General features: G+C 45.3%; 1 protein-coding gene and 2 pseudogenes across 2 annotated transcripts; 1 reads left to right on the top strand and 2 right to left on the bottom strand.

Moving 5' to 3' along the window:
* Positions 1 to 44,846: 44,846 nt before the first annotated feature.
* Positions 44,847 to 222,397, top strand: LOC134910195 (alcohol dehydrogenase 1-like). Of its 2 annotated transcripts, none has more exons than XM_063917968.1 (9): positions 44,847 to 44,930; positions 103,897 to 103,998; positions 131,410 to 131,551; positions 150,097 to 150,184; positions 152,107 to 152,323; positions 202,371 to 202,631; positions 205,646 to 205,781; positions 219,579 to 219,717; positions 220,216 to 222,397. In XM_063917968.1, the coding sequence occupies exons 1-9, from the start codon at positions 44,913 to 44,915 to the stop codon at positions 220,238 to 220,240; spliced, it is 1,128 nt and encodes a 375-aa protein (XP_063774038.1). In that variant the 5' UTR covers positions 44,847 to 44,912; the 3' UTR covers positions 220,241 to 222,397. The 2 variants fall into 2 exon arrangements, with proteins under 2 accessions (XP_063774038.1, XP_063774032.1); XM_063917962.1 differs by lacking the exon at positions 44,847 to 44,930 and adding an exon at positions 53,264 to 53,301.
* LOC134943008 (5S ribosomal RNA) lies at positions 103,098 to 103,216 on the bottom strand (annotated as a pseudogene).
* LOC134948300 (5S ribosomal RNA) lies at positions 143,665 to 143,782 on the bottom strand (annotated as a pseudogene).
* Positions 222,398 to 287,954: the final 65,557 nt, after the last annotated feature.

Raw genomic sequence — 287,954 nt, 5'->3', positions numbered from 1 at the left:
TACTCCAGGCACAGCTACAGGGGGCACAACTACTCCGGGCACAGCTACAGGGGGCACAACTACTCCAGGCACAGTTACAGGGGGTACAACTACTCCAGGCACAGCTACAGGGGGCACAACTACTCCAGGCACAGCTACAGAGGGCACAACTACTCCAGGCACAGCTACAGGGGGTTTTATAGTAATGTAGTGTATACTGCACCGAGATCCAATAGTTGTTTCTTATTGCATACTATGTAACCAGCAGCTATCTGACATATTTACCATCCTAATTTGGCTGTTTCACTGTTTCATGATTATTTACAAAGAATAAGCTCTGGCAACATTTGTATCATTTAAATCCTCTGACAATTTCAAAAATGTTAACTCAGTAAGGCCGGACATACTGATTATTAATAACGGAGGGCAGCAGTGTGTTTTACATCTCTCCTCGTTGTTTTAACTAATGCTTTATCTTCATGTGGATTATAATAGCAGTATCATTTCTGTATTATTCAGTACATAAACTCTCATTTTTTAGGGTATGATAATTATAAGGAATAATCATTACGACATAAAGGTGACAAGGAATACAAGGAATTGAATGAGAGGGGTGGGTTTTCCTCTCTTTCCTTGCTGTTTTTCAACTTCCTGTTCATTTTCTAAAAACACCATAGTCTTCATACCTTTTAGTGTATATATATTTATACTTTATTTGGATATTATAGTACGATAGATTGCTGTTGGAATGAGCTAATATTGTGGTACAAAACACGATTAGGAGCTATGATGATGTTATCTATGTTAGTGTGACAGTTATTGAAGGAAACCTTATCACATTTGTGTATGTGAAAACGCTGTATAGAAGCTGGATTTATGCTGCAGTAGCTCTTTGCTGAAATAAGAAGCATAATATCAACATGCCGATTAAATAAATATAAGACAATTAAGCCGTGTGACTTAAGCAAATATCTGTTTTATTACAGGATTGAGCAATACATTCACACTGAATAATACTCACCACAAAGACAGTTATATGTCTATTAAATAATTTTGGGGTATTTGACATAGACACTTACCTGGTATATGTGTATACATACATGATAGACATAAAAAATGTTATACCCCTTATATTTTAACGAGAATATTAAAAGTTACGTTTTAATATAACTAATCATATCAATGTAATATCATTTAATTTAAAAAAGAGTGCTCCAAAAAGGCAATCCCTTTCTTTTCTTGGCACTGCCGATCTTTGTTTGTTTACAGCTACAGGGGGCACAACTACTCCAGGCACAGCTACAGGGGGCACATCTACTGGGGGCAAATATCGAGGGGGCACAACTACTCCAGGCACAGCTACAGGGGGCACAACTACTCCAGGCATAGCTACAGGGGCACATCTACTGGGGGCAAATCTACAGGGGGCACAACTACTGGGGGCAAATCTACAGGGGGCACAACTACTGGGGGCAAATCTACAGGGGCACAAACCAGGGTGCACAATTACTCTTGTCACACCTATGGGGGCACACCTACTGGGGGCACAGCAACAGGGGACACAACTACTCCGGGCACAGCTACAGGGGGCACAACTACTCCGGGCACAGCTACAGGGGGTACAACTACTCCAGGCACAGCTACAGGGGGCACAACTACTCCGGGCACAGCTACAGGGGGCACAACTACTCCAGGCACAGCTACAGGGGGCACAACTACTCCGGGCACAGCTACAGGGGGCACAACTACTCCAGGCACAGCTACAGGGGGCACAACTACTCCAGGCACAGCTACAGGGGGCACAACTACTCCAGGCACAGCTACAGGGGGCACAACTACTCCAGGCACAGCTACAGGGGGTTTTATAGTAATGTAGTGTATACTGCACCGAGACCCAATAGTTGATTCTTATTGCATACTATGTAACCAGCTATCTGACATATTTACCATCCTAATTTGGCTGTTTCACTGTTTCATGATTATTTACAAAGAATAAGCTCTGGCAACATTTGTATCATTTAAATCCTCTGACAATTTCAAACATGTTTACTCAGTGAGGCCGGACATACTGATTATTAATAACGGAGGGCAGCAGTGTGTTTTACATCTCTCCTCGTTGTCTTAACTAATGCTTTATCTTCATGTGGATTATAATAGCAGTATCATTTCTGTATTATTCAGTACATAAACTCTCATTTTTTAGGGTATGATAATTATAAGGAATAATCATTACGGCATAAAGGTGATATGGAATACAAGGAATTGAATGAGAGGGGTGGGTTTTCCTCTCTTTCCTTGCTGTTTTTCAACTTCCTGTTCATTTTCTAAAAACACCATAGTCTTCATACCTTTTAGTGTATATATATTTATACTTTATTTGGATATTATAGTACGATAGATTGCTGTTGGAATGAGCTAATATTGTGGTACAAAACACGATTAGGAGCTATGATGATATTATCTATGTCAGTGTGACAGTTATTGAAGGAAACCTTATCACATTTGTGTATGTGAAAACGCTGTATAGAAGCTGGATTTATGCTGCAGTAGCTCTTTGCTGAAATAAGAAGCATAATATCAACATGCCGATTAAATAAATATAAGACAATTAAGCCGTGTGACTTAAGCAAATATCTGTTTTATACAGGATTGAGCAATACATTCACACTGAATAATACTCACCAGTTTGGGGTATTTGACATAGACACTTACCTGGTATATGTGTATACATACATGATAGACATAAAAAATGTTATACCCCTCATATTTTAACGAGAATATTAAAAGTTACGTTTTAATATAACTAATCATATCAATGTAATATCATTTAATTTAAAAAAGAGTGCTCCAAAAAGGCAATCCCTTTCTTTTCTTGGCAACTGCCGATCTTTGTTTGTTTACAGCTACAGGGGGCACAACTACTCCAGGCACAGCTACAGGGGGCACATCTACTGGGGGCAAATCTACAGGGGGCACAACTACTCCAGGCACAGCTACAGGGGGCATAACTACTCCAGGCATAGCTACAGGGGCACATCTACTGGGGGCAAATCTACAGGGGGCACAACTACTGGGGGCAAATCTACAGGGGGCACATCTACTGGGGGCAAATCTACAGGGGGCACAACTACTCCAGGCACAACTACAGGAAGCACAACTACTCCTGGCATAGCTACAGGGGGCACATCTACTGGGGGCAAATCTCAAGGGGGCACAACTACTTCAGGCACAGCTACAGGGGGCACAACTACTCCAGGCATAGCTACAGGGGCCTGTAGATTTGCCCCCAGTAGTTGTGCCCCCAGTAGCTGTGCCTGGAGTAGTAGTGCCCCCTAGAGATTTGCCCAGGGGCACATCTGCTGTGGGCAAATCTCTAGGGGGCACTACTACTCCAGGCACAGCTACAGGGGGCACAACTACTGGGGGCAAATCTACAGGGGGCACAAATCAGGGTGCACAATTACTCTGGGCACACCTATGGGGGCACACCTACTGGGGGCACAGCTACAGGGGCACAACTACTCCGGAAACAGCTACAGGAGGCACATCTACTGGGGGCAAATCTACAGGGGGCACAACTACTGGGGTCAAATCTACAGGGGGCACAGCTACAGGGGGCACAACTACTGGGTCCATAACTACAGGGGGCATAACTGTGGCCACACCCCTTCCATATGAAGCCACTCTCCTATTTTTGGCATCGTGCCTTCGGCGCGCACTATGCTTAACCTTTGGGTGTGTGGGGGGTGGGGGCACCAAAGGAAACTTTCACCCTGGATGCCACAAGGTCTAGAACCGGCCCTGGTGTCCACACCCCCAATTCATCACAGGGGAGGGGGGCGCCGAAACATACCTTGATCCAGGCACCATGACACCTTGCTACACCTCTGGTGCTGAGAAGTGACCTATGGCAGAGCCTGCTGTTGCTGTTGGGTCTGTGTGACCCTGTTGACCTTTTGTCTGTTATTTTGTCACGATTTTGACTGTCAACCTTTTGACCTTGTCAACCTTTTACTGTCGGCCTAATGACTGTCTGTGTTTTTAATCTTTTTCTTCTGTATCACACCAGATTGCAATACAGACTGAATAGATGTTTTTGGCTTTAGTAAAAGCCGGTTAATGGTTCCAGGGGTTGTGGATGGAGAGAGTGGACAGGCTCCATCTGTTAGGCCCATTTTGGTACTTAAGGCCCTTAGTCTGAGATCAGGCTAATTAGTGCTTGCACCTGTAGAGGTCAATAAAGCTGTGTCAGGGCTTTACTCAGGGTTAACTTCCTGGGGGAACAGGTAGAAGGCTTGTTCAGAGAGACAGTAATGTACTGACCGTGCATACTGTGCATATGCCTTTGCTATGGCAGGGGAACTAGGTCCTACCACTCTGACAAAGGAAATCTGTGTGTTAGTGCCCAGATGGGCAAACATTTATTTTAGGTTTTGTTTATCTGTACTGAACAATAATGCTAGCTACGGTGAGCTTCCTGGATGCTGTATGCTTGGAGGTACCTATTGACCCCAAGAGAGGGCCCCCCTACCTTGATCTCCTTGCAATAGGCATTCATATATGTAACCCCTTCCCTAATACTCTAATTCCTAGTTGTCTAGTTTAGGAATGGTTACTTAGTATTTGTGCCTCCACCCAAGCTGATTATTTAGGCTGGCCAGGGTAAGCCCCCTCTCCTTTATTGGTGTCCTATAATTACAAATCTATATGTATCCTAAGTGTACATTTTTCACAGTACAATATTATACCTTTTCTTCTGTTTTCACTTCCAGGGTCTCCGGATGGAATTCCAACTTCACATTTCATATGGTAAGTATAAGCAGGTGTATTTAAGTATCACAAAGCATTTAAACGGTTAACTTGTAAACATTTATTACCACCCTAGTCAGGTAAAATATATATTGTCTTTACTATCCCATCCAACCATTTCCCTCTTTGGAACCTATACAATTTGTTTGCATGCAATACACAAAAAATACCTTCTTTGAACAATACTATTAGTTATTAGAGTGACCCGGGTACTCTCAATTTAAATAAAATTTGCGCAGGTGGGGCCCAATGAGTTCGTAGATAAACTGTAATCCCTTTGAAATAGTGTAGCGTTTCCGAAGAAGGAGCTTATAGTTAATTTAACCTCTTTTGCTGGATAGATATAGGTGATCCTCCCTTTTCTGTCTGTTTTAACTTTAACCAGCTGACTGATGCAGTACTTTACAAATATTAGAAAGCATTACTTTGTTTCCAATCGGCATAGGTTTTCTGCTTAAGCATTATTTATAGGGTACTATTCAGCCTTTCTCCTTCTTTAGTTACTTTTGTTTCCTTTTTTAGAGTTTACAAAGTCTGTATCAATTATGTAACCTTTCTAGTTTCTTAGTAACAATTCTGCAGCTCAAGCTAGAAGTAGTATCTATTAAGCAGTATAATGGCTGGCTAAGTTAATATTTCGTTCTCTGTTTGTTTGTTTTTCTAACAATGCTGTAATTGTATCATTCCAATGGAACTAAAGTATATAGGTGTCCATATAATTCCAATGTTCACTCCTACTTAGCTGTATAAACAGTCTCGTCACCTCTGTGCATGTATATATACACAATTATAATCTCCATTTCATTATACGACAGGACATGCCCTATATGATTTAATACAGGAAGTTTAATAACTGTAAGTGTGTGGCTTTATCACAGTTTAAGTTACTCACACTTACTGTATAGCCTGACAGTATTCTTTGGTACTAAATGCCTTCTCTATAATGTCACATCACTTCACCGAATGTAACCTTACTGTACTGAGGTAAATTTATCATAGACCTGAGCACCTGTTCTTATTTAAAGTTCACTTAAATTCTGCATCTAATGCACTATCTGGATTGATTGTCTTTTCTCCATACATAAGTTATAATGGCACTATCCATTCTATATCTAAGGGAGCAGCCACCTATTATATATCAAATGTCTTTTACTGACATCTTGAACTCCTACAGCTGCGCTGCATATTATTGTAGCATCACATGGGTAGACTGTAATGACTTCAAGTTTAAGTCTAGTCACAATGTTCCGCCTTCCTTATAATATGTACATGTGTACTGCCTTCTTACTGTTAGGCGCCGGGGTCCGCTCGTCGGTGCGGCCCGGCGCCTAGCAACCAGGGACGCCGTGCGCGTACAGCCGCCGGCTCCCTGGCAACGCTAGACGCCGGGCGCACGGAGCCGCTCAGACCCTAGCAACGGGGACGCCACGTTCGGGCCGCGTTCCCCGTTGCTGGGTCTTTTCTAATTGTATAATGGTGTGCTGGCCGTGCAGCATGCAAGCTGCACGGCATTACTTGTGATTACCCAGTCTGGCTCCTGCTTGGGGAGCTCACAGTTATAAGCACCCTTTGGACTTCTCACAGACGCCGGTGATAGCTTCCTGTTTGCCTGTGTTGGTTACAGAGAGTTTCCAGTCCTGCTCAATCCGGTTGTTCCTGTCCTCAGTGATCCTGTACTCGGAAATTGTCATCTGTTCCTGGAGTCTGACCGAGCACCTTTAACATCCTGTGGTGTTCGTGAGTCGCGGCGTAGCCGTGTGTTGCGGCTTGACCGCTTACTGTTTATTATTTTGTATCTTTGTGTTCTGGAGCTTTTGCGGAGGATTCCGCTCCCCCTGATCCACTCTGGTATCCAGCGGTGCTGGATAGGAGTTACGGATCAGTGGATCTTTGGTTGTCCTTTTCCCTGGCGGCTAGTCCGCACATACTTTTTGGTTTAGTTAGTTAGCTTGTAACCCCTGGCCTGGTTGCTTAGTCAGAGGGCCCCTTGTTATCACCCTGTCTCGGATTTCCCTTTGTCTCCCATTAAGACCTGAGGGGGCATCGGGGTTGGGCAGACATAATCCGCCCTTCGAACGCGGCTGCCATGGGCTCAAGCAACCATAGTCTCGCAGGGGATTTCTGATAACACGGGCGAGACAACGGAGTTAGGGCGCCAGGGGTTACTAGGCTCTCCTGCTCCCACAACCAGTATATCTTTCCAGTACTCAGACCTCTGCCATAAGATCTCCTCTGGTCTGGAGTACGGGAATCATAACATTATCACCGGCCAGACTAAATTTAAAATTAAACAGGAGTTAATTTTTTCCCTTGTTCAGTTGGGAGATTTGTCGGCTTCATGAATCCCACCGGTGTCGGGCCAAATCCTGGCCAGCTTCTAGTTAGCCAGATTCAAGAGCTTACTCAGATGGTTCAGGATCTGTCTCTTCGGGTGAGGTCACAGGAAGATCTGTTACGGACTTCCCCGAGGGTCATTCCTGAACCAAAAATGCATCTGCCTGACCGTTTTTCTGGGGATAGAAAACAGTTTTTTAATTTTAAAGAGTCTTGTAAACTTTATTTTCGTTTGAGACCAGTCTCCTCAGGTACGGAGGCTCAGCGGGTTGGAATTATTATTTCTCTGCTTCAGGGGGATCCTCAGACCTGGGCTTTTGGTTTAAAGACAGACGATCCGGCTTTATTTTCTGTAGACGCCTTTCTAAAGTCTTTAGGGCTATTGTATGACGACCCTGATAGAGAGGCATCCGCCGAGAGTCAGTTGCGTGCTCTCAGACAGGGTAGGAATCCCGCAGAGATTTATTGTACGGAGTTTCGCCGTTGGTCGAACGACTGTGGATGGAATGACCCAGCCCTGCGCAGTCAGTTTCGCCTCGGCTTATCTGAGTCTATAAAAGACAGTCTCCTTCAGTATCCCGCTCCTGAGACTCTCGATAAACTCATGGAGCTCTCTATTAAGATTGATCGTCGGCTCAGAGAGCGGAGGGCTGAAAAAGGAGCATCTGTCGGGTCAACTCCTTGTGTTTTTTCCATCCCTGTGGACATAGAGGAGCCTATGCAGATAGGTCTCTCCAAACTGTCTTCTGAAGAAAGAACCAGAAGGCAAAATTCTGGTCTTTGTTTATACTGTGGAGGTAAGGGACATTTTGCCCGTAGTTGTCCGAACAAGTCGGGAAACGTCTCGACCAAGTGAATTGTGAGGGGGTTCACTTTGGTCTGCAGCTTATCTCCTCAAATAATTCACTGTTAGTCCCAGCTAAAGTTTCCTTTGGCAGCCTCTGTTCCTCGGTCTCTGTTTTTGTGGACAGTGGAGCTGCAGGGAACTTTATGGATTTGACATGGGCCAAGACCTTAGGTATTCCTCAGTTAGCCTTGGGTAGGTGTATCACCATGCATGGTTTAGATGGGAGTCCCTTGTCCAATGGGGTTATTTCTCTCTGTACACCTCCTGTTCTACTCTCGGTAGGAGCTCTGCATTCTGAAAAAATTGAGTTTTTCCTCACCCATTGCCCAGCAGTTCCAGTGGTTCTGGGTCACCCTTGGCTGGCCTTTCATAATCCCATCATTGATTGGCAGTCGGGGGAGATCTCACAATGGGGTACCATCTGTAATAAGGAATGTATTACGCTTCCCATCAGAATAGCTGCTGCCATTCACGCACCCATTCCTGTGGAATACCAGGATTCTGTTGATGTTTTTTCCAAGGGCAATGCGGATATTCTGCCTCCCCATAGGCCTTATGATTGTGCTATTGAGCTAATTCCTGGTGCCACTTTGCCTAAGGGAAGGTTATATGCATTGTCCGGACCTGAAACTGTGGCCATGAATGAGTATGTTAAAGAAAGCCTAGGGAAAGGATTTATCAGGCCATCTAAATCCCCTTTAAGTGCAGGCTTCTTCTTCGTAGAGAAGAAGCATGGTTCACTCAGACCCTGCATTGACTTTAGAGCCTTGAATAAAATCTCAGTAAAAAATACTTACCCTCTGCCACTGATCTCTGTCCTCTTTGATCAGCTACGTTCGGCTGTGATTTTTTCTAAGATTGACCTGAGAGGAGCATATAACCTCATCAGAATCAAGTCAGGGGATGATTGGAAAATGGCATTCAGTACTCAGTCAGGCCACTATGAGTATCTGGTTATGCCATTCGGCCTGTCTAACGCTCCGGCAGTTTTCCAGGATCTCATTAACGATGTGCTCCGTGAATTTCTTGGAAAATTCGTTGTAGTCTACTTAGACGATATTTTGATTTATTCTGACTCTGTAGAACAACATGTTACCCAGGTGCGTCAGGTTCTAAAAAAATTACGTGAAAATCACCTATATGCCAAGCTGGAGAAGTGTGAATTTCATGTCACGGAGGTATCCTTTTTAGGATACATTATTTCCCCTCGGGGATTCCGTATGGAACCAAAGAAGCTCCAAGCCATCCTTAGTTGGGCGCAACCCACCAACTTAAAAGCAATTCAGCGCTTTTTAGGGTTTGCGAACTACTATAGAAGATTTATTCACTCTTTCTCTGACCTAGTTGCTCCCATTGTGGCACTGACTAAGAAGGGAGCGGATCCTACCAATTGGTCACGTGAAGCCGAGCTATCTTTTCAGGCCTTGAAACAAGCCTTTGTCTCAGCCCCTGTCCTCAGACACCCCAACCCAGAATTGCCTTTCATTGTTGAGGTTGATGCCTCAGAGGTTGGAGTAGGGGCTATCCTATCTCAGAAGGATCCGGATTCCCTTGAATTACACCCTTGTGCCTTTATGTCCAGAAAATTCTCTTCTGCTGAATCCAACTACGATGTTGGTAACCGGGAATTGCTGGCTATTAAATGGGCTTTCGAGGAGTGGAGGCATTGGCTTGAGGGAGCGACTCATATCATTTCAGTTTTGACTGATCACAAAAATCTTCAATACATTGAATCAGCTAAACGACTGAATGCCCGGCAGGCTCGTTGGGCTTTATTTTTTACTCGTTTCAAATTCATTATCACCTTCAGGCCAGGTTCCAAGAATACCAAGGCAGATGCCCTGTCACGCAGTTTTCTTCCAGTTCAAGACAACAGTCCTGTTACTTCCATACTTCCGTCTTCAGTCATTCGGGCAGGCCTCACACAGGATTTATTTACCCAGTTAAAGCTGCTTCAACATCAGGCTCCTGGAAATACTCCTGCTGGTCGTCTTTTTGTCCCTGAGTTTTTGAGAGCAACTGTTTTGACGGAGTTTCATGATAGCAAAGTTGCCGGGCATCCGGGAATCGCTAAGACTTTGGAATTAGTCTCCCGCTCAGTATGGTGGCCTGGTCTTTCCAAAGACATTAAGGAGTTTGTTTTTTCGTGTCAGGTCTGTGCACAGCATAAAGTTCCCCGTTCTTTGCCTATCGGTCAGCTTATGCCCTTGAATGTTCCTCTTAGGCCATGGTCTCATATCTCCATGGATTTTGTGGTGGACCTCCCTCTGTCAGCCGGATGCCGAGTCATATGGGTGGTAGTGGACCGTTTTAGTAAAATGGCCCATTTCATTGCTCTTCCCCGATTGCCATCTGCCCAGGGATTGGCAGTCTTGTTCCTCCGCCATGTTTTCAGACTCCATGGGTTACCCACTGATATTGTTTCCGATCGGGGTCCACAATTCATTGCACAGTTTTGGAAATCTTTTTGTGTCTCATTGAAGATGAAATTATCTTTAACGTCAGGCTACCATCCCCAATCCAACGGGCAGACTGAGCGAGTTAATCAATCACTAAAACAATATTTGCGGTTGTACTCGGCCAAACTCCAAAATGACTGGTCTGAGTTTCTTCCATTGGCGGAGTTCGCTTACAATAATGCCTGTCATTCCTCCACCAATGTGTCTCCATTTTTTGCAGTTTTTGGTTTTCACCCCAGAGCTAATTCCTTTTTTCAACATTCCTCTGTCTCCTCACTGACCTTGACCTCTCATCTTAGGCTCATTTGGAGAAAAGTGCACCTGGCTCTCAGAAAAGCGGCATTTCAGGAAAAGAGATTTTCTGACAGGCTCCGGCGGCCGTGCACTTTTAAAGTAGGAGATAGGGTGTGGTTGTCGACTCGCAACATTAAACTTCGTCAAACCTCAGCCAGATTGGGTCCTAAATTTATTGGACCATTTCACATTATCAAAAAAGTCAATCCAGTTGCCTTCCGGTTACGTTTACCAAAAACTTTACGGATCGGAAATACTTTCCATTGCTCATTGCTGAAACCATATGTTTCGTCCAGTAGATTTCCTCGTAAGATATCTCAGGGGAGATCACCAATTGTTGTACAGGGTCAGCAGGAGTTCTTGGTGGAGAAGGTTCTCGATTCCAAGTTGTCCCGGGGTCGGCTTTATTTTTTGGTGCATTGGAGAGGTTATGGTCCAGAAGAAAGGTCTTGGGTCCTGGATAAGGATCTCCATGCCCCGAGGCTCAAGAGGGCATTTTTTCGAGAATTTCCTCAGAAACCGGGCTTTAGGGGTTCCTTGACCCCTCCTCAAGGGGGGGGTACTGTTAGGCGCCGGGGTCCGCTCGTCGGTGCGGCCCGGCGCCTAGCAACCAGGGACGCCGTGCGCGTACAGCCGCCGGCTCCCTGGCAACGCTAGACGCCGGGCGCACGGAGCCGCTCAGACCCTAGCAACGGGGACGCCACGTTCGGGCCGCGTTCCCCGTTGCTGGGTCTTTTCTAATTGTATAATGGTGTGCTGGCCGTGCAGCATGCAAGCTGCACGGCATTACTTGTGATTACCCAGTCTGGCTCCTGATTGGGGAGCTCACAGTTATAAGCACCCTTTGGACTTCTCACAGACGCCGGTGATAGCTTCCTGTTTGCCTGTGTTGGTTACAGAGAGTTTCCAGTCCTGCTCAATCCGGTTGTTCCTGTCCTCAGTGATCCTGTACTCGGAAATTGTCATCTGTTCCTGGAGTCTGACCGAGCACCTTTAACATCCTGTGGTGTTCGTGAGTCGCGGCGTAGCCGTGTGTTGCGGCTTGACCGCTTACTGTTTATTATTTTGTATCTTTGTGTTCTGGAGCTTTTGCGGAGGATTCCGCTCCCCCTGATCCACTCTGGTATCCAGCGGTGCTGGATAGGAGTTACGGATCAGTGGATCTTTGGTTGTCCTTTTCCCTGGCGGCTAGTCCGCACATACTTTTTGGTTTAGTTAGTTAGCTTGTAACCCCTGGCCTGGTTGCTTAGTCAGAGGGCCCCTTGTTATCACCCTGTCTCGGATTTCCCTTTGTCTCCCATTAAGACCTGAGGGGGCATCGGGGTTGGGCAGACATAATCCGCCCTTCGAACGCGGCTGCCATGGGCTCAAGCAACCATAGTCTCGCAGGGGATTTCTGATAACACGGGCGAGACAACGGAGTTAGGGCGCCAGGGGTTACTAGGCTCTCCTGCTCCCACAACCAGTATATCTTTCCAGTACTCAGACCTCTGCCATAAGATCTCCTCTGGTCTGGAGTACGGGAATCATAACACTTACACTACAGTCAGCCTGATGAACCGGGCTATATTTAGTGGAATCTTTGTCGGTGAGATTATCCTAAAGCAGATGTACCCTATATTACTTGCTTGGGACATTTAGTATGGGTACTCTGTCTCAGCGTGTTAGGGTGCAGTAATTTAAATATGCACTTACACTCTGATGAGCAGGCTGTCAGCACTCCCCCATCTCTTCCCAGATGGGTGGCCCTCCTTCACTAGCAGTACATGTAATAGCGCCGGGCCTTGCTTTTGGTGATGAGAGACTATCTCTGCAACCAGCATCAGCGTTACTATGGTGCTGACAGGAGCTTCACTGCCTCTTCCGCCGCTGGCATCTCTCGTTGCTATGGCGCTGGTGGGAGCTTCACTGCCTCTTCCACCGCTGGCGTCTCTCGTTGCAATGGCGCTGGCGGGAGCTTCACTGTCTCTTCACCCGCTGGCGTCAGCGTTGCTATGGTGCTGACCGGAGCCTCCCTGCCGTTTCCGCTGCTGCACCCGGCAGACTCCACGAGGCACAGCGGCAGCAAAGCACCTCTCCGATCTCCGCCTCCTCCCCTGCCGAAGTGCCCGGAGGGCAGCTGGGAGGTACAATGCTCTCTGTTGCCCTTAACCGGCTGTGCTCCCTAAGCTCTCTGGCTTCCGCTCAGCTCTCAGCAGCGTCAGAGGCTCAGGTGCCAGCACTCCAAAGGGGGAACCGCAGACTGCCGCGCCGCCGACGGGGAGCGCTTTTTATATTCTCCCCAGTAGTGGCACGCGGCTCTTCAGCCTCTCGTGGCCCCCCTTGTTTTCCCGCTCTGCCCGCGTGAACCCTGGCTCGATGAGCTTCCCCAGCTTCTTCCATAGTGCCCTATGTGATATATTTTAACCCCTTCAGCACTGCTAAAAGGAGTCTTTTCCTATATATTATTGAACCACAGTCTCTACCTCCCTATATTTACACTATTTAATACATCTTTTACCACACAAATTAATAAATCCATATACATACATATACATGAACAATATACATGAACAATATATATTATTTTAATACACATCAATATACATATATATATATATATATATATATATATATATATCTTATACATGGCTACATATAGCTCAAGATTTGTGTAAAATATAGACAAGTATTAGATGCAAGTGCAAATAATATACACAATAAAAAAAACTTAAAATAAAAAGAAGGGTGCCACTCACCTGCTGGGCAATTGTAATTGATATATTATCTAAGAGAGTTCAAGTTTCACAACCTTGGGTCAGCCTCATACTGTGATAAATCTGGTATTGTGTTGGTAAACTTGCAATAAAACTTTCCCATCTATCATAAAATGAAGAAACCTCCTTCCATCCAATCCATTTGAAAAATAAAATGTTCTTCTTATATAAATGAAAATTAATGGGGGTTGGGTGTATCCGCTGTTGTAAAGTGGTCTTCTTTGCATTAGTAGTTATGGCAATCAATAATTTCCTACAGCTGTGAATAAGTATTTGCCTTCTCATTAAAATGCCCAGAAATGCCCACTCAGGAGTAAAAGACACAAAGTTGACCAAGTGGGTCTCCGCTTCCTGCCTTACACTACTCCAGAAGCCCTGGTCTACTTGACATTCCCAACAGTAGTGATAAAGGTCAGCCTCCTACCTGGCACATCTAGGGCAAGTATGAGAAATGGACAAAGCCATTCTATACAATCTGTGATAGGATACATATTCAAAAAAGCTCATTATCTGTACTAGCAGTCACCAGTGTGCACAATCTCAGCAATCCTCTAGCTAAATCAGTAATAGAAAGAGCTGGAAATTGGGTCAGCCATTGGCGCATCCCCTGAGTGGCCATATATATATATTGAGAACATGTGTATGCTTAAAGGCAGAGTCTCGCTCAGGTTGAATAAGCACTTCTCCCACCCGCCAAAGAGCATTCTTAATTAGTATGAATCTCTGGCATTTACATCCTGCATATTGGGAAAACCACTATAATGGTATGTCCTGAATAAATGTATACAATTTCTCAGTTTCAGGGATGAGTTTGGGGTGCAGGGCCACCTGGGTTGGTGTGACCTGGCAGCTTTCGGGCATCATATTGAAACACTTAATTCAGCACCTTAATATTTTTCTACCAAGGTAATACTTTTTAGCAGTCTAATTAATAACTCTCACCTATGTTACACACATAACTTATGCTTCTTTTTAATTCTTACTAACACTTTATCCTCTCACTAGTGTGTTGCCTAGTCTATGCTGACTTGGTTAGGTGCCGTGCCCTGGACTTGAACCTTAGTGTTAGGGAGCCACCAGATGAAGTCACCTGGACATTGGTTGGCCCATCTTTTGGACAAAATATTATGCCAAGCACTTCAATTTTGCTCTAAGTTAAATTGCAGAGTTTAATTTTATTTATTCTGATTAGCAGTGATTGTTACTATAGAGTGTGCATATGCATTTTCTTTCTTTCTGTGTAACCAAGTCATGAGTAAGCAGATCGGTAATTAGACATTTTGGTGCCCTGTGCTAGAAAGAGTTGCTGCCCCCCTACTTGAAATATATATAGCATGCACCAAAAATAAAGGTGCATGCATTTGTGGGGAAGGTCTGTGGCCCAAGAATAGTAGCAATTCACATTACACTGCACAGTAGTGTCTGTTATTAACATTACACCACAAGGTAATACCCCTTATACACATTACACCACAGTAGAGCCCCTTATATACATTACTGCACAGTAGAACTGCTTATACACATTAAACCGCAGTAAAGCTGCTTATACACATTAAACCACAGTAGAGCTACTTATAAAAGCTGGAAAATATGATATTTATGTTCTCTGGAGATGGAGACAAATATCTCCTCTCCAGTGGCAGTTGCAGAGCAGTCCACAATTCAAATAAGGGAGCCACACCAACTGCCACCCCAAACACTGCCAGACATTGCTGTTTGGGACTCACTGGCAGTTAGTGTGGCTCCCCTATTTGCATTTTGGACTGCTCTGCAACTGTCACTGGAGAGGAGATATTTATCTCCATCTCCAGAGAACATAAATATCACATTTTCCAGCTTTTATGAGATCATTTTGTTTTATTAGATATCCCCCAAAGGCTGGGGGTTGGGAGGGGCCCTTCCAAGATTTTGCTATGGGGCCCCCAAAGTTCTAGATACACCCTTGATCTCAGGGGCTGTCAGACTCAGATATAACTTTCTGTCTGTGTACATACTGTATATAGGTGGGATACCTTGGCAATCGGTTTGCAGGCTTCCGTGCATTGGCCAATCCACTAACTAAACCCCCATAATTTATTTATTGAATTGTTGAGGATAAGTGAGCTTACTTTGGTGAGTGTTTCTGTTTGTATGTATTAGAGTGATGTGGTCATTGGCTACATGCACCCCACCCTGTGAGTGGTAAATGCAGCTGTGTACCCCGCTTCTGGGGTGGCGAGTGCTGTGTTAGGTGCACCCCACCCTAGGAGTGGTTAGTGCATTGCTGTACCCCACTTCTGGGGTGGCGAGTGCTGTGGTTTTCTATTTGTGTATATGACGGGTTAATCTATGGTTAACTCTTATTAACCGTGGCCACTAGCTTTCTCATGCACCCCTGTGTGGACTCTATTATCCTGAACCTGTCTCAGCTGTTCCTTAGAAATCTATCTAAGCCAATGTAAGGTGACTAGTGTACCTTAAAAAGCCATAAAGTGTGTGGCAGGTGCACATTAAGTCTAGCAGGCAGATGATGTGTGCAACAGCAGTGAAGTAGTCAGGTTTTAAGACTCTGTGATAGTGTAGGACTTGCTTGAAGGTGGGGTACCTTGGCGATCGGTTTGCAGGCTTCCGTGCATTGGCCAATCCTCTCGGTAGCTTCCTCAGTTAGCATATGTCCAGGGTGTCCCGAGGCTCTTTTTATTCATATTTTCACATCCGTTGCGTTTCAAGCCTCGTTCTCATTTTTACCTCATATCAAACCTCGATTTCTCCTCATTTATCTGAGACCATAGCCAGCACCTGAGTCCGTTTTTGGATAATCTAGGTCTCTATTGCACAGTTCTATTAAAATGGATCTAATTCAGATCTTCTAATTTACATTTCTAGCTACACAAACTCATTATTACCATATATGTCTTCTCAATATAATTTAAAAGCAGGTTGAGATATTAACTCCCGTTAACTGTGCAACAGAGACCTAGATTATCCAAAAACGGACTCAAGTGCTGGCTATGGTCTCACATAAATGAGGAGAAACCGAGGTTGGATATGAGGTAAAAACAACGAGAATGAGGCTTGAAACGCAGCGGATGTGCGCATGCACGCACAGCGAAAATTTTAAATAAAAAGAGCCTCTGGACACCCTGGACATATACTAACTGAGGAAGCCACCGATGGTGATGTGAGGCAGAGAAAAGCGTATTAAGCAGTACCAGCATACACACAGAATTGCTATCTCTGCAAGCCCCTGCAAACTCTTAATGTGGAACTGGATTTGGACCTCCAGACTTGGCTCATCAAAATGGAATTTAGCTACCAGAGCCAGGAGCTCTACCGACCAGTGTAAATTCTCCACAGACGCTGAGAGGGGTAAAGTTGCTGCATAAAACATCATATAGTCATGGCCATGTATAAGCACTAAATGTGCAATTAACTTTTCCTGTGCCAGGATATAAATTTAAAGATCTTAGCAACATACATGCTGTTAAAACTCATTTTTTGAGTAAAAGACTCCAACGTGCTTCAGCTGACTGCTAATTAAAATCTGGTGCTAGAATGGTAAATTAATTTCTTTACCACTCAGCAAAAAAAGCCTCATAATATGGACATTGCAATGTTATTTTAAAGTACATAAGAAAAAGTGATTTGGTGTCACAACAAGAATAACTGGAAGTCTTGAATGTGTATTTAATTTGATAATGTCGATATTATCTTAAACCGTAAAGCTATACCTCTAGATACACTTTTACCGTGGAGCCACTATGGCCGCTAGACTGAATACACGTGCTACGCACTCTGTACGCTGTGTGCGTACAGAGTCCCGTACGTGGTACGTACTTGGCGTACACACGCCACGCTGAGTGTACAGAGTACGCACAGCGCGCGCACACACAATTGATAACCTTTAAACCTTATTCGTAATGCAATGCAATGTTATTCTTACACTCTAAACCATGTGCCGCAAAGCACTGTAATGATGTTATACTTTAAACCTTAAGTAGCGCTGGCGGTATAAAGTACCCGCAGTGCGTACACCTTATCAATACTTATAAACCTTATACAGTTAAAATACGCTTTAAACTCTTGCAGGAAAGTGAGGACACAACACCGATTTGTAGTTGAAACCACAGGGTTCTAAGGCCACAGTGGATTATTTAAAAAGGTAAAACAGTACAAATCATACACTACAGGCTAACAAGATAAATCTAAAACAGAATAATGGCTACAGTCAATGTACATATGTGAGAATGTTCGCAAGCGCAACCCGGCCGGTCCTCAGCTTGTCAGGTAGAAAGCGTTTAGTCTTCTGACCGGCCAGGCAACAACGGGCTTTTTATACACAACTTACATACGCAATACAATGGTCACTGTAATCTCATTGTCCATTGGACACAGAGATGTGTCTTTACATTACAGGAGAGGTCATAGGTTGATTTGAAAAGGTGGGCGATGTCTTTCTCAACTGCTCTTGTGGGTGGTATCCTCTGGATTCCCGCCGCAAACATAATATACAGTAAATACAGTTAATATCTATATTCTACTTTTGCACATAACTATACGCAGGAACATGCGATCTTTCTCTAACCAATACCGGAATGTTACCCTTAAAATACCCTACAGTTGGATACTAGACATCACCTTCTAACCTTTATCTGACCCTTCCTATCATGCAAAGGCGAATCCCTTAGTCCTGGAACTGTTTAAACTGTTGATACTCGCTGATGTGGTGTAAGGGAGCTATATCTAAAATGTACACTATTTGGGTTAAATATGTAATGTTCTAATAACCCTCTATGCGCTCACAAACTCCGCCGTAAATACCCATACCACGCGCAGGAACGCAGGAGCGATCATACGCAAATTGCGGATATGTGCACGCACGGCAGATTAAGTGCCCGCGCAGCGGGCATGTGCATGGGGTTAGTAAATGGTGTATGCATTACAATATTTTTCGACTTTGACAGTCCACCCTTTGGCAGTCAACAATAACTGCCACTATCTAAACATTAAACAGAAAAATATACAATACAATATCTACAGATAATTGGATAAAAATATACAATACATTATCCATAGATGGTTGGATGGTAGGAGGAGAGGTGTAGACGGGAAATGTATGACCTAGTGGGATAGTAAAAGCATGTATGTATGAAATCCATGTCTGAGGGGCATGTATCATCGTGCCGTATATGTTCTAGATAAGCTTCGAGGTATTGCGAAGTATACATTAAATCCTTCTCATCCCGTATTAAGGGTCTGTAAGTGGGCCAACAAACACTATCGAGCTCTTTTCGGCTTCTTGTTCCAACAAATGGGGTGCACATTTAGTTGATGAAACATGGAGGGGGAACACATGTGAATGCTAATATGTGGATATCACCTGTCGACTATGTGTGTCACTACCTGAAGGTTGTAGAGATGAAGATAAGAAACATATCAAAAATACATTCACATAACATTTGCATAATCATTCTTGGGTGTTGATTGAAGTCTTCTCCGGATGGGTGTATTTTTGCTGAGGGAAAACAAAGGAGAAACGGGTGAAAGAAACGGACCGTGGATTCACGTCTTATTACAACATTGGCCCTCATTCCGAGTTGATCGCTCGGTATTTTTCATCGCATCACAGTGAAATTCAGCTTAGTACGCATGCGCAATATTCGCACTGCGACTGCGCCAAGTAATTTTACAATGGAGATAGTATTTTTACTCACGGCTTTTTCATCGCTCCGGCGATCGTAATGTGATTGACAGGAAATGGGTGTTACTGGGCGGAAACAGGCCGTTTTATGGGCGTGCGGGAAAAAACGCTACCGTTTCCTGAAAAAACGCAGGAGTGGCCGGGGAAACGGGGGAGTGTCTGGGCGAACACTGGGTGTGTTTGTGACGTCAAAACAGGAACGACAAGCACTGAACTGATCGCACAGGCAGAGTAAGTCTGAAGCTACTCTGAAACTGCTAAGTAGTTAGTAATCGCAATATTGCGAATACATCGGTCGCAATTTTAAGAAGCTAAGATTCACTCCCAGTAGGCGGCGGCTTAGCGTGTGTAACTCTGCTAAAATCGCCTTGCGACCGATCAACTCGGAATGAGGGCCATTGTCTCTATTGATGGGTCATAAATTAAATCAGTTGCTGTAACAATGCCCCCGCTCCTTAAACTCATCACTTTGGTACCGTGCTTGCGCCGCGTTAAAATTCGAACACACCTAAATATCAAGCCAATCATTATGACAACTCCCAGGATACAAAGGAGAAACTTTCATACACTCACGATAACATTTTGAGCCCACTCTCCTAAACCTGAGAACCAATTTCGTGGGTTCAACCATGAGACCCAGCCGGTCAGTTCATTACTCACAACAGTAAGGGTAAGGTTGTGTCTCCTCCGGAACTCCCACTTCAATTGCAAGATATCGTCCATCTTTTGATCTATGACCTCGGTTGGGTCATCAGTGCTGTTTGTAATATACGTGCAGCACTTCACACCATACTAAGCTGCCAAAGTGACACAGTACCCGCCTGTCACCGCTCTGATATACTTGAGAACCATCCTGTGCTGGATCATTTCCGTTTTGTAAGCTTGCAACTCCCTTCCTATATACCTGAAGGTGTCATCATACATCTTGGTGATATTATCTATTAGGTTCGCTAGCGCGTGGATATACCTATAATTTATAATTCCTCTGGTGGTACGGGTGATGTCTAACGCGAGTAGGAATTGAATCCCGGTGGATTCGTGGATCAAATCAGAGGCTGCGTGCTCTGTCCTATCTATAAGGTGTCTCTTAACGATGTGTTCATAGTGAGTATGAGTGTAAGGAGCTTGAGCATTGCGGTGAACGTCTTTCATCTTATTATAGGTTATGGTCATAACTTCTGGCAACACTCTTCCAATGTAACACAATCCCTCTGAGTTTGGGGCAAGCCACTTATACGCCTTCCTCCCACATATGAAATAAGCATCATCGGGGAGAACATATGGGACAGAATATGACATTACCATATTGCAAACCTTCCAAGTGAAAAATCCTATCCCTAACTCACTCATCTGTTCAGTACACGTATCAGGCTGTATGATATGCGCACAGTACCCTGGTGATACTTCTCCAACCCGCATGGTCTTACTTCCTTGAGTATACCTTTACCGAAAATACCTTCCACTGTTGGCTATTTGGCGTATAAGTTCAGAGTCTACGGGTATCCTATCAGCTCTGTGTGAAAATGCCATGGTTTGGTTATTCCATGTCACTTCCCAATATCCCGGCTTTCGGGAATTGGAAATGTTGAAACATACTAAGGATCTATCTACATGGTATTTATTTATTTATTTATTTATATTAACAGTTTCTTATATAGCGCAGCATATTCCGTTGCGCTTTACAATTAGAACAACAGTAATAGAACAAAACTGGGTAAAAACAGACAGACATAGAGGTAGGAAGGCCCTGCTCGCAAGCTTACAATCTATAGGGAAACAGGCATAGATACACAAGGATAGATGCTACCTATTGCATAATGGTCCACCAGATTGCTAGGTTCTTAATGGGTTGTATGATGATACCCCACAAAGTTATCCAAGTGTCAGGAGGGTGTGAGACTAAAGAAAGACAAGATATGTGATGTTATGAATATTCTACAGAGGATGTAATTAGATAGGGAAGCACTGAAGGTTATGTCGGTGGGTCTGGAATTTGATAGGCTTGTCTGAAGAGGTGAGTTTTCAGGGAACATTTAAAGGTTTGGAGACTAGAGGCGAGTCTTACTGTGCGTGGGAGGGCATTCCACAGAGTGGGTGAAGCCCGGATAAAGTCCTGTAATTTTAAGTGTGAACAAGTAATGCGTGTGGATGAGAGACGTAGATCTTGTGCAGAGCGGAGAGGTCGGGTAGGGAGATATTTTGAGATGAGTGAAGAGATGTATGTTGGTGCAGTTTGGTTAATAGCCTTGTATGTGAGTAAAAGTATTTTATATTTAATACGGTAGAATACCGGTAACCAATGGAGGGACTGACAGAGCGGATCTGCAGACGATGAACGTCTGGCAAGGAAGATTAGTCTCGCAGCTGCATTCAAAATGGATTGTAGTGGTGAGAGCCTATGTTTGGGAAGACCGGTCAGGAGACTATTACAATAATCAATGCGGGAGATAATGAGAGCATGGATTAGAGTTTTTGCTGTGTCTTGTGTAAGATAAGGGCGTATTTTGGATATGTTTCTTAGATGTATGTAACATGATCTTGAGACAGATTGAATGTGGGTAACAAAGGACAGTTCAGAGTCAAGAATGACACCTAGGCAGCGAGCTTGTGGGGTAGGGGTGATTGCAGAGTTCTCAACAGTGATAGAGATATCAGGTTGGAAACTACTATTGGCCGGTGGAAATATAATTAATTCTGTTTTGGAAATATTAAGTTTGAGGTGGCGAGATGTCATCCAAGATGAAATGGCAGAAAGGCATGCAGTGACACGGCCCAATACAGATGGTGACAAATCAGGGGAGGATAGGTAGATTTGAGTATCATCCGCATACAGATGGTACTGAAATCCGAAAGAGTTGATTAGTTTACCAAGAGATGTGGTATAGATAGAGAAAAGCAGAGGACCTAGGACTGAGCCTTGCGGTACTCCAACTGAGAGAGGTAGCGAAGGAGAGGTGGAATCAGAGAAACGAACACTGAAGGAGCGATTAGATAGGTAGGATGAGAACCAAGAAAGGGCTGTGTCCTGAATACCTAGGGATTGTAGTGTTTGTATGAGAAGAGAGTGGTCAACAGTGTCAAAAGCAGCAGAGAGATCAAGGAGAATAAGTAGAGAGAAATGTCCTTTAGATTTAGCAGTGACCAAATCATTCACTACCTTAGTCAGTGCTGTCTCTGTGGAGTGTTGGGCACGAAATCCTGACTGAAGTGGGTCCAGTAGGCTGTGCGAGTTAAGAAAGTGTGTGAGGCGAGTGTAGGCAAGTCTCTCCAGTAGCTTGGAGGGGCATGGGAGCTGAGAGATGGGACGGTAGTTAGAGAGAGCGTTCGGGTCAGTTGTGTTTTTTCAGAATGGGAGTAATCACTGCATGCTTGTATAGAGAAGGAAAGATACCAGTAGACAGGGAGAGATTACAGATTTTTGTTAAGGTTGGGATGAGCACAGTAGACAGAGCTTTACTAATTTGTGAGGGTATAGAGTCAAGGGGAGAGGTATTAGAGTAGGCAGATGAAAAGAGTGCAGATACTTCATCTTCATTTGTAGGATCAAAGGAAGAGAAGGTGTTAGAGGGTTCAGGCAGGGAATTGAGCAGGTCACTTGCTGTGGAAGAGCATACCATTTCATTTCGAATCTTGTCAATCTTGTCCTTGAAATAGGAAGCAAGATCTTGCGCACTAACAGTGGCTGGTGGGTTAGGTGAGGGAGGGACAAGAAGTGATTTAAATGTATTAAAAAGTCGCTTGGGGTTAGAGGCTTGAGCAGAGATGAGAGATTGAAAATATGTTTGTTTGGCAGTGTCCAGAGCAGTACGATAAGAGTGGTAGGTGGTCTTATATGTGAGAAAGTCACTTGAACTACGAGATTTACGCCACTGGCGTTCAACTTTTCGTGAGAGTTTTTGTAAGTGTCTAGTGTATTTAGAGTGCCACGGTTGACATCTAAGTCTACGTGGAGTGTGATGGGTAGCTGGAGCCACTTCATCAAGTGCTGTTACTAGAGTTTGGTTAAGGTGTGACACAGCGGTCTCTGGAGAGGTGAATGTAGAAATTGGTGAAAGCAGTGGTTGCAGAGAGGTAGATAGTTGTTGAAAATTAATAGCGTTAATATTTCTGCGGGTAAGAGGTGTCCTTGTAGACTTTATGGACATTGAGTTTGAAGTAATGGAGGAGAGCATGCATGTGATAAGGTTGTGATCTGAGAGAGGGAAAGGAGTGTTAGTGAGTTCAGAAACAGAGCATAGTCTGGTGAATACAAGATCAAGGCAGTGGCCCTCCTGATGAGTAGGGGAGTCAGTCCATTGGGAGAGGCCAAGAGAGGAGGTTAGAGAGAGTAGTTTAGAGGCATGGGGAGATTGTGGACTGTCAATAGAGAGATTGAAATCACCCATAATGATGGTGGAGATGTCAGAGGAAAGAAAGTGAGGGAGCCATGCAGAAAATTCTTCCAGAAACTTTTTGGGTTGCCCAGGTGGGCGATAGATAGCTGCAACACGCAGAGAGAAAGGGGTGAAAATCCTAATAGAGTGTACCTCAAAGGATGTAAATGTGAGTGAGGGAACAGGTGGTAAAACAATGTGCGTGTAACATTTGGATAGTAATATTCCAACACCCCCTCCTTTGAGGTTACCAGGCCTGGGGGTGTGTGTGAAGTGGAGGCCACCATGTGACAGTGCTGCAGGGGAGGCAGTGTCTGATTGTGTGAGCCAGGTTTCTGTTATAGCGAGCATATTGAATTTTTTGCTATGAAAAGGTCATGAATAGCTGTTAATTTGTTGCAAACAGAGCGTGCATTCCATAAAGCACATTTTAGTGACTTGGAGGTAGATGGGAGACAAGTGATGTTGATAAGGTTTGTTGATTTTATATTCTGTTGTGAATCAGCTGAATGTGAGCGTGGTATGTGGATGGGACCTGGATTTGGGGACATGTCACCAGCTAGTAGAAGCAGAAGAAGAGAGAGATAGGTATAGTTGGGGGAGGTGTGTGATAGTTTATGGTGACAGGGAGAGGATGTGACAGTTAGTTTACATAGATAGGTTAAAAGCTCATGAGTGTTAATAAGAGGGGAGTGGATTAATGAGGCTGCAATGTGTACAGAGCGATAAATAACAGGAATAGTGAAGGACGATGTCATTTTATAGAGGATACCATGAAGTGCTATGAGGAAAATCAGTTTGTGGAGCATGGTGTTTATAAAGAGAAAAGTATAGATAGGAAAATGCTTATGGAAATTGTTAGTTAAATGGTAGATTTACCTGCTTTCCAATGTTTTTCAATGTTTGTTCAACTGTTGGTTTAACTGTTCTTTTTAAAATTTCCTAACTTTGTAATTTCCAAACTTCGTATATTTCTAAACTTCAGACAACGGCCCCCGCAGACAACTGCCCCATAACTGAATGCAAACATATACTAGTTCTAATTTACAAAGGCTTCAGCTGAAGCTAATTGGACATCTAATCAAAGGAATTATATTACCCTGTGTTAAGTAAACACCAGGCCATGTATGCTAATAAACTCCACTCCACTGACCAACATCAATACAAGAGAGAATATCAGCTATAAGCAAGTACTAATATTCTACAAATACAATTACATACACTGCTAAAATATACATTGGTGTGAATAGAGATCAAGAGTTATAGTTCGCAGGGATCAGCAGGCAGAAATCAACATACTTTGAAAATATAGCATGGAGATGTCTGTGGGTTATTGCAGAGGTGTAGGGATCAGCAGGCAGAAATCAACATACTTTGAAAATATAGCATGGAGATGTCTGTGGGTTATTGCAGAGGTGTAGGGATCAGCAGGCAGAAATCAACATACTTTGAAAATATAGCATGGAGATGTCTGTGGGTTATTGCAGAGGTGTAGGGATCAGCAGGCAGAAATCAACATACCTGTGAGATGAAAAGATATATAGAAAGCTGTTCAGTCCATATTCAGTGAGATCTATGTAGACTAACTGTTGGTTTAACTGTTCTTTTTAAAATTTCCTAACTTTGTAATTTCCAAACTTCGTATATTTCTAAACTTCAGACAACTGCCCCATAACTGAATGCAAACATATACTAGTTCTAATTTACAAAGGCTTCAGCTGAAGCTAATTGGACATCTAATCAAAGGAATTATATTACCCTGTGTTAAGTAAACACCAGGCCATGTATGCTAATAAACTCCACTCCACTGACCAACATCAATACAAGAGAGAATATCAGCTATAAGCAAGTACTAATATTCTACAAATACAATTACATACACTGCTAAAATATACATTGGTGTGAATAGAGATCAAGAGTTACAGTTCGCAGGGATCAGCAGGCAGAAATCAACATACTTTGAAAATATAGCATGGAGATGTCTGTGGGTTATTGCAGAGGTGTAGGGATCAGCAGGCAGAAATCAACATACTTTGAAAATATAGCATGGAGATGTCTGTGGGTTATTGCAGAGGTGTAGGGATCAGCAGGCAGAAATCAACATACTTTGAAAATATAGCATGGAGATGTCTGTGGGTTATTGCAGAGGTGTAGGGATCAGCAGGCAGAAATCAACATACCTGTGAGATGAAAAGATATATAGAAAGCTGATCAGTCCATATTCAGTGAGATCTATGTAGACTAACTGTTGGTTTAACTGTTCTTTTTAAAATTTCCTAACTTTGTAATTTCCAAACTTCGTATATTTCTAAACTTCAGACAACTGCCCCCGCAGACAACTGCCCCATAACTGAATGCAAACATATACAGGTTGAGTATCCCTTATCCAAAATGCTTGGGACCAGAGGTATTTTGGATATCGGATTTTTCCGTATTTTGGAATAATTAGATACCATAATGAGATATCATGGTGATGGGACCTAAATCTAAGCACAGAATGCATTTATGTCACATATACACCTTATACACACAGCCTGAAGGTCATTTTAGCCAATATTTTTTATAACTTTGTGCATTAAACAAAGTGTCTACATTCACACAATTCATTTATATTTCATATACACCTTATATACACAGCCTGAAGGTAATTTAATACAATATTATTAATACCTTTGTGTATTAAACAAAGTTTGTGTACATTGAGCCATCAGAAAACAAAGGTTTCACTATCTCACTCTCATTCAAAAAAGTCCGTATTTCGGAATATTCCGTATTTCGGAATATTTGGATATGGGATACTCAACCTGTACTAGTTCTAATTTACAAAGGCTTCAGCTGAAGCTAATTGGACATCTAATCAAAGGAATTATATTACCCTGTGTTAAGTAAACACCAGGCCATGTATGCTAATAAACTCCACTCCACTGACCAACATCAATACAAGAGAGAATATCAGCTATAAGCAAGTACTAATATTCTACAAATACAATTACATACACTGCTAAAATATACATTGGTGTGAATAGAGATCAAGAGTTATAGTTCGCAGGGATCAGCAGGCAGAAATCAACATACTTTGAAAATATAGCATGGAGATGTCTGTGGGTTATTGCAGAGGTGTAGGGATCAGCAGGCAGAAATCAACATACTTTGAAAATATAGCATGGAGATGTCTGTGGGTTATTGCAGAGGTGTAGGGATCAGCAGGCAGAAATCAACATACTTTGAAAATATAGCATGGAGATGTCTGTGGGTTATTGCAGAGGTGTAGGGATCAGCAGGCAGAAATCAACATACCTGTGAGATGAAAAGATATATAGAAAGCTGTTCAGTCCATATTCAGTGAGATCTATGTAGACTAACTGTTGGTTTAACTGTTCTTTTTAAAATTTCCTAACTTTGTAATTTCCAAACTTCGTATATTTCTAAACTTCAGACAACTGCCCCATAACTGAATGCAAACATATACTAGTTCTAATTTACAAAGGCTTCAGCTGAAGCTAATTGGACATCTAATCAAAGGAATTATATTACCCTGTGTTAAGTAAACACCAGGCCATGTATGCTAATAAACTCCACTCCACTGACCAACATCAATACGAGAATATCAGCTATAAGCAAGTACTAATATTCTACAAATACAATTACATACACTGCTAAAATATACATTGGTGTGAATAGAGATCAAGAGTTATAGTTCGCAGGGATCAGCAGGCAGAAATCAACATACTTTGAAAATATAGCATGGAGATGTCTGTGGGTTATTGCAGAGGTGTAGGGATCAGCAGGCAGAAATCAACATACTTTGAAAATATAGCATGGAGATGTCTGTGGGTTATTGCAGAGGTGTAGGGATCAGCAGGCAGAAATCAACATACCTGTGAGATGAAAAGATATATAGAAAGCTGATCAGTCCATATTCAGTGAGATTTATGTAGACTAACTGTTGGTTTAACTGTTCTTTTTAAAATTTCCTAACTTTGTAATTTCCAAACTTCGTATATTTCTAAACTTCAGACAACTGCCCCCGCAGACAACTGCCCCATAACTGAATGCAAACATATACTAGTTCTAATTTACAAAGGCTTCAACTAAAGCTAATTGGACATCTAATCAAAGGAATTATATTACCCTATGTTAAGTAAACACCAGGCCATGTATGCTAATAAACTCCACTCCACTGACCAACATCAATACAAGAGAGAATATCAGCTATAAGCAAGTACTAATATTCTACAAATACAATTACATACACTGCTAAAATATACATTGGTGTGAATAGAGATCAAGAGTTATAGCTCGCAGGGATCAGCAGGCAGAAATCAACATACTTTGAAAATATAGCATGGAGATGTCTGTGGGTTATTGCAGAGGTGTAGGGATCAGCAGGCAGAAATCAACATACTTTGAAAATATAGCATGGAGATGTCTGTGGGTTATTGCAGAGGTGTAGGGATCAGCAGGCAGAAATCAACATACCTGTGAGATGAAAAGATATATAGAAAGCTGATCAGTCCATATTCAGTGAGATCTATGTAGACTAACTGTTGGTTTAACTGTTCTTTTTAAAATTTCCTAACTTTGTAATTTCCAAACTTCGTATATTTCTAAACTTCAGACAACTGCCCCCGCAGACAACTGCCCCATAACTGAATGCAAACATATACTAGTTCTAATTTACAAAGGCTTCAGCTGAAGCTAATTGGACATCTAATCAAAGGAATTATATTACCCTGTGTTAAGTAAACACCAGGCCATGTATGCTAATAAACTCCACTCCACTGACCAACATCAATACGAGAATATCAGCTATAAGCAAGTACTAATATTCTACAAATACAATTACATACACTGCTAAAATATACATTGGTGTGAATAGAGATCAAGAGTTATAGTTCGCAGGGATCAGCAGGCAGAAATCAACATACTTTGAAAATATAGCATGGAGATGTCTGTGGGTTATTGCAGAGGTGTAGGGATCAGCAGGCAGAAATCAACATACTTTGAAAATATAGCATGGAGATGTCTGTGGGTTATTGCAGAGGTGTAGGGATCAGCAGGCAGAAATCAACATACTTTGAAAATATAGCATGGAGATGTCTGTGGGTTATTGCAGAGGTGTAGGGATCAGCAGGCAGAAATCAACATACCTGTGAGATGAAAAGATATATAGAAAGCTGATCAGTCCATATTCAGTGAGATCTATGTAGACTAACTGTTGGTTTAACTGTTCTTTTTAAAATTTCCTAACTTTGTAATTTCCAAACTTCGTATATTTCTAAACTTCAGACAACTGCCCCCGCAGACAACTGCCCCATAACTGAATGCAAACATATACTAGTTCTAATTTACAAAGGCTTCAACTAAAGCTAGTTGGACATCTAATCAAAGGAATTATATTACCCTATGTTAAGTAAACACCAGGCCATGTATGCTAATAAACTCCACTCCACTGACCAACATCAATACAAGAGAGAATATCAGCTATAAGCAAGTACTAATATTCTACAAATACAATTACATACACTGCTAAAATATACATTGGTGTGAATAGAGATCAAGAGTTATAGTTCGCAGGGATCAGCAGGCAGAAATCAACATACTTTGAAAATATAGCATGGAGATGTCTGTGGGTTATTGCAGAGGTGTAGGGATCAGCAGGCAGAAATCAACATACTTTGAAAATATAGCATGGAGATGTCTGTGGGTTATTGCAGAGGTGTAGGGATCAGCAGGCAGAAATCAACATACCTGTGAGATGAAAAGATATATAGAAAGCTGATCAGTCCATATTCAGTGAGATCTATGTAGACTAACTGTTGGTTTAACTGTTCTTTTTAAAATTTCCTAACTTTGTAATTTCCAAACTTCGTATATTTCTAAACTTCAGACAACTGCCCCCGCAGACAACTGCCCCATAACTGAATGCAAACATATACTAGTTCTAATTTACAAAGGCTTCAGCTGAAGCTAATTGGACATCTAATCAAAGGAATTATATTACCCTGTGTTAAGTAAACACCAGGCCATGTATGCTAATAAACTCCACTCCACTGATCAACATCAATACAAGAGAGAATATCAGCTATAAGCAAGTACTAATATTCTACAAATACAATTACATACACTGCTAAAATATACATTGGTGTGAATAGAGATCAAGAGTTATAGTTCGCAGGGATCAGCAGGCAGAAATCAACATACTTTGAAAATATAGCATGGAGATGTCTGTGGGTTATTGCAGAGGTGTAGGGATCAGCAGGCAGAAATCAACATACCTGTGAGATGAAAAGATATATAGAAAGCTGATCAGTCCATATTCAGTGAGATTTATGTAGACTAACTGTTGGTTTAACTGTTCTTTTTAAAATTTCCTAACTTTGTAATTTCCAAACTTCGTATATTTCTAAACTTCAGACAACTGCCCCCGCAGACAACTGCCCCATAACTGAATGCAAACATATACTAGTTCTAATTTACAAAGGCTTCAACTAAAGCTAATTGGACATCTAATCAAAGGAATTATATTACCCTATGTTAAGTAAACACCAGGCCATGTATGCTAATAAACTCCACTCCACTGACCAACATCAATACAAGAGAGAATATCAGCTATAAGCAAGTACTAATATTCTACAAATACAATTACATACACTGCTAAAATATACATTGGTGTGAATAGAGATCAAGAGTTATAGTTCGCAGGGATCAGCAGGCAGAAATCAACATACTTTGAAAATATAGCATGGAGATGTCTGTGGGTTATTGCAGAGGTGTAGGGATCAGCAGGCAGAAATCAACATACTTTGAAAATATAGCATGGAGATGTCTGTGGGTTATTGCAGAGGTGTAGGGATCAGCAGGCAGAAATCAACATACTTTGAAAATATAGCATGGAGATGTCTGTGGGTTATTGCAGAGGTGTAGGGATCAGCAGGCAGAAATCAACATACCTGTGAGATGAAAAGATATATAGAAAGCTGATCAGTCCATATTCAGTGAGATCTATGTAGACTAACTGTTGGTTTAACTGTTCTTTTTAAAATTTCCTAACTTTGTAATTTCCAAACTTCGTATATTTCTAAACTTCAGACAACTGCCCCCGCAGACAACTGCCCCATAACTGAATGCAAACATATACTAGTTCTAATTTACAAAGGCTTCAACTAAAGCTAGTTGGACATCTAATCAAAGGAATTATATTACCCTATGTTAAGTAAACACCAGGCCATGTATGCTAATAAACTCCACTCCACTGACCAACATCAATACAAGAGAGAATATCAGCTATAAGCAAGTACTAATATTCTACAAATACAATTACATACACTGCTAAAATATACATTGGTGTGAATAGAGATCAAGAGTTATAGTTCGCAGGGATCAGCAGGCAGAAATCAACATACTTTGAAAATATAGCATGGAGATGTCTGTGGGTTATTGCAGAGGTGTAGGGATCAGCAGGCAAAAATCAACATACTTTGAAAATATAGCATGGAGATGTCTGTGGGTTATTGCAGAGGTGTAGGGATCAGCAGGCAGAAATCAAAATACTTTGAAAATATAGCATGGAGATGTCTGTGGGTTATTGCAGAGGTGTAGGGATCAGCAGGCAGAAATCAACATACCTGTGAGATGAAAAGATATATAGAAAGCTGATCAGTCCATATTCAGTGAGATCTATGTAGACTAACTGTTGGTTTAACTGTTCTTTTTAAAATTTCCTAACTTTGTAATTTCCAAACTTCGTATATTTCTAAACTTCAGACAACTGCCCCCGCAGACAACTGCCCCATAACTGAATGCAAACATATACTAGTTCTAATTTACAAAGGCTTCAGCTGAAGCTAATTGGACATCTAATCAAAGGAATTATATTACCCTGTGTTAAGTAAACACCAGGCCATGTATGCTAATAAACTCCACTCCACTGACCAACATCAATACAAGAGAGAATATCAGCTATAAGCAAGTACTAATATTCTACAAATACAATTACATACACTGCTAAAATATACATTGGTGTGAATAGAGATCAAGAGTTATAGTTCGCAGGGATCAGCAGGCAGAAATCAACATACTTTGAAAATATAGCATGGAGATGTCTGTGGGTTATTGCAGAGGTGTAGGGATCAGCAGGCAGAAATCAACATACTTTGAAAATATAGCATGGAGATGTCTGTGGGTTATTGCAGAGGTGTAGGGATCAGCAGGCCGAAATCAAAATACTTTGAAAATATAGCATGGAGATGTCTGTGGGTTATTGCAGAGGTGTAGGGATCAGCAGGCAGAAATCAACATACCTGTGAGATGAAAAGATATATAGAAAGCTGATCAGTCCATATTCAGTGAGATCTATGTAGACTAACTGTTGGTTTAACTGTTCTTTTTAAAATTTCCTAACTTTGTAATTTCCAAACTTCGTATATTTCTAAACTTCAGACAACTGCCCCCGCAGACAACTGCCCCATAACTGAATGCAAACATATACTAGTTCTAATTTACAAAGGCTTCAGCTGAAGCTAATTGGACATCTAATCAAAGGAATTATATTACCCTGTGTTAAGTAAACACCAGGCCATGTATGCTAATAAACTCCACTCCACTGACCAACATCAATACAAGAGAGAATATCAGCTATAAGCAAGTACTAATATTCTACAATTACAATTACATACACTGCTAAAATATACATTGGTGTGAATAGAGATCAAGAGTTATAGTTCGCAGGGATCAGCAGGCAGAAATCAACATACTTTGAAAATATAGCATGGAGATGTCTGTGGGTTATTGCAGAGGTGTAGGGATCAGCAGGCAGAAATCAACATACTTTGAAAATATAGCATGGAGATGTCTGTGGGTTATTGCAGAGGTGTAGGGATCAGCAGGCAGAAATCAACATACCTGTGAGATGAAAAGATATATAGAAAGCTGATCAGTCCATATTCAGTGAGATCTATGTAGACTAACTGTTGGTTTAACTGTTCTTTTTAAAATTTCCTAACTTTGCAATTTCCAAACTTCGTATATTTCTAAACTTCAGACAACTGCCCCCGCAGACAACTGCCCCATAACTGAATGCAAACATATACTAGTTCTAATTTACAAAGGCTTCAGCTGAAGCTAATTGGACATCTAATCAAAGGAATTATATTACCCTGTGTTAAGTAAACACCAGGCCATGTATGCTAATAAACTCCACTCCACTGACCAACATCAATACGAGAATATCAGCTATAAGCAAGTACTAATATTCTACAAATACAATTACATACACTGCTAAAATATACATTGGTGTGAATAGAGATCAAGAGTTATAGTTCGCAGGGATCAGCAGGCAGAAATCAACATACTTTGAAAATATAGCATGGAGATGTCTGTGGGTTATTGCAGAGGTGTAGGGATCAGCAGGCAGAAATCAACATACTTTGAAAATATAGCATGGAGATGTCTGTGGGTTATTGCTGAGGTGTAGGGATCAGCAGGCAGAAATCAACATACTTTGAAAATATAGCATGGAGATGTCTGTGGGTTATTGCAGAGGTGTAGGGATCAGCAGGCAGAAATCAACATACTTTGAAAATATAGCATGGAGATGTCTGTGGGTTATTGCAGAGGTGTAGGGATCAGCAGGCAGAAATCAACATACCTGTGAGATGAAAAGATATATAGAAAGCTGATCAGTCCATATTCAGTGAGATCTATGTAGACTAACTGTTGGTTTAACTGTTCTTTTTAAAATTTCCTAACTTTGTAATTTCCAAACTTCGTATATTTCTAACCTTCAGACAACTGCCCCCGCAGACAACTGCCCCATAACTGAATGCAAACATATACTAGTTCTAATTTACAAAGGCTTCAGCTGAAGCTAATTGGACATCTAATCAAAGGAATTATATTACCCTGTGTTAAGTAAACACCAGGCCATGTATGCTAATAAACTCCACTCCACTGACCAACATCAATACAAGAGAGAATATCAGCTATAAGCAAGTACTAATATTCTACAAATACAATTACATACACTGCTAAAATATACATTGGTGTGAATAGAGATCAAGAGTTATAGTTCGCAGGGATCAGCAGGCAGAAATCAACATACTTTGAAAATATAGCATGGAGATGTCTGTGGGTTATTGCAGAGGTGTAGGGATCAGCAGGCAGAAATCAACATACTTTGAAAATATAGCATGGAGATGTCTGTGGGTTATTGCAGAGGTGTAGGGATCAGCAGGCAGAAATCAACATACCTGTGAGATGAAAAGATATATAGAAAGCTGATCAGTCCATATTCAGTGAGATCTATGTAGACTAACTGTTGGTTTAACTGTTCTTTTTAAAATTTCCTAACTTTGTAATTTCCAAACTTCGTATATTTCTAAACTTCAGACAACTGCCCCCGCAGACAACTGCCCCATAACTGAATGGTACTGGTGGAGCTTCAAACTAGGGGGCCTAGAAGTATTAAATTTCTTGTCCACCGGTCTCCCACCCCGTAATTCAAGTACCTCATCTATTGTTAAAGGATATGGTACTAGTCCTGACTTGCTCTGACCTTGAGGTACTTGTGAGCACACCCAGCATTCTGTTTGGTTTAAAACCTTGCCCACTAATGAGTGATAATCACTCAATGGATGACGGTCCATGTTGATATTAAGGCTGGACTGACATCTCTGGATGCACCCGTCCTCAACTATGTTTTTCACAATTTCTACAAATACAATTTTCCTCAGCCGATAACCCTTCACAGTGCCTCCTAGTTTCTTGACTACCAGATCGTTTTCTGATACTCGCCTTTGCACGGTGGATGTGTTGCTCTTGGAATTCTACAAATCCGTCCTTGCCATCAGAACCCATTCCAGATCCTTTATCGACCTCTCTGGTACTCTCACCGAAACAGACTGCTCTGGTCAACAACAGGGTCAACAGGAAAATCCGGAACGCAGTTTCTTTGGGTAAGTCCATCTTGTTAAGGGGAGAGAAAAGGGAGCAAGAAGGGGGGGAAGGAAGGTAATGGGAGATGGAGAAAATAATAAAATAAGGAAAAAGAAAAATTGGTTTGACAACTACCTCTGGTCTTGTAGTTCTCCGTGCTCAGGTGCCGTGACAACAGTCCTGCCTCTCAGCCTTCCCGTCACAGACACTCCAGTGATACGATGTTCTCTCCGAGTCAGCGACCTTTCTGTAGGGAGCATAAATCTTGCATTACAATGTGATTAACTGTTGTGTGAAGTAAACCATCCGTGAAAAGTGAAAAAGAGAGAGAAGATAATAAAAAGAAAATTTGTCAGATTTACGTTCACCATCAGGCTGTCACATCATCAGGTCTATCGGTATCTATGCACAGGCTCCCTTCACCAGTATTTCCACTCTCCACCCTTTGTGCATGGCCAGGCACAGTGATGCTGGTGAGATATACTGGGTTTGGGCAGACCTCTGAAAAGACCGAGTAGACACGTGACGTTTGAGCTGTAAATCTGTCGGTGAACGTCAGAGATGAAGAGGAAACTTTGAAGACAACTCACAGAGTTTAGTAACAAAGAAGATTTTACAAAGTTTGACATCTGGATTGGGCACTACGGGGAATGATTCCCTAATCAGTCTGTTCCCTTAAAAAAAATTCTATGTGTGTTATATCTCTATTGGGACTATCCCAGCCCTCAATCCAGTGTCTTGTCCATTCTAAGTTCATAGGGAACCCGGTATCTTTGAGATAATTTCCTCTACCTGTGATGGACATGCTTCTAAAACAGTGAAATGCAATATTAGTCTTCGTGGGTATTTTAACATATTTTGTGCTTCCTGGGTGGGAGCACTCTATATGTATACCATCTCTAACAAAACTCCTGTTAAATTACTTAGAGGTCACTTCTGCTAGAGAGAGAGAAGCAGAAGTTTAGAATCCTCCTCCTAATCTCCGTAAATTCTGTCAAAAAGGGTAAAGTTGCATTTATTCTGTTCTTCCCATTAACCAAATCTGTGTTTTTCTATACTGTATCGTGATTCCTTACTATATGTCCCTTGATCCTGTCTATGTGTTTAATAACGTGGCTTATTTATTCTGTCTAGGGGTCTATATTGGCTATGTGCTCTACTACTCCTACAATTTCTAGAAAAATGTCCTTCATTTTTACAAATGTAACATATTCTCGGTCTTTTGTTACTACTAGGGTTTTGGGGTTTGGGCTGATGAGACTTTGGTGTAAGAGCCTGCATACTTTCAATCCTCAACCTCTCCTCTCGCAGTTTTCTACGCCTAGCAATATTCCTATGGTGTTCAGTTGCGCACTCTCTAAGGCAAGCTACTGTGACCCCTCTCCAACCAGGCAAAGAGGTTTGTACTCTGTCCCTCACTGTTTTATCGAGTCCGTCCATCAGCACAGAGACAACCACCTCTCTAATTTTCATCATTCCCTGTATCCGATACCCCTATGTATCTATCCATTATGTGTAGGGCCCGATGGAAATATTCAGATGCCATTTCGTTTTCCCTCTGCTTTATGGAGAAAATTTTCCTCCATTTAGCAGTTGTGGGGAAATAGAACTCTAGTTGTATGTTAATTCGTTCTATATTTTCCTGATTGTTTCTGTCAGTCATAGGACTATCCAATTCTAATCTACAATCAGTGATTAACTTTAGGGTGTCAATATTAGGGGGTAGGCAGGCTTTCAAAAAGGTCCGCCAATGTTGGTTTGTCGGTTCATACACATTACCCAGATCTCTGATAAATTTCTGACATCTGGCTAAATGCTTCTGAGGATCGGGGAATTCTGAAATGATTGATCGCAGCTCATCTCTGGGCCACGGGCAATACATTGCATTATTCCTGGTGAGGACTACTTCCTGACTATCGGTTCCCCCATTGGGAGTTACTATTTCCAAGACAGGGTGTAATCCTACCGTTCCGTTCCTAATCTGTTTACTGTGTGGTGTTGTTGTTTCTGTGCAATGAACTGTCTCATACTTACCGGTAGCTGTGACCTCACCCGTTCTTTCATTGTGGAATATTGTTACTGCACTACCTGGTTGGACAGGTCCCACCTGAGTTTCCTGCAACATGACTGCTTGGAGGAGAGCTGCGATTTGGCTGAATCCTTCATCTTCCTGTGACCTAAAACCTTGTAGAGACTTCAAAACAGGATACATTTTGCAAAAGTTAGGGTTAATACATTGCTCTTTCATATTACTATCATTTACGGATGTATCATTGACTGTAGCCTTCTGTTCCCCTTCGACCTGTGTCGACAATGGTGTGTTTGTGTTCTCATTCCCGCTAGGTTTGGAACCGGTTGCATATGTTAATTTCTCTTGCATATCACCCTCTTGCTGCCATAAATTAAAACAGTTTGTGTGTCTGATCCTTTTCTTTTGGGACTTTATCAGACATATCCTAACCCTTAAATTCTGCAACACCTCTGGTTCAAAACTGCCTACCCTAGGGAATGGTTCCCTATCTTCCGCAGTCATACGTTCCCATTCATTGCATAAAACCTCTGCGTGTGATCCATATTTCTCACACATTATGTACCTCGCCGACACCTTGGGCCGCGGAATATCAACCTGAACCCTGGTTGTACGTCCCTTACTTGAGCAACTGGCCCCCATATTTTGCAGGTATTGCCTTCTCAGCTAATTCCTACAAAAAAACAAAATACTCAATATAAGGCAACGGTGAAAGTTCAACGAGTGCTCTCACCCACTCACGCCCACGTTGGCCAATACTACCATACACTGTTGATAGCGCAGGCAATGTACCCAACCTAGGGCCCCTGTGTAACCTCTATTCACTGGAAGTATATGGGAGTGACTTACCCTTCCCAGTAAATATTGGTCATTGGAGATTTCCTGAGTGACCAGTGAAAACTCCCTTAAAATAAAAAAACTGTTACACAAATCATGTTTGCGTATGCTACACCTAGCGCTTATGATCCCGCGATTTTACGCAAAGCTCGTAAAAGGGTATCACGTTGAGCTAAGTATTGCACCCACGAACGCGCGGTCCAATCGCACAGCGTATAGCTAACTGTTACTTATCCGCCGTACGACCAATGGAATAATTTTTCAGGCTGCGAAACCGCTCCGTATCTGAATGGGCCTATATGGGTTCTTTGCCAACCACCTGGGCTGCGATCTCTAAAAAAAACCTCGCTGACCTTTGGTCTGCGGTACTCTATACCTTCGCTGACCTTTGGTCTGCGATATCTACTACTTTGCTCCTTTGTACTTTAATCAATGTTAACGTGAGCAAGCCACTCTCACGCCACCAAGTGTCCATTCACTTGGTGTGGTCTCCTACGGGATCCCGAATTCCCTGGGTCCACAAAACCTTTATTGTTTGCACACTCGCGCTCGTTCACTCATATACACTTTGGTTTTTCTGTACAGAAAATTTACTTTCATTCAGATAAAACAGCCTTAGTACCAGAGGTAATACAGTAAAAAAGATTTTTAAACTAAATATTGGTAAACTGATCAATTTGTGCTATTATCGCGTGGCTACCGTCTCGCGCCTAAACGAAAACAATGCTATTGTGTGATTTGTACTTAGCGGTCGTACCTTTACGCACGTTGCGTTAACACGCCACATGTGTATGCCTTTACGTTGCGTACGCAGTCCCGTACTTTGTCCGAGACACGTGTACAAAGGACGTACGTCCGCAGTACTACAAATCCCACACTTCTATAAATGTAAGCGATATTTAACTATAATCGCTCACTTAACACAACACACAGTTTCTTCTGTATAAACCTTTACAGCTAGGCCAGGCTGCGTGTGCGTCTTACACTTACTTCCTTAAATATTAACACTATACTTTAACTAAATAGCAACAAATTTTCTCAGTACAGGTCAAAAGGAATCTAATAATCGCTACTTATGGCAATAATGCGGGCAGATATGCAAAGTACAAAATACAGGTGTATGTGTGTGTTGTGTGCGCATTTGGTGCCAGACAGAAATTTACAGACTTTAAAAATAGCTTTGCGTTCTTACCTTACGGATCCCTCCAGCATCCCTACAAACCATGCAGGGCAGACGCTTATCTAATCAGCACTAGTGTATCCACCAAACAAGAGAAGGCTTACGGGGATACCTTTCCGCCCTTTGCTGATAGATAAAGTCTGCGTAAACCTGCTAGGCTGCGGGTATGAGGAAAAACCGGACGATGCCCCCAATTGATAATGTCGATATTATCTTAAACCGTAAAGCTATACCTCTAGATACACTTTTACCGTGGAGCCGCTAGACTGAATATACATGCTACGCACTCTGTACGCTATTTGCGTACAGAGTCCCGTACGTGGTACGTACTTGGCGTACACACGCCGTGCTGAGTGTACAGAGTACACACAGCGCGCACACACAATTGATAACCTTTAAACCTTATTCGTAACGCAATGCAATGTTATTCTTACACTCTAAACCATGTGCCGCAAAGCACTGTAATGATGTTATACTTTAAACCTTAAGTAGCGCTGGCGGTATAAAGTACCCGCAGTGCGTACACCTTATCAATACTTATAAACCTTATCCAGTGGCAGTTGCAGAGCAGTCCACAATTCAAATAAGGGAGCCACACCAACTGCCACCCCAAACACTGCCAGACATTGCTGTTTGGGACTCACTGGCAGTTAGTGTGGCTCCCCTATTTGCATTTTGGACTGCTCTGCAACTGTCACTGGAGAGGAGATATTTATCTCCATCTCCAGAGAACATAAATATCACATTTTCCAGCTTTTATGAGATCATTTTGTTTTATTAGATATCCCCCAAAGGCTGGGGGTTGGGAGGGGCCCTTCCAAGATTTTGCTATGGGGCCCCCAAAGTTCTAGATACACCCTTGATCTCAGGGGCTGTCAGACTCAGATATAACTTTCTGTCTGTGTACATACTGTATATAGGTGGGATACCTTGGCAATCGGTTTGCAGGCTTCCGTGCATTGGCCAATCCACTAACTAAACCCCCATAATTTATTTATTGAATTGTTGAGGATAAGTGAGCTTACTTTGGTGAGTGTTTCTGTTTGTATGTATTAGAGTGATGTGGTCATTGGCTACATGCACCCCACCCTGTGAGTGGTAAATGCAGCTGTGTACCCCACTTCTGGGGTGGCGAGTGCTGTGTTAGGTGCACCCCACCCCAGGAGTGGTTAGTGCATTGCTGTACCCCACTTCTGGGGTGGCGAGTGCTGTGGTTTTCTATTTGTGTATATGACAGGGTTAATCTATGGTTAACTCTTATTAACCGTGGCCACTAGCTTTCTCATGCACCCCTGTGTGGACTCTATTATCCTTAACCTGTCTCAGCTGTTCCTTAGAAATCTATCTAAGCCAATGTAAGGTGACTAGTGTACCTTAAAAAGCCATGAAGTGTGTGGCAGGTGCACATTAAGTCTAGCAGGCAGATGATGTGTGCAACAGCAGTGAAGTAGTCAGGTTTTAAGACTCTGTGATAGTGTAGGACTTGCTTGAAGGTGGGGTACCTTGGCGATCGGTTTGCAGGCTTCCGTGCATTGGCCAATCCACTCGGTGGCTTCCTCAGTTAGTATATGTCCAGGGTGTCCCGAGGCTCTTTTTATTTCATATTTTCACATCCGTTGCGTTTCAAGCCTCGTTCTCATTTTTAACTCATATCAAACCTCGATTTCTCCTCATTTATCTGAGACCATAGCCAGCACCTGAGTCCGTTTTTGGATAATCTAGGTCTCTATTGCACAGTTCTATTAAAATGGATCTAATTCAGATCTTCTAATTTACATTTCTAGCTACACAAACTCATTATTACCATATATGTCTTCTCAATATAATTTAAAAGCAGGTTGAGATATTAACTCCCGTTAACTGTGCAACAGAGACCTAGATTATCCAAAAATGGACTCAAGTGCTGGCTATGGTGTCACATAAATGAGGAGAAACCGAGGTTGGATATGAGGTAAAAACAACGAGAATGAGGCTTGAAACGCAGCGGATGAGCGCATGCACACACAGCGAAAATTTTAAATAAAAAGAGCCTCGGGACACCCTGGACATATACTAACTGAGGAAGCCACCGATGGTGATGTGAGGCAGAGAAAAGCGTATTAAGCAGTACCAGCATACACACAGAATTGCTATCTCTGCAAGCCCCTGCAAACTCTTAATGTGGAACTGGATTTGGACCTCCAGACTTGGCTCATCAAAATGGAATTTAGCTACCAGAGCCAGGAGCTCTACCGACCAGTGTAAATTCTCCACAGATGCTGAGAGGGGTAAAGTTGCTGCATAAAACATCATATAGTCATGGCCATGTATAAGCACTAAATGTGCAATTAACTTTTCCTGTGCCAGGATATAAATTTAAAGATCTTAGCAATATACATGCTGTTAAAACTAATTTTTTGAGTAAAAGACTCCAACGTGCTTCAGCTGACTGCTAATTAAAATCTGGTGCTAGAATGGTAAATTAATTTCTTTACCACTCAGCAAAAAAAGCCTCATAATATGGACATTGCAATGTTATTTTAAAGTACATAAGAAAAAGTGATTTGGTGTCACAACAAGAATAACTGGAAGTCTTGAATGTGTATTTAATTTGATAATGTCGATATTATCTTAAACCGTAAAGCTATACCTCTAGATACACTTTTACCGTGGAGCCACTATGGCCGCTAGACTGAATACACGTGCTACGCACTCTGTACGCTATGTGCGTACAGAGTCCCGTACGTGGTACGTACTTGGCGTACACACGCCACGCTGAGTGTACAGAGTACGCACAGCGCGCGCACACACAATTGATAACCTTTAAACCTTATTCGTAATGCAATGCAATGTTATTCTTACACTCTAAACCATGTGCCGCAAAGCACTGTAATGATGTTATACTTTAAACCTTAAGTAGCGCTGGCGGTATAAAGTACCCGCAGTGCGTACACCTTATCAATACTTATAAACCTTATACAGTTAAAATACGCTTTAAACCCTTGCAGGAAAGTGAGGACACAACACCGATTTGTAGTTGAAACCACAGGGTTCTAAGGCTACAGTGGATTATTTCAAAAGGTAAAACAGTACAAATCATACACTACAGGCTAACAAGATAAATCTAAAACAGAATAATGGCTACAGTCAATGTACATACGTGAGAATGTTCGCAAGCGCAACCCGGCCGGTCCTCCGCTTGTCAGGTAGAAAGCGTTTAGAGTCTTCTGACCGGCCAGGCAACAACGGGCTTTTTATACACAACTTACATACGCAATACAATGGTCACTGTAATCTCATTGTCCATTGGACACAGAGATGTGTCTTTACATTACAGGAGAGGTCATAGGTTGATTTGAAAAGGTGGGCGATGTCTTTCTCAACTGCTCTTGTGGGTGGTATCCTCTGGATTCCCGCCACATACATAATATACAGTAAATACAGTTAATATCTATATTCTACTTTTGCACATAACTATACGCAGGAACATGCGATCTTTCTGTAACCAATACCGGAATGTTACCCTTAAAATACCCTACAGTTGGATACTAGACATCACCTTCTAACCTTTATCTGACCCTTCCTATCATGCAAAGGTGAATCCCTTAGTCCTGGAACTGTTTAAACTGTTGATACTCGCTGATGTGGTGTAAGGGAGCTATATCTAAAATGTACACTATTTGGGTTAAATATGTAATTTTCTAATAACCCTCTATGCGCTCACAAACTCCGCCGTAAATACCAATACCACGCGCAGGAACGCGGGAGCGATCATACGCAAATTGCGGATATGTGCACACACGGCGGATTAAGTGCCCGCGCAGCGGGCATGTGCACGGGGTTAGTAAATGGTGTATGCATTACAATATTTTTCGACTTTGACAAATTATTATATATAGCTACATAGTTAGCAAAATTACTGTGTTGCAGGTTGAAAATAGAGTGATAAGATTTTCTGCTCCACAGAGACTGATTTGATAGAATTGTGTTTAAAACAAGGTAACAAATAATTGGCAACAGTCTCTTGGGAACAGAAAAGAGGGTCGTGTATATGGTTTATATAGCAAAATTTATGTATAAAAAAAATGTGTATTTAATTGTTCTGCTGTTCTTATGCTTTTTTGAATTTTATTCTTGGTATATAAAAATTGAAGTAATAATAAAAATATATTTTATATATATATATATATATATATATATATATATATACATACAGAGTGTCAGCGCTTTCAAATTCTATATATCTTTTTTTCCGTATAGGACAGTGCACTGTTTATATGACAGTGCACTGCCTCCTGATATGACTGTGCTCCCCTAAGTGGGTGTCAAGGAGGGGGGGAAGAGATATTAATGTACCCCAGGATTTTTGTTGATGACCTTGTCTGTGTGCACAGATCTCTCCTTACACAGCCGCCTACTGTTTTGAGGAGGGAGATTGGGGGGGGGGGGGTCTATTTACTAAGCTTTGGGCAGAGATAAGGTGGACGGAGATAAATGACCAGCCAATCAGCTCCTAACTGCCATGTCACAGACTGGGTTTGAAAAATAACAGTTAGGTGCTGATTGACTGTTCATTTATCTCTGCCTACTTAATCTCTGTAGAAATCTTACTAAATAGTCCCCATAGCTCCTTGATACCATGCTATTCATTTGTATTAGCCTCTGAGGGACAAGGGTCGGTCATAGAAATCAGACCCTCACCCGTTCACAATTAACTGTTTACATTTTTAGTCCTGAGAATGGGTGGGTGGTGGTCCCAAGTACACTGCTTTGCCCAGTGACTACACTGCTGTTAAGATAACCTGTCTCTGACTCCTGCTGCACAAAGAGGTGCCATCCTGAGAGGAGACAGGAGAGGACCCACACAGACACCACATTGAAAAGAGATGATCTTCTCACTTCAATTGTGACTGACTGTGAGTGCACTGTGTGGAGCTCTGTACTGGAGTGGAGTAAGAGCATCCAGCTGCCAGAGTCCAGGCAGGGCAGGGCCTGGCTACCCATAGAAATAACTGATTCTGGTTGCAGTAATAAAAGTACAAGCACTGCAGGTCAGTGGCAGCAGCAGGTACAATCTGGCTGTAGATAGAGTTATAGAGGAAGGTGCATTCAGGTCACTGGCAGGAGTGTATAAGAGCCACTACTACTGTGGTCATTGTGTATAAGGGGCACTACTGTGTTGCACAACATGTATAATGGGTACTACTGTGTGTCACAGCATGAGCAAAGGGCACTAAAATGTGGTGTAATATGAATCAGGGGCACTACATGGGGTGTAATGTGAATAAGATTGTACTACTGGGCAGATTCATTTGAATTAGGGTAACTATTGTGTGGCCATGCCCCTTCCTTGAGAACCCATACCCCTTTTTTGTGACAGTCCCTTTATAAAGTATAGGAGGTAGAGCACAAATTTATATTTTACATGGGTGTTCCCAAAAACCCTAGCACCAGCTTTAGCTCCATCATATGGTCTCACAACAGCTGATTATATGGCATTTATATAATAGGTCAAATGTGTGCGGTGAACATGGGCCACTGGAAACAGGGGGGTCTGCACCGCACACATTGCACCCATTTTAATACTCACCTTTCCGGAGTCCAGCATCAGGCACTGCAATCGTGGCAGAAATCACCGCCAAAATGGCCACCACGCATGCACGGTAGCCAAATTGGTTTCCGGATCAAGGCGAGTGCTATGTTTCTGGAGACCTGAGTGTGCGCAGTAGACTCCGGCACAATGCCAGAGTCTACAGCGCCGTACAGAGGAAGGGGCCCTTGGGCCCCCTCCTCTGTTGAAACGCCCCTGAATACAAGCAAAACTATCTGAATTAAGGTATGAAAAAGTAGCTTCCCCAGTAAATGTATTTTATTACTTTTCCAACTTGTCATTTAAGTAACAAGCGTGCAACTTAACAATAGATACGTGATTTTAAGTGGAACCATTTGTTACAATGTAAGGGGCAGATTCAATAAACTGAAACGTTCAGTGGGAACCTTGGACGCTACTATAACGTTACTTTCTTGGGCAGGAGAACCTTGTTCTTTTTTGATTGCTTACAACAGCAATATGATTTTCTTTGTCTTATTTATCTGTAATTGTCCACAATGTGCATCTGAACCTTACGCTTAATTGAATCTTCCCATAAACATGTTACTGCTTCTAATGTACTGTATTGTGAAAAACATTTGCCTCTAAAATAAGAATAAAGTGGAAATAAAGTATTTTGCTATCAGACTTTTTTATCACCCATTTTACACAAAGCTGACCTTACAGTTCCAGCATGTTGTTTGCCAATGGGATGTACTAGGCTTGTTGCCATGTAGTAGGGTTGATTAAGGCTACTGGGAGGATTGTGTAGTGAAGACTACTAGCAAAAGTCACATTCCTAACTAGGCAGGATTGAAGAAAGACGTGCAGATGTCTACCGCTGGGAAAGTAAGCAGAAAATAGAAAGTTATTTTGTAATTTGTTGCTTTACATTTTATTATAATTGATTAATTTTATAAACATATATATGCTGACCTGACGAAAGTGCTACAATAAAAGCACTGAAACATTGTCGTTCCCTATGCTGGTTTAAGATTGATTTATTCAGACGCTCGGAGTGCCGTACCATCCACTTGCTGCTGCTGTCACTTCCTTGTTCAGGCACCCAGCGCATAAATATCACTGACGGGAGAGCCGGACCACCAACTGTATGTATATATATATATATATATATATATATATATATCAAGCATCAGATTAGTATCATAATTATGTATTAACATGAGAGTATTGCATTTTAATTAATTTAATTAAGTCATTTACAAGGCAAAACCATGCTTTGTAAATGACTGCTGCTTTAAAAAATGTTCAAGTTCAAACGGAATCCCGCACCTACATCAAACTCGGACGGCAATATGGGGGATAATTCAGATCTGATCGGTGGGCTGCTAATTTTGCGGCCCCACGATCTGATAGTCGCCACCTCCAGGGGGAGTGTAAATTTGCTGTGTAAGTGTGCAATCCTATATGTACTGTACACCGAGCTGCAGGAATCCACTGTGTGCAGTCTGTGCTCAGCCCAGGACTTACTCCTCCAGTGTGATGAGAACAGGCTGATCGGGGCCAGAGCAGACACCCTCCCTGAATACGCTTGGGTACGCCTGTGTTTTTCCGGACACTCCCTGTAAACGCTCAGTTGCCACCCAAAAATGGCCTCTTCCTGTCAGTCACCTTGCGTACTCCCGTGGGATCAGAATTTTTGCACCATCCCGATGCTGAATAGCGATGCCCGTTGTTTTCTGACATGTGTGCACATTGCGGTGCATACGCTTGCGCAGTTAGGACCCGATTGTCCGCTGTGTGAAAACGCACAGCAGCGATCAGATGTGAATTACCTCCTAATAGATGCATTGGGTGGTATGCCCAATGCAACTATTAGTTTCGGCTGTTTTCATTTTTTTTTTTATAGAAGGTAATGTTAAAATAAGATTACCGTAATAAGAAAGTTACAGGTATTTACACAAAGCAAAAAGCAAAAAAACCTCCAGCTTTTGGGACCCCCACAAAATTTATTGTTCCATCTAGTACTTTAATTTCACTATATTTAAGTGTTCTGTGCTTAACCTCTGCTATGTGATATCATAATCAACAGTTGGGAGGGATTCAAATTAAATATTTGCAATGGTTACTGAAAGTTCCATTTATATTCTTAATACAAGTGAAATATAATTAATGTAATGTGAATACAAGGTAACAAGCACATACTGTATTTATTATTTTTCCCATTGTAAGTTCACAATTATTAAATATATTAATTTGTATTTACTGTCACTCGAATGATAGAACTACAGTTTTTGACCTACTGTAAATGCTTTACACTCTTTTAATGAATTTAAGGAATCTTTAACAGGACTTTAATACCTTTATGGTCTTCATTTTTAACATACTGTAAGTTAAGTATTTTCCCAGTTACTCTGTTTTAGGCAGCATAAGAAGATGCAATGATATGCAAATACAAGGTCAAGAAGGTCAAAAATTGAATTAACAGTTAAATCTGCCCTTAAAACTCATAAGAGTCTTCTACTATCTCATTTAATTTAATACGACCTCCTTACTGCAACCTAGGGTGAACCTATTCCTTTAATACAAATACAGCACTGTATGTGTAAATAATGCAAAATACAGCTTATGTTACAGTATAACAAGCCTTTGATCTGCTAAGAAGCTATAATATTATAAGCAGTGGCGTAATTTCTGCCCCTGCAGACCCCGCCAAGGTGTGGAGGCAACGCCACTCTGGAGTACAGTATGTATTTGTGTGACTCGGAGGGCACAGCGTGCACCTCTCCTGTGTCCCTACTGGGTCTCTGGCGGCGGCATGTCTGTCAAACGAAGTGCCGGTTAATGAGCCAATCAGAGCTCACGGACCGGCAACAAATAAGGAGCTGCAGCTGATGGTCTGCAAGCTCTGATTGGCTCACGAACCGGCACTTCATTTAACAGACACGCTGCTGGAGACACAGGACGGACACAGCCAGGAGAGGCGCGCGCTGTGCCCTCCCGCCTCCGTCTCCTTGCCAGACTCACAGCAGCGGCGAAGGGTGTGTACCTGGCATTGGGGGGCATATTTGGCACTGGGGGCATATGTATAGCTGGCACTGGGGGGGCATATGTTTCTTGCACTTTGGGGGTATATTTTTATCTGGCACTGTGGGGTAATATCTGGCACTGGGGACATATGGGGCGCTGGGGGTATATGTTTTTCTGGCACTATGGGGGTATATTTTTATCTGGCACTGTGGGGGAATAGCTGGCACTGGGGGCATATGTGGCACTGGGAGCAAAGCCCTAGCAACAAGCATTACCCTCTGGTAGCAAGCACAACACCCAGCTCATAAAATCCCTGGCAACAGGCATTACCCCCTAGCAACGAGCATGACACCCAGTGCATGAAATCCCTGGCAACAAGCATTACCCCCTAGAAACGAGCATGACACCCAGTGCATGAAACCCCTGGCAATGAATATTAACCCCTGGCAATGAGCTTGACACCCAGCACATGATACCCCTGGCAACAAGCATAACATCTAGCGCATGAAACCCCTGGCAACGTGCATGACACCCTGAGCATGAAAACCCCTGGCATCGTGCATGGAACCAAGAGCATGATACCCCTTGCAATGAGCAGGTAATTTAAAAGTAATTAGAAGCCTTACTGTAGGGCTTAATGTGTAATGGGGATTGCAGTGTGTGTCATAATGTGTCACAGGCATTACGGTGTGTGGTATACTATATCACGGGCATTGTGGTATAATGTTTCAGGGACATTGCAGTGTGTGGCATAATGTATAACGGGCATTGCGGTATGTGGCATAAGGTATAACAGGCATTGCGGTATGTGTAACAGGCATTACGGTGTGTGGTATACTATATCACAGGCATTGTGGTATAATGTCTCAGGGGTATTGCAGTGTGCGGCATAATGTATAACGGGCATTGTGGTGTGTGTCATAATGTGTCACAGGCATGACGGTGTGTGGTGTACTGTATCACAGGCATTGTATGTGCTCTAATGTCTCAGGGGCATTGCAGTGTGTAGCATAATGTATAACGGGCATTGCGATGCATGGCATAATGTGTCACAGGCATTACGGTGTGTGGCATAATGTGTCAGGGGCATTACGGTGTGTGGCATATTGTGTAATGGGCATTATTGTGTGTGGCATAATGTCTAAGGGCCATTGCAGTATGTGGCATAATGTATATTGGGCATAACTATACGGAGGAAAACTTACAAATAATGTAAGAGGCATGAATCAGGATTATTCTTTTTCCTGATTCATCAGTTTTCTAATAGCAATTGTGTGTGTGTGTGTGTGTGTGTGTGTGTGTGTGTGTGGTGGGGGGTGGGGGCACCAGAGAATGTTTTGGCTTGGGGGAGGGGGGATTTCTAGTTATGCCACTGATTTTAAGTACCATATTTAGTACTGTTGAACTTCAAGCTTTGTCATTGACGAGTGTAAAGGTTAATGTAATTGTTTAATTATAGGAATGTGCTGTATTTATTGCAATGCCCTTTGAAACCATTAAGGTACTATAAAACGCCATCTGTTCTAAAATACAGTATTAAATCTTTGGCTGATCTCCAAAGATCGTCCAAAGAAGAATATGCACAGTTTTAAAATAATTTTGGAGAGTGGTCTGGCCAGCCAAGTTGATGTTTGTCACTTTCTAATGCATTGTGTGCTACCAACCCGTTGAGTGTCTCTACTTTTTAGTGGAGTGGACCACCCAGTGTGATTCCAGAACTCAACGATATGCCTGCCTACTGACTGCTATACTTTCCTCTAGAGAGCTCTAGCTGCTGAGGCTGCCCAAGTCACATCAATCTCCCTGGCAGCTATGCAGCTTCTTCCATGCTGGGTCCACCTGAAGCTTAAGTGGCTCTTTGCCACTTCAGAGAATCCCCTCTATTGAATGACAAACTGTAGCCATCAAACCTTAATGGTCCTCTCCTCTGTGGCTCTACTATTGCTTCCAAGAGGTCCCTCTACAGTTTCAGCTCTCCGCATCATACATATCCTTAAATCTCCTTGTGACCTGATTCTCTCACCAGTTGAAACCTCCTCTTATTATTTTGATGTAACCTCAGCCACCTTCTCACTTGATTCAGTCAAGGTGATTGGGCTTCTATAACAAGACACCTTGATATATATATCTTCATATTTTTCTTCATGATTTCATTTGATTTTTGTTTACTGTTGTATTAGTTCTCCTCTTGCCAGTTCATAACTTGTCCTAGTTTATTTTCCACAGTTTGTTTTTTGCCATAGTTTGTTATTTTCCTTAGGGTTTTTTTTTTTTCATTAGCACATCATGTCGTCTGGGTCTCTGGACCTACGAGGTCTGTCTACTTCTTATACGATACTGTTATTGGTCTCCTGCCTAGGACTTGATATTTCTCCTCTGTAACCCCTAATAGATATGCTAAATTTGAGGATAGTTTATTGCTCTTCAATTTCTTACAGTATTTCCTACACTTTTTTTGTATGCTACTCTGTGTTGTTTCTAGAGATGGGCGCATGGCTATTTTTCGTGTTTTTTTTTTTTTTGTGTGTTTTGGATTGTTTTTGCCAAAACCACACTTGTGTTTTTTGGTTTTGGTTCTGTTTAAAAAAAAACATAAAAACAGCTAAAAACACAGAATGTGGTCCTGTTATTGTTCCTACAGTATTATTAACCTCAATAACATTCATTTCCACTCATTTCCAGTCTATTTTGAACACCTCACAGCTCACAGTATTGGTTTTATCCAGTTTAGGCCAAAAGTTTGCACGAGGTAGCTGGGTGACTAAGCTAAGAAACAGAAGTGGGTGGCACAAACACCTGGTACATCTGGGAGTGGCACTGCAGTGGCAGACAGGATGGCAGTTTTAGAAACTATGCCCCAAAAATGCTCCAAACAGCACATTATGCAAAGAAATAAGGGGCAAGATGGAATTATCCTTGGGCCCTCCCGGGCCCTCCCACCCACCATTATGTTGTATATATTAAACAGGACATGCACAGTTAAACAAACTAATCATTTCAGTGACAGGGACCGTCACTTGTGGCTGAAATTATCAGTTTGTTTGGGCCCCCTCAAAAAAAATATTTTAGAAAGATTTCCTCTGTTAAGAATTACTGTGAGGATGTTGATGATGAGGTATTAATAGCATTATAATCTTGTACAATAAATTTCATGTCTGTGCCTCAAATTACGTAACATGGAGGAGGTGCCTAGATGGGTAACGTTCCTACCGCTACTAAATTTGGCCTCACGAATGGAGCAGATGCTTTTTTAAACATGATCAGGATTGGAGTAAAAATAATCCCATACCCAAGAGGTGGCTTTTTTGGTTTTATGCCCAGGTATAGCAATGGCTTACTTTTTATCATGGTCAACAACTGCGGCCACTGTTTGCTGAGTTGCACAAACAAGATCATCATCAACATCCTCACTTTCAGACTTCCTCCATTTCAAACTTATGCTCTCATTCTTCAGTGCTGCCCTTTCTCTTGCTAAACAGTCATATTTCAAGAACCTCATCTCCTCCCAGTCTTCCAACCCCCGGCGCCTCTTTGCCACTCTCAACTCACTCCTCTGCCCACCTCCACCTCGTCTCCCTTCCTCACTCTCTGCTCTTGACTTTGCCACTTACTTCACATCCAAAATTGACTCCATACGTCAGGACATCACATCACACCAGACCATCAGTAACCAGCCTTCTCCCATCCCTTACCAACCCTCCCCATCCCTCGCACCAACTCTGACATCTTTCTCCCATGCATCTGGAGAGGAAGTCATGGCCCTCATTCGTTCCTGTCTCCTCACCACCTCCCCACTTGACCCTATTCCCTCCCGCCTCCTCCGCTACCTCTCTCCTGCTTGTTCCCATCTTTCCCACTTTCTCAATCTCTCCCTCTCATCAGGCACTGTCCCCTCTGCCTTCAAGCATGCACTCATCGCTCATATTCTTAAAAACCTACCCTTGATCCAAACACTCTCTCCAACTACCGACCCATCTCTCTCCTCCCTTTTGCCTCCAACCTCCTTGAGCGTATTGTTTACAACCGCCTTACTTCCTTTCTTTCCTCACACTCACTGCTTGACCCATTCCAGTCTGGCTTCCGTCCTCTCCACTCCACTAAAACTGCCCTTACAAAGGTATGCAATGACCTCCATGCTGCTAAATCTAAGGGACACTACTCTCTACTTATTCTACTGGATCTCTCTGCTGCTTTTGACACTGTGGACCATCCTCTCCTACTGCAAATCCTTCACTCCATTGGTCTGCGTGACACTGCCCTCTCTTGGCTGTCTTCCTACCTTTCTGTCCGTTCATTCTCTGTCTCCTCTCATGACTCCACCTCCCCCTCACTTCCACTAACTGTAGGGGTACCTCAAGGTTCTGTCCTTGGTCCTCTTCTCTTCTCTCTCTATACGTACTCACTAGGTAAGCTCATTAGTTCTTTTGGTTTCCAATATCATCTCTATGCTGATGACACTCAAATCTATCTTTCCTCTCCAGACCTCTCCCCTGCTCTCCTCACTCGTATCTCCAACTGTCCCTCTGCTACCTCTTCCAGGATGTCCCAGCGCTTTCTTAAACTTAACATGTCTAAGACCGAGCTGATCATCTTCCCTCCCTCCCGCATAACCTCACCTCCTACAATCTCATTATCTATTGATGGCACTACTATCTCCTCTAGCCCCCAAGTGCGCTGTCTTGGAGTAATCCTTGACTCCTCCCTCTCCTTCAAACCACACATTCAGCACCTCTCACAAACCTGCCGTTTTCATCTAAAAAATATTTCCAGGATCAGACCCTTTCTGACCCAGGATGCTACTAAGACTCATATCCACTCACTGGTCATCTCCAGACTGGACTACTGTAATCTCTTCTTGACTGGCATTCCTGACAAATACCTCTCTCCACTCCAATCTATCCTCAATTCTGCTGACCGGCTCATTTTCCTCACCAAACAAACTACGTCCACCTCTCCTCTCTTACTAGACCTTCACTGGCTCCCCTTCCCTATAAGAATCCATTTCAAGATTCTCACACTTGCTTACAAAGCCCTCACTCACTCCTCTCCCCATCTATATCTCTGACCTTATCTCCCTTTACACTCCCACCCGTCCTCTTCGCTCTGCTAATGCACGCCGACTCTCCTGCCTACGGATTACTTCCTCCCACTCCTACCTCCAAGATTTTTCACGTGCTGCACCACTTCTCTGGAATTCCCTACCTCTCCCCCTCAGACTCTCCACCTCTCTACAAAACTTCAAACGGGATCTCAAGACCCACTTCTTCACCAAACCCAGCCAAATATCATCCTCAACCTCTGTTCCACGCTCTCTATGTACCCCATCTGTCTCACCCCTGACTGTCTACCACTCCCCTTTAGAATGTAAGCTCTCACGAGCAAGGCCCTCTTCCCTCATGTGCTTATCCTTTTCTTACTTTAATAATATTCAACTGCACCAAATCCAGCAGTCTTCTGCCACCTGATACTTATTCCAGTGTCATCTACTGATGTAGCTATGTTTATTTACCCTGTACTTGTCCTATATTGTCGTCAACTGTAAGTTGCTGTTTTCCTGCTTGATTATTTATGTACTCTGTAATTGGGAGCTGCGGAACCCTTGTGGCGCCATATAAATAAAGGATAATAATAATAATAATAATAATAGTACACACATATCCCCCTAATCCTTTCCCACTTCCACACACAAATCCTCAATTTGTATTAGGTCCTCATCAGATTCATCATCGCCATCTTTACTTGTACTGCTCCCTACATGTTCAGATGGTTCAGAAATGGTGGAAGGAGGTGAAAGAGGCTTCTCTATGAGGACAACCTCTATGTCAACTGTCATGGACACTCCTCAACCTTCCTCAAGAATCTCTGATGGTTACTGCCTCTGCATCTTTCATTTTGATTTTTTTTCTTTACCACTCTAAAATTAAATGATTTTACATACCCTGACCTTATCCCTCTATGCCTCTGGACATCTGACTTAGCAGATGATGTTGACAGACTTGCATTGTCAATGTCATGACTAGAGGCAGCAGTTTCAGCACTAGTATTAGCCTCGGGAGGTATCACCCATTTTACACAAAGCTGACATTACAGTTCCAGCATGTTGTTTGCCAATGGGATGTACTAGGCTTGTTGCCATGTAGTAGGGTTGATATAGGCTACTGGGAGGATTGTGTAGTGAAGTTTACTAGCAGGATTGAAGAAAGACGTGCAGATGTCTACCGCTGGGAAAGTAAGTAGAAAACAGAAAGTTCTTTTGTAATTTGTTGCTTTACATTTTATTATAATTGATTAGTTTTATAAATAAATATATATATATATATATAATTATCAAGCATCAGATTAGTATCATAATTATGTATTAACATGAGTATTGCATTTTAATTAATTTAATTAAGTCATTTACAAGGCAAAACCATGCTTTGTAAATGACTGCTGCTTTAAAAAATGTTCAAGTTCAAACGGAATCCCGCACCTACATCAAACTCGGACGGCAATATGGGGGATAATTCAGATCTGATCGGTGGGCTGCTAATTTTGCGGCCCCGCAATCTGATAGTCCCGCTTTTGGGACCCCCACAAAATTTATTGTTCCATCTATTATTTTATTTTCACTATATTTCAGTGTTCTGTGCTTAACCTCTGCTATGTGATATCATAATCAACAGTTGGGAGGGATTCAAATTAAATATTTGCAATGGTTACTGAAAGTTCCATTTATATTCTTAATACAAGTGAAATATAATTAATGTAATGTGAATACAAGGTAACAAGCACATACTGTATTTATTATTTTTCCCATTGTAAGTTCACAATTATTAAATATATTAATTTGTATTTACTGTCACTCGAATGATAGAACTACAGTTTTTGACCTACTGTAAATGCTTTACACTCTTTTAATGAATTTAAGGAATCTTTAACAGGACTTTAATACCTTTATGGTCTTCATTTTTAACATACTGTAAGTTAAGTATTTTCCCAGTTACTCTGTTTTAGGCAGCATAAGAAGATGCAATGATATGCAAATACAAGGTCAAGAAGGTCAAAAATTGAATTAACAGTTAAATCTGCCCTTAAAGCTCATAAGAGTCTTCTACTATCTCATTTAATTTAATACGACCTCCTTACTGCAACCTAGGGTGAACCTATTCCTTTAATACAAATACAGTACTGTATGTGTAAATAATGCAAAATACAGCTTATGTTACAGTATAACAAGCCTTTGATCTGCTAAGAAGCTATAATATTATAAGCAGTGGCGTAATTTCTGCCCCTGCAGACCCCACCAAGGTGTGGGGGCAACGCCACTCTGGAGTACAGTATGTATTTGTGTGACTCGGAGGGCACAGCGTGCACCTCTCCTGTGTCCCTACTGGGTCTCTGGCGGCGGCATGTCTGTCAAACGAAGTGCCGGTTCATGAGCCAATCAGAGCTCACAGACCGGCAACAAATCAGGAGCTGCAGCTGATGGTCTGCGAGCTCTGATTGGCTCACGAACCGGCACTTCATTAAACAGACACAGGACGGACACAGCCAGGAGAGGTGCACGCTGTGCCCTCCCGCCTCCGTCTCCTTGCCAGACTCACAGCAGCGGCGAAGGGTGTGTACCTGGCATTGGGGGGCATATTTGGCACTGGGGGCATATGTATAACTGGCACTGGGGGGGCATATGTTTCTTGCACTTTGGGGGTATATTTTTATCTGGCACTGTGGGGTAATATCTGGCACTGGGGGCATATGGGGCGCTGGGGGTATATGTGTTTCTGGCACTATGGGGGTATATTTTTATCTGGCACTGTGGGGGAATAGCTGGCACTGGGGGCATATGTGGCACTGGGAGCAAAGCCCTAGCAACAAGCATTACCCTCTGGTAGCAAGCACAACACCCAGCTCATAAAATCCCTGGCAACAGGCATTACCCCCTAGCAACGATCATGACACCCAGTGCATGAAATCCCTGGCAACAAGCATTACCCCCTAAAAACGAGCATGACACTCAGTGCATGAAACCCCTGGCAATGAATATTAACCCCCGGCAATGAGCTTGACACCCAGCACATGATACCCCTGGCAACAAGTATAACATCTAGTACATGAAACCCCTGGCAACGTGCATGACACCCTGAGCATGAAAACCCCTGGCATCGTGCATGGAACCAAGAGCATGATACCCCTTGCAATGAGCAGGTAATTTAAAAGTAATTAGAAGCCTTACTGTAGGGCTTAATGTGTAATGGGGATTGCAGTGTGTGTCATAATGTGTCACAGGTATTACAGTGTGTGGTATACTATATCACGGGCATTGTGGTATAATGTCTCAGGGACATTGCAGTGTGTGGCATAATGTATAACGGGCATTGCGGTATGTGGCATAAGGTACTACAGGCATTGCAGTATGTGTAACAGGCATTACGGTGTGTGGTATACTATATCACAGGCATTGTGGTATAATGTCTCAGGGGTATTGCAGTGTGCGGCATAATGTATAACGGGCATTGTGGTGTGTGTCATAATGTGTCACAGGCATGACGGTGTGTGGTGTACTGTATCACAGGCATTGTATGTGCTCTAATGTCTCAGGGGCATTGCAGTGTGTAGCATAATGTATAACGGGCATTGCGATGCATGGCATAATGTGTCACAGGCATTACGGTGTGTGGCATAATGTGTCAGGGGCATTACGGTGTGTGGCATATTGTGTAATGGACATTATTGTGTGTGGCATAATGTCTAAGGGCCATTGCAGTATGTGGCATAATGTATACTGGGCATAACTATACGGAGGAAAAATTGCAAATAATGTAAGGGGTATGAATCAGGATTATTCTTTTTCCTGATTCATCAGTTTTCTAATAGCAATTGTGTGTGTGTGTGTGTGTGTGTGTGTGTGTGTGTGGTGGGGGGTGGGGGCACCAGAGACTGTTTTGGCTTGGGGGAGGGGGGATTTCTAGTTACGCCACTGATGTTAAGTACCATATTTAGTACTGTTGAACTTCAAGCTTTGTCATTGACGAGTGTAAAGGTTAATGTAATTGTTTAATTATAGGAATGTGCTGTACTTATTGCAATGCCCTTTGAAACCATTAAGGTACTATAAAACGCCATCTGTTCTAAAATACAGTATTGAATCTTTGGCTGATCTCCAAAGATCGTCCAAAGAAGAATATGCACAGTTTTAAAATAATTTTGGAGAGTGGTCTGGCCAGCCAAGTTGATGTTTGTCACTTTCTAACGCATTGTGTGCTACCAACCCGTTGAGTGTCTCTACTTTTTAGTGGAGTGGACCACCCAGTGTGATTCCAGAACTCAACGATATGCCTGCCTACTGACTGCTATACTTTCCTCTAGAGAGCCCTAGCTGCTGAGGCTGCCCAAGTCACATCAATCTCCCTGGCAGCTATGCAGCTTCTTCCATGCTGGGTCCACCTGAAGCTTAAGTGGCTCTTTGCCACTTCAGAGAATCCCCTCTATTGAATGACAAACTGTAGCCATCAAACCTTAATGGTCCTCTCCTCTGTGGCTCTACTATTGCTTCCAAGAGGTCCCTCTACAGTTTCAGCTCTCCGCATCATACATATCCTTAAATCTCCTTGTGACCTGATTCTCTCACCAGTTGAAACCTCCTCTTATTATTTTGATGTAACCTCAGCCACCTTCTCACTTGATTCAGTCAAGGTGATTGGGCTTCTATAACAAGACACCTTGATATATATATATATATCTTCATATTTTTCTTCATAATTTCATTTGATTTTTGTTTACTGTTGTATTAGTTCTCCTCTTGCCAGTTCATAACTTGTCCTAGTTTATTTTCCACAGTTTGTTCTTTGCCATAGTTTGTTATTTTCCTTAGGGTTTTTTTTTCATTAGCACATCATGTCGTCTGGGTCTCTGGACCTACGAGGTCTGTCTACTTCTTATACGATACTGTTTTTGGTCTCCTGCCTAGGACTTGATATTTCTCCACTGTAACCCCTAATAGATTTGCTAAATTTGAGGATAGTTTATTGCTCTTCAATTTCTTAGAGTATTTCCTACACTTTTTTTGTATGCTACTCTGTGTTGTTTCTAGAGATGGGCGCATGGCTATTTTTCGTGTTATTTTTCGTGTTTTTTTTTTGTGTGTTTTGGATTGTTTTTGCCAAAACCACACTTGTGTGTTTTGGTTTTGGTTCTGTTTAAAAAAAAAACATAAAAACTGCTAAAATCACAGAATGTGGTCCTGTTTTTGTTCCTACAGTATTATTAACCTCAATAACATTCATTTCCACTAATTTCCAGTCTATTTTGAACACCTCACAGCTCACAGTATTGGTTTTATCCAGTTTAGGCCAAAAGTTTGCACGAGGTAGCTGGGTGACTAAGCTAAGATTCAGAAGTGGGTGGCACAAACACCTGGTACATCTAAGAGTGGCACTGCAGTGGCAGACAGGATGGCAGTTTTAGAAACTATGCCCCAAATATGCTCCAAACAGCACATTATGCAAAGAAATAAGGGGCAAGATGGAATTATCCTTGGGCCCTCCCGGGCCCTCCCACCCACCATTATGTTGTATATATTAAACAGGACATGCACAGTTTAACAAACTAATCATTTCAGTGACAGGGACCGTCACTTGTGGCTGAAATTATCAGTTTGTTTGGGCCCCCACAAAAAAAATATTTTAGAAAGATTTCCTCTGTTAAGAATTACTGTGAGGATGTTGATGATGAGGTATTAATAGCATTATAATCTTGTACAATAAATTTAATGTCTGTGCCGCAAATTACGTAACATGGAGGAGGTGCCTAGATGGGTAACGTTCCTACCGCTACTAAATTTGGCCTCACAAATGGAGCAGATGCTTTTTTAAACATGATCAGGATTGGAGTAAAAATAATCCCACACCCAAGAGGTGGCTTTTTTGGTCTTATGCCCAGGTATTGCAATGGCTTACTTTTTATCATGGTCAACAACTGCTGCCACTGTTGGCTGAGATACACAAACAAGATCATCATCAACATCCTCACTTTCAGATTTCCTCCATTTCAAACTTATGCTCTCATCCTTCAGTGCTGCCCTTTCTCTTGCTAAACAGTCATATTTCAAGAACCTCATCTCCTCCCAGTCTTCCAACCCCCGGCGCCTCTTTGCCACTCTCAACTCACTCCTCTGCCCACCTCCACCTCGTCTCCCTTCCTCACTCTCTGCTCTTGACTTTGCCACTTACTTCACATCCAAAATTGACTCCATACGTCAGGACATCACATCACACCAGACCATCAGTAACCAGCCTTCTCCCATCCCTTACCAACCCTCATCATCCCTCGCATCAACTCTGACATCTTTTTCCAATGCATCTGGAGAGGAAGTCATGGCCCTCATTCGTTCCTGTCTCCTCACCACCTCCCCACTTGACCCTATTCCCTCCCGCCTCCTCCGCTACCTCTCTCCTGCTTGTTCCCATCTTTCCTACTTTCTCAATCTCTCCCTCCCATCAGGCACTGTCCCCTCTGCCTTCAAGCATGCACTCATCGCTCCTATTCTTAAAAAACCTATCCTTGATCCAAAAAATCTCTCCAACTACCGACCCATCTCTCTCCTCCCTTTTGCCTCCAACCTCCTTGAGCGTATTGTCTACAATCGCCTTACTTCCTTTCTTTCCTCACACTCACTGCTTGACCCATTCCAGTCTGGCTTCCATCCTCTCCACTCCACTGAAACTGTCCTTACAAAAGTATGCAATGACCTCCATGCTGCTAAATCTAAGGGACACTACTCTCTACTTATTCTACTGGATCTCTCTGCTGCTTTTGACACTGTGGACCATCCTCTCCTACTGCAAATCCTTCACTTCATTGGTCTGCATGACACTGCCCTCTCTTGGCTGTGGCCCTCATTCTGAGTTGATCGCAGCAGCAAGAAAGTTAGCAATTGGGCAAAACCATGTGCACTGCAGGAGGGGTAGATATAACATGTGTAGAGAGAGTTAGATTTGGGTGGGGTGTGTTCAATCTGCAATCTAATTTGCAGTGTAAAAATAAAGCAGCCAGTATTTACCCTGCACAGAAACAAAATAACCCACCCAAATCTAACTCTCTCTGCACATGATATATCTGCTTCCCCTGCAGTGCACATGGTTTTGCCCAATTGCTAACTTTCTTGCTGCTGCGATCAACTCAGAATGAGGGCCTGTCTTCCTACCTTTCTGTCCGTTCATTCTCTGTCTCCTCTCATGACTCCACCTCCCCCTCACTTCCACTAACTGTAGGGGTACTTCAAGGTACTGTCCTTGGTCCTCTTCTCTTCTCTCTCTATACGTACTCACTAGGTAAGCTCATTAGTTCTTTTGGTTTCCAATATCATCTCTATGCTGATGACACTCAAATCTATCTTTCCTCTCCAGACCTCTCCCCTGCTCTCCTCACTCGTATCTCCAACTGTCCCTCTGCTACCTCTTCCAGGATGTCCCAGCGCTTTCTTAAACTTAACATGTCTAAGACCGAGCTGATCATCTTCCCTCCCTCCCGCATAACCTCATCTCCTACAATCTCATTATCTATTGATGGCACTACTATCTCCTCTAGCCCCCAAGTGCGCTGTCTTGGAGTAATCCTTGACTCCTCCCTCTCCTTCAAACCACACATTCAGCACCTCTCACAAACCTGCCGTTTTCATCTAAAAAATATTTCCAGGATCAGACCCTTTCTGACCCAGGATGCTACTAAGACTCTTACTCTTATCCACTCACTGGTCATCTCCAGACTGGACTACTGTAATCTCCTCTTGACTGGCATTCCTGACAAATACCTCTCTCCACTCCAATCCATCCTCAATTCTGCTGACCGGCTCATTTTCCTCACCAAACGAACTACGTCCACCTCTCCTCTCTTACTAGACCTTCACTGGCTCCCCTTCCCTTTCAGAATCCACTTCAAGCTTCTCACACTTGCTTACAAAGCCCTCACCCACTCCTCTCCCATCTATATCTCTGACCTTATCTCCCTTTACACTCCCACCCGTCCTCTTCGCTCTGCTAATGCACGCCGACTCTCCTGCCTACGGATTACTTCCTCCCACTCCTACCTCCAAGATTTTTCACGTGCTGCACCACTTCTCTGGAATTCCCTACCTCTCCCCCTCAGACTCTCCACCTCTCTACAAAACTTCAACGGGCTCTCAAGACCCACTTCTTCACCAAACCCAGCCAAATCTCATCCTCAACCTCTGTTCCACGCTCTCTATGTACCCCATCTGTCTCACCCCTGTCTGTCTACCCCTCCCCTTTAGAATGTAAGCTCTCACGAGCAGGGCCCTCTTCCCTCATGTGCTTATCCTTTTCTTACTTTAATAATATTCAACTGCACCAAATCCAGCAGTCTTCTGCCACCTGATACTTATTCCAGTGTCATCTGCTGATGTAGCTATGTTTATTTACCCTGTACTTGTCCTATATTGTCGTCAACTGTAAATTGCTGTTTTCCTGCTTGATTATTTATGTACTCTGTAATTGGGAGCTGCGGAACCCTTGTGGCGCCATATAAATAAAGGATAATAATAATAATAATAATAATAATAATAATAATAGTACACACATATCCCCCTCATCCTTTCCCACTTCCACACACAAATCCTCAATTTGTATTAGGTCCTCATCAGATTCATCATCGCCATCTTTACTTGTACTGCTCCCTACATGTTCAGATGGTTCAGAAATGGTGGAAGGAGGTAAAAGAGGCTTCTCTATGAGGACAACCTCTATGTCAACTGTCATGGACACTCCTCAACCTTCCTCAAGAATCTCTGATGGTTACTGCCTCTTCATCTTTCCTTTTGATTTTTTTTTTTTACCACTCTAAAATTAAATGATTTTACATGCCCTGACCTTATCCCTCTATGCCCCTGGACATCTGACTTAGCAGATGATGTTGACAGACTTGCATTGTCAATTTCATGACTAGAGGCAGCAGTTTCAGCACTAGTATAAGCCTCGGGTGGTATTCATGTGACCGGCGGTCGGGAGACCGACAGTCACATGACCTCCTCCAGCATCCCGACCCCTCACTATCCCGATGGTCGGCATGCCGACCAACAGGGACTATTTCCACTCGTGGGTGTCCACGACATCCATAGAGTGGGAATAGAACCGTTGTGACCGTAGGTTGCCACCGAGCCCACAAGGGGCTTGCTGCACTCGCCCCTCCCCGCTGGGATCCCGGCGTTGGTATGCTGCCGTGATCCCGGCGTCGGTAAGCTGATCGGCGGTCTCCTGACCGCTGGTCAGCCATACTACACCCATTAGCCTCTATTTCTATTAACACAAAGTGGGGTTGACACACATTGTGCATCGCACAACTAGTCAGAAATATATATAATAAATAATTACACACTGCGGTTGGTTTCACTGACAGCTTTACACAAATGAGTCAGAAAGGTATATAATAATAATTACATACTGCAGTTGACTTCACAGACAGCGTTGTACAAATGAGTCACAAATGTATACGTTATGAGTAGAAAATACTATACTGCAGTCTGATCGGCAGTGTCACAGTATAGTATACTGGTGTAAAGCACAAAATATGTATAATTATTAGTGATGTGCACCGGACATTTTTCGGGTTTTGTGTTTTGGTTTTGGGTTCGGTTCCGCGGCCGTGTTTTGGATTCGGATGCGTTTTGGCAAAACCTCACCGAAAATTTTTTGTCGGATTCGGGTGTGTTTTGGATTCGGGTGTTTTTTTCAAAAAACCCTAAAAAACTGCTTAAATCATAGAATTTGGGGGTTATTTTGATCCCAAAGTATTATTAACCTCAATAACCATAATTTCCACTCATTTTCAGTCTATTCTGAACACCTCACACCTCACAATATTATTTTTAGTCCTAAAATTTGCACCGAGGTAGCTGTGTGACTAAGCTAAGCGACCCAAGTGGCCAACACAAACACCTGGCCTATCTAGGAGTGGCACTGCAGTGTCAGACAGGATGGCACTTGAAAAAAATACTCCCCAAACAGCACATGACGCAAAGAAAAAAAGAGGCGCAATGAGGTAGCTGTGTGACTAAGATAAGCGACCCAAGTGGCCGACACAAACACGTGGCCCATCTAGGAGTGGCACTGCAGTGTCACGCAGGATGGCCCTTCAAAAAAATACTCCCCAAACAGCACATGACGCAAAGAAAAAAAGAGGCGCAATGAGGTAGCTGTGTGACTAAGCTAAGCGACCCAAGTGGCCGACACAAACACCTGGCCCATCTAGGAGTGGCACTGCAGTGTCACGCAGGATGGCCCTTCAAAAAAATACTCCCCAAACAGCACATGATGCAAAGAAAAAAAGAGGCGCAATGAGGTAGCTGTGTGACTAAGATAAGCGACCCAAGTGGCCGACACAAACACCTGGCCCATCTAGGAGTGGCACTGCAGTGTCACGCAGGATGGCCCTTCAAAAAAATACTCCCCAAACAGCACATGACGCAAAGAAAAAAAGAGGCGCAATGAGGTAGCTGTGTGACTAAGATAAGCGACCCAAGTGGCCGACACAAACACCTGGCCCATCTAGGAGTGGCACTGCAGTGTCACGCAGGATGGCCCTTCAAAAAAATAGTCCCCAAACAGCACATGACGCAAAGAAAAATGAAAGAAAAAAGAGGTGCAAGATGGAATTGTCCTTGGGCCCTCCCACCCACCCTTATGTTGTATAAACAGGACATGCACACTTTAACGAACCCATCATTTCAGCGACAGGGTCTGCCACACGACTGTGACTGAAATGACTGGTTGGTTTGGGCCCCCACCAAAAAAGAAGCAATCAATCTCTCCTTGCACAAACTGGCTCTACAGAGGCAAGATGTCCACCTCATCATCATCGTCCGATTCATCACCCCTTTCACTGTGTACATCCCCCTCATCACAGATTATTAATTCGTCCCCACTGGAATCCACCATCTACTTTCTGGAGGCAATTGCTGCTGGTGAATGTCTCCACGGAGGAATTGATTATAATTCATTTTAATGAACATCATCTTCTCCACATTTTCTGGAAGTAACCTCGTACGCCGATTGCTGACAAGGTGAGCGGCGGCACTGAACACTCTTTCGGAGTACACACTTGAGGGAGGGCAACTTAGGTAGAATAAAGCCAGTTTCTGCAAGGGCCTCCAAATTGCCTCTTTTTCCTGCCAGTATACGTACGGACTGTCTGACGTGCCTACTTGGATGCGGTCACTCATATAATCCTCCACCATTCTTTCAATGGTGAGAGAATCATATGCAGTGACAGTAGACGACATGTCAGTAATCGTTGGCAGGTCCTTCAGTCCGGACCAGATGTCAGCACTCGCTCCAGACTGCCCTGCATCACCGCCAGCGGGTGGGCTCGGAATTCGTAGCCTTTTTCTCGCACCCCCAGTTGCGGGAGAATGTGAAGGAGGAGATGTTGACGGGTCACGTTCCGCTTGACTTGACAATTTTCTCACCAGCAGGTCTTTGAACCTCTGCAGACTTGTGTCTGCCGGAAAGAGAGATACAACATAGTTTTTGAATCTAGGATCGAGCACGGTGGTCAAAATCTAATGCTCTGATTTCAACAGATTGACCACCCGTGAATCCTGGTTAAGCGAATGAAGGGCTCCATCCACAAGTCCCACATGCCTAACGGAATCGCTCTGTTTTAGCTCCTCCTTCAATATCTCCAGCTTCTTCTGCAAAAGCCTGATGAGGGGAATGACCTGACTCAGGCTGGCAGTGTCTGAACTGACTTCACGTGTGGCAAGTTCAAAAGGTTGCAGAACCTTGCACAACGTTGAAATCATTCTCCACTGCGCTTGAGTCAGGTGCATTCCACCTCCTTTGCCTATATCATGGCCATATGTATAGGCTTGAATTACCTTTTGCTGCTCCTCCATCCTCTGAAGCATATAGAGGGTTGAATTCCACCTCGTTAACACCTCTTGCTTCAGATGATGGCAGGGCAGGTTCAGGTGTTATTGGTGGTGCTCCAGTCTTCTGTACGCGGTGCCTGTACGCCCGAAAGTGGCCCGCAATTCTTCTGGCCACCGACAGCATCTCTTGCACGCCCCTGTCATTTTTAAAATAATTCTTCACCACCAAATTCAAGGTATGTGCAAAACATGGGACGTGCTGGAATTTGCCCAGATGTAATGCACGCACAATATTGCTGGGGTTGTCCGATGCCACAAATACCCAGGAGAGTCCAATTGGGGTAAGCCATTCTGCGATGATCTTCCTCAGTTGCCGTAAGAGGTTTTCAGCTGTGTGCGTATTCTGGAAAGCGGTAATACAAAGCGTAGCCTGCTTAGGAACGAGTTGGCGTTTGCGAGATGCTGCTACTGGTGCTGCCGCTGCTGTTCTTGCAGCGGGAGGCAATACATCTACCCAGTGGGCTGTCACAGTCATGTAGTCCCGAGTCTGCCCTGCTCCACTTGTCCACATGTCCGTGGTTAAGTGGACATTGGGTACAACTGCATTTTTTAGGACACTGGTGACTCTTTTTCTGAGGTCTGTGTACATTTTCGGTATCGCCTGCCTAGAAAAATGGAACCTAGATGGTATTTGGTACCGGGGACACAGTACCTCAATCAACTCTATAGTTGGCTCTGAAGTAACGATGGATACCGGAACCACGTTTCTCACCGCCCAGGCTGCCAAGGCCTCAGCTATCCGCTTTGCAGCAGGATGACTGCTGTGATATTTCATCTTCCTCGCAAAGGACTGTTGTACAGTCAATTGCTTACTGGAAGTAGTACAAGTGGTCTTCCGACTTCCCCTCTGGGATGATGATCGACTCCCAGCAGCAACAACAGCAGCGCCAGCAGCAGTAGGCGTTACACTCAAGGATGCATCGGAGGAATCCCAGGCAGGAGAGGACTCGTCAGACTTGCCAGTGACATGGCCTGCAGGACTATTGGCTTTCCTGGGTAAGGAGGAAATTGACACTGAGGGAGTTGGTGGTGTGGTTTGCGGGAGCTTGGTTACAAGAGGAAGGGATTTACTGGTCAGTGGACTGCTTCCGCTGTCGCCCAAAGTTTTTGAACTTGTCACTGACTTATGATGAATGCGCTGCAGGTGACGTATAAGGGAGGATGTTCCGAGGTGGTTAAAGTCCTTACCCCTACTTATTACAGCTTGACAAAGGCAACACACGGCTTGACACCTGTTGTCCGCATTTGTGTTGAAATAATTCCACACCGAAGAGCTGATTTTTTTTGTATTTTGACCAGGCATGTCGATGGCCATATTCCTCCCACGGACAACAGGTGTCTCCCGGGTGCCTGACTTAAACAAACCACCTCACCATCAGAAAACCTCCTTTTCAATTTCCTCCCCAGCGCCAGCAACACCCATATCCTCATCCTGGTGTACTTCAACACTGACATCTTCAATTTGACTATCAGGAACTGGACTGCGGATGCTCCTTCCAGCACTTGCAGGGGGCGTGCAAATGGTGGAAGGCGCAAGCTCTTCCCGTCCAGTGTTGGGAAGGTCAGGCATCGCAACCGACACAATTGGACTCTCCTTGAGGATTTGTGATTTCGAAGAACGCACAGTTCTTTGCTGTGCTTTTGCCAGCTTAAGTCTTTTCTTTTTTCTAGCGAGAGGATGAGTGCTTCCATCCTCATGTGAAGCTGAACCACTAGCCATGAACATAGGCCAGGGCCTCAGCCGTTCCTTGCCACTCTGTGTCGTAAATGGCATATTGGCAAGTTTACGCTTCTCCTCAGACGCTTTTAATTTTGATTTTTGGGTAATTTTACTGATCTTTTGTGTTTTGGATTTTACATGCTCTGTACTATGACATTGGGCATCGGCCTTGGCAGACGACGTTGATGGCGTTTCATCGTCTCGGCCATGACTAGTGGCAGCAGCTTCAGCACGTGGTGGAAGTGGATCTTGATCTTTCCCTATTTTTTTAACCTCCACATTTTTGTTCTCCATATTTTAATGCGCACAACTAAAAGGCACCACAGGTATACAGTGTAGTTGGATGGATACTATAGTATACTTATGGACGACGAGTGACGACACAGAGGTAGGTACAGCAGTGGCCTACCGTACTGCTATATAAAGTATAATGGACCTGGTGTCAGACTAGGTTTTGTCTGTGTCCCCGGAGGGGGCGCTAGTGGGTCAGTGGAGGTAGAAGGGAGAAAGCGAGGAGGCTGGATTAAGTTTCTGCGCATGGGCGCAATGATATTTATTATACAGAAAGTTCACAACGGCAGCAGAAAATAAACAATAAGAAATGCAAATGTCAATAGTGCAGCGTGGAAGCTGAAAGTCTATGGCAACAGAAATATGGCAAATGGATGACTGGTAACTGATGAATGATAACTGGTAATAATAATAACTGATGAATGTACACTGATGAATAATAACTTGGCAGGAGATAATCTGGTATGGAAACCAGAGCAGTTTAAAACGTGGAGCCAGCAGAGATGGTAATAAATGGCAAACCTGGTAGCAGAGGCAGGAGACTGGCAATGTTCACAGTGCAGGTGATGAGGCACAGGCAGCAAGCAAGCTGCATCACAGGTGAGGAGATGGAATGCACCTGGAGCGAGTCTCTACTGCTAGGCTGAAGCACACTGAGTTGGTGATTAGTGTGAAGCCTGTAAACAGATGCAGGTAATGCTGAGGCTTGTAGTTCCACGGAGCTGTAGAGGATACCTGGAGCAGAAAGTCACAGGTAGGTAACCAGGAACACGGAGGTATAGGCAGGTAACCAGGAACACGGAGGAACAGGTAACCAGATCCAGACACATGGGTCGCAGGAGTGACACAAAGTTCAGGATGCCTGCAGACTGATCCTGCAGCTCCTGATATACCCCCTGATGTGCAGTCATTGGTGGGAGTGAGGAAAGTAGGTGCGGCCAAGCACCGGATTGGCCGCCGTGCTCTGACCGATGGAGACTGTCATGGCGGCGCCCATGCCGCGGCCCAGCGGGAACGCGGCGTGCTACACGCCCACTGTCACAGGAGTGCTCCCAGGATGACGTCTGATGGCAGAGGTGCGGATGACAGTGGAACGCAGGGACCCTGGACGGAGTCCGCACCGGCGGACAGATGCGACCGTGGTGAGTCGATTCCTGACAGTACCCCCCCCCCCCCTTTAAGGGTGGGCACTGAACACCCACGTGGCTTGGAAGGATGAGTGTTATGGAAGACACGGACCAACCTTGGAGCATGGACATCTGCGGAATTCACCCAACTTCTCTCCTCCGGACCATAACCGGACCAATCGATAAGATATTGTAGACGACCGTACCGGCAACGGGAATCCAGAATCTTCTCTATCTCGAACTCCACGCCCCGCTGAGTTCGAACTTTGGGGCCGACTGGAAGAGCTCTTTGGAAGCGATTCAGGACTAAAGGTCTGAGGAGAGAGACATGAAAGGCATTAGGTATTCGCAGAGAAGATGGTAACTTAAGCTTGTAGGCCACAGGGTTGATGACTCTTTCAACGGGAAAGGGACCAATGAAACGTGGTGCAAATTTCATCGACGGGTAGAAAGCCAAACCTTGTCCCCAGGTTTCAGGCTAGGAACTGCACGTCTTTTGCGGTCAGCAAAGTATTTATACCGGCTGGAGGCCTTCTTGAGAGAAGTGTGAATCTTCCTCCAGGTTAACGAGAACTGACTCAGGGCAGTAGAGGCAGCAGGAACATCCATGTGAGGGAGTTCTTGGAAGTCTGGAACACGAGGATGTTGCCCATATACAGCAAAGAACGGAGTTGTGTCAGTAGCTGTGTGATAGCGGAAATTGTGGGCAAATTCGGCCCACGGGAGCAGATCCAACCAGTTGTCCTGAGAAGATGAAACATAAAGTCTTAAAAATGTCTCCAATTCCTGATTTACCCTCTCTGTCTGCCCGTTCGTCTGAGGGTGGTAAGCTGACGAGAACTTCAGTTTAACTTGCATGGCAGAACAGAGAGCCCTCCAAAACCTCGCTACAAACTGAACACCTCGGTCGGATATTATTTCTGAGGGTAGACCATGTAGACGGAAAATCTCCCGTAGGAAGATTTGGGCGAGTTTTGGGGCAGAAGGGAGACCCTGGAGAGGAACAAAATGGGCCATCTTGGTAAATCTGTCCACCACAACCCAGATGGTATTATATCCTTGAGAAGGAGGAAGGTCGGAGATAAAGTCCATGGACAGGTGTGACCAGGGACGGCTGGGAACAGATAATGGTTGTAACTGACCTGCTGGAGACTGACAAGGAATCTTGTGCTGCGCACACTTAGGACAGGATGCCACGAAATCCTTGATGTCAGCTTTCATCTTTGGCCACCAGTATGTCTCAGAGAGGAACTTGAAAGTTTTCAGGATACCGGGATGTCCAGTGAACTTGGACTGATGGGCCCAAGACAGCAACTTGGGACGGAGTTCTGGAGAAACAAAAGTCTTACCAGGAGGAGGAGCCGGAGAAACTTGAGATACAGCGAATACCACTGGACTCAGGATGGAATGCGGAACTGAGTTAGACGTCTCCTCTTCGGACTCCATAGATCGGGATAAGGCGTCAGCTTTAATGTTCTGAGAACCTGGGCGGAAATGAAGCTTAAAATTAAAATGAGAGAAAAACATAGCCCACCGGGACTGGCGAGGATTAAGGCACTGGGCTGCCTTTAAATATAGCAGATTTTTATGATCCGTATAGATGTTGAACGGATATTTGGCCCCTTCCAGGAGATACCTCCATTCCTCGAGGGCCAGCTTAATCGCCAGTAGTTCTTGATCTCCAACGGCATAGTTAGCCTCTGCAGGGAGGAATTTACGAGAATAGAATCCACAGGGGTGGATCTTCCCATCAGTTCCCTTCTGGGAGAGAACCGCTCCGACTCCTACGGTAGAGGCATCCACCTCCAACTCGAATGGTTTGTTTACGTCTGGTTGAGACAGAACTGGAGCAGACATAAAGGCCAGCTTGATTTTTTGGAAGGCCGCTAACGCCTCTTCTGACCAGTTGGAATGATCTGCCCCTTTCCGAGTTAAGTTGGTAATAGGAGCGATGAGAGTTGAGAATCCTCGAATAAATTTCCTATAGTAATTGGCGAATCCCAGGAATCGCTGAATAGACTTGAGAGAATTTGGAATGGACCAATTGGCAATGGCTTCCAACTTTGTCGGGTCCATCTGGAGATCCGATCCGGAAATTATATACCCTAGGAAGGGTATAGAAGAAACTTCAAAGGTACACTTGGATAGTTTTCCGTAGAGCCGGTTCTCACGAAGACGTCGGAGGACTTCACGGACTTGTAGACGATGAGAGGAGAGATCTTGAGAGAAGATGAGGATATCATCCAGATAAACCACAAGGTATTTGTACAGAACGTCACGGAAGATTTCGTTCACGAAGTGCTGGAACACTGCTGGGGCATTACTCAACCCGAATGGCATTACCAGGTACTCGTAATGACCATCTCGAGTATTAAAAGCTGTCTTCCATTCATCACCACTCCGGATTCTAATGAGGTTGTAGGCACCGCGAAGATCTAACTTGGTGAAGATGCGGGCTCCCTTAACTCTGTCAAACAATTCGGTGATGAGTGGTAATGGATAGCTATTTTTGATGGTAATGTCATTGAGACCCCGGTAGTCGATACATGGACGTAATCCTCCATCCTTTTTCTTAACAAAGAAGAAGCCCGCACCAGCGGGTGAAGATGAGGGACGGATGAATCCTTTCTGTAAGTTCTCCCTGATGTAGTCGCTCATCGCTTCAGTTTCAGGAACGGACAACGGATAGGTACGCCCTCTAGGTGGTTTCTTGCCAGGAATGAGGTCAATGGGGCAATCCCACTCTCTATGGGGCGGCAAAACATCAGCGGCCTTTTCACTGAAGATGTCAGAGAAATCTTGGTAAGCCGCAGGGAGACTTGACTGGGTTTTGACTTCGGTAGACTTGATAGGACAAACTTGGGCTAAACAGGACTGGTGACAATGTGAACCCCAGGAAGTAAGTTGTAATGTAGACCAATCAATCTGTGGATTATGTAGCTGGAGCCAGGGCATACCTAGAACGATCTCTTGGGAGTGCAGGAACCCAACTCCCAACACCACTGGTACAGTTTGGTGAGAGATATTCCCCTTGGAGATTCGGCTACCATCCACAGCGGTAATGTAGACTGGGTATGAAAGTTCACAGACTGGCAAACGAAATTTATTTACCGCAGCTTGAGTGATGAAGTTTCCTGCGGCTCCACAGTCCACTAACGCAGATGCAGATTGAAGACCAGCCGAAGTTTCTAAAGTCACGGGAAGAATAAGGTCTTGATTTGAAGGAGCTTGACTAGAAGGTCCCAACTTGACTCCTCCTTTACAAGTCAGGATCTGGCGTTTCCCGAACGCACTGTACAAGAATTAATCTGGTGACCTGCAGCCGCACAATAAAGACACAGTCTCTCACGAAGTCTTCTTGACCTCTCCTCAGGATACGATACTGTTTTTGGTCTCCTGCCTAGGACTTGATATTTCTCCACTGTAACCCCTAATAGATTTGCTAAATTTGAGGATAGTTTATTGCTCTTCAATTTCTTAGAGTATTTCCTACACTTTTTTTGTATGCTACTCTGTGTTGTTTCTAGAGATGGGCGCATGGCTATTTTTCGTGTTATTTTTCGTGTTTTTTTTTTGTGTGTTTTGGATTGTTTTTGCCAAAACCACACTTGTGTGTTTTGGTTTTGGTTCTGTTTAAAAAAAAAACATAAAAACTGCTAAAATCACAGAATGTGGTCCTGTTTTTGTTCCTACAGTATTATTAACCTCAATAACATTCATTTCCACTAATTTCCAGTCTATTTTGAACACCTCACAGCTCACAGTATTGGTTTTATCCAGTTTAGGCCAAAAGTTTGCACGAGGTAGCTGGGTGACTAAGCTAAGATTCAGAAGTGGGTGGCACAAACACCTGGTACATCTAAGAGTGGCACTGCAGTGGCAGACAGGATGGCAGTTTTAGAAACTATGCCCCAAATATGCTCCAAACAGCACATTATGCAAAGAAATAAGGGGCAAGATGGAATTATCCTTGGGCCCTCCCGGGCCCTCCCACCCACCATTATGTTGTATATATTAAACAGGACATGCACAGTTTAACAAACTAATCATTTCAGTGACAGGGACCGTCACTTGTGGCTGAAATTATCAGTTTGTTTGGGCCCCCACAAAAAAAATATTTTAGAAAGATTTCCTCTGTTAAGAATTACTGTGAGGATGTTGATGATGAGGTATTAATAGCATTATAATCTTGTACAATAAATTTAATGTCTGTGCCGCAAATTACGTAACATGGAGGAGGTGCCTAGATGGGTAACGTTCCTACCGCTACTAAATTTGGCCTCACAAATGGAGCAGATGCTTTTTTAAACATGATCAGGATTGGAGTAAAAATAATCCCACACCCAAGAGGTGGCTTTTTTGGTCTTATGCCCAGGTATTGCAATGGCTTACTTTTTATCATGGTCAACAACTGCTGCCACTGTTGGCTGAGATACACAAACAAGATCATCATCAACATCCTCACTTTCAGATTTCCTCCATTTCAAACTTATGCTCTCATCCTTCAGTGCTGCCCTTTCTCTTGCTAAACAGTCATATTTCAAGAACCTCATCTCCTCCCAGTCTTCCAACCCCCGGCGCCTCTTTGCCACTCTCAACTCACTCCTCTGCCCACCTCCACCTCGTCTCCCTTCCTCACTCTCTGCTCTTGACTTTGCCACTTACTTCACATCCAAAATTGACTCCATACGTCAGGACATCACATCACACCAGACCATCAGTAACCAGCCTTCTCCCATCCCTTACCAACCCTCATCATCCCTCGCATCAACTCTGACATCTTTTTCCAATGCATCTGGAGAGGAAGTCATGGCCCTCATTCGTTCCTGTCTCCTCACCACCTCCCCACTTGACCCTATTCCCTCCCGCCTCCTCCGCTACCTCTCTCCTGCTTGTTCCCATCTTTCCTACTTTCTCAATCTCTCCCTCCCATCAGGCACTGTCCCCTCTGCCTTCAAGCATGCACTCATCGCTCCTATTCTTAAAAAACCTATCCTTGATCCAAAAAATCTCTCCAACTACCGACCCATCTCTCTCCTCCCTTTTGCCTCCAACCTCCTTGAGCGTATTGTCTACAATCGCCTTACTTCCTTTCTTTCCTCACACTCACTGCTTGACCCATTCCAGTCTGGCTTCCATCCTCTCCACTCCACTGAAACTGTCCTTACAAAAGTATGCAATGACCTCCATGCTGCTAAATCTAAGGGACACTACTCTCTACTTATTCTACTGGATCTCTCTGCTGCTTTTGACACTGTGGACCATCCTCTCCTACTGCAAATCCTTCACTTCATTGGTCTGCATGACACTGCCCTCTCTTGGCTGTCTTCCTACCTTTCTGTCCGTTCATTCTCTGTCTCCTCTCATGACTCCACCTCCCCCTCACTTCCACTAACTGTAGGGGTACTTCAAGGTACTGTCCTTGGTCCTCTTCTCTTCTCTCTCTATACGTACTCACTAGGTAAGCTCATTAGTTCTTTTGGTTTCCAATATCATCTCTATGCTGATGACACTCAAATCTATCTTTCCTCTCCAGACCTCTCCCCTGCTCTCCTCACTCGTATCTCCAACTGTCCCTCTGCTACCTCTTCCAGGATGTCCCAGCGCTTTCTTAAACTTAACATGTCTAAGACCGAGCTGATCATCTTCCCTCCCTCCCGCATAACCTCATCTCCTACAATCTCATTATCTATTGATGGCACTACTATCTCCTCTAGCCCCCAAGTGCGCTGTCTTGGAGTAATCCTTGACTCCTCCCTCTCCTTCAAACCACACATTCAGCACCTCTCACAAACCTGCCGTTTTCATCTAAAAAATATTTCCAGGATCAGACCCTTTCTGACCCAGGATGCTACTAAGACTCTTACTCTTATCCACTCACTGGTCATCTCCAGACTGGACTACTGTAATCTCCTCTTGACTGGCATTCCTGACAAATACCTCTCTCCACTCCAATCCATCCTCAATTCTGCTGACCGGCTCATTTTCCTCACCAAACGAACTACGTCCACCTCTCCTCTCTTACTAGACCTTCACTGGCTCCCCTTCCCTTTCAGAATCCACTTCAAGCTTCTCACACTTGCTTACAAAGCCCTCACCCACTCCTCTCCCATCTATATCTCTGACCTTATCTCCCTTTACACTCCCACCCGTCCTCTTCGCTCTGCTAATGCACGCCGACTCTCCTGCCTACGGATTACTTCCTCCCACTCCTACCTCCAAGATTTTTCACGTGCTGCACCACTTCTCTGGAATTCCCTACCTCTCCCCCTCAGACTCTCCACCTCTCTACAAAACTTCAACGGGCTCTCAAGACCCACTTCTTCACCAAACCCAGCCAAATCTCATCCTCAACCTCTGTTCCACGCTCTCTATGTACCCCATCTGTCTCACCCCTGTCTGTCTACCCCTCCCCTTTAGAATGTAAGCTCTCACGAGCAGGGCCCTCTTCCCTCATGTGCTTATCCTTTTCTTACTTTAATAATATTCAACTGCACCAAATCCAGCAGTCTTCTGCCACCTGATACTTATTCCAGTGTCATCTGCTGATGTAGCTATGTTTATTTACCCTGTACTTGTCCTATATTGTCGTCAACTGTAAATTGCTGTTTTCCTGCTTGATTATTTATGTACTCTGTAATTGGGAGCTGCGGAACCCTTGTGGCGCCATATAAATAAAGGATAATAATAATAATAATAATAATAATAATAATAGTACACACATATCCCCCTCATCCTTTCCCACTTCCACACACAAATCCTCAATTTGTATTAGGTCCTCATCAGATTCATCATCGCCATCTTTACTTGTACTGCTCCCTACATGTTCAGATGGTTCAGAAATGGTGGAAGGAGGTAAAAGAGGCTTCTCTATGAGGACAACCTCTATGTCAACTGTCATGGACACTCCTCAACCTTCCTCAAGAATCTCTGATGGTTACTGCCTCTTCATCTTTCCTTTTGATTTTTTTTTTTTACCTCTCTAAAATTAAATGATTTTACATGCCCTGACCTTATCCCTCTATGCCCCTGGACATCTGACTTAGCAGATGATGTTGACAGACTTGCATTGTCAATTTCATGACTAGAGGCAGCAGTTTCAGCACTAGTATAAGCCTCGGGTGGTATTCATGTGACCGGCGGTCGGGAGACCGACAGTCACATGACCTCCTCCAGCATCCCGACCCCTCACTATCCCGATGGTCGGCATGCCGACCAACAGGGACTATTTCCACTCGTGGGTGTCCACGACATCCATAGAGTGGGAATAGAACCGTTGTGACCGTAGGTTGCCACCGAGCCCACAAGGGGCTTGCTGCACTCGCCCCTCCCCGCTGGGATCCCGGCGTTGGTATGCTGCCGTGATCCCGGCGTCGGTAAGCTGATCGGCGGTCTCCTGACCGCTGGTCAGCCATACTACACCCATTAGCCTCTATTTCTATTAACACAAAGTGGGGTTGACACACATTGTGCATCGCACAACTAGTCAGAAATATATATAATAAATAATTACACACTGCGGTTGGTTTCACTGACAGCTTTACACAAATGAGTCAGAAAGGTATATAATAATAATTACATACTGCAGTTGACTTCACAGACAGCGTTGTACAAATGAGTCACAAATGTATACGTTATGAGTAGAAAATACTATACTGCAGTCTGATCGGCAGTGTCACAGTATAGTATACTGGTGTAAAGCACAAAATATGTATAATTATTAGTGATGTGCACCGGACATTTTTCGGGTTTTGTGTTTTGGTTTTGGGTTCGGTTCCGCGGCCGTGTTTAGGATTCGGATGCGTTTTGGCAAAGCCTCACCGAAATTTTTTTGTCGGATTCGGGTGTGTTTTGGATTCGGGTGTTTTTTTAAAAAAACCCTAAAAAACTGCTTAAATCATAGAATTTGGGGGTTATTTTGATCCCAAAGTATTATTAACCTCAATAACCATAATTTCCACTCATTTTCAGTCTATTCTGAACACCTCACACCTCACAATATTATTTTTAGTCCTAAAATTTGCACCGAGGTAGCTGTGTGACTAAGCTAAGCGACCCAAGTGGCCAACACAAACACCTGGCCTATCTAGGAGTGGCACTGCAGTGTCAGACAGGATGGCACTTGAAAAAAATACTCCCCAAACAGCACATGACGCAAAGAAAAAAAGAGGCGCAATGAGGTAGCTGTGTGACTAAGATAAGCGACCCAAGTGGCCGACACAAACACGTGGCCCATCTAGGAGTGGCACTGCAGTGTCACGCAGGATGGCCCTTCAAAAAAATACTCCCCAAACAGCACATGACGCAAAGAAAAAAAGAGGCGCAATGAGGTAGCTGTGTGACTAAGCTAAGCGACCCAAGTGGCCGACACAAACACCTGGCCCATCTAGGAGTGGCACTGCAGTGTCACGCAGGATGGCCCTTCAAAAAAATACTCCCCAAACAGCACATGACGCAAAGAAAAAAAGAGGCGCAATGAGGTAGCTGTGTGACTAAGATAAGCGACCCAAGTGGCCGACACAAACACCTGGCCCATCTAGGAGTGGCACTGCAGTGTCACGCAGGATGGCCCTTCAAAAAAATACTCCCCAAACAGCACATGACGCAAAGAAAAAAAGAGGCGCAATGAGGTAGCTGTGTGACTAAGATAAGCGACCCAAGTGGCCGACACAAACACCTGGCCCATCTAGGAGTGGCACTGCAGTGTCACGCAGGATGGCCCTTCAAAAAAATAGTCCCCAAACAGCACATGACGCAAAGAAAAATGAAAGAAAAAAGAGGTGCAAGATGGAATTGTCCTTGGGCCCTCCCACCCACCCTTATGTTGTATAAACAGGACATGCACACTTTAACGAACCCATCATTTCAGCGACAGGGTCTGCCACACGACTGTGACTGAAATGACTGGTTGGTTTGGGCCCCCACCAAAAAAGAAGCAATCAATCTCTCCTTGCACAAACTGGCTCTACAGAGGCAAGATGTCCACCTCATCATCATCGTCCGATTCATCACCCCTTTCACTGTGTACATCCCCCTCATCACAGATTATTAATTCGTCCCCACTGGAATCCACCATCTACTTTCTGGAGGCAATTGCTGCTGGTGAATGTCTCCACGGAGGAATTGATTATAATTCATTTTAATGAACATCATCTTCTCCACATTTTCTGGAAGTAACCTCGTACGCCGATTGCTGACAAGGTGAGCGGCGGCACTGAACACTCTTTCGGAGTACACACTTGAGGGAGGGCAACTTAGGTAGAATAAAGCCAGTTTCTGCAAGGGCCTCCAAATTGCCTCTTTTTCCTGCCAGTATACGTACGGACTGTCTGACGTGCCTACTTGGATGCGGTCACTCATATAATCCTCCACCATTCTTTCAATGGTGAGAGAATCATATGCAGTGACAGTAGACGACATGTCAGTAATCGTCGGCAGGTCCTTCAGTCCGGACCAGATGTCAGCACTCGCTCCAGACTGCCCTGCATCACCGCCAGCGGGTGGGCTCGGAATTCGTAGCCTTTTTCTCGCACCCCCAGTTGCGGGAGAATGTGAAGGAGGAGATGTTGACGGGTCACGTTCCGCTTGACTTGACAATTTTCTCACCAGCAGGTCTTTGAACCTCTGCAGACTTGTGTCTGCCGGAAAGAGAGATACAACATAGTTTTTGAATCTAGGATCGAGCACGGTGGTCAAAATGTAATGCTCTGATTTCAACAGATTGACCACCCGTGAATCCTGGTTAAGCGAATGAAGGGCTCCATCCACAAGTCCCACATGCCTAGCGGAATCGCTCTGTTTTAGCTCCTCCTTCAATATCTCCAGCTTCTTCTGCAAAAGCCTGATGAGGGGAATGACCTGACTCAGGCTGGCAGTGTCTGAACTGACTTCACGTGTGGCAAGTTCAAAAGGTTGCAGAACCTTGCACAACGTTGAAATCATTCTCCACTGCGCTTGAGTCAGGTGCATTCCACCTCCTTTGCCTATATCATGGCCATATGTATAGGCTTGAATTACCTTTTGCTGCTCCTCCATCCTCTGAAGCATATAGAGGGTTGAATTCCACCTCGTTAACACCTCTTGCTTCAGATGATGGCAGGGCAGGTTCAGGTGTTATTGGTGGTGCTCCAGTCTTCTGTACGCGGTGCCTGTACGCCCGAAAGTGGCCCGCAATTCTTCTGGCCACCGACAGCATCTCTTGCACGCCCCTGTCATTTTTAAAATAATTCTTCACCACCAAATTCAAGGTATGTGCAAAACATGGGACGTGCTGGAATTTGCCCAGATGTAATGCACGCACAATATTGCTGGGGTTGTCCGATGCCACAAATACCCAGGAGAGTCCAATTGGGGTAAGCCATTCTGCGATGATCTTCCTCAGTTGCCGTAAGAGGTTTTCAGCTGTGTGCGTATTCTGGAAAGCGGTAATACAAAGCGTAGCCTGCTTAGGAACGAGTTGGCGTTTGCGAGATGCTGCTACTGGTGCTGCCGCTGCTGTTCTTGCAGCGGGAGGCAATACATCTACCCAGTGGGCTGTCACAGTCATGTAGTCCCGAGTCTGCCCTGCTCCACTTGTCCACATGTCCGTGGTTAAGTGGACATTGGGTACAACTGCATTTTTTAGGACACTGGTGACTCTTTTTCTGAGGTCTGTGTACATTTTCGGTATCGCCTGCCTAGAAAAATGGAACCTAGATGGTATTTGGTACCGGGGACACAGTACCTCAATCAACTCTATAGTTGGCTCTGAAGTAACGATGGATACCGGAACCACGTTTCTCACCGCCCAGGCTGCCAAGGCCTCAGCTATCCGCTTTGCAGCAGGATGATTGCTGTGATATTTCATCTTCCTCGCAAAGGACTGTTGTACAGTCAATTGCTTACTGGAAGTAGTACAAGTGGTCTTCCGACTTCCCCTCTGGGATGATGATCGACTCCCAGCAGCAACAACAGCAGCGCCAGCAGCAGTAGGCGTTACACTCAAGGATGCATCGGAGGAATCCCAGGCAGGAGAGGACTCGTCAGACTTGCCAGTGACATGGCCTGCAGGACTATTGGCTTTCCTGGGTAAGGAGGAAATTGACACTGAGGGAGTTGGTGGTGTGGTTTGCGGGAGCTTGGTTACAAGAGGAAGGGATTTACTGGTCAGTGGACTGCTTCCGCTGTCGCCCAAAGTTTTTGAACTTGTCACTGACTTATGATGAATGCGCTGCAGGTGACGTATAAGGGAGGATGTTCCGAGGTGGTTAAAGTCCTTACCCCTACTTATTACAGCTTGACAAAGGCAACACACGGCTTGACACCTGTTGTCCGCATTTGTGTTGAAATAATTCCACACCGAAGAGCTGATTTTTTTTGGATTTTGACCAGGCATGTCGATGGCCATATTCCTCCCACGGACAACAGGTGTCTCCCGGGTGCCTGACTTAAACAAACCACCTCACCATCAGAAAACCTCCTTTTCAATTTCCTCCCCAGCGCCAGCAACACCCATATCCTCATCCTGGTGTACTTCAACACTGACATCTTCAATTTGATTATTATCAGGAACTGGACTGCGGATGCTCCTTCCAGCACTTGCAGGGGGCGTGCAAATGGTGGAAGGCGCAAGCTCTTCCCGTCCAGTGTTGGGAAGGTCAGGCATCGCAACCGACACAATTGGACTCTCCTTGAGGATTTGTGATTTCGAAGAACGCACAGTTCTTTGCTGTGCTTTTGCCAGCTTAAGTCTTTTCTTTTTTCTAGCGAGAGGATGAGTGCTTCCATCCTCATGTGAAGCTGAACCACTAGCCATGAACATAGGCCAGGGCCTCAGCCGTTCCTTGCCACTCTGTGTCGTAAATGGCATATTGGCAAGTTTACGCTTCTCCTCAGACGCTTTTAATTTTGATTTTTGGGTAATTTTACTGATCTTTTGTGTTTTGGATTTTACATGCTCTGTACTATGACATTGGGCATCGGCCTTGGCAGACGACGTTGATGGCGTTTCATCGTCTCGGCCATGACTAGTGGCAGCAGCTTCAGCACGTGGTGGAAGTGGATCTTGATCTTTCCCTATTTTTTTAACCTCCACATTTTTGTTCTCCATATTTTAATGCGCACAACTAAAAGGCACCACAGGTATACAGTGTAGTTGGATGGATACTATAGTATACTTATGGACGACGAGTGACGACACAGAGGTAGGTACAGCAGTGGCCTACCGTACTGCTATATAAAGTATAATGGACCTGGTGTCAGACTAGGTTTTGTCTGTGTCCCCGGAGGGGGCGCTAGTGGGTCAGTGGAGGTAGAAGGGAGAAAGCGAGGAGGCTGGATTGAGTTTCTGCGCATGGGCGCAATGATATTTATTATACAGAAAGTTCACAACGGCAGCAGAAAATAAACAATAAGAAATGCAAATGTCAATAGTGCAGCGTGGAAGCTGAAAGTCTATGGCAACAGAAATATGGCAAATGGATGATTGGTAACTGATGAATGATAACTGGTAATAATAATAACTGATGAATGTACACTGATGAATAATAACTTGGCAGGAGATAATCTGGTATGGAAACCAGAGCAGTTTAAAACGTGGAGCCAGCAGAGATGGTAATAAATGGCAAACCTGGTAGCAGAGGCAGGAGACTGGCAATGTTCACAGTGCAGGTGATGAGGCACAGGCAGCAAGCAAGCTGCATCACAGGTGAGGAGATGGAATGCACCTGGAGCGAGTCTCTACTGCTAGGCTGAAGCACACTGAGTTGGTGATTAGTGTGAAGCCTGTAAACAGATGCAGGTAATGCTGAGGCTTGTAGTTCCACGGAGCTGTAGAGGATACCTGGAGCAGAAAGTCACAGGTAGGTAACCAGGAACACGGAGGTATAGGCAGGTAACCAGGAACACGGAGGAACAGGTAACCAGATCCAGACACATGGGTCGCAGGAGTGACACAAAGTTCAGGATGCCTGCAGACTGATCCTGCAGCTCCTGATATACCCCCTGATGTGCAGTCATTGGTGGGAGTGAGGAAAGTAGGTGCGGCCAAGCACCGGATTGGCCGCCGTGCTCTGACCGATGGAGACTGTCATGGCGGCGCCCATGCCGCGGCCCAGCGGGAACGCGGCGTGCTACACGCCCACTGTCACAGGAGTGCTCCCAGGATGACGTCTGATGGCAGAGGTGCGGATGACAGTGGAACGCAGGGACCCTGGACGGAGTCCGCACCGGCGGACAGATGCGACCGTGGTGAGTCGATTCCTGACAGTACCCCCCCCCCCCCTTTAAGGGTGGGCACTGAACACCCACGTGGCTTGGAAGGATGAGTGTTATGGAAGACACGGACCAACCTTGGAGCATGGACATCTGCGGAATTCACCCAACTTCTCTCCTCCGGACCATAACCGGACCAATCGATAAGATATTGTAGACGACCGTACCGGCAACGGGAATCCAGAATCTTCTCTATCTCGAACTCCACGCCCCGCTGAGTTCGAACTTTGGGGCCGACTGGAAGAGCTCTTTGGAAGCGATTCAGGACTAAAGGTCTGAGGAGAGAGACATGAAAGGCATTAGGTATTCGCAGAGAAGATGGTAACTTAAGCTTGTAGGCCACAGGGTTGATGACTCTTTCAACGGGAAAGGGACCAATGAAACGTGGTGCAAATTTCATCGACGGGTAGAAAGCCAAACCTTGTCCCCAGGTTTCAGGCTAGGAACTGCACGTCTTTTGCGGTCAGCAAAGTATTTATACCGGCTGGAGGCCTTCTTGAGAGAAGTGTGAATCTTCCTCCAGGTTAACGAGAACTGACTCAGGGCAGTAGAGGCAGCAGGAACATCCATGTGAGGGAGTTCTTGGAAGTCTGGAACACGAGGATGTTGCCCATATACAGCAAAGAACGGAGTTGTGTCAGTAGCTGTGTGATAGCGGAAATTGTGGGCAAATTCGGCCCACGGGAGCAGATCCAACCAGTTGTCCTGAGAAGATGAAACATAAAGTCTTAAAAATGTCTCCAATTCCTGATTTACCCTCTCTGTCTGCCCGTTCGTCTGAGGGTGGTAAGCTGACGAGAACTTCAGTTTAACTTGCATGGCAGAACAGAGAGCCCTCCAAAACCTCGCTACAAACTGAACACCTCGGTCGGATATTATTTCTGAGGGTAGACCATGTAGACGGAAAATCTCCCGTAGGAAGATTTGGGCGAGTTTTGGGGCAGAAGGGAGACCCTGGAGAGGAACAAAATGGGCCATCTTGGTAAATCTGTCCACCACAACCCAGATGGTATTATATCCTTGAGAAGGAGGAAGGTCGGAGATAAAGTCCATGGACAGGTGTGACCAGGGACGGCTGGGAACAGATAATGGTTGTAACTGACCTGCTGGAGACTGACAAGGAATCTTGTGCTGCGCACACTTAGGACAGGATGCCACGAAATCCTTGATGTCAGCTTTCATCTTTGGCCACCAGTATGTCTCAGAGAGGAACTTGAAAGTTTTCAGGATACCGGGATGTCCAGTGAACTTGGACTGATGGGCCCAAGACAGCAACTTGGGACGGAGTTCTGGAGAAACAAAAGTCTTACCAGGAGGAGGAGCCGGAGAAACTTGAGATACAGCGAATACCACTGGACTCAGGATGGAATGCGGAACTGAGTTAGACGTCTCCTCTTCGGACTCCATAGATCGGGATAAGGCGTCAGCTTTAATGTTCTGAGAACCTGGGCGGAAATGAAGCTTAAAATTAAAATGAGAGAAAAACATAGCCCACCGGGACTGGCGAGGATTAAGGCACTGGGCTGCCTTTAAATATAGCAGATTTTTATGATCCGTATAGATGTTGAACGGATATTTGGCCCCTTCCAGGAGATACCTCCATTCCTCGAGGGCCAGCTTAATCGCCAGTAGTTCTTGATCTCCAACGGCATAGTTAGCCTCTGCAGGGAGGAATTTACGAGAATAGAATCCACAGGGGTGGATCTTCCCATCAGTTCCCTTCTGGGAGAGAACCGCTCCGACTCCTACGGTAGAGGCATCCACCTCCAACTCGAATGGTTTGTTTACGTCTGGTTGAGACAGAACTGGAGCAGACATAAAGGCCAGCTTGATTTTTTGGAAGGCCGCTAACGCCTCTTCTGACCAGTTGGAATGATCTGCCCCTTTCCGAGTTAAGTTGGTAATAGGAGCGATGAGAGTTGAGAATCCTCGAATAAATTTCCTATAGTAATTGGCGAATCCCAGGAATCGCTGAATAGACTTGAGAGAATTTGGAATGGACCAATTGGCAATGGCTTCCAACTTTGTCGGGTCCATCTGGAGATCCGATCCGGAAATTATATACCCTAGGAAGGGTATAGAAGAAACTTCAAAGGTACACTTGGATAGTTTTCCGTAGAGCCGGTTCTCACGAAGACGTCGGAGGACTTCACGGACTTGTAGACGATGAGAGGAGAGATCTTGAGAGAAGATGAGGATATCATCCAGATAAACCACAAGGTATTTGTACAGAACGTCACGGAAGATTTCGTTCACGAAGTGCTGGAACACTGCTGGGGCATTACTCAACCCGAATGGCATTACCAGGTACTCGTAATGACCATCTCGAGTATTAAAAGCTGTCTTCCATTCATCACCACTCCGGATTCTAATGAGGTTGTAGGCACCGCGAAGATCTAACTTGGTGAAGATGCGGGCTCCCTTAACTCTGTCAAACAATTCGGTGATGAGTGGTAATGGATAGCTATTTTTGATGGTAATGTCATTGAGACCCCGGTAGTCGATACATGGACGTAATCCTCCATCCTTTTTCTTAACAAAGAAGAAGCCCGCACCAGCGGGTGAAGATGAGGGACGGATGAATCCTTTCTGTAAGTTCTCCCTGATGTAGTCGCTCATCGCTTCAGTTTCAGGAACGGACAACGGATAGGTACGCCCTCTAGGTGGTTTCTTGCCAGGAATGAGGTCAATGGGGCAATCCCACTCTCTATGGGGCGGCAAAACATCAGCGGCCTTTTCACTGAAGATGTCAGAGAAATCTTGGTAAGCCGCAGGGAGACTTGACTGGGTTTTGACTTCGGTAGACTTGATAGGACAAACTTGGGCTAAACAGGACTGGTGACAATGTGAACCCCAGGAAGTAAGTTGTAATGTAGACCAATCAATCTGTGGATTATGTAGCTGGAGCCAGGGCATACCTAGAACGATCTCTTGGGTTGCCTGAGGAATAACTAAGAACTTTATTAATTCTGAGTGCAGGAACCCAACTCCCAACACCACTGGTACAGTTTGGTGAGAGATATTCCCCTTGGAGATTCGGCTACCATCCACAGCGGTAATGTAGACTGGGTATGAAAGTTCACAGACTGGCAAACGAAATTTATTTACCGCAGCTTGAGTGATGAAGTTTCCTGCGGCTCCACAGTCCACTAACGCAGATGCAGATTGAAGACCAGCCGAAGTTTCTAAAGTCACGGGAAGAATAAGGTCTTGATTTGAAGGAGCTTGACTAGAAGGTCCCAACTTGACTCCTCCTTTACAAGTCAGGATCTGGCGTTTCCCGAACGCACTGTACAAGAATTAATCTGGTGACCTGCAGCCGCACAATAAAGACACAGTCTCTCACGAAGTCTTCTTGACCTCTCCTCAGGAGTTAGGCGGGACCTATTTACTTGCATAGGCTCATCAGAAGGTGGAGACTGAAATTGTACAGGAGGTACCATTCTTGACCTGCGCGGCTCACTACGAGCACGTTCACTGTTGCGTTCGCGAATGCGAGAGTCCAACTTGATGCACAGGGAAATTAAATCAGACAATTGCTCAGGGAGATCGCGGGTTGCCAGTTCATCCTTAATCCGATCTGAAAGTCCATGCCAGAAGGCTGCTACCAGGGCTTGATTGTTCCACTGGATCTCTGAGGCTAACGTCTGGAACTGGATGACATATTGGCCCATACTACGGGTACCTTGACGAAGTTGCATAAGATCTGCAGAGGCTGATGTTGCACGACCTGGCTCGTCAAAGATCCGTCTGAAGGTTGACGCGAATTCAGCGTAGTTGTTCACCAGAGGGTCAGCACGTTCCCACAGAGGAGACACCCAACTCAGGGCAGAACCTGAGAGCAGTGAGATAATGTAGGCAACCTTGGATCTTGGCGTGGGGAAATTGTGTGACAATAATTCGAACTGGATTTCGCATTGGTTAAGAAACCCGCGACATGACTTTGGGCTGCCATCATACTTGCTAGGCACGGGCAGGTGCAAGCGTGACACTGGAGTTGATGCAGCCGGTATGGAAGAACTCACAGCACTTGCAGGTGCTGGAGTAACCAGAACTGTAGTAGTAGGTACACTAGGCAGGGTTTGCTGCAGTGTATCAATCCGGGAAGACATCCCTTGCAGGAACTGAAACATCTGCTGCTGCACAGCCTCTTGACCATCCAAATGGGAGACCAGATTTTGTAAGGCCTCTGACCCCACACTCCGACCACCGTCCGAGTCCATCGATCCTGAACTTACTGTCAGACTAGGTTTTGTCTGTGTCCCTGGAGGGGGCGCTAGTGGGTCAGTGGAGGTAGAAGGGAGAAAGCGAGGAGGCTGGATTAAGTTTCTGCGCATGGGCGCAATGATATTTATTATACAGAAAGTTCACAACGGCAGCAGAAAATAAACAATAAGAAATGCAAATGTCAATAGTGCAGCGTGGAAGCTGAAAGTCTATGGCAACAGAAATATGGCAAATGGATGATTGGTAACTGATGAATGATAACTGGTAATAATAATAACTGATGAATGTACACTGATGAATAATAACTTGGCAGGAGATAATCTGGTATGGAAACCAGAGCAGTTTAAAACGTGGAGCCAGCAGAGATGGTAATAAATGGCAAACCTGGTAGCAGAGGCAGGAGACTGGCAATGTTCACAGTGCAGGTGATGAGGCACAGGCAGCAAGCAAGCTGCATCACAGGTGAGGAGATGGAATGCACCTGGAGCGAGTCTCTACTGCTAGGCTGAAGCACACTGAGTTGGTGATTAGTGTGAAGCCTGTAAACAGAAGCAGGTAATGCTGAGGCTTGTAGTTCCACGGAGCTGTAGAGGATACCTGGAGCAGAAAGTCACAGGTAGGTAACCAGGAACACGGAGGTATAGGCAGGTAACCAGGAACACGGAGGAACAGGTAACCAGATCCAGACACATGGGTCGCAGGAGTGACACAAAGTTCAGGATGCCTGCAGACTGATCCTGCAGCTCCTGATATACCCCCTGATGTGCAGTCATTGGTGGGAGTGAGGAAAATAGGTGCGGCCAAGCACCGGATTGGCCGCCGTGCTCTGACCGATGGAGACTGTCATGGCGGCGCCCATGCCGCGGCCCAGCGGGAACGCGGCGTGCTACACGCCCACTGTCACAGGAGTGCTCCCAGGCCCAGGATGATGTCTGATGGCAGAGGTGCGGATGACAGTGGAACGCAGGGACCCTGGACGGAGTCCGCACCGGCGGACAGATGCGACCGTGGTGAGTCGATTCCTGACACCTGGTGGACACTGTCAGCAGACTGCGTTTATAGTTATATAGTATAAAAAAAAAGACACCACAGGTATACAATGTAGATTGATGGATAGTATACTTATGGACGACGAGTGACGACACAGAGGTAGGTACAGCAGTGGCCTACCGTACTGCTATATACAGTATAATGGACCTGGTGGACACTGTCAGCAGACTGCGTTTATAGTATAAAAAAAAGACACCACAGGTATACAATGTAGATGGATGGATACTATAGTATACTTATGGACGACAAGTGACGACACAGAGGTAGGTACAGCAGTGGCCTACCGTACTGCTATATACAGTATAATGGACCAGGTGGACACTGTCAGCAGACTGCGTTTATAGTATAAAAAAAAAGACACCACAGGTATACAATGTAGATGGATGGATACTATAGTATACTTATGGATGACGAGTGACGACACAGAGGTAGGTACAGCAGTGGCCTACCATACTGCTATATACAGTATAATGGACCTGGTGGACACTGTCAGCAGACAGCGTTTATAGTATAAAAAAAAAGACACCACAGGTATACAATGTAGTTGGATGGATACTATAGTATACTTATGGACGATGAGTGACGACACAGAGGTAGGTACAGCAGTGGCCTACCGTACTGCTATATACAGTATAATGGACCTGGTGGACACTGTCAGCAGACTGCGTTTATAGTATAAAAAAAAAGACACCACAGGTATACAATGTAGTTGGATGGATACTATAGTATACTTATGGACGACGAGTGATGACACAGAGGTAGGTACAGCAGTGGCCTACCGTACTGCTATATACAGTATAATGGACCTGGTGGACACTGTCAGCAGACTGCGTTTATAGTATAAAAAAAAAGACACCACAGGTATACAATGTAGATGTATGGATACTATAGTATACTTATGGACGACGAGTGATGACACAGAGGTAGGTACAGCAGTGGCCTACCGTACTGCTATATACAGTATAGTGGACCAGGTGGACACTGTCAGCAGACTGCATTTATAGTATAAAAAAAAGAGACCACAGGTATACAATGTAGATGGATGGATACTATAGTATACTTATGGACGACGAGTGAAGACACAGAGGAAGGTACAGCAGTGGCCTACCGTACTGCTATATACAGTATAATGGACCTGGTGGACACTGTCAGCAGACTGCGTTTATAGTATTAAAAAAAAGACACCACAGGTATACAATGTAGTTGGATGGATACTATAGTATACTTATGGACGATGAGTGATGACACAGAGGTAGGTACAGCAGTGGCCTACCGTACTGCTATATACAGTATAATGGACCTGGTGGACACTGTCAGCAGACTGTGTTTATAGTATAAAAAAAAAGACAACACAGGTATACAATGTAGTTGGATGGATACTATAGTATACTTATGGACGACGAGTGACGACACAGAGGTAGGTAAAGCAGTGGCCTACCGTACTGCTATATACAGTATAATGGACCTGGTGGACACTGTCAGCAGACTGCGTTTATAGTATAAAAAAAAAGACACCACAGGTATACAATGTAGATGGATGGATACTATAGTATACTTATGGATGACGAGTGATGACACAGAGGTAGGTACAGCAGTGGCCTACCGTACTGCTATATACAGTATAATGGACCTGGTGGACACTGTCAGCAGACTGCGTTTATAGTATAAAAAAAAGACATCACAGGTATACAATGTAGTTGGATGGATACTATAGTATACTTATGGACGACGAGTGACGACACAGAGGTAGGTACAGCAGTGGCCTACCGTACTGCTATATACAGTATAATGGACCTGGTGGACACTGTCAGCAGACTGCGTTTATAGTATAAAAAAAAAAAGACACCACAGGTATACAATGTAGATGGATGGATACTATAATATACTTATGGACGACAAGTGACGACACAGAGGTAGGTACAGCAGTGGCCTACCAAACTGCTATATACAGTATAATGGACCTGGTGGACACTGTCAGCAGACTGCGTTTATAGTATAAAAAAAAAGACACCACAGGTATACAATGTAGATGGATGGATACTATAGTATACTTGTGGATGACGAGTGACGACACAGAGGTAGGTACAGCAGTGGCCTACCATACTGCTATATACAGTATAATGGACCTGGTGGACACTGTCAGCAGACTGCGTTTATAGTATAAAAAAAAGACACCACAGGTATACAATGTAGATGGATGGATACTATAGTATACCTATGGACGATGAGTGATGACACAGAGGTAGGTACAGCAGTGGCCTACCGTACTGCTATATACAGTATAATGGACCTGGTGGACACTGTCAGCAGACTGCGTTTATAGTATAAAAAAAAAAAGACAACACAGATATACAATGTAGTTGGATGGATACTATAGTATACTTATGGACGATGAGTGATGACACAGAGGTAGGTACAGCAGTGGCCTACCGTACTGCTATATACAGTATAATGGACCTGGTGGACACTGTCAGCAGACTGTGTTTATAGTATAAAAAAAAAAGACAACACAGGTATACAATGTAGTTGGATGGATACTATAGTATACTTATGGACGACGAGTGACGACACAGAGGTAGGTAAAGCAGTGGCCTACCGTACTGCTATATACAGTATAATGGACCTGGTGGACACTGTCAGCAGACTGCGTTTATAGTATAAAAAAAAGACACCACAGGTATACAATGTAGATGGATGGATACTATAGTATACTTATGGATGACGAGTGATGACACAGAGGTAGGTACAGCAGTGGCCTACCGTACTGCTATATACAGTATAATGGACCTGGTGGACACTGTCAGCAGACTGCGTTTATAGTATAAAAAAAAGACACCACAGGTATACAATGTAGATGGATGGATACTATAATATACTTATGGACGACAAGTGACGACACAGAGGTAGGTACAGCAGTGGCCTACCGTACTGCTATATACAGTATAATGGACCAGGTGGACACTGTCAGCAGACTGCGTTTATAGTATAAAAAAAAAGACACCACAGGTATACAATGTAGATGGATGGATACTATAGTATACTTATGGATGACGAGTGACGACACAGAGGTAGGTACAGCAGTGGCCTACCATACTGCTATATACAGTATAATGGACCTGGAGGACACTGTCAGCAGACTGCGTTTATAGTATAAAAAAAAAGACACCACAGGTATACAATGTAGTTGGATGGATACTATAGTATACCTATGGACGATGAGTGATGACACAGAGGTAGGTACAGCAGTGGCCTACCGTACTGCTATATACAGTATAATGGACCTGGTGGACACTGTCAGCAGACTGCGTTTATAGTATTAAAAAAAAAGACAACACAGATATACAATGTAGTTGGATGGATACTATAGTATACTTATGGACGACGAGTGACGACACAGAGGTAGGTAAAGCAGTGGCCTACCGTACTGCTATATACAGTATAATGGACCTGGTGGACACTGTCAGCAGACTGCGTTTATAATAGTATAAAAAAAAGACACCACAGGTATACAATGTAGATGGATGGATACTATAGTATACTTATGGATGACGAGTGATGACACAGAGGTAGGTACAGCAGTGGCCTACCGTACTGCTATATACAGTATAATGGACCTGGTGGACACTGTCAGCAGACTGCGTTTATAGTATAAAAAAAAGACATCACAGGTATACAATGTAGTTGGATGGATACTATAGTATACTTATGGACGACGAGTGATGACACAGAGGTAGGTACAGCAGTGGCCTACCGTACTGCTATATACAGTATAATGGACCAGGTGGACACTGTCAGCAGACTGCGTTTATAGTATAAAAAAAAAGACACCACAGGTATACAATGTAGATGGATGGATACTATAGTATACTTATGGATGACGAGTGACGACACAGAGGTAGGTAAAGCAGTGGCCTACCGTACTGCTATATACAGTATAATGGACCTGGTGGACACTGTCAGCAGACTGCGTTTATAGTATAAAAAAAAAGACACCACAGGTATACAATGTAGATCGATGGATACTATAGTATACTTATGGACGATGAGTGATGACACAGAGGTAGGTACAGCAGTGGCCTACCGTACTGCTATATACAGTATAATGGACCTGGTGGACACTGTCAGCAGACTGCGTTTATAGTATAAAAAAAAAAGACACCACAGGTATACAATGTAGATGGATGGATACTATAGTATACTTATGGACGACGAGTGACGACACAGAGGTAGGTACAGCAGTGGCCTACCGTACTGCTATATACAGTATAATGGACCTGGTGGACACTGTCAGCAGACTGCGTTTATAGTATTAAAAAAAAGACACCACAGGTATACAATGTAGTTGGATGGATACTATAGTATACTTATGGACGATGAGTGATGACACAGAGGTAGGTACAGCAGTGGCCTACCGTACTGCTATATACAGTATAATGGACCTGGTGGACACTGTCAGCAGACTGTGTTTATAGTATAAAAAAAAAGACAACACAGGTATACAATGTAGTTGGATGGATACTATAGTATACTTATGGACGACGAGTGACGACACAGAGGTAGGTAAAGCAGTGGCCTACCGTACTGCTATATACAGTATAATGGACCTGGTGGACACTGTCAGCAGACTGCGTTTATAGTATAAAAAAAAAGACACCACAGGTATACAATGTAGATGGATGGATACTATAGTATACTTATGGATGACGAGTGATGACACAGAGGTAGGTACAGCAGTGGCCTACCGTACTGCTATATACAGTATAATGGACCTGGTGGACACTGTCAGCAGACTGCGTTTATAGTATAAAAAAAAGACATCACAGGTATACAATGTAGTTGGATGGATACTATAGTATACTTATGGACGACGAGTGATGACACAGAGGTAGGTACAGCAGTGGCCTACCGTACTGCTATATACAGTATAATGGACCTGGTGGACACTGTCAGCAGACTGCGTTTATAGTATAAAAAAAAAAGACACCACAGGTATACAATGTAGATGGATGGATACTATAATATACTTATGGACGAGAAGTGACGACACAGAGGTAGGTACAGCAGTGGCCTACCGTACTGCTATATACAGTATAATGGACCAGGTGGACACTGTCAGCAGACTGCGTTTATAGTATAAAAAAAAAGACACCACAGGTATACAATGTAGATGGATGGATACTATAGTATACTTATGGATGACGAGTGACGACACAGAGGTAGGTACAGCAGTGGCCTACCATACTGCTATATACAGTATAATGGACCTGGTGGACACTGTCAGCAGACTGCGTTTATAGTATAAAAAAAAAGACACCACAGGTATACAATGTAGATGGATGGATACTATAGTATACCTATGGACGATGAGTGATGACACAGAGGTAGGTACAGCAGTGGCCTACCGTACTGCTATATACAGTATAATGGACCTGGTGGACACTGTCAGCAGACTGCGTTTATAGTATAAAAAAAAAAAGACAACACAGATATACAATGTAGTTGGATGGATACTATAGTATACTTATGGACGATGAGTGATGACACAGAGGTAGGTACAGCAGTGGCCTACCGTACTGCTATATACAGTATAATGGACCTGGTGGACACTGTCAGCAGACTGTGTTTATAGTATAAAAAAAAAAGACAACACAGGTATACAATGTAGTTGGATGGATACTATAGTATACTTATGGACGACGAGTGACGACACAGAGGTAGGTAAAGCAGTGGCCTACCGTACTGCTATATACAGTATAATGGACCTGGTGGACACTGTCAGCAGACTGCGTTTATAGTATAAAAAAAAAGACACCACAGGTATACAATGTAGATGGATGGATACTATAGTATACTTATGGATGACGAGTGATGACACAGAGGTAGGTACAGCAGTGGCCTACCGTACTGCTATATACAGTATAATGGACCTGGTGGACACTGTCAGCAGACTGCGTTTATAGTATAAAAAAAAGACACCACAGGTATACAATGTAGATGGATGGATACTATAATATACTTATGGACGACAAGTGACGACACAGAGGTAGGTACAGCAGTGGCCTACCGTACTGCTATATACAGTATAATGGACCAGGTGGACACTGTCAGCAGACTGCGTTTATAGTATAAAAAAAAAGACACCACAGGTATACAATGTAGATGGATGGATACTATAGTATACTTATGGATGACGAGTGACGACACAGAGGTAGGTACAGCAGTGGCCTACCATACTGCTATATACAGTATAATGGACCTGGTGGACACTGTCAGCAGACTGCGTTTATAGTATAAAAAAAAAGACACCACAGGTATACAATGTAGTTGGATGGATACTATAGTATACCTATGGACGATGAGTGATGACACAGAGGTAGGTACAGCAGTGGCCTACCGTACTGCTATATACAGTATAATGGACCTGGTGGACACTGTCAGCAGACTGCGTTTATAGTATAAAAAAAAAAGACAACACAGATATACAATGTAGTTGGATGGATACTATAGTATACTTATGGACGACGAGTGACGACACAGAGGTAGGTAAAGCAGTGGCCTACCGTACTGCTATATACAGTATAATGGACCTGGTGGACACTGTCAGCAGACTGCGTTTATAATAGTATAAAAAAAAGACACCACAGGTATACAATGTAGATCGATGGATACTATAGTATACTTATGAATGACGAGTGATGACACAGAGGTAGGTACAGCAGTGGCCTACCGTACTGCTATATACAGTATAATGGACCTGGTGGACACTGTCAGCAGACTGCGTTTATAGTATAAAAAAAAGACATCACAGGTATACAATATAGTTGGATGGATACTATAGTATACTTATGGACGACGAGTGATGACACAGAGGTAGGTACAGCAGTGGCCTACCGTACTGCTATATACAGTATAATGGACCAGGTGGACACTGTCAGCAGACTGCGTTTATAGTATAAAAAAAAAGACACCACAGGTATACAATGTAGATGGATGGATACTATAGTATACTTATGGATGACGAGTGACGACACAGAGGTAGGTACAGCAGTGGCCTACCATACTGCTATATACAGTATAATGGACCTGGTGGACACTGTCAGCAGACTGCGTTTATAGTATAAAAAAAAAGACACCACAGGTATACAATGTAGTTGGATGGATACTATAGTATACCTATGGACGATGAGTGATGACACAGAGGTAGGTACAGCAGTGGCCTACCGTACTGCTATATACAGTATAATGGACCTGGTGGACACTGTCAGCAGACTGCGTTTATAGCATTAAAAAAAAAGACACCACAGGTATACAATGTAGTTGGATGGATACTATAGTATACTTATGGACGATGAGTGACGACACAGAGGTAGGTACAGCAGTGGCCTACCGTACTGCTATATACAGTATAATGGACCTGGTGGACACTGTCAGCAGACTGCGTTTATAGTATAAAAAAAAAAAGACACCACAGGTATACAATGTAGTTGGATGGATACTATAGTATACTTATGGACGACGAGTGATGACACAGAGGTAGGTACAGCAGTGGCCTACCGTACTGCTATATACAGTATAATGGACCTGGTGGACACTGTCAGCAGACTGCGTTTATAGTATAGAAAAAAAAGACACTACAGGTATACAATGTAGATGTATGGATACTATAGTATACTTATGGACGACGAGTGACGACACAGAGGTAGGTACAGCAGTGGCCTACCGTACTGCTATATACAGTATAATGGACCTGGTGGACACTGTCAGCAGACTGCGTTTATAGTTATATAGTATAAAAAAAAAAGACACCACAGGTATACAATGTAGATGGATGGATAGTATACTTATGGACGACGAGTGACGACACAGAGGTAGGTACAGCAGTGGCCTACCTTACTGCTATATACAGTATAATGGACCTGGTGGACACTGTCAGCAGACTGCTAAACTAGTATAAAAAAAAGCCACCACAGGAGTGTTTTTCAGGCAGACAAACGTATACTGGTGGTCACTGTCAGCAAAACTGTGCACTGTACTCCTGCTATAACTGCTCCCCAGTCCCCACAATTAGGCAGTGTGAGCACTCAGCACAGATATATATCATGCAGCACACTGAGCACAGATATGGTATGGAGCGTTTTTTTCAGGCAGAGAACGGATAAAAAACTAGCAAAACTCTGCACTGTACTCCTCCTAACAGCTGCTCCCCAATCCTCCCCACAATAAGCTAAGCAATCAGATCAACTGTGTAACTATATAAACGGAGAGGACGCCAGCCACATTCTCTCCCTATCAATCTCAATGCACGTGTGAAAATGGCGGCGACGCGCGGCTGCTTATATAGAATCCGAATCTCGCGAGAATCCGACAGCGGGATGATGACGTTCGGGCGCGCTCGGGTTAGCCGAGCAAGGCGGGAGGATCCGAGTCTGCTCGGACCCATGTAAAAAAGGTAAAGCTCGGGTGGGTTCGGTTTCTCGGAAACCAATTATTAATTATGCTTTTTCTTCTCAGCTTTCATTATGTAAATTATTTCAATTTTACACTGTGGCAGAGCACCTGGATGGACGGACAGATCACCCCTTTCAGATACAGCAGAGAAGGCACCCCTGGCTGATACAGCAGACAGGGTTCCCCGGGACTGATACAGCAGACAGAGCACCCCTGGATTTATACAGCAGAGAGGGCTCCCTGGATTTATACAGCAGAGAGGGCTCCCTGGGACTGATACAGCAGACAGGGCAAATTTACTAAAGCTGGTAAAAGTGAAAAGTAGTGACATTGCCCACAGCAACCAATCAGATTATTTCTGTCATTTTCAGAAATGAATAAAAAATTAATAAACATAATCTGATTGGTTGCTATGGGCAACATCGCTACTTTTTACTTTTAGAAGCGTTAGTAAATTTACCCCTCAGAATATTTATCAAATATACATTTTCCATCTGAGCATGAAAGGATTGTCCTTTCAAAGATTCCAATCTACTCTAAATCCCCTGGAAGAAATTGCAGAAAAATCACACCTTATGCACCACAGTCAACATTTTTCAGCAAATATCAATAACACTTTAATAAATACACTATAATTTTGCATGTAAACACATATTTTTTTTAGTTACCTCACATTGGGCCTAATTCATATTTGTATGCAATTATCATGCAATGGAGCAATTATAATCAAAATGGTGGTGCAATTATCATCAAAATGGTGATGTGTTCCTCTCAGAGTTCCACTGGACTCTGAGAGGAACACATCACCATTTTTATGCATATGGTGGTCATTCCGAGTTGTTCGCTAGCTGCATTCGTTCGCTGTGCAGCGATGAGGCTAATAAACAGCACTTCTGCGCATGCATACACGGCGCAATGCACACGCGCAATGTACTATTACAACGAACGATGTAGTTTCACACAGGGTCTAGCAATGCTTTTCAGTCGCACTGGCTGCCGCAGAGTGATTGACATGAAGTGGGTGTTTCTGGGTGTCTTAAACTGACCGTTTTCAGGGAGTGTTCGGAAAAACACAGGCATGCCAGGAAAAACACAGGTGTGGCTGGGCGAATGCAGGGTGTGTTTGTGACGCCAAATCCGGAACTGAATGGGCTGAAGTGATCGCAAGCGCTGAGTAGGTCTGAAGCTACTCTGAAACTGCACAAAATTATTTTGCAGCCACTCTGCGTTACAATCGTTCACACTTCTGCTAAGCTAAAATACACTCTCAGTGGGCGGCGGCATAGCGTTTGCACGGCTGCTAAAAACTGCTAGTGAGCGAACAACTCGGAATGACCCCCATTATGCCCAGTGCTCTATATGCTGCAAGTTGATCATCATCCACAACAGTTCAGTGATAGATATCTATTCATTTACCATCGGTTATACTAAGACCATTGTTGAGATATAATCCATCACACCACAATATGAAGCCATATTGCATTGCGATCTAATACACCAGATATAACCTGGTTGTATAGACCTACCTCAACTGGTACAATTAGAGGTGTAGATGGTTTATCAAATATCCCCACCTCATTGTCTGAGCATACAATTTATGTACCCCTGACGAAGTCCCATCAAGGGACGAAACGCATTGGGTCAATCTATCTTTCTGCATTTGTGTCACTCAGTAAATCTATACCAACAAGAAACTGAATGTAAAATCGGATAACTCCGAAGACACAGCTTTGTGAAACCTTATCAATGCTCTTGATGTTTTATTGTATTTTTATGAATACATTTTACTTGACTGTATTTGAGACTTTTATTGTATACCACTGCAATTAAGTATGTGAGCAATACCATTAATCTAGCGCCCTCAGATCTGTGAATATCATAGGTGTGCGCAGGGGGGGTGCCTGGTGCGCACAGGCACCCCCTAATGTCTGGCACCCCAATCTCACATGCCTGATGCAGGGATCGCCGAGCAGGCTGATTACTGTCCCCTCTGCGCTGCACCCAGCAGGACTGCATTACTGACCGGATGCTTGGGTTAATCAAAGGTGCCACTGCCACCGACTTTCAAACTCCCGGCTCCACCTCCATGTACAAAAACAGCATGATGTGATGTGATTACGTCATGCTGCTCACATGCCCACCCATCACACCCGCCACATGCCCACCTCTCTCCTTCTATGCTATGCCAACGCCAGCCACTGATGAGGATCAGCATGCAGCCAGCATTCCTCTTAGGAAGACAAATTCAATACTGGCAGGTGGTCGGCAGCAAAATTGACAAGTCACTCGTTTTTCCAGCAGCAGCAGTACTAGTCTGCGACTGTCAGTGTCAGTGAGTGACTGACTTGTAAGTAAACTGCTGCAGCTTGCATGGGAAAGAGAGGGGGAGCCAGACCAGGCTGAGGAGGAGCAGTGTAATTGCAGTGAGTGCCATCTGGGGTGTTTGTTTGGTGCACACCACAACATCTGACAATGTATCTGCTTTATTAGGATTGGTACAAGGGTGGATATTTTATATGCGTTGACCATCAGTAGGTGCTAGACATGCCCAAAAGGCGGTGCTAGACACACCCCAGGCTCCAACGGTGCACCCCCTAATAAAATGTGCTGTGCACGCCAGTGGTGAATATGATATATATATATATATATATATATATATATAAAATAATGCCCACGGTAACAGTGCCGCTTATACACATAAAGGCCATAGTATCAGTGCCGCTTATACACATAATAATGCTCACAGTATTAGTAATGCTTATACACAAAATGCCCATGGTAGCAGTGCCACTTATACACATAATAATGCCCATTGTTGCAGTGCCACTTATACACATAATGCCCACAGTATCAGTGCCACTCATACACATCATGGCCATGGTATCAGTGCCACTTATATACATAATAATGCCCACGGCAGCAGTGCCACCTATACACGTAATGCCCACAGTAGTAGTGAGGCTTATACACATAATGGCCATGGTAGCAGTGTCGCTTATACACATAATACCCACAGTATCAGTGTTGCTTACATACATAATAATGCCAATTGTAGCAGTGCCACTTATAAACATGCCCACGGTAGTAGTTTCCCTTATACACATGTCCACGGAAGCAGTGCCCCTTATACACATAATAATGACCACAGTATCAGTGCCGCTTATATACATAATAATGCCCATGATCGCAGTGCCAATTATACACATAATGCCCATGGTAACAGTGCTGCTTATACACATAATGGCCATGGTAACAGTGCCGCTTATACACATAATACCCGCAGTATTATTGTATCAATGTAGCAGTGCAGCTTATAAACATGCCCACGGTAGCAGTGTCCCTTATACACATGTCCAGGGAAGCAGTGCCCCTTATACAAATAATAAATGTCAGTCCCACCCCACTTCCCTCATCTGTCACTGGTGTCTGCTCTAAATGGGCCACCGGCTCCTAATTCCCTCTGCAGCCCAGCACCGGGGGAGGTGGGCTAAGGGCGTTAGTCACAGTATAGCGCTGCCTGCCCACCCATCCCTTCTATTGGTGTGGGAGCTGCGGCTACACTACATTGCTGCAATACAGAAGTCTCATGGCCGGGCAAGGTGTGCTGGAGGAAATAGAACGGACAGTATTCCTTTTCTGCATACTGTTATACCCATCCCCATCCAGATTTCCATGTACCACTGGCTCTGCAGCTCTCAGTCTTAAAAAAAAATGTCCTGCAAGCTGCAGTGCCTGATGCATGGAGATCTGTCTGACTGCAGCAATCAGGGCAGCCTCCATGTCAGCATTTCTTCTGGCTTCTTCCCCCCTCCCTGCAGACAGGCTGGCATTAAAGTCTATGCACCCACCGCTGCCACCATGTCTCTCCCAAGGTCCGCGTCTGTGGCATCAGTGTCGTTTGGCACGCGGACCTCCTTCTCCTCCTCTTGTCAGCTGGGTAGGGCCTATGGTCCCGGTAGCGGCAGGTGGCCATGCCACACACCGCGCTAGTTCAGCAAGTCAGCCGGCGAGTGATGCAAGGGGGGGTGGGGCCACATATGAGAAGCGGCCCCGCATGCCTTCGGCCAATCCGGGCCTGCTTGTTAATTATAGATGGTGTTGCCTTCAGAAGTCTATGGGCTACTTACCACAAATTTCTCTTGAGAGAGATCTCAAGGATCACTATCTGAAAGGAAAAACCTGTTTACTTAAATGATCTCAAGAATTGATCATTATCCTAACCAAACACTACAACCTTATTATGAAGGAATGTGGTAAGTAAGGACATGAATACTTAAGTAAAAAATGTGAGCAGAGGGGAAAAAATTGCCTATTCAAAAGATTAAATATTCTATTTCATCTTTGGAGTAGGTCAAGACCATTGCCTATGACAAAATTCAAGACAAAAAAAGAGTTCTCATCCACTAATACTTTCAGAAGAAGGAATGACCTATATATCCCTTTCATTAATATACATCATCGAAAGCAGAATCCTCAAGGTACAGAATACTTATTGGGCAATGCTCAAATAAGGAAATTTAGTAATCAGGACAGCATCACCTCAATCAATATCACAAACCAATATTTTTGTAGAAAATCTAGGAGGACAATGAGAGAGGAATAGAAACATAAGGAGAAAACGAGGATCATGAGGAATATGAAGGAAACAAAGAACATGGGATTCACCAGAAAACATCCATCAATCTACCATAATTCACATCTAACCTTACACAAGTGACCACATCAGCTATATCTGATGCTCCTCCAAGTAAACACTTCAGTTGATCAGATGAAAACTCAGAAGCCTTACTGGTATTAGAAGAATGTGATACTATGGGCCTGATTCGGAGTTGGATGTTGAATGCATGCATTGCTGATATGGATGCAGTTTTCTGGTAATGTTTTAAGTACTGCACATGCATCCCGATAATTATCTCAGAGACACAGAATGAATTTGGATGCAGGGAGTGTGGATTTTAGTGGGCATTTTTGGAGGCAACAAAAGGGGGAGGCAAGAAAGATGCAGGTGATTCACTAACAGTGACTGTATCTATATATGCAGAACCGCTCACATAGGATGCCATGTTCAGACAGAGAATCTGCTCTTGCAAGTTCCACGTTTCATTGGTGTCTTAAGGTACATCTATAGGCGCGCCAAGACACATTTACACAGCTGCTAGTGGGCATCTCTCTGTGGACAAAATTGGTTTCACATTAGCATAAAGATGCGAGATGTGGCTGCGTCAAAGAATGCAGTCGCTGTCAAGTCTGCATCTGACTCACAATCAGGCCCTATACCTCCAAACCCAACATATACTCCTAGCCCTGTAGGCAGATATTTCACCTTAGTAAAGTGCACATAGAATCCTTTTTTTAAAGACTGAACAAAAATATTGGTATAAACACTTTCAAAAGAAGTGGGCAGTTTGCCAATGAAAGTTTATGCACACTGATTCAGGGTTGTTAGCAAACCTAAAAAGCAAGAAACTGTGGGCAAAACCATGCTGCAGTTCAGGTGAGGCAGATGTAAGATGTGCAGAGAGAGTTAGATTTGCGTGGGTTGTGTTCAAACTGAAATCTTAATTGCAGTGTAAAAATTAAGCTGTCTTACATTTTTGAGTTACATGTAAAAAAGCAGCTAGCATTTACCCTGCACAGAAAAAAATATAAATGTATTTGCTCCTCTTGTATGGCAACATGGTTTGTTCCAGACACACAGTTAAGGGCATTTTTTATGCTCTACTTACAAACAGGAGTTTATTCTGATGTCACTGTAAACTGATGTCTGCTGATCTGTTACAATATTATGAAACATCAATAAAATTGATACATACAGTAGAAGCGATTGGGACTCTTGACTTGCACCATAAAGACTCACCACTACTGGACTTTTAGAAGGGCTCTTGGATTCCTGTCCTTTGGCAGCAAACACGCTAACAATTAATAAAACAGTTTCCCAAGTGTTAGCTGGCATGAAACCCTTTTCAATTATATACATTTTCCAATAACAAATTAAATTAACAAATTAATTTAGTCTGACATCAGGATCTACAAAGGGATGTCACTATTCCTCCGCTTAATAGTTTTTTAATTATTGCTTCACTGAACATGAGCTCTAAAATGTCCACTATTTCAAGGAGTTACACCATTTGTACACTGCTTTTACGCTTGCTTATATTACAATTGTTATATACTAGTGGAAGATTATACTGCTTTTGATATATTTTATTTATTTCATAATATCTTCCTCTCCAGTAATTAAACTGTGATTGTGATCACTTGACATTTAATATATACTGTAGGCTTTATTGATTATTATATTTTGCATCTGAATATAAGGTTGACTGTTTTTTTTCCATCATCACAGTATTCCTTAAGCTCTGCTACTGTATATTCCGTTTTGTACAATTGTAATATTTGAGATTGAGGCTGAGATTGAGGCTGCCCTCTCTAAGCAGCAGGCGGTAACTACTAGTACTCAGTGCCAGAGGGTATTATTAGAGGTCTATACATATTACTGGAACAATGACTATGTAAATGCACCCTGATCTGTGGCATGATTTGAATTCTATGAGAACAAAAAGATAATGGTCTACATTTAAGACCAAAATCCACCACAGAAATATGTAAAATTCCATGTCCAAATATGTGAATAAGGCACACAGTAATTGTAACAGTTGTCAAACTTTATCTCATCAGCACTGCCTCCTGGTGGCCACACAATGTCAGCTAAAACTCCCCATCAGATGACCAATTAGCTAACATAATGAAAACATACTGGGCCTGATTCAGAGTCACATGTTATGCCAATATTGACGCAGACAGCCAATGTTTTTTTCTTATGCACATGTATAGAAGTTACACAGTGCAGGCGTCCCAATGGTTTCTGCAGGGAGATGCAGAAGAGACCTGAGCACAGTAGATGGATTTCAGTGGGCATTCCAGGGAGGTAACAGGGTGTGGCAAAGCAGACCAGGGCTATGTCACACTGTAAGCAACTGCATCTGAAGACACAAAGCCACTCACAGGAAGCCATGGTCAGATGGAGAAACTACACCAGACTTATGGTCGTTTTGATGGTATGTGCGATGGTGCGTCTAAAGAGGCACAGAGATAGAAATGCAGCACTGCAAGATGCTGCAAGTGTGCGTCTCAGTGTTAAGGAAATCAGTCACAAAATTATCATATAATGGAGACATGGCTGTGGCAAATGATACAGCCGAGGTCACATCTGCATGTGACTCAGACTTAAGCCAACAATACCACTGCCATATACTATTAGATCAGATGTGTCCACATACATATTTGCTATATCCCAACATGTATATCACAGTTTTGCATGCGATAGACTTAGAGATTTAGCCGTCTTGTGATTTTTCCTAACTTGCTTCTTTAATATGTTACTTTATACATATTCTATTATGGCAAGCAAAAATTTAAAAATACATCCACTCACTACTCGTGAAAAACAGCTTAGCCGCGTTTTGCATGTTGGGGGTAATTCCAAGTTGATCGCAGCAGGACATTTTTTAGCAGTTGGGCAAAACCATGTGCACTGCAGGGGAGGCAGATATAACATGTGCAGAAAGTTAGATTTGGGTGGGTTAATTTATTTCTGTGCAGGGTAAATACTGGCTGCTTTATTTTTACACTGCAAATTAGATTGCAGATTGAACACACAACACCCAAATCTAACTCTCTCTGCACATGTTAAATCTGCCTCCCCTGCAGTGCACATGGTTTTGCCCAACTGCTAACAAAATTCCTGCTGCAACCAACTTGGAATTACCCCCGTTGTGCAAAATTTTGCAATATAGCAAAGATGTAAGTGGACACATCTGTAGATTAGAGCACACATAACCGCATTTGTCAGGCATGCTGGAAGATTTTCATGCCTAGCAGACCAATTATTGGTGCTCAGTTACTGCATAGTTGCCTACCCTCCCTTAAATAGCAGCAATCTCCCTCATTCCCTGAATAGTCCAGCAATCTCCCTGATTGCACCTTACCCCAATGATGCAGCTGTTACATTCTTGGGGAAAAAAAGAAATCAGAGCTATATACAATTATACATTTAAATGGGCTCATCAGTGCAATTTCCCAGCATTGGTTATTTGGCACAATGATCCCTATGGTTACATGCATTTTAAATAAGGTTTGTCATGGCCACTTACAGTATATGGAAGCTCTTGTAAAACACAATACACAAACAAATCCTGAAACCTACTTCAACAAGTAGATCTTACTAACTTTGGGGCTCATTTACATTTGGATGTAAGTCATTTTTTTGACGCGCCTCTCAGATGTAGCAGTACATGTCCACGCTGATAGGTGTTACTTTCACAATCTCCCTGAAATGCGTTTTCAAAAGTAGGCAATTATGAGTTACTGCCATACACTATGCACTAATTGGCTCTATCAGCTGGTAATTGCACAGTATAAGGCCACCATAACGAAGTGTGTGCTTCTATTTTTGTTCCAAAAGAGATACATACTGTATGTTTCACCAATGTTGATGCTGTCAGTAATCAATATGCCATTAGCATTACATTGATGGGAGATTACACGAAAAAAGAGGAAAGAAGACTTCTGTTTGGGTGCACTCTTATAGCAGAGAAAGATTGGATTTTAAAATCTCTTTTCATTAGCTATACATTAAAAATAAATATTAGGGTGTATCAAAATACAGACAGACAGTACAATTATAGGTATTAAAATATAGGTATTAAAATATAGGATCCAGTTGATAGGTAGGAGAGCACCTGACCACCCTGTGTGGGTGTGGTCTGTTTACCATGATCTCTAGGACCGGCAATCACATAATCTAATGTGAACCAACTAATTGGACTCATGGGTATTACAAATTAGTGGTATCTAAGAATAGTGGTATCTATAATGGCTCTCTGGTAGCCCTGGTACCTGGGGAAGTTCCCCTGGTAAGTTGTACTAGTAAATCAACTATAATCGCAATACTGAGACAGTTGTGGCAGGAAGGACAGAAAAAGACTTTTCTACTAAACTTGAAATTTCCAGGTGGTCCCCCATACAAGTACTGACCCAGCCCAACACTGCTTAGATTCCAAGATCAGACGGTATTGAGTATATACAGTGTGGTATGATAGTAGATAAATGATTGTATTACTGCTACGGAGTCACTGATGAGAGTGCACTTAATAAGTGGTGTTACATAAATAGTTATTCTAGAAAAGAACAGCAAAAGAAGGATCTGCTTCCGGCGTTAGACAGAGGGATTAGGTGCGCTAGCATGGTCCTGAATCCCTATTGTACAACCTCTGAATCATTGTTGAGAGTTCATATATAAAGAAAAAGCCATTAGCATTACATTGATGGGAGATTGCAGAGAGTGTTGTAATGTTATTTAAAGCATTGTAATTGTGTCGGCATTATAACTTTATGCACAATTGAAAAGTGTCATGTTTAAAGTTATAATGCCAACACTGTTACAATATTTTAATACTCCAACAGTTTTGCTAATGCCAACAGCATCCACATCGACTAGTTACTGTACTGTACTTTCAGATCCAAAATGATGGGAGCCCTAGCAGGGGTAGAAAGCATAACAATAATGACAGCAATGGCTGCCTGAATTCCCTTTTTAGCAGAACAACCTGCAGTTTAAACTGTGAAACATCAATTACATCAAATGACAACTTGTTCATTACCAAAGTAATTGGTAAAAGTAAGGGCGTTCCATGTTATTATTACTTTTATTCTTATTTATTAGTATTATTACCTCAGTAATAATTATTGTGCTATTTTTATAATGAATCTTATTTTTACTTTTAGACAATCAGATGTAAGGCTGCGGTATGCTGGGGACCTAAACAGCCGCTCACCATTGAAGAGATTGAGGTTGCTCCACCGAAGCATCATGAAGTTCGCATTAAGGTGGTGTTTACTTAAGATCAAAAGATTATTTAATATAAACATTATTAGTCTTTTTTCATATAAAATAAGTTAAAAATTACTTATAAACAATGTGAGTGATACAAAATTTATCAGCTAGCCTATACAGATATTACAGATTGCAAAGCTAAAATGTTGGTTAGTTTTATATGTATACTGTACACGGTCGAGTCACATTATTATGACCACCAGCTAATAGCCAGAGTAACCGCCGTGTGCAGCATGGACAGCTGCTAGATGGTCTTTTTTTTTAAATAAACGATTTATTGGGTTTTACAACATTTTTCCATTGATATATATAGAAAATCAATAACATGCCGACAATATTGGTACATTGTTAACTTCAAGGCATCAAAGTACAATGAGAAGAAAAACAAAAAACAAAGGATGACAGTCAGTGCAAAATAATGGCCAGAAATTCGGGCAAAGGACTACGGTGTACAAAACATTTGCTACATCCAAAAGAATGATGAAAGAAATTACAAACAGTCTTGTTATTCAAATCCAATGTACCAGGCATAAAAGGATAACTTCAGAAAAATTTATATGAGGTATGCTAAGAATAAAAAAGGGGGAGGGTGGGGAGGGGAGGAACACAAAACAGAGGGAAGGAGGGAAAAGGCAGTGGTAACTCCGAAATACAAAAATAAGTTATCGTGGTGGATAGGAATTACATTAGCTTCTGTCTTAAAAACCAATCAGTGCCCTCAAACACTGTTTGAAGTTGATCTTGTATACTCTGGGGAAGTCGAACTATACAGTCACCCCATTTTTTATAAAACTTTACTACACCAGTCTCAATCTCTGGAAATGCAGCACTTCGTTCATAATAAAGTATTTTTAAAATATCTGACTGAAGTTCGTGTAGAAAAGGGGGGGATCTGGAGATCCAGTGTCGTAAAATAAGTTTACTGGCGATGGTCAAAATAACCGTTAATATAGGAGACAATCTAGTTTTGCATAGTCCTAAATCCTATTCATCGAAGTTCAATAGAAGGCAAGGGATAGGGGCTTTGATAAGACATAGAGAAAAAAGTTTATTGACATAAGTGACAACTTTATCCCAAAATCGTCTGACCTTCCTACATTCCCAGAAGTTATGAAAAAAATCAGCTTTACTGGTATACATTTTGGGCATCTGCACGTTTCTTCTGCTACCATAAATTTTCTCTGTGCTTGAGAGATGTATGCCCTATGTATAATTCTTAGATGTGTTTCCTGCAGTGTCGCAGAGGGGATACGTTTAAGGGTGGCCTCACAATGATCAGTCCAAACAGTAGATGACTGAATGGAAGGAATGTCTCGTGTCCAGCTCCTATGGGAGCGAGACCAAACTGCTACCGTAGATGGCTCCAACAAAAATGGATATAAATAACTAATTTTGTATGGTTTGATTTTAATGTAAGCCATAGTTTCTAGAATCACATCTTTGGGTTGGGACACACTTGGTTTTACAGTTTTGGTTTGAGCATAGTGCCTAGCCTGTAGATACATAAAGAACCACCCTCTCTGTAGACCAAAAGTATTTTGGAGATAATCAAAAGTGCGGATGGTGCCACCCGGATCAAAAATGTCTTTTACCGCTATTATCCCCTTCGCTTTCCAGTTCAGATACAACAAATTATCTAGACCTGGAATAAAACTGGGATTTCCCCAAAAGGTAGCAAAAGGAGTGTCAGTATGATCCCTGTGTAAGCGTTTATTGATGGAACACCAACTTCTATAAACATCTGCAAATAATATATTTGAGTGAATGGGTGCAGGGATCAATGATTTGGGAGAGTGTAATAATGCGTTAGGAGAAAAGGGGAAGAAAAGTGCATCTTCTAGTGCAGTATTGGTAAATACGGAGGTTTGCCCCAACCAGTCTGAGATATATCGAAAATGAGTTGCTTGGGTGAAAGTGGTAACATCTGGCACAGCAAAACCTCCCTGCGCCTTTGGAAGAATCAATTTTGAAAAAGCAATGCGTGGCTTCTTACCTTGCAACATAAATTTAGTAAATTGAGCATTTAGGGCTTTGGTATCCCATCTTGAAAGACAAAGAGGGAGCATTTGTAGTATATACGAAAGTTTGGGAAATAACACACTTTTTATGACAGCAATTCTACCGGATAATGAAAGGGGCAAATGTGTCCAATGGTTGATTAATTTTACAATTGAAGCCAGTATTGGTGGAAAGTTGACCGAATAAAGTGAACTTAAAGTAGTTGAAATAAGAATCCCAAGATATTTAAGAGGGGTGTGACAAATAGCAAACCTGGCTAAGATGGGGTGTGATGTAAAATAATTAGCTTCCGTCACTATAGGCAGGAGCCTTGATTTTGAATAGTTCACCTTAAAACCTGAAAATGCACTAAAATTGTCTATCGTGGATATAATAGCAGTAAGCGACTGTAAAGGCTGAGATATAAATAACAACATGTCATCTGCAAAGAGGCTCAACTTGACCTCTACATCATTAATTTTAATGCGAGTAAACAGGGAATTTGAACGGAGGGCTGCTGCCAGTGGTTCCAACGCCATAGCGAAGAGGAGGGGAGAGAGAGGGCAACCTTGTCTCGTGCCCTGGAAAATAGAAAAAGGGTGGGAAAGGTAGCAATTACTTAAAATTTGTGTAGAGGAGCCCTTATATAGCCTCTGCAGGTTCAGAATAAATTCATTGGGGGTGCCAAATCTGCGCATACAATTAAACAAGTGTTCCCATGCTACCAGATCGAAGGCTTTTTCTGCATCGAGTGATAAAATTGCGCTGGAACTCTTTTGGTTAGAGGATTCTAGCCATTGCATAACTGTGAGGACTTTCCTAACATTCCCTGCAGAGTGACGCCCCATAATAAACCCTGTTTGGTCTTCGTGTATGATAGTTGGAAGAATGAGTTTAAGTCTATCAGCTAAAATTTTGGTATATAGTTTATAATCTGTGTTCAGGAGGGAAATTGGACGATAGAAGCCGGGTAAGAGAGGGTCACGTCCAGGTTTATGTAAGAGTTTCAACAGGGCAGAATTAAAGTATAGAGGGGGGTCAGATCCTGATATAAGCAAATTAAAAAAGGCTAGAAGGGTATCTTCTATTTTAGGGCCTAAAATCTTATAAAAGTCATTTGAGATTCCATCTGGGCCTGGAGCTTTATTGGTTTTAAGTTGTTTAATAGCATGTCGTATTTCATCAATAGATATGGGCTGCATTAGGGATGAGGCTTGATCTGGGGACATGTGGGGGAGGGTCACTTTGTCCCAAAAGGCAACACCATCTTCAATACTAGTTTTTGATGAGGCATATAACTCAGAGTAAAAGGCATGTAAAATATTAGAGATTTCCTTGCCACAAGAAGTGGTCTTACCATTCTTATCTTTAAGAGCTTTAATTGTACTAGAGGTGAGTTGGCCCCTAAGTAGGTTGGATAAAAGCTTCCCCGACCTATTTCCATGTCTATGAAATTTGCAGGCAGAGTTAAAAGTATATTTGGACTCCGCTTGGGATAACATATTATCAAAAGCCGCCTTTTGGGACAAATATGCCAGTTTATTGGCTGAGGTAGGTGTAGTCTTAAATAACTGGTAAGAAGCAGTCAGATTGGTTTGTAATTCTACGTAGGAGGAGCAAAACAGTTTGTCTTTATGTGCGCAATAAGAAATAATCTCTCCTCTAAGCACAGGTTTAAAGGCTAGCCAAAAAAGTGTGGGGGAGGAAGCTGCGATATCAGCATTGTGAAATTGATAGTTTACCCAGACGGTTTTTCAATGCAGCTCTAAACTTTAAGGAGTGAGATAAGTGGGAGGGGAAACGCCATTGTTTGTATGGGCCCTAATCAGTAACCAAAGCAATTTTAATCCAACACAGAGCATGATCGGACACACAAATAGGTTCTATATTAGAATCCAGGAGACGTGTAAATAAATGCTCAGACATAAAAATGTAATCTATCCTGGAAAGAGTACCATGAGCTGCAGACAGACAAGTGAAATCACGCTCTAGAGTAGGGGTGGGCAAAATACGGCCCGCGGTCCGGATGCGGCCCGCAAACCGATCCTGTCCGGCCCACTGCCTCCCACCAGCGAGCAATGACAAGCGGCCCGAACGGCTGAGCTGCTTGTCATTGCTCTGAGCTGCAGTACCTCCAAGCTGCCAGCGGCGCCTCTCTCCCCTGCTGCTGCGTTGTAGCAGCCTCCTTCCTCCTCCAGAGTTCCCAGTGACAACGGCTGGGTTCATCTGAAAAGGGGCGGAGCTACGTGGCGAGGAGGGGGCGGGGCTACACGGGACCTCAGGGGGCGGAGCTACACGTGACAAGAGCCAGACTTGTACAGAATAGATCCATCCTTCCTGCCACTGCCAGCCAGCCAGATCAGTAAAGTTAATGGGAAAAGTGAGTGAGAGAAAGAAAGGGGTGTGTGTGTGTGTGTGTGTGTGTGTGTGTGTGTGTGTGTGTGTGTGTCTATATTTGTGTGTGCGGGCAGTGGCGTCAGTCTGTTTTTAGGTTTGGAGGAGAGATCTTTAGCTCTCGCTGTACCAACCCCTCCCGTGTTCTGTCACCATGTCACCCCCGTGTTCTGTCACGTATAACCCCCCCGTGTTCTGTCACTGTCACCCCCCCGTGTTCTGTCACCGTGTCACACCCCCATGTTCTGTCACTGTCACCCCCCCCGTGTTCTGTCACGTATTACCCCCCCGTGTTCTGTCACTGTCACTCCCCGTGTTCTGTCACTGTGTCACACCCCCCGTGTTCTTTCACCGTGTCACCCCCATTGTGTTCTGTCACCGTGTCACACACCCCGTGTTCTGTCACCGTGTCACCACCCCCATGTTCTGTCACCGTGTCACCCCCATCGTGTTCTGTCACCATGTCACACACCCCATGTTCTGTCACCGTGTCACCCCCACCGTGTTCTGTCACCGTGTCACACACCCCGTGTTCTGTCACTGTCACCCCCCTCTACGTGTTCTGTCACTGTGTCACAGTGTCACACCTTTCCCCAGGGGCCATAAGACACTGGATAATTTGCTTGCAGCACAATAATTATCCTAAAAAAAATGTTAATGTGTAAAAGGGGGCTCTACCTGCTGTAATGTGTAAAAGGGGCTCTACCTTCCATACTGTGTAAAAGGGGCTCTATCTGGTGTAATGTGTGTAAGTGGCGCTGTGTGGCGCAATTTGAATAATAGAGACTATTGTGAAGCCTAATATGAATCTGTATTATTTTTTGCCCACACCCCTTCCACATAAAGCACGTCCCTATATTTTTGGCAAGTGGGGGGAGCTGCTATTTTGTATGTGGCCCTCGGATACTGACAGGAAATGTCAAGTGGCCCCTCAGCTGAAATAATTGCCCACCCCTGCTCTAGAGGGTGGGAAGCCCTCCACACATCTACCAGATGAAGTTGCTGGAGAATGTAAGGTATGCCTAGCTTTGGGGCCCGGCGTTTGTCGCGTATAGGGGAGGAAATGTCCATCTGTGGAGATGCCACTATGTTAAAATCACCCCCTAAGAGGATAGGTACAGTACCATATGCGTACATTTTGGACACAATTTTAACAAAAAAATCCCTAGAATATACATTCGGGGCATAAACATTACATAATATATATCTAGATTCATCAATTGACACATCAGCTATTATATAGCGACCCCGGGGGTCGATTGACGAGGAGTGCACAATGGTTGCTAATGACGCCTTCACTATGACAGCTACACCTCTAGCTTTAGAGGTGAACGGGGCAGATAAAAGAACTTTCCAGCGTAGTGTGTTTAGCTTTAACATTTCAGGGGGTAGCAGGTGGGTTCCTGTAAGTATGCTATATCAATTTGCATTCTGTTCAGGTATATCAATATCTTCTTCCTCTTAGCTGGGGAATGAAAGCTACCGACATTGAGAGAGCCTAATGTTAGACTAGCCATACATGAGATGATATATAAGTAAGCAAGCAAAACAGAATCCCAGACCACTCATTGAAAACATTCCACATGATAATAAAATAAAAGATACAACAAAATCGGAGTTGCGAAAGGGAAGAGGGGGGGTGGGGGGTGGGAAGGAACAACTGGGGAAACAAACATAGAGAATATACCCCGGTAAGGAAGTACACTCCTATGTTACGCACACAGGCGAGGTGAACTTCCGGGTTTAGATCTTCCCGCGTCAGACTAACAAGCGGGTAAGTTGTAACAAACATAAAACATAACAGGGTAGGTGCTCCTAGCCTCCATAAAAAGAACATAATTATTCATGAATGAGTATATATGAGGGCAGGGCACAGAGCCAATATAAATCAAGACGCAAAGCAGCAACTAGATGAAATATAAAAGGGTCACATGAGCAAACATTGCCAAATGAAACAGGTAAACCCCTATATCAATAAGCATTATTGATATAATACTGTTTATAGCCAAATATAATCTTAGTAACAATTGCAGGAGGACAAATATGTATAACTCTAAACAGGGAGAGTAATTAGATCATGAGTGAGGTCTAAACCGGTGAAAGAAGACAACCTGGCAATAACAGCAAGAGATTAAAGAACAACAAAAAAAATATATTGTTAGCAAGGAGACCACAAGGTGCTCATATATTGCCGGTTGAAGGTGTAAGTTAGTATACACAGAGATCACGGCTAAACTGAATGTGGACATCTCTTCAGGGATAGATAAGACCAAATAATCACAAACTACAGGTCTCATTAAAGATCAGCTGGGTCCTCAGAGGGGCTGCAATCTGTCTGAGCAATTTCGTGCAGGTATCCCTCTGCATCATCGACAGTGGAGAAGTCTTTAAATGCGTTGCCCTCAAAGAGACGGAGACGTGCTGGAAACAACAAGGCAAATTTCCTTTTATCCTTCATCAACTTGGTACACAGAGGTGCAAAGTCCTTCCTTGCTCTCATTACTTCAGAAGAATAGTCTTGAAAAATAAACAGTTGAGATCCCAACCATTTAAGATCCCTGTTTTGCCGTGATGCTGCCCAGATGGCTTCCTTGTGGACAAAGCTGAGAGTTTTGAAAATGACTACACAGGGACCCAAGCGGTGCGCTCGTTCTATAACCAAACCCGTACAGTCTTCACCAATATCCAGTAAATCAGGCAGGGTAGATTGTAAAAAAGTAAACAGCTCAGGGCCTTTGAGTGATTCAGGCAATCCCACGACACGTAAATTGCATCGTTGTGACCTGTTTTCAAGGGCGTCGACCTTTGTAAGTAGTTGGTAGTGGGATTTCTGTAACTGTTCATATTGTGTTTTGAGTTCAGTGACCTCTTGGAAAGTTTCTCCAATACCTTGCTCATTATTTACCACTGTTTTAGAAAGTTGCTTCATTTGCGACTTCATATCACGTATGGCTTGTTGCAGTTTGGCTGAATGTGTATCCATAATCGGTCCCATAGCCACTTGTACCGCTTTCACTACATCTGAGTACGTAACAGGGTTATCAGAGGCAGGTACAGGGGTGGCTGGGGTAAGTTGTGAGGGGTGCAGGGCGTGCTGTGAGTGTTTATCAGTGCCAGCAGCATGTGTTCCCACCTGAGTTTCAGACGCGGCGGCCATCTTGTATTCCGGCCGCCGACGTTCAGACTTAGATTTTTGCACTTTGGGGGGCATAGATGCGGATAAAAACTTGTCCATGTGGTGCCCCACACTCTCCCCTTCGGCCAACTGCAAAAACCGCCGCGGTCCACGGCGGAATGGAGGCTCTGTGCGGCCCGATGTTCAGAGGTGCAGGAGAGCTATAGAAATCAGTGTCTCCTCATGCAGGCACCGGAACCAGAAGTCTCTGCTAGATGGTCTTTACTGTTCTTTTAGACACACATATTATAGCCCCAAGGCTCATTTTGATGGTGACCTTCTCCATTGTTGCGTCTCAGTCGGCCCTCATGTCCCTTCATAGATGACATTCACCTCTCACATCAATGGCTTGTGGTGCTCTGCAGTTTTCATGTCGGTTATTTGCAACGGTGCCATTTGTCCCATCCTGATATACCTTCACCACAGCAGCAGGCGAACAGCTAACAAACAGGTGATATGTATGCAAACAGCCTAGTGCACACCTTATAGACCCACCAAACCAGCGCATGATATGTGATGTACTTCATGGGCTACACGCTGCCGACGTCAAATGTGGGAGGTGGTTTTGATAATGTGACCTGAACGTGTATAATATGTATACCCCAAGGAAAGCTATGAATTGTGTCCTCTGTAGTGTATCTATAATAGGTTTGATGTGTGCGGGGGAGCAGCAACCATTTGTTCAGTGCTTTCCTCTCCGGAGTCCTGTGTATGCTGTGGCAGACCTGGAAAATAACCTGGAAAATGGCACAGCGGCCATCTTGCTACGCGTGCCTATGCTGTGCACAAACTGTTCAATCAGCTGGCTCCTGACAAGGCAGAGGGGAAATTAACCCCTACAGCACTTGGGGATTATTTCTAGGGGTAACACATAATAACAGACTAAGGGGTCTATTTACTAAGCCTTGGATGGAGATAAAATGGATGGAGATAAAGTACCAGCCAAACGGCTCCTAACTTCCATGTCACAGGCTGGGTTTGAAAAATTGCAGTTGGGAGCTGATTGGCAGGGACTTTATCTCTGTACACTTTATCTCCATCCATGGCTTAGTAAATAGACCCCTAATTAAGATAATTGGAAACTTCCAATTGCTTTATTGTTCCTCAGGAGGAAGGGTGCCAGAGTAAGTCTTGGTGATTTATCCTAAAAATAATGATTTTCAGTCCTCTAATTGAATAGCAAAACCCCGTTGCTGCTGGGAAAATGGGGCTTCGCAAATTTCCCACCGTCAATTGAATTCCCCACTAAATGTCCTACTTTACTCTCCTCTCTTAGCTTCTTAAAACAAGCCGACAGGATCTTCTTTCCTCTATTCTGATGTCTTATCTCAAGTATGCTGAGCTGGTAGAGGAGAGTGGTTCACAGTATGAAACCAATAGAGCGACTGCAGAAATGACGTAACAGGTGGTACAGCAGTGTCGTAGGCAGTTTTTCAAAGTGGGCCAGCATATGGTCATATGTCATTTCACTGCTCCTACTGCCTCTTAGCTATAACAGGAAGAGGGAAATTATGTAATACTTGCGTCACTGCAGCTCATAGTTTCTGTTCTGGTCATAACATGTTATAGCTTAGTACGCATGAACTTAGCGCTCATAAACATACATGTTATGCTGTATGTGATCTATGTGCAGCCTGGATATCCTGGGGATTGGCAGCTCTGTGTCTGTGTGTATTAAGCTGCTGTTTGGCACCGGGGATCATTAGGCTACACTCTCCTTCTAAGCTCGCCCCCAGACTCCTTTGAAACTACAGTAGCCAAAGGGATTCAAAACACAAATGTGTGTCAGTCCCCTTTCAAAGCGCTCCCTTTAACTTGCAGCTGTGTTTCTTTTTATGTAGCAGATCAGCCTCAGAACTGCTTAAGCAAAAACTTGTATCTTACACCAGAACAAAAAAAAGACTTTCACAGCGCTGTTCTTAAAACCAGTCTCTAAAGGATACCAGGATTTCCAAATCAATATAAATTAAATTATTCATATATCTGATCCAAAAAAAAGGGCAATTATATTCTGGTATATTTGAATGGTATTATTTCTCCAGTGTATACCAGGTTGTTCAAATAATAATCTGTTATATGTCCACTTAAAAGTAGAGATGAGCGGGTTCGGTTTCTCTGAATCCGAACCCGCCAGAACTTCATGTTTTTTTTCACGGGTCCGAGCGACTCGGATCTTCCCGCCTTGCTCGGTTAACCCGAGCGCGCCCGAACGTCATCATGACGCTGTCGGATTCTCGCGAGGCTCGGATTCTATCGCGAGACTCGGATTCTATATAAGGAGCCGCGCGTCGCCGCCATTTTCACACGTGCATTGAGATTGATAGGGAGAGGACGTGGCTGGCGTCCTCTCCGTTTAGAATTAGAATAGATTAGAGAGACACTTGATTTACTAATTTTGGGGAGCATTAGGAGTACTCAGTAGTGTACAGTGCAGAGTTTTGCTGATAGTGACCAGTGACCACCACTTTTATTTATAATCCGTTCTCTGCCTGAAAAAAGCGATACACAGCACACAGTGACTCAGTCACATACCATATCTGTGTGCACTGCTCAGGCTCAGGCCAGTGTGTTGCATCATCTATATATATTATATATCTGTCTGACTGCTCAGCTCACACAGCTTATAATTGTGGGGGAGACTGGGGAGCACTACTGCAGTGCCAGTTATAGGTTATAGCAGGAGCCAGGAGTACATAATATTATATTAAAATTAAACAGTGCACACTTTTGCTGCAGGAGTGCCACTGCCAGTGTGACTAGTGACCAGTGACCTGACCACCAGTATATAATATTAGTAGTATACTATCTCTTTATCAACCAGTCTATATTAGCAGCAGACACAGTACAGTGCGGTAGTTCACGGCTGTGGCTACCTCTGTGTCGGCACTCGGCAGCCCGTCCATAATTGTATATACCAGTGACCTAACCGTGGTTTTTTTTTCTTTCTTTATACATACATACTAGTTACGAGTATACTATCTCTTTATCAACCAGTCTATATATTAGCAGCAGACACAGTACAGTGCGGTAGTTCACGGCTGTGGCTACCTCTGTGTCGGCACTCGGCAGCCCGTCCATAATTGTATATACCACCTAACCGTGTTTTTTTTTTCTTTCTTTATACATACATACTAGTTACGAGTATACTATCTCTTTATCAACCAGTCTATATATTAGCAGCAGACACAGTACAGTGCGGTAGTTCACGGCTGTGGCTACCTCTGTGTCGGCACTCGGCAGCCCGTCCATAATTGTATATACCACCTAACCGTGTTTTTTTTTTCTTTCTTTATACATACATACTAGTTACGAGTATACTATCTCTTTATCAACCAGTCTATATATTAGCAGCAGACACAGTACAGTGCGGTAGTTCACGGCTGTGGTTACTTCTGTGTCGGCACTCGGCAGCCCGTCCATAATTGTATATACCACCTAACCGTGTTTTTTTTTTCTTTCTTTATACATACATACTAGTTACGAGTATACTATCTCTTTATCAACCAGTCTATATATTAGCAGCAGACACAGTACAGTGCGGTAGTTCACGGCTGTGGCTACCTCTGTGTCGGCACTCGGCAGCCCGTCCATAATTGTATATACCACCTAACCGTGTTTTTTTTTTCTTTCTTTATACATACATACTAGTTACGAGTATACTATCTCTTTATCAACCAGTCTATATATTAGCAGCAGACACAGTACAGTGCGGTAGTTCACGGCTGTGGCTACCTCTGTGTCGGCACTCGGCAGCCCGTCCATAATTGTATATACCACCTAACCGTGTTTTTTTTTTCTTTCTTTATACATACATACTAGTTACGAGTATACTATCTCTTTATCAACCAGTCTATATATTAGCAGCAGACACAGTACAGTGCGGTAGTTCACGGCTGTGGCTACCTCTGTGTCGGCACTCGGCAGCCCGTCCATAATTGTATATACCACCTAACCGTGTTTTTTTTTTCTTTCTTTATACATACATACTAGTTACGAGTATACTATCTCTTTATCAACCAGTCTATATATTAGCAGCAGACACAGTACAGTGCGGTAGTTCACGGCTGTGGCTACCTCTGTGTCGGCACTCGGCAGCCCGTCCATAATTGTATATACCACCTAACCGTGGTTTTTTTTTCTTTCTTTATACATACATACTAGTTACGAGTATACTATCTCTTTATCAACCAGTCTATATATTAGCAGCAGACACAGTACAGTGCGGTAGTTCACGGCTGTGGCTACCTCTGTGTCGGCACTCGGCAGCCCGTCCATAATTGTATATACCACCTAACCGTGGTTTTTTTTTCTTTCTTTATACATACATACTAGTTACGAGTATACTATCTCTTTATCAACCAGTCTATATATTAGCAGCAGACACAGTACAGTGCGGTAGTTCACGGCTGTGGCTACCTCTGTGTCGGCACTCGGCAGCCCGTCCATAATTGTATATACCACCTAACCGTGGTTTTTTTTTCTTTCTTTATACATACATACTAGTTACGAGTATACTATCTCTTTATCAACCAGTCTATATATTAGCAGCAGACACAGTACAGTGCGGTAGTTCACGGCTGTGGCTACCTCTGTGTCGGCACTCGGCAGCCCGTCCATAATTGTATATACCACCTAACCGTGGTTTTTTTTCTTTCTTTATACATACATACTAGTTACGAGTATACTATCTCTTTATCAACCAGTCTATATATTAGCAGCAGACACAGTACAGTGCGGTAGTTCACGGCTGTGGCTACCTCTGTGTCGGCACTCGGCAGCCCGTCCATAATTGTATATACCACCTAACCGTGGTTTTTTTTCTTTCTTTATACATACATACTAGTTACGAGTATACTATCTCTTTATCAACCAGTCTATATATTAGCAGCAGACACAGTACAGTGCGGTAGTTCACGGCTGTGGCTACCTCTGTGTCGGCACTCGGCAGCCCGTCCATAATTGTATATACCACCTAACCGTGTTTTTTTTTTCTTTCTTTATACATACATACTAGTTACGAGTATACTATCTCTTTATCAACCAGTCTATATATTAGCAGCAGACACAGTACAGTGCGGTAGTTCACGGCTGTGGCTACCTCTGTGTCGGCACTCGGCAGCCCGTCCATAATTGTATATACCACCTAACCGTGTTTTTTTTTCTTTCTTTATACATACATACTAGTTACGAGTATACTATCTCTTTATCAACCAGTCTATATATTAGCAGCAGACACAGTACAGTGCGGTAGTTCACGGCTGTGGCTACCTCTGTGTCGGCACTCGGCAGCCCGTCCATAATTGTATATACCACCTAACCGTGTTTTTTTTTTCTTTCTTTATACATACATACTAGTTACGAGTATACTATCTCTATCAACCAGTCTATATATTAGCAGCAGACACAGTACAGTGCGGTAGTTCACGGCTGTGGCTACCTCTGTGTCGGCACTCGGCAGCCCGTCCATAATTGTATATACCACCTAACCGTGTTTTTTTTTTCTTTCTTTATACATACATACTAGTTACGAGTATACTATCTCTTTATCAACCAGTCTATATATTAGCAGCAGACACAGTACAGTGCGGTAGTTCACGGCTGTGGCTACCTCTGTGTCGGCACTCGGCAGCCCGTCCATAATTGTATATACCACCTAACCGTGGTTTTTTTTTCTTTCTTTATACATACATACTAGTTACGAGTATACTATCTCTTTATCAACCAGTCTATATATTAGCAGCAGACACAGTACAGTGCGGTAGTTCACGGCTGTGGCTACCTCTGTGTCGGCACTCGGCAGCCCGTCCATAATTGTATATACCACCTAACCGTGGTTTTTTTTTCTTTCTTTATACATACATACTAGTTACGAGTATACTATCTCTTTATCAACCAGTCTATATATTAGCAGCAGACACAGTACAGTGCGGTAGTTCACGGCTGTGGCTACCTCTGTGTCGGCACTCGGCAGCCCGTCCATAATTGTATACTAGTATCCAATCCATCCATCTCCATTGTTTACCTGAGGTGCCTTTTAGTTGTGCCTATTAAAATATGGAGAACAAAAATGTTGAGGTTCCAAAATTAGGGAAAGATCAAGATCCACTTCCACCTCGTGCTGAAGCTGCTGCCACTAGTCATGGCCGAGACGATGAAATGCCAGCAACGTCGTCTGCCAAGGCCGATGCCCAATGGCATAGTACAGAGCATGTCAAAACCAAAACACCAAATATCAGTAAAAAAAGGACTCCAAAACCTAAAATAAAATTGTCGGAGGAGAAGCGTAAACTTGCCAATATGCCATTTACCACACGGAGTGGCAAGGAACGGCTGAGGCCCTGGCCTATGTTCATGGCTAGTGGTTCAGCTTCACATGAGGATGGAAGCACTCAGCCTCTCGCTAGAAAACTGAAAAGACTCAAGCTGGCAAAAGCACCGCAAAGAACTGTGCGTTCTTTGAAATCCCAAATCCACAAGGAGAGTCCAATTGTGTCGGTTGCGATGCCTGACCTTCCCAACACTGGACGTGAAGAGCATGCGCCTTCCACCATTTGCACGCCCCCTGCAAGTGCTGGAAGGAGCACCCGCAGTCCAGTTCCTGATAGTCAGATTGAAGATGTCAGTGTTGAAGTACACCAGGATGAGGAGGATATGGGTGTTGCTGGCGCTGGGGAGGAAATTGACCAGGAGGATTCTGATGGTGAGGTGGTTTGTTTAAGTCAGGCACCCGGGGAGACACCTGTTGTCCGTGGGAGGAATATGGCCGTTGACATGCCAGGTGAAAATACCAAAAAAATCAGCTCTTCGGTGTGGAGGTATTTCACCAGAAATGCGGACAACAGGTGTCAAGCCGTGTGTTCCCTTTGTCAAGCTGTAATAAGTAGGGGTAAGGACGTTAACCACCTCGGAACATCCTCCCTTATACGTCACCTGCAGCGCATTCATAATAAGTCAGTGACAAGTTCAAAAACTTTGGGTGACAGCGGAAGCAGTCCACTGACCAGTAAATCCCTTCCTCTTGTAACCAAGCTCACGCAAACCACCCCACCAACTCCCTCAGTGTCAATTTCCTCCTTCCCCAGGAATGCCAATAGTCCTGCAGGCCATGTCACTGGCAATTCTGACGAGTCCTCTCCTGCCTGGGATTCCTCCGATGCATCCTTGCGTGTAACGCCTACTGCTGCTGGCGCTGCTGTTGTTGCCGCTGGGAGTCGATGGTCATCCCAGAGGGGAAGTCGTAAGCCCACTTGTACTACTTCCAGTAAACAATTGACTGTTCAACAGTCCTTTGCGAGGAAGATGAAATATCACAGCAGTCATCCTACTGCAAAGCGGATAACTGAGGCCTTGGCATCCTGGGTGGTGAGAAACGTGGTTCCGGTATCCATCATTACTGCAGAGCCAACTAGAGACTTGTTGGAGGTACTGTGTCCCCGGTACCAAATACCATCTAGGTTCCATTTCTCTAGGCAGGCGATACCGAAAATGTACACAGACCTCAGAAAAAGAGTCACCAGTGTCCTAAAAAATGCAGCTGTACCCAATGTCCACTTAACCACGGACATGTGGACAAGTGGAGCTTGGCAGGGTCAGGACTATATGACTGTGACAGCCCACTGGGTAGATGTATGGACTCCCGCCGCAAGAACAGCAGCGGCGGCACCAGTAGCAGCATCTCGCAAACGCCAACTCTTTCCTAGGCAGGCTACGCTTTGTATCACCGCTTTCCAGAATACGCACACAGCTGAAAACCTCTTACGGCAACTGAGGAAGATCATCGCGGAATGGCTTACCCCAATTGGACTCTCCTGTGGATTTGTGGCATCGGACAACGCCAGCAATATTGTGTGTGCATTAAATCTGGGCCAATTCCAGCACGTCCCATGTTTTGCACATACCTTGAATTTGGTGGTGCAGAATTTTTTAAAAAACGACAGGGGCGTGCAAGAGATGCTGTCGGTGGCCAGAAGAATTGCGGGACACTTTCGGCGTACAGGCACCACGTACAGAAAACTGGAGCACCACCAAAAACTACTGAACCTGCCCTGCCATCATCTGAAGCAAGAAGTGGTAACGAGGTGGAATTCAACCCTCTATATGCTTCAGAGGTTGGAGGAGCAGCAAAAGGCCATTCAAGCCTATACAATTGAGCACGATATAGTAGGTGGAATGCACCTGTCTCAAGTGCAGTGGAGAATGATTTCAACGTTGTGCAAGGTTCTGATGCCCTTTGAACTTGCCACACGTGAAGTCAGTTCAGACACTGCCAGCCTGAGTCAGGTCATTCCCCTCATCAGGCTTTTGCAGAAGAAGCTGGAGGCATTGAAGAAGGAGCTAACACGGAGCGATTCCGCTAGGCATGTGGGACTTGTGGATGCAGCCCTTAATTCGCTTAACAAGGATTCACGGGTGGTCAATCTGTTGAAATCAGAGCACTACATTTTGGCCACCGTGCTCGATCCTAGATTTAAAGCCTACCTTGGATCTCTCTTTCCGGCAGACACAGGTCTGCTGGGGTTGAAAGACCTGCTGGTGACAAAATTGTCAAGTCAAGCGGAACGCGACCTGTCAACATCTCCTCCTTCACATTCTCCCGCAACTGGGGGTGCGAGGAAAAGGCTCAGAATTCCGAGCCCACCCGCTGGCGGTGATGCAGGGCAGTCTGGAGCGACTGCTGATGCTGACATCTGGTCCGGACTGAAGGACCTGACAACGATTACGGACATGTCGTCTACTGTCACTGCATATGATTCTCTCAACATTGATAGAATGGTGGAGGATTATATGAGTGACCGCATCCAAGTAGGCACGTCACACAGTCCGTACTTATACTGGCAGGAAAAAGAGGCAATTTGGAGGCCCTTGCACAAACTGGCTTTATTCTACCTAAGTTGCCCTCCCACAAGTGTGTACTCCGAAAGAGTGTTTAGTGCCGCCGCTCACCTTGTCAGCAATCGGCGTACGAGGTTACATCCAGAAAATGTGGAGAAGATGATGTTCATTAAAATGAATTATAATCAATTCCTCCGCGGAGACATTGACCAGCAGCAATTGCCTCCACAAAGTACACAGGGAGCTGAGATGGTGGATTCCAGTGGGGACGAATTGATAATCTGTGAGGAGGGGGATGTACACGGTGATATATCGGAGGGTGAAGATGAGGTGGACATCTTGCCTCTGTAGAGCCAGTTTGTGCAAGGAGAGATTAATTGCTTCTTTTTTGGGGGGGGTCCAAACCAACCCGTCATATCAGTCACAGTCGTGTGGCAGACCCTGTCACTGAAATGATGGGTTGGTTAAAGTGTGCATGTCCTGTTTTGTTTATACAACATAAGGGTGGGTGGGAGGGCCCAAGGACAATTCCATCTTGCACCTCTTTTTTCTTTTCTTTTTCTTTGCATCATGTGCTGATTGGGGAGGGTTTTTTGGAAGGGACATCCTGCGTGACACTGCAGTGCCACTCCTAGATGGGCCCGGTGTTTGTGTCGGCCACTAGGGTCGCTAATCTTACTCACACAGTCAGCTACCTCATTGCGCCTCTTTTTTTCTTTGCGTCATGTGCTGTTTGGGGAGGGTTTTTTGGAAGGGACATCCTGCGTGACACTGCAGTGCCACTCCTAGATGGGCCCGGTGTTTGTGTCGGCCACTAGGGTCGCTAATCTTACTCACACAGTCAGCTACCTCATTGCGCCTCTTTTTTTCTTTGCGTCATGTGCTGTTTGGGGAGGGTTTTTTGGAAGGGCCATCCTGCGTGACACTGCAGTGCCACTCCTAGATGGGCCCGGTGTTTGTGTCGGCCACTAGGGTCGCTAATCTTACTCACACAGCTACCTCATTGCGCCTCTTTTTTTCTTTGCGTCATGTGCTGTTTGGGGAGGGTTTTTTGGAAGGGCCATCCTGCGTGACACTGCAGTGCCACTCCTAGATGGGCCCGGTGTTTGTGTCGGCCACTAGGGTCGCTAATCTTACTCACACAGCTACCTCATTGCGCCTCTTTTTTTCTTTGCGTCATGTGCTGTTTGGGGAGGGTTTTTTGGAAGGGACATCCTGCGTGACACTGCAGTGCCACTCCTAGATGGGCCCGGTGTTTGTGTCGGCCACTAGGGTCGCTTATCTTACTCACACAGCGACCTTGGTGCAAATTTTAGGACTAAAAATAATATTGTGAGGTGTGAGGTATTCAGAATAGACTGAAAATGAGTGTAAATTATGGTTTTTGAGGTTAATAATACTTTGGGATCAAAATGACCCCCAAATTCTATGATTTAAGCTGTTTTTTAGTGTTTTTGGAAAAAAACACCCGAATCCAAAACACACCCGAATCTGACAAAAAAAATTCGGTGAGGTTTTGCCAAAACGCGTTCGAACCCAAAACACGGCCGCGGAACCGAACCCAAAACCAAAACACAAAACCCGAAAAATTTCAGGCGCTCATCTCTACTTAAAAGTAGAGATGAGCGCCTGAAATTTTTCGGGTTTTGTGTTTTGGTTTTGGGTTCGGTTCCGCGGCCGTGTTTTGGGTTCGACCGCGTTTTGGCAAAACCTCACCGAATTTTTTTTGTCGGATTCGGGTGTGTTTTGGATTCGGGTGTTTTTTTTAAAAAACACTAAAAAACAGCTTAAATCATAGAATTTGGGGGTCATTTTGATCCCATATTATTATTAACCTCAAAAACCATAATTTCCACTCATTTTCAGTCTATTCTGAATACCTCACACCTCACAATATTATTTTTAGTCCTAAAATTTGCACCAAGGTCGCTGGATGACTAAGCTAAGCGACACTAGTGGCCGACACAAACACCTGGCCCATCTAGGAGTGGCACTGCAGTGTCACGCAGGATGTCCCTTCCAAAAAACCCTCCCCAATCAGCACATGACGCAAAGAAAAAAAGAGGCGCAATGAGGTAGCTGACTGTGTGAGTAAGATAAGCGACCCTAGTGGCCGACACAAACACCGGGCCCATTTAGGAGTGGCACTGCAGTGTCACGCAGGATGTCCCTTCCAAAAAACCCTCCCCAATCAGCACATGACGCAAAGAAAAAAAGAGGCGCAATGAGGTAGCTGACTGTGTGAGTAAGATTAGCGACCCTAGTGGCCGACACAAACACCGGGCCCATTTAGGAGTGGCACTGCAGTGTCACGCAGGATGTCCCTTCCAAAAAAACCTCCCCAATCAGCACATGATGCAAAGAAAAAAAGAGGCGCAATGAGGTAGCTGACTGTGTGAGTAAGATTAGCGACCCTAGTGGCCGACACAAACACCGGGCCCATTTAGGAGTGGCACTGCAGTGTCACGCAGGATGTCCCTTCCAAAAAACCCTCCCCAATCAGCACATGACGCAAAGAAAAAAAGAGGCGCAATGAGGTAGCTGACTGTGTGAGTAAGATTAGCGACCCTAGTGGCCGACACAAACACCGGGCCCATTTAGGAGTGGCACTGCAGTGTCACGCAGGATGTCCCTTCCAAAAAACCCTCCCCAATCAGCACATGACGCAAAGAAAAAAAGAGGCGCAATGAGGTAGCTGACTGTGTGAGTAAGATTAGCGACCCTAGTGGCCGACACAAACACCGGGCCCATTTAGGAGTGGCACTGCAGTGTCACGCAGGATGTCCCTTCCAAAAAACCCTCCCCAATCAGCACATGACGCAAAGAAAAAAAGAGGCGCAATGAGGTAGCTGACTGTGTGAGTAAGATTAGCGACCCTAGTGGCCGACACAAACACCGGGCCCATTTAGGAGTGGCACTGCAGTGTCACGCAGGATGTCCCTTCCAAAAAACCCTCCCCAATCAGCACATGACGCAAAGAAAAAAAGAGGCGCAATGAGGTAGCTGACTGTGTGAGTAAGATTAGCGACCCTAGTGGCCGACACAAACACCGGGCCCATTTAGGAGTGGCACTGCAGTGTCACGCAGGATGTCCCTTCCAAAAAACCCTCCCCAAACAGCACATGACGCAAAGAAAAATAAAAGAAAAAAGAGGTGCAAGATGGAATTGTCCTTGGGCCCTCCCACCCACCCTTATGTTGTATAAACAAAACAGGACATGCACACTTTAACCAACCCATCATTTCAGTGACAGGGTCTGCCACACGACTGTGACTGATATGACGGGTTGGTTTGGACCCCCCCCCCAAAAAGAAGCAATTAATCTCTCCTTGCACAAACTGGCTCTACAGAGGCAAGATGTCCACCTCATCATCACCCTCCGATATATCACCGTGTACATCCCCCTCCTCACAGATTATCAATTCGTCCCCACTGGAATCCACCATCTCAGCTCCCTGTGTACTTTGTGGAGGCAATTGCTGCTGGTCAATGTCTCCGCGGAGGAATTGATTATAATTCATTTTAATGAACATCATCTTCTCCACATTTTCTGGATGTAACCTCGTACGCCGATTGCTGACAAGGTGAGCGGCGGCACTAAACACTCTATCGGAGTACACACTTGTGGGAGGGCAACTTAGGTAGAATAAAGCCAGTTTGTGCAATGGCCTCCAAATTGCCTCTTTTTCCTGCCAGTATAAGTATGGACTGTGTGACGTGCCTACTTGGATGCTGTCACTCATATAATCCTCCACCATTCTTTCAATGGTGAGAGAATCATATGCAGTGACAGTAGGCGACATGTCCGTAATCGTTGTCAGGTCCTTCAGTCCGGACCAGATGTCAGCATCAGCAGTCGCTCCAGACTGCCCTGCATCACCGCCAGCGGGTGGGCTCGGAATTCTGAGCCTTTTCCTCGCACCCCCAGTTGCGGGAGAATGTGAAGGAGGAGATGTTGACAGGTCGCGTTCCGCTTGACTTGACAATTTTCTCACCAGCAGGTCTTTCAACCCCAGCAGACTTGTGTCTGCCGGAAAGAGAGATCCAAGATAGGCTTTAAATCTAGGATCGAGCACGGTGGCCAAAATGTAGTGCTCTGATTTCAACAGATTGACCACCCGTGAATCCTTGTTAAGCGAATTAAGGGCTCCATCCACAAGTCCCACATGCCTAGCGGAATCGCTCCGTGTTAGCTCCTCCTTCAATGTCTCCAGCTTCTTCTGCAAAAGCCTGATGAGGGGAATGACCTGACTCAGGCTGGCAGTGTCTGAACTGACTTCACGTGTGGCAAGTTCAAAGGGCATCAGAACCTTGCACAACGTTGAAATCATTCTCCACTGCGCTTGAGACAGGTGCATTCCACCTCCTATATCGTGCTCAATTGTATAGGCTTGAATGGCCTTTTGCTGCTCCTCCAACCTCTGAAGCATATAGAGGGTTGAATTCCACCTCGTTACCACTTCTTGCTTCAGATGATGGCAGGGCAGGTTCAGTAGTTTTTGGTGGTGCTCCAGTCTTCTGTACGTGGTGCCTGTACGCCGAAAGTGTCCCGCAATTTTTCTGGCCACCGACAGCATCTCTTGCACGCCCCTGTCGTTTTTTAAATAATTCTGCACCACCAAATTCAAGGTATGTGCAAAACATGGGACGTGCTGGAATTTGCCCATATTTAATGCACACACAATATTGCTGGCGTTGTCCGATGCCACAAATCCACAGGAGAGTCCAATTGGGGTAAGCCATTCCACGATGATCTTCCTCAGTTGCCGTAAGAGGTTTTCAGCTGTGTGCGTATTCTGGAAACCGGTGATACAAAGCGTAGCCTGCCTAGGAAAGAGTTGGCGTTTGCGAGATGCTGCTACTGGTGCCGCCGCTGCTGTTCTTGCGGCGGGAGTCCATACATCTACCCAGTGGGCTGTCACAGTCATATAGTCCTGACCCTGCCCTGCTCCACTTGTCCACATGTCCGTGGTTAAGTGCACATTGGGTACAACTGCATTTTTTAGGACACTGGTGAGTCTTTTTCTGAGGTCCGTGTACATTCTCGGTATCGCCTGCCTAGAGAAGTGGAACCTAGATGGTATTTGGTAACGGGGGCACACTGCCTCAATAAATTGTCTAGTTCCCTGTGAACTAACGGCGGATACCGGACGCACGTCTAACACCAACATAGTTGTCAAGGCCTCAGTTATCCGCTTTGCAGCAGGATGACTGCTGTGATATTTCATCTTCCTCGCAAAGGACTGTTGAACAGTCAATTGCTTACTGGAAGTAGTACAAGTGGGCTTACGACTTCCCCTCTGGGATGACCATCGACTCCCAGCAGCAACAACAGCAGCGCCAGCAGCAGTAGGCGTTACACGCAAGGATGCATCGGAGGAATCCCAGGCAGGAGAGGACTCGTCAGAATTGCCAGTGACATTGCCTGCAGGACTATTGGCATTCCTGGGGAAGGAGGAAATTGACACTGAGGGAGTTGGTGGGGTGGTTTGCGTGAGCTTGGTTACAAGAGGAAGGGATTTACTGGTCAGTGGACTGCTTCCGCTGTCACCCAAAGTTTTTGAACTTGTCACTGACTTATTATGAATGCGCTGCAGGTGACGTATAAGGGAGGATGTTCCGAGGTGGTTAACGTCCTTACCCCTACTTATTACAGCTTGACAAAGGGAACACACGGCTTGACACCTGTTGTCCGCATTTCTGTTGAAATAGTTCCACACCGAAGAGCTGATTTTATTGGTATTTTCACCAGGCATGTCAACGGCCATATTCCTCCCACGGACAACAGGTGTCTCCCCGGGTGCCTGACTTAAACAAACCACCTCACCATCAGAATCCTCCTGGTCAATTTCCTCCCCAGCGCCAGCAACACCCATATCCTCCTCATCCTGGTGTACTTCAACACTGACATCTTCAATCTGACTATCAGGAACTGGACTGCGGGTGCTCCTTCCAGCACTTGCAGGGGGCGTGCAAATGGTGGAAGGCGCATGCTCTTCACGTCCAGTGTTGGGAAGGTCAGGCATCGCAACCGACACAATTGGACTCTCCTTGTGGATTTGGGATTTCGAAGAACGCACAGTTCTTTGCGGTGCTACTGCTTTTGCCAGCTTGAGTCTTTTCATTTTTCTAGCGAGAGGCTGAGTGCCTCCATCCTCATGTGAAGCTGAACCACTAGCCATGAACATAGGCCAGGGCCTCAGCCGTTCCTTGCCACTCCGTGTGGTAAATGGCATATTGGCAAGTTTACGCTTCTCCTCCGACAATTTTATTTTAGGTTTTGGAGTCCTTTTTTTACTGATATTTGGTGTTTTGGATTTGACATGCTCTGTACTATGACATTGGGCATCGGCCTTGGCAGACGACGTTGCTGGCATTTCATCGTCTCGGCCATGACTAGTGGCAGCAGCTTCAGCACAAGGTGGAAGTGGATCTTGATCTTTCCCTAATTTTGGAACCTCAACATTTTTGTTCTCCATATTTTAATAGGCACAACTAAAAGGCACCTCAGGTAAACAATGGAGATGGATGGATACTAGTATACAATTATGGACGGACTGCCGAGTGCCGACACAGAGGTAGCTACAGCCGTGAACTACCGTACTGTGTCTGCTGCTAATATAGACTGGTTGATAAAGAGATGTCGTAGTATGTATGTATGAAGAAGAAAGAAAAAAAAACCACGGTTAGGTGGTATACAATTATGGACGGACTGCCGAGTGCCGACACAGAGGTAGCCACAGCCGTGAACTACCGTACTGTACTGTGTCTGCTGCTAATATAGACTGGTTGATAAAGAGATGTAGTAGTATGTATGTATGAAGAAGAAAGAAAAAAAAACCACGGGTAGGTGGTATACAATTATGGACGGACTGCCGAGTGCCGACACAGAGGTAGCCACAGCCGTGAACTACCGTACTGTACTGTGTCTGCTGCTAATATAGACTGGTTGATAAAGAGATGTCGTAGTATGTATGTATGAAGAAGAAAGAAAAAAAAACCACGGTTAGGTGGTATACAATTATGGACGGACTGCCGAGTGCCGACACAGAGGTAGCCACAGCCGTGAACTACCGTACTGTACTGTGTCTGCTGCTAATATAGACTGGTTGATAAAGAGATGTCGTAGTATGTATGTATAAAGAAGAAAGAAAAAAAAACCACGGTTAGGTGGTATACAATTATGGACGGACTGCCGAGTGCCGACACAGAGGTAGCCACAGCCGTGAACTACCGTACTGTACTGTGTCTGCTGCTAATATAGACTGGTTGATAAAGAGATGTCGTAGTATGTATGTATGAAGAAGAAAGAAAAAAAAACCACGGTTAGGTGGTATACAATTATGGACGGACTGCCGAGTGCCGACACAGAGGTAGCCACAGCCGTGAACTACCGTACTGTACTGTGTCTGCTGCTAATATAGACTGGTTGATAAAGAGATGTCGTAGTATGTATGTATAAAGAAGAAAGAAAAAAAAAACCACGGTTAGGTGGTATACAATTATGGACGGACTGCCGAGTGCCGACACAGAGGTAGCCACAGCCGTGAACTACCGTACTGTACTGTGTCTGCTGCTAATATAGACTGGTTGATAAAGAGATGTCGTAGTATGTATGTATAAAGAAGAAAGAAAAAAAAACCACGGTTAGGTGGTATACAATTATGGACGGACTGCCGAGTGCCGACACAGAGGTAGCCACAGCCGTGAACTACCGTACTGTACTGTGTCTGCTGCTAATATAGACTGGTTGATAAAGAGATGTCGTAGTATGTATGTATGAAGAAGAAAGAAAAAAAAACCACGGTTAGGTGGTATACAATTATGGACGGACTGCCGAGTGCCGACACAGAGGTAGCCACAGCCGTGAACTACCGTACTGTACTGTGTCTGCTGCTAATATAGACTGGTTGATAAAGAGATGTCGTAGTATGTATGTATAAAGAAGAAAGAAAAAAAAACCACGGTTAGGTGGTATACAATTATGGACGGACTGCCGAGTGCCGACACAGAGGTAGCCACAGCCGTGAACTACCGTACTGTACTGTGTCTGCTGCTAATATAGACTGGTTGATAAAGAGATGTCGTAGTATGTATGTATGAAGAAGAAAGAAAAAAAAACCACGGTTAGGTGGTATACAATTATGGACGGACTGCCGAGTGCCGACACAGAGGTAGCCACAGCCGTGAACTACCGTACTGTACTGTGTCTGCTGCTAATATAGACTGGTTGATAAAGAGATGTCGTAGTATGTATGTATAAAGAAGAAAGAAAAAAAAACCACGGTTAGGTGGTATACAATTATGGACGGACTGCCGAGTGCCGACACAGAGGTAGCCACAGCCGTGAACTACCGTACTGTGTCTGCTGCGACTGGATGATAAATAATGATATAAAAAATATATATATATCACTACTGCAGCCGGACAGGTATATATATTATATAATGACGGACCTGCTGGACACTGTCTGTCAGCAGAATGAGTTTTTTATAGAATAAAAAAAAAAACACCACACAAGTGAAGTCACACGACGAGTGTTTAACTTTTTCAGGCAATCACAATATAGTATACTACTAACTATACTGGTGGTCAGTGTGGTCAGGTCACTGGTCAGTCACACTGGCAGTGGCACTCCTGCAGCAAAAGTGTGCACTGTTTAATTTTAATATAATATGTACTCCTGGCTCCTGCTATAACCTATAACTGGCACTGCAGTGCTCCCCAGTCTCCCCCACAATTATAAGCTGTGTGAGCTGAGCACAGTCAGATATATAATATATACATAGATGATGCAGCACACTGGGCTGAGCAGTGCACACAGATATGGTATGTGACTGTCTTGTACTCCTGGCTCCTGCTATAACCTATAACTGGCACTGCAGTGCTCCCCAGTCTCCCCCACAATTATAAGCTGTGTGAGCTGAGCACAGTCAGATATATAATATATACATAGATGATGCAGGCATGCAGCACACTGGGCTGAGCAGTGCACACAGATATGGTATGTGACTGAGTCACTGTGTGTACCGTTTTTTTCAGGCAGAGAACGGATATATTAAATAAAACAACTGCACTGCTGGTGGTCACTGTGGTCAGTCACTAAACTCTGCACTCTCTTCTACAGTATCAGCCTCAGGTCAATCTCTCTCTCTCTCTCTCCTAATCTAAATGGAGAGGACGCCAGCCACGTCCTCTCCCTATCAATCTCAATGCACGTGTGAAAATGGCGGCGACGCGCGGCTCCTTATATAGAATCCGAGTCTCGCGAGAATCCGACAGCGTCATGATGACGTTCGGGCGCGCTCGGGTTAACCGAGCAAGGCGGGAAGATCCGAGTCGCTCGGACCCGTGAAAAAAAACATGAAGTTCGTGCGGGTTCGGATTCAGAGAAACCGAACCCGCTCATCTCTACTTAAAAGTGAATGATTTTCCAATATGATGTCAGGGAAAGTTAAAAAGACACGCTTTATTTTTAAAAAATCCACCATTAAAAATCAAACCGTACTTTCATTATCCAGTACATGAATATATATCTTCTTTCTCGTACACAGCAGCAATCAGAAACATTGGGTTTGGCAGTTAGGTTCTGGGATGGATGGATGTTCCCAGGTGGGAGCTCACCAAATCCGCTGGACGCCGATGTCTAATGCGGGGGCTTTCTATTCGGGAATTGCGTTACCCGTGAATCGTAACCGTTCCCTCCGATGGCTGTCCTCCGGCTGTGAACCTCCCGGCGCTGCACGCGCCTTCGACCGCTCTGCTCTCCTCCCGTTACGGAATGCTTTCTGCTTTCTCCCGGATAGTGACCACGTCCGCCTGCTGCCGCCAGCAGGAGGGAACGGTTACGATTCACGGGTAACGCAATTCCCGAATAGAAAGCCCCCGCATTAGACATCGGCGTCCAGCGGATTTGGTTAGCTCCCACCTGGGAATATCCATCCATCCCAGAACCTAACTGCCAAACCCAATGTTTCTGATTGCTGCTGTGTACGAGAAAGAAGATATATATTCATGTACTGGATAATGAAAGTACGGTTTGATTTTTAATGGTGGATTTTTTAAAAATAAAGCGTGTCTTTTTAACTTTCCCTGACATCATATTGGAAAATCATTCACTTTTAAGTGGACATATAACAGATTATTATTTGAACAACCTGGTATACACTGGAGAAATAATACCATTCAAATATACCAGAGTATAATTGCCCTTTTTTTTGGATCAGATATATGAATAATTTATATTGATTTGGAAATCCTGGTATCCTTTAGAGACTGGTTTTAAGAACAGCGCTGTGAAAGTCTTTTTTTGTTCTGGTGACAGTAGCCAAAGGGAGTCTGAGGGCGGGTTTAGAAGGAAAGTGAAGCCTAATGCTGTTATCGTTGTACAAGCCATAGCAACTTTTCACATATACCCCTTTCACATCGCACAAATAACCCGGTATCGACACGGCATATTGCCGCGTCGACCCGGGTCAGTGTGCGATGTGAAAGGTCCTTGGTCATTTTAGCGGGTCGCCTGACCCGGTAATTCAACCCGGTAAAAAAGAAGGGTTTTACCCGGGTTGATTACCGGGTCAGGTGCGGTGTGAATGGGAGCCGTGTCGATGCGACACGGTTCCCAATCACAGCATAGGGAGAGGCGGCGCAGGAGATGAGCTCATCTCCCGGCGCCGCCTCCACCCCCGCCCCTGCTGCTGCTGCTCCCTCCGCTGTTATGGCAACCAACCCGGTATATTGCCGGGTCGGAAAGCCAGCAGCGGAGCGCAAATGCCGGATCCCACCCGGTAAGTACACGTTTGTCTTACCGGGTAGGATCCGGCATTTGCGGTCTGAAAGAAGCAATACAGTATTGGACACATTGTAATAGGAATATTGAAATAAAATAATTGATTTCTTGCTGTCTAACACTATTTCAGCATATGGCACAATATCTTTAAATGCAAGTTAATATGTTACTTGAATTCCAAACAATGTTAAATTAAAATTTTATACATTTCTGCAGATTGTGGCCACTGGAATTTGCCGATCAGATGAACATGTTATAAGTGGGGCACTGGGTAACATGAAATTCCCGGTAATATTAGGCCATGAAGCTGCAGGGATTGTGGAAAGTGTAGGAGAAGGCGTAACTGACCTTAAACCAGGTAAGACTATTGTTACCAAATGCATAGAACAGAATCTTATTATTATGGTTATTATTATTATTATTATTTATACAGAACATTAAATGACAAACTCTGATGGTCAGAACTAACAAGAGAAAAGAGAGACTCTTAGTTGGGGCACACTTAGAAGAAAGAATAAAAAATAACTTTTAATTCAAATTTTTAAAAACATACAAAGTAGCACTCCATCAGTCAAAATTAATTGAATAAAAATTCAGCTTTAGAATATGTGTCATAAGCAAATTACACACACACACACACACACACACACACACATATATATATATATATATATATAGTATCTGTACCTTCCACACCTGTGGCTCAGGTGTATCTGGCAAAGGACAAAAGGCGGCACTCCAAGGTCTTGAAAAAACTTTTATATGCAAAGCATAGTGCAAAACAGGGCAATAAAGTGCAAAAAATAGAAAAACATGGAAGTCTTACGACGTTTCAAGGCATCAAGCCTTTTCCTCAGGTAAAGATACCCATGTACAGTGTAGTGTGCAGAAGGAAAGAACCAGGTTCTTTCCTTCTGCACACTACACTGTACATGGGTATCTTTACCTGAGGAAAAGGCTTGATGCCTTGAAACGTCGTAAGACTTCCATGTTTTTCTATTTTTTGCACTTTATTGCCCTGTTTTGCACTATGCTTTGCATATAAAAGTTTTTTCAAGACCTTGGAGTGCCGCCTTTTGTCCTTTGCCAGATACACCTGAGCCACAGGTGGGGAAGGTACAGATACTGCATTATCTTTAGGAGGGCACCCAGGCATCTCTATTGCTGCACAGAGTGCCGGATGTGTATATTTGTATATATATATATATATATATATATATATATATATCCATAGAAAGGGGAAGCACTCACCAGACTTCATAAAACGTAGATCCTTTATTTCAAAGCATGGGGTAAACAAGCTACATCCACGTTTCGGTCCTGTCCAGGACCTTTGTCAAGATGGACAGGACCGAAACGTCGATGTAGCTTGTTTACCCCATGCTTTGAAATAAAGGATCTACGTTTTATGAAGTCTGGTGAGTGCATCCCCTTTGTATGGTCATACTGGAACTATAACCTGTTGGTTGTTTTTCACCGGAATGCACCCCAGCATGAAATTTGCTGATGTGAGTGTGGACCATATGGATTGGTTATATATATATATATATATATATATATATATATATAAAATAAACCTTTTTCACGCGCATCAGGGAGTAGCACCTCATGGTAGGACCCCTGTTAGTTGGAACAGTAAAAATGTAGATAAATGGACACCAGAGGGCGTTAAATTGTCAAAGGCAATTGTCCATAATAAAGTCCATAGTTTATTAAAAAGACAATTTGTCCAAGTGTGTTCTTATAGGACTTGATTGGTATCCCCACCTGGGGTATATGTTGAGGTTTTCAGATCAATGCTTGATTATACTCAGCCAAATGTTTTTCCTGAAAGATACCCTCACACCAAAAAATATAGACACCCAAGATATGGCACAAAGCCTTGAATTAATAAAACATCTAATGTTTATTTATAACATCCAACATAAACATATGGTATACTGTAAAACAATTTTCAGATTATATACAAGGTGTGTTTTTGGAACCAATGATACACTGGGACAGTGGTGGGGACTCCCCAATGTAGACAAGGTATCCTAATCACCTTTCCAACCCTACGCATTTCGTCCTTTAGCAGGACTTCCTCAGGGGTAAGATCTAAATGTAGCTATGATTCCCACCAAAATAGGCTGTAATGGTATTGCCAAAAAGGGAAAGTTGAATAACTTCACTGGCCAGAAGGATTTTTAAATAAAGTACACAATCCCAATAATGTGGTTATTAGAAAAATGGGGAAATTGCAATTCCCATTCAAACCCACTGGTCAAACACATCTCAGGAGATCAGGAGGCACATATACATGTGTAAACCCGCAGTGATCCTATCGCCTAAGTGTCTGCAGTGGAGACTAGCTGCACAATGTCTTAATCAGCATCCGATTCCTCACCCCCATCAGTGTGTACATCCTCTTCTTCACAGACTATAACTATATCCCTGCTGGAATCCACCATCACAGGTCCCTATGTACTTTTGCAGGTAATTGCTGGTAAATCTCTTCCTTGTGGAATTTGCAATTAATTTTGATGAACATCATATTTTCCACATTTTTGGGAAGTAACCTTCTACACCGATTGCTGACAAGGTTCCCGGCTGCGATAAAAACTCTTTCTGAGTACACACTGGATGGTGGGCAACTTAAGTAAAACAAAGCCAGTTTGTGCCAGGGCCTCCAAATTGCCTCTTTTTCCTGCCACTATTGAAACAGACAGTCTGACATGCTTATTTGGATGCTATCACTGAAATAGCCGTCAACCATTGTATCAATGGTGACAGCATCATATGCAGTGACAGTATACATGTCAGTATTGTAAGCAGCTCCTTCAGTCCGGACCAGATGTCACAACTTGTTCCTCACTGATCTGCATCACCGCCAGTGGGTCTCTTAGGAAAATTGAGTTTTCTACTTACAGCCACAGTTGCCAGAGAAAATGAAGGAGATGTTGCAGTGTCACGTTCCGCTTAAACTGACAATTTTCTGACAAACAGCTCTTTGCATCTCTGCAGGTTTGTGGCCATTGGAAAGAAAGACACAATGTATGACTTAAACCTAGGCTCAAGTACGTTGCCAAAATATAGTGATCTGATTCAAGAGATTGACAACCCTTGAAACCTGGCAAAGCAAATAAAGGGCTTCATCTACAAGTTTGACATAAAGATGTGTGGCATCCCAGGAGAGACCTTGCTGACAAGCTGGATATCAAGCTGGCGGCTGAGTGGAGGAAAACAAGGAAAGTGAAGGGGGTGGTGGACTACAAAAAGTGTTAGCTAACAGAAAAAAGAGTCCATGGTGGAGAGATGTGAAGCAGACAGCAGAGAAAGTTACATGATGTGTGAAAGCATGATATACAGTACAGTAGGAGACAAGAAAGAAAGGCAAGCAGCAAATGGGAAAGACAGTATCCAGAGGGACAAACTGCATTAAAGAGGTGGCTGAGACTTGTTGTGCCCAGGGCAGTCGAGAGCTGGGCTGGGCCCAGGTACTTTCAAGGGGCATGTCCTAATAACAGGAGGTGTGGTCATGTACCCTTAGAAAAAAATACTGAAAAAAAATTGTATTTTAAGCACCTCCATGGCCACCCTGCATCCCAGTACACAGCAGCGTGTGCTGGGCTGAGGAGAAGAGCTGCAACTGCTGCTGCCAGGTAAGAGGGAGGGGGCCAGGGCCCCATCTGAGCCCTCACTGGGCCCCTCCATCAGACCTGGGCCTGGGTAATTTGTATCTTCTCCCCCCCTCTCTCGGCGGAACCACTGGTTGTGCCACAGCCAGACCAAGCATTCCAGTGGAAATGAAAGCTCCAAGTCATCCCAGATTGCCCTGAAGAAGGAGAAGCCTGATACATTCACTGATTTGGTGAGAGACACCCATTTCTTTTAGGCTTTCACCAGCCTGTGCTAGACATTGTCTGTAATACATATATAAGTGCTGCAACTATACTATTGAAATACAGAGCTTATTGTCTTATTCATCCTATCTTATGAACATGGTCTGACTCCATTTCCAGTCCTGGGACAAAGATATTTATTACCCTGTTTTTTACCCTGAGGAATGCTCAATGCTTAATTATACAGAGAGCAACGTTGCACTGTCACCAGATGGACAATTTATAAAATCACATGGACTGGTGTTAAACATAAAGATGACATTGTGTTCTGGACTATTCATCTATTTAAGTTTAATTAAACCAAACCATACTGAGAGTGTATGTGACTATATTATTCCATGCTTAAGTAGACATGATTACAAACTGCTAGGTAGAACTATGGCCCTCATTCCGAGTTGATCGCTCGCTAGCTGCTTTTAGCAGCAATGCAAACGCTAGGCCGCCGCCATCTGTGAGTGTATCTTAGCTTAGCAGAAGTGCGAACGAAAGATTAGCAGAATTGCTCGAAAATCTTTTCCTGCAGTTTCTGAGTAGCTCCAGACCTACTCCTAGATTGCGATCACTGCAGACTGGTTCCTGATTTGACGTCACAAACACTCACTGCGTCGGCCAGTCACTCCCCCGTTTCCCCTGCCAGTCCTGCGTTTTAGCCGGACATGCCTGCATTTTTTCGCACACTTCCGGAAAATGGTCTGTTTCCGCTCAGAAACACCCACTTCCTGTCAATCAGACACTGATCAGCAGAGCGACTGAAAAGCGTTGCACACCCGTGTAAATTTGCTTAGTTTTGAGTGAAAGTACTTGGCGCGTGCACCCTGCGGCCCATACGCATGCGCAGAACAGCCGGTTTTTAGCCTGATCGCTATGCTGCGAAAAACGGCAGCGAGCGATCAACTCGGAATGAGGGCCAAAATCCCTTTTAATACTGAAGATATTAGAGTAGCTCCACTATTGTGAGGACATTGGAAAGCGCAAAGTGAGACGTAAACTTTTTGTTTGTATGTCTACATTGGTTGATAGAGTTTGGTGACTCCAAACTGTGTGCTTCTCTGCAGCTTACAACTGTCAGCGCCATTTTGTGTTGTATTTTTGTTGTTTAGAGTCATAGGTATTACCTAGAGATGAGCGGGTTCGGTTTCTTTGAATCCGAACCCGCACGAACTTCACTTTTTTTTCCACGGGTCCGAGCGACTCGGATCTTCCCGCCTTGCTCGGTTAACCCGAGCGCGCCCGAACGTCATCATGACGCTGTCGGATTCTCGCGAGGCTCGGATTCTATCGCGAGACTCGGATTCTATATAAGGAGCCGCGCGTCGCCGCCATTTTCACTCGTGCATTGAGATTGATAGGGAGAGGACGTGTCTGGCGTCCTCTCCATTAGAATAGAGATAGATAGATTAGATAGAGAGAGATTGTGCAGAGTCGCAGACAGAGTTAGTTTACCACAGTCAGTGACCAGTGCAGTTGCTAGTTAACTTTTATTTAATATAATATATCCGTTCACTTCTCTCTGCTATATCCGTTCTCTGCCTGAAAAAAAAAACGATACACAGCACAGTCAGTCACACAGTGTGACTCAGTCTGTGTGCACTCAGCTCAGCCCAGTGTGCTGCACAGTCATCAATGTATAAATTAAAAGCTTATAATTAATTGTGGGGGAGACTGGGGAGCACTGCAGGTTGTTAGCAGGAGCCAGGAGTACAATTATATTAATTAACAGTGCACACTTTTGCTGCAGGAGTGGTGACCAGTGCCTGACCACCAGTATAGTATTGTTGTATACTACTAATATCTCTTTAAATATCAACCAGTCTATATTAGCAGCAGACACAGTACAGTGCGGTAGTTCACGGCTGTGGCTACCTCTGTGTCGGCACACGGCAGGCAGTCCGTCCGACCAGAATTGTATTATTTATTATTATATACCTACCACCTAACCGTGGTTTTTTTTTCATTCTTTATACCGTCATAGTGTCATCCTAATTGTTACGAGTATACTACTATCTCTTTATCAACCAGTGTACAGTGCGGTAGTTCACGGCTGTGGCTACCTCTGTGTCGGCACACGGCAGGCAGTCCGTCCGACCAGAATTGTATTATTTATTATTATATACCTACCACCTAACCGTGGTTTTTTTTTCATTCTTTATACCGTCATAGTGTCATCCTAATTGTTACGAGTATACTACTATCTCTTTATCAACCAGTGTACAGTGCGGTAGTTCACGGCTGTGGCTACCTCTGTGTCGGCACACGGCAGGCAGTCCGTCCGACCAGAATTGTATTATTTATTATTATATACCTACCACCTAACCGTGGTTTTTTTTTCATTCTTTATACCGTCATAGTGTCATCCTAATTGTTACGAGTATACTACTATCTCTTTATCAACCAGTGTACAGTGCGGTAGTTCACGGCTGTGGCTACCTCTGTGTCGGCACACGGCAGGCAGTCCGTCCGACCAGAATTGTATTATTTATTATTATATACCTACCACCTAACCGTGGTTTTTTTTTCATTCTTTATACCGTCATAGTGTCATCCTAATTGTTACGAGTATACTACTATCTCTTTATCAACCAGTGTACAGTGCGGTAGTTCACGGCTGTGGCTACCTCTGTGTCGGCACACGGCAGGCAGTCCGTCCGACCAGAATTGTATTATTTATTATTATATACCTACCACCTAACCGTGGTTTTTTTTTCATTCTTTATACCGTCATAGTGTCATCCTAATTGTTACGAGTATACTACTATCTCTTTATCAACCAGTGTACAGTGCGGTAGTTCACGGCTGTGGCTACCTCTGTGTCGGCAGTCGGCAGGCAGTCCGTCCATCCATAATTGTATTATTATTATAATATATACCACCTAACCGTGGTTTTTTTTTCATTCTTTATACCGTCATAGTGTCATACTAGTTGTTACGAGTATACTACTATCTCTTTATCAACCAGTGTACAGTGCGGTAGTTCACGGCTGTGGCTACCTCTGTGTCGGCAGTCGGCAGGCAGTCCGTCCATCCATAATTGTATTATTATTATAATATATACCACCTAACTGTGGTTTTTTTTGCATTCTTTATACCGTCGTCATAGTGTCATACTAGTTGTTACGAGTATACTACTATCTCTTTATCAACCAGTGTACAGTGTGGTAGTTCACGGCTGTGGCTACCTCTGTGTCGGCAGTCGGCAGGCAGTCCGTCCATCCATAATTGTATTATTATTATAATATATACCACCTAACCGTGGTTTTTTTTTCATTCTTTATACCGTCGTCATAGTGTCATACTAGTTGTTACGAGTATACTACTATCTCTTTATCAACCAGTGTACAGTGCGGTAGTTCACGGCTGTGGCTACCTCTGTGTCGGCAGTCGGCAGGCAGTCCGTCCATCCATAATTGTATTATTATTATAATATATACCACCTAACCGTGGTTTTTTTTTCATTCTTTATACCGTCGTCATAGTGTCATACTAGTTGTTACGAGTATACTACTATCTCTTTATCAACCAGTGTACAGTGCGGTAGTTCACGGCTGTGGCTACCTCTGTGTCGGCAGTCGGCAGGCAGTCCGTCCATCCATAATTGTATTATTATTATAATATATACCACCTAACCGTGGTTTTTTTTTCATTCTTTATACCGTCGTCATAGTGTCATACTAGTTGTTACGGGTATACTACTATCTCTTTATCAACCAGTGTACAGTGCGGTAGTTCACGGCTGTGGCTACCTCTGTGTCGGCAGTCGGCAGGCAGTCCGTCCATCCATAATTGTATTATTATTATAATATATACCACCTAACCGTGGTTTTTTTATACCACCTAACCGTGGCAGTCCGTCCATAATTGTATACTAGTATCCAATCCATCCATCTCCATTGTTTACCTGAGGTGCCTTTTAGTTCTGCCTATAAAATATGGAGAACAAAAAAGTTGAGGTTCCAAAATTAGGGAAAGATCAAGATCCACTTCCACCTCGTGCTGAAGCTGCTGCCACTAGTCATGGCCGAGACGATGAAATGCCAGCAACGTCGTCTGCCAAGGCCGATGCCCAATGTCATAGTACAGAGCATGTCAAATCCAAAACACCAAATATCAGAAAAAAAAGGACTCCAAAACCTAAAATAAAATTGTCGGAGGAGAAGCGTAAACTTGCCAATATGCCATTTACCACACGGAGTGGCAAGGAACGGCTGAGGCCCTGGCCTATGTTCATGGCTAGTGGTTCAGCTTCACATGAGGATGGAAGCACTCAGCCTCTCGCTAGAAAACTGAAAAGACTCAAGCTGGCAAAAGCACCGCAAAGAACTGTGCGTTCTTTGAAATCCCAAATCCACAAGGAGAGTCCAATTGTGTCGTTTGCGATGCCTGACCTTCCCAACACTGGACGTGAAGAGCATGCGCCTTCCACTATTTGCATGCCCCCTGCAAGTGCTGGAAGGAGCACCCGCAGTCCAGTTCCTGATAGTCAGATTGAAGATGTCAGTGTTGAAGTACACCAGGATGAGGAGGATATGGGTGTTGCTGGCGCTGGGGAGGAAATTGACCAGGAGGATTCTGATGGTGAGGTGGTTTGTTTAAGTCAGGCACCCGGGGAGACACCTGTTGTCCGTGGGAGGAATATGGCCGTTGACATGCCAGGTGAAAATACCAAAAAAATCAGCTCTTCGGTGTGGAGGTATTTCACCAGAAATGCGGACAACAGGTGTCAAGCCGTGTGTTGCCTTTGTCAAGCTGTAATAAGTAGGGGTAAGGACGTTAACCACCTCGGAACATCCTCCCTTATACGTCACCTGCAGCGCATTCATAATAAGTCAGTGACAAGTTCAAAAACTTTGGGTGACAGCGGAAGCAGTCCACTGACCAGTAAATCCCTTCCTCTTGTAACCAAGCTCACGCAAACCACCCCACCAACTCCCTCAGTGTCAATTTCCTCCTTCCCCAGGAATGCCAATAGTCCTGCAGGCCATGTCACTGGCAAGTCTGACGAGTCCTCTCCTGCCTGGGATTCCTCCGATGCATCCTTGCGTGTAACGCCTACTGCTGCTGGCGCTGCTGTTGTTGCCGCTGGGAGTCGATGGTCATCCCAGAGGGGAAGTCGTAAGCCCACTTGTACTACTTCCAGTAAGCAATTGACTGTTCAACAGTCCTTTGCGAGGAAGATGAAATATCACAGCAGTCATCCTACTGCAAAGCGGATAACTGAGTCCTTGACAACTATGTTGGTGTTAGACGTGCGTCCGGTATCCGCCGTTAGTTCACAGGGAACTAGACAATTTATTGAGGCAGTGTGCCCCCGTTACCAAATACCATCTAGGTTCCACTTCTCTAGGCAGGCGATACCGAGAATGTACACGGACGTCAGAAAAAGACTCACCAGTCTCCTAAAAAATGCAGTTGTACCCAATGTCCACTTAACCACGGACATGTGGACAAGTGGAGCAGGGCAGGGTCAGGACTATATGACTGTGACAGCCCACTGGGTAGATGTATGGACTCCCGCCGCAAGAACAGCAGCGGCGGCACCAGTAGCAGCATCTCGCAAACGCCAACTCTTTCCTAGGCAGGCTACGCTTTGTATCACCGCTTTCCAGAATACGCACACAGCTGAAAACCTCTTACGGCAACTGAGGAAGATCATCGCGGAATGGCTTACCCCAATTGGACTCTCCTGTGGATTTGTGGCATCGGACAACGCCAGCAATATTGTGTGTGCATTAAATATGGGCAAATTCCAGCACGTCCCATGTTTTGCACATACCTTGAATTTGGTGGTGCAGAATTTTTTAAAAAACGACAGGGGCGTGCAAGAGATGCTGTCGGTGGCCAGAAAAATTGCGGGACACTTTCGGCGTACAGGCACCACGTACAGAAGACTGGAGCACCACCAAAAACTACTGAACCTGCCCTGCCATCATCTGAAGCAAGAAGTGGTAACGAGGTGGAATTCAACCCTCTATATGCTTCAGAGGTTGGAGGAGCAGCAAAAGGCCATTCAAGCCTATACAATTGAGCACGATATAGGAGATGGAATGCACCTGTCTCAAGTGCAGTGGAGAATGATTTCAACGTTGTGCAAGGTTCTGATGCCCTTTGAACTTGCCACACGTGAAGTCAGTTCAGACACTGCCTGCCTGAGTCAGGTCATTCCCCTCATCAGGCTTTTGCAGAAGAAGCTGGAGGCATTGAAGAAGGAGCTAACACGGAGCGATTCCGCTAGGCATGTGGGACTTGTGGATGCAGCCCTTAATTCGCTTAACAAGGATTCACGGGTGGTCAATCTGTTGAAATCAGAGCACTACATTTTGGCCACCGTGCTCGATCCTAGATTTAAAGCCTACCTTGGATCTCTCTTTCCGGCAGACACAGGTCTGCTGGGGTTGAAAGACCTGCTGGTGACAAAATTGTCAAGTCAAGCGGAACGCGACCTGTCAACATCTCCTCCTTCACATTCTCCCGCAACTGGGGGTGCGAGGAAAAGGCTCAGAATTCCGAGCCCACCCGCTGGCGGTGATGCAGGGCAGTCTGGAGCGACTGCTGATGCTGACATCTGGTCCGGACTGAAGGACCTGACAACGATTACGGACATGTCGTCTACTGTCACTGCATATGATTCTCTCAACATTGATAGAATGGTGGAGGATTATATGAGTGACCGCATCCAAGTAGGCACGTCACACAGTCCGTACTTATACTGGCAGGAAAAAGAGGCAATTTGGAGGCCCTTGCACAAACTGGCTTTATTCTACCTAAGTTGCCCTCCCACAAGTGTGTACTCCGAAAGAGTGTTTAGTGCCGCCGCTCACCTTGTCAGCAATCGGCGTACGAGGTTACATCCAGAAAATGTGGAGAAGATGATGTTCATTAAAATGAATTATAATCAATTCCTCCGCGGAGACATTGACCAGCAGCAATTGCCTCCACAAAGTACACAGGGAGCTGAGATGGTGGATTCCAGTGGGGACGAATTGATAATCTGTGAGGAGGGGGATGTACACGGTGATATATCGGAGGGTGAAGATGAGGTGGACATCTTGCCTCTGTAGAGCCAGTTTGTGCAAGGAGAGATTAATTGCTTCTTTTTTGGGGGGGGTCCAAACCAACCCGTCATATCAGTCACAGTCGTGTGGCAGACCCTGTCACTGAAATGATGGGTTGGTTAAAGTGTGCATGTCCTGTTTTGTTTATACAACATAAGGGTGGGTGGGAGGGCCCAAGGATAATTCCATCTTGCACCTCTTTTTTCTTTTCTTTTTCTTTGCATCATGTGCTGATTGGGGAGGGTTTTTTGGAAGGGACATCCTGCGTGACACTGCAGTGCCACTCCTAGATGGGCCCGGTGTTTGTGTCGGCCACTAGGGTCGCTAATCTTACTCACACAGCTACCTCATTGCGCCTCTTTTTTTCTTTGCGTCATGTGCTGTTTGGGGAGGGTTTTTTGGAAGGGCCATCCTGCGTGACACTGCAGTGCCACTCCTAGATGTGCCCGGTGTTTGTGTCGGCCACTAGGGTCGCTTATCTTACTCACACAGCGACCTCGGTGCAAATTTTAGGACTAAAAATAATATTGTGAGGTGTGATGTGTTCAGAATAGGCTGAAAATGAGTGTAAATTATGTTTTTTGAGGTTAATAATACTTTGGGATCAAAATTACCCCCAAATTCTATGATTTAAGCTGTTTTTTAGGGTTTTTTTAAAAAAACACCCGAATCCAAAACACACCCGAATCCGACAAAAAAAATTCGGTGAGGTTTTGCCAAAACGCGGTCGAACCCAAAACACGGCCGCGGAACCGAACCCAAAACCAAAACACAAAACCCGAAAAATTTCCGGCGCTCATCTCTAGTATTACCTTCACTGGCCTCCCAGCCTGTGACTACCGATCAGGGCCTTTAGCCATTCAGCCAGCTGTCTCATATCTCTCCAGGGTGATTGTCAATGCCTCCAGATATTGAGGGGTGGTGTGGATCACCCATCTTTAGGTGTTGATACACTGGTCCACAATTACTGTCTCTACTGTCTGGTGAGAACCGTTCTCTTCAGGCTTTGTATCCTGACAGGGGATCCAGACTGAAAAGTCCACTCCTTGAAGTGCTGTGCTTTACTCAAGGCGGTTAGGCCCAGCTGGGCTAAGATAGCAGCCTTTACCACTCCATAGTGTTTAGTTTGTTCCACTGACAAGTCGGCATATGCCCATTGCGATATTCCAGTCAGATATGGTGCTAACTGGTCCGCCCAAGTATCTACCTCCCATTTTAACCACTGAGCTTTTTTTTGAATTTCAGAAGGTAAGCGGTCATTTTATTTGATATGACCAGTTAATTTTCAGGTGCTCCACGGGTAACGCCAAGAAACATGGATTAATATTTACTTACATTAAGACATCTCAACTTTACATCTCTATAGATTTACCAATTTTTTTACACTCATTTATATGTACAACCATGAAAATCAGAAACTCCTGTGGGAAGAATGGGTAGAACAGCTACTTATGGCTAAAGGGAAAGTTAGACAAACACTAAACGGGAACACATTTTGTGTCAGGATCTACCTGAATTCAGGAATGCCTTTCTTTATAAATAATGTACATCACCTGGTATTTCTGGAGGTCTCCCATCCAAGTACTAACCCTGCCCAACACTGCTTAGCTTCCAAGATCAAATGAGATTGGGCGTATTCAGTGTGGGTTGGCTGCAGGTGTGATATTTCTCCTTGGCACCAAGTATTGCCTCTAGATAGCAGTGTCTGAGTAATGAGGTCACACAGGTTAAGAACAAAATTCAAGTCACATATATTTCGTATCACTTATTAAGTGATTATGAATTAATGGATTTTTATAAGGGTGATTCACACCTAATGGCACAATTAACACTTTGAAGTGAGAAAACCTCTACCCCCCAAGTGCGCTGTCCTGGAGTAATCCTTGACTTCTCCCTCTCCTTCAAACCACACATTCAGCACCTCTCACAAACCTGCCGTTTTCATCTTAAAAAATATTTCCAGGATCAGACCCTTTCTGACCCAGGATGCTACTGAGACTCTTATCCACTCACTGGTCATCTCCAGACTGGACTACTGTAATCTCCTCCTGACTGGCATTCCTGACAAATACCTCTCTCCACTCCAATCTATCCTCAATGCTGCTGCCCGGCTCATTTTCCTCACCAAATGCACTGCATCCACCTCTCCTCTCTTACTAGACCTTCACTGGCTCCCCTTCCCTTTAGGAATCCATTTCAAGCTTCTCACACTTGCTTACAAAGCCCTCACCCACTCCTCTCCCATCTACATCTCTGACCTTATCTTGCTTTACACTCCCACCCGTCCTCTTCGCTCTGCTAATGCACGCCGACTCTCCTGCCTACGGATTACTTCCTCCCACTCCTACCTCCAAGATTTTTCACGTGCTGCACCACTTCTCTGAAATTCCCTACTTCTCCCCCTCAGACTCTCCACCTCTCTACAAAACTTCAAACGGGCTCTCAAGACCCACTTCTTCACCAAACCCAGCCAAATCTCATCCTAAACCTCTGTTCCACGCTCTCTATGTACCCCATCTGTCTCACCCCTGTCTGTCTCCCCCTCCCCTTTAGAATGTAAGCTCTCACAAGCAGGGCCCTCTTCCCTCATGTGCTTACCCTTTTACTTTAATAATCTTCAGCTTCACCACATCCAGCAATCTTCTGCCATGTGATACTTATTCCAGTGTCATCTGCTGATGTAGCTATGTTTATGTACCTGTACTTGTCCTATATTGTCGTCAACTGTAAGTTTCTGTTTTCATGTTTGATTATTTGTTGATGTACTCCTGTAATTGGGCGCTGCGGAACCCTTGTGGCGCCATATAAATAAAGGATAATAATAATAATAATAATAATAAAAGAAAGGATAAAAGAAATTAGTCAGGTTTATAAGGGACATGGTTTTACTTCTACTGTTCCTGTATTTGCGAGATTCACATTGAACACCAAGAATGAGAGAGCATCATTTTTGTCCCAGCCTGAGCTTTTAAGGAAGAAAAGGGCAGGAATCTGCTATTGAAAGAGATCAGAAGCTGCTACTTATGGGGAACCCAGTGCAAGAGCAAATTACAGGGATCCCAATAAGAGTCCCACCAGACTTTATCTATTGTCCAATTTATCATGGGTGTCAGACAGAGAATTTCTGCACATTTGCGGAAATAAATGGATCTGTGTGACAAGGAGAAAGTCAAAGGGCATTAGGCTGTATTGGACATGGCTCTGTGCCTACAGTTCCCGTGTTCCCGTGTTTGCAGTACTTGCAGTGAACCCTGGGAAAGAGAAGACATACTACTTTTTGAGAAGAAAAAGAGGCAAAGGTGGAACCTGCTTTTGTGACATCCCAGAAATCACTACTTCAAAGGTTAGATGCACATTTCACTGCTGGTGGGTTGGTCACTGTCAAGCCACCAAGCCACCAGTATTACTATATTGACTCTGGATGCACCACCAACCACGCCATAAATATTAACTACTGTATATAGTTAATACCATGCATGCTCTTTGGCAGGTGGGAGGGGTGCTAATTCAACCTGGAGGAGACTCCACCTTCAAGTATACACATGTTCTCAATGTATACAGTATACGGCCAGTCAAGGGATGCCCCAATGGCTGACACAATTACCAGCTCTTTCTATTACTGATTCAGTTAGAGGATTGCTGAGATCGTGACAACTGCTAGTACAGATAATGAACTTTTTGAATATGGATCCTTCCACAGATGGTATAGAATGGCATTAACTAAATTGGCAATTAACTAAATTGAACTTAAATTAATATAACTAAACTCTTCAAGCTTGAATAGCGAACCTTCTGCATTTCAAAGATTTCCTTCAGCAACAGAAGTACTTAATCCAAAATAAATGAAAATCATGATTACAGCATCTAAAATACTGTCTGTTTTTATTCTTCTTTGCCTACTTCATCTTTTTGTCAGTATACATCCAGGGACTGCAGCTGCTCCATCTATGTAGGAGTGTTCTGTCAGTCGACCCAAATAAAAAGCCTTTTTTTAAAATATGTTGTACTGTTTCCTCCCAGTATACATCCAGGCGTGCTCCGTCCATTTCAGGGTGCTGTGTCCGTAGCTCATATTCTTATGTTATAATTTATAGTCCTATTTTCATAATTCTTATCACAACATTGTGATTCATTCAAATTATGTTATTAATAATAATTATAAATTAACTACATTTAAATTAAATTAATATAACTAAACTCTCCACACTTGGATAGCGAACCTTCTGCATATCGAATATAACTTTGAGGAACAGAAGAACTTAATCCTAATTTAAAAATAATTTTATCAAATGATTACAGCATTTAGGAATATTTTGTTAACTGCCAGGTGTTTGCTGCCCACTGCTGTCGCTTAGCTTGGCCATCCAGCTACCTCGTTGCAACCTTTTGGCCTAAACTGGATAAAACAATTTTGTAATCTGTGAAGTGTTCATAATAGACTGGAATGAGTGGAAATGAATGTTATTGAGGTTGATAATACTGTAGGAACAAAAACACCCCACATTCTGTTATTTTAGCTGTTTTTATGATTTATTTTTTTTAAATACTGATCCAAAACCAAAACCAGCAATGGCTGTTTTGGCAAAACCAATAGAGATCCAAAACATGAAGGAGACCCAGATCCAAAAGCAAAACACAAAAACATGAAAAATGGCTCGGAGCACATCCCTAGTTTAAATGTAATTTTGTTTTTATGGTGTCTTAATAAATTGTGTTTTAATTAACAATTGTCTATGCAGTATTAAGCTCTACCTAGTAACTTTATTTTTTCTGCTCCCTATTCGGAAGAGACTGGCTACCTCTTCACTAGGTGGATGCTGATCTGCATATGTAGACTCGCCTACACAGCACCAGCAAACCTTATTTTTGTTCTTGTCACTAAATAAAGTCTGTATTAATGAAGGATATGCACAGCGGAGAGCAGATTACCTCAATGTAGTGTCAGCTGTTCAGAGGGCATACGTTCTGACTATCTGGCTACTCCCCCAGACAGAGCAGCCAGATTGGCTCTCCAGGGGGCAGGGCTCTGAAAAAGTTTCCTCTGTAGTAAATGACAGCATGAGCCATTCATTTAAATACAGTATTGTCATGTTGTGTTTGTCATTTACTAAGTAGTACACCCAGTAAGTGAAATCACAAGTCTCATGAGGGGTGGGATTGAGGGTGGGGAAGACTGCCTATTAAAGCAATGGGGAGGATCGGAAAGAAGTACATTAAACTCAGTCTCATAAAGTTAAGACTCTCATAATTTGAAAAGTGACACTTGTATATCTTTGTAAAAAGTAGCATCCACAGCTATTTTCTAATTTTGACTACAGTAAATCTGTGGTTATGTCTGAGTCTGTATATGCAGCACGACAGAACTTGTTTTGGGAAAATTAGAAAAGAGCCGTGGATTCTACTTTTTACACATATATACAAGTGTGGCTTTTCAAATTACGAGAGTGTTATCGTTATGAGTTTATTGTACTTCTTTCTGGGCCTTCCCATTGCTTTAATAGGCCACCTCCCCCACCCCTAATCCCACTCCCTGTGAGACTTGTAATTTCATGAACTGGGTGTTCTGCTTGGTAAATGACAAACACAACACGGACAGTACACTACTGTAAGTAAATGAATAGCTCATGCTGTAATTTCCTAAGCAGTTCACCCAGTCCATAAAATCTACAGTCTCATGGGGGGGGGGGGGGGGGGGCAGGGGGATTTGTGGTGGAGGAGGCTGCCTATTAAAGCAATGGGGAGGCCTGGGAAAAAGTATAGTTTTATAAAGATAGGACTTTCGTAATTTGAAAAGCCACACTTGTATTTTATATCTGTGTAAAAAGTAGCAGCCACTACTTTTCTCTAATTTTGACTGTATATCTGTGTGTATGTCATAGTCTATATATGAAGCATGACAGAGCTTGTTTTTGGGATAATTAGAGAAAACTGTGGATGCTACTTTTTACACAGATATACAATCCAAGTACGTCCTTTGCAGGAATCGAACCCTAGCTCATGGATGGTAACCATCAGCGATATAACTATGCCAAGAGAGCCACAGATACAGGTGACTGACAACTACAGTGACATAGTGATGTCACTCATTGTAATTGTTTTTATAGGGCTGTGTGTCCCAACTCTCTCATTGATTGTAATGATGTTTTTCTTTTAGAGAGCTTTGTAGAACTTTGAAATGTGCTTTTATATGTGTACATTGGAGACACTGAGCAAAGCTTTTTCTGTGTTCACATTTCTACTTTATGTAGAGATTATTTTATACAGTGCACCAGGAGAGCATTCAGTTGTAAGGCATGTTGTCACTGGGTGCCTGCCATTCCGGGGATTTTTTACTCCTCCCTGCACAATTATTATATTAAAAAAAGAACTAATGTATTTACTGTGCACTGGCCTGCTTGTCAGGGCTTGCTACATTGTACAGTATTCTGTAATGCCATATCCATCCATTGCTATTTAGCACTGTACTGTAGTTTTCATTAGTGGAACAATCACCACCAGGCGGTAATGCTGTGTATTACATGCTGTGGATCTTCTTGCGCCTTATCATGCCTTACTTCGCCAACCTGCACTATTTGGAAGGCGCGACTAGAATGCCTTTTTGGTACAGCAGCAGCAACGATAAGTGTGGCTCCATCTGTAGTGTGAAATTTTATTAACCGGCTATTGGATTAATGACTTTCTATATCCCTCACAGTGGACATTGAGGTTACAAATTTGCTTACTTGCTCTAAGTTATTTGTTGTCATTTTAAGTCCTTATTGTATTCATGTGGTACACAGGTATTAGGGTAATCATTATTAAGTACAAGACTTTATTTAGAGGTGTCATATAACTTACAGAATTATTTTACCACTTTTATAGCATTGATTGAGAATATATAACTTTTATAATAAAGTAACACGTTTTTTAAAGATACAGTTTTGTGAATTGAACAATTTCTGCCAGGATAAGCACTGAGATCCTGGTATTCTTAACTACACTACGACCCCCTCCCTGCCGGACTGCCACACTAAACTACACTCCCACTAAACGCAGCACTACATCACCACACGGCAACTCCTCATCCAACGCACTCCATGACTACACTACATTTCCCTCTACACGCCACACTAGATAACTGCACTGCACTACATTCCTCGCAATAACATTGAAACATGCTAGTGCCTCACTCCACATCCTCTGTCTAGTGGAGCTCCAGAGTAGAATGAGGGTGACAGGGTAGAGTGGAAGGAGGGGGCTGGGTGGTCCTAAGGTTGAATGAGAGCAGGGTAGAGAGGAAGAGGGGGGAGGGCCAAGGAGAAGAAGGGAGTGGGCTTGGTCCTCTGTCAGGAGAGAACAGGTTAAATGGAAAGAAGGGGGAGGGCTGAGGGTAAAAAAGGGACAGGCTTGGTCCTATGGATAGGAGGGGGCAGGGTAGAGGGAAATAAGAGGGAGTGCATGGTCCTGCAGATGCTGTCCCTTTAGAGGAGGGGCTCCCCCTTTTCTCCTCCAACCTGACCGCAGCTTCCATGGTTACAGGCCCGCAGTGACTGGCTGGCGTACTTTAATGAATCATTTAGATTCATTATTAGGACAGATATGGCCAGCTACTGTATGGGCTCTTTCATTGCCACGGGCCCTGGTGCAGAGCATCGGCTGGTAGTTCCGCCACTGATGCTCTGTTTAATACAGTTACAAATAAACCCCACTGAGAAAAGGAGCTGTGACCAGCGTAACATTAAGTTACAGCATGCTATGCAAACTTAGCCATGCAGACATTTGTAGCTCTATACCTGTATAAGTCTATATTAAGTGTGTTAAATGACAGTTTACATTAACATTCAACATGCTCCAACCACATGACTCTAATCCCACCTGACAGCACGGATCACCTGCATAAAGTCCTTCCTGTCTGAGATTTAATTCTGATGTTAAACAGCATTTCTAGCAAATTATTATTCTTCAATCTTAAATTTCTTTTCTCTTTCCTGCAGGAGATAAAGTCATCCCACTGTTTATTCCTCAATGTGGAAAATGCAGATGTTGCCTGAATCCGGACAGTAATTTATGCTACAAACATGAGTTAGTAATTTGTAAATCATAAGTAAATTTCAAAAAGGCATATTAAATACTTAGCATAATAGCATAAACCAGTACAATTCACAAACATAAATAAATATAAAAATAAATAAATAAATAAATAGTTATCTTCTGCATAGAACAGTAATGCAGGTTGAGTCTCCCATATCCAAAATTCCAAAATACGGAATATTCTGAAATACGGAACTTTTTGAAAATGACTGAGATGGTGATACAGATGGAGCCACGTTCAGCGTGGCTCCATCTGTATCTCCATCTCAGTCATTTTCAAAAAGTTCCGTATTTCAGAATATTCTGTATTTTGGAATGTGTTGTGCAAGGTGCGACTTCCGCATACCCTCCAACTGTACCTTTTTTGCAGGTACAGTACCTTTTTTTATGGTCTGTACCTGCCAAAAAGGGTTTTGTACCGAGTTTTGACTCTCCAAAGTTCCAATGAAGGTATAGGAAAGGGTGTGTGGCCACACCCACTTTACCCATGGCCACACCCCTTTCCTAATTTGTACCGGTTTTTATGTGCAAAATGTAGAAGAGTATGCTTCAAGCGGGAATGAATGGAACACGTGTGCGTCATAGACACGCCCCATTCAAAGTGAGTAGGAGTGTCTATTTACACTGGCAGGTGTGGCTAGGCACACGCATGCTTAGGCACACCGCGCGCCCCTGTCTGCAATGCAGCCATGCTCAATAAGCCAACTACAAGTCAGCAAAGGGAGCACATCCAAAATAAATGAATGCACCTGGACTGTTGAGCTGCCGTTCTTTCCTGCCACAAAATAGCCAATGATCAATCGTCAACCAACAAAAACTACAAGGGAGGGAGGCTGGTAAGAATGGAAACAAAGAGGCTTTGGCCCACAGCACCAAGGCTATGAATAAAGTCCAACACAGGTACACCACCATAAGCAGACTAAGCCATGTGTTGTTCCTTCATGCCAGACCCCTCATCAACTTAATTTCTTATAGTAATCATTTGGTTTCTCAAAGTTATGCATTATTATAGTAGTGTAATTGAAAGCCCAACACCATATCCCTTTAGAACCAGCTCTTCATTATTTAGAATTCCTAAAATAAGACTATTTAGACTCATTAATTAAGAGCTTATCAAAGGAATACATTTTATCATTGTTTTTGCATACTGTATATGTCAGCTTGTCTATTCCTTGGGGATAACTGACCACACTTTTGAGAAAGACTTACACCAACAGCAATGAAAACATTAATGGCCTGATTCAGAGAGGACGCAGGTTTCAAATTATTGCGATTCTGCGACTGTGCACATGCACAGAACGGGCCCTGCGTTGCCATCCATAGTTTTCCTATGCTCTTGCCTGATTAGCATGCAGCAGTGTTGAGGGGGTGTGGTTAGGTCTGTGTTCCTGGAAATGGGGATTTGTGTCGCCCCCATATTCTGGGAGAGGAGAGCCAAGGGCTTGCATGTCATCATGCAGACTTCCTGTCCTCAAAGACCCCCCTTCTGTTGGTCAGCTGTGTAAGCTGAGGCTTACTCAGCTGCCCATCTGCATGAACATCACGAACATTGGACCATTGGATCTTAATTTGTGACGTCAATCACAGTGCTGGGATAGCAGCTATATGCAGGAGTTGTCTCTTCTATTGAGACATCTCCTGCATGTTCCTCCTTAAAATTAGACAGAAATTCAAAACTGCATACAAGCGGCATTCAATGACCATCTCTGAATGAGACCCTCAGACAGGAAGCTATGGCATGGACAGGAACATGTAACAAATTAGGATAATTGAGTCCATTGGTGGTCAAAGCTTAAGCATGAAATCAAAATTCTAGATACTAAGAACAAAGCTGTCACTAGGTAGCAATTTGAAAGTTAAAAAAAAGGTGAAAATATAGCATGTATTCAGATATTTTTTCTTATATTAAACAGTATTGAAGGCAAAGGGTTGTTATTGGACAACACCAGCAGATTTACCTGCAAGGGGAAAGTTGTTCACCACTTCATCAACACCAGCACTTTCACTGAGTACACTGTGGTGGATGACATTGCTGTGGCTAAGATACATAAGGATGCACCACTGGAAAAAGTCTGCTTGATTGGATGTGCCTTTTCTACAGGATATGGCTCTGCTGTGAACATTGGTAAAGTAAGTACTAAATGTACATTATTCTGCAATGTAACAATAGGAAAAGAGTAAACTGTTATAAAGACACTACTAGGTTTGCACTACCTGGGTATCTCCCAATTGTATAGGCCGAACTGTGTTTCCTTGAAACCAAAAGCGACAAAGCTCCTTGTGGGCTCGGTAGCAAGCTTTGCTCACTATAGGTTCTATTCTCCCTCTATGGGTGCCGTGGACACCCACAGAGGGGAAATCACCTACTTTGCTGGTATTCCAGCGTCAGTATGGTGCCCCTGGCGGGATCCCGGCATCAGTATTGTGACAGCTGGGATCCCATCCATCGGTGTGCTGACCGCATACCACCAATTAAGTAGCCCTGTCTGCATACATGCTGTAACACCTTGTGTCCATTACTCCCCAAACTACCATGTACTGTAACATGATTCTTTGTGTTTGAGAACCGATTGGTATACTTTTTCTAAGTGTAATCTGTTAAGGTGTGAATAATAGGAAAGAATACTTTGGTCCAAAAGTAATCACATAATTTACGGCAGCTGGTGAGATTCCATCAATATATTGTAATTAGATTTAAAGCAGCAGTTAGTTTAAAGGAAAAAACAGGTTGCTTAAAATATTGCGGAAAGGGGGCATTGTCTTATGGGAGGGGCATTGCCTTGTGGGACGTAACCCATTTTTATAATTCTGGGGGTGTGCCCGCCTCTCCTCAAGCAGCTGAACTGCCGCCAAGCTCTCCTTCCTACACTTTATAGGTGGCACATGCTATGCAAAACAATCGTGATCAATTGCTCCCAAAAACCTCCCATCCACCCATGGAACACTGCAGTCTGTGAGTGGGACAGCAGGACAATGTCCAAAAAGCAGGACTGTCCTGCTGATTTTGGCACAGTTGGGAGGTATGACAAGATAATAATTAAAGAAACTTAGATAAGCCATACAATGTGTCACAAAGCTATCTACATTTGATAAGTCACTAGAGTTGGTCTTGTCCAGGCCTTCACCTATGCCAGCTCCAGTTCTCTGTGTTCACTGGCACTTCCATGACCTAAACTTAAGGTAGTAGAATTATTTTATCAAGCGCTGTTATAGATCATATGATCATATGATGTTAAGGATACAGATGTGTCATCAAACACCTATCCGCAAATTCCACCAAATAGCCAATTTCTTGTGCCATGGACTTTGCAGCTTAGCTGCGCCATGTATCCCCCCCCCGAGACTTTTCCACAGGATATACATCTTATTTACAAAACTAATACAACAAAAGTGCAATGTTGTAATGCTAAGTTTTGTTGTAATGCTATGTTTTGTCTCCCTGTACTGTTCTTTGTACGGCGCTGCAAAATACTCGTGGCGCCTTATAAATAAAATGTAATAATAATAATAATAATAATAATAATAATAATAATGCATTGGTACTCTGAATAATGATTCTGGTATTTTGAGTAGCATCTACATTCACTAATAAGGGTAAAAAGGCAAAAGAAAGAGGTCCAATATGAATGACCTGCACCATGCCTAGCATCACACATTGGGGGTAATGCAGATCTGATCTCTGCTGTGCGTTTTTGCACAGCGGACGATCAGATTCTAGCTGCGCATGCGTCTGAGCCACAATGCGCACGCACGTCGGACAGCTACAATGGGCATTGCCGGTCAGCGGCGGGATGATTGACAGAAAGGTGATTAACAGGAAGAGACTGTTTGTGGGTGGCAACTGACTGTTTACAGAGAGTATCCGGAAAAATGCAGGCGTGTCCAAGCGTTTTGAGGGAGGGTGTGTGATGTCAGCTCCGGCCCCAATCAGCAGAAATCAATCTCACTGGAAGAGTAAGTCCTGGGCTGTGCAGAGACTGCACAAACTGAATTTTAGCAGCTCTGCTAACACATAGGAATGCACACTTGCACAGCAAAAATACACTCCCCTGTAGGCGGCGACTATCTGATCGTAGGACAGAAAATAACGCAGCCCAGCGATCAGATCTTTAGGCCCATTGTTATGCTTGACATGCAAATTTATACTGCACCAATTCCTATGTGACAAAAATACTAATCCTACATTAAGTACCTAGGACCAGGGCCGGCAAAAAAAATCTTGGTGCCCGCGACTGCGATATTTCTGGGGCCTCTTCATATTAAATATATATATATTAGAGATGAGCGGGTTCGGTTCTCCGAGATCCGAAACCCCCCCCCCCCCCCCCGAACTTCACCTATTTTTCACGGTTCCGAGGCAGCCTCGGATCTTCTCGCCTTGCTCGGTTAACCCAAACGCGCCCGAACGTCATCATCCCGCTGTCGGATTCTCGCGAGATTCGTATTCTACATAAAGAGCCGCGCGTCGCTGCCATTTTTCACTCGTGCATTGGAGATTGAACGGAGAGGACGTGGCTGCGTTCTCTCCCTGAAAAGCTCCGTATCTGTGCTCAGTGTGCTGCAAATATCTACGTTCTCTGCCTGAAAACGCTCCATATCTGTGCTCAGTGTGCTGCATTTTGGTGACCAACAGTATACATATAGTACAGTACAGTAGGCCATTGCTGTATCTTGCAGCTCTGTGTCAAGTATACTATCCCTGTGCTGCATTATTGTGAGCAGTATATAGTAGGACAGTGCAGCATTTTGGTGACCAGCAGTATACATATAGTACAGTACAGTAGGCCATTGCTGTATCTTGCAGCTCTGTGTCAAGTATACTATCTATGTGCTGCTTTATTGTGAGCAGTATATAGTAGGACAGTGCAGCATTTTGGTGACCAGCAGTATACATATAGTACAGTACAGTAGGCCATTGCTGTATCTTGCAGCTCTGTGTCAAGTATACTATCTCTGTGCTGCATTATTGTGAGCAGTATATAGTAGGACAGTGCAGCAGTTTGGTGACCAGCAGTATACATATAGTACAGTACAGTAGGCCATTGCTGTATCTTGCAGCTCTGTGTCAAGTATACTATCTCTGTGCTGCATTATTGTGAGCAGTATATAGTAGGACAGTGCAGCATTTTGGTGACCAGCAGTATACATATAGTACAGTACAGTAGGCCATTGCTGTATCTTGCAGCTCTGTGTCAAGTATACTATCTCTGTGCTGCATTATTGTGAGCAGTATATAGTAGGACAGTGCAGCATTTTGGTGACCAGCAGTATACATATAGTACAGTAGGCCATTGCTGTATCTTGCAGCTCTGTGTCACTTCTAGTATCCTGATTAGTGCTCAATATCTGCTGCATTGTTGTGACCAGTATGTATACTGTACTGTGCGACGTGTGTTATACACCTGGTGATTTTATACATCCTGTAATCTGTACTGAGCAATGTGTGAGATACACCTGGGGATTATACACCCTGTATACTGTACTGTGCAAAGTTTGTGATACACCTGGTGATTATACACCCTGTATACTGTACTGAGCGATGTGTGAGATACACTTTGGGATTATACACCCTATATACTGTACTGTGCGACATGTGTTATACACCTGGTGATTTTATACATCCTGTAATCTGTACTGAGCGATGTGTGAGATACACCTGGGGATTATACACCCTGTATACTGTACTGAGTGATGTTTGAGATACACCTGGAGATTATACACCCTATATACTGTACTGTGTGATGTGTGAGATACACCTGGGGATTATACACCTTATTATACACATTGTTATCCTTTATTTATATGGCGCCACAAGGGTTCTGCAGCCTCCAATTACAGAGTACATAAATAATCAAACAGGAAAACAGCAACTTACAGTTGATGACAGTATAGGACAAGTACAGGGTAAATAAACATAGTTACATCAGCAGATGACACTGGAATAAGTATCAGGTGGCAGAAGACTGCTGGATGTGGTACAGTTTAAGATTATTAAAGTAAGACAAAGGATAAGCACATGAGGGAAGAGGGCCCTGCTCCTGAGAGCTTACAATCTAAAGGGAAGGGGTAGACAGACATGGGTGACACAGATGGGGTACATAGAGAACGTGGAACAGAGGGTTAGGATGAGATTTGGCTGGGTTTGGTGAAGAAGTGGACACCCAGAAGGCACAAGTCAATACTTAACATTGCAACATTTTACTGGGCTATGCAGGAGAAAATTAAAAATAGGGGAAAATAAATAAAAAAAATCGATAACTTCTACCGCTTTCAAAAAGGTCAATGGAAGCTGAAATAATGGACAACTACCTCATGGAAGCCAGATACAGTATACCAAACAGTACTTAGCAGAGTTAGGAATGAGTGCTTATGAAATACAGTAACATTTTGTCATAATATTTCAGAAACTGCATGGCTGGTCTCTTGCACTCTTTTGCTCTAATACACCACCTGCTTTAGGATTTATATTCAGAAACATTATGCCTCCATAATCCCAAAAATGTCAGTCTTCTTGGAAAGTAGTTTGTTCCTTTGTAAGGGAAAGAGAACAAACGTTCTCAAACAACGGTTTCTCAATTTCTTTTTCCTCTGGGAAGGGATTGTGAATTTGCAGGAATATCTGAGCATTTCTGTAATCAGAAAGCAGCGACTTTATACAAATGTTTACGAATAATTCCAGTGATTTTGTCATTTTCTTCCAGTGATTTGGACCAATAATACCATAGATTAGAACGAATAATTCCAGTGATTTTGTCATTTTCTTCCAGTGATTTGGACCAATAATACCATTGATTAGAATGAGTAATTCCTGTGATATTGAGGTGTTTGTGTCGCTTAGCTTAGCCGTCCAGCAACCACAGTGCACCTCTTTTTCTCTTTTCTTTGCATCATGTGCTGTTTGGGGCCAATTTTTTGAAGTGCCATCCCATCTGACACTGTGACAAAAAAGATGTGCATCAATAATAGTGCTAATCAGAAACCATATGTCATAATTAATACACCACTGTGTGGAAGATGAACTGAATAAACTGATTCACCATAGACGGAGGGAACAGTCCTCAAAACTTTCTCTTATATGCAATCAGTTTTTCTCCCTCTATGAACTCATCAGGAGGCAGCTGTGCATGGTCTTGAGTCTGAAAAAGAAGTGTCACCTCTCCCTATTTGTATAAGGGAATGTCTCAAGGGACACTTTAAACAAAACTGATCATTGTGCAGTATCTCTTAAAAACAACACATTTATTTTTAACAGATTGCACTTACAAGAACACAGATTAAAAACAGCATATAACAATAAACTCCTTAGGCATATCACCAACAGTTGCAGTCCTTAATCAGGGAATCCTGGAGTGCCAGATGATGAAGGAGAGTGGAAATGTGAGTTCCGGATGCCCAAAACCACGTCACCGCAGAGAAACCCTTCAAGGTAGCAGATGGAGTACGAATACAATAGCCACGCTTAACGCGTTTCGGACGATGTTCGTCCTTCGTCAGAAGCATGGCTAACACACACAAGTCCTTGATATTTATCCCCTCTTAATGAGGGGTACACAGCTGGAAACAATCTCCACTGTTTAGCGCCGCCGTGACCTCTCACTGCTGCACAAGATCCCAGACGCGGAAGCGGAAGTGACCGCTGTGGTTCACCGCTCACCGGAAGTCGTAATGTTTGCGTTCCACCGCCGGGATTCTTCGTCTACGGCTATTGCAGACAGTGTACATTTTACTGGAATGGCTTACAGTTAGCCCAAACCACATTGAGAGTCCCCATACATGAGTCCATCATGAAGAACATAAAAAATAAATAAAACAATTCAATTAAAAAAATGTATAACTATATACAATTCATAAAAGTGCAAATACTAAAAAGTGCAATGTGCAGGATAAGAGATACCAAGACCCACAGACTAAGTTAGAAAGTATTTGAGTTTGAATTCACCATTTAGTCCTCCTGGAGACAGGGTTCCCAGCGGTGAATCCACCTCATTTCTGTTTGTAACAGCCGTCTTTCCAGGTCCCTAGTCCTCCATTTGGGGAGAATTAACTGAATCCCACAAAAAGATTTGAGGGAACATTCTTTTGAATTGTGCAATTTTTTAAAGTGCGATGAGACTGTGTGGGTATCTAAACCCTTTCTGATGTTATAGATATGCTCCGCCCATCTAATCTTAGCACATCGGGTCGTTTTTTCCACATAGAAGAGCCCACATGAACACTCCAAAATGTATATTACATTTTTTGAGTGGCATGTTATAAATTCTTTTATGGGATATAAATGACCATTGACCCTAAATTCTGTTATCTTTCTGGTGGGTGATTTGACGGTTTTGCACATCAAACAATCACCGCAACGATGGAAACCCTTAGTTCTCACACTTTGTCTTGGATTGGTTTCCACGCTGCTTCTCACTAATTGATTTTTTAGGGCCGGGGCCTTCCTATAAATGAAAACTGGTTTCACAGGGAGTAGCGATCCCAAAACTGAATCTTGTTTCAATATGTTCCAGTTGTTCCTGAACATGCGTTCAATCCCTTTGAAGAAAGTACTATATTGGCTGATGAAGGCCCATTTGAGCCTTTCATCTATAGGTTTTCCATCGTTCCTAGGTATCAGTAAGGTCTCTCTCTCTATATTAGCAACTTTCAGCCTGGCTTTATCCAAAGACTCATTGGAGTATCCTTTCTCCATAAAGCGTTCAGACTTCTCACTAAGCTGTTGGTCACATACCTATACATTAGAACAATTTATTTTAATCCTTGCAAATTGGCTGAAGGGAATACCATCCAGCCAATTTGCATGGTGCAGACTCGTCCTCTCTATAAAACTATTGGAATCCGTTGCTTTCCTATACGTCTTAGTGTTCACTTGTCCTTCATCAACATAGACACGTAAGTCAAGGAAAGAAACCTCCTTTTTACTCCTCGTGAACACTAATTTAATTGACATGGTGTTACGGTTTAAATTCTCACAGAAGGTGTTCAGTGATTCCTCATCTCCTCGCCACACAAAAAAGACATTGTCTATATAGCGCTGCCAGGACACCAGGCCCACCACCATCCCGCCATATCTGTTGATCTTCCCAGTAGGCCATGAACAGATGTGCATAGCTGGGGGAGAACCTGGTGCCCATGGCAGTGCCCACCCTCTGTAAGTAAAAGGTACCATCAAGAATGAAATAGTTATTTAACAAAATAAATCTAATACTTTCCAAGATGAAGGCCTTAACACCTTCATTTAGAGAACTTGTATTTAAAAAATTTGAAACTGCTAATAAGCCCTTTTCAAGGTCTATTATCGTATAGAGAGTGCAGACATCTGCTGTGCACAGAAAATCCCCCTCTTCCCATTTATACTGGTTGATCCTCCTCAGAGTGTCACCAGTATCTTTCAGGAAGGCCTTTGTTTGCTGTACAAGAGGTTGAAGGTAGTAATCTACCATAGCTGATAAATTGCTCGTCAAACTATTACATCCAGACACAATTGGTCTGCCTGGGGGGTGGAGGGGGTCCTTATGAATTTTAGGGAGAACGTTAAGTGTGGGAATTGATGGCTCGGAAATGTTCAAATAATCAAATTCTTTCTTTGTTATAGCCTTTGATTCAAAAGCCCTAGTACTTAATTCCTGTAAAGCCTTCATGATCTTATGAGTGAGATCGGCTTTTAATTTTAAATAAGTCTTCCCATCATTCAATTGTCTATATACCTCCTGCATATAGGTCTCCCTGTACATAAGGACCACCCCTCCACCCTTATCCGCAGGTTTAATAACCAAATCCTTATCATTTGTGAGGCTCTGTACAGCCTCAAACTCCATTTTGGTAAGATTTAAGCTTTTATTCCTCTTTTTGTCCTTTGAGACAGTACTCGCTTTCTCTTTACATACAATTTTATTAAATACATCCAAACAGTTTCCCTTAACTTGAGTGGGATAAAAAGAAGAAGGAGGTTTGAATGAAGAAACATCTATTTCATCAGGCTCTTTGAGGGATAAAGTGTCTCCATTCTCTTTTAATTTAAAAAATCGTTTAATGGTTAATTTACGAACAAACTTTTGCACATCTAAAAAGATGTCATACGAATTGGCACTAGTGGAAGGGTCAAATTTTAGTCCCTTACGTAACACCCTTTCTTCATGGACATCCAGTGTCCTGTCTGAAAGGTTGAAGATTTTTCCTCCCTCACAGATTTCATCAAAGGGATGAATACTTCTCTGGGGGATTCTTCAGAGCAGGAGATTCTTTTGAATTTCCTGTTCTTCCCTGCCCTTTTCCCTCTTTTAGTTTTCTTTACATTGATTACATCAATCACCGGGGAAATCTTGGGGTCCTTGGGCCCCACTCTAAAAAAGACGGAGAATCCCCACCGTCCCTATCAGACAAGGGCTGAAACCTATTGGGAAACTGGACACCAGGAGGTCTAACCTCAAATCTGGGAGGTCTCATTGGATACCTATCCCGTCCTTCATCACCCTGATTTTTCCCATAATATGAGTGATTTTGTCTCCTCCAAGATTTTTTATGTTGGAATTCCCATTCGTTATTATTCTTAGATTTATAATTATTCTGGGGTGGTCCAAATTTGGAGTTCTGTCTCCATGACGGGGAAACCCCATTGGAGCGAAATCTTCCATTTGGATCCCTTTCCCCAGTTTGTTTGGGAGTGCCATAAAAGGACCTAGGTTTGAATTTTTTAATTAATGGTAATCTATCTTTCGTAACACCAGTCCCTGATGGTTCCAATGATCCAGATTTATTCAATTCAAGCTCATTGGAATCCCTTTTGAACTTTTTTAATTTTCTATCTCTCAGTTCTTTGGTGCTTTTATTCATTTTTTGTAATAAAGACTTCTCCAAGGCCTTAAATTCCTCTGACTCTTTAAACGGATGTGCTAAAGTCTGAAAAGTAGTTATTTCATCATTCAGTATAATGAGATTCCTTTTCCTCTCTTTAATGATCAGATCCATTAATGAGGTGGAGCATGAATTGAGAATAACATCCCATTCATTTCTAAACTCTGAATCTGATGAGCTGAATGATGGAGGCTTAACTACTTTTAAACCTTTAGGTATGAGGTGGGCGGACTGGTAATGTTCAAGCGTCACTACCTCCCACCACATCCTATTCTCTTTTTGCATTACCAATTCTAGTTTTTTAAAAACTGATCCCAGATCTTCATCAAGTAATTCTACACTTTTATTAACATCTTTGAAAGTGGTTGAGATTAATTCATTTCTGTTCTCTTTAAACTTAAACATGGTTGCAGCACAGCACTGAAGCAAAGGATGAGATGGAACAATGGAATGGAGAAAAGACTCCAGAGAACAGTGCGCAATAAAACTGAGAAGCTGCTAAAAAATGTACATAAATGTGCATCCAATTACAAATAGAAAAGACAATGTGACAAAAAAGATGTGCATCAATACACTGACACTGCAATGCCACTCCTAGATGGGTCAGGTGTTTGTGCTGCCCTCTTTGGTCGCTTTGCTTAGTCATCCAGCAACCTCGGTGCAAATTTTAGGACTAAAAATAGTATTGTGAGGTGTTCAGAATAGACTGGAAATGAGTGGAAATTGTGGTTAATAATACTATAGGATCAAAATTACCCCCAAATTCTATGATTTAAGCTGTTTTAAGCCGGAAATTATTCAGGTTTTGTGTTTTGGTTTTGGATTCTGTTCCGCGGCCTTGTTTTGGATTCGGACGCGTTTTGGCAAAACCTCCCTGAAATTTTATTGTCGGATTCGGGTGTGTTTTGGATTCGGGTGTTTTTTTACAAAAACCCTTCAAAAACAGCTTAAATCATAGAATTTGGGGGTCATTTTGATCCCATAGTATTATTAACTTCAATAACCATAATTTCCACTCATTTCCAGTCTATTCTGAACACCTCACACCTCACAATATTATTTTTAGTCCTAAAATTGGTGCTGGATGGCAAAGCTAAGCGACCCAAGTGGCCGACACAAACACCTGGCCCATCTAGGAGTGGCACTGCAGTGTCAGACAGGATGGCAGATTTAAAAAATAGACCCCAAACAGCACATGATGCAAAGAAAAAGAGGTGCAATGAGGTAGCTGTGTGACTAAGCTAAGCGACCCAAGTGGCCGACACAAACACCTGGCCCATCTAGGAGTGGCACTGCAGTGTCAGATAGGATGGCAGACTTAAAAAATAGTCCCCAAACAGCACATGATGCAAAGAAAAAAAGAGGTGCACCAAGGTCGCTGGATGGCTAAGCTAAACGACCCAAGTGGCCGACACAAATACCTGGCCCATCTAGGAGTGGCACTGCAGTTTTCTAGCGGGAGGATGAGTGCTTCCATCCTCATGTGAATCTGAACAACTAGCCTTGAACATAGGCCAGGGCCTCAGCCGTTCCTTGCCACTCCGTGTCGTAAATGGCATATTGGCAAGTTTACGCTTCTCATCAGACGCTTTTAATTTAGATTTTTCTGTCATTTTACTGAACTTTTGTAGTATACTTGACGACACAGAAGTAGAGCAGTGGACTACTGTACCGTACTGCTATATATATACTGGTGGTCAGCAAAATTCGGCACTGTCCTCCTACTATATACTGCGCACAACTAAAATGCAGCACAGGTATGGATGCATATCATACTTGACGACACAGAAGTAGAGCAGTGGATTACTGTACCGTACTGCTATATATATATATATATATATATATATATATATATATATATATACTGGTGGTCAGCAAAATTCTGCACTGTCCTCCTACTATATGCTGCGCACAACTAAAATGCAGCACAGGTATGGATGCATAGTATACTTGACGACACAGAGCTAGAGCAGTGGACTACTGTACCGTACTGCTATATATATACCGGTGGTCAGCAAAATTCTGCACTGTCCTCCTACTATATACTACGCACAACTAAAATGCAGCACAGGTATGGATACATAGTATACTTGACGACACAGAGGTAGAGCAGTGGACTACTGTACCATACTGCTATATACTGGTAGTCAGCAAAATTCTGCACTGTCTTCCTACTCTATACTGCGCACAACTAAAATGCAGCTCAGGTATGGATGCATAGTATACTTGATGACACAAAGCTAGAGCAGTGGACTACTGTACCGTACTGCTATATATATACCGGTGGTCAGCAAAATTCTGCACTGTCCTCCTACTATATACTACGCACAACTAAAATGCAGCACAGGTATGGATACATAGTATACTTGACGACACAGAGGTAGAGCAGTGGACTACTGTACCATACTGCTATATACTGGTAGTCAGCAAAATTCTGCACTGTCTTCCTACTATATACTGCGCACAACTAAAATGCAGCTCAGGTATGGATGCATAGTATACTTGATGACATAGAGGTAGAGCAGTGGACTACTGTACCGCACTGCTATATATATATATATATATATATATATATATATATATATACTGGTGGTCAGCAAAATTCTGCACTGTCCTCCTACTATATACTGCGCACAACTAAAATGCAGCACAGGTATGGATGCATAGTATACTTGACGACACAGAGGTAGAGCAGTGGACTACTGTACCATACTGCTATATATATACTGGTGGTCAGCAAAATTCTGCACTGTCCTCCTACAATAAACTGCGCACAACTAAAATGCAGCACAGGTATGGATGCATAGTATACCTGACAACACAGAGCTAGAGAAGTGGACTACTGTACCGTACTGCTATATATATACTGGTGATCAGCAAAATTCTGCACTGTCCTCCTACTATATACTGCGCACAACTAAAATGCAGCACAGGTATGGATGCATAGTATACTTGACGACACAGAGGTAGAGCAGTGGACTACTGTACTGTACTGCTATATATATACTGGTGGTCAGCAAAATTCTGCACTGTCCTCCTTCTATATACTGCGCACAACTAAAATGCAGCACAGGTATGGATGCATAGTATACTGGACAACACAGAGCTAGAGCGGTATACTACTGTACCGTACTGCTATATATATACTGGTGGTCACAGCAAAATTCTGCACTATACTCCTACTATATACTACAATGCAGCACAGATATGGAGCATTTTTTCAGGCAGAGAATGTAGATATTTTCAGCACACTGAGCACAGATATTTGCAAGCACACTGAGCACAGATATTTGCAGCACACTGAGCACAGATATTTGCAGCACACTGAGCACAGAAACTGAGAGAACGCAGACACATCCTCTCGCTATCATCTCCAAAGCACGAGTGAAAATGGCGGCGACACGCGGTTCCTTATATAGAATACGAATTTTGCGAGAATCCGACAGCGGGATGATGACGTTCGGGCGCGCTCGGGTTAACCGAGCAAGGCGGGAATATCCGAGGCTGCCCCGGAATCAGCTAAAATTGGTGAAGTTCGGGGGGTTCGGATCCCGAGGAACCGAACCCGCTCATCACTAATTACAGTGCAGCATTTTGGTGACCCAACAGTATATAGTTGTGTACAGTAGGCCATTGCTGTATCTTGCAGCTCTGTGTCACTGCAAGTATCTATTCCATATCTGTGCAGCATTTTTGTGAACAGTATATATATTATTACAGTGCAGCATTTTGGTTACTAACAGTATATAGTTGTACAGTAGGCCATTGCTGTATCTTGCAGCTCTGTGTCACTGCAAGTATCCATTCCATATCTGTGCGGCATTTTTGTGAGCAGTATATATAGTATTACAGTGCAGCATTTTGGTGACCCAACAGTATATAGTTGTGTACAGTAGGCCATTGCTGTATCTTGCAGCTCTGTGTCACTGCAAGTATACATTCCATATATGTGTGGCATTTTTGTGAGCAGTATATATAATATTACAGTGCAGCATTTTGGTGACTAACAGTATATAGTTGCACAGTAGGCCATTGCTGTATCTTGCAGCTCTGTGCAGCATTTTTGTGAGCAGTATATATAGTATTACAGAAGAAAAGGGGGGTGTTGTGGGTGCACTGTCTCTAGCATTACTGATATCATATAGCTTAGCATATAATAAATAGTGGAGTTTAGTTATGAATTGATCAATGCATGAAGCTGCAGCCCCGCGGCAAGGGACTCCACTCTGCTGCAGTACCTAACACTATAGAGGTTCAAACCTAGGGCACGGGACCCCCCAAAAAACCACAGCCAAGCAACCCCAGGGCATCGCAGGGAATAATTATGTGTAGTGAGAAGGATTAAGGGATAGGTGAGAAAAAAAGGGTGTTATGGGGTGAATTAATATAAGTGAAAAAAATGTGTAACATGTATAATAAACAAATGGTGAAAGTGCCAAATTAAATGTAATGCTGCGATGCCCTGTTGTCGCCCAGCCACGGCAGTCCAGGAGGCCCCGTACCCCTGGAGCCACCCCATTTCTGACCTATTGTTCTGAATAATTGGACTTACCTAGAATTGTGCCATATTCACAAGTGCAGTCATGCTAGGTACCCTAGTTAAAATAAATGAGGGTCAGGTGCGGGTGGGTGCAAGTCTAAGGGCGGGATGTATTAACATACATCGCCGCACCTCGCCGGTTACCGCAGCGATGTTGATCGCGTATGTACTAACATATGCGATCAACATCGCGATGCGGTGACGGAGGCCCCCCGCGATACCTGTTAGGTGGTCTGCGGGGGGTCTCCGTCACCTCCATGGGGTCCCCACACTGCCTTGATGCCGGGTAGCAGCAGCAGGCTGCCCCCGGCGCCTCCTCCTCCCCCCTGCAGCCGGAAGGACGTCTGGCTGCGTTGCTAGGCGGAGGAGGAGATTACCTTCCGGGTCCGGGGCATCATGGAGGAAGGTAAGCTGGGGGGGATGGGGGTCGGCGTCTGCGGCAGTGTCGACGGTGTCGGTGGGTTGGGGCGGTCGGCGAAAAGAAGCTCATAGGCTTCTATAGGGTATCGCCATCCAGAGATGGCGATACCCTGGACGCCGAAAACGCAGCGGTAGGGTGTTAGTAAATATGAAAATGCGGTAAAACCCCCGTTTTCGGGGGTTTTACCGCATTTTTGCTTTAGTACATCCCGCCCTAAGAATGAAGGTGTCTCACTCCTTCAGGTGTGTCTATACAAAACACTTTTAGTTTGCTAGGGAGGGGCCTTAGACTGCACACCTATAGCTGCCAGTAATGTGAGGTGCTACCTACTGAGACTTGTAGTTCTACAGAAGAAAAGGGGGGTGTTGTAGGTGCACTGTCTCTAGCATTACTGATATCATATAGCTTAGCATATAATAAATAGTGGAGTTTAGTTATGAATTGATCAATGCATGAAGCTGCAGCCCCGCGGCAAGGGACTCCACTCTGCTGCAGTACCTAACACTATAGGGGTTCAAACCTAGGGCACGGGACCCCCCAAAAAACCACAGCCAAGCAACCCCAGGGCATCGCAGGGAATAATTATGTGCAGTGAGAAGGATTAAGGGATAGGTGAGAAAAAAAGGGTGTTATGGGGTGAATTAATATAAGTGAAAAAAATGTGTAACATGTATAATAAACAAACGGTGAAAGTGCCAAATTAAATGTAATGCTGCGATGCCCTGTTGTCGCCCAGCCACGGCAGTCCAGGAGGCCCCGTACCCCAGGAGCCACCCCATTTCTGACCTATTGTTCTGAATAATTGGACTTACCTAGAATTGTGCCATATTCACAAGTGCAGTCATGCTAGGTACCCTAGTTAAAATAAATGAGGGTCAGGTGCGGGTGGGTGCAAGTCTAAGAATGAAGGTGTCTCACTCCTTCAGGTGTGTCTATACAAAACACTTTTAGTTTGCTAGGGAGGGGCCTTACTGCACACCTATAGCTGCCAGTAATGTGAGGTGCTACCTACTGAGACTTGTAGTTCTACAGAAGAAAAGGGGGGTGTTGTAGGTGCACTGTCTCTAGCATTACTGATATCATATAGCTTAGCATATAATAAATAGTGGAGTTTAGTTATGAATTGATCAATGCATGAAGCTGCAGCCCCTGCAAGGGACTCCTCAGTTTTATTTTAATTAAAAAATTATTTGGTTGTGGAGTGGGACTCGAACCTGGGTCACTGCTCTTTGCTGTACTGGGTATTAGTGTGATGAGCCACACAATCTGTCATTATTAGTAGTCAGTTGGATGGTATATTTTACATCCATTTTTGTTTTGTTTTATTTGGTCTATCTAAATAATCCCTTTCTCTCCGTGATGCCTTACTTCATTTTATCTTAATTTTTTCAATTCTTTATGACAGCTATTTAGCTATATGCTAAGTGATTATTTAATAGGATAGCCAGAGACCCTAATTTAGCTGTTTTAATGGTAAATATTCTTGATGTGTCTTTGGAGTAATTTAAAAGTGCTGTGCACCTACACACCTGTTATTTTAATTACAAGTCTGATGTGGAGAATGTTGATTGGTTACCAATCACTTTAAATAGTACAACTTTTGAGCTTGTTACTTACCTTCTGATGAAACCGACTTGCCCTATGTCGGAGAAACGTGTTAAGGTTCAGGGATTTTAACCGCACTTGTTGGAGCCCAGACTTCTACAGCTTACAGCGCTGATCTTTACATACGGAGTACTCAGCACCTGGCCGTGGTTCAAGGTTCCCCCCTCTTCCTCCCTTATCCATCGGGACTCTCCGCTTCTGACAGCCTCATCTATACAGCCGCAACTTCCCAGGGGTTCTGGAAGCGGCAGGGCAATTACATCTGCTCCGGTGAGAGACCATCTTTGTCGGATAGCGGTGGGGGGTTTGCAGCCTGACCACAGGCTGTGGGAAGTACCAGTCTATTCTGCATGTTTAAACCATACTTGCATACCTGACCCTCTCCATGAGGGAGAAAATTCTCTGTTCCTGGACTCTCCTGGTAATGTATGATTGCCATCACCTGTGGTGAAACACCTTTCTTATCAATTACCTAGCTCACCACAGGTGATGCAATCATACATTACCAGGAGAGACCAGGAACAGAGCATTTTCTCCCCCATGGAGAGGATCATATTTATTATTAGATGTTATAATGTAGTATCACTTGTAACTTCCGAATAGCGTCTCAGCCCTTTAGTTATAATTCTGCCCAACTGAGCACATTCCGGTATCCAGTAATTGTTCCCATTTTACATGAAACAATGAGGTTCCTCAGTATCTTATAATACCTAAATGGCGTGTCAGTCTGAAATGAGTCCCAAAGTTCTACCTACGCTTTTATAGAGCTGAAACATTGGGTGACTTACAGATGATGTCACATGACCCGGGGACGCAATCAGCTGATGAGAGTAATTGTTACTATGATGCTGCTGGTGAGTTATATTCATACTTGCCTACCTGACCCTCTCCATGAGGGAGAAAATGCTCTGTTCCTGGACTCTCCTGGTAATGTATGATTGCCATCACCTGTGGTGAAACACCTTTCTTATCAATTAACTAGCTCACCACAGGTGATGGCAATCATACATTACCAGGAAAGTCCAGGAACAGAGTATTTTCTCCCTCATGGAGAGGGTCAGGTAGGCAAGTATGGTTTAAACTAAAGAACTTCATCTCCATTTAAAAGGATATAAGTGGACCTGCTACGGTTCTATTGTGGTATTTAAGCATTATCACCTTATTGGTGGGACATTGAACTTTGCTTCACCAATTTTATCCAGGATTTCTTCCCTTACCGGATTTATCTGGACTTATAGACATTTCTGACTAGTAGTTCAGAGGTTTCCATTAGTGCGGTTTTTACGATATATGTTTCTAATATATAGCAATATTGCATTTTAATTGTTCTATATTATATTAAATTGTCATTCTTTTTTCTGCATCCATGCGCTCTCTGAATTGTTTATCTATATAGACATTATCGTTTTGTGTTTTTTGATGTTCAGAACACCGTATGAGAGCAGCTGTTATTTAAAATACAGGTGTACTAGTTAATTTGAGTTTAGTTAATGTTTAGGAGCGCCTGATACGTCCTTTTTGATTGAGGATTTTTTTGGTTTTAGGCTCAAAGCTTTGACTGTTCCCAGAATGCACAGCGCCGCCTCCTCTATAACCCCGCCTCCCTGCACAGGAGCTCAGTTTTTAGTTAACCAGCCCAATGCAGTAGCAGGAAAAGAGACGACATCGGTTAGTAGCCACAACACCACACTCTCACGACAAGAGAAGTGTCAGCGGCTAATGCCATATCAACCCAAAGAAGCTACGTGCGTCAGGATGGGCGCCTTGTGGAGCCCAGTGTACCTCGCAGAAAGAGATTTAACAAAGGTAAGTTCTTACCACAAATCTCATTTTCTGCTGCGGGGTACACTGGGCTCCACAAGGATTGGACAATGGGGATGTCCTAAAGCAGTTCCTTATGGGAGGGGACGCACTGCAGCGGGCACAAGAACCCGGCGTCCAAACGAAGCATCCTGGGAAGCGCCAGTATCGAAGGCATAGAACCTTATGAACGTGTTCACAGAGGACCACGTAGCTGCCTTGCACAATTGTTCAAGGGTCGCACCATGTTGGGCCGCCCAAGAAGGTCCAACAGACCGAGTAGAATGGGCCTTAATGTGATCAGGAGCAGAGAGACCAGCCTTCACGTAAGCATGTGCAATCACCATTCTAATCCATCTGGCTAGGGTCTGCTTGTGAGCAGGCCAGCCACGTTTGTGAAATCCAAACCAAACAAAGAGAGAATCAGATTTTTGAATAGAAGCAGTTCTCTTCACATAGATACGGAGAGCCCGTACCACATCCAAAGACCGCTCTTTGGGAGACAAATCAGGAGAGACAAAGACCGAACCACAATCTCCTGATTAAGGTGGAACGAAGAAACCACCTAAGGCAAATATCCGTGACGAGTCCTGAGAACCGCCCGGTCATGGTGAAAAATCAGATATGGGGAACTACAATACAAGGCACCCAGATCCGACACTCTTCTAGCAGAGGCAATAGCCAGCAAGAACACCACCTTAAGGGAAAGCCACTTAAGGTCAGCTGAACCCAGGGGTTCAAACGGAGGCTCCTGCAATGCATCCAAAACCACCGACAAGTCCCAAGGAGCCACAGGCAGGACATAGGGAGGTTGGATACACAACACACCCTGAGTGAAAGTATGAACATCAGGTTAAGTCGCAAAATTTCTCTGAAACCACACCGACAAGGCAGAAATATGAACCTTGAGGGAGGCCAGACGCAGGCTTAAATCTAGGCCCTGCTGCAGAAAAGCCAAAAGTTTGGCTGTACTAAACTTGGAAGCGTCATAATTATTAGATGTGCACCAAACAAAGTAGGAATGCCAGACCCTATGGTAAATCCGAGCAGAAGCCGGTTTCTGGGCCCACAACATAGTTTTAATGACCTCTTCAGAAAAACCCTTAGCCCTCAAGACGGAAGCTTCAAGAGCCACGCCGTCAAAGACAGCCGGGCTAGGTCCTGGTAGACACAGGGGCCCTGAATGAGGAGGTCTGGGCGTTGTAGAAGTGGACGCTCTGACGATAGGCCTTGCAGGTCTGAGAACCAGTGCCGTCTGGGCCAAGCCGGAGCTATGAGAAGCAGATTTCCTTTTTCTTGCTTGAACTTCCAAATTACCCTGGGCAGGAGTGACACCGGAGGAAACACGTACGGCAGCCGAAACCTCCACGGCACCGCCAGCGCATCCACGAATGCTGCTTGAGGATCCTTTGTCCTTGCTCCGAAGACCGGAACCTTGTGATTGTGTCGAGACGCCATCAGATCTACATCTGGAAGACCCCACTTTTCCACTAGGTGTTGAAACACTTCTGGATGGAGGCCCCACTCGCCGGCATGCACGTCCTGACGACTGAGAAAGTCCGCTTCCCAATTCAGGACTCCTGGAATGAATATTGCCGATATGGCCGGTAGATGGCGTTCCGCCCAACGTAGAATCCGTGAGACTTCCTTCATTGCCAAACGGCTTCGAGTGCCGCCTTGATGATTTATGTAAGCCACGGTGGTGGTGTTGTCCGACTGTACTTGAACAGGACGGTTCTGAATTAAATGCTGGGTCAGGTTCAACGCATTGAAGACCGCCCGCAATTCCAGAACGTTGATCGAGAGGAGATTCCTCCTTGGTCCACCGACCCTGAAGGGAGTGTTGCTCCAACACCGCGCCCCAACCTCTTAGACTGGCATCTGTCGTCAACAGGACCCAGTTGGATATCCAGAAGGGACGGCCCCTGCACAATTGTTGGTCCCGGAGCCTCCAAAGCAGCGACAGACTGACCTCCGGAGTCAATGAGATCATTTGAGATCTGATCCGGTGAGGCAGGCCATCCCACTTGGCTAGAATCAGCCTCTGGAGGGGGCGAGAATGGAATTGAGCATACTCCACCATGTCAAATGCTGAGACCATGAGGCCTAGCACCTGCATTGCCGAATGTATCGACACTTGCGGACGAGAAAGGAAGCAACGGATCCTGTCCTGAAGCTTCAGGACTTTCTCCTGAGACAAGAACAACCTCTGATTGTGAGTGTCCAATAGCGCTCCCAGGTGCACCATGCTCTGAGCAGGGACCAGGGAGGGTTTCTTCCAGTTGATGATCCACCCGTGGGCTTGTAGAAACCGGACCGTCATATCCAGATGATGCAGGAGAAGTTCTGGGGAATTTGCCAGGATTAACATGTCGTCCAGGTATGGCAGTATCCTGACCCCTTGACGGCGGAGTACCACTGTCATCACCGCCATTACTTTGGTGAAGACTCGCGGAGCCGTTGTTAAACCAAAAGGTAACGCCCGAAACTGGTAATGGATGTTGCCAATAGCAAACCTCAGGTATTGCTGATGTGACGCTGCTGTAGGAATATGCAGGTAAGCATCCTGTATGTCCAGGGAGACCATGTTGTCCCCAGGTTCCAATGCCAGAACTATAGAGCGAAGGGTTTCCATACGGAACTTGGAAACCTTCACAGACCTGTTCAATGCCTTGAGGTTGAGAATGGGCTGGGAGGACCCATTCGGTTTCGGGACTAGAAACAGTGGAGAATAGTACCCCCGGCCCCTCTGAGCAAGAGTCACCTGTACTACAACTCCTGTATCCAGGAGGGTCTGTACCACCGAATGCAAAGTGTTTGCCTTTGTCTGGTCCAATGGGACGTCTGTCTGGCAAAATCGATGAGGGGGTCTGTTTTTGAAGGCTGTGGCGTAACCTCGAGTGACGACCTCCCGTACCCAGGCATCTGAAGTGGTCTTCAACCATTCCTGGGTATACCCTAGAAGCCGGCCCCCAACCCTGGGATTCCGCAGGGGGTGGCCCACCCCATCATGCGGCAGGCTTATCGGTCTTGGAAGCTTGCTGACGGGCAGCCCAGGCTCTTTTGGGCTTCGGCTTACCAGGTTTGGAAGTGCGGGCCTGCTTGTGGTACGCCTGACCTTTTGCTTTACCTGAAGGGCAAAAGGACGTACCTTTAGCCTTCGACGCAGAAGGAGCGGTACTCGGCAGACAGGCAGTTTTGGCAGTAGCCAAGTCAGCCACTATCTTATTTAAGTCCTCCCCAAACAGAGAGTACCTCCAGGGTTTTTCTAGAGTCCAGATCCACAGACCAGGATCTCAGCCACAATATCCGGCGAGCCAGGACTGACTTAGTAGAGGCCTTGGCTGCTAGGATACCGGCATCCGAAGCCGCCTCTTTAATATATCGAGAAGCTGTGACAATATATGATAAGCACTGTCTAGCAAGGTCAGAGGAGATTTCAGCTTCTAACTCCAAGACCCATGCTTCAATAGCCTCGGCAGCCCATGTAGCTGCAATAGTGGGCCTTTGCGCAGCACCCGTGAGGGTGTAAATCGCTTTTAGACAACCCTCCACACGCTTATCCGTAGGCTCTTTTAGAGACGTGACGGTAGTGACAGGCAGAGCTGAGGAAACCACCATCCTAGCCACATGTGAGTCCACTGGAGGAGGCGTTTCCCAATTCTTAGACGGCTCTGGCGCGAGGGGATAGCGAGCCAGCATCTTCTTTTGAGGCCCAAACTTCGTACCCGGGGTTTCCCAGGGTTCCTGACGTATATCCACTAGGTGGTCAGAGTGAGGTAAAACTTGTTTAACCACCTTCTGACGCTTGAACCTATCTGGTTTCTTAGGAGGGACGGATGGCTCAGGATCATCCGTAATCTGTAGAATTAACTTAATAGCCTCCATAAGATCAGGAACATCCACATGTGATCTACCCTCCCCATCAGCCGTATCTGAGTCAGAACCTGTGGGGTCAGTGTACGTGCCGTCTTCATCAGACGAGGTGTCGGTGACAGCAGTGGATTGTGAGGAGACAAGTTCTCGCTTAGAGGACCCCTTGGACTTAGGCGAGTGATGGTCAGAATTTTTAGTAGTCAGGGACTGGTTTAACTTCTTTAATTGAGCAGATAAATCATCCGCCCACGGCGGGTAAACTGCAGGGACCACATACGGTTGTACCGGCATTGGGGGTCTCATAGGGGGTGTTAGTTTATGAACTAGCGTATGCAGAAGCGTGGAATAAGCGGCCCACGGTGGGTCAGTATGTGCCTCCATTGCCACAGTCCCACTGGGGGGCAAGGAGCCCCCAGAACCAGAGCCCACAGCTGCTATATTCTCCTCATATGGGTCTGTGGCTTCAGCAACACAGGCAGTGTGTTCAGCCCCAGAACCGTTACCCTCAGAAGCAGACATGATATAATTTGCAGTATGAGGTAACACAGTACAATTATCAGCAGCACTATACCTCTAAACCCAAACCCCTGTGCAGTGTAGTCAGCACTAGCAGAAATAAAGGAGAGATGGTGACTAAATCACAGAAAAAAATATGTAATACAGTATATCTTTGTGAAAATCCTATATTAGATAAAACCTGACGCACCAAGCCCCCTCAGGTTATAGAATATAGGGATAGCAACTAGAGATGAGCGGGTTCGGTTTCTCTGAATCCGAACCCGCACGAACTTCATGTTTTTTTTCACGGGTCCGAGCAGACTCGGATCCTCCCGCCTTGCTCGGTTAACCCGAGCGCGCCCGAACGTCATCATGACGCTGTCGGATTCTCGCGAGACTCGGATTCTATATAAGGAGCCGCGCGTCGCCGCCATTTTCACACGTGCATTGAGATTGATAGGGAGAGGACGTGGCTGGCGTCCTCTCCATTTAGATTAGGGTTGAGAGAGATTGACCTGAGGCTGTGATACTGTAGAAGAGAGTGCAGAGTTTAGTGACTGACGACCACAGTGACCACCAGACAGTGCAGTTGTTTGTTTTATTTAATATATCCGTTCTCTGCCTGAAAAAAACGATACACACAGTGACTCAGTCACATACCATATCTGTGTGCACTGCTCAGCCCAGTGTGCTGCATCAATGTGTATATATATATCTGACTGTGCTCAGCTCACACAGCTTATAATTGTGGGGGAGACTGGGGAGCACTGCAGTGCCAGTTATAGGTTATAGCAGGAGCCAGGAGTACATAATATTATATTAAAATTAAACAGTGCACACTTTTGCTGCAGGAGTGCCACTGCCAGTGTGACTAGTGACCAGTGACCTGACCACCAGTATATATAATATTAGTAGTATACTATCTCTTTATCAACCAGTCTATATTAGCAGCAGACACAGTACAGTGCGGTAGTTCACGGCTGTGGCTACCTCTGTGTCGGCACTCGGCAGCCCGTCCATAATTGTATATACCACCTAACCGTGGTTTTTTTTTCTTTCTTCTTTATACATACATAGTTACATAGACATCTCTTTATCAACCAGTCTATATATTAGCAGCAGACACAGTACAGTGCGGTAGTTCACGGCTGTGGCTACCTCTGTGTCGGCACTCGGCAGCCCGTCCATAATTGTATATACCACCTAACCGTGGTTTTTTTTTCTTTCTTCTTTATACATACATAGTTACATAGACATCTCTTTATCAACCAGTCTATATTAGCAGCAGACACAGTACAGTACGGTAGTTCACGGCTGTGGCTACCTCTGTGTCTGCACTCGGCAGGCAGTCCATAATTGTATACTAGTATCCATCTCCATTGTTTACCTGAGGTGCCATTTAGTTGTGCCTATTAAAATATGGAGAACAAAAATGTTGAGGTTCCAAAATTAGGGAAAGATCAAGATCCACTTCCACCTCGTGCTGAAGCTGCTGCCACTAGTCATGGCCGAGACGATGAAATGCCAGCAACGTCGTCTGCCAAGGCCGATGCCCAATGTCATAGTACAGAGCATGTCAAATCCAAAACACCAAATATCAGAAAAAAAAGGACTCCAAAACCTAAAATAAAATTGTCGGAGGAGAAGCGTAAACTTGCCAATATGCCATTTACGACACGGAGTGGCAAGGAACGGCTGAGGCCCTGGCCTATGTTCATGGCTAGTGGTTCAGCTTCACATGAGGATGGAAGCACTCAGCCTCTCGCTAGAAAAATGAAAAGACTCAAGCTGGCAAAAGCAGCACAGCAAAGAACTGTGCATTCTTCGAAATCCCAAATCCACAAGGAGAGTCCAATTGTGTCGGTTGCGATGCCTGACCTTCCCAACACTGGACGTGAAGAGCATGCGCCTTCCACCATTTGCACGCCCCCTGCAAGTGCTGGAAGGAGCACCCGCAGTCCAGTTCCTGATAGTCAGATTGAAGATGTCAGTGTTGAAGTACACCAGGATGAGGAGGATATGGGTGTTGCTGGCACTGGGGAGGAAATTGACCAGGAGGATTCTGATGGTGAGGTGGTTTGTTTAAGTCAGGCACCCGGGGAGACACCTGTTGTCCGTGGGAGGAATATGGCCGTTGACATGCCAGGTGAAAATACCAAAAAAATCAGCTCTTCGGTGTGGAGGTATTTCACCAGAAATGCGGACAACAGGTGTCAAGCCGTGTGTTCCCTTTGTCAAGCTGTAATAAGTAGGGGTAAGGACGTTAACCACCTCGGAACATCCTCCCTTATACGTCACCTGCAGCGCATTCATAATAAGTCAGTGACAAGTTCAAAAACTTTGGGTGACAGCGGAAGCAGTCCACTGACCAGTAAATCCCTTCCTCTTGTAACCAAGCTCACGCAAACCACCCCACCAACTCCCTCAGTGTCAATTTCCTCCTTCCCCAGGAATGCCAATAGTCCTGCAGGCCATGTCACTGGCAATTCTGACGATTCCTCTCCTGCCTGGGATTCCTCCGATGCATCCTTGCGTGTAACGCCTACTGCTGCTGGCGCTGCTGTTGTTGCTGCTGGGAGTCGATGGTCATCCCAGAGGGGAAGTCGTAAGCCCACTTGTACTACTTCCAGTAAGCAATTGACTGTTCAACAGTCCTTTGCGAGGAAGATGAAATATCACAGCAGTCATCCTGCTGCAAAGCGGATAACTGAGGCCTTGACAACTATGTTGGTGTTAGACGTGCGTCCGGTATCCGCCGTTAGTTCACAGGGAACTAGACAATTTATTGAGGCAGTGTGCCCCCGTTACCAAATACCATCTAGGTTCCACTTCTCTAGGCAGGCGATACCGAGAATGTACACGGACGTCAGAAAAAGACTCACCAGTGTCCTAAAAAATGCAGTTGTACCCAATGTCCACTTAACCACGGACATGTGGACAAGTGGAGCAGGGCAGGGTCAGGACTATATGACTGTGACAGCCCACTGGGTAGATGTATGGACTCCCGCCGCAAGAACAGCAGCGGCGGCACCAGTAGCAGCATCTCGCAAACGCCAACTCTTTCCTAGGCAGGCTACGCTTTGTATCACCGCTTTCCAGAATACGCACACAGCTGAAAACCTCTTACGGCAACTGAGGAAGATCATCGCGGAATGGCTTACCCCAATTGGACTCTCCTGTGGATTTGTGGCATCGGACAACGCCAGCAATATTGTGTGTGCATTAAATATGGGCAAATTCCAGCACGTCCCATGTTTTGCACATACCTTGAATTTGGTGGTGCAGAATTTTTTAAAAAACGACAGGGGCGTGCAAGAGATGCTGTCGGTGGCCAGAAAAATTGCGGGACACTTTCGGCGTACAGGCACCACGTACAGAAGACTGGAGCACCACCAAAAACTACTGAACCTGCCCTGCCATCATCTGAAGCAAGAAGTGGTAACGAGGTGGAATTCAACCCTCTATATGCTTCAGAGGTTGGAGGAGCAGCAAAAGGCCATTCAAGCCTATACAATTGAGCACGATATAGTAGGTGGAATGCACCTGTCTCAGGCGCAGTGGAGAATGATTTCAACGTTGTGCAAGGTTCTGATGCCCTTTGAACTTGCCACACGTGAAGTCAGTTCAGACACTGCCAGCCTGAGTCAGGTCATTCCCCTCATCAGGCTTTTGCAGAAGAAGCTGGAGACATTGAAGGAGGAGCTAACACGGAGCGATTCCGCTAGGCATGTGGGACTTGTGGATGGAGCCCTTAATTCGCTTAACAAGGATTCACGGGTGGTCAATCTGTTGAAATCAGAGCACTACATTTTGGCCACCGTGCTCGATCCTAGATTTAAAGCCTACCTTGGATCTCTCTTTCCGGCAGACACAGGTCTGCTGGGGTTGAAAGACCTGCTGGTGACAAAATTGTCAAGTCAAGCGGAACGCGACCTGTCAACATCTCCTCCTTCACATTCTCCCGCAACTGGGGGTGCGAGGAAAAGGCTCAGAATTCCGAGCCCACCCGCTGGCGGTGATGCAGGGCAGTCTGGAGCGACTGCTGATGCTGACATCTGGTCCGGACTGAAGGACCTGACAACGATTACGGACATGTCGTCTACTGTCACTGCATATGATTCTCTCAACATTGATAGAATGGTGGAGGATTATATGAGTGACCGCATCCAAGTAGGCACGTCACACAGTCCGTACTTATACTGGCAGGAAAAAGAGGCAATTTGGAGGCCCTTGCACAAACTGGCTTTATTCTACCTAAGTTGCCCTCCCACAAGTGTGTACTCCGAAAGAGTGTTTAGTGCCGCCGCTCACCTTGTCAGCAATCGGCGTACGAGGTTACATCCAGAAAATGTGGAGAAGATGATGTTCATTAAAATGAATTATAATCAATTCCTCCGCGGAGACATTGACCAGCAGCAATTGCCTCCACAAAGTACACAGGGAGCTGAGATGGTGGATTCCAGTGGGGACGAATTGATAATCTGTGAGGAGGGGGATGTACACGGTGATATATCGGAGGGTGATGATGAGGTGGACATCTTGCCTCTGTAGAGCCAGTTTGTGCAAGGAGAGATTAATTGCTTCTTTTTTGGGGGGGGTCCAAACCAACCCGTCATATCAGTCACAGTCGTGTGGCAGACCCTGTCACTGAAATGATGGGTTGGTTAAAGTGTGCATGTCCTGTTTTGTTTATACAACATAAGGGTGGGTGGGAGGGCCCAAGGACAATTCCATCTTGCACCTCCTTTTTTTCTTTTCTTTTTCTTTGCATCATGTGCTGATTGGGGAGGGTTTTTTGGAAGGGACATCCTGCGTGACACTGCAGTGCCACTCCTAAATGGGCCCGGTGTTTGTGTCGGCCACTAGGGTCGCTAATCTTACTCACACAGTCAGCTACCTCATTGCGCCTCTTTTTTTCTTTGCGTCATGTGCTGTTTGGGGAGGGTTTTTTGGAAGGGCCATCCTGCGTGACACTGCAGTGCCACTCCTAGATGGGCCCGGTGTTTGTGTCGGCCACTAGGGTCGCTAATCTTACTCACACAGCTACCTCATTGCGCCTCTTTTTTTCTTTGCGTCATGTGCTGTTTGGGGAGGGTTTTTTGGAAGGGACATCCTGCGTGACACTGCAGTGCCACTCCTAGATGGGCCCGGTGTTTGTGTCGGCCACTAGGGTCGCTAATCTTACTCACACAGCTACCTCATTGCGCCTCTTTTTTTCTTTGCGTCATGTGCTGTTTGGGGAGGGTTTTTTGGAAGGGCCATCCTGCGTGACACTGCAGTGCCACTCCTAGATGGGCCCGGTGTTTGTGTCGGCCACTAGGGTCGCTAATCTTACTCACACAGCTACCTCATTGCGCCTCTTTTTTTTTTCTTTGCGTCATGTGCTGTTTGGGGAGGGTTTTTTGGAAGGGACATCCTGCGTGACACTGCAGTGCCACTCCTAGATGGGCCCGGTGTTTGTGTCGGCCACTAGGGTCGCTTATCTTACTCACACAGCGACCTCGGTGCAAATTTTAGGACTAAAAATAATATTGTGAGGTGTGAGGTATTCAGAATAGACTGAAAATGAGTGTAAATTATGGTTTTTGAGGTTAATAATACTTTGGGATCAAAATGACCCCCAAATTCTATGATTTAAGCTGTTTTTTAGTGTTTTTTGAAAAAAACACCCGAATCCAAAACACACCCGAATCCGACAAAAAAAATTCGGTGAGGTTTTGCCAAAACGCGTTCGAACCCAAAACACGGCCGCGGAACCGAACCCAAAACCAAAACACAAAACCCGAAAAATTTCAGGCGCTCATCTCTAATAGCAACTTCAAGTTGAGTGAAAGACACGAAATGGACAACACTCAGCTATCAAATGCACACACAGAAAGTCACAGTTTGTACAATGCAGAGGTTATTACTAACAATAATACTGCACTGGACAAGCTTACACAGCTATATAACATGAGATATAACAGTACACAGTAAGAACTGGATGTATATCACAGGGTAATTGTACTATAAAACCCTGACTAAATGCACTCTCTCTTAAGTATCACTGTCTAAAAAGGCAGGTAGAATACTTAAGTGTCATGTGAAGTCACAGCACTGACAACCAGGCGGCTTTACATAGGAGGATTTGCCCAAGCAGTCCCAGGAACAGTGAGCAGAGGGATAATGGCGCCGCAGACACTGACAGGGTGTGAGGAAAAGACAGAGATGCAGCTCCAGGGCGGGAACACTTGCTAGAAATGGCGCCCTGGGGCTGGGGGAGGTTTTTCAGGTCTAAGCCTTATCCCCCTGCTGGCAAAACCACCGGGTACTGTGGGCAATATAAAAATCGGTTTAGAGAGAACCTGACCTGCGCCCATGCCCTGGTGATCTTCGTACAGCCTGCGATCAGGTCCAAACTGCGCATGCGTATGCAACACTCAGCGATGGTTTTGTGCGAAGAATCCATTTGCATGGCCAAACACAAGGAGATTGACAGGAATAAGCTGTTTGTGGGTGGCAACTGATCGTTTTCCGGGAGTGGATGGAAAAAGCATGCGTGTCCAAGCACTTGCAGGGAGGGTTCCTGACCAGAGGCGTCATTCACCTCTCAAACACCCGTCGCGGCTAGCCGAAAAATGGGTGTGGCTTCACTGGATGGGGGTGTGGCTTAGTGGGATGGGGGCGTGGCTTCAGGGGACGGGGGTGTAGCTTCGCGTCCCAACCCCCGTTTTTGACACATCGGGGGTCCGGGAGATGCCGCCTGGCCCCAGAGACTGGAATTTCTTCAGTGCCATCTTCAACATGGTGACAGGAGCTGGGTTGCTGCACATAATATTACAGTGCAGCACCCGGCTCCTGTCACTGAGCAGGAGCCGACACTTTGGTGTCACCCCTTAGCGGGTGACACCCGGGTGCAGGCCGCACCCACCTTCTGATGCCACTGTTCCTGATGTCAATTCCAGTCCAGAACAGGCTGAAGTGATCGCAGTGGCTGAGTAAGTCCTGAGCTACTCAGAGACTGCACAAGATCTGTTTGAACAACTCTGCTACACATGCGTTTGCACACTTGCACAGCTAAAATACACTCCCCCCTGTAGGCGGCAACTATCTGATCGCAGCAGTGCAAAAATTGCCTGCTAGCGATCAGGTCTGAATTAGGCCCCATGTGCACTGCAGGTGTGGCAAATATAACATGTGCAGAGAGAGTTAGATTTGGGCAGAGCTGGATTAAGACTTTGGGGGGCCTGGGGTACTTAAGGCAGGGGGCCCCTCAGGTCTAAAATGAAAACCATAATACAAACCTATATATATATATATATATATATATATATATATATATATATATATATATATATATATATATATATATATATAATGTATATGTGTATGATACACGCTGTGTCATTTGAACTAGGACTGCACTGGACAGTTTGGATTATCTCCTATATAATAGCCCTATTCTGTGACCTTGTGATTCATTTGCTAACGCTGGGCGGAGTCACAACAGTGGGCGGAGTTATTCAAATGAGTCACAGAGATCTGGCCAAATCTACAGGAGACTAGGAGCAGAAGCAGATAGCATGGGCATTGGGCATGTCACAGGCAGGGGTGCATACCTCCCAGCTTTCTGCAGGAGCTTTCTCCAGGCAGAAGGAGGGAAACACACTCGGCGAAAAGGGGGCGTGGCTTCACTGGAGGGTCCCCGTTTTCGTCAGTGAGGGGGCTTGCCCAGCGCTCTGTGAGCTGCTGGCATGCCCCCAGGGGCTGATTATAAGTCCGGGGGGCACAGGGCACTTGAGACAGGGGAGCACTATCTCATTGCTGTGCCTGCTGTGGGTTGGGGGCGTGGCCTAATCGCGGCCACGCCCCCTTATGCAAATTCCGATTTTTAGTTTTATTTTTTTAATGGGATTTTGGCCCCTCAGCTAGGGCTAAATCCAGAGGACGTGGTCGCTCCCCCTACACACCCGTACAGGGAGAAGAAAGCAGGGAGACTGCTGCCTCCCTGCAACACCACAGACCTGCCAATATGCAGCAGCGTGTGCTGACTGTAGCACAATGCTGCCGCTGTTGCTGGCAGGACGGGGGGAGCTTCTGAGCTGGGACAGAGCTACTCCAGCCGGGGGGCCCCCTAAAACTGTGGGGCCAACGGTACGTATCCCCTGGCCACCCCCCCCCCTTAATCCGGCTCTGCTGCTGGAACCCCCCCGTAATCCGTACCCCCTGATGCCCCCTCTCCCTCTGTCTCCACTATTCACCGCTGCTCTGCTAAGCAGAACAGCGAGTACAGGAGCTTTCCAACTGCCCCCCCCCCCCCCACCGCGACCCGCGGGTGGGACAGCGGGACAGACCCCAAAAAATGGGACTGTCCCGCAAAAATCTGGACATTTGGGAGGTATGGGGGTGTGTGAGGGGTATGTCATACAGACAGACTGGCACCGGCTCACTGTGTGCTTGACCCCCCACATCGGCATACTCAGCAGGGTCTCTCTGGTGCGGAGGAGCGTCACTTTCTGACACACTCCACACTCCACGCTTCTTAGCTGCAGTTTAGTGGGGCACCTGCCGCTGTGCAGGTTCCATACTGCCTCTGTTATCTCCAGCCCCGGCAACCCCACCGCTAGCTGCAGCGCTGCCACCCGCAGTGGAGTGCGCCCAGCTCATTCACACACTTTAGCTGGCGGGTAGCGTTGCAGAAATCCGAGCTGCTTGCAGGCTCTGACCCACTCCTCCCTCCAGCCGCAGCGTCTCCTGGGAGCTAACCAGTCACTCCCAGTCTCCCCTTACCACAGGTTGGAATGGAACAGCAGCAGCCAGCAGCAGTGACTCCGGTAAGACACCTCTGTCTGTCACCACTGTTTTGTCCCTAATACCAATGTCTCCCGTGCCCTGTGTTCTGTCATGTCCCTGTCACCCCTGGCCTTGCCCTGCCACCCTTATCCTGGCCCTTTCACTCTTATCCTGGCCCTTTCACTCTTATCCTGGCCCTGTCACTCTTATGCTGGCCCTGTTACCCCTATCCTGGCCCTGTCACCCATGTGCTTGCCCTGTCAACCCTATACTGGCCCCGTCACCCCTGTCCTGGTCCTGCCGCCCCTACCCTGGCCCTGTCACCCCTATCATTTCTGTCCTGGCCCCGTCACCCCTGTCCTGGCCCCGTCACCCCTGTACTGACCCTGTCACCCCTGTCCTGGCCCTGTTACTGCATACCCTCCAACTACCTTTTATGGCATGTACAGTACCCGCAGCGCCTCCAGACCTCTCCCCAATGCACTACACCTCCGCACCTTCCCCTCCACCACATGCGGCACTCCACCCCTCCCCCACATGCTGTGCCTCCAGACCCCCTACACCACCCGTGGCTCCCACTCCTCCACCCCTTCACCACCCACAGCACCTCCAGGCCCCTTCCACCATTCACCCCCCTTATACGTCTCCCCCCACACCTGCCCCCCTCCACCCGCAGCATCTGCAGACACCCTCCTACATCAGCGGTCCCCCCCTCCCCCACCCCTCCCCCACCAATGGCACCCCCGCACCTGCCCCTCCACAACCTGCAGCACCTCCGGACCTCCTTTCCCATCCGCCGCAACACCGGTGCCTGCGGTCCCCTACCCAACCCCCGGCACACCCATCCCACAGCACCTCCGGAACCCTTCACCCATCCACAACATCCCCACACATGCCCCTCTCCCACCCGTGGCACCCCTGCCCCTCCCCCACCCTGCAGTGCCTCCGGACCCCTCCCCCATCTGCATCCCCCACTCCTCTGCCCCTGCCCCACCCCCACTTCTGCCTCCCCTCCACCCGCAGCATCTACAGACACCATCCGCAGTCCCCCCCGCATCCGCTACATTCTGTACATCGTGCCCTGCAGGTGCTGTTCACGCCGTCGCAAGGGGCTGCGCCTCCTTCACCATCGCACGCCCTTTCATTGTGCAATATTTAACCACTAACAAAGGAATGCAGGTAATACTCCATATAATACAAATATTAAACCCCAGAAAGGCATGCAAGGGTTAAGGGGGCGTAGCCCCTTGCGGCGGTGTGAAGAGCGCCCGTAGGGCGCGATGAAGCACCTAGTATATATATAATATAGGCAAACAAACGATGCGGCACTCACGAACACTTGATAAGAATCACAGACACCAGCAAAGGTAACTTCAACGTTTCAATCCTTTAAGGATTTTCGTCAGGAGCAAATACAATACATGATAAGATCAATAAACTCACCTTATATCCCGACCGAACATAAGTGACCCACGTGTGGAAAGCTGCACGCTCCGGCGCGAAGGACCGCCCGACGAGCACTGGCGCAGAGTGGTGACGTCATCGCGCATCAGCGCGACGCACGTCAGTGTTGTCATAGAAACCCGGTCACTGTAAACCAACAGATCATAATAGTCCCACAGCCGTGAAGCTACATACATAATCAATAAATGCAAAATCAAAAGATAATACACAAGTTGCCAAGGCAATATATCCATCGTCAATCAGGTATAACAGTTCTAAACACAAAGTGGCAGAGTAGATTGATATAGAGATGAGCGCCTGAAATTTTTCGGGTTTTGTGTTTTGGTTTTGGGTTCGGTTCCGCGGCCGTGTTTTGGGTTCGAACGCGTTTTGGCAAAACCTCACCGAATTTTTTTGTCGGATTCGGGTGTGTTTTGGATTCGGGTGTTTTTTTCAAAAAACACTAAAAAACAGCTTAAATCATAGAATTTGGGGGTCATTTTGATCCCAAAGTATTATTAACCTCAAAAACCATAATTTACACTCATTTTCAGTCTATTCTGAATACCTCACACCTCACAATATTATTTTTAGTCCTAAAATTTGCACCGAGGTCGCTGTGTGAGTAAGATAAGCGACCCTAGTGGCCGACACAAACACCGGGCCCATCTAGGAGTGGCACTGCAGTGTCACGCAGGATGTCCCTTCCAAAAAACCCTCCCCAAACAGCACATGACGCAAAGAAAAAAAGAGGCGCAATGAGGTAGCTGTGTGAGTAAGATTAGCGACCCTAGTGGCCGACACAAACACCGGGCCCATCTAGGAGTGGCACTGCAGTGTCACGCAGGATGGCCCTTCCAAAAAACCCTCCCCAAACAGCACATGACGCAAAGAAAAAAAGAGGCGCAATGAGGTAGCTGTGTGAGTAAGATTAGCGACCCTAGTGGCCGACACAAACACCGGGCCCATCTAGGAGTGGCACTGCAGTGTCACGCAGGATGTCCCTTCCAAAAAACCCTCCCCAAACAGCACATGACGCAAAGAAAAAAAGAGGCGCAATGAGGTAGCTGACTGTGTGAGTAAGATTAGCGACCCTAGTGGCCGACACAAACACCGGGCCCATCTAGGAGTGGCACTGCAGTGTCACGCAGGATGTCCCTTCCAAAAAACCCTCCCCAATCAGCACATGATGCAAAGAAAAAGAAAAGAAAAAAGAGGTGCAAGATGGAATTGTCCTTGGGCCCTCCCACCCACCCTTATGTTGTATAAACAAAACAGGACATGCACACTTTAACCAACCCATCATTTCAGTGACAGGGTCTGCCACACGACTGTGACTGATATGACGGGTTGGTTTGGACCCCCCCCAAAAAAGAAGCAATTAATCTCTCCTTGCACAAACTGGCTCTACAGAGGCAAGATGTCCACCTCATCTTCACCCTCCGATATATCACCGTGTACATCCCCCTCCTCACAGATTATCAATTCGTCCCCACTGGAATCCACCATCTCAGCTCCCTGTGTACTTTGTGGAGGCAATTGCTGCTGGTCAATGTCTCCGCGGAGGAATTGATTATAATTCATTTTAATGAACATCATCTTCTCCACATTTTCTGGATGTAACCTCGTACGCCGATTGCTGACAAGGTGAGCGGCGGCACTAAACACTCTTTCGGAGTACACACTTGTGGGAGGGCAACTTAGGTAGAATAAAGCCAGTTTGTGCAAGGGCCTCCAAATTGCCTCTTTTTCCTGCCAGTATAAGTACGGACTGTGTGACGTGCCTACTTGGATGCGGTCACTCATATAATCCTCCACCATTCTATCAATGTTGAGAGAATCATATGCAGTGACAGTAGACGACATGTCCGTAATCGTTGTCAGGTCCTTCAGTCCGGACCAGATGTCAGCATCAGCAGTCGCTCCAGACTGCCCTGCATCACCGCCAGCGGGTGGGCTCGGAATTCTGAGCCTTTTCCTCGCACCCCCAGTTGCGGGAGAATGTGAAGGAGGAGATGTTGACAGGTCGCGTTCCGCTTGACTTGACAATTTTGTCACCAGCAGGTCTTTCAACCCCAGCAGACCTGTGTCTGCCGGAAAGAGAGATCCAAGGTAGGCTTTAAATCTAGGATCGAGCACGGTGGCCAAAATGTAGTGCTCTGATTTCAACAGATTGACCACCCGTGAATCCTTGTTAAGCGAATTAAGGGCTGCATCCACAAGTCCCACATGCCTAGCGGAATCGCTCCCTTTTAGCTCCTTCTTCAATGCCTCCAGCTTCTTCTGCAAAAGCCTGATGAGGGGAATGACCTGACTCAGGCTGGCAGTGTCTGAACTGACTTCACGTGTGGCAAGTTCAAAGGGCATCAGAACCTTGCACAACGTTGAAATCATTCTCCACTGCACTTGAGACAGGTGCATTCCACCTACTATATCGTGCTCAATTGTATAGGCTTGAATGGCCTTTTGCTGCTCCTCCAACCTCTGAAGCATATAGAGGGTTGAATTCCACCTCGTTACCACTTCTTGCTTCAGATGATGGCAGGGCAGGTTCAGTAGTTTTTGGTGGTGCTCCAGTCTTCTGTACGTGGTGCCTGTACGCCGAAAGTGTCCCGCAATTTTTCTGGCCACCGACAGCATCTCTTGCACGCCCCTGTCGTTTTTTAAAAAATTCTGCACCACCAAATTCAAGGTATGTGCAAAACATGGGACGTGCTGGAATTTGCCCATATTTAATGCACACACAATATTGCTGGCGTTGTCCGATGCCACAAATCCACAGGAGAGTCCAATTGGGGTAAGCCATTCCGCGATGATCTTCCTCAGTTGCCGTAAGAGGTTTTCAGCTGTGTGCGTATTCTGGAAAGCGGTGATACAAAGCGTAGCCTGCCTAGGAAAGAGTTGGCGTTTGCGAGATGCTGCTACTGGTGCCGCCGCTGCTGTTCTTGCGGCGGGAGTCCATACATCTACCCAGTGGGCTGTCACAGTCATATAGTCCTGACCCTGCCCTGCTCCACTTGTCCACATGTCCGTGGTTAAGTGGACATTGGGTACAACTGCATTTTTTAGGACACTGGTGAGTCTTTTTCTGACGTCCGTGTACATTCTCGGTATCGCCTGCCTAGAGAAGTGGAACCTAGATGGTATTTGGTAACGGGGGCACACTGCCTCAATAAATTGTCTAGTTCCCTGTGAACTAACGGCGGATACCGGACGCACGTCTAACACCAACATAGTTGTCAAGGACTCAGTTATCCGCTTTGCAGTAGGATGACTGCTGTGATATTTCATCTTCCTCGCAAAGGACTGTTGAACAGTCAATTGCTTACTGGAAGTAGTACAAGTGGGCTTACGACTTCCCCTCTGGGATGACCATCGACTCCCAGCGGCAACAACAGCAGCGCCAGCAGCAGTAGGCGTTACACGCAAGGATGCATCGGAGGAATCCCAGGCAGGAGAGGACTCGTCAGAATTGCCAGTGACATGGCCTGCAGGACTATTGGCATTCCTGGGGAAGGAGGAAATTGACACTGAGGGAGTTGGTGGGGTGGTTTGCGTGAGCTTGGTTACAAGAGGAAGGGATTTACTGGTCAGTGGACTGCTTCCGCTGTCACCCAAAGTTTTTGAACTTGTCACTGACTTATTATGAATGCGCTGCAGGTGACGTATAAGGGAGGATGTTCCGAGGTGGTTAACGTCCTTACCCCTACTTATTACAGCTTGACAAAGGGAACACACGGCTTGACACCTGTTGTCCGCATTTCTGGTGAAATACCTCCACACCGAAGAGCTGATTTTTTTGGTATTTTCACCTGGCATGTCAACGGCCATATTCCTCCCACGGACAACAGGTGTCTCCCCGGGTGCCTGACTTAAACAAACCACCTCACCATCAGAATCCTCCTGGTCAATTTCCTCCCCAGCGCCAGCAACACCCATATCCTCCTCATCCTGGTGTACTTCAACACTGACATCTTCAATCTGACTATCAGGAACTGGACTGCGGGTGCTCCTTCCAGCACTTGCAGGGGGCGTGCAAATGGTGGAAGGCGCATGCTCTTCACGTCCAGTGTTGGGAAGGTCAGGCATCGCAACCGACACAATTGGACTCTCCTTGTGGATTTGGGATTTCGAAGAATGCACAGTTCTTTGCTGTGCTGCTTTTGCCAGCTTGAGTCTTTTCATTTTTCTAGCGAGAGGCTGAGTGCTTCCATCCTCATGTGAAGCTGAACCACTAGCCATGAACATAGGCCAGGGCCTCAGCCGTTCCTTGCCACTCCGTGTGGTAAATGGCATATTGGCAAGTTTACGCTTCTCCTCCGACAATTTTATTTTAGGTTTTGGAGTCCTTTTTTTACTGATATTTGGTGTTTTGGATTTGACATGCTCTGTACTATGACATTGGGCATCGGCCTTGGCAGACGACGTTGCTGGCATTTCATCGTCTCGGCCATGACTAGTGGCAGCAGCTTCAGCACGAGGTGGAAGTGGATCTTGATCTTTCCCTAATTTTAGAACCTCAACATTTTTGTTCTCCATATTTTAATAGGCACAACTAAAAGGCACCTCAGGTAAACAATGGAGATGGATGGATTGGATACTAGTATACAATTATGGACGGGCTGCCGAGTGCCGACACAGAGGTAGCCACAGCCGTGAACTACCGCACTGTACTGTGTCTGCTGCTAATATATAGACTGGTTGATAAAGAGATAGTATACTCGTAACTAGTATGTATGTATAAAGAAAGAAAAAAAAAAACCACGGTTAGGTGGTATATACAATTATGGACGGGCTGCCGAGTGCCGACACAGAGGTAGCCACAGCCGTGAACTACCGCACTGTACTGTGTCTGCTGCTAATATATAGACTGGTTGATAAAGAGATAGTATACTCGTAACTAGTATGTATGTATAAAGAAAGAAAAAAAAACCACGGTTAGGTGGTATATACAATTATGGACGGGCTGCCGAGTGCCGACACAGAGGTAGCCACAGCCGTGAACTACCGCACTGTACTGTGTCTGCTGCTAATATATAGACTGGTTGATAAAGAGATAGTATACTCGTAACTAGTATGTATGTATAAAGAAAGAAAAAAAAACCACGGTTAGGTGGTATATACAATTATGGACGGGCTGCCGAGTGCCGACACAGAGGTAGCCACAGCCGTGAACTACCGCACTGTACTGTGTCTGCTGCTAATATATAGACTGGTTGATAAAGAGATAGTATACTCGTAACTAGTATGTATGTATAAAGAAAGAAAAAAAAACCACGGTTAGGTCACTGGTATATACAATTATGGACGGGCTGCCGAGTGCCGACACAGAGGTAGCCACAGCCATGAACTACCGCACTGTACTGTGTCTGCTGCTAATATAGACTGGTTGATAAAGAGATAGTATACTACTAATATTATATATACTGGTGGTCAGGTCACTAGTCACACTGGCAGTGGCACTCCTGCAGCAAAAGTGTGCACTGTTTAATTTTAATATAATATTATGTACTCCTGGCTCCTGCTATAACCTATAACTGGCACTGCAGTAGTGCTCCCCAGTCTCCCCCACAATTATAAGCTGTGTGAGCTGAGCAGTCAGACAGATATATAATATATATAGATGATGCAGCACACTGGCCTGAGCCTGAGCAGTGCACACAGATATGGTATGTGACTGACTGAGTCACTGTGTGTATCGCTTTTTTCAGGCAGAGAACGGATATATTAAATAAACTGCACTGTGTGTCTGGTGGTCACTCACTATATAATATATTATGTACTCCTGGCTCCTGCTATAACCTATAACTGGCACTGCAGTAGTGCTCCCCAGTCTCCCCCACAATTATAAGCTGTGTGAGCTGAGCAGTCAGACAGATATATATAATATTATTTATATATAGATAATAGATGATGCAGCACACTGGCCTGAGCAGTGCACACAGATATGGTATGTGACTGAGTCACTGTGTGCTGTGTATCGCTTTTTTCAGGCAGAGAACGGATTATAAATAAAACTGGTGGTCACTGGTCACTATCAGCAAAACTCTGCACTGTACTGAGTACTCCTAATGCTCCCCAAAATTAGTAAATCAAGTGTCTCTCTAATCTATTCTAAACGGAGAGGACGCCAGCCACGTCCTCTCCCTATCAATCTCAATGCACGTGTGAAAATGGCGGCGACGCGCGGCTCCTTATATAGAATCCGAGTCTCGCGATAGAATCCGAGCCTCGCGAGAATCCGACAGCGTCATGATGACGTTCGGGCGCGCTCGGGTTAACCGAGCAAGGCGGGAAGATCCGAGTCGCTCGGACCCGTGAAAAAAAACATGAAGTTCTGGCGGGTTCGGATTCAGAGAAACCGAACCCGCTCATCTCTAATTGATATCCCAACATAATCGCCTTAAAGCACAATCTAACAGTGCCACTCAATTGACGCCATGTTAATCGGATCAAAGAGATGGCAGTATATTAATCAAGTAGGGATAATCTCAATGTTATGGCAAACAATTATATATATGTGAGTGCCACTGTTGAAAAAATCCCACACAACAGAAATCCTCATGGTAATAAAAGTGCTTTAAGAAAACGTAGAGAAGGTAATAGCATCGTTCAAACCTTTAGGGCTAATCACATTTAGGCGAAAAATCCATTCGGCCTCTCTTTTTAGCAGCAGGGCATTGCGATCACCACCCCTACGTAATGGGGGAATGTGGTCGATCATCCTATACCTCAAGCTATTTAACGGGTGTTTAGCCAATAGAAAATGTCGCGCCACAGGTTGCTCACTAGAGCCGCTATTAATGGCAAGGCGTATGGCAGAGCGATGTGCCCCCATCCTTTCTTTAAATTTTCTCTGTGTTTTTCCTATATAGGATAACCCGCAAGGACAGAGTAGTTGGTAAACGACATAAGAACTTTCACTGGTCAAGTGAAAGCGAATCTTGTATCTAGTGCCCAAATGTGGGTGACCAAACGTGTCCCCCGTAATAAGGAAGCTGCATGTAGTGCAAGGGCACTTGAAGCACCCATTCTGTCTCTTAGCCAGAAAATTCCTACTCTCACTGATATTATTAACGGCAATATCTGTTTTAACAAGTAGATCTCTCAGATTTTTTGGACGTGAGTAACATGTCATCAATGAAGTATTGGCCAGCCCTAAATCTGTATCTGATGTAATGATTGGCCACAATTTTTTAGAAACTTGATTGACTTTAGGTGAATGGGTATTGAATTTATTGACCCAATGTAGTCTATTAGGGTTCTGTTTGGAGGTCTGTTTCAATAATAATTTATGTCTATCTAAAGACATCGCTTTATTTTTAGCCGTGAGTAACGACTTCAGATGATAACCCCTATTTAAGAATTTATCAATTAACCAATCAATTTGATCAGATGCTTTAGATAAATCACTGTTAATTCTCATAATGCAAACCATCTGAGAGAAAGGAAGCCCCATTTTCAGGTTCACTGGGTGACAGCTCTGGAAATGAAGAAGAGAGTTCCTGTCAGTATCCTTAGAAAATAGGGTGGTCGTGATATTACCTTCTTGTATACTGATTTTAACATCAAGAAACTTAATATCAGCCTGACTCATCTCAAATGTTAATTTAACCGGTGAGTCAGATATGTTGTGGGCCTCAAACAGTGATCTCAACTCAATTTCGGACCTCAACCAGATCAACAGCAGGTCGTCAATAAATCTTGTGTATAGCATAATTTTCTCAGCAATAACAGGATTATCAAAAAATAATGATTTTTCCACATCAAACATAAAGGTATTAGCATAACTGGGGGCCACAGAAGATCCCATGGCACACCCAGTTATTTGAAGAAAAAACTTATTGTCAAACATAAAGAAATTTCTCTTTAAGACCAATTCCAGCATTTGCAACAAACAATCAACATGTATCTCAGAGTGTTCATTGTGTTGCAATAACAAGCCTTTAACTGCAGCAATCCCTTCCACATGAGGGATCACAGTATACAGGCTAGATACATCAGCCGTAACCAGCCACGCTGATGGCGGGATTGGCCCAAGGGCTTCCAATTTATTCAATAATGAGGTGGTATCCAATAAAAAGTTACGATGTTGTTGAACTATTGGTTGCAACACAGAATCTAAAAAGATCGATGTAGGTTGGAATAATGAGCCCCTCGCTGATACAATAGGACGACCGGGGGGGGGGGGGAGTCAAACTTTTATGGATCTTAGGCAGTGTATAGAGCAATGGAATGATGGGATATTTAGGTAATAAAATATCAAAAATACGCTCATCAATCAACTTGATATCTATAGCATGCACCAGCACCTCACGAAGCTCAGTGGAAAAAGCGGTAGTAGGATTATTCTTAAGTGGTTGATAGACTTTATCATCTTCAAGCTGTCGATAAATTTCCATCTTATAATCATGCAAAACCACTCCACCCCCTTTATCCGCCGGGCGGATCACCAATGATTGGTTGGAAGATAAAGATGTAATAGCTTCACGTTCCAATTTCGTTAGATTGAGGTGTGATGATTTCTCCACCCCAACATCAGACATAACATCATGATCAAGTAAACGAATGAAGGTCTTGATGGAAGCATTATTGGATGGTGGATCAAAACTAGAACCTTTTTGTAAACGTTTAAGTTGTGGTGGTATAGGGATTTGTGCAGATGTGGTACAGGAGGCCTCTTTCTTATGAAAAAATTCTTTGATTTTTAATTGTTTCTGTAAACAGAATTTTTCCATTTGCCAATTAAAGGCATTAAAGCCAGTGGATGGAATAAATGATAGTCCTTTCGAAAGAAGGCTTGTTTCACTAGGGCTGAGGTCATATGATGACAGATTGAAGACTATTTCTTCCTTGATTGTGCCGGTGGTTTGGTGCTCAGGTTTTTGTCTTCTATTCTGGCCCCCTCGCCTATTGAATCTTCTGGCTCTCTTCTTCCCCTGTTCCTGGTTGCTGCCGCTAAAGGGATAAATTCCTTATTTTTTCTGCGGTATGACTTGGGTTTATCAACCTCACTCGCCGTGCTGTTACCCTCCTGAGAGGATTCTGTATCCAAGTTACCTTTCGGATACCGATTTCTACGAAAGAAAGGTTTGCGTTCCTTATTTTGCTGACCACTTGAATTGTTGCCGGTTAGCCATCTATATACCTGATGGTGTTCATAATCGAGGGTCACTTTAGATAATTTCTCACGTTTATATTTCAGCACATCTCTTTTGTAAATAGTAAGTTGATTGCCCAATTTATTCAACCAGTCGTTATCAGGGTCAGTTTGCAAGCAAGAAATGAATTTAGACTCAAATGTTGCAATTTTGCTCTGAATATTGGAATCCTATCATGTATTGTATTTGCTCCTGACGAAAATCCTTAAAGGATTGAAACGTTGAAGTTACCTTTGCCGGTGTCTGTGATTCTTATCAAGTGTTCGTGAGTGCCGCATCGTTTGTTTGCCTATATCCCTTTTTATGAGGGCACCAGAACCAGATCATTTCAAGGTGGAGTGCCGGGTACATTGCTCAGTGTATGTATGTGTGTGTGTATATATATATATATATATATATATATATATATATATATATAACATAGGAACATAGAATTTGACGGCAGAAAAGAACCACTTTACCCATCTAGTCTGCCAATGTACACGCACACCTACACGCTATGGTTAATTCTTTTTGGGAGCCAATTAACCTACCAGTATATTTTTGGATTGTGAAAGCAAACCAGACTACACGCTGGAAACCCACGCAAGCACATGGAAAATATACAAACTCCACTCAGTTAGGGTAGTGGTGGGAATCGATACCACAACATCAGTGCTGTGAGGCAGTAATGCTAAACATTACTCCGTACATATTGTGGACAGTCTGTGGGCAGTTTAGTTGTGTCTACCACATAAAGCTAGCCCCGTCATATGCATCTTTATGTGAAGTCTCTAGTCCCAATAAATTCAAATCACATCCCCGATATGAACCACTTCATATATCACCCTAAAGCTACTGTTAGATAATTAAACTCCTAATAATAAAGATTGCACATACATTTTGGGACCATTTGATGTGGTGACCCAATAGTCAGATTTAACCAGACTGATAAAATTGGACATATCACTGTTTATCAAGTAGCTAGTAACTATACCAAGTAGCTAGTTCACATGCTATTAGAGTGTTTTTAAAGCTATGTTTATTCACACGCTTAATTGAACACAAAAAGACTGTGTAATGGACTAAAAATGCCAACGTTCCATTGAAGTGGCATAATACTGTACACAATATTCCCAGTTACAAGCAAATATCCCTACAGTTACTGGTCTAGTTTTACTGCTGGGCAAATCTTGAACCTGTCTTTTCAATCAAGTACTCCTATTGGGCCAGATGTACTAAGCCTTGAAAAGTGATAAATTGCACGATGACAAAGCACCAGCCAACCAGCTCCCAACTGTCATTTTTCAAACACAGCCTGTGACATGACAGTTAGGAGATGATTGTATAGCGCGCCATCACCGTGAAATCTGTCACCCTTTCAAGGCTTAGTACATCTCCCCCATTGTCTTAAATTATGACGATCTTGAATTGTGTCCATGAACTGACTGAAAAAACTATTGTCGGTAAACAATTGCAGGCGATACTTTACATAGTTCCCGGACCCATGCATTAGCAAGCAAAAATGGGTCTCTGAGGGCCACTTATCAGGGATTCTACTTCACGTGTATGCCTAATCCCTGATATATATTGAATCCATGGTATGCAAAGCAGCGGCACTCGGAGACTTTCATCAAGAATAAAGTGTATTTCACAACTACAACTCCAATGTTTCGGGGCGTTCTAGCCCCTTTGTCAAGGTGAATAGAACACAACAAAACGTTGTAGTTGTAGTTGTGAAACACAAGTCTCTGAGTGCCGCTGCTTTGCATACCATGGATTCTGTTTCAAAAGTCTACCAGAGGGCACCGAAGCATTGTGACCTATTAGGAGGAGTGCCGGTCCACCAAAGGAAGTGTGTATGTATGTATGTATGTATATGTGTGTGTGTGTGTGTGTATATATATATATATATATATATATATTAGTGATGAGCGGATTCGGATCCTCGGAATCCGACCCGCCCGAACTTCACCTTTTTTTTTTACACGGGTCCGAGCGACTCGGATCCTCCCGCCTTGCTCGGTTAACCCGAGCGCGCCCGAACGTCATCATCCCGCTGTCGGATTCTCGTGAGACTCGGATTCTATATAAGGAGCCGCGCGTCGCCGCCATTTTCACACGTGCATTGAGATTGATAGGGAGAGGACGTGGCTGGCGTCCTCTCCGTTATAGTAGAACACAGTGACTTAGTTAGTTATAATTGTGGGGAGGATTGGGGATGGGGAGCAGCTGTTACGGAGTACAGTGCAGGGTTTTGATTATACCACCAGTGAGTTTAATCCTTTGTTTCTCTGCCTGAAAAAAAACGCTCCGACCACCATATCTGTGCTCACTCAATGTGCTGCACTGCTGCATGATATATCTGTGCTGAGTGCACTGCTCTGCTCACACTGCCAAATTGTGGGGACTGGGGAGCAGTTATAGCAGGAGTACAGTGCACAGTTTTGCTGACAGGGACCACCAGTCCAGTATACGTTTGTCTGCCTGAAAAATACTCCTGTTGTGTTTTTTTTTTCTTCATCCTAGTTTAGCAGTCTGCTGACAGTGTCCACCAGGTCCGTTATACAGTATATATATATATATATATATATATATATATATATATATATATATATATATATATAAGCAGCAGTACGGTAGGCCACGGCTGTACCTACCTCTGTGTCGTCCATAAGTAATATAATACTATACTATCCATCCATCTACATTGTATACCTGTGGTGGCTTTTAGTTGTGCGCAAAATATGGAGAACAAAAATGTGGAGGTTAAAAAAAAATAGGGAAAGATCAAGATCCACTTACACCTCGTGCTGAAGCTGCTGCCACTAGTCATGGCCGAGACGATGAAATGCCATCAACGTCGTCTGCCAAGGCCGATGCCCAATGTCATAGTAGAGAGCATGTAAAATCCAAAACACAAAAGATCAGTAATAAAATGACCCAAAAATCAAAATTAAAAGCGTCTGAGGAGAAGCGTAAACTTGCCAATATGCCATTTACGACACGGAGTGGCAAGGAACGGCTGAGGCCCTGGCCTATGTTCATGGCTAGTGGTTCAGCTTCACATGAGGATGGAAGCACTCATCCTCTCGCTAGAAAAAAGAAAAGACTTGCGGCAAAAGCACAGCAAAGAACTGTGTGTTCTTCGAAATCACAAATCCCAAAGGAGAGTCCAATTGTGTCGGTTGCGATGCCTGACCTTCCCAACACTGGACGGGAAGAGCTTGCGCCTTCCACCATTTGCACGCCCCCTGCAAGTGTTGAAAGGAGCACCCGCAGTCCATTTCAGTGTTGAAGTACACCAGGATGAGGATATGGGTGTTGCTGGCGCTGGGGAGGAAATTGACAAGGAGGATTCTGATGGTGAGGTGGTTTGTTTAAGTCAGGCACCCGGGGAGACACCTGTTGTCCGTGGGAGGAATATGGCCATTGACATGTCTGGTGAAAATACCATAAAAATCAGCTCTTCAGTGTGGAAGTATTTCAACAGAAATGCGGACAACAGGTGTCAAGCCGTGTGTTGCCTTTGTCAAGCTGTAATAAGTAGGGGTAAGGACGTTAACCACCTCGGAACATCCTCCCTTATACGTCACCTGCAGCGCATTCATAATAAGTCAGTGACAAGTTCAAAAACTTTGGGCGGAAGCAGTCCACTGACCAGTAAATCCCTTCCTCTTGTAACCAAGCTCGCGCAAACCACACCACCAACTCCCTCAGTGTCAATTTCCTCCTTACCCAGGAATGCCAATAGTCCTGCAGGCCATATCACTGGCAAGTCTGACGAGTCCTCTCCTGCCTGGGATTCCTCCGATGCATCCTTGAGTGTAATGCCTACTGCTGCTGGCGCTGCTGTTGTTGCTGCTGGGAGTCGATCGTCATCCCAGAGGGGAAGTCGGAAGACCACTTGTACTACTTCCAGTAAGCAATTGACTGTCCAACAGTCCTTTGCGAGGAAGATGAAATATCACAGCAGTCATCCTGTTGCAAAGCGGATAACTGAGGCCTTGACAACTATGTTGGTGTTAGACGTGCGTCTGGTATCCGCCGTTAGTTCACGGGGAACTAGACAATTGCTTGAGGTAGTGTGCCCCCGTTACCAAATACCATCTGGGTTCCACTTCTCTAGGCAGGCGATACAGAGAATGTACACGGACGTCAGAAAGACTCACCAGTGTCCTAAAAAATGCAGTTGTACCCAATGTCCACTTAACCACGGACATGTGGAGCAGGGCAGACTCAGGACTACATGACTGTGACAGCCCACTGGGTAGATGTATTGCCTCCCGCTGCAAGAACAGCATCGGCGGCACCAGTAGCAGCATCTCGCAAACGCCAACTCATTCCTAGGCAGGCCACGCTTTGTATCACCGCTTTCCAGAATACGCACACAGCTGAAAACCTCTTACGGCAACTGAGGAAGATCATCGCAGAATGGCTTACCCCAATTGGACTCTCCTGGGGATTTGTGACATCGGACAATGCCAGCAATATTGTGCGTGCATTACATCTGGGCAAATTCCAGCACGTCCCATGTTTTGCACATACCTTGAATTTGGTGGTGCAGAATTATTTTTTTTAAAAACGACAGGGGCGTGCAAGAGATTCTGTCGGTGGCCAGAAGAATTGCGGGCCACTTTCGGCGTGCAGGCACCGCGTACAGAAGACTGGAGCACCACCAAAAACACCTGAACCTGCCCTGCCATCATCTGAAGCAAGAGGTGGTAACGAGGTGGAATTCAACCCTCTATATGCTTCAGAGGATGGAGGAGCAGCAAAAGGCCATTCAAGCCTATACATCTGCCCACGATATAGGCAAAGGAGGTGGAATGCACCTGTCTCAAGCGCAGTGGAGAATGATTTCAACGTTGTGCAAGGTTCTGCAACCCTTTGAACTTGCCACACGTGAAGTCAGTTCAGACACTGCCAGCCTGAGTCAGGTCATTCCCCTCATCAGGCTTTTGCAGAAGAAGCTGGAGGCATTGAAGGAGGAGCTAAAACAGAGCGATTCCGCTAGGCATGTGGGACTTGTGGATGGAGCCCTTCATTCGCTTAACCAGGATTCACGGGTGGTCAATCTGTTGAAATCAGAGCACTACATTTTGGCCACCGTGCTCGATCCTAGATTTAAAACCTACGTTGGATCTCTCTTTCCGGCAGACACAAGTCTGCAGAGGTTCAAAGAACTGCTGGTGAGAAAATTGTCAAGTCAAGCGGAACGCGACCCGTCAACATCTCCTCCTTCACATTCTCCCGCAACTGGGGGTGCGAGGAAAAGGCTACGAATTCCGAGCCCACCCGCTGGCGGTGATGCAGGGCAGTCTGGAGCGGCTGCTGATGCTGACATCTGGTCCGGACTGAAGGACCTGACAACGATTACTGACATGTCGTCTACTGTTACTGCATATGATTCTCTCACCATTGAAAGAATGGTGGAGGATTATATGAGTGACCGCATCCAAGTAGGCACGTCAGACAGTCCGTACGTATACTGGAAGGAAAAAGAGGCAATTTGGAGGCCCTTGCAGAAACTGGCTTTATTCTACCTAAGTTGCCCTCCCTCCAGTGTGTACTCCGAAAGAGTGTTTAGTGCCGCCGCTCACCTTGTCAGCAATCGGCGTACTAGGTTACTTCCAGAAAATGTGGAGAAGATGATGTTCATTAAAATGAATTATAATCCATTCCTCCATGGAGACATTCACCAGCAGCAATTGCCTCCAGAAAGTACACGGGGATCTGAGATGGTGGATTCCAGTGGGGACGAATTAATAATCTGTGAGGAGGGGGATGTACACAGTGAAAGGGGTGATGAATCGGACGATGATGATGAGGTGGACATCTTGCCTCTGTAGAGCCAGTTTGTGCAAGGAGAGATTGCTTCTTTTTTGGTGGGGGCCCAAACCAACCAGTCATTTCAGTCACAGTCGTGTGGCAGACCCTGTCGCTGAAATGATGGGTTGGTTAAAGTGTGCATGTCCTGTTTATACAACATAAGGGTGGGTGGGAGGGCCCAAGGACAATTACATCTTCTTCTTTCTTCTTTCTTCTTTCTTCTTTCTTTTTTGTCATGTGCTGTTTGGGGAGTATTTTTTGAAAGGACCATCCTGCCTGACACTGCAGTGCCACTCCTAGATGGGCCAGGTGTTTGTCGGCCACTTGTGTCGCTTAGCTTAGCCATCCAGCGACCTAGGTGCAAATTTTAGAACTAAAAATAATATTGTGAGGTGTTCAGAATAGACTGGAAATGAGTGTAAATTAAGGTTATTGAGGTTAATAATACTATGGGATCAAAATGACCCCCAAATTCAATGATTTAAGCTGTTTTTTTTTTTTTAGGGTTTTTTGAAAAAAAACACCCGAATCCAAAACACACCCGAATCCGACAAAAAAAAATTCGGTGAGGTTTTGCCAAAACGCGTTCGAACCCAAAACACGGCCGCGGAACCGAACCCAAAACCAAAACACAAAACCCGAAAAATTTCCGGTGCACATCACTAATATATATATATATATATACTTTATTTGGGACCCAGTACCAAAAAAAAAACAATTTGGGACCCAGAACCATAACCCCAAAAAATTATATGCAGCCAGAAAAATTCAACAGAGTTTGAAGTTCTCTCTGAGACACCTCCGCATGCTGTGGCTGTGTGAACGGCACGGGCACGCTAGGAATCCTTCCTCTTTCATCCCTGCAGCCTGCGCTCAGGCCAGTCACCGAGCCACAGGCTGCAGCTGCATATTCCATTGGACAGCTGAGCTGTCTCTCAGCAGCGCAGCAGAGCTCTTCAGCGCCGGCGGCTGTGACGGCAGACAGCGGGGAGGAGCTCAGCGCTACGGATCGGATCTGTAACAGAGATCTGATCTGTGGCTGGCGGCGGGGGGCCCTTTTAGATTGGGGAGCCCGGGGTACTTACCCCCGGAGCCCCCCCCCCCCTTCATCAGGCCCTGGATTTGGGTGGGTTATTTTGTTTCTGTGCAGGGTAAATACTGGCTGCTTTATTTTTACACTGCAATTTAGATTTCAGTTTGAACACACCCCACCCAAATCTAACTCTCTCTGCACGTGTTATATATGGCCCCCCTGTAGTGCACATTGGGCCTAATTCAGACTTGATTGTAGATGTGTTAAATTTAGCACATCTATGATCAGTCACTCAGACATGCGGGGGGATGCCCAGCACAGGGCTAGTCTACACCACATGATGCGGGGGGATGCCCAGCACAGGGCTAGTCTACACCACATGTCAGGCCTGACCCCCCCCCCCCCCCCGGTTGAAGTAGCTCTCTGCCAGCGCAGCTCCTGCGCGCCAGCAGGAGCTACTCATCGCTGTGAGGGTTGCAGCGGCTGCGTTTGACGTCACGCAGCAACCGCGGCCTACCCCCCCACCGGCGATCACAGGGCTGAGGCAGCCGTCGGCTGTCTGGCAAGTTTAGGGTCAAAGTGCTGACATGAAGATGGTTGACATAAAAAAGGTAGACACTGTTGTTTTTGGGGGGGGGGGGTGTTATTTTTTTTACTTTTTCATACCTTCTCTGTCCATGTCTGCATAGAGTTGTGCATAAACATTGTGGCGAGCGCAGCAAGCCAACGAGCCCGAAGCATCGTGAGCGAAGAGGGGATGCCTTTCTACAATTAGTTTTGTCATATGGGACCCCTATCTGCACAAACCCCAAAAAGCAAAAATAACCTGGTGTATAATTTTTTTTTATGTCGACCATTTTCATGTCCACCATTTGACCCTGTCTACCTTTTGACCCTGTTGACCTTTTCACTGTCTAACATGTGGTGTCTATCTAGAAACTAATATACCACACCCTGGCTGAGCACCTACTGTATGTTGCACCATGAGTCTTGCACCATCAGGTGCAAAAATTCCAGGCAGGGCTGTTTCTAGACAATTTGACTCCCAGTGCAAGATTTAAAAATGTGCAATCCCCCATTGACATTCAAAAATGTGCCCCCCCAGATATAAAAAACACTATTTTGCGCATGCGCTCCCGAAGAGGGGCATGGTCCCGCTAAAATGGGTATGGCCTCGCAGGAAAAGACTACCTTACACCTTAGTTTTGACCATGCACCAAAAGACCTCGGCCACCAAAGGGAAAAAAATTCCACCATATTAAGCCCCACACAGTAATGCCCTCTGCACCATATTATGCCACACACCACAATGCCCATGATACATTATGCCCTACAGTAAAGCTTCTAATTACTTTTAAATTATCTGCTCGTTGCCAAGGGTTTCATGTGCTGGTTGTCAGACTCATTGCCAGGGGTTTCATGGGCTGGGTGTCTTGCTTGTTGACAGGAGTTTTATGTTCTGGGATCCATGCTCGTTGCCAGGGGTTTCATGCTCTGGGACGGGTGTCATCCTCATTGTCAGGGATGTGCATTGCTTGTTGCCAGGTGTTATGCCCATTGCCAGGGGTAATATCATTGCCAAGGGTGTGTAATGCTCGTTTTCAGGGGTGTGTACAGCTTTATGAGGTAGTGCTGGTCTCTATGTGGTTTATTACAGGAAGTGGGACGCAAGGTGAGGACACTTGTACTGTGCAGGTAGCTCCTCCCAGGGCTCACTCCTTTCTAAATCTCTGCAGCTTTCATCCACTCCCAGTCTCACATGAGACAGGGTGTTGCATGCATCTTGCATTCTGAAAGCTCCTACTCTCCATCCTCCCCACCGTAGTACTCTGCTTGGTAGACTGAGTTTCATGAAATGACTCACTGTGTCATGATGTCATGACACAAACGCATCATTCAGCAAAACTCCACTTCCTGAGCGGATTACTATGTCAGGGAGAAGGGGAGAGCAGTCTTGGACTGGAAAAAGTGCCACGGCGAACGCTCCGTGTAGTCACATGGCTCGTCCGCAGCTAGAAACAACACTGATGCCAGGTGTATGAGGACACATTTATACAATTCCAATGAAGACCATCAGGAAATGCTCAGACAACAAGGAACAAAAGAGCAATCATCTTCTTGAAGCTGTCAATTAGAAGAGCATGTACCAATCAGATATTGTATGAGACAAGCCCCTGGAGGAGGACAGAGCTTAAACAGACATATGACCATTCAGTATATAGGACCCATGTCCCTGTCATAAAATTATCATTGCTGTTCTTAACACAAAATGATGGTATTATGCTCCTATGCAACAAACTAGGGAAAATACTGTAGTAACAGCCCTTTGCTAGATGTTAACTCAACAATATTTTTTTCTGTTACAGGTGAAGCCTGGTTCTACATGTGCAGTATTTGGTTTAGGGGGAGTCGGGTTGTCTGTGGTTATTGGATGTAAAGTAGCAGGTGCTGCCCGAATCATTGGAGTTGATTTAAACAGTGATAAATTTGCAAAAGCAAAAGAGTGCGGAGCCACTGAATGTATTAACCCAAAAGACTACAAACTTCCCATCCATGAAGTCCTGGCACAGATGACCAATGATGGAGTTGACTATGCATTTGAGGTCATTGGAAACACTACAGTGATGGTTAGTAAAGGAAAACTTGTTTTAAAAACTGATGATAGATGTCTGATCTTTATTATGATACCTAGTGTTGTTTATTTGTATTAATTAAAAAAATACATTCAAATAGCAACATTTACAGTTAGGTGAAAACCAGATGGAATGTGTAACTTTGCTGCTTGGCAAACCCCTGTTGTACTGTAGAAGGGAAGGGGTGACAAATTTAAAATGTGCAGACACACTTAAGGCCTCCATACATCAGCAATTGCAAATAAACAATTCACAGATTATGTTATTCCCCCCCCCCCATTTAAAGTTACCCCAATCCACCAACCCATACATTACATATATTTTTCAGTGATTTGCAGATCATTTAGATCAAATATAGTTCTGCTAATCTTCAAAGACTCATCAGTTTACTAGAAACAGTCTGCAGATCTACGGATTGTTACCATACAGTGCACTAGCAATCTACAGCCCCAATTGATCTATTAAATTAAACATGTTGAAAACTCTGACCTAACAATCCAAATCGATTTTAGGTTGGAATCTGCAGTCTGTGAACCACATACATTAGAGTTATTTACACAATCATCAGAAAAACACTAAATTGCCACAATGAATTGCTGATGTATGGGGACCTTTAGATTTGGGAGTGGGGCGATTCATTGTTTAATTAGAAATATCAGTTTTGGCACTATCGGCAGGGATTGTGCTGGAAAACAGGTGAGATTATGGGCCTAATTCAGACCTGACCGTAGCAGCAACTTTGTTAGCAGATGGGCAAAACCATGTGCACTGCAGGGGGGCAGATGTAACATGTGCAGAGAGAGTTAGATTTGGATGGGGTGTGTTCTAACTGAAATCTAAATTGCAATGTATAAATAAAGCAGCCATTATTTACCCTGCACAGAAACAAAATAACTCACCCAAATCTAAGGCTCTCTGAACATGTTATATCTGCCCCCCACTTCCCTGCCGTGCAGATGGTTTTGCCCATCTGCTAACAAAGTTGCTGCTACGATCAGGTCTGAATTAGGCCCAATGTGTGGCTGGAGGGATCTGCCCACACAGAAGAAAAGTGGCATGTGAACACACCTAGAAGCTGCACTAAAGAGACAGAAGCCAGTTAGGGTCCTAGCAGTCAGATAGTCCAGGTGGGAGTGCAGTCAAGGAACAGTGTGGACTTGGATGTGACTGGTGGCTTGAAAGCCAAGGTTCTTGCTTGTATGAGACAGGGAAAACCCTACACCTCTGAACTGCAACTGTGAAGTTGTGGAAGCCAGCCATGCCAGGCCGGAGCCTGTGTTACTCTGCAGGAAGCAGAGTATGAGACCATGGGACTCCATGAGAGATGTTTCATTTACAGGCTAGCTGCCCTGTCAGATAGGGGCCAAGCAGTGAGGTAATGCCCTACACAGGGTAGGATCACTGGCATATCTATAATGAGTGCAAGCTGCGTGGTGCATAAAGGCCCCTGGGTCCAGGGGGGCACACACACTGCACACCCTGCATCCATTTAATTATACTTACCACTCCATCAGCCCAGTGACATCTGCAGAGCTGCAGAAATCACAGGGAAAATGACCACCGCAGCCATTTTCCAGTGATTCATGAATACGTAGTAAACTATCCCCAGGAACGTGGCACAGGTGCCATGTTCCCGGAGATCTACACATGCGCTGTAGACTCTGAAACAATACCAGAGTCTTTTGCACCATCGGAGAGGAGGGGGCCCAATCGGAGTCTGCACATGGGCCCGTTCCTCTCTTACAGTGCCTTTGGCTAGGCTGTTTGCTATATTATGTTCATGTACTGTATGTTTATCCTGACAGTAAAGCATTATTTCATTTGTTCCCTGGAGAAACTGTGTGTGAACTCTTCCTAAGCTCCTAGACACTACAACCCTCTACATAGCTAATTACCCCAAGTCATCACACAGTGTAAAAATAAAGCTGCTTAATGTTTATGGGCTACATACAAAAACTGCCCCAGCAGCTGACGACAACTTTTGCCCTGAGTGCATAATAGTAATGATTAGGCATTAACACTATAAATATATTAATGCCATGAGACATACTGTAAGTGCATCAGTAAGACGGCATCAGCTGTAGCCCATAGAAGCTAGCTAGGGCTGATGAGGAAGGGAGCTGGCTTCCTACAAGTAGCCAGCTCTCTGCCTATCGCAGCCTGGTCTGGCAGGCCCGAAGGGAGGAAACACCTTCCAATGGGACTGCCTGCAGTGTCTGCTTCACAGACAGTAAACAGGGTGGCGGATATTACCTTGGGGCACTGCAGTCCTGCAGCCCATACGTAAAACCCCCCTCTGAACAGGTATAATAATATAACTGGCCTCTACAGACAGAATACAGGACAATCTGTAGGCAGTGGGAACAGTATAATATAGCAGTGACGTGCGGTGGGGTGAGGCAGGCGAGGCAGAGCCTTTTCTGTCATACTTACGTTTAAACCAGAGTTTTGACTGAATAAAATATATGAAAAATACTGATAATATGTTTGAAATATCTTCTTTGCATTATTCTAATAATTTTTTTAGCTTAAACTCTGGAGTAAAAAGTCTATGGCAGATGAGGCAGTGCCTCACCTGTGTATCCTTTCCTCACATCTCTAATTAAAACTTACCAGGTTTCCAGGAGTTTATACTGCTGCACCTGTGTATAATGCCCAGATGTACCCTTTGGCTCATATATTGCATGTAAATCTGTCTCTGGGGTTAGCAAGTGCCTCCTGAGCCATTTAGCTCACCGCACGTCCCTGTAATATAGAATCTAATGTGTTTAATAACAGTTAAACACACTTATTTTAAGTACAACAGTATTCAACTAGTAGACATTTTTTCTTTAGCATTAGCATACAGTATTACATAGTCCTACAAAATGCTGCCACAAGCACTCAGAGCCCACATATAATCTATACCTCATTCACATGACACACTGACTAATGTATTTGTAATGTCATGTAAATTATTAACCAACACTAGGTGAATATTGTTTCATTTTTGTCTGTCATTTCATTAGACATCTGCTCTTTCATCTTCTCACTTTGGCTTTGGAAAAACAATAATGGTTGGAGTAGCTCCATCAAATGCTACTATGTCTTTTGATCCATTACTGATGCTCACTGGACGAACCATGGCAGGAGCTGTGTTTGGAGGTACAGTAATGAGATTATTTGATTTCCACAAGATACTGTGATTGCAGCTACTGTATTGCCCTTATTACTAAATTATCAGAGGAATTGTGTGAATGATAGGTTATTGTTGAGCAAATTTATTAGTGCTGATCATATACTCAGGCCAGAGGCATGGTACCCTAAGCAAGACACTGATTTGGGGTCCCCGTTACTCAAATGGTATGCGGTTACAATACTACCCGTCGGGATCCTGGCTGTCTCAATAATGATGCAGGGATCCCGACAGGGGTACTATGCCGCTGCCAGAATACCGATTCTCCCTCTGCCGGAAAGGCAATGGGTGTCCACACTAACAGCGGCACATTACTGCCTCACTGATATTGGCACAGACTGCCTCACTGACAGCAGCACATCCCCGCCTCAATGACAGCAGCACATCCCCGCCTCAATAACAAGAGCACATCCCTGCCTCAATGACAGAAGCACATCCCCACCTCACTGACGGTAGTCTATCCCCACCTCACTGACAGCAGCACATCCCCACCTCACTGACAGCAGCACATCCCCACCTCACTGACAGCAGCACATCCCCACCTCACTGACAGCAGCAGATCACTGCCTCACTGACAGCAGTACATCCCAGCCTCACTGACAGCAGTACATCCCAGCCTCACTGACAGTAGCACATCCCAGCCTCACTGACAGTAGCACATCCCTGCCTCACTGACAGCGGCACATCCCTGCCTCACTGACAGCGGCACATCCCTGCCTCACTGACAGCGGCACATCCCTGCCTCACTGACAGCAGGACATCCTGCCACACTGACAGCAGGACATCCTGCCACACTGACAGCAGGACATCCTGCCACACTGACAGCAGGACATCCTGCCACACTGACAGCAGGACATCCTGCCACACTGACAGCAGAACATCCTGCCACACTGACAGCAGAACATCCTGCCACACTGACAGCGGTACATCCTGCCACACTTACAGCGGCACATCCTGCCACACTGACTACTGAAGTGGGGGGGTCTGGGGGTGTGGTTAGTACAGTGGGATGGGGCTAGCCCGAAGGAGGAAAGCTACCTCCCACTGTCAATTATTTATATATATATATATATATCTACATTTATAGCAAGTGATGGTTCTCTGGGACGGATTACTGCTCCTCTCCTCTATGTATAAAGAATCAGGCGGCACTCCACGGGTTTAAACAAGTAGAAAATGTATTCAAAGTGAATCAAGAAATGACAAGCATAGTGGACACCAACGTTTCAACGCCTCCTGGGCGTTTTTGTCAAGGTGCTACGCTGTGTGGTGAAAAACAAAACAAAAACCAACTTTTGTTTTTCACCACACAGCGTAGCACCTTGACAAAAACGCCCAGGAGGCGTTGAAACGTTGGTGTCCACTATGCTTGTCATTTCTTTATTCACTTTGAATACATTTTTTACTTGTTTAAACCCGTGGAGTGCCACCTGGTTCTTTATATATAGAGGAGAGGAGCAGTAATCCGTCCCAGAGAACCATCACTTGCTATACTATGGAAGGAGGGCACCCCGGTGGCCGTTAAAAGGACAGTGAGTGCCATTATATACGCATGGATGTGTGTGTGTGTGTGTGTGTGTGTGTGTGTGTGTGTGTGTGTATGTATATATATATATATATATATATATATATATATATATATATATATATATATATATATATATATATATATATATATATATATATATATATATATATATATATTAGAGATGAGCGGGTTCGGTTTCTCTGAAACCGAACCCGCACGAACTTCATGTTTTTTTCACGGGTCCGAGCAGACTCGGATCCTCCCGCCTTGCTCGGTTAACCCGAGCGCGCCCGAACGTCATCATGACGCTGTCGGATTCTCGCGAGACTCGGATTCTATATAAGGAGCCGCGCGTCGCCGCCATTTTCACACGTGCATTGAGATTGATAGGGAGAGGACGTGGCTGGCGTCCTCTCCATTAGAAATTAGATTAGAAGAGAGAGAGAGATTGTGCAGAGTCAGACAGAGTTTACCACAGTGACCAGTGCAGTTGTTGTTAGTTAACTTTTATTTATTTTAATATAATATATCCGTTCTCTGCTATATCCGTTCTCTGCCTGAAAAAAAACGATACACAGCAGCAGCCAGTCACACAGTGTGACTCAGTCTGTGTGCACTCAGCTCAGCCCAGTGTGCTGCACATCAATGTATAAAAGGCAAAGCTTATAATAATTGTGGGGGAGACTGGGGAGCACTGCAGGTTGTTATAGCAGGAGCCCCCAGGAGTACATAATATTATATTAATTTAAAATTAAACAGTGCACACTTTTGCTGCAGGAGTGCCACTGCCAGTGTGACTAGTGGTGACCAGTGCCTGACCACCAGTATAGTAGTATATTGTTGTATGTATTGTATACTATCTCTTTATCAACCAGTCTATATTAGCAGCAGACACAGTACAGTGCGGTAGTTCACGGCTGTGGCTACCTCTGTGTCGGCAGTCGGAACTCGGCAGGCAGTCCGTCCATCCATAATTGTATTACAATATATACCACCTAACCGTGGTATTTTTTTTTCTTTCTTTATACCGTCGTCATAGTGTCATACTAGTTGTTACGAGTATACTACTATCTCTTTATCAACCAGTGTACAGTGCGGTAGTTCACGGCTGTGGCTACCTCTGTGTCGGCAGTCGGCAGGCAGTCCGTCCATCCATAATTGTATTATTATTATAATATATACCACCTAACCGTGGTTTTTTTTTCATTCTTTATACCGTCATAGTGTCATACTAGTTGTTACGAGTATACTACTATCTCTTTATCAACCAGTGTACAGTGCGGTAGTTCACGGCTGTGGCTACCTCTGTGTCGGCAGTCGGCAGGCAGTCCGTCCATCCATAATTGTATTATTATTATAATATATACCACCTAACCGTGTTTTTTTTTTCATTCTTTATACCGTCGTCATAGTGTCATACTAGTTGTTACGAGTATACTACTATCTCTTTATCAACCAGTGTACAGTGCGGTAGTTCACGGCTGTGGCTACCTCTGTGTCGGCAGTCGGCAGGCAGTCCGTCCATCCATAATTGTATTATTATTATAATATATACCACCTAACCGTGGTTTTTTTTTCATTCTTTATACCGTCGTCATAGTGTCATACTAGTTGTTACGAGTATACTACTATCTCTTTATCAACCAGTGTACAGTGCGGTAGTTCACGGCTGTGGCTACCTCTGTGTCGGCAGTCGGCAGGCAGTCCGTCCATCCATAATTGTATTATTATTATAATATATACCACCTAACTGTGGTATTTTTTTTTCTTTCTTTATACCGTCGTCATAGTGTCATACTAGTTGTTACGAGTATACTACTATCTCTTTATCAACCAGTGTACAGTGCGGTAGTTCACGGCTGTGGCTACCTCTGTGTCGGCAGTCGGCAGGCAGTTCGTCCATCCATAATTGTATTATTATTATAATATATACCACCTAACCGTGGTTTTTTTTTCATTCTTTATACCGTCGTCATAGTGTCATACTAGTTGTTACGAGTATACTACTATCTCTTTATCAACCAGTGTACAGTGCGGTAGTTCACGGCTGTGGCTACCTCTGTGTCGGCAGTCGGCAGGCAGTCCGTCCATCCATAATTGTATTATAATATATACCACCTAACCGTGGTTTTTTTTTTCATTCTTTATACCGTCGTCATAGTGTCATACTAGTTGTTACGAGTATACTACTATCTCTTTATCAACCAGTGTACAGTGCGGTAGTTCACGGCTGTGGCTACCTCCGTGTCGGCAGTCGGCAGGCAGTCCGTCCATCCATAATTGTATTATTATTATAATATATACCACCTAACTGTGGTATTTTTTTTTCTTTCTTTATACCGTCGTCATAGTGTCATACTAGTTGTTACGAGTATACTACTATCTCTTTATCAACCAGTGTACAGTGCGGTAGTTCACGGCTGTGGCTACCTCTGTGTCGGCAGTCGGCAGGCAGTCCGTCCATCCATAATTGTATTATTATTATAATATATACCACCTAACCGTGGTTTTTTTTTCATTCTTTATACCGTCGTCATAGTGTCATACTAGTTGTTACGAGTATACTACTATCTCTTTATCAACCAGTGTACAGTGCGGTAGTTCACGGCTGTGGCTACCTCTGTGTCGGCAGTCGGCAGGCAGTCCGTCCATCCATAATTGTATTATTATTATAATATATACCACCTAACCGTGGTTTTTTTTTCATTCTTTATACCGTCGTCATAGTGTCATACTAGTTGTTACGAGTATACTACTATCTCTTTATCAACCAGTGTACAGTGCGGTAGTTCACGGCTGTGGCTACCTCTGTGTCGGCAGTCGGCAGGCAGTCCGTCCATCCATAATTGTATTATTATTATAATATATACCACCTAACCGTGGTTTTTTTTTCATTCTTTATACCGTCGTCATAGTGTCATACTAGTTGTTACGAGTATACTACTATCTCTTTATCAACCAGTGTACAGTGCGGTAGTTCACGGCTGTGGCTACCTCTGTGTCGGCAGTCGGCAGGCAGTCCGTCCATCCATAATTGTATTATTATTATAATATATACCACCTAACCGTGGTTTTTTTTTCATTCTTTATACCGTCGTCATAGTGTCATACTAGTTGTTACGAGTATACTACTATCTCTTTATCAACCAGTGTACAGTGCGGTAGTTCACGGCTGTGGCTACCTCTGTGTCGGCAGTCGGCAGGCAGTCCGTCCATCCATAATTGTATTATTATTATAATATATACCACCTAACCGTGGTTTTTTTATACCACCTAACCGTGGCAGTCCGTCCATAATTGTATACTAGTATCCAATCCATCCATCTCCATTGTTTACCTGAGGTGCCTTTTAGTTCTGCCTATAAAATATGGAGAACAAAAAAGTTGAGGTTCCAAAATTAGGGAAAGATCAAGATCCACTTCCACCTCGTGCTGAAGCTGCTGCCACTAGTCATGGCCGAGACGATGAAATGCCAGCAACGTCGTCTGCCAAGGCCGATGCCCAATGTCATAGTACAGAGCATGTCAAATCCAAAACACCAAATATCAGAAAAAAAAGGACTCCAAAACCTAAAATAAAATTGTCGGAGGAGAAGCGTAAACTTGCCAATATGCCATTTACCACACGGAGTGGCAAGGAACGGCTGAGGCCCTGGCCTATGTTCATGGCTAGTGGTTCAGCTTCACATGAGGATGGAAGCACTCAGCCTCTCGCTAGAAAACTGAAAAGACTCAAGCTGGCAAAAGCACCGCAAAGAACTGTGCGTTCTTTGAAATCCCAAATCCACAAGGAGAGTCCAATTGTGTCGTTTGCGATGCCTGACCTTCCCAACACTGGACGTGAAGAGCATGCGCCTTCCACTATTTGCATGCCCCCTGCAAGTCCAGTTCCTGATAGTCAGATTGAAGATGTCAGTGTTGAAGTACACCAGGATGAGGAGGATATGGGTGTTGCTGGCGCTGGGGAGGAAATTGACCAGGAGGATTCTGATGGTGAGGTGGTTTGTTTAAGTCAGGCACCCGGGGAGACACCTGTTGTCCGTGGGAGGAATATGGCCGTTGACATGCCAGGTGAAAATACCAAAAAAATCAGCTCTTCGGTGTGGAGGTATTTCACCAGAAATGCGGACAACAGGTGTCAAGCCGTGTGTTCCCTTTGTCAAGCTGTAATAAGTAGGGGTAAGGACGTTAACCACCTCGGAACATCCTCCCTTATACGTCACCTGCAGCGCATTCATAATAAGTCAGTGACAAGTTCAAAAACTTTGGGTGACAGCGGAAGCAGTCCACTGACCAGTAAATCCCTTCCTCTTGTAACCAAGCTCACGCAAACCACCCCACCAACTCCCTCAGTGTCAATTTCCTCCTTCCCCAGGAATGCCAATAGTCCTGCAGGCCATGTCACTGGCAAGTCTGACGAGTCCTCTCCTGCCTGGGATTCCTCCGATGCATCCTTGCGTGTAACGCCTACTGCTGCTGGCGCTGCTGTTGTTGCCGCTGGGAGTCGATGGTCATCCCAGAGGGGAAGTCGTAAGCCCACTTGTACTACTTCCAGTAAGCAATTGACTGTTCAACAGTCCTTTGCGAGGAAGATGAAATATCACAGCAGTCATCCTACTGCAAAGCGGATAACTGAGTCCTTGACAACTATGTTGGTGTTAGACGTGCGTCCGGTATCCGCCGTTAGTTCACAGGGAACTAGACAATTTATTGAGGCAGTGTGCCCCCGTTACCAAATACCATCTAGGTTCCACTTCTCTAGGCAGGCGATACCGAGAATGTACACGGACGTCAGAAAAAGACTCACCAGTGTCCTAAAAAATGCAGTTGTACCCAATGTCCACTTAACCACGGACATGTGGACAAGTGGAGCAGGGCAGGGTCAGGACTATATGACTGTGACAGCCCACTGGGTAGATGTATGGACTCCCGCCGCAAGAACAGCAGCGGCGGCACCAGTAGCAGCATCTCGCAAACGCCAACTCTTTCCTAGGCAGGCTACGCTTTGTATCACCGCTTTCCAGAATACGCACACAGCTGAAAACCTCTTACGGCAACTGAGGAAGATCATCGCGGAATGGCTTACCCCAATTGGACTCTCCTGTGGATTTGTGGCATCGGACAACGCCAGCAATATTGTGTGTGCATTAAATATGGGCAAATTCCAGCACGTCCCATGTTTTGCACATACCTTGAATTTGGTGGTGCAGAATTTTTTAAAAAACGACAGGGGCGTGCAAGAGATGCTGTCGGTGGCCAGAAAAATTGCGGGACACTTTCGGCGTACAGGCACCACGTACAGAAGACTGGAGCACCACCAAAAACTACTGAACCTGCCCTGCCATCATCTGAAGCAAGAAGTGGTAACGAGGTGGAATTCAACCCTCTATATGCTTCAGAGGTTGGAGGAGCAGCAAAAGGCCATTCAAGCCTATACAATTGAGCACGATATAGGAGATGGAATGCACCTGTCTCAAGTGCAGTGGAGAATGATTTCAACGTTGTGCAAGGTTCTGATGCCCTTTGAACTTGCCACACGTGAAGTCAGTTCAGACACTGCCAGCCTGAGTCAGGTCATTCCCCTCATCAGGCTTTTGCAGAAGAAGCTGGAGGCATTGAAGAAGGAGCTAACACGGAGCGATTCCGCTAGGCATGTGGGACTTGTGGATGCAGCCCTTAATTCGCTTAACAAGGATTCACGGGTGGTCAATCTGTTGAAATCAGAGCACTACATTTTGGCCACCGTGCTCGATCCTAGATTTAAAGCCTACCTTGGATCTCTCTTTCCGGCAGACACAGGTCTGCTGGGGTTGAAAGACCTGCTGGTGACAAAATTGTCAAGTCAAGCGGAACGCGACCTGTCAACATCTCCTCCTTCACATTCTCCCGCAACTGGGGGTGCGAGGAAAAGGCTCAGAATTCCGAGCCCACCCGCTGGCGGTGATGCAGGGCAGTCTGGAGCGACTGCTGATGCTGACATCTGGTCCGGACTGAAGGACCTGACAACGATTACGGACATGTCGTCTACTGTCACTGCATATGATTCTCTCAACATTGATAGAATGGTGGAGGATTATATGAGTGACCGCATCCAAGTAGGCACGTCACACAGTCCGTACTTATACTGGCAGGAAAAAGAGGCAATTTGGAGGCCCTTGCACAAACTGGCTTTATTCTACCTAAGTTGCCCTCCCACAAGTGTGTACTCCGAAAGAGTGTTTAGTGCCGCCGCTCACCTTGTCAGCAATCGGCGTACGAGGTTACATCCAGAAAATGTGGAGAAGATGATGTTCATTAAAATGAATTATAATCAATTCCTCCGCGGAGACATTGACCAGCAGCAATTGCCTCCACAAAGTACACAGGGAGCTGAGATGGTGGATTCCAGTGGGGACGAATTGATAATCTGTGAGGAGGGGGATGTACACGGTGATATATCGGAGGGTGAAGATGAGGTGGACATCTTGCCTCTGTAGAGCCAGTTTGTGCAAGGAGAGATTAATTGCTTCTTTTTTGGGGGGGGTCCAAACCAACCCGTCATATCAGTCACAGTCGTGTGGCAGACCCTGTCACTGAAATGATGGGTTGGTTAAAGTGTGCATGTCCTGTTTTGTTTATACAACATAAGGGTGGGTGGGAGGGCCCAAGGATAATTCCATCTTGCACCTCTTTTTTCTTTTCTTTTTCTTTGCATCATGTGCTGATTGGGGAGGGTTTTTTGGAAGGGACATCCTGCGTGACACTGCAGTGCCACTCCTAGATGGGCCCGGTGTTTGTGTCGGCCACTAGGGTCGCTAATCTTACTCACACAGTCAGCTACCTCATTGCGCCTCTTTTTTTCTTTGCGTCATGTGCTGTTTGGGGAGGGTTTTTTGGAAGGGCCATCCTGCGTGACACTGCAGTGCCACTCCTAGATGGGCCCGGTGTTTGTGTCGGCCACTAGGGTCGCTAATCTTACTCACACAGCTACCTCATTGCGCCTCTTTTTTTCTTTGCGTCATGTGCTGTTTGGGGAGGGTTTTTTGGAAGGGACATCCTGCGTGACACTGCAGTGCCACTCCTAGATGGGCCCGGTGTTTGTGTCGGCCACTAGGGTCGCTTATCTTTCTCACACAGCTACCTCATTGCGCCTCTTTTTTTCTTTGCGTCATGTGCTGTTTGGGGAGGGTTTTTTGGAAGGGACATCCTGCGTGACACTGCAGTGCCACTCCTAGATGGGCCCGGTGTTTGTGTCGGCCACTAGGGTCGCTTATCTTTCTCACAGTCAGCTACCTCATTGCACCTCTTTTTTTCTTTGCGTCATGTGCTGTTTGGGGAGGGTTTTTTGGAAGGGACATCCTGCGTGACACTGCAGTGCCACTCCTAGATGGGCCCGGTGTTTGTGTCGGCCACTAGGGTCGCTTATCTTTCTCACACAGTCAGCTACCTCATTGCGCCTCTTTTTTTCTTTGCGTCATGTGCTGTTTGGGGAGGGTTTTTTGGAAGGGACATCCTGCGTGACACTGCAGTGCCACTCCTAGATGGGCCCGGTGTTTGTGTCGGCCACTAGGGTCGCTTATCTTTCTCACACAGTCAGCTACCTCATTGCGCCTCTTTTTTTCTTTGCGTCATGTGCTGTTTGGGGAGGGTTTTTTGGAAGGGACATCCTGCGTGACACTGCAGTGCCACTCCTAGATGGGCCCGGTGTTTGTGTCGGCCACTAGGGTCGCTAATCTTACTCACACAGCTACCTCATTGCGCCTCTTTTTTTCTTTGCGTCATGTGCTGTTTGGGGAGGGTTTTTTGGAAGGGACATCCTGCGTGACACTGCAGTGCCACTCCTAGATGGGCCCGGTGTTTGTGTCGGCCACTAGGGTCGCTTATCTTACTCACACAGCGACCTCGGTGCAAATTTTAGGACTAAAAATAATATTGTGATGTGTTCAGAATAGGCTGAAAATGAGTGTAAATTATGTTTTTTGAGGTTAATATTACTTTGGGATCAAAATTACCCCCAAATTCTATGATTTAAGCTGTTTTTTAGGGTTTTTTGAAAAAAACACCCGAATCCAAAACACACCCGAATCCGACAAAAAAAATTCGGTGAGGTTTTGCCAAAACGCGGTCGAACCCAAAACACGGCCGCGGAACCGAACCCAAAACCAAAACACAAAACCCGAAAAATTTCCGGCGCTCATCTCTAATGTATGTATGTATGTATGTATGTATGTATGTATGTATGTATGTATGTATATATATATATATATATATATATATATATATATATATATATAATATATATATATATATATATACAGATGCCAGAAACATACACAGATATATGTATCTAATTCAAGAGATATATAGATATAATAGAAGTACTTATCAAAAGCAGCATTCAGCAAGACACAGCCAGCAGCTCCCATCAGCAAGCAGCAGCGGTAAATAGCAGTCAGCTACAGCCACCCTTCCGGCCACTGCAGCCTTCACGAAGCTGAGATTTTTCCCAGCTGTTTATAGGTGAGGTGGCGAGTGTGTCACCTACGGAAGGTGACATAACAAGCCACGGAGGAGGTAGCAATACATGCAGAGCAGTGAGGGCTAGTAAAACCTTCAACTGCACCTGCATGTAATGGCTGGTGTGTCGGGTCTTGTAACTATTGCCGGGGGGTGTTGGTGTGAGCAAAGGCCTTCGGGCTTTCAGTGAGTGGGACCTCAGACGTGCATGCGGTGTAGCAGGTTCAGGCTCCCAGCGGCAGCTGTACAATCAGTGTGCGCTGACAGCCTGCTAGGGCCTGGCCTGCTCAGATCTACTTTGAATGCAGCATTGTTCCATCATCGGTGGTGGCCGTGGCCAGGCCCCTGGAACTCGCCGGTCCCTAAGCTTGTGCCTGGGGTGCTTAGCGGTAAATCCGCCTCTGACTCAGGCTTATTCTAACCTTCTTCAAGAGTGAATATGCTGGGTTATTAAGTAGAGATGTGCGGCTGGCACTTTTCATGTTTTGTGTTTTAGTTTTGGTTCTAATTCCACTTTCGCGTTTTGGTTTTGGATCTGGATGATTTTTGAAAAAAACATAAAAATGGCTAAAATCACAGAATTTGTGGGTAATTTTGATCCTATGGTATTATTATCCTCAATACCATTGATTTCCACTCATTTCTAGTCTATTATGAACACCTCACACCTCACAATATTGTTTTTAGGCCAAAAAGGTTGCACCGAGGTGGCTGTTTGACTAAGCTAAGCGACACAAGTGTGCGGCACAAACACCTGGCCCATCTAGGAGTGGCACTGCAGTGTCAGACAGGATGGCACTTTTCAAAAACTAGGCCCCAAACAGCACCTCATGCAAAGATGTAGAAGAGGTGCAATGAGGTAGCTGTATAACTAAGCCAAGCAACACAAACAATTGCCCATCTAGGAGTGGCACTGCAGGGGCAGACAGGAGGGCAGATATCCAAAAACAAAAAGGCCTCAAACAGCACCTCATGCAAAGATGTCGAAGAGGTGCAATGAGGTAGCTATATGACTAAGCCAAGCGACACAAACAATTGGCCCATCTAGGAGTGGCACTGCAGTGGCTGAATGTCGAAAGTGGGCAGCAATTGTTTGGTCCACTGACAGCATCTCCAGCACGCCCCTGTCATTTTAAAAAAATTCTGCAGTTGGTGGACTTATATGGCAGTACCCCTGGACTCATACGGCAGTGTCAGACAGGATGGCACTTTTCAAAAACTAGGCCCCAAACAGCACCTCATGCAAAGAGGTGCAATGAGGTAGCTGTATGACTAAGCCAAGCGTCGCAAACAATTCCCACTGGAATTATATGTCCAAATCACTGGAATTAAATGGCAAAACCACTGGAAATATACGTCCAAATCACTGGAAATTAAATGGCAAAATCACTGGAATTATACTGCAAAATCACTGGAATTATACTGCAAAATCACTGGAATTAAATGGCAAAATCACTGGAATTATACATCCAAATCACTGGAATTAAATGGCAATATCACTGGAATTATATGTCTAAATCACTGGAATTAAATGGCAAAATGGAGGTTGAGGGCTTCCATCGTCATGTGAAGCTGAACCACTAGTCATGAACATAGGCCAGGGCCTTAGCCGTTCCTTGCCACTCCGTGTCGTAAATGGCATATTGGCAAGTTTACATTTCTCCTCAGACCATTTACATTTCTTTTTTTGTTTTTTTTTTACTGAACTTTGGCTTTTTGGATTTTACATGCCCTCTACCATCACATTGGGTATCGGCCTTGGAAGACAACGTTGATGGCATTTCATCGTCTATGTCATGACTAGTGGAAGCAGTTTCAGCAGTAGGAGGGCGTGGTTCTTGATATTTCCCTATTTTATCCTACAAATTTTGGTTCTCCATTATTTTTCTGAAGTTATATAACACAATATGCGGCACAGGAGAGCGTACCCCTACACCTCACAGGGCAAACCCTGTAAAAATTATTTTGATTAAATATTAATAACCCCTTTATTTGGAGTAAATAATATTCAGCACAGGACAGCACCACTGTTCACTGAATTTATATGGCAGCACTGAACTGATGCAGGACAACACAGCACCACTGCAATGGACTGGATTTATACAGCAGCACTGGACATATGGCAGCAGAGGACACAACCACTGTGATTGGTCACTAGACTGACTGATGCACAGGACACTAGCACTGGTCTGATGCAGGACAACACAGCTAATTATACAGCAGCACTGGGCATATGGCAGCAGAGGACGCCACCACTGTGAATGGTCACTGAACTGACTGATTCACAGGACACTACCACTGGTCTGATGCAGGACAATACAGCTAATTATACAGCAGCACTGGGCATGTGGCAGCAGAGGACACCACTGCTGTGAATGGTCACTGGACTGACTGATGCACAGGACACTACCACTGGTATGATGCAGGACAACACAGCTAATTATACAGCAGCACTGGGCATATGGCAGCAGAGGACACCACCGCTGTGAATGGTCACTAGACTGATTGATGCACAGGACACTACCACTGGTCTGCTGCAGGACAACACAGCTAATTATACAGCAGCACTGGGCATATGGCAGCAGAGGACACCACTGCTGTGAATGGTCACTGGACTGACTGATGCACAGAACACTACCACTGGTATGATGCAGGACAACACAGCTAATTATACAGCAGCACTGGGCATATGGCAGCAGAGGACACCACCACTGTGACTGGACTAATGCAGCACAAATTACACCACCATGAACTGGTGAAGCACAACACAGCACCCCATACAGCAGCACTTGACATATGGCAGCAGAGGACCCAAGCACTGTGACTGGACAGATTCAGCACAAGACACGGACACTGAGAGAACGGAGACACGTCCTCTCTATACACTCTCCATTGCCGGAGTGAAAATGGCGGGGACGCGCGGCTCCTTATATGGAATCTAAATCCCGCAAGAATCCGACAGCGGGATGATGATGTTTTGCCTCGTTCTGGTTTCCAAGTCAGGCGGGAAAATCCGAGCCTGACTTGGAGCCGGGCTCAGAGCGTGAAGTCCGGTAGGGTTCGGTTCTCTGAGAACCGAACCCGCTCAGCTCTAATATTAAGTAATATAAAATGACTAATGATAGTTTCCTGTACAGATACCACATACAGTATCTAAAGACCTTTACAAAATCCCAAAGGTGTCAGTAGATAGCATTACAAATAAGAAAGGAATAAGAATCTAAAAGTGTGGCATAAACACAACCTGATGTCCTCTTACTGTATTGCACGAGTCATGAGAGTGATAAGTGTGCAGAAATAAGCTACATCTATTGGGATGGTGCATTCTATTCGTAAAAACAGCATCCAATCTGGAGTCTAGTATATACAGCAGACTATATGTAAATGTGGATCTTTACAATAGAACAGGGATTCTCAACTTCAGACCTCAAGTACCAACAACAGGTCATGTTTTATCGATTTCTTTAATCGTGAACAGGTGAGTTAAACTACGTTTCTGGGTCAGTAATTATCCCACCTGCTTCCACGAACAGAAATCCTCAAACATGACCTGTTGGAAAAACTTGAGAGTAGAGCTTGAGAACCACTGTAATAGAAGCAAATATTGGTAATTATATACAGCTAGAAATCTTCAAGTGTACTTTTAATTCAGTAAATCCTAATATAGCGAGAAGATTTTGGCAATAATTAACAATTTGATGTACATACTCCTTACTTTACTTTATATGCATTGTTTTTACAGGTTGGAAGAGCAAAGATGATGTACCAAAACTGGTGGATGACTATTTAAACAAGAAATTTGAATTTAAGGAGCTCATAACACATAACTTGCCATTTGACCAAATCAACGAAGGATTTGAACTTCTGCGTAAGGGAGAAAGGTATGTGACATGTCTGTATTGTAATTGTACATTGCATGATCTTTTGATGCTAAAAATATACCTAGTTAGTGAATGAGTATTAGATATGCTGGCAACAGACCACAAGTGCTGACTGGTCATAATCACCAATGTGCAATAAAATACACAGCATTTTGCTGTTTAGGGGGGTATTTATCAAAGCATGGAGGTACAAACTTGAGAGATAAAGTATTACTACTCAGCCTATACTTTACATTTTACAGGCTGTGTTTGAAAAATGACAGGAGCTAATTGGCTGGTACTTTATCTCTCACAATTGTATCTCATTCCAAGCTTTGATAAATATCCCACTTAGAGTTAGACTTAAGGCTCTCTTTAGAGCTGGACATAAGTGTTTCTTGCCTTTGACAAAACGTTGCTGAATTATTTCATTATATAAAAGTAGTTCTCAACAGTTAATAATAAATGGACTGCTAAGATTATTTATTAATGTGCGGTATCACTGTGTTCTCTCTCCAGTATCCGTGCTGTGCTGACTTTTTGAAGCCCTTGGTTCTGATGACGAACTCTTCTTGATGTCTTAAATATATTATTCATTGATCAATACATTATAGTTTTACTAATTTCTAATAATGAGGGGTCTATGTAAATTTTGGCTTAAATGTATCCTACACAATTCAGAAGCACACTTTCAATGACTTAGGTTCTTTCAGCGGTTTAGCTGATTTTTTTTGTCTGCTTAAGGTGCATACACACTAGCCTATATACCAGCTGTTCTATTGTTGACCACTGTGTACGAGTGAATGCCATAGTTCACAGACATATCGCGTGGGTCCTGCAGGACAGTTGACGTCCCATATATCTAACGATATATTGGTGCATCATGCTGTGTGCAGTACGCTTGCTGCAGACACTGGCAGTGATTGAAGGCAATACTGGACGGGCACATGTAAATGCCTTCCCTGTTCATGACGTCAGTCCCGACGGATTGGGCAGTGTGTATGCACAACACACTGCCCAGTCCATCTATAGATATATCTGCAGATCAATTGATCTGCAGATATATTTACAAGTGTGTACCCAGCATAACTTACACTTCTTCATTTAATTGAGCAGGCAAACAGCCACACGTGTTCACAAATCACAAAAAGATGTTTTACAGAAGCTGAGGAGAGAAAAGATGTAATATACTGTAGTACATGCTGTACACTACCTCTTGTCCTCAGCTTCTGTAAAGCAGCCATGTGTACTACTACAGTAATGTATATCAATCACTACAAAAAAATACTTGAATAGAATGATACATAACATTAAAAAATATATATTTAACTAAACTGCTTTCAAGAAATGAGTATAAAATATTTGCAATGGCTTAGTAAACAAGCTTTATTATTGAGACATGACGTCTAGTGATCATCTGTATTTGTAAGTAAATGCCATCTTTTCTTATTGTATGGAGGCACTCTGCCATTGGCGGGATGGAGAGCTAAATTTGTATAATCTGTTAGTGATTAATTTATAGACTGATAAGGTATTCCACCTGGACACATAAACCTAATAATGAATTACTGTTGCTCAATTCCTTCACAGCTTTTTCAATGAATAAAAATGTTTTACTGTTTTATTGTGATTATTGTTACTAAAACAGTGGGGGTAATTCCAAGTTGATCGCAGCAGGAATTCTGTTAGCAATTGGGCAAAACCATGTGCACTGTAGGGGAGGCAGATATAACATGTGCAGAGAGAGATAGATTTGGGTGTGGTGAGTTCAATCTGCAATCTAATTTGCAGTGTGAAAATAAAGCAGCCAGTATTTACCCTGCACAGAAACAAAATAACCCACCCAAATCCAACTCTCTCTGCACATGTTATATCTGCCTCCCCTGCAGTGCACATGGTTTTGCCCAACTGCTAAAAAATTTCCTGCTGCGATCAACTTGGAATTACCCCCAGTATGCGTTTGTTAGGTCAATCACTATTGGTCAACATGGTTCAAAGGTCGACATGACAAAGGTTGAGACAAGAATAGGTCGAAATGAGTTTTTGACTTTTTGGAAATTTTCAGTCCTTACCATTCACGTGGACTACAATTGGGAATATTAACCTAGTAAAGATTGAAGCGAGTCATGCGAAGGGACACTGTGCACTAATTGTGGTTCCCGCTGAATATACAGAGTAATCAACACCAAAAAAATTAAAACAAACCCTCATGCCGTCCTTTTTCTATGTCAAACCTTTTCATGTCGACCTTCAGTCCATGTTCACCTTTATACCTGTTTCGATCTAGTGCATGTTGACCTTGTGACTGTCGACATAATGATCCACACGCTACGTAGACATGTAAACCATGGATCTTCAACCTGCGGCCCTCCAGCTGCTGTGGAACGCCCTGACAGTTTTGTTATTAAGGCATACTAAACCTGAGGCAGGGCATGCTGGGATGTATAATTCCACAGCAGCTGGAGGGCCACAGGTTGAAGACCCGTGATGTATTCATATTATGCTTTAGTTATGCAAAGGTACAAAAAAATAATTGTTATATATAGAGCTGTAGGAAATGATTTAAGGTTCATACAATTATCTAAAACTAATTAGGATAATACTGTATAAATGACTAAAAAGATAACATTTTGATTTATTTTCAATTTGCAATACACAGAGTCCTATGTTTCATTTCAATAAAACAATTTTCAAAGAAGAATTGTGTTTTTCATAAAGAACTACTGTAGATCGGATATACTGCGCAGTTGCCCATACAGTATATTTAGTATATCGAAAGATGTAATAATTACATAAAAGACATGAAATAAAACAGATACTGTATTTATTAGCTTATTCACCATATAGACCAGTGGTTTTCAACCACTGTGCCGCTGCACACTGGTGTGCCGCCAGCAGCTTTCAGATGTGCCGCCAGAGATGCGCTGCCAGTCATCATTCAGGTGAACTTTTGGCATAACACATCGCATTCCCGCTCACCCGCCGCAAGCCCGACTGCCGGCTGCCAGCCAAGTGCTGCCCCCTGCTGCACCTCACTGCTCATGGCTACATTACCTTCCGCCTGCCAGCCGCCAGCAAGGTGCTGCTCCTTGCCTCACCTCACTGCTTACGGCTGCATTAACTCCTGCCGGCTGCCGCCGAGGGAGCGAGAGGCAAAAGAAAAAGTGATTTTAAAACCTACTTACAGGTATGGTCCAATGTATTTATATTCATTTACAGTAAAAGCTGTGGTGAATAGTGTGCGTAATTAATGTAGGAGCCAATATGTGTAATTAATGTGGGGGGCCCATGTGTGTAATTAATGTGGGGGGATAATATGTGCAATTAATGTGGGGGGACAATATGTGTAATTGTTGTGGGGGGACAATATGTGCAATTACTGTGGGGAGCCAGTGCATTTGTTTAATTACTGTGGGGCCAATGTGTGTTTTAATTCCCCATGTGGGCCAAAGTGGGTGTGTGTTTTTTTTTTTTTTTTTGGGGGGGGGGGGGGGTTGTTCATGCGGTACTGATGGTGTGCCTTGGCAATTTTAGAATTTTTTTCGGCGTGCCCCGAATTAAAAAACGTTGAAAATCACTGATATAGACCAAGAAAACTGTTCATACATATACAGTATACTGTACATAAATAAGAACAGATATTGAGAATTAAATTCAGCATATAGAGCAAAGCATTATTATTAGAAACTCACGTGTTTTGGAACTGTATATTTAAAAAAAAGAGTAATGCAAATCTCTAAAATCACATAATCCTTTTTCTCTGCGTGTTGCAGCTATCTGTCACCACTTGGGCAACCCAAACAATTTCTAGATGATTTTTCTGCCTGGCTCCCTTATTTCTTGTCCTCTGACATCTCTACCATTATCATGGGAGATTTCAGTATTGCTATTGATACTTAGTCCAAAATCCACTGCTCATGCCTCCAATCTACTCTCTCTAACCTCCTCTCTCGGCCTCTCACAATGGACTGACTACTTTACTCATCAGGAGGGCCACTGCCTTGATCCTAGTATTCACCAGATTATGCTCAGTTTCTGAATTCACTAACACACCTTTCCCTCTCTCAGATCACAACCTTATCACCTGCATGCTCTCCTCTAATACTTCAAACTCAGTGTCGCTGACATTCTCCAATCCTCCTCACACCCGCAGAAATATTAGTGCAATTAATCTACAAGAACTTTCCACCTCACTGCAACAACTGCTTTCACCTATTTCTGCTTTGACTTCTCCTGAGATGGCTGTACCACACCTGAACTAGACTCTAGAGATAGCTCTTGACGAAGTGGCTCCAGCTACCCATCACACTCCACGTAGGCCTAGATGTCAACCAGGGCACTCTAAAGTAACAAGACACTTACAAAAACTGTCACGTAAAGTTTAACGCCAGTGGCGTAAATCTCGTATTCCAAGTCACTTCCTCACATATAAGACTGTCTACCACTCTTATTGTAATGCACTGGTCACTGCTAAACAAACATATTTCCAAACTCTCATCTCTGCTCAAGTCTCTAACCCCAAATGACTTTTTAATACATTTAAATCACTTCTCAACCCTCCTTCAACCAACCCGCCAGCCACTATCAAAGCGCAAGTTCTTGCTTCCTACTACAAGGACAAGATTGATAAGATCCAAGATGAAATGGTATGCTCTTCTTCAACCATTGACCTACTCAGTTCCCTACCTGAACCCTCTGCACTTTCTCTTCATTTGATCCCACAAATGAAGATGAAGTATCAACACCCTTCTTATCCTGCTACTCTACTACCTCAAATCTTGATCCTATACCCTCACAAATAAGTAAAGCTCTGTCTCCTGTGCTCTTCTCAACCTTAACTAACATCTGTAATCTCTCTCTCCCTACTGGTATCTTTCCTTCACTGTTCAAACATGCAGTGATTACACCCATTCTGAAAAGACAAAATTCTTAAACTAACTCTCTCTCTCAATCTACTGTCCCATGTCTCTCCAAGCTACTTGAGAAACTTGTCTACACTCGCCTCACACACTTTCTTAACTCATTCAACTTATTGGACCCACATCAATTAGGCTTTCACTCCCAACACTCCACAGAGACAGCACTGACTAAAGTAGTGAATGATCTGGTCACTGTGAAGTCTAAAGGCCATTACTCACTACTTACTATTCTAAATCTCTGTGCTGCTTTTGACACTGTTGACCACTCTCTTCTCATACAAACACTGCAGTCCCTAGGTCTTCAGGACATGCCCCTCTCTTGGTTTCTATCCTACCTATCTAATCGCTCTTTCACTGTCAGTTTCTCTGAATCCATATCCTGTTCGCTACTTCTTTCAGTTGTAGTACCGCAAGGCTCAGTCTTAGGTCTTCTGCTTTTCTCAATCTATACCTCATCTCTTGGGAAACTAATCAGCTCTTTTGGATTTCAGTATAATTTCTACGCAGATGATACTCATATCTACCTATCCTCCCCTGATTTTTCTCTATCTGTAGTGGGCCGGGTCACTGAATGCCTTTCTGCTGTTTCATCTTGGATGTCATCTCGCCATCTCAAACTTAATATTTCTAAAACTGAGTTAATTATATTTTCACCAGCCAATTGCAGTTACCAACCTGATATTTCTATCACTGTTAAAACTCTACAATCAACCCTACACCACAAGCTTGCTGCCTAGGTGTTATACTTGGCTCAAAACTGTCCTTTGCTCTCCACATTCAATGTGTCTCAAAATCATGTTACATGCATCTAAGAAACATATCCAAAATATGATCATACCTTACACAAGACACTGCTAAAACTCTAATCCATGCTCTCATTATCTCCTGCATTGTTTATTGCAATAGTCTTCTTACTGGTCTTACTAAGAAGAGACCCACTCCATTCTGAATGCAGCAGCGAGGCTAATATTCCTCACTAGACGTTCATCGTCTGCAGACCCACTATGTCAGTCCCTCCATTGGCTACCTGTATTCTACCGTATTCAATATAAAATACTGTTACCTACACACAATGCTATTAACCCTACTACACCAACATACATCCAGTGTCGGACTGGGGCATATAAGGCCCACCGGGGGGATGCAGTGGTAGGGGCCCATGTATAGGGGTGTGGTCAGTCTTCTGAGGGGGTGTGGCCTGCCACATCATTGGTTTGACTAACCATTAGATAGTGCAACGTCTGGGCCCCTTTATAAATATATACAGTAAATTCAGCTGCTGCATGCATGATAATGTACTAGATTAATAACAGATTAATAACAGCAATGCACTGTAGAAAATACACCATAGTCCAGTATAAGGTAACATATGTATAATGTATAATTCAAGTGCACAATCTGGAACCTGACCCTTAGAGCAGGAGGTGGACCCCCAGGCAGTGGGGCCCACCGGTGGTTTCCCCTGTACCCCTGTGGGCCAGTCCAAGCCTGCATACATCTCTTCGCTTATCTCAAAATATATCCCAACAGGGCCCCTCTTCACAAGATCTATGTCTCCCATCCACACTCATAACTTGCTCCAATGCACGATTACAGGGCTTTGTTCAGGCTGCACCCAATCTGTGGAATGTCCTACCATGTACATTAAGACTCTCTCCTCTAGTCTTCAAACCTTCAAGCGTTCCTTGAAAACACACCTAGACAAGTTTATCAAATTCCAGAACTGCTCACATTACCTTCATAGCTTTCATTTCAATTATATCCACAGCAGCACACATACAGTTCACACATGTCCCCCACATATTTGATTCTTCACTCTCCCTTCCTCCTGACCCTGATTCATCACTGCTATGATGTGATATCATGCAGCCCACCAAGAACCTTTGTAAACTGGTGGACAACTATGTAATAGATAGCCCTTATCTTTGTGTATCAATGCCTATTTCCCCAAAGATTGTAAGCTTGCGAGCAGAGCCCTCCTACCTCTGTTTTTTACCCAATTTTGTCTTTTAATTGTGTCCAGTTGTAAAGCGCAACGGAATTTGCAGCGCTATATAAGAAACTGTTAATAAAATAATAAAAATAATTTGGACAGTATTGTTCATTTCAATAACATTCATTCAAAGTCAATTTTGACCACCTCACAGTTCACAATATTATTTTCATCCATTTCAGACCAAAAGGTTGCACTGAGCTAGTTAAGCAACAGCAATGGGCAGCACACATACACACATAGCTGTTCAACTTTAAATATGGCACATCTGGGAAACAGAATGTCAGTGCAATGGTAGACAGGATGGACGTTAAAAAAATTGTGCAACCCCATATAATGTAACCAAGAATGTTTTCATTAACCAGAACTAGATCAGAGGCCCAAAGGAGGTATACAGAAATGGAGGTAATAAAAAAAGAATAAAAAATGATTAATTGTGGTAAGCAACTATACGGTCTACTAGGGTAGAGAGTGATGTGATTGACTGACTAAATATTCTCTGTGAGGCTTACTGGCAAAAAGATAATGAAAGAAGAAGAAAAAATGTTTGTTTGTGGTAGGCTTGGCAACTGTATGGTCCATATTCCCTGTGAGGTGAAGCCTAGTGGCAAAAAAAACAAACAAACAATAAAAGACTGTCGCCAATGTCCCCCCAAAATGCTGCCCATAATGAAAACAAAAGTGGTGCATGACGGCATTGTTCTTGGGCACTCACAGCCACTATTATGTTGAATATTAAAAAGGACTTGTACAGTTTAACAAACCAAACACTTCAGCGACAGGCACTGCTTTTGTGCTTGAAGTGCTTGGTTTGTTTGGCCCCCACAAAACAAGCTAACAATGGGTTTAAGGCAGATAAGCTAACAGCTCTACAGTGGCATGATGTCATCATCATTATTATCCTCATCCTCCAGTGTGTACATCATCCTCACGCAATACTGTTCTTTGATGTAATTGCAGGTAAATGTCATTCTCATGGAATTTCCAGTTTATTTTACCGAACATCATATTTTCCACATTTTGAGGAATAGCCTCCTATGCAGAATGCTGGCAAGGTTCCTGGCTATGCTAAAAACTCTTTCTCAGTACACACTGGAGTTTGGCAGTTCAGGTAATGCATAGCGAGTTTGTGCAATGGCTTCCAAAATTGCCTTTTTTTTCCTTTCCAGTACTCAGAGGGACTCTGTGACATGTCTATTTGTATGTCATCATTTAAATAATCCTCCACTATTCTTTGTATGTTGACCATATCAGATAGAGCTATGGTAGAGGTGTCACTAATTTTGGGCAATTCTTTTAGACCTGACCAGATGTCAAAATGTTATGTTGACTCCTCTACATCACCACTGGGTCTCTTAGGAAAATTTAGTTTTTTCTTGGCAGCAGCAGTTGCTGGATAAACTGAAGGAGGAGACGTTTTCGTGTTGTGTACCACTTCAACTGCCAACTTGCTCACCAGGAGCTCTTTGCGTCTCTTAAGATCTAGGTCCATTTGAAAGAAAGACACAAAGGAAAACTTAAAACTAGGATCAAGAATGGTCGACAAATATACTGATCTAATTCCAAGGTATTGATCCATGGAACCTGGCAAAGTGAATAAAGGACTTGATCTACAAGTCCGGCATACTTTGCCGAATTGCTACTTTTCATCTTCTTCAATGATTCATGCTGCTTTTTCAAAAGTCTAATTAGTGCAGTCATCTGACTCAAGTTGACAGTTCTGAACTCACTTCACTGGTGGCTACGTTGAATGGTTTCAGCACCTTTTGCAACACAGAAAAGTATTCTCCACTGCACTGCAATAAGGTTCATTACCCCTCCTCTCCCAATGCCATGTCTTGTTGTGTAGCTTTGGATGGCTTTCTGTTGTTCCTCCACCAGCTGTAGCATGTAACGGATAGAATTACACCTTTGTTACTACCTCTTGCTTCAGTGGGTGACAGGGCTGATTGATCTGTTCTTGCAGGCACTGCAGTCTTCTGCATGCAGCTGCTGAATGCCAAAAATGTCCCAAACTTTTTCGGGCAACAGACAGCATCTCCTGCACACATCTGTCATTTTCTTTAAACTCTATAGCACTAAGTTAATTGTGTGAACAAAACATAGGATGTGTTGGTATTTGCCCAGCTGTAATACTTTTACTATGTTTGTGGCGTTATAAAAAATCACAAAACATGAGGAGAGTCCAAGCAGGGTAAGCCATTTTGCTAAGACATCCCTTCATTTTTCTAAGAGTTTGTCAGTGGTATGTCTCTTAGTGAAGCCCATGATACCCAAAGCAGCCTGCCTCCAAATGAGCTGACATTGTTTGTTAGATATTGCTGCTGCTGAAGACAATTGATTCACTAACCCAACGGGCTGTCAGAGTAATCTTTAGTTTGCCCATTACCAATCTTCAGTTTGCCCACTACTAACAGTAATGTATATCAATCACTACAAAAAATACTTCAGATCATTAGTGGGGATATTGATGATCAAGTTGTTGGTAGTGGAGATTTCAGATTCAGGGCAAGTTTCTGATTTTCACAAAAACTTTCCATGAACTTGCTGCAAACAACGTGAAAGGGAAAAGGTTCCTAGATGTTTAATGTTGCTACCACTATTAACTATGGTTTTGCAAATGTGTAAAGAGGTGGATTTGTTGGTTCTATGCCCAGGCATGACAATGGCCTTTTTATGAGAGGCAAGAACTGCTTTCACTGGTGCTTGATTTACACATACAACTGCTCATCATCAACATCCTCATTAGCACTAGCATCACCTACACAAATATACCCCCTCATCCTCTTGCACTTCCACAGTGTCATCCTCAATTTCTATGTCACCAGCTATACTTCTGCAGCTTAACCCCACATTTGAAAAATGAGCAGAAATGGTGGAAGGAGTCTTTCCTATGAGTACTGTATCAGAAAGGTCAGTCTTACACATAGCACTCGTGGACATACTTTGACTCTCCTCAGTGATTTGTGACATTTCTGTTTCTGAACACATGGTTTGTTCTACTGCCTTAAGGGCTTTACTTTTTTTCAGCACTGATTTTCCAGTTTTCGTTTTTTGATACCTCTTCTACACTCTGAGTGAGAAGGGCTTGCATCATCAATATGAGAGGCAGAAGATGTCTCACTAACCGTTGCTGAACCACCACTCATAAATAAAGACCAAGGCTTGAGACTTCCCTTGCCACTGTGTACGGTGAATGGCATAGTGTTAATTTTAGATTATTCAACATAAAACTTTCCCTTTCTTGAGGTGTGTTTCTTTACCAATGTAAAAAAATTGTTTTATTTCAGATGCCCTGTCTTAAACTTTTTATGCCCTTTGGCATCTGCTTTAGTAGATGATGTTGAAGGACTCGTATTGTCATGACTGATGGCATCAGCTGCAGTGCTAGTATTTGGTTGCTGCTCATGCTCTTCTCTCAAGTGATCGTCGTGATCAATGAACACACACACACAAATTGAACAAACTCAACTACAGTTTAGTAGTATTATTTATTAACTTGAACTTTGTTTTTAGAAATTCTCCACTCACTGTGAAGTCACAGTACTTGTATGTTATGTGAATGCAGTGGGGTCTGGCACCTACACCACAGATCACTTATACAACACCCCCGCCCCCATTATATATTACATTTGTTTTTTTTTGCAAATGTCAACTCACACTGCAGACTAACAGCACTATTTATATGAACGCAGTGAGGAGTACAGCACACACAAAAAGTTGTACACAAAAAATTTAACTTTTTGGGATGGACACTGGACAGATACTGTACAGCAACAGAACTGGAGTGCATGGACACTGGACCAATATTTCAGCAGCAATGGAGTGACTGGACACTGGACAGATACATCAGCAGCAATTTAGTAGATGGACACTGGACAGCAGTCACTGGACAGAGCACAGCCACTTAAGTGGATGGACATAGGGAGTGGATGGACACAGCAGCAGCCACTGCACACAGAGTTGGATGGACATGGCACAGCAGCCACTGGAGACATCATAGCCACTTGAGTGTATGGACATATCACAGCATCCACTGGACATGACACAACATAGTCCAGCAGCCAGCACACTGTCCACAGCAGTGTGGACAGTGAGAAATGGTACAGTCACTGCCACTGGGTACTTTTATAGAATCCACAACCCACAAGATTCGGAGCTGGCCCTAGGCATAGGCAAACTAGGCAATTGCCTAGGTCATTTGCAATGACTATCGGCTGGGTCAGATTTTCATTAGTGGTTTGGGGGCACCCTCGTTGGCTCTGCTCATGCGCTGCCTGCCTAAGGCAAGATAGAGCAGTCACCAGAAGAGCAATTCACACAACTGAGCTGGGCTGTCAGCAGGAGGGAGTGCCGGAGTAGGTGCAAAGGCTTGGCTGCCTCCAGGACCTGCTACTCGCCCTGCAAAATTCCACACCAAGAAGTAGGCTGTGCTGTGCATATGTGAGCAAGGCACCATAAAATTTATGTGGCTTCGCCCCCAGTACTCTTTCTGACAGGGACTGGCACCCCACCTGCACCTGTCAGTGGAGCATCTGAAACTGCAAGAATAGACAGAGAGCTCCCCCAGTTCCCAGCACTTAGGCAGCAGAACTACAGTAGAGCACATGTAGCAGAGCTGCAGCACAGCGGAAGGTGTGGGAGACCTTCTATAGCAGCCTATTGACAGACAGTGGTGACTGATGGTGTGTGGCTTGTTTCCTTGAGCTAGCACCAACACAGGCTCCTATAATCTTTCTGTAAACGCCCTCCCACCCCCATCCCATTGGCAGCTCCCACCAATACTGCTCTCATGTTTTCTCTCTCCTCACAGCTCCAAACCCCCTTCTACAGCACCCCCTGACCCCTCCCGTCCCATTAACAGCACACCCCCTCTCCCATTCTCTCACCTAACTGCTCCTAACCCGCCCATCGATGGCAATACCTGACCCCCCCCCGACACCCTATTAGCGGCACTCCCAACCCCCTCCTCCATACAGGTTCCCTCTCCTTCTGTCTTACCTCAGAGCTCCAACCCCCCATTCACAGATTCACAACATCCCTCAACCCCCCAACCCCCATCCCATTCGCAGCACCCCCTGCCCCTCCCCACACACATTCTCTCTCTGGCTCTCTTGCCTAACAGCTCCTAACTCCTCCATTTGTGGCACCCCAGACCTACCATCCTCCACACAAGTTTCCTCTCTGCTGCCTCACTTCACAGATTCAACTCCCTATCCACAGCACCCCTGACCCCATTGGCTGCATCCCACCTCCCCCACACATGATCCCTCTCATTCTCTCTCACCTAAAAGCTCCTAACTCCTCCACCAATCATGACACCCCCTCCATCCCACAGGTTCCCTCTCCTGCTTCTCAGCTCACAGCCCAAACCACCCCATCCACAGCAAACCTCTGACCTTGCCCACCCCATTCATGGCACCCCCCCTTCCCCACACAAGTTCTCTCTCCTGCTAACTCATCTAACAACTACTCCCCTCATTTGCGGCACCTCTGATATCTCCCTTCCCTACACAGGTTCCCTCTCCCCCTGTCCCACCTCCTCACCCCCCATCTGTGACACCCCTGACCTCCCCACCCATACACACACAGGTTCTGATCTCCTGCTTCCTCTCCCCTCACAGCTTCAAGAACCTCATCCATGATACCCCAAACCCCTCTCCTCCACATAGGTTTCCTCTCCTCACAGCTCCTAACTCCCTCTATGGAACCCCCCCACAAACACACACACACACACACACACACACACACACACACAGAGGCACTGCGCTCTGGCTTGATCTTCCCTCACAGCTCCAACCCTTCCCATTTGCTGCACCCCCTCGCTCTCCCTCCCACAGTTTCCTTCTCCTGCTCTTCCCCCTCACAGCTTCCTACTTCCCTTTCCATCTTTGGCACCATGCTCTCACGCGTGTAGTACGGCTGACCGGCGGTCAGCTTACAGACACCGGGATCCCGGCAGCATACCGACGCCGGGATCCCGGCGGGGAGGGGCTAGTGCAGCAAGCCCCTTGCGGGCTCGGTGGCGACCTGCGGTCGCCACGGGTTCTATTCCCACTCTATGGGTGTCACGGACACCCACGAGTGGAAATAGTCCCTGTTGGTCGGCATGCCGACCATCGGGATAGTGAGCGGTCGGGATGGTGGAGGAGGTCATGTGACTGTCGGTCTCCCGACCACCGGTCACATGAATACCACCCTGCTCTCACAGATTCCCTCTCACAGCTCCAAATCCCTCTCTCCCCCCCCCCCCCACATCCATGGCTCCCCCAACCTCCTACACAGGTTCCTCTCTCCAGCTCTCTCTCCCTTCACAGCTCCAAACCACCCCACACACACACACACACACACACACACACACACACACACACACACACATACAGTATGAGAAAGAATGTCCCGCACCAGAACTATTCGTGATAGATTTCAGTACAATGGATTATATGTTAAATTTCTGATGTGCAAAAATCACATATATTAAAGCACTGGTGCTCTCTGAATTCTAATTACTCGAAATAGCAATCATACATGGTACTGGGTTCTCCAGACTAACGATCTTATTGTTGTATTGGAAGACGGCTTGATTTGTTCACCTGTGGCAGGTGAATGAATCAGGCACGAGCACTAGTTACTTATACTTCAAACTGGGGCAACGGACAGGAGGTTTGAAAATCCCCCGCCCACCAATGAAAGGTAGATATGAATGTAGCGCACATCTTAATTGGTCTATCCACCGTATAAATCTCAACAGGAGGTGGGCGCCGCATGCTAGAGCCCAGAAGAAGCTCTAACATAGAGGGAAATGTGCATTGGTGTAGCCGTGCGCCACCAGTGTCAAGTCATGTCCTATTAGCTCCTAATTGATCTTCCAAATATATTGTATACCTATATGCCGTCGTAATATTTAGGAAATATGTGGTGATGGAGAACTTGGGGTTCCAATTATCCATGCAATAATAAAAATGTGCTACTCTTTAATTTATTATCATGCCCAGCAATATATATTAACAGAGAAGTAGGGCATCTAGGATCATTTGATTACATCTAGTCTGTCGGAATCCAGTATATTTTTGGTTAAAATTCATGCCAAGTGACACAGCATATATTAGTTTCTAGTCTCCATATATAGGAGAATACGTAGTGTACACTGTTTCCCTGTATCATGCTGTTGTGAAAATGATTGTATTACTGCGTAATATATACTGAGTATGTGACGATTTATTTAAGGGGGTATTATTTAAGGAGATCAATAAACTTTATAAATAAGTGCATCGCAATATCATTTCCACACTATCTTCCAATATACTCCAATACTTATGTAAATCTAACACGGAATAGCAATCTTCTTTAGCGCTATCTATGTGTGCTTGCTGAACAGTGGTTGTATAAAAGACCAGATGGAATCAGCGTCAATGGTGTGAATTAAAAGATAGAAATTCACTCATCCACCACTTATTTTAATTACAGGAGACATCAACCCCCGTAATTCTTATTACATCTACTGTCTATATTAGGGACACATAGCTGCATATTACAGTTATTAGAAGGCTAGGACAGGTGTCCCAATACATATACAGTGGCTACACGATATATGGGAAGTCATATATTAACGATTACCTATATGATTATAGGATAGGGCTATATCTAGAAGTATATGGAAATATCGAGCATCACATGTATGGAATGATTGATATAACAGTCAGGGTGCACTCCCCTTGTCATTGAACAACACCAGCAGTTGTATTCCTGTCATTTAATATAGATGTAACAGTGATATTTGTGGCCAGTTTTGATTTATTGGACAACATAGATTGAAACAGGGGAACACTGTGGCCAAAAATAACAGGCAGTTATATCTTCACTACGTTTGATATTTGCAGTACAGAAATATGGTCAGACTGTCAAGAAATCTAACTGAAGTTCGTATATCAACATTTGTTGCCTGTCCCTGTGCACAGAGCAATAAAAATTGAAACTAAAGGCTGTCAATAAATAAAAATTAGTAGATACATCACGAACACCAAGGCTTAGATAGAAATATCAATTCTTTATTTTTCTTCTCAGTATTTCATTGGGATGAATATGCATTATAGACAGAACTTTACATACTATACTATCCGGATATAGGTACAGTTATGTATTAGTTACATAAATATATGGCAAGAGAGGACAATATACTAATATTCATAAGATGTATATAAGCAATTGGAGCTTAGAACATTAACACTCATCACAAGAGTATAACAGTTGTATAACAAATAACAGGCGGCACACGTTTTGGTTTTAAAAAAATCTTTTTATTTTATACACAAGACAGAAATCTGTCTAATAAAAAATTATTTCCTTCACTTTTTTCTGTTTCTATATTGTTTTCAATACTTCGCTTTGTATGGTCTAGTGTTTAGGCCATAATAATACCGCATGGGAAATTATGAATAAAGGATATATTTCACGTGGGTATTGGTACTTTGGGGGTAATTCCAAGGTGATCGCAGCAGGAAAATTTTTAGCAGTTGGGCAAAACCAAATTGCCTTGCGGGGGGGGGGGGGGGGTAGATATAACATGTGCAGAGAGAGTTAGATTTGGGTGGGTTATTTTGTTTCTGTGCAGGGTAAATACTGACTGCTTTATTTTTACACTGCAATTTAGATTGCAGATTGAACACACCTCACCCAAATCTCTCTCTCTCTGCACATGTTATATCTGCCTCCCCTGCAGTGCACATGGTTTTGCCCAACTGCTAAAAATTTTCCTGCTGCAATCAACCCAGAATTACCCCCTTTGTTTTAATTGAAATATATACCTGGCAACAAATTTATGAAACCAAACTAATATTATAGACACATATTTGTCAATGGGATAGAGTACACCCAAACAAACGGATCCCTGCCACAATTTTTCTTTCCTACACACATACAGTACACAGGTCCCGCTCTCCTGACCTCATTTCCCACACAGCTACAAATGCCCCCCATTCCATCTACGGTGCCCCCCCCCCAACTGATAGCTTCCCCGCACAGATTCCCATCTCCTACTGTCTCCCATCACAGTTTCAAATACCCCCAATCCTATCTGTTGCACCTTTGTTCCCCTCCCCCACACACATTTCCATCACAACTCCACCCCCCTCCCTCTCCTTCATCAGCAGTGTTTAGGGATAGGCTGGAGTTAGTAGGGGTTAGGATTACACTGTGTTAGGGTAAATCTTATGTAGGGATAGGATCAAGTTTCAGTTAGGGTTAGGGTGTGGTTGGGATTAGACTGCAGCTAGCCCTGCTGCTGTTTGTAATCCCCCTCCCCGCCCACTGTTGAGGCCCATCTGATGTCTTGGCCCCGGATAATCCTGCAGCTCTTAGTGACCACATCGAATAGAGCTAGACCCTTGCCTGGCAGTCTAACTGCGTAGTCAGGGGTACCACTGCCATGTTTCCAAATGCAGGAAATGCAGGCAATGTCATCAGCCAGCCTCGAAAATGTTTCATGCTCTCCTACCCTTTAATGTTGCATCCCCTCCCCTGAACAATCGCCTGTCAATTTCTATGTTATACAAGCACATCCTTCCTGGATGTGATCGCATAGTGAAGGATTGTGCACTACAGCCGCTGCACGTGCACAGACACCTTGGACACGCCCATATGTGCGAATGCAGCAGCTGCATCCAGTTCTGAATAATGAGTTTTACAGTGTAGCCCACAGCCCTTAATCACAGTCGCGCTGCATCTTGACTCTGACCCTCTCCCATTGTCATTCTGTGTAAAGTGGTTCCTGAACCATGATGAGGGACTTTTACTAAATCTAAAAAATTTACAAGATACAGGGGTGGACTGGCAGGCCGACGTGTCTGCAAAACCTGTTTGTGTGTTGTCATATGGCCTCACCCCCACATTACAGGCAGCCCACCTCCATGTGCGCATGTGCATATGCCGATGCACGCATGCGCAAGTTCTTAAACTGTCAGGGGGCGGTGATGGAGCATCGATGCAGCATTTTGTGGGCCTGGTCCTAAAACATTCAGGCGTGTCTGGACCGTTAGTGGAGTGGGCCGCAGTGGCTGCGTGACGTCAGCCGCTGCGACCCAAAAGAGTGCGGTCCGCTGCCTGCCTTCGCATCCAGACTACAAAGGCGGGGAGCAACCCTAATCATGCAAGCTTATTGTTGTTTAGTGAAGAGCTGTCATTTTAGCGGGGGGCAGGACCCAGCATGCGGGGCAGACTAGCCATGTGCTGGGCGTCCCCCCACACAGAGGCAGAACTCTGGGAGGCAACGGAGTCATCTGCCGCCGGGCTCCTGCTCTGAAGGGGGGCACCTCTCCTCCCATTCTGTGACACCAGTGAATTAAGTTAATTGATAGCTGCCGCTATCTTTTCAGTGGCCGACTTCCTCACTGGTCCCTGCACCTTACACATCACATCCTCTTTATTATACACATTTTACAAGTGTCACACCCAGAATTAGAAACCACAACCTAGTACACTGGAAGCAGACACCTTACTGATGCAGCTGTTAGCGCCTGTATAGGAAATATGAGAATTTTAACTATATGAAGATACTTCTCTGACAATTACATGTAACTTCATATAGTTAGCATTCTCAAGTTTCCTCTACAGGAGCAAATATCTCCATCAGTAAAGTGTCTGCTGTTACACACACACACACACACACACACACACACACACACACACACACACTTATCTAGGAAATAGGGGGGGGGGGCACCAATATTTATCTTGCCTCCGGGCAACTGGGGCGAACTTACGCCACTGCCCCCACATGTTAGTGTAAAGGGTTGTAGTTGTGTGATTTTTCACACAACTATAACCCATGCTGAATTAGGTCCTCAGTACACTGCATTGTCCCCATTCATTCTGTTTTTCCGTTCCTGCAGTACAGCATCTCTACCATCCAGTGATGCTGCCATAGCTACAACGTATGTTATACCTCTTGTCGAGCAACTTCTACTACATTTTACAGGGACACTTTTAGTTCCCAAACCACCCCAAGGCTGCAGCAAAAGATGTAAGGAAGGCCGTATTTGCGTATAATCAGGCTTTATGAGGTGAGATCCCCTCCCCCTCAACAGACCTCACCCCTTCATCAGACCACACCCCCATTCAGGGTCCTTCCATAAATTTCCTGGGCTGGTTTTCCATACCAGTCCACCCCTGGCAAGATCCAATGCTGGGAGGATGACGTTTTGCTTTTCTGATCTGAGCCCTGGGGGGAAATTCCAAGCCGACACTCAGAACTATCAGTAATCTGGAAGTTTGGGTGGTTTGAGTTTCCATGGAAATTGAACCACACATCTCTATTGAAAATATTACTACATTCTGTGACATTGCTCAGCCTCAGTGCTCTGATTTGCTGAGAGTGGTCAATGCCATAGCAACCGTTCCCATGCTGTCAGCCAATTGGTATTTCATTCCTATGGCAGTGTCCATGAGTGACCTGCCATTTCGAGTATTCACAATCCACAGGGTACAGTGAATGTTTGTAGGTTTAAGTGTTTTTTTTTTTTTTGTTACATTGGAGCCTAGGTGTACCGAAGAGGAGGCCATACAAGGGTTTGGTAAGTCTGTAATTTAAAAATTAATAAAATAAAATACTGCCACAGCCAGTGTCTGAGTCCAGTGGTTATTGTGATATTTTCTTTGCTGGTGGACTACAGGTGCCGATGGGCACTGGTTATCGATTTTGGGAGGACCACACACATTTTTATTTTTAATTTTTTTAGCTGTTTCATTGTTTTATACTTAAGAAATCTGTGCTGTGTTTAAAGTGTGGGGCATATCTGCATAAGGAAAGGTGGAGTGCTGAAAGTGGATTGGATTAATGCAGAAGCGTTACAGAGGGAAGAAAGGAACACTCTGGACTGCATTAATTTGCTTAACAAAAGAGACCCACTCGTGACACCTTCATTAATCCAGAGACATTGCTACAGTGCATAAAAGATATAAACACTGGGCCTAATTCAGTAAGGATAAGAAATTCTGTTAATTAGCAGAATTTGCTATCCTTTGGATCGCATGCTGGGGGCCGCCCATTGCTGGACAAGTCCGCACAGCGTGCTGACCGGAGCCTACCCCCATTGAACAACCAGAAATTGTAATCGCATCGCAATTTCTGCTTGTTAGCAGAAACGAAGGAAGCCTCCTGCTGGCGCAGCTTAGCTGTGCCCGCATTAGACCCGCCGCCATCTTTCTGATCGCAGCGGCTGCGTGTGATGTCACACAGCCGCCTTGATCATGCCCTTGACACGCCCCGTTCGGCCGCCTCTGCCCCCCGTTCGTGCCGCACCGCCCTCCCTGAAAACGGAGTGTTGCCAACCCCCCACCCCGCGACCGCCTCTGTCTGATTGACAGGCAGAGGCGATCGCATTTTCTGCGCCTCCACAGAAAGTGCGGGCGCGTGCACAGGACAGGCACTGCGCATGCGTCCGCATCTTTTTCTCAATAATTCCAGTTGGATTGCACACTGCGATCCAGCCTGAATTAGGCCCACTGTACATTATACACTGAAGACTTGTTACAACCAGTAGCCTTTGACTATTTCAGGGGATCCCAAACTTTTTTGAGTCACTGCACCCTAGAGCACACCTCCAACATCTATAGACTTCAAGGAGGGTGGAGAAAGCGCAAGAGAGAGCGCGAAGCATAAAGGGGGCATTGCCTATGAAAAAGGGTGTGGCTCGTGATCATGTCACTCCTGCAAAGCCACACCCATTATCCATAGGCCACTGCCTCTTCTCGACACTTTGGGGGCATGCCCAGCACTCTGAGCTGCTGGCATGCCCCAGTCCCTCTGTCTCCCATGAATAGATGTCTATTCATCGCTACCCTGCTAGGTAGAGCAGCGAGTGATTAGAAGAGGTGTGGAGTGGCTGTGCAGGGAGCAGCTTTGAGGAGCCGTGACTGCTAACAACCCGGCATCCAGGGGAGCGTCTGTACATGGACACACCACTGTTAGCAGGGGCACAGGGAGGGAGAACCAGTCCAGAGCCCCCGAGTCCCTACCTCTAGCCCACACTAAGCTCAGGTCACCTTGTGGTGACACACCGTGAAGTCCCTCAGATGTAAACTAGAAACCTAGTGTACACTTACCCTCACAGACAAGCGGGACGCCGCAGTCTGTTTTGAACTAAAATTTGTGTGACTTTCTTCAATTTCTGATGTTTTTTAAATTTGATAGACATTTGTTTGATTTTATTTTTTATTTTTGCAAAAGTCCTAGCTTGTTCACAGCAGGACTCTTTTATCACTGGACATTCTCTGTCATTGACATAATCCGTTTAATCCAATCACTGCAAATTGTATCTATTATTGCTTATGGAACCTAGAGATGCTACTCCTTTGTTTTTTGTTTTTTTCCCCCCCTGTACTGATACAGGAAATAAGTAAATTGTGTTTTATATGTCATCATTAGATTTAATTCTGTGGTGAGGGACACAATTTGTTTCTGGTTGTCAACATATTTTATGATTGACAGTCACCAGCTCTAGTTTTGCCTATTACATTGAGCATAAATTATTTGAATTGGTCATGGACCACAAATCCAAGGCACCCCTGCAAGTTTCCTGAGGCACTCCAGGGTGTCTAGTCACACAGTTTGAGAACCACTGGACTATTTTGTTAAAAAAAAATAATCTCAATTTAAAATCTGACAGAACATTGAACTATTATCTTTTTTGAGTGCCGCATACCCCACTTATTTTGTGTTATATGCATAGGCATGCGCAGCCCATTTTATTAGGGTGTGCACCACTTGAGGGTCATCTCCTATCACTGTCTATTGGGTGTGTCTATCACCACCTAATGGGTGTGTCTATCGCCACCGAATGGGCATGTCTATCACCACCTATTGGGTGTGTCTATCACACCTGTTGGTTTACTCCCAAGCATACAACTTTAGCAACTTAATTCCTTTCAAGAACTCATTTTGTTTCTTAAAATGCTCAGTGGAATAATCCACGCTGAAAAAAACACCCCTGGACTGATACAGTAGAGCTGAAAGAGCACCCCTGGACTTGGAGCCAGACCTACTAGCACCTGAGCGAGAAAATGTCCAAGTGCCCCCCCCCCCCCCCCCTCATGCATGAGCCGTAGGCGCGCTCTCCTGGAAAAGTGGATGTGGTGTCGCAACTTTATATTATCAGACTATAAATATATTTTCACACCCCTCTACACACACAATTAGCAGCCTTACATATAACACCCATAGTAGTGTACTTTACACATAATGGGGGAAATTTACTAAGCTCCCGATTTTGACCGAGATGCCGTTTTTTCATCAAAGTGTCATCTCGGTAATTTACTAAACACTAATCACGGCAGAGATGAGGGCATTCGTAATTTTTTGCAAGTCCAAGTAAAAAATTACGAATGAATACACCATCGGTCAAAACGCGGCTGTTTAAGTATGAATCTCGGTCATTTACTAAGAAGTGCAAAGCAAAAAACAAACAAACACTGCCGTGAAAAATTACAACTCGTAAAAAAGTGCTAAAAAAAAACAGACCTACTTTTTTTTTCCGTGATTGGATAGGCATGCAGGGATCCATGAGATCCGTGCATGTATATCAGTGGGAAGGGGTGGGAAAGTTGTTATTTTATTAAAAAAAATTGCGTGGGGTCCCCCCTCCTAAGCATAACCAGCCTCGGGCTCTTTGAGCCGATCCTGGTTGCAGGAATATGGGGGGAAAAAAGACAGGGGTTCCCCCATATTTAAGCAACCAGCATCGGGCTCTGCGCCTGGTCCTGGTCCCAAAAATACGGGGGACAAAAAGAGTAGGGGTCCCCCGTATTTTTAAAACCAGCACCGGGCTCCACTAGCTGGACAGATAATGCCACAGCCGGGGGTCACTTTTATATAGTGCCCTGCGGCCGTGGCATCAAAAATCCAACTAGTCACTCCTGGCCGGGGTACCCTGGGGGAGTGGGGACCCCTTCAATCAAGGGGTCCCCCACCCCCAGCCACCCAAGGGCCAGGGGTGAAGCCCGAGGCTGTCCCCCCCCATCCAATGGGCTGCGGATGGGGAGGCTGATAGCCTTTGTTGTAAAAGAAAAGATATTGTTTTTAGTAGCAGTACTACAAGGCCCAGCAAGCCTCCCCCGCATGCTGGTACTTGGAGAACCACAAGTACCAGCATGCGACGGAAAAACGGGCCCGCTGGTACCTGTAGTACTACTACTAAAAAAATACCCAAAAAAAGACAAGACACACACACCGTGAAAGTATAATTTTATTACATACATACACACATACATACATACATACTTACCTTAAGTTCCCACGCAGGTCGGTCCTCTTCTCCAGTAGAATCCAAGGGGTACCTGTTGAAGAAATTATACTCACGAGATCCAGGGGTCCAGGCTCCTCGGGAAATCCAGGTGTAATCCACGTACTTGCATAAAATAAGAAAACGGAAAGCCGAGCCACGAACTGAAAGGGGCCCCATGTTTTCACATGGGACTCCTTTCCACGAATGCCAGAAACCCACTCTGACTGATGTCTAAGTGGGTTTCTTCAGCCAATCAGGGAGTGCCACGTTGTAGCACTCTCCTGATCAGCTGTGTGCTCCTGTACTGAGTGACAGGCGGCACACGGCAGTGTTACAATGTAGCGCCTATGCGCTCCATTGTAACCAATGGTGGGAACTTTCTGCTCAGCGGTGACGTCACTTTAGGTCAACCGCAGGGCAGAAAGTTCCCATCATTGGTTACAATGTAGCGCATAGGCGCTACATTGTAACACTGCCGTGTGCTGCCTGTCAGTGAGGACAGGAGCACACAGCCGATCAGGAGAGTGCTACAACGTGGCACTCCCTGATTGGCTGAAGAAACCCACTTAGACATCAGTCAGAGTGGGTTTCTGGCATTCGTGGAAAGGAGTCCCATGTGAAAACATGGGGCCCCTTTCAGTTCGTGGCTCGGCTTTCCGTTTTCTTATTTTATGCAAGTACGTGGATTACCCCTGGATTTCCCGAGGAGCCTGGACCCCTGGATCTCGTGAGTATAATTTCTTCAACAGGTACCCCTTGGATTCTACTGGAGAAGAGGACCGACCTGCGTGGGAACTTAAGGTAAGTATGTATGTATGTGTGTATGTATGTAATAAAATTATACTTTCACGGTGTGTGTGTCTTGTCTTTTTTTGGGTATTTTTTTAGTAGTAGTACTACAGGTACCAGCGGGCCCGTTTTTCCGTCGCATGCTGGTACTTGTGGTTCTCCAAGTACCAGCATGCGGGGGAGGCTTGCTGGGCCTTGTAGTACTGCTACTAAAAACAATATCTTTTCTTTTACAACAAAGGCTATCAGCCTCCCCATCCGCAGCCCATTGGATGGGGGGGGACAGCCTCGGGCTTCACCCCTGGCCCTTGGGTGGCTGGGGGGGGGGACCCCTTGATTGAAGGGGTCCCCACTCCCCCAGGGTACCCCGGCCAGGAGTGACTAGTTGGATTTTTGATGCCACGGCCGCAGGGCACTATATAAAAGTGACCCCCGGCTGTGGCATTATCTGTCCAGCTAGTGGAGCCCGGTGCTGGTTTTAAAAATACGGGGGACCCCTACTCTTTTTGTCCCCCGTATTTTTGGGACCAGGACCAGGCGCAGAGCCCGATGCTGGTTGCTTAAATATGGGGGAACCCCTGTCATTTTTTTCCACATATTTTTGCAACCAGGATCGGCTCAAAGAGCCCGAGGCTGGTTATGCTTAGGAGGGGGGACCCCACGCATTTTTTTTAATTATTTTACAGTGTTTAATTAAAAAAAAAAAATAAATAAACCCCAGCACGGATCACACAGATCCGGCCGAGATTGATTGTAAAAAAAGTCGGCAGTGTTTTGCTAATCACTGCTGTAAAAATAGAAAAAAAACCACGAATGACATCGACATCGGAACAAAAGAAAAACCCGAATACGACAGCTTAGTAAATTAGTCGTAATCAATTCAAAAAGTTGCAGTTTTACACTTTCGATGTCATTCGTGATTGAACTTTGACCTGAATCTGGAAAATACGAATCTTAGTAAATTTACCCCAATGTCTCCAGTATAGTGTGCAGTGCCAGATACACTTACGCCCCTTGTAGTGACAAATACACATGTACACCCCCAGTAGTGCCAGATAGACATTATATGCTCCCACCAGTGCCAGGTACATATTTTATGCCTCCACAGTGCCAGATACACATTATATGCCCCTACAGTGCCAGATACACATTATATGCCCCCACAGTGCCAGATACACACATGCCCCCACTAGTGCAGTGTCAGATACAAATATGCCCCCAGCAGTGCAGTGCCAGATACACATATGCCCCCAGTAGTGCAGTGCCAGATACATATATGCCCCACAGTGCCAGATACACACTATATGCCCCCACAGTTCCAGATACACATTATATGCCCCCACAGTGCCAGATACACATTATATGCCTCAACAGTTCCAGATACTCCTTATATGCCTCAACAGTTCCAGATACACATTATATGCCCCCAGCAGTGCCAGATACACATATGCCCCCAGTAGTGCAGTGCCAGATACACATATGCCCCCACAGTGCTAGATACACATTATATGCCCCCAGCAGTGCAGTGCCAGATACACATATGCCCCCAGTAGTGCAGTGCCAGATAAATATTATATGCCCCCACAGTGCCAGATACACATTATATGCCCCCCCAGTGCCAGATACACATTATATGCCCCCACAGTGCCAGATACACATTATATGCCCCCACAGTGCCATATACACATCATATGCTCCCACAGTGCCACATACTGTAATATGCCCCCACAGTGCCAGATATACATACTGTAATATGCCCCCACACTGTCAGATACACATGTGCTCCCACAGTGCCAGATACACATGTGCTCCCACAGTGCTAGATACACATTATATGCCCCCAGCAGTGCAGTGCCAGATACACATATGCCCCCAGTAGTGCAGTGCCAGATAAATATTATATGCCCCCCCAGTGCCAGATACACATTATATGCCCCCACAGTGCCAGATACACATTATATGCCCCCACAGTGCGAGATACACATTATATGCCCCCACAGTGCCATATACACATCATATGCTCCCACAGTGCCACATACTGTAATATGCCCCCACAGTGCCAGATATACATACTGTAATATGCCCCCACACTGTCAGATACACATGTGCTCCCACAGTGCCAGATACACATGTGCTCCTACAGTGCAAGATACACATGTGCCCCAAGAGGGCCAGTTACACATGCCCACCACAGTGCCAGATATACATGCCCACCACAGTGCCAGATACACGTGCCCACCACAGTGCGAGATACACTTGCCCCCAGAGTGCCAGATACATTTGCCCCCAGAGTGCCAGATACACATGCCCCCATGGGTCACGTGTGTTCGACCGTGGCTGTGGCGTGCCGTGTGCGGAGGGAAGGGACAGCTGCACTGAGTCTGCAGCAGTGTCCATCCTGCGGACCGCCTCCTGAGTCCTATCATATCAGTGAGCCAGTGGCTGTGCGGATGAGGGGTAGTACTTTGGGCAGACTAAAGCTAAGCTCTGTGCATGCTCTGCGGTCTTGGTATCTGACGTCAGATGACAGCACAGCGTGCACAGAGTAGATTAGTTTTGTCCCACCCACAGCACTCCCCGTCCCTCGGCGCCACACACAGCCGCTGGCGCTGCTGCTAGCACTAGGGAGGTGGCCGGGACGGATGCTGCTGTGGCTCCAGGCAGGCTCCAATATGGCGGCGCGGGCGTGCAGTGCCCTTTAAGGGTGGTGCCCTCCACGGCCGCTCTGTTGGAACATGCCTGGAGCTGGCCCTGCCTGGACTGATACAGCAGAGCTCACAAAGCACCCCTGGACTGATACAGTAGAGCTCACAGAGCACTCACAGAGCACCCCTGGACTGATACAACAGAGCTGAAAGAGCACCCCTGGACTGATACAACAGAGCTGAAAGAGCACCCCGGGACTGATACAACAGAGCTGAAAGAGCACCCCTGGACTGATACAACAGAGCTGAAAGAGCACCCCTGGACTGATATAGCACAGCTGACAGAGCATTCCTAGACTGATACACCCCACGCCAAATATAGACAGTACTGACAGACTCCACCATCCAGTACACTCTCCACAGCCAGCGTGAAGATGCACAGATCACAGGGACCTTTATAGAATCCAAAACCCACGAGAATCCGACTGCGGGAAGATGACATTCGCCCTCTCATTGGGATCCAAGTCTGGCAGCAAAACCAGAGCCTGACTCGGATCCCGGCTCGGATCTCAATGTTCAGGTGGGTCTGGTTCTTGGAGAACCGGACCCGCTCATCTCTAATTCTGACTAATAGAGCCTTGCAAGAATTTGCGTCCTGCTTCAGTGACCTTCTTTATTGTGATTAGATTATCTAATCCCAATAAAAATGGTCACTGAAAGTAGAACACAAGTTCTTGCAAGGCTCTGTTAGTCAGAATATAGCTGGGCAGCGACGAATCTGATGAAGAAAACGATTGCATCTGCGATTGTAAGAAGATTGACAGGCAGAAGGCATTGTGTGTGGCAACTCATCGTTTTCTGGGAGTGTCCAGAAAATCGTAGGCGTGCCCAGCCGTTCCGGACAAGGATTCCTGACGTCACCACCTGTCCAGATCGTCGCAGCGGTTGAGTAACTTCTGGGCTGTGCAGAAACTGCACAAACTTTTGTTTGTGTAACTCACTGGACAGCTGATCACACCCCTGCACAGCGCTTACCCTCTCCCAAGTAGGCGGTGATTACCTGGTTGCAGCAGTGCAAAAAATAGCCTGCATGCGACCAGGTCTGAATTAGGCCCTTATTCCCCTGCTGTATTGTTCTCTCTGTATTGTATTGCAGCTGAGAACTATAGATGCAATGCTTAAGCTAATAAGCCTTGGTGCACCTAGGTGCAGCAGAGACGCCTAGATGAGCGAGGCTCCATCTGTATTTAGCTCTTAAAACTTTTTGAAACCTTATATTTTTGAAATAGTCTGTTATTAAAGTTACCTCCTTATTAAGTTAATTGTGTTTGACTGGCATTGGGCCAGCCACAGAGGAGACATATTCAAGATACTAGAGAAACCCTCTTGTATCTTTAATAACTGTCTCCTATGAGGCGGCGGTCATTTTGGGAGCTGCAGGAGGACGGAGGACAGCAGTAGAACAGCGGGGACGGAGGCAAACAGGCAGCGGCATGAGAATCCCGGGCCCTCCTGACAGCGGCAGCAATGGGGGAGGGAAGAGAGGAATCTCCTGACAATGAGCCGAACCCCTGCCCATACCCCCAGAGACCTATTACCCGTTGTCTGCACTGTGTATGTTATATACGTGTAATATACATGAAGAGCTGGCCCTAGCTATAGGCAGACTAGGCAGATGCCTAGGGCATTCGGAATGCCAAACCTACCTAGGGCCGGCGGAAGAGGGACCACTTGCTGGCCGCTGCTGCTGGCCAGCACAGTGCTTACTCACCAGACACCATGGTGGTAGCCGTGGAAGCAAGCAGGCAGTGGGGGAGGAGGAGGGCAGTGCTTGTAAAAAGGCATTCCCACGGTTGGGTGCCTTGTGTGCAAAGGCACACACTAATGTCAGACGTGGGCAGCATATGTGGCCGATTAAAGTGATCCGCGGCTCCCGATCAGTAAATGATTACTGACCGGGTTAATCACGGGTGCCATCCAACCTCCCGGCTCTGCCTCACAGTTTTTCTAACTAATGGAAGGAGCCAATCCAATGTCTGCATGTGTTTTGACGTGATAGCATCATGCCACATGCACGCACAAATGTTCGCCTGCTCATTCCCCCTGTGCTGCCGGGACATTGATGAGGAAGAGCATTGGTCTCCTCTTAGGCAGCATCTGGTGGCAGCATTAACTTGGAGGCGAATATTTCAAAAGTTAAAGAAAGCGATAAATGAAAGAAATGGTAAAGAAATGCTGCACTTGTTCTTACTGTAGTTTACCCTTTATTGCAAGACTACGGCTCCACTAAAAAGGAGCTGACCCTTTAAAAAGACACTAATATACACTGCTCAAAAAAATAAAGGGAACACTAAAATAACACATCCTAGATCTGAATGAATGAAATATTCTTATTAAATACTTTGTTCTTTACATAGTTGAATGTGCTGACAACAAAATCACACTAAAATTATCAATGGAAATCAAATTTATTAACCCATGGAGGTCTGGATTTGGAGTCACCCTCAAAATTAAAGTGGAAAAACACACTACAGGCTGATCCAACTTTGATGTAATGTCCTTAAAACACAATTGAAAAGTGGGCGCTACAAAATTTAGATAAAATAATTATATAATAAATTAATAAACGGCAGCTCACACAGCGAGGATCTGGATATCCTCAAATTATAGGACACAAGGTCCAAAGAATTTGTATATCAAGTGTGAGCACCAGAGCCGGCCCTAACCAATATGATGCCCTAGGCAAGATTTTTGCAGGTGCCCCCTAGCACCACCGCTAGTTCTGCAGGAGATCCTGGCATGAGTCAGCTGGCAGCTCTGCTAACGTCGGGCGCCTTTTGTTTATGAAAATGCTTGTTCCCCGGCATGACACTTGCCCGTAGGAGTGTCATGCTGGGGAACAAGTAAACACCAGCATCACATTATGAAATTATTTAACTGCTGCTAGCATCATTGCCTGAACAAAACTGCCAAAGTGAACAAATATCCCAGCAGTAAACAGTACAGGACTGTAACTCTTTCTCTTAATACAAGTCATGGTTATTTAACAGTTTTCCAACGTTGATACTGATAAGTCCCCTGGAGGGAAATAACAGCTATATTAACCAGCAGGACTATATGAAAAGAATTGTGCTGAGTTTTTTCTAACAAAGTAGTTTCTAACAAACTAACATACCGGTATGTATGCCATTTACTAACATAAAAGTCCAATTGGCTAGAGCTCATATATTTAATATTGTATTTATTTTCCTTTCAGACTTGATTGTTATCTTATTGAGATGTGTTTATAATTCATTGTTTTTAGGAGATAAATAAAGGTATTTTTATTAAACCAGCAGCCTTTGATTAAATTAGATGTTCACAATTGTATTAGTGCGCTCACACTTGATATACAAATGTCCTTAAAACAAGTCAAAATGAGGCTCAGTAGTGTGTGTGGCCTCCACGTGCCTCTATGACCTCCCTACAACCCACACAAGTGGCTCAGGTAGTGCAGCTCATCCAGGATGGCACATCAATGCGAGCTGTGGCAAGAAGGTTTTCTGTGTCTGTCAGCGTAGTGTCCAGCGCATGGAGGCGCTACCAGGAGACAGGCCAGTACATCAGGAGATTTGGAGGAGGCCGTAGGAGGGCAACAACCCAGCAGCAGGACCGCTACCTCCGCCTTTGTGCAAGGAGGAACAGGAGGAACACTGCCAAAGCCCTGCAAAATGACCTCCAGCAAGCCACAAATGTGCATGTGTCTACTCAAATGATCAGAAACAGACTCCATGAGGATGGTATGAGGGCCCGACGTCCACAGGTGGGGGTTGTGCTTACAGCCCAACACCGTGCAGGACGTTTGGCCTTTGCCAGAGAACACCAAGATTGGCAAATTCGCCACTGGCGCCCTGTGCTCTTCACAGATGAAACAGGTTCTCACTGAGCACATGTGACAGACGTGACAGAGTCTGGAAACGCCAAGGAGAACGTTCTGCTTCCTGCAACATCCTCCAGCATGACCGGTTTGGCAGTGGGTCAGTAATGGTGTGGGGTGGCATTTCTTTGAGGGGCCGCACAGCCCTCCATGTGCTCGCCAGAGGTAGCCTGACTGTCATTAGGTACCGAGATGAGATCCTCAGACCCCTTGTGAGACCATATGTTGGTGCGGTTGGCCCTGGGTTCCTCCTAATGCAAGACAATGCTAGATCTCATGTGGCTGGAGTGTGTCAGCAGTTCCTGCAAGACGAAGGCATTGATGCTATGGACTGGCACGCCCGTTCCCCAGACCTGAATCCAATTGAGCACATCTGGGACATCATGTCTCGCTCCATCCACCAATGCCACGTTGCACCACAGACTGTCCAGGAGTTGGTGGATGCTTTAGTCCAGGTCTGGGAGGAGATCTCTCAGGAGACCATCCGCCACCTCATCAGGAGCATGCCCAGGCGTTGTAGGGAGGTCATACAGGCACGTGGAGGCCACACACACTACTGAGACTCATTTTGACTTGTTTTAAGGACATTACATCAAAGTTGGATCAGCCTGTAGTGTGTTTTTCCACTTTAATATTGAGGGTGACTCCAAATCCAGACATCCATGGGTTAATACATTTGATTTCCATTGATAATTTTGTGTGATTTTGTTGTCAGCACATTCAACTATGTAAAGAACAAAGTATTTGATAAGAATAATTCATTCATTCATTCAGATCTAGGATGTGTTATTTTAGTGTTCCCTTTATTTTTTTGAGCAGTGTATATTCCAGGAGCTCTGTCTGTAGGCAATGGGTATTTAGTAGACCATATAAAAGATTTTTTCATATACTATTAAAATCCATTCATTGGCAACAATAAAAATGAAATATACAATGCATAAATTACATCCAGTTTACATACATGACATTATGGGGGTCATTCCGAGTTCTTCGCTCGTTGCCGATTTTTGCTATGCTGCGATTTGTTGCAAAATGCGCATGCGCAAGGCACCCAGGGCGCTTGCGCTAAGTTATTTAACTAAAAACTTAGTAGATTTGCTGTGGATCCTGCGGCGCTTTTCAGTCGCTCTGCTGATCGGTGAGTGATTGACAGGAAAGGGGCGTTTCTGGGTGGTAACTGAGCGTTTTCCGGGAGCAGGGCCGGCGCCACCATTAGGCAGCTTTAGGCAGCTGCCTATGAGCGCCGGCCACTAGAGGGCAGCATGCTCCCTTTGAATCCATTTAAAAAAAAATAAAAAATACATTTTGCTACAGTGGGTTAGCCTACGGGCGGCCGCGGTGAGGGTCTTGTAGCGCTGATATGCCGTGTGCTTCAATGAATGAATGAATGAATTCATGCATGGCGCCCGCCCCCTGGCCTGTCAGACAGTTCCCGCTTCTCAAAACTCAGCAGCACTGGGACTCGGGACATCCTCCATGCGCCCTCTCAGCCGGCAGTTCCCTGCTCCTCCCCCCTGCTGTTGCTGCAGTCGCCGATCCTGATGAGCGGAGCAGAGCTTCTCCTAGCCGCTGAGCAGTCGTCACAAATCAGCTACTGTACCACGTGTCTCCTGTGTTTCTAGCGCTGGACACATTACCCCTGCGGATGACAGCTGCTGCCCAGGCTCATCGGAGCCAGCTGCACAGTGCAAGGTGACGCTAGGTGGGCACTAATGTGTGAGTGTGTGTGACAATGGGTGACTACTGAGTATGAGTGTGTGTGACAGTGGGTGACTTGTGAGTGTGTGTGTGACAGTGGGTGACTGCTGAGTGTGAGTGTGTGTGACAGTGGGTGACTTGTGAGTGTGTGTGTGTGTGACAGTGGGTGACTGCTGAGTGTGAGTGTGTGTGACAGTGGGTGACTACTGAGTATGAGTGTGTGTGACAGTGGGTGACTTGTGAGTGTGTGTGTGTGTGTGTGTGTGTGTGTGTGTGTGTAAGTGGATGACTGCTCAGTGTGAGTGTGTGACAGTGGCTGATTGCTGAGTGTGAGTGAGTGTGACAGTGGGTGACTGCTGAGTCTGTGTGACAGTGAGTGACTGCCGAGTGTGAGTGTGTGAGACAGTGGGTGACTGCTGAGTGTGTGTGATAGTGGGTGACGTGTGTGTGTGTGATTGTGAGTGTGTGAGACAGTGGGTGACTGCTGAGTGTGTGTGATTGTGAGTGTGAGTGTGTGAGACAGTGGGTGACTGCTGAGTGTGTGTGATAGTGGGTGACGTGTGAGTGTGTGTGATTGTGAGTGTGTGTGTGTGTGTGTGTGTGTGTGTGTGTGTGTGTGTGTGTGTGTGACAGTGGGTGACTGCTGAGTGTGTGTGATAGTGGGTGACGTGTGAGTGTGTGTGATTGTGAGTGTGAGTGTGTGAGACAGTGGGTGACTGCTGAGTGTGAGTGTGTGTGAGTGTGTGTGATAGTGGGTGACGTGTGAGTGTGTGTGATTGTGAGTGTGTGTGACAGTGGGTGACTGCTATGTGTGAGTGTGTGTGATAGTGGGTGACTGCTGTGTGGGTGACTGCACCAACTTTGAACTGCCACTGCCATAGATTTAAAAGCCTGCGCCTCCGCAGCCACACTGACTGCAGGCAAGGAGCCGGGGAAGGCGCTGGGTCAGCAGCAGCCGTTTGCTGGGCAGGGTAACACGCGGACCGGGAGCACCTCACGGGCGGGCAGCCGCAATTGAAAGTGCGCTGGCTGTCTTCTGCTGAGGACTCCGTGTGGCTGCTGGATCGTGACCTCCCCCCAGGTGAGTGGACACACACACACACACACACACACACACACACACACACACACTCTCTCTCTCTCTCTCTCTCTCTCACCTCTGCCTGCTTGATGCGTTAAAAGGGGGACGCTGGCTGCCGTAATGTGTAAAAAGGGGACGCTGTCTGCCGTAATGTGTAAAAAAAAAGGGGACGCTGTCTGCCGTAATGTGTAATAAGGGGGACGCTGTCTGCCATAATGTGTAAAACAGGGACGCTGTCTGCCATAATGTGTAACAAGGTCACGCTGTCTGCCGTAATGTGTAATAAGGGGACGCTGTCTGCCATAATGTGTAATAAGGGGGACGCTGTCTGTCATAATGTGTAGAAAGGGGACGCTGTCTGCCGTAATGTGTAAAAAGGGGACGCTGTCTGCCGTAATGTGTAAAAAGGGGACTATCTGCCGTAATGTGTAAAAAGGGGGACGCTGTCTGCCGTAATGTGTAAAAAGGGGGACGCTGTCTGCCGTAATGTGTAAAAGGGGCTCTACCTGGTGGAGGCACAGGCTTTTAAATCTATCCTGATTAGATTGCCACCGGCGCAAACAGCCCAGCACTCAGGCGCTGACAGTACTATGACGGGCGGCTGTCAGTGGCTGCTGGCGGGAGCAGGGTGCAGCGCTTCGGATAGGCTGCTGTTGCTAGTGGAAGCACTGTGGCCAGAGAGGGGGAGCAGTGGTCAGTGTCGCAGCCCTGCGGTTCGGCCGGCGGTCCTGCGCCCACAGTGCTCTTGCGCTGTGTGCCAGGCACTGCTGTATAGCTAGTTACGGCACTGAGTGGCGCTACTGTGCGTCATAATTTGAATAATGGAGACTACTGTGCACCGTAGTATGAATTGGTATTATTACCTTCCCTACGAAGCCACGGCCCTAATTTATTTGCGCGCACCGCCCATATTTTGCATATAGGGTGTGTGTGTTGGGGGGGGGGCACCAATGCCGTTTCTTGATGCCTAGTTACGGCACTGCACTGCCATGTCAGTGTCCCTGCTTGGGAAGGCGCTGCAGTGGGTGAGAAAGGGAATTGGGGAGAGGGGCTAAAGAGGAGTAAGTAAGTGAGAGGTGCGAGGCATGTGAGTAGGATGCAGGTAGGCAGTGGGGGTAGAAAGCAGGCAGGGAGTGAAATAAGGTGCAGGAAATGAGGGTGGTGGGGGGGGCAGCAGTGAGAAGTGCAGGGGTTAAGAGGGAAGAAGGGGATGAAAGGGTAGCTGGCAGTTGGAGTTGCAGGGGGTAAGTAAAGGTGAGAGATGCAGGCGATCAGACACAAAGAAGAGCATGTGGAGAGAAGGAGAATTACCTAGGATGATGGCTGGTGTTCAGTTTATACTTCCATATTCCCACTTCACACATTGACAGTATATGTATTTAGGACTGGCTGCATTTTATCATGTGTGCATTTAATGTAATACAGTATGTCATAAGGTTTTCTTTTTCATTTATTTTGCCGCTTCAGGATGATTATAAACATTATTTACACATCCTCTAGAACGTGATCACTCACACACTTCATGTCTTTACTGTATATATTTATGATGTCGTTTCTGATGCAGTCTCTTCCCTTCAAACACATCGCAGGCGGTCTAATTTCACACAAATAAGGTATATCGCCCGCTCTAGTGAACGTGCAATGTATATCTGTAGCATACTTGCCTACCTGACCCTCTCCATGAGGGAGAAAATGCTCTGTTCCTGGACTTTCCTGGTAATGTATGATTGCCATCACCTGTGGTGAGCTAGTTAATTGATAAGAAAGGGGTTTCACCACAGGTGATGGCAATCATACATTACCAGGAAAGTCCAGGAGCAGAGCATTTTCTCCCTCATGGAGAGGGTCAGGTAGGCAAGTATGAACTGTAGTGCATCAGTGGTTGTGTACACTTGTTATGTCTGTGAAGGCACCGTTCATATACATATTGCGTCAACCCTGCAGCCAGGGCCGGTGCAAGGTTTCTCGGCACCCTAGGCAAAATTTCTGCCTACACTCGCCCCCCCACCCCTCCCTCCCGGCCCTCCCGGCCCTCCCCTTCCCCTGTATAATACCACAGTCTGTTGTTTTATACAGTATTATAGATAGGCACCAGGGTTGTAACTAGAACTTTGTGGCAGTGACGTGTGGTGAGGTCATTGGCTGGGGAGGCACTGAGATTTTATATATGTATATATATATATATGTATATATATATATATATGTATATATATATATATATATATATATATATATATATATATACACAGTGGTCAAAGTGGACATTTTGAAGTGGGGTATGGAAAAGTGAAGGTTGCAATTATGCGCGCGCCTCCGGAAAAGGGGGTGTGGCCACTCAAATGGGGGCGTGTCCTTCAGTGTAGTAGGACCCCTTATACTATCTAGTACTGGCACCCCTTTCACCTGATACCACACGGTATGAACCGAACTTCACATTACAGCACACGGAATGAGCCTAAATTCACATTACAGCACATGGTATGAGCCAAAATTCACATTACAGCACACGGTATGAGCCAAAATTCACATTACAGCACACGGTATGAGCCAAAATTCACACTACAGCACACGGTATGAATTCATATTTTACTACACAGTATGAGCCGAAATTCAGGTTATAGCACATGGTATGAGCCGAAATTCACATTATAGCACATGGTATGAGCCGAAATTCAGATTATAGCACATGGTATGAGCCGAAATTCACATTATAGCAAACAGTATGACCCACAATTCAGGGACAGGGAGAGAGAGTGACAGCAGGGACTGAGAGAGTGACAGCAGGGACTGAGTGACAGCAGGGACTGAGAGAGTGACAGCAGTGACTGAGAGAGTGACAGCAGGGACTGAGAGAGTGACAGCAGGGACTGAGAGCGTGACAGCAGAGACATAGGGGAACATTACCTGATATGTGCAGCGGAGGTGCGGAAGGGACTGTGGTTGTCGGTGGCGTATGAGCCCATGGTCTGCGGGGGATGTGGCGGTACTAAGCTGTACTTCGTCGCTGCGGCGTTGATGTCCCTCTGACCACCGCCAGTTGTGGTCTGTCGTGGTCAGCTTTCAATGGCGGTGCAGCGTGCAGCAGTGAGCGCTGGTCAGCGGTGGGCGGCGGGCGGCTGTGATATAAATATATCATTTTTTTACATTTATTTTATTTATTTTTCCCTGTCCCTGCAGTACAAGTGATCTGGGGGTGAGCTGGAGTCCAAGTGATCTTGCCCAGATCACTTGGACTGCAGCTCACCCCCAGATCACTTGGACTGCAGCTCACCCCCAGATCACTTGGACTGCAGCTCACCCCCAGATCACTGGGGGTGAGCTGCAGTCCAAGTGATCTGGGGGTGAGCAGCCCAGACACTTACCACCAAGCACAACTCCCCCCCCCCCCCCCCCTCGCCTTAGTGGTCCTGGTTTCTCAGTCCCGGAGGAAGCAGATGCTGCCGGAGATGCTGAGGGCACGGAAATAGAGGTAACAGCGCTGCCCGTTGTCTCCGGAGCTGCTGCTGCTGTAGGCAACTCCAACATCGGGTCCTGCCGCCGCTGCCCCCCCCCCCCCCGCCGCGCTCCTGAAGTGGCAGGCAGCTCCACTGTAGCGTCGGGTCCCGCCGCAGCTTGACCTCAATTCCTATGGGTGATTGGACCAGCGGATCCAGTACTGGATCCGCTGTCCAATCACATCTGCCCCGCTGACAGGGGCAGGTTTTCCCTGTCAACGAGGCACTGGCATATGCAGTTTTTTAATGGGCTTTTACAACCCTGTGCTTGGCCCCGCCCCCCTTTCTCTCCCATTCCAATTGTAAACGGGGGGCACTGCTATCTGTGCCTCCCAAAGTGATTTAAAGATTTAAAATGCTTATCATAATATAAAGAGATTACTTATGACACAGAATATGTGTCACAAGTATCTTCTTTATATTATTTTAATCATTAATGGCAGGGGAGGCACTGCCTCCCCTGACTACACGTCCCTGCTTTGTGGCCCCCCGTAGTAGAATCTTGAAACGGCAGCATCGAGGGGATAGGGAGACGCAGGATGATAGGGAGACGCGGGGCGGCAGGGAGGGGATAGGGAGGCGTGGGGCGGCAGAGAGTGGATAGGGAGACGCGGGGCGGGAGGGGATAGGGAGACGCGGAGCTGCAGGGTGGGGATAGGGAGATGCGAAGCTGCAGGGAGGGGATAGGGAGACGCGGGCGGCAGGGAGGGGATAGGGAGACGCGGAGCTGCAGGGAGGGGATAGGGAGACGCGGAGCTGCAGGGAGGGGATAGGGAGACGTGGAGCTGCAGGGAGGGGATAGGGAGACGCGGGGCGGCAGGGAGGGGATAGGGAGACGTGGGGTGGCAGGGAGGGGATAGGGAGACGCGGGGCGGCAGGGAGGGGATAGAGAGACGCAGAGCAGCAGGGAGGGGATAGGGAGACACGGGGCTGCAGGGAGGGGATAGGGAGATGCGGGGCGGCAGGGAGGGGATAGGGAGACGCGGGGCGGCAGAGAGTGGATAGGGAGACGCTGGGCAGCAGGGAGGGGATAGGGAGACGCGAAGCTGCAGGGAGGGAATAGGGAGACGCGGGCGGCAGAGAGTGGATAGGGAGACGCGGGGCGGCAGGGAGGGGATAGGGAGACACGGAGCTGCAGGGAGTGGATAGGGAGACGTGGAGCTGCAGGGAGGGGATAGGGAGACGCGGGGCAGCAGGGAGGGGATAGGGAGACGCGGGGCAGCAGAGAGTGGATAGGGAGACGCGGGGCGGCAGGGAGGGGATAGGGAGACGCGAAACTGCAGGGAGGGAATAGGGAGACGCGGGCGGCAAAGAGTGGATAGGGAGACGCGGGGCTGCAGGGAGGGGATAGGGAGACACGGAGCTGCAGGGAGGGGATAGGGAGACGTGGGGCGGCAGGGAGGGAGGGGATAGGGAGACGCGGGGCGGCAGGGAGGGAGGGGATAGGGAGGCGCGGGGCGGCAGGGAGGGGATAGGGAGACGCGCAGGGCCGTCTTTTCGTATGGGCTCAATGGGCTCTTGCCCAAGGGCCCCAGGAGTATAAGGGCCCTAGGCTGATAGCTGAGGGTCCCCTCTTTCCAGGGGTACCAGATTTTTGAAAATCGGCCCTGGGGAACTAGAGATATCCAACTTGAAAGCAGTGGTCCCCATCGTAGCCTGTTAATTGCTCTTCCCAGCCAGATATCTCGGGGTTTGTTTGACTTAGAGTTTTTCTGATGGTATACTCAAAAGCTGTGACTCTCCACTTGTGGTTGAAACTGGTAGCTTGTCTCTACTATGCCCAGAGCCAGAGATATCAGCCTTCCAGCAGCTGGTCCCTGCTCCAGCTCCAAACGGCTGGTATGCAGTTTTATATTTTCGTTGGTGAATTGCTCTGGCACCTGAACTCTGATCCCCAAGTCCCTAGCACCTCCTGAAAGGTGGAACTCTCTAGTTTTGTATCCCATTCAAAGCTAAGAAATATATTTTCAGGAACTTGAGATATCTGCAGTCAAGTAAGCTGCCCACCCCCCCACCGGAAAATGATGAATATTAAGCCCACTCCACTATCCTCCCCTCCCCTCCCCTACGTATTAAACACCCCCCACCACCCTGGAAGTCATGTACCAGGGCTTCTTCATTCAAACCAATGCCCCTTCTACAGTTTAGCCCCATCTGTGCAGTAAAGGAGTAATTAGCAGAATCCTACAAGCTGAGCGGAAAATAGAACACCCACTACCGCTCGCAGGACATCAAAGCTGCCGCTGATAGCACCCCCCACCCCTACCGCTGGAGGATGGGTAGGGGGCCCACTGCATTGCTGTGCCCAGGGGCCTCCACTGCTGTTAATATGGGCCTGGAGACGCGGGGTGGGAGGGAGGGGATAGGGAGACGCGGGTTGGGAGGGAGGGGATAGGGAGACGTGGGGCGGCAGGGAGGGGATAGGGAGACACGGAGCTGCAGGGAGGGGATAGGGAGACGTGGGGCGGCAGGGAGGGAGGGGATAGGGAGACGCGGGGCGGCAGGGAGGGATGGGATAGGGAGACGCGGGGCGGCAGGGAGGGAGGGGATAGGGAGGCGCGGGGTGGGAGGGAGGGGATAGGGAGACGCGGGTTGGGAGGGAGGGGATAGGGAGACGTGGGGCGGCAGGTAGGGAGGAGATAGGGAGACGCGGGGCAGCAGGGAGGGAGGGGATAGGGAGGCGCGGGGCGGCAGGGAGGGAGGGGATAGGGAGACGCGGGGTGGCAGGGAGGGAGGGGATAGGGAGACGTGGGGCGGCAGGGAGGGAGGGGATAGGGAGACGCGGGGTGGCAGGGAGGCTTCTCTTGCCTTTCAGATGCAGTAGACATCACCATCCACAGCGTCTCCCCTCTGCCCATTCTATGCTCATCTTGGGGCTTCCGGCAGCAGTAATGACGATAATGTTAGGGGGAGGGATCGTCGATGGCAGCCAGATGGGAGAACTTGAAGTGCTGTCTATAGCGGAATCCTTCCTAATGACGCCTATGACTCTCCTCCGCATAATGCCGACAGCCCTGCCCCTGCTCCTCCTCTCTAAAAATTATATTTTGCTAGGTAAACGGTAAACCCAGACCAGGGGCGGCCGCGGCGAGGGTCTAGCCTGCCACAGCATGTCAGTCACCTCACCAACGCCAGTGTGTTGATTTCCCTGCTCCATGTCTCTAACAGAAATAGACGGAGCTGCGCGTATGAGAGAGCAGGTCAGGAGACGGGCGCCGCCCACACTGACAGCCTAACACGCATCCTAGGCGCCGTCAGCACTAACATGCTGTGCGCTTGTTTACAAGTGAATAACACCCTGTGTGGCGCCCGTCTTCTGACCTGCTCTCTCATACGCGCAGCTCCGTCTATTTCTGTTAGAGACATGGAGCAGGGAAATCAACACACTGGCGTTGGTGAGGTGACTGACATGCTGTGGCAGGCTAGACCCTCACAGCGGCCGCCTGTGGTCTGGGCTTACGTAGCAAAATATTATTTTTTTTGTAAAATAGATTATAAGTGGAGCATGCCGCCCTCCTGTGGCCAGCGCCCATAGGCAGCTGCCTAAAGCTGCCTAATGGTAGCGCCGGCCCTGCCTGCAGCACCGCTGATGCTGATATATCTTGCAGATATATCGGCCTGTCTGGCTGTGTGTATGAGCGACCGTACGCTGACTGCACGGACTGACATCACAGCTGGGCCAGTTCCATACCTCCCAACATGACCCTCTCCAGGAGGGACAGAATGTTCTGCTTCTGCACTTCTCTATTAATTTATGATTACCATCACGTGTGTTGAACAGGTTACTGGATAAGAAAGGTGTTTCAGCACAGGTGATGGCAATCATAAATTAAGAGAGAAGTGCAGGAGCAGAGTATTCTGTCCCTCCTGGAGAGGGTCATGTTGGGAGGTATGCAATTCAAATGCCCGTCCAGTTGTGATGTCTGCACAGACGTATCAACTGGCTGATTGGTAAGTGTGTATGCTTACCAAATCGGCCGCTATATTGGCGAATTAATTTGCCTAGTGTGCGCTAAACCTCAGATCAGCAGCAAACTTTGGTTGTGTGTGTAGACCAGTGTGTAGATATTTTTATGCAATTGCACAACACGACCACTATACCAGCAGAGGGATCTGCAGATGTATGCTTCAATACCGAACAGAAAATAATAATACATAAAAGTCATTGTAACTTTTAAAACTAATCAATACTGCAGCTGCCAGCTTTACTTAGAGGTCAGGGGTGGGGAGGGGGTAGGCTATAGTTTTGCCTAGGGTGCCAAGAAACCTTGCACCTGCCCTGTCCGGGAGTGTGCTAAAAAACGCAAGCGTGTCAGGGAAAAACGCGGGAGTGGCTGGAGAAACGGGGGAGTGGCTGGCCGAACGCAGGGCATGTTTGTGACGTCAAACCAGGAACTAAACGGACTGAGCTGATCGCTATCTGTGAGTAGGTCTGGAGCTACTCAGAAACTGCAAAGAATTATTTTTAGCAGTTCTGCTAATCTTTCGTTCGCTATTCTGCTAAGCTAAGATACACTCCCAGAGGGCGGCGGCCTAGCATGTGCAATGCTGCTAAAAGCAGCTAGCGAGTGAACAACTCGGAATGAGGGCCCATATGTACTGACTTTTGAGCAAAAAAAGAAAGAATTGGACACAATAAATGTAAACAATAGTAATGATTTCTTCTATGGCGCAGACAACAGCAGCTGGTTTATATAAGTTCATCAAATACAACCTCAAGCTTAAAGGTTAGTGTAGCATAGCTTTGATAATTAGTAGCGGTTTTTATGCAATAAAGTAGCAGCTTCCATAGAACTATTTATCACAGTAGGCGATTAGAATGGCATATATTGGCAGGAGCTTTGTTAGTAAACTCAGTCACTCAGACTTCCAGACCAGGGCATATCTACCATAGGTACATGGAGTGCAGCTGCCATGGGGCCCAGAGCTGAGAGGTGCCCACCTTCCCTGTCAAAGTTACATTGGGTGATGCATAGGGGTCCTTATCACTGGTGCAAGTAGAAAAAATTCTTAGTGGTACTGTGTGCCAAAAAACGGTTGTGGCCACATGCCACACAGGGTGTGGCCAGTGAAAATGTGGGGGTGATACACACATGGGGGACCAGATACACATATGCCCCTAATAGTGCCAGATACACATATGCCCTCACAGTGCCAGATATACTCCCACAGTGCCAGATATACATATGTTGCCACAGTGCCAGATACACATATGCTGCCACAGTGCCATCCCATATACGCATATGCCCCCAGCAGTGCCAGATATGCTGCTACAGTGCCAGATATGCTCCTACAGTGCCAAAATTGTCCCCACAGTGCCAGATACAAATATGACCCCACAGTGCCAGATGCACAAACGCCCCACAGTGCATATCCCCCCTCCTGCCCCCTTGTCCCTGCTGCTCACCGCTGCTGTGTGAGGGGAGGAGAATGCAGCACCTCTCCTGCCCCTCAATGCTCAGTGTACTATAGTCCAGTTTCCAGCAGCAGCAGCGGCTTGAATCTCAAATGAGGTGCTGGTTCATTAGCCAATCAGAGCTTGTGTACTGGCAGCCAATCAGGAGCCACGGCTACCGGTCCGCGAGTTCTGATTGGCTAATGAACCGGCACCTCATTTAAGATTCAAGCCGCCGCTGGAGTCTGGACTATAGTACACTGAGCATTTAGGGGCAGGAGAGGCGCTGCGCTCTCTTCCCCTCACAGAGCAGCGGCTGCAAGCATGGCTGTCGTGCCGGTGGTACTGCATACCAGCTGGCAATTTCTTACTGGTACGCAGTTCCGCCCTGTACCACCAGACTTGCAGCACTGGCCTTATAAACTTTTGCCTTGGGATCTGCAATATTGTATATCTAGATATGCCATTGGACCTGCTCATTGTAATATATAGTATAACATGAAATGGAGGGCATTATAATGTTACATAATATGAACTTGGGCACTGTAATGTGTCAGAATATAAAGTAGAGACACTTTGGGCGGTATTCAAATGATATGTCATGCCCAATCTTCTTTCTAAAGTGATCCCCGTTATCGCACATATTGTGCTCATAGTAATCAGGTTTAGCTGCATAAAAGATTAGGGCTCTTCGCTACCCCAGGGGTAGTGAGCTAAAATGATGAACATGTGTGGAAAGGGGGTGAAAATAATTGAATACCACCAGGGGCTGGCTGGCAACTTTTAGCCTGGTGGGATGTGTTGTCGATCTTACGTTGTGTCTCTGTTGTGCGTGATCGATCATGTGTTGTGTCGATCTACTGTTTGTCGAATATGCGTCTTATCGATGTTTGATGTTTGTCGATGTAGTGTTTGTCGATGTTGCTGATATGTCGATTTTGGGTTTGTCGATGTTCGATCAATGTCGATGTTGGTGTTGTCAATGTTGCGTGGTCGATGTTGGCGTTGTCGAACTAGCGGGTGCCAATCCATCGACTGGATACCCATAAAAGCATATGTGTCACTTAGTGGTTTAATGAATGTGAAATGTCTCTATATAAAAGAGAGATTTTACCTTATAAATAGCTATAGGAGCATGTTTATTAAAATATGCAGTTGGCCCCCAAAAACTAAGAATCCTTATTGCCATATATCAAGACAATAAGGATTCTTCTTCTGCTCGGATGTATCGATTTTAATCGCCAGGACAAGGGCTCCAAAATAAGTCTGTCCTGGAAATAAGGAAGAAATATAGTGATCGCATCCATGATCAATTTACTTCTATCTACAGATAGAGATGAGCGGGTTCGGTTTCTCTGAATCCGAACCCGCCAGAACTTCATGTTTTTTTTCACGGGTCCGAGCGACTCGGATCTTCCCGCCTTGCTCGGTTAACCCGAGCGCGCCCGAACGTCATCATGACGCTGTCGGATTCTCGCGAGGCTCGGATTCTATCGCGAGACTCGGATTCTATATAAGGAGCCGCGCGTCGCCGCCATTTTCACACGTGCATTGAGATTGATAGGGAGAGGACGTGGCTGGCGTCCTCTACATTTAGATTATAAGAGACTGAGAGAGATTTACTGGAGCTGACTAGGAGGAGTACTGTTACTGTAGAAGTGTAGAGACTGAGTGGAGAGAGTTTACTAGTGAGGACAGTGCAGTTTACTTTATAATCCGTTCTCTGCCTGAAAAAAGCGATACACAGCACACAGTGACTCAGTCACATACCATATCTGTGTGCACTGCTCAGGCTCAGGCCAGTGTGCTGCATCATCTATTATCTATATATAATATTATATATATCTGTCTGACTGCTCAGCTCACACAGCTTATAATTGTGGGGGAGACTGGGGAGCACTACTGCAGTGCCAGTTATAGGTTATAGCAGGAGCCAGGAGTACATAATATATTATATAGTGAGTGACCACCAGACACACAGTGCAGTTTATTTAATATATCCGTTCTCTGCCTGAAAAAAGCGATACACACAGTGAGTCACATACCATATCTGTGTGCACTGCTCAGGCTCAGGCCAGTGTGCTGCATCATCTATATATATTATATATCTGTCTGACTGCTCAGCTCACACAGCTTATAATTGTGGGGGAGACTGGGGAGCACTACTGCAGTGCCAGTTATAGGTTATAGCAGGAGCCAGGAGTACATAATATTATATTAAAATTAAACAGTGCACACTTTTGCTGCAGGAGTGCCACTGCCAGTGTGACTAGTGACCAGTGACCTGACCACCAGTATATATAATATTAGTAGTATACTATCTCTTTATCAACCAGTCTATATTAGCAGCAGACACAGTACAGTGCGGTAGTTCACGGCTGTGGCTACCTCTGTGTCGGCACTCGGCAGCCCGTCCATAATTGTATATACCACCTAACCGTGGTTTTTTTTTCTTTCTTTATAGTCATACTAGTTACGAGTATACTATCTCTTTATCAACCAGTCTATATTAGCAGCAGACACAGTACAGTGCGGTAGTTCACGGCTGTGGCTACCTCTGTGTCGGCACTCGGCAGCCCGTCCATAATTGTATATACCACCTAACCGTGGTTTTTTTTTCTTTCTTTATACATACATACTAGTTACGAGTATACTATCTCTTTATCAACCAGTCTATATTAGCAGCAGACACAGTACAGTGCGGTAGTTCACGGCTGTGGCTACCTCTGTGTCGGCACTCGGCAGCCCGTCCATAATTGTATATACCACCTAACCGTGGTTTTTTTTTCTTTCTTTATACATACATACTAGTTACGAGTATACTATCTCTTTATCAACCAGTCTATATATTAGCAGCAGACACAGTACAGTGCGGTAGTTCACGGCTGTGGCTACCTCTGTGTCGGCACTCGGCAGCCCGTCCATAATTGTATATACCACCTAACCGCGGTTTTTTTTTCTTTCTTTATACATACATACTAGTTACGAGTATACTATCTCTTTATCAACCAGTCTATATTAGCAGCAGACACAGTACAGTGCGGTAGTTCACGGCTGTGGCTACCTCTGTGTCGGCACTCGGCAGCCCGTCCATAATTGTATATACCACCTAACCGTGGTTTTTTTTTCTTTCTTTATACATACATACTAGTTACGAGTATACTATCTCTTTATCAACCAGTCTATATATTAGCAGCAGACACAGTACAGTGCGGTAGTTCACGGCTGTGGCTACCTCTGTGTCGGCACTCGGCAGCCCGTCCATAATTGTATATACCACCTAACCGTGGTTTTTTTTTCTTTCTTTATACATACATACTAGTTACGAGTATACTATCTCTTTATCAACCAGTCTATATTAGCAGCAGACACAGTACAGTGCGGTAGTTCACGGCTGTGGCTACCTCTGTGTCGGCACTCGGCAGCCCGTCCATAATTGTATATACCACCTAACCGTGGTTTTTTTTTCTTTCTTTATACATACATACTAGTTACGAGTATACTATCTCTTTATCAACCAGTCTATATATTAGCAGCAGACACAGTACAGTGCGGTAGTTCACGGCTGTGGCTAACCTCTGTGTCGGCACTCAGCAGCCCGTCCATAATTGTATATACCACCTAACCGTGGTTTTTTTTTCTTTCTTTATACATACATACTAGTTACGAGTATACTATCTCTTTATCAACCAGTCTATATTAGCAGCAGACACAGTACAGTGCGGTAGTTCACGGCTGTGGCTACCTCTGTGTCGGCACTCGGCAGCCCGTCCATAATTGTATATACCACCTAACCGTGGTTTTTTTTTCTTTCTTTATACATACATACTAGTTACGAGTATACTATCTCTTTATCAACCAGTCTATATTAGCAGCAGACACAGTACAGTGCGGTAGTTCACGGCTGTGGCTACCTCTGTGTCGGCACTCGGCAGCCCGTCCATAATTGTATATACCACCTAACCGTGGTTTTTTTTTCTTTCTTTATACATACATACTAGTTACGAGTATACTATCTCTTTATCAACCAGTCTATATATTAGCAGCAGACACAGTACAGTGCGGTAGTTCACGGCTGTGGCTACCTCTGTGTCGGCACTCGGCAGCCCGTCCATAATTGTATATACCACCTAACCGTGGTTTTTTTTTCTTTCTTTATACATACATACTAGTTACGAGTATACTATCTCTTTATCAACCAGTCTATATATTAGCAGCAGACACAGTACAGTGCGGTAGTTCACGGCTGTGGCTACCTCTGTGTCGGCACTCGGCAGCCCGTCCATAATTGTATATACCACCTAACCGTGGTTTTTTTTTCTTTCTTTATACATACATACTAGTTACGAGTATACTATCTCTTTATCAACCAGTCTATATATTAGCAGCAGACACAGTACAGTGCGGTAGTTCACGGCTGTGGCTACCTCTGTGTCGGCACTCGGCAGCCCGTCCATAATTGTATACTAGTATCCAATCCATCCATCTCCATTGTTTACCTGAGGTGCCTTTTAGTTGTGCCTATTAAAATATGGAGAACAAAAATGTTGAGGTTCCAAAATTAGGGAAAGATCAAGATCCACTTCCACCTCGTGCTGAAGCTGCTGCCACTAGTCATGGCCGAGACGATGAAATGCCAGCAACGTCGTCTGCCAAGGCCGATGCCCAATGTCATAGTACAGAGCATGTCAAATCCAAAACACCAAATATCAGTAAAAAAAGGACTCCAAAACCTAAAATAAAATTGTCGGAGGAGAAGCGTAAACTTGCCAATATGCCATTTACCACACGGAGTGGCAAGGAACGGCTGAGGCCCTGGCCTATGTTCATGGCTAGTGGTTCAGCTTCACATGAGGATGGAAGCACTCAGCCTCTCGCTAGAAAAATGAAAAGACTCAAGCTGGCAAAAGCAGCACAGCAAAGAACTGTGCATTCTTCGAAATCCCAAATCCACAAGGAGAGTCCAATTGTGTCGGTTGCGATGCCTGACCTTCCCAACACTGGACGTGAAGAGCATGCGCCTTCCACCATTTGCACGCCCCCTGCAAGTGCTGGAAGGAGCACCCGCAGTCCAGTTCCTGATAGTCAGATTGAAGATGTCAGTGTTGAAGTACACCAGGATGAGGAGGATATGGGTGTTGCTGGCGCTGGGGAGGAAATTGACCAGGAGGATTCTGATGGTGAGGTGGTTTGTTTAAGTCAGGCACCCGGGGAGACACCTGTTGTCCGTGGGAGGAATATGGCCGTTGACATGCCAGGTGAAAATACCAAAAAAATCAGCTCTTCGGTGTGGAGGTATTTCACCAGAAATGCGGACAACAGGTGTCAAGCCGTGTGTTCCCTTTGTCAAGCTGTAATAAGTAGGGGTAAGGACGTTAACCACCTCGGAACATCCTCCCTTATACGTCACCTGCAGCGCATTCATAATAAGTCAGTGACAAGTTCAAAAACTTTGGGTGACAGCGGAAGCAGTCCACTGACCAGTAAATCCCTTCCTCTTGTAACCAAGCTCACGCAAACCACCCCACCAACTCCCTCAGTGTCAATTTCCTCCTTCCCCAGGAATGCCAATAGTCCTGCAGGCCATGTCACTGGCAATTCTGACGAGTCCTCTCCTGCCTGGGATTCCTCCGATGCATCCTTGCGTGTAACGCCTACTGCTGCTGGCGCTGCTGTTGTTGCCGCTGGGAGTCGATGGTCATCCCAGAGGGGAAGTCGTAAGCCCACTTGTACTACTTCCAGTAAGCAATTGACTGTTCAACAGTCCTTTGCGAGGAAGATGAAATATCACAGCAGTCATCCTACTGCAAAGCGGATAACTGAGGCCTTGGCATCCTGGGTGGTGAGAAACGTGGTTCCGGTATCCATCATTACTGCAGAGCCAACTAGAGACTTGTTGGAGGTACTGTGTCCCCGGTACCAAATACCATCTAGGTTCCATTTCTCTAGGCAGGCGATACCGAAAATGTACACAGACCTCAGAAAAAGAGTCACCAGTGTCCTAAAAAATGCAGCTGTACCCAATGTCCACTTAACCACGGACATGTGGACAAGTGGAGCAGGGCAGGGTCAGGACTATATGACTGTGACAGCCCACTGGGTAGATGTATGGACTCCCGCCGCAAGAACAGCAGCGGCGGCACCAGTAGCAGCATCTCGCAAACGCCAACTCTTTCCTAGGCAGGCTACGCTTTGTATCACCGGTTTCCAGAATACGCACACAGCTGAAAACCTCTTACGGCAACTGAGGAAGATCATCGCGGAATGGCTTACCCCAATTGGACTCTCCTGTGGATTTGTGGCATCGGACAACGCCAGCAATATTGTGTGTGCATTAAATATGGGCAAATTCCAGCACGTCCCATGTTTTGCACATACCTTGAATTTGGTGGTGCAGAATTTTTTAAAAAACGACAGGGGCGTGCAAGAGATGCTGTCGGTGGCCAGAAAAATTGCGGGACACTTTCGGCGTACAGGCACCACGTACAGAAGACTGGAGCACCACCAAAAACTACTGAACCTGCCCTGCCATCATCTGAAGCAAGAAGTGGTAACGAGGTGGAATTCAACCCTCTATATGCTTCAGAGGTTGGAGGAGCAGCAAAAGGCCATTCAAGCCTATACAATTGAGCACGATATAGGAGGTGGAATGCACCTGTCTCAAGTGCAGTGGAGAATGATTTCAACGTTGTGCAAGGTTCTGATGCCCTTTGAACTTGTCACACGTGAAGTAAGTTCAGACACTGCCAGCCTGAGTCAGGTCATTCCCCTCATCAGGCTTTTGCAGAAGAAGCTGGAGGCATTGAAGAAGGAGCTAAAAGGGAGCGATTCCGCTAGGCATGTGGGACTTGTGGATGCAGCCCTTAATTCGCTTAACAAGGATTCACGGGTGGTCAATCTGTTGAAATCAGAGCACTACATTTTGGCCACCGTGCTCGATCCTAGATTTAAAGCCTACCTTGGATCTCTCTTTCCGGCAGACACAAGTCTGCTGGGGTGCAAAGACCTGCTGGTGACAAAATTGTCAAGTCAAGCGGAACGCGACCTGTCAACATCTCCTCCTTCACATTCTCCCGCAACTGGGGGTGCGAGGAAAAGGCTCAGAATTCCGAGCCCACCCGCTGGCGGTGATGCAGGGCAGTCTGGAGCGACTGCTGATGCTGACATCTGGTCCGGACTGAAGGACCTGACAACGATTACGGACATGTCGTCTACTGTCACTGCATATGATTCTCTCAACATTGATAGAATGGTGGAGGATTATATGAGTGACCGCATCCAAGTAGGCACGTCACACAGTCCGTACTTATACTGGCAGGAAAAAGAGGCAATTTGGAGGCCCTTGCACAAACTGGCTTTATTCTACCTAAGTTGCCCTCCCACAAGTGTGTACTCCGAAAGAGTGTTTAGTGCCGCCGCTCACCTTGTCAGCAATCGGCGTACGAGGTTACATCCAGAAAATGTGGAGAAGATGATGTTCATTAAAATGAATTATAATCAATTCCTCCGCGGAGACATTGACCAGCAGCAATTGCCTCCACAAAGTACACAGGGAGCTGAGATGGTGGATTCCAGTGGGGACGAATTGATAATCTGTGAGGAGGGGGATGTACACGGTGATATATCGGAGGGTGAAGATGAGGTGGACATCTTGCCTCTGTAGAGCCAGTTTGTGCAAGGAGAGATTAATTGCTTCTTTTTTGGGGGGGGTCCAAACCAACCCGTCATATCAGTCACAGTCGTGTGGCAGACCCTGTCACTGAAATGATGGGTTGGTTAAAGTGTGCATGTCCTGTTTTGTTTATACAACATAAGGGTGGGTGGGAGGGCCCAAGGACAATTCCATCTTGCACCTCTTTTTTCTTTTCTTTTTCTTTGCATCATGTGCTGATTGGGGAGGGTTTTTTGGAAGGGACATCCTGCGTGACACTGCAGTGCCACTCCTAGATGGGCCCGGTGTTTGTGTCGGCCACTAGGGTCGCTAATCTTACTCACACAGTCAGCTACCTCATTGCGCCTCTTTTTTTCTTTGCGTCATGTGCTGTTTGGGGAGGGTTTTTTGGAAGGGACATCCTGCGTGACACTGCAGTGCCACTCCTAGATGGGCCCGGTGTTTGTGTCGGCCACTAGGGTCGCTAATCTTACTCACACAGCTACCTCATTGCGCCTCTTTTTTTCTTTGCGTCATGTGCTGTTTGGGGAGGGTTTTTTGGAAGGGACATCCTGCGTGACACTGCAGTGACACTCCTAGATGGGCCCGGTGTTTGTGTCGGCCACTAGGGTCGCTAATCTTACTCACACAGCTACCTCATTGCGCCTCTTTTTTTCTTTGCGTCATGTGCTGTTTGGGGAGGGTTTTTTGGAAGGGACATCCTGCGTGACACTGCAGTGCCACTCCTAGATGGGCCCGGTGTTTGTGTCGGCCACTAGGGTCGCTTATCTTACTCACACAGCGACCTCGGTGCAAATTTTAGGACTAAAAATAATATTGTGAGGTGTGAGGTATTCAGAATAGACTGAAAATGAGTGTAAATTATGGTTTTTGAGGTTAATAATACTTTGGGATCAAAATGACCCCCAAATTCTATGATTTAAGCTGTTTTTTAGTGTTTTTTGAAAAAAACACCCGAATCCAAAACACACCCGAATCCGACAAAAAAAATTCGGTGAGGTTTTGCCAAAACGCGTTCGAACCCAAAACACGGCCGCGGGACCGAACCCAAAACCAAAACACAAAACCCGAAAAATTTCAGGCGCTCATCTCTATCTACAGACCCCCTTGTGTCTACTGTGCAAGTGCAACAATATGGTGTTATCCCTCGCAGCACGCTATAGGGGACAGCTGCTGCAAGAGCCAGTGGATGGAAAGCCTGCTTCCCTCTTTAGTACATCTGAAGGATACCTGATACTATTATGCTGGCATTGTAATTATGTCAATGTATCATCAATGTCAACATACCAAACCCATATTTATAAAGAATTCTTAAATCTTTTCCATTCATCCCTCCAAATCCCTTCAATGGCTCTCAGTCGTCACCAAGTGACATCAGACCACCCTGCATGCCCCTTCAATGCCAATCAGACATGCCCCTTCAGCGGGTATAGCTTTCTGTGCACACCATCAGACCACAATTCATGCCCCTGTAATGCCTCACAACTTACGTGGACCTCTGTGCAGTGTTTCAACAGAGAGGGAGAAAACAACTGTCCACCAGAGATGGGATATGCTGCAGACTGCTGCAACAGGGAAGCAGCGGTGGCATCAGCAGGTTTATGCAGAGGGACAGGGTCTCTGCTGCAGTCAGAGATGTACTGGGCACACTCACTTCAGTTCCCACTGCCTCCCGCCAGCCCCACACAAGTCCTTCTATTAATTCCAATCTCTTTTTTCTCCTGTCACTAACGTCGCTGCTGCCAGTGACTCCATCTTCGGATCCTGCCCTGCACAAGATCCATCCGACCAGGGCGTACTCAGCGAGATTACACTTATCCTCCCTCTGCACCTCTTTTTGTGGCTGTGACCCCTCCTGCCTACAGCAGTGTGGTTTTCTGTAGTGTGCTTAGTGCTTGGGGTGCAGGAATACATGGAGGCAGGTGATGCCGTGCTCAGCATCGAGTGTTCACACATCAGCGCTGATTATCCAATCAGTGTGATGCTCCCTAAAATGACAGGGTGCATTTTTTTCATTTACAAAATGGGCAGAGTGCACTCTGCTTAATCACAATATATATATATATATATATATATTGTATAAGACTGTCCCGTCTCCCTAATGTGCGAGCCCCAAATATAGGACAGCCTTAGGAAAGGAAGACCAGCCCCCGGGTTAAGTATGGGAGCAAAGGGTTTGAGATGGAACCGTGACGAGGGAGGGAAGATCCGCAATGGATGTGTGGGACCGAACGGTGTATGTGGAGGGGGGGAGTGTTTGGGAAGGAGCTCGAATGGGAGGGGGATCAGAGCAGCTACAGGTGTGTGTGTGTGTGTGTGTGTGTGTGTGTGTGTGTGTGTGTGTGTGTGTGTGTGTGTGTGTGTGTTGAATAGCAGAGAGGGGATGTGGTCAACCAAGCAGCAGCAGAGGCTGAGGTGCTTGCTAAAGTAATATAATATAAAATAAGAATTTACTTACCGATAATTCTATTTCTCATAGTCCGTAGTGGATGCTGGGGACTCCGAAAGGACCATGGGGAATAGCGGCTCCGCAGGAGACTGGGCACAAAAGTAAAAAGCTTTAGGACTACCTGGTGTGCACTGGCTCCTCCCCCTATGACCCTCCTCCAAGCCTCAGTTAGGATACTGTGCCCGGACGAGCGTACACAATAAGGAAGGATTTTGAATCCCGGGTAAGACTCATACCAGCCACACCAATCACACCGTACAACTTGTGATCTGAACCCAGTTAACAGCATGATAACAGAAGGAGCCTCTGAAAAGATGGCTCACAACAACAATAACCCGATTTTTGTAACAATAACTATGTACAAGTAATGCAGACAATCCGCACTTGGGATGGGCGCCCAGCATCCACTACGGACTATGAGAAATAGAATTATCGGTAAGAAAATTCTTATTTTCTCTAACGTCCTAGTGGATGCTGGGGACTCCGAAAGGACCATGGGGATTATACCAAAGCTCCCAAACGGGCGGGAGAGTGCGGATGACTCTGCAGCACCGAATGAGAGAACTCCAGGTCCTCCTCAGCCAGGGTATCAAATTTGTAGAATTTAGCAAACGTGTTTGCCCCTGACCAAGTAGCTGCTCGGCAAAGTTGTAAAGCCGAGACCCCTCGGGCAGCCGCCCAAGATGAGCCCACTTTCCGTGTGGAATGGGCTTTTACAGATTTTGGCTGTGGCAGGCCTGCCACAGAATGTGCAAGCTGAATTGTACTACAAATCCAACGAGCAATCGTCTGCTTAGAAGCAGGAGCACCCAGCTTGTTGGGTGCATACAGGATAAACAGCGAGTCAGATTTTCTGACTCCAGCCGTCCTGGAAACATATATTTTCAGGGCCCTGACTACGTCCAGCAACTTGGAATCCTCCAAGTCCCTAGTAGCCGCAGGCACCACAATAGGCTGGTTTAAGTGAAATGCTGAAACCACCTTAGGGAGAAATTGAGGACGAGTCCTCAATTCTGCCCTGTCCGTATGAAAAATTAGGTAAGGGCTTTTATAGGATAAAGCCGCCAATTCTGATACACGCCTGGCTGAAGCCAGGGCTAACAGCATTACCACTTTCCATGTGAGATATTTTAAGTCCACAGTGGTGAGTGGTTCAAACCAATGTGATTTTAGGAATCCCAAAACTACATTGAGATCCCAAGGTGCCACCGGAGGCACAAAAGGAGGCTGTATATGCAGTACTCCCTTGACAAACGTCTGAACTTCAGGAACAGAAGCTAGTTCTTTTTGGAAGAATATTGACAGGGCCGAAATTTGAACCTTAATGGACCCTAATTTGAGGCCCATAGACAGTCCTGTTTGCAGGAAATGCAGGAATCGACCCAGTTGAAATTCCTCTGTAGGGGCCTTCCTGGCCTCGCACCACGCAACATATTTACGCCAAATACGGTGATAATGTTGTACGGTTACATCCTTCCTGGCTTTGATCAGGGTAGGGATGACTTCATCCGGAATGCCTTTTTCCTTCAGGATCCGGCGTTCAACCGCCATGCCGTCAAACGCAGCCGCGGTAAGTCTTGGAACAGACATGGTCCCTGCTGGAGCAGGTCCTTTCTTAGAGGTAGAGGCCACGGGTCTTCCGTGAGCATCTCTTGAATTTCCGGGTACCAAGTCCTTCTTGGCCAATCCGGAGCCACGAGTATAGTCTTTACTCCTCTCCTTCTTATGATTCTCAGTACTTTTGGTATGAGAGGAAGAGGAGGGAACACATACACTGACTGGTACACCCACGGTGTTACCAGAGCGTCCACAGCTATTGCCTGAGGGTCCCTTGACCTGGCGCAATATCTGTCCAGTTTTTTGTTGAGGTGGGACGCCATCATGTCCACCTTTGGTTTTTCCCAACGGCTCACAATCATGTGGAAGACTTCTGGGTGAAGTCCCCACTCCCCTGGGTGAAGATCGTGTCTGCTGAGGAAGTCTGCTTCCCAGTTGTCCACTCCCGGAATGAACACTGCTGACAGTGCTATCACATGATTTTCCGCCCAGCGAAGAATCCTTGCCACTTCCATCATTGCCCTCCTGCTTCTTGTGCCGCCCTGTCTGTTTACGTGGGCGACTGCCGTGATGTTGTCCGACTGGATCAACACCGGCTGACCCTGAAGCAGAGGTCTTGCCTGACTTAGGGCATTGTAAATGGCCCTTAGTTCCAGGATATTTATGTGAAGTGACGTTTCCATGCTTGACCACAAGCCCTGGAAATTTCTTCCCTGTGTGACTGCTCCCCAGCCTCTCAGGCTGGCATCCGTGGTCACCAGGACCCAATCCTGAATGCCGAATCTGCGGCCCTCTAGGAGATGAGCACTCTGTAACCACCACAGGAGAGACACCCTTGTCCTTGGAGACAGGGTTATCCGCTGATGCATTTGAAGATGCGATCCGGACCATTTATCCAGCAGATCCCACTGAAAAGTTCTTGCGTGGAATCTGCCGAATGGAATCGCTTCGTAAGAAGCCACCATCTTTCCCAGGACCCTTGTGCATTGATGTACTGACACTTGGCCTGGTCTTAGGAGGTTCCTGACTAGGTCGGATAACTCCCTGGCTTTCTCTTCCGGGAGAAACACCTTTTTCTGTACTGTGTCCAGAATCATCCCTAGGAACAGCAGACGTGTCGTCGGAATCAGCTGCGATTTTGGAATATTTAGAATCCATCCGTGCTGTCGTAGTACTACTTGAGATAGTGCTACTCCGACCTCTAACTGTTCTCTGGACCTTGCCCTTATCAGGAGATCGTCCAAGTAAGGGATAATTTAGATGCCTTTTCTTCGAAGAAGAATCATCATTTCGGCCATTACCTTGGTAAAGACCCGGGGTGCCGTGGACAATCCAAACGGCAGCGTCTGAAACTGATAGTGACAGTTCTGTACCACAAACCTGAGGTACCCTTGGTGAGAAGGGCAAATTGGGACATGGAGGTAAGCATCCTTGATGTCCAGCGACACCATATAGTCCCCTTCTTCCAGGTTCGCTATCACTGCTCTGAGTGACTCCATCTTGAACTTGAACCATTTTATGTAAGTGTTCAAGGATTTCAGATTTAAAATGGGTCTCACCGAGCCGTCCGGCTTCGGTACCACAAACAGCGTGGAATAATACCCCTTTCCCTGTTGTAGGAGGGGTACCTTGATTATCACCTGCTGGGAATACAGCTTGTGAATGGCTTCCAATACCGCCTCCCTGTCGGGGGGAGACGTTGGTAAAGCAGACTTCAGGAACCGGTGAGGGGGAGACGTCTCGAATTCCAATTTGTACCCCTGAGATACTACCTGCAGGATCCAGGGGTCCACTTGCGAGTGAGCCCACTGCGCGCTGAAATTCTTGAGACGGGCCCCCACCGTGCCTGAGTCCGCTTGTAAGGCCCCAGCGTCATGCTAAGGACTTGGCAGAAGCGGAGGAGGGCTTCTGTTCGTGGGAAGAGGCTGTCTGCTGCAGTCTTTTTCCCCTTCCTCTGCCCCGGGGCAGATATGAGTGGCCTTTTGCCCGCTTGCCCTTATGGGGACGAAAGGACTGAGCCTGAAAAGACGGTATATTTTTCTGCTGCGAGGTGACTTGGGGTAAAAAGGTGGATTTCCCAGCCGTTGCCGTGGCCACCAGGTCCGATAGACCGACCCCAAATAACTCCTCCCCTTTATACGGCAATACTTCCATATGCCGTTTGGAATCCGCATCCCCTGACCACTGTCGCGTCCATAATCCTCTTCTGGCAGAAATGGACATCGCACTTACTCTTGATGCCAGAGTGCAAATATCCCTCTGTGCATCTCGCATATATAGAAATGCATCCTTTAAATGCTCTATAGTCAATAATATATTGTCCCTGTCCAGGGTATCAATATTTTCAGTCAGGGAATCCGACCAAGCCACCCCAGCACTGCACATCCAGGCTGAGGCGATTGCTGGTCGCAGTATAATACCAGTATGTGTGTATATACTTTTTAGGATATTTTCCAGCTTCCTATCAGCTGGTTCCTTGAGGGCGGCCGTATCAGGAGACGGTAACGCCACTTGTTTTGTTAAGCGTGTGAGCGCCTTATCTACCCTAGGGGGTGTTTCCCAACGTGCCCTAACCTCTGGCGGGAAAGGGTATAATGCCAATAACTTTTTAGAAATTAGCAGTTTTTTATCGGGGGAAACCCACGCTTCATCACACACCTCATTTAATTCATCTGATTCGGGAAAAACTACGGGTAGTTTTTTCACACCCCACATAATACCCTTTTTTGTGGTACTTGTAGTATCAGAAATGTTTAAAACCTCCTTCATTGCCGTGATCATGTAACGTGTGGCCCTACTGGAAAATACGTTTGTTTCCTCACCGTCGACACTGGAGTCAGTGTCCGTGTCTGTGTCTGTATCGACCTGAGGTAACGGGCGCTTTAGAGCCCCTGACGGTGTTTGAGATGCCTGTACAGGTATTAACTGATTTGCCGGCTGTCTCATGTCGTCAACAGTCTTCTGTAAAGTGCTGACACTATCACGTAATTCTTTCCATAAGACCATCCAGTCAGGTGTCGACTCCCTAGGGGGTGACATCACTAACACAGGCAATTGCTCCGCCTCCACACCATTTTCCTCCTCATACATGTCGACACAACGTACCGACACACAGCACACACACAGGGAATGCTCTGATAGAGGACAGGACCCCACTAGCCCTTTGGGGAGACAGAGGGAGAGTTTGCCAGCACACACCAGAGCGCTATATATATATATATAGGGATAACCTTATATAAGTGTTTTTCCCTAATATAGCTGCTGTATATATTTATATGCCAATTTAGTGCCCCCCTCTCTTGTTTTACCCTGTTTCTGTAGTGCAGGACTGCAGGGGAGAGTCAGGGAGCCTTCCTCCAACGGAGCTGTGAGGAAAAAATGGCGCCAGTGTGCTGAGGAGATAGGCTCCGCCCCCTTCTCGGCGGCCTTTCTCCCGCTTTTTTATGGAAAAATTGGCAGGGGTTAAATGCATCCATATAGCCCAGGAGCTATATGTGATGTATTTTTTGCCAAAAAAGGTGTTTTTATTGCGTCTCAGGGCGCCCCCCCCCAGCGCCCTGCACCCTCAGTGACCGGAGTGTGAAGTGTGCTGAGAGCAATGGCGCACAGCTGCGGTGCTGTGCGCTACCTTATTGAAGACAGGACGTCTTCTGCCGCCGATTTTCCGGACCTCTTCAGTCTTCTGGCTCTGTAAGGGGGCCGGCGGCGCGGCTCTGGGACCCATCCATGGCTGGGCCTGTGATCGTCCCTCTGGAGCTAATGTCCAGTAGCCTAAGAAGCCCAATCCACTCTGCACGCAGGTGAGTTCGCTTCTTCTCCCCTTAGTCCCTCGGTGCAGTGAGCCTGTTGCCAGCAGGTCTCACTGAAAATAAAAAAACTACTTTAAACTTTTACACTAAGCAGCTCAGGAGAGCCCCTTAGCCTGCACCCGTCTCGTTCGGGCACAAAAATCTAACTGAGGCTTGGAGGAGGGTCATAGGGGGAGGAGCCAGTGCACACCAGGTAGTCCTAAAGCTTTTTACTTTTGTGCCCAGTCTCCTGCGGAGCCGCTATTCCCCATGGTCCTTTCGGAGTCCCCAGCATCCACTAGGACGTTAGAGAAATATATATACAGGCTGAGTATCCCATATCCAAATATTCCGAAATACGGAATATTCCGAAATACAGACTTTTTTGAGTGAGAGTGAGATAGTGAAACCTTTGTTTTCTGTAGCTCAATGTACACAAACTTTGTTTAATACACAAAGTTATTAAAAATATTGTATTAAATGACCTTCAGGCTGTGTGTATAAGGTAAATATGAAACATAAATGAATTGTGTGAATGTACACACACTTTGTTTAATGCACAAAGTTATAAAAAATATTGGCTGAAATGACCTTCAGGCTGTGTGTATAAGGTGTATATGAAACATAAATGCATTCTGTGCTTAGATTTAGGTCCCATCGCCATGATCTCTCATTATGGTATGCAATTATTCCAAAATACGGAAAAATCCCATATCCAAAATACCTCTGGTCCCAAGCATTTTGGATAAGGGAGACTCAACCTGTATATATATATATGTGTGTGTGTATGTGTGTGTATAATATATATATATATATATATATATATATATAGTGGTTAAATGGTTAAAGTGGGCCGGAACGGGGCGGAACTGCGTTCCATCACCTCTAATTGCAGGCGGAACCAGTTCCGCCTCCGTCCGGCCACAGCATCAGGTCCCAGCTGCATTTTAAAGGTGGCAGCGGCCGCCAGCCAATCCCGGCTCGCGGACCGACTGCAGCACCAATCAGAAGTAGGGGCGGCTATTTCAAGCCTGAGCCAATAACGGCTCGCGGACCGCCAGCCAATGAGAAGCTGCCAAGTGGCAGCTTCTCATTAGCTGGCAGTTCAGGAGCCGTGAATGGCGCACAATCGGCGCCAGATTCAAAGTGCTCTCTCTCCCCCATTGCCTCAGCCGCCGGAGTGTGAGCCGCGGGCTTTAACACCCGATCCCCCCCACCACAGCCACCAGAGTGTGAGCCGCGGGCTTTAACACCCGATCCCCCCCACTACAACCGCCAGAGTGTGAGCCGCGGGCTGTAACGCCCGATCCCCTTCCCTGCAGCCGCCGGAGTGTGAGCCGCGGGCTTTAACACCCGATCCCCCCCCCAGCAGCCGCGACCCCCCCCCCGCGCAGCCGCCGGAGTGTGAGCCATGGGCTTTAACATCCAATCCACCACCCCCCGCCTCGCAGCCGCGACCCCCCCCCCCCGCAGCCGCCGGAGTTTACTGTGAAGCTGAGCAGCGGGCATCCTGCAGGAGACTCACGGTTCACTGTGGAGGGAGGAGAGGGGAGGGGATCTGACGGTACTGTAATGGTGGTGACAGAGGCTGTGCTGTGTGACACAGTGGTGGAGCAGTTCTGGGGGACACAGAGGGAGGTGCTGAATGCTTACTGACACTGTGGGGGTGCTGGATGCTATGTGACAGAGGGGGTGTAGTGCTGGGGCAAACAGGGGGGTGCTGGATACTCTGTCTCTCTTACTGTGTTATGGGGGACTCTGCCTGCCGTACTGTGTTATGGGGGACTCTGCCTGCCATACAGTGTTATGCGGGACTCTGCCTGCCATACTGTGTTATGGGGGACTCTGCCTGCCATACTGTGTTATGGGGGGCTCTGCCTGCCGTACTGTGTTATGGGGGACTCTGCCTGCCGTACTGTGTTATGGGGGACTCTGCCTGCCGTACTGTGTTATGGGGGACTCTGCCTGCCGTACTGTGTTATGGGGGACTCTGCCTGCCGTACTGTGTTATGGGGGGCTCTGCCTGCCGTACTGTGTTATGGGGGGCTCTGCCTGCCGTACTGTGTTATGGGGGACTCTGCCTGCCGTACTGTGTTATGGGGGACTCTGCCTGCCGTACTGTGTTATGGGGGACTCTGCCTGCCGTACTGTGTTATGGGGGACTCAGCCTGCCGTACTGTGTTATGGGGACTCTGCCTGCCGTACTGTGTTATGGGGGACTCTGCCTGCCGTACTGTGTTATGGGGGACTCTGCCTGCCGTACTGTGTAAAATGGGGCTCTGTCTGCCGTACTGTGTAAAAGGGGGCTCTGTCTGCCGTACTGTGTAAAAGGGGGCTCTGTCTGCCGTACTGTGTAAAAGGGGACTCTGCCTGCCATACTGTGTTATGGGGGACTCTGCCTGCCATACTGTGTTATGGGGGACTCTGCCTGCCGTACTGTGTAAAATGGGGCTCTGCCTGCCGTACTGTGTAAAATGGGGCTCTGCCTGCCGTACTGTGTAAAATGGGGACTCTGCCTGCCGTACTGTGTAAAATGGGGACTCTGCCTGCCGTACTGTGTAAAAGGGGGCTCTGCCTGCCGTACTGTGTAAAAGGGGGCTCTGCCTGCCGTACTGTGTAAAAGGGGGCTCTACCTGGCATAATGTCTGATAGGGGCTCTACCTGCCGTACTGTGTGTAAGTGGCGCTACTGTGCGGCGTCATTTGAATAATGGAGATTACTGTGCAGCGTAATATGAATTGGTATTATTTTGTGACCACGCCCCTTCCCCCTAAATTTTTGTCACTGGTCCTATTTTAAATATGGGGGGGAACGCCGATGCTGTTTCTTACACACAGCGCTAAAATGTATGGACACATGAGGAGAGTGACAGACAAAGGAAACAAGAAAGCAGAAGGGACACATAGAAGACCTAAGAGAGGTGAGCAAAAGTTGTTCAACATATACATTGTGAACCAAATCTAAAATTAGGAGGGGGAGGACACTGCTGTGGGCATTGTGTGTGTAAGTGGCTCTGCTATTGTGGGCATTGTGTGTGTAAAGGGCACTAGTATGTGGGGCGGGCAATGTGAATAAGATTGTGCTACCGTGAAGCATTATTTTGAATTGGTGGTACTTGTGTAGCCACGCCCCTTCCTTGTGAGGCCACACCCCTTTCTGTGATGCGTGCGCCTTCGGCGCGCACTAAGCAGAAGGGATTCCGGGCGAGGTGAGTTCCCCCACCTCTCCAGGACCACTTTAAGCCCTGTACACATATATGTAGAGCTGAGATCCTGACAAAAATTTTTTTGTAAAATAAGGTGCTGATTGCTATCTGTGGCCTCCGGTTATCTTATTGAGCCTTGAGTGCCACACACATTCAGATTATATATATATATATATATATATATATATATATATTATTCCTTGATGGCGTGGCAGTCCTGTAATTGATAACGTCACACTCTCAACAGCATATAAGGGGGAAAGTACGTTAATATATATATATATATATATATATATATAAAATATGTCAATTACAAGTCACAGAGTCTACTTAGCCAAACGATCAGCAACAGTCAGCGGCAGTGCATACCTTTTTCAGAGGCACTGCAGGGCACTGACAACGCATCCCTGAACAGCAGCAGCAGCAGCCTCTCAATGATCAGCAGCAGCAGGTAGGTACTGTAGCTCAGAAAATGAAAGCCGCCTTCACAGAGCTGAGCTCGTCAACAGTAATAGTAGTTCCACATGATGGTGGGGCGGAGCTTTTATCCTATCACACGGTGCCATTGGAATGTGATGAAACTGTGCGGCGCAGGGAGGGGTTGTGAATCCTTCTGCTGCGCCGCCGTTAACAAATGTGCTATGCCTGGCTTTTCAACCCCGGCAGGAAAGTGGAGGAGGGGAGTTGCCGTTTGAGTGGGTGGGGAATTAGGTAGCCTCTGATCAGTGGCGTGCGGTGAGGTCAGTGGCTGGTGAGGCACTGCAGCTATAATGTTCTGCCGAATCCTGCCGATGACCCCTACCGCCACTGCCGCCAATGCCTGCTGCCTGCCTGCTCATTATACTTGTGATATATTGTACATTTTTATAGAAAATAAAATAAAAATTAGTGTTTGGGACTGGGAAGGGAGTGGGAGAATGACATGAATGCAATTTTGTTGTTCAGGGCTTCCATTAACTTAATAGCACCGTGGATGCGGAGCTATTAAGTTAATAGAAGTCCTGGAAAACAAAATAGCCAGCAGTGGGTGACAGGGAGAGGGTGACGCCAGAGAGGGTGACAGCAGTGGGTGACAGGGAGTGAGTGACAGGAAAAGCGTGACGTCAGGAAGAGCGTGACGCCAGGGAGAGGGTCGCCAGGGAGAGGGTGACAGCAGTGGGTAGTTCCAGGAAGAAGGTGACGGCAATGGGTGATGCCATGGAGAGGGTGACGCCAGGGAGGGAGTGACAGCGAGGGTGACGCCAGTGAGGGGGTGACAGCAGTGGGTGACAGGGAGAGGGTGATGCCAGGGAAAGGGTAACAGCAGTAGCAGCGGGTGAGGGTGTAAAAGAGAGAAGTAAAGGGTGATGGGAGCAGATAGTAAATGACAATTATATTGGTATTTACTTACATGGACCTGGGCCTAGACCTGCGGGGATCGCCAGTGACAAGAGCAGCCTGAACAGGAATCCGGGGTCGGGAGCGAGAGTGAGAGAGGAGGGGAGAAGCGTGGGATTGTTGCCCCTCTCCCCCTCTGGCCAGACTGGACTCACTGGGGTATATTTACTAAGGTCCCGATTTCATTCGAGTTGGCTTTTTTTTGTAAGTGTGATCTCGGGAATTTACTAAACACAAATCTCGGCAGTGTTGGGGCTATTCTTATTGAGATACACTGCCGACCACACAAATACGAATCAATAGACCATCAAACACGGCTGTTATTTAATAGAACTTGGTAATTTACTAAGAATTTGTATTCTCAATCACTGCCGACAATAGCCAAACACTGCCGGGAGAGGATGGAATTCGTAAAAAAGTGGAGCTTTCAAATAGACCTGCTTTTTCCTGGTGTGTTGTGATAGTCATGCACGGATCAGTGAGATCCACGCATATTTATCTGTGGAAAAGGGTGTGAATGGGTAAAAAGTTAAAAAAAGAAATGCGTGAGGTCCCCCCTCCTAAGTGTAACCAGCCTCGGGCTCTTTGAGCCGGTCCTGGTTGTTTAAATACTGGGGAAAAATTGGACAGGGGTTCCCCGTATTTAGACAACCAGCTCTTAGTCCGGGCCTGGTTCCAAAAATACGGGGGACAAAAGATGTAGGGGTCCCCCATATTTTTAAAACCAGCACCGGGCTCCACTAGCCAGGGACATAATGCCACAGCCGGGGGACACATTTATGTAGGTCCCTGCGGCCGTTGCATTACCTCCCCAACTAGTCACCACTGGCCGGGGTTCCCAGGAGGAGTGGGGACCCCTTAAATCAAGGGGTCCCCCCCTCCAAGCACCCAAGGGCCAGGGGTGAAGCCCGAGGCTGTCCCCAGCACCCCTGGGCGGTGGGTGCCAGGCTGATAGCCATAAGTGTGTAAAAAAAGAATATTTTTTTTGTTGTGGAACTACAAGGCCCAGTAAGCCTCCCCCGCTTGTTGGTACTTGGAGAACCTCAAGTACCAGCATGCGGGGAAATAACGGGCCCGCTGGTACCTGTAGTTCTACAACAAATAAAATACCCAAATAAAAAATCAACACACACACCGTGAAAGTAAAAATTTATTAACACACTCTCACACTCACACATACTTACCTACATCCCACGCCGGTCACGTCCACTTGTCCTGTAGAATCCAATAGGGCCGATACCTGTAAAAATGAGAGACAGATTACTCACCTACATCCCACGCCAGTCACGTCCACTTGTCCAGTAGAATCCAATAGGTGGTTCCTGTAAAAATGAGAGAGAGATTACTCACCTACATCCCACGCCGGTCACGTCCTCTTGTCCAGTAGAATCCAATAGGTGGTTCCTGTAAAAATGAGAGAGAGATTACTCACCTACATCCCACGCCGGTCACGTCCTCTTGTCCAGTAGAATCCAATAGGGCCGATACCTGTAAAAATGAGAGACAGATTACTCACCTACATCCCACGCCGGTCACGTCCACTTATCCAGTAGAATCCAATAGGTGGTTCCTGTAAAAATGAGAGAGAGATTACTCACCTACATCCCACGCCGGTCACGTCCTCTTGTCCAGTAGAATCCAATAGGGCCGATACCTGTAAAAATGAGAGACAGATTACTCACCTACATCCCACGCCAGTCACGTCCACTTGTCCAGTAGAATCCAATAGGTGGTTCCTGTAAAAATGAGAGAGAGATTACTCACCTACATCCCACGCCGGTCACGTCCACTTGTACAGTAGAATCCAATAGGGCCGATACCTGTAAAAATTAGAGAGATTACTCACCTACATCCCACGCCGGTCACGTCCACTTATCCAGTAGAATCCAATAGGTGGTTCCTGTAAAAATGAGAGAGAGATTACTCACCTACATCCCACGCCGGTCACGTCCACTTGTCCAGTAGAATCCAATAGGGCCGACACCTGTAAAAATGAGAGACAGATTACTCACCTACATCCCACGCCAGTCACGTCCACTTGTCCAGTAGAATCCAATAGGTGGTTCCTGTAAAAATGAGAGAGAGATTACTCACCTACATCCCACGCCGGTCACGTCCACTTGTCCAGTAGAATCCAATAGGGCCGATACCTGTAAAAATTAGAGAGATTACTCACCTACATCCCACGCCGGTCACGTCCACTTATCCAGTAGAATCCAATAGGTGGTTCCTGTAAAAATGAGAGAGAGATTACTCACCTACATCCCACGCCGGTCACGTCCTCTTGTCCAGTAGAATCCAATAGGGCTGATACCTGTAAAAATGAGAGAGAGATTACTCACCTACATCCCACGCCGGTCACGTCCACTTGTCCAGTAGAATCCAATAGGCCGTACCTGTAGAGGAGAGAAGGCACACAATTTGTACTCTCAGGACAGAACTGAGGAGTTTGGAAGGAGAGAGAGAGAGAGAGAGAGAGAGAAAAACCAACCTCTTGGGTGAAGTGTTTTCCGGCAGGTCTGACAGCGGCTCCTCTCACTGGCTGGCGCGGACACACAAACACACAGGAGGGGGAACGTGCGGCAGGTGTGGGGTGGACGGAGCAGCTCTGACAGCGGCTCCTCTCAGCTGTCGGCCCCGGGCACAGAAACACACAGGAGGGAGAACGTGCGGCAGGTGTGGGGCGGACGGAGCAGCTCTGACAGCGGCTCCTCTCAGCTGTCGGCCCCGGGCACAGAAACACACAGGAGGGGGAACGTGCGGCAGGTGTGGGACGGAGGGACAGCTCTGACAGCGGACTTGTCAGCAGCGCCCAGCGCGGACAGAGGAGGGGGAACATGCTGCAGGAGGGGGACTGTGCCTGACCAGGAAGCGGCCACGGAGACGGAGGTGAGCACTCATTCTTTCTGCCTATGGGTGATTGGACCAGCGGATCCAGCCCTGGATCCGCTCTCAAATCACATCTGGCCCTATCGACGAGGCACTTATAATAGTGCCGCTTTCTCGTTGTTTTTCAATGGGCTTTTACAGCCCAGTTCTTGGCCCCGCCTCCCGCTTTATCCTATTTAACAACGGGAGGCACTGTTATCAGTGCCTCCTGACCTACTTTCAGGCCTTACAATGATTATAATAATATAACGAAGATACTTATGACACAGAATATGTGTCATATAAGTATCTTCCTTGTATTATTTTACTCATTAAGGACAGGGGAGGCACTGCCTCCCCTGCCTCCCCTGACTGCACGTCCCTGCCTCTGATAGACTGCTGTAACAGGAAAGAAAATCATGTTTCCAGCAGCACTGAAAGGGATCCTGTGGGCCGGTTTTGATGGGGGGCCTGGAGCTGCAGCTCCATCCGCCCCATTGTTAATCCGTCCATGCATATGTGTAGCAAGTTTGGTGCAAATTGCTCCAGGCATTCCAGAGTTATGCTGTCTGCTGAAAAACTCTGTGCTGCTGCCTCACCCCTAGGGGTTATAAGGGTGTCTTACCAACACAGTGTTTGTTACCAGCTTGTAAGTCATATGTGTAGCAAGTTTGTTGTAAATTGGTCCAGGCATGCAGGAGTTATGCTGTCTTCTGAAATACTCTGTGCTGCTGCTCCATCCCCAGGGGTGCTAGGGGTGTCTGACCCCCACAAAGTTTGTTCCCAGATTGTAAGTCAGACGTGTACCAAGTTTGGTGTAAATGGCTCCAGCCCTTCCACAGTTATGCTGTCTGCTGACATACTCTGTGCTGCTGTCCCACCCCTAGGGGTGTTAGGGGTGTCTGACCCCCACAGTGTTTGTTTCCAGAGTGCAAGTCATATGTGTACCAAGTTTGTTGTAAATTGCTGCAGGCATTCCAGAGTTATGCTGTCTGCTGAAATACTCAGTGCTGCTGCCTCTCCCCTAGGGGTGTCTTCCCCCCACAGTGTTTTTTCTTTGATTGTAAGGCATATGTATACCAATTTTTGAGTACATTGCTCCAGTAATTCCGGAGTTATGCTGTCTACTGATATACTCTGTGCTGCTGTCTCCCCCCCCCCAGGGGTGCTAGGGATTTCTAATTGTTTTAGTTGCCTCGGCCGTGTAAGATTTCACGATCATAGCTTTAAAACTGTGGATTTGTTTAGAAAGGCAGAAGGACAGTAGGACAAATTTTCGCTTTTATATAGTAGATAACATATACTGGTGTTCAGTAGCGGATCTTGCCACGGGCAAGCAGGACTTTTGCCCGGGGCGCCGCCTTCCGGAGGGCGCTGGCACCATCCGGAGGGCGCCGCACCGTGGCAATATCCGCCACTGCTGCCCGCTGTGTCCCTCGTCCGCCTCCGCTGCCCGCTGCCGTCCCCGTCCGCCTCCTGTGAAGGGAACTAGACGCTATTTTGCTGTGCGGTGTGCGATGACGTCATCGCGCACCGCTCAGCATTCAAGCGGCGCTAGCAATGTACAGGGGGCGTAACTGACCACGCCCCCTGTATTAGGCCACGCCCATTTTCCTGCCCGGGGCGCAGAGCGCCCTTGAACCAGCCCTGCTGGCGTTAGAAAGAGAATAGTAATGCCTCTTTATATTGCAGTTTGTAGCAACAAACACAAATATTGGGCTCGATTCAATTCGATGACAGTTTAATAGTGCTGGGAATTAGCTCCCTGTGACACCCAATGAAGGGATTTCTACTCGCACCCCTGGAGGGATGCAAGCAGAATTCTAACCAAAGTGCCGGCACAATGCTGATTTCTGACCTTAGCGTGGCAGAAACAGTGGCGCGCCGGGCACTTAATTTGGAGAATGACGGTTCTCCTGACAAAACACCCTGTTTAGTCAGGGAGAATGGGCATTCTCTGACTTACCACTGCACTGTATTGAATAATATCAGTCATTGAGAGGACAACTAACACTCATATTGTAAGTGTCTAAACACAGACAAGAGAAGTTCCCTTTGAAGACAATAAATATCAATACTTTGAGTTTGCTATCTTCCTTCAGTCTGTTTACATAAGTAAATTGCACAGTCTGCTAATCCCTTATCACTGGATAGAGTGGAGCCAGTTTATTGAGACAACTCCTTACTTTGATAAATGAGGTATTTGCATTGGGTGCTGCTTGATGGTCCTTGTTAACCCCTTCCACTGCCCCAAAGGTCAGTATCTGAATGCAGTGCAATAAGTGCAATGGTCAGCAGGCCATTAGAGTGAAAGTTGAGCCATCCAGCTCTACAGTATCGCAGCAATGTTGTGTCTATTTATGTAATGCCCATCTATGTAACATCTAATTTCTAACGATGTAACAGCTGTCTGTCTGTCTGTCTGTCTGTCTATCCTAATACCCTAACAGCTTTGGGGTTTAGGATTAAGGGCTAGGTTTAGAGCATTATTGTTAGCGTACTAGTGTTTGGGGTTAGGATTAGTAGTAGTAGTAGTGATAATAATAATAATAATGTAATAATTAGTAAGATGCACATGGCTAGGTAGACAGTGACTCATTAATGTAGCCATTGCTTGCCTTTGTAGTCTCGCTCTTTCTTTTTATGTTGCGCTTTTAGCATATACGTCATTGTGACAGAGCATGAATGAAGCAGTGTAAGGATGCATCCCTAGACAGGCACATTGGGGGTCATTCCGACCCGTTCGCACGCTGCTTTTTTTTCGCGGCCGGGCGAATGGGTCTGGAATGCGCATGCACAGTGGGCGCAATGCACAGGCGCGTTGCTGCCCGGCGACGGGGAACACCGGACAGCGTCTGAATGAAAGATGAAAATGAACGCTGCCGCGATCGCAACGTGATTGTCAGGAGGAAGGCGTTCCAGGGTGGCAGCTGACCATTTTCGGGGAGTGGAGATCTGAACGCAGGTGTGTCCAGTCGTTTGCAGGGCGGGTGTCTGACGTCAATTCCGGGACCTGAGGCGCTGAAGTCATCGCAGTGGGTAAGTAAGTCCAGACCTACTCCTCATCTGCACAAAATGTTTTTGCATAGCTCGGCTGCACAAGCGATCGCAGCCTTGCTATGCAAAAATACACTCCCCCATAGGCGGCGTCTAGTTGATCGCAATCAACTTGGTTGCGATCAACTTGGAATAACCCCCATTACACTAACATTATTGCAAAGTAATAACAACAAACTGAGCTCGATATCCCCCTAGTACTCAGAAACTGGAATACACAAACAGTTGAAAACTATAGCTTCAGTCCGTTTAACAAGACAAAACTGCTGTCTGGAATCTTTGTTCTGCTAGGAAACTTGTTGAGAGAATACAAAAAAATAAATTGTTTAAACAATCCAAAATTATACTGGTAGGTTAATTTGCTCCCAACAAAAATTAACCCTAGCGTGCATGTGCATGTGCATGTGGTAGGGAATATAGACTGTAAGCTCCACTGGGACAGGGACTGATGTGAATGGACAAATATAGCTTACATTCTAAAGGGGAGGGGTAGACAGACGGGGTACATAGAGAGCGTGGAACAGAGGGTTAGGATGAGATTTGACTGGGTTTATGAAGAAGTGGGTCTTGAAGGCCCGTTTTAAGTTTTGTAGAAAGGTGGAGAGTCTGAGGGGGAGAGGTAGGAAAATTCCAGAGAAATGGAGCAGCATGTGAAAAATCTTGGAGGTAGGAGTGGGAGGAAGTAATCAGTAGGCAGGAGAGTCAGCATGCATTAACAGAGCGAAGAGGACGGGTGAGAGTGTAAAGGGAGATAAGGTCAGAGATGTAGATGGGAGAGGAGTGAGTGAGGGCTTTGCAAGTCAGTGTGAGAAGCTTGAAATGGATTCTGAAAGCCAGTGAGGGTCTTGTAAGAGAGGAGAGGTGGACATAGTGCGTTTGGTGAGGAAAATGAGCTGGGTAGCAGCATTGAGGATCGATTGGAGTGGAGAGAGGTATTTGTCAGGAATGCTACTCAGGAGGAGATTACAGTAGTCCAGTCTGGAGATGACCAGTGAGTGGATAAGAGTCTTAGCAGCATCCTGGGACAGAAAGGGTCTGATCCTAGAAATATTTTTTAGATGAAAATGACAGGTTTGTGAG

Source organism: Pseudophryne corroboree, chromosome 1 (assembly GCF_028390025.1).
Source record: "Pseudophryne corroboree isolate aPseCor3 chromosome 1, aPseCor3.hap2, whole genome shotgun sequence".
In the NCBI taxonomy this organism is placed as follows: Eukaryota; Metazoa; Chordata; class Amphibia; order Anura; family Myobatrachidae; genus Pseudophryne; species Pseudophryne corroboree.
Note: the sequence above shows the minus strand (reverse complement) of the source record. Positions and strands in the feature narration are given on the sequence as shown.

Coding starts and splice junctions, on each gene's coding strand:
- LOC134910195 (XM_063917968.1), top strand. Junction 150,185..152,106: donor AATTTATGCTACAAACATGA/GTTAGTAATTTG, acceptor TATATTAAACAG/TATTGAAGGCAAAGGGTTGT. Junction 152,324..202,370: donor CTGCTGTGAACATTGGTAAA/GTAAGTACTAAA, acceptor TTTCTGTTACAG/GTGAAGCCTGGTTCTACATG.